The 254,198-nt window shown below is 39.9% G+C and overlaps 6 protein-coding genes and 1 non-coding gene across 18 annotated transcripts; 2 read left to right on the top strand and 5 right to left on the bottom strand.

The window, feature by feature from the left end:
* Positions 1-10,727: 10,727 nt before the first annotated feature.
* Positions 10,728-39,229, bottom strand: COQ3 (coenzyme Q3, methyltransferase). The gene is made up of 7 exons (XM_070419301.1): positions 39,097-39,229; positions 24,715-24,832; positions 21,169-21,321; positions 18,468-18,567; positions 16,973-17,215; positions 12,795-12,954; positions 10,728-11,070 (listed from the first exon to the last, which is right to left on the bottom strand). The coding sequence occupies exons 1-7, from the start codon at positions 39,203-39,205 to the stop codon at positions 10,907-10,909; spliced, it is 1,047 nt and encodes a 348-aa protein (XP_070275402.1). The 5' UTR covers positions 39,206-39,229; the 3' UTR covers positions 10,728-10,906.
* A 2,686-nt stretch (positions 39,230-41,915) lies between these two features.
* On the bottom strand, positions 41,916-68,609 carry PNISR (PNN interacting serine and arginine rich protein). 4 transcript variants are annotated; one of them, XM_070418038.1, is made up of 13 exons: positions 68,505-68,609; positions 61,094-61,173; positions 59,340-59,454; positions 57,422-57,610; positions 55,838-56,061; positions 54,265-54,436; positions 52,902-53,092; positions 49,858-49,995; positions 47,619-47,718; positions 46,832-46,885; positions 45,580-45,750; positions 43,923-45,009; positions 41,916-43,692 (listed from the first exon to the last, which is right to left on the bottom strand). In XM_070418038.1, the coding sequence occupies exons 3-13, from the start codon at positions 59,425-59,427 to the stop codon at positions 43,662-43,664; spliced, it is 2,445 nt and encodes an 814-aa protein (XP_070274139.1). In that variant the 5' UTR covers positions 59,428-59,454; positions 61,094-61,173; positions 68,505-68,609; the 3' UTR covers positions 41,916-43,661. The 4 variants fall into 4 exon arrangements, with proteins under 4 accessions (XP_070274139.1, XP_070274138.1, XP_070274140.1 ...); XM_070418037.1 differs by having other exon boundaries at positions 68,501-68,605; XM_070418039.1 differs by lacking the exons at positions 41,916-43,692; positions 43,923-45,009; positions 45,580-45,750; ... (1 more) ...; positions 47,619-47,718; positions 49,858-49,995 and having other exon boundaries at positions 53,005-53,092; positions 54,265-54,378; positions 68,501-68,606.
* Positions 68,610-79,496: 10,887 nt separating this feature from the next.
* Positions 79,497-134,364, bottom strand: USP45 (ubiquitin specific peptidase 45). 7 transcript variants are annotated; one of them, XM_070418029.1, is made up of 18 exons: positions 134,307-134,364; positions 129,509-129,618; positions 122,289-122,461; positions 121,817-121,920; positions 117,838-117,938; positions 106,059-106,201; positions 105,570-105,665; positions 103,241-103,371; positions 99,214-99,301; positions 96,141-96,222; positions 94,091-94,182; positions 92,797-92,853; positions 92,331-92,474; positions 90,957-91,626; positions 87,988-88,085; positions 83,673-83,759; positions 80,691-80,844; positions 79,497-79,867 (listed from the first exon to the last, which is right to left on the bottom strand). In XM_070418029.1, exons 2-18 carry the CDS (start codon positions 129,606-129,608, stop codon positions 79,737-79,739), a joined length of 2,451 nt encoding a protein of 816 aa, XP_070274130.1. In that variant the 5' UTR covers positions 129,609-129,618; positions 134,307-134,364; the 3' UTR covers positions 79,497-79,736. The 7 variants fall into 7 exon arrangements, with proteins under 7 accessions (XP_070274130.1, XP_070274133.1, XP_070274132.1 ...); XM_070418032.1 differs by having other exon boundaries at positions 122,289-122,458; XM_070418031.1 differs by having other exon boundaries at positions 129,509-129,608; positions 134,307-134,326.
* A 6,356-nt stretch (positions 134,365-140,720) lies between these two features.
* LOC139012309 (thiosulfate sulfurtransferase/rhodanese-like domain-containing protein 3) lies at positions 140,721-149,238 on the top strand. 2 transcript variants are annotated; one of them, XM_070418027.1, is made up of 4 exons: positions 140,721-140,846; positions 148,370-148,543; positions 148,638-148,797; positions 149,068-149,238. In XM_070418027.1, exons 1-4 carry the CDS (start codon positions 140,774-140,776, stop codon positions 149,138-149,140), a joined length of 480 nt encoding a protein of 159 aa, XP_070274128.1. In that variant the 5' UTR covers positions 140,721-140,773; the 3' UTR covers positions 149,141-149,238. The 2 variants fall into 2 exon arrangements, with proteins under 2 accessions (XP_070274128.1, XP_070274129.1); XM_070418028.1 differs by lacking the exon at positions 140,721-140,846 and adding an exon at positions 142,405-142,468.
* Positions 149,239-150,514: 1,276 nt separating this feature from the next.
* CCNC (cyclin C) lies at positions 150,515-173,589 on the bottom strand. 2 transcript variants are annotated; one of them, XM_070418026.1, is made up of 13 exons: positions 173,417-173,589; positions 168,268-168,374; positions 167,346-167,430; positions 167,122-167,191; positions 163,222-163,273; positions 162,254-162,309; positions 159,013-159,048; positions 158,270-158,361; positions 157,627-157,694; positions 154,452-154,531; positions 153,158-153,276; positions 152,284-152,378; positions 150,515-151,741 (listed from the first exon to the last, which is right to left on the bottom strand). In XM_070418026.1, the coding sequence occupies exons 1-12, from the start codon at positions 173,446-173,448 to the stop codon at positions 152,327-152,329; spliced, it is 849 nt and encodes a 282-aa protein (XP_070274127.1). In that variant the 5' UTR covers positions 173,449-173,589; the 3' UTR covers positions 150,515-151,741; positions 152,284-152,326. The 2 variants fall into 2 exon arrangements, with proteins under 2 accessions (XP_070274127.1, XP_070274126.1); XM_070418025.1 differs by lacking the exon at positions 152,284-152,378 and having other exon boundaries at positions 173,417-173,463.
* Positions 173,590-198,310: 24,721 nt separating this feature from the next.
* PRDM13 (PR/SET domain 13) lies at positions 198,311-205,782 on the top strand. The gene is made up of 4 exons (XM_070419089.1): positions 198,311-198,454; positions 199,940-200,071; positions 200,341-200,461; positions 204,059-205,782. Exons 1-4 carry the CDS (start codon positions 198,311-198,313, stop codon positions 205,780-205,782), a joined length of 2,121 nt encoding a protein of 706 aa, XP_070275190.1.
* Positions 205,783-208,076: 2,294 nt separating this feature from the next.
* Positions 208,077-208,183, bottom strand: LOC139013317 (U6 spliceosomal RNA). Its single transcript, XR_011471979.1, has one exon. It is a non-coding gene; the product is annotated as a U6 spliceosomal RNA (small nuclear RNA).
* Between the last annotated feature and the right edge of the window lie 46,015 nt (positions 208,184-254,198).

Below are 254,198 nucleotides of genomic sequence, written 5' to 3'. Positions count from 1 at the left end.
GGCCGGGAATTAGATGGTTCTGGCCGTCGTCGGCGCGCTGTGTACTTGCACCGTTTGTAAAAACACTCTCGTTCCGTTACACAGTGACTTGGGTCTTGTCCGTGTGCTCATGCAAAGATGTCTGGTGTAACAAATAAGAAACATGTGCCCCAGAGGTTTTCCTTCTTAGACCCCGCTTACGTCTTTCCTCTTTGAAATCATTATCAGGAAACTTGCTGGTGTGGGGAGTTTTTCCTTTCCTTGGTGCAGAAAATCTGTCAAACTGTGTGCCTGTTCAATTCTTTCCCTTTAAACTTCATTTTTTAAGGCTTGTAAGTACAAAGAATAGAATCGTGTTTCGTGGACGTTTATGATGTACACACAAATTTTAGCAAGAGCATGGATAATTTGAAATTGTTTAAGCAGCGGTTCTCAACCTGTGGGTCGCGACCCCTTTGGGGGTCGAATGACCCTTTCACAGGGATCGCCTAAGACCATCGGAAAACACTTATATAATTACACACTGTTTTTGTGATTAATCACTATGCTTTAGTTATGTTCAATTTGTAACAATGAAAATACATCCTGCATATCAGATATTTACATTACGATTCATAACAGTAGCAAAATTACAGTTATGAAGTAGCAACAAAAAATAATTTCATGGTTGGGGGTCACCGCAACATGAGGAACTGTATGAAAGGGTCGCGGCATTGGGAAGGTTGAGAACCACTGGTTTAGAGGCACTGGAAAAATCCAGCAGGGGATTTCTCTCTCAAGTAAGGTGAAAGGAGGGAGATAGCCTCCAGGCTTTTCAAGAGAGAGCGGGGATTGTGGTGAAGGGTGTCCCTTTCCTTTCTACTTCCCCTACCACAGCAGCCCTTAGAAAAGACAGCAAGTGGGGTCACATTGTTAAAACGCGGGCTTATTGTCAGCCCAACGTGATAAAGAGAGGGGCTAGCCAGGCCGGGACCCAGTGCCAGCACATGGGGGTCCCTAACACACTGTGTATGCATTTGTAACCTCTGGGGAACAAGCAGTGTATGGCTGGAAGCGAACCTTCACGAGCAGGTGGCAAGGAGTGGAACCCAAGGGCCTGCCAAGGAGGCTCAAGGCCCTGTCCATCCGAGGCAGAGTGGACACGTTTGGGATGAGAGCAGAAATGCTCTCATCTGAGAGGGGACAAAGAGCACAGGCACCAGTGTTTCTCCATTCTTCTTCTGTGTGCCTCCCACATAGCACTCAGCCTTTGCTCTCATCAAATGCTGAGCCAATATTTAAAGAATATCAGTTTGCTATTTGGTACCGAATCATTTGCCTGAGTCTCTAGGTCCAGTCCTGGGAATGGGCGTAAATCACCTTGAGCCTAGAGGCACATGGAAGGCAAAAGGGAGAATCCATAGTGGTAAACATTATGCCCAGGAAACAAGTTAGAAACCAGAGAAAGGTTGATATTTTAATCCCAGAGAGCCACTGGATGCAATGGACTCTCACAGCTGCTCTGGTAGGCAGGCCTGCCCCACCCACCCCTGGAGGCCGTGGCCCACTGCTGCCTCCTGGGAGTATCAGATAATCTTTGAGCAGTCCCTGGTTTCCATTTTCAGACACACCCAAAAGTGAATGCCTGTAAGATGCAAGTGTAGGTAAAAGAAACTCCCATAAGAGAAGCTAAAATATAGTCTTAAGCAATCTGATGCAGATTAACGTTTAGCTTTTAGATCCATGGCATAGAATAGAGAAGATTATTAGAACTCCGGCTTGTAGAAAGGTGAAAGGAGGCAGAAGAGTCTGAGACGACCTAAGAGTTGGGCAAAAGTTTGGTATGAGAATGTCAGAACAAAATTTGGAGAACAAGGAAAGCAGCTACCGCTGTGAAGGCAAAGCAGTGATGCAAGCCTTAGCCAACTCTTTGTGAAAGACCAGACTGAGCCCTACATGGAGAAGCTGCTCCACAAAGAGGTACAATCCAGCCACAGAAAGAAGGAAGGCTGAGGCTGCGGCTCCGGTGCAGGGACTCAGCCCCAGGCCAGTGCTGGTGGGGTAGTTAATAGCCGGACGGGAACTCAACAGAACTGGGTTAGCAGAGGAGCTGAGGAGACCAACTCTTCAAAGAATGGCTCCTTAGAACCCCATGTAGAGTCGGATCCCAGGCCCAATCCCCTGGGTTCCTGTAAAACGGCTGTGCAGGACCCTCCCTGCAGGGAGAAGGGTAGGGAGCTGAGCGTGTCTGCCACCCAGCTCCTCCTCCTGGGTACCCACAGCTAGTGAGATGGAATGAGGACCTTGGGAGCCAAAGTGGGCATCTTTACTCCCCACTGCACCCTCCCACCACCGCCACCAATTCTGGCGGCCTTGGTACCATAACATTAGCTCAAAGCTAGAGGCATCATTTTATTTTTTATTTTTCAAGGACTTTGTTTTACTAACTTTGAGGTGTTACAAGACAAGAAAATGGAAGGGAGTCTAGTGATTTTTCTTCAGCAACTTTTCAAAACAATCTGTATTAAATAAGTAGTATTGTCAACTCTATTTTACAAGTGAGGAAACTGAGACTCAGAGAGGTAAATGAGCAAGTTTACTTCCCACAGGTACATCTTGATAGAGCCAGGATTCAAACCCTGTGTGTCTCATGCCACCAGCCTTTGTAGCTAAGAGTTCTCACACAAGTACTAGTGCTGGAGCGCTGTCCATGGTATTCCTTCTTTACACCATTCAATTCTGAACTGTGTGAAATCCAATGTCTACAAAGCCTCAAATGCCTACGAGTTATACTGTCACCTTTTGAGAAACGTACATTCAGACATTTCCTCATACAAATATTGCTATGCCTGTACCACGTGACTATGCAGCCCGGTCATGACAATATGACAAGAAACAACTAAATCAGTGCTTCCAAACTTTAAAGAGTAGTATCAACTAGGGCTCTGCTATGATGCTCAAACAATGGACAATTAGATCAGTGCTTCTCAAACATTACGGTGCATATTAACCACTGGGGATCGTTATAAGGTGCAAATTCTGTCTCCATAGTTCTGGGATGGGGTCTGAGATTCTGCATTTCTAACAAGCTTCCAGGTGAGAACATACCACACTTTGATTAACAACAGTATAGACCACTGGCTTATGAGGAAAATCAAAGACTCTACCCAAAGGGACCCCACATGTTAGATGGTTCTTACTCAACACAATCAAGTCATGGTTCTTATGATTTTAGACAACAGACAGACAGATAAAAAGGTTGACTCCGTAGTAGAATCAGACATGGAAAGAAAATTAATCAAGACTCAAGAAGAGCAATTATAATTGTAATGCATATCACTTCTGAGAGGTCCTAGTCCCAAGTGGAGATGCCCAGTGGCAACTGAGAATGTGAGTTAAAAAAGATTTTGGCTTGGGATTGAGATGGCTGGGGGTCATTAAAGCTATGGGACAGCCCTGCCATCGTGGCTCAGTGATTGAGTGTCCACCCATGAACCAGAAGGTCATGGTTCAATTCCCATTCAGGGCACATGCCCGGGTTGTGGGCTGGATCCCCAGTGTGGGGTGTGCAGGAAGCAGCCGATCCATGATTCTCTCTCATCATTGATGTTTCTCTCTCTCCTTTTCCCTTCCTCTATGAAATTAATAAAAATATATGTGTTTTTTAAAAGCTATGGGACATTCTCAGTGAAAAATACAATTTTTCTTATTTCGGGGGAGGGGTCCTGGAACCTTGGAAGCCTTTCTGTGCACCCCAGGTACAGAGTCTGCTTTAATTAGGAAAGACGAGTGGAGATCTTGTGTTGTCAGTGAGTTCTATGTCCATTAGATCCTGTCTGTCAACAAGAAACAAGGATTCAAAGCTAGCAAAGTGGAAACATCTGGTGTCCATATTTACCTTGTAATTCTCCATCCCCACTCTCAGTTCTGCCCACATCATCTTGAGAACATATCCTTTTCTTTGGGTCCAACTGGTGCCTTTTAGTTTCTAGACAGTAGATCATTTATTATTATCATTGCATCCTTTTCTTGCTGGAATACAAGAAGTTTCTTGATCTCACAATAAATTCCTTTGCTTGAATTTCATGCAAACCATCAGGATGTTTTTTGTTTTGTCTTATGTGTTTTTTTTGACACAGAGAAGACTTGCATGTAATTTGCATCTTATTAATAATCCTATATAATAAAAGCCCAGCGACCAAAACAGTGGAAAAACCAGAATGACCAGAGACCAGAACAACTGCAGACCCTCGCCCAGGCCAGCCCTGCCTCCAGCAGGGACCCCCACCCTGATCAAGGGTGTGGCCAGCCTGCAAACCACCCGGGGCCCCTCACCCCAGCCGTCCCCACCTCCCAGCGGGGACCCCCATCCTGATCTGGTGCCCCCATCAGGGCAGGCTGGCTGGCCCCCCCCTGTGCACCAGACCTCTAGCCTATATAGTAAAAGGGTAATATGCAAATTGGATCTAACGGCGGAACAACCAGAATGACTGCTCAACCAGTCACTATGAGGTGCACTGACCACCTCTTGATCCCTTTTCCTGGCTGGCAGGCTCCAATCACCCAATGGTGAATGGGGAACTGAGGTGGGTGGTGGGGGACACGGGCGGTGCCAGGCCAAGGCCCTCGCCCCGCTGGTTGCCCCACACACAGAGGGAAACCCGCAGCAGGGGTGGGGCCAGCAAGCAGGTGGGAATAGCTGACCTCTTGGTCCCTTCCCCCGCTTGTCAGGCTCCAATTGCCTGATGGCCTACGGGGAACTGGGGATGGGTGGCGACAGGGGCGGGGCCAGCTGCAGGCAGCCGGGGAAGATGGCCCTGATCACAGGCCAGGCCTAGGGACCATACCTGCACACGAATTTCATGCACTGGGCCTCTAGTAGTCATATAAGAATTAACCAATGTCACCCAAATAGATTTAAATAAAAATATATAGTCAAATAAGAATCTCCCTTCTAATAAAGTCACATTGTAAGTTAAAAGCAATTGTGTGACTATATTACACTTTATTTAGTCTTGTTTCCACCATTATTTCTGCATCGACATTTTCTTAGGATTCTTAGATTTTCAGACCTACTTCTGTAAGCCTATGATGATGCAGATATTTTATGGAATTGCAGACACCTCACCAGTCCCAGTTTTAAAAACTTCCAGTGAGCATGGCTTGACCCTGGTTACTGAGCACTATCAGTATATCTCTACTTAATGTTCTCAATGCTGTTTGTATTCCAGATCAGGGTGGCTCAGAAGTCCTGGTGAGTGTCCCTAGCACACAACAAAAAGACATTTCAAATACTGCCAACATTTTTTACTGTTTTGCTTGCCTGAGATATTTTAGATGTAGTATTTTAACTCAATACTTCTCTTCAATTTATCATTAATACAATATTATAAACTATAACAGAAAGTAAGAGTATAATTTTATTCAGGATGTTTAAAGCATTAAGTTGCAATAAGTAGCATGTAGTTGTTTTAAACATAGAAGGGCAATGACCCTCTAAGAGAACTGAGGCAAATAGCCCAGACTCCAGACTTCGTGAAGCTGTGTTGGGGAGGAGAAAGAGGACACACTTCATTCTATAAGCTTTCCAATTTTCCACTGTGGCATCAACCATAACAATAGAAAAACCTCTTTTTTAAGGATGTTTTAAATTTACCTTTTTAAAAATATATATATTTTATTGATTTTTTACAGAGAGGAAGGGAGAGAGATAGAGAGTTAGAAACATCGATGGGAGAGAAACATCGATCAGCTGCTCCTGCACACCCCCTACTGGGGATGTGCCCACAACCAAGGTACATGTGCTTGACTGGAATCGAACCTGGGACCCCTCAGTCCACAGGCCGACGCTCTATCCACTGAGCCAAACCGGCCAGGGCTTAAATTTACCTTTTTATTTTTATTTTTTATTTTTTTTAATTAAATCTTTATTGTTCAGATTATTACATTTGTTCCTCTTTTCCCCCCCATAACTCCCCTCCTCCCAGTTCCCATCCCACCCTCCGCCCTCACCCCCACCCACTGTCCTCATCCATAGGTGCACGATTTTTATCCAGTCTCTTCCCACATCCCCCACACCCCTTTCCGCCCCAAGAATAGTCAGTCCATTCCCTTTCTATGTCCCTGATTCTATTATAATCACCAGTTCATTCTGTACATCAGATTATTTATTCACTTGATTCTTAGATTCACTTGTTGATAGATGCATATTTGTTGTTCATATTTGTATCTTTACCTTTTTCTTCTTCTTCCTCTTCTTAAAGGATACCTTTCAGCATTTCATATAATACTGGTTTGGTGGTGATGAACTCCTTTAGCTTTTCCTTATCTGTGAAGCTCTTTATCTGACCTTCAATTCTGAATAATAGCTTTGCTGGATAAAGTAATCTTGGTTGTAGGTTCTTGGCATTCATCACTTTGAATATTTCTTGCCACTCCCTTCTGGCCTGCAAAGTTTCTGTTGAGAAATCAGCTGACAGTCGTATGGGTATTCCCTTGTAGGTAACTGAGTTTCTTTCTCTTGTTGCTTTTAAGATTCTCTCTTTGTCTTTTGCTCTTGGCATTTTAATTATGATGTGTCTTGGTGTGGTCCTCTTTGGATTCCTTTTGTTTGGGGTTCTCTGCACTTCCTGGACCTGTAAGTCTATTTCTTTCATCAGGTGGGGGAAGTTTTCTGTCATTATTTCTTCAAATAGGTTTTCAATATCTTGCTCTCTCTCATCTTCTGGCACCCCTATAACTCTGATGTTGGTACGTTTGAAGCTGTCCCAGGGGCTCCTTACATATCTTCGTATTTTTGGGTTCTTTTTTCATTTTGCTTTTCTGGTTGGGTGTTTCTCACTTCTTCGCATTTCAAATCTTTGACTTGATTCTTGCGCTCCTCTGGTTTGTTGTTGGGTGTCTGTATAATATTCTTTATTTCAGTCAGTGTATGCTTAATTTCTAGTTGGTTCTTTATCACAACATCGAGGGTCTCATTAGATTTCTTGTAGATCTCATTAAGTTTATCGGCAGTTTCTAGAAAATTATTGAAAGACCTTAAAAGTGTGGCTTTGAGCTCCATATCCTCCAATTCTGACATCTGTGTCCTGTTTCTTTGTCTCCGCATTTTTTATGCTTTCTTGGTGCACCCCCTAGTGGTCTTTGTGCGCAGTCTTGTTGTAGTTAAGCCTTGATTGTTGTAGGTAATTACTACTTGACCTCCAGGCCAACTGGCTGTGCGAATCAGCTGTTTCTGCAGTGGGAAAACTACTGTCCTCTAGGGAGGTGCTAATCTAGCCTTTGCCTGAGGCTATCCTGCAAATGTCTCTGTGCAGGGCTTGGGCGGGGCGGGTCCCAGGGGATCTACAGGGCGGGCGGAGCGAGCAGTTATGGCTGCTCTCGGTCCGGTCCCCAGGGGCTCTGCCTCTCAGAGTCCCAGCAACCGCTGCAAACCTCGGAGAAAAATGCCTTCGAGTTCCAACTGAAGCCAGACAGTCCCGCTTCTCCCGTATGAGTCTGGGTCCCTAGAGACTCGCCTGGATCTGGAGCTCAGAGTCTGAGACTCCCTCCCGGTTGAAACAGACAACCGCGCCCTCAGCCACTAGCCTGCTCGGCATGCACTCCGCACCTCAGTATTTTACTTCAGCACTGCACCTCCTCTGAGTCTCAGTATGCTTTCCTCTTTCCTCCTAGTTGTAGAATTTCCACTCAGCCAGCCTTCCTGCGGTTCTGGATGATGTCCGTTCCGTCTTTTAGTTGTATTTTTGAAGTGGTTGTTCAAGGCAGCAAACTCCGGCATTAACCTATGCCGCCATCTTGGTTTTTTTTCTTAAATTTACCTTTTTAAAAATTGATTTTAAAGAGAGAGGAAGTGAGAAGGAGAGAGAGAAACATTGATGTGAGAGAGACATCGATCAGTTGCCTCCTGCACGTGCCCTGACTGTGGATCGAACCCCCAACCTGGGCATATGCCCTGACTGGGAATTAAACCCGTTACCCTTTGGTGCATGTGATGACACTCCAAATAACTGAGTCATACTGGCCAGCGCAACAATAGGAACATCTCTAACAAATTATCTAAAGCAGTACAATTACAAAGAATGATTCTTTGTGGAGTCTCAAGCTTATCCACAAAATGTTAACAAACCATAATCAAGTAAAACAAAATGTTCAACCTTACTATCCAAATGGCACCCATTTTGCAAATCCAAACATGATCAACAAAATGTAGGAAGTGTTCTAAGATCACAGTTGCAAAGATATTGACATTTTCATGAGAACACTCGGGCATGATTTAGGGGATAAAGAATGTGACAACATTTCTAGCACCTCATGCAAACTTCTAGATATAAAATAAAAGAATTAAGATAATTTTGGGGGGTGATGTTTTGTTTTCAGAAAAAATATAGAACACACAAATACAGCAATATTTTACATGCCTGCATAACATATTTTTCTCAGAATATAGCAACTTTGGGAAAAATCAGAGCTTCAGTAACAACTCCAATTGCTTTATATTCTAGCCTCCTAAACAGGCTAGTTTCTAGAATCCTGCTTCCAGAAGGCTCCTCCAGGTTCTATGGGAGGTTTGCTTTTATGTGCTGAGTGTGGGGCCCTATTGTTCCTTATGGAAGTTATGGAAACAGCTACACCACTTGACTTCTCTCTTGTCACCACCTGCCTTGCCGTGTGATCTTTCCTTCCATCATTCATTGCTACTTCTAAGAGCTGAGAGCTTTGCTGTCCTAGCACTCATAGCCCTTTGAGCCAACCTCAAGTGGTGTAGCAGTTTTTAGCATTATAACTGCACTGACCAATCTGACTCCCTTCACAAGCACCAGGTGGTCCAGGTCATTGCCCAGCTTCCTACAGCTGTTCCCCTTAATCCAAACCAAGATCCTGGGTAAGTTCCCCTTCTTGCTCTCTTCAGCCTTGTTCTTTTCCATTCTAAGACAGTGCAGTCTTTTTTTTTGCTGGACTATCAGTCACAAAGTTTCCACCATTATTTCTTGCAAGGGATTCTCATGAACCCAGAATTCCTGAGAAAAAGTTTGCAGATTAAACTCCCCACCATTGCCCTAATTGTTATATTACTACTTTTCAAAAGCAGGTGGTTCTCAAAATTACAGTTTTCCAGCTGGGCAATTCTTACTCTACAAATATGCGTTTTCAAAAATGTGTAGTGTCTTTTTTAACCTATTTCCCCTGGAATTTGGCTAAAATTGGCCTGAAAGATGAAATTAGATTATAAACAGAGGCACAACATTTTCATATGTTCATTCCATTGGAAGTCAAGTGAAACACAGAAGTAGCTATTACTGGGTCATCCTGAACTTTCAGGATTTAATACACACTTTCAATAGCTGCAAGTTCGAGCTTTCTTTCTAAAATGAATGCACTTTGTTTGAGTTTAATCAATCCATTATGTTTCTTAGATTAATCTTTAATATCAACATTTTTTCCCCCAACAGCCAGAAGCAGGAAGCTTTTTTTTTTTTTTTTTTCATAATAAACTACAAGAATTCAGGCTCAGAATCAAACTTTTAAAAGCAGGCCAATGGGAGCTCCTAATTTTTAGTGCCCTAATTAGACATTAACAACTAAAGTTAAAATTTCTCTCTTAATTCTTTAAAGTTTAGTTTCCTTCCTTGAAATGCCACTGAGAACAAGAAAATGAGCTAAGATGGTTGAAGTGTTTGCCCAAGAAGCCCTATCCAACAAACACTGACAAAGGAACATGGAAAACAGATGAGCTTAAAAGTGAAAAAAGGCTCGACAGTAAAAGCTGCCCTTCCACGTGGGTCCCATGCATTCAATCCATGTTTGTCACATTCAGCCAACACCCTCTATGAAAGTGCTTACCCAGCAATGGACTTCAGAAAAAGCCGGAGACTCACATTTGTCAAGAGGCAAAAAATATTTTTTAAATTCGTCCCTTTAATTATAAAAATTAATTGAAAAAGGAAATTTCCATAACTGAATGTTTTAATTGAGTTTAAAAATCCTTTCTATTGCCAAAACCAGTTTGGCTCAGTGGATGGAGCGTCGGCCTGCGGACTGAAGGGTCCCAGGTTCGATTCCGGTCAAGGGCATGTACCTGGGTTGCGGGCACATCCCCAGTGGGAGATGTGCAGGAGGCAGCTGATCGATGTTTCTCTCTCATCGATGTTTCTGACTCTCTATCTCTCTCCCTTCCTCTCTGTAAAAAATCAATAAAATATATTTTATAAAAAAAAATCCTTTCTATTAAAAAAAAAAGCACCATAAAACATTTATGGAACAATATATGAAAGTATGTCCAGTATAACCTGAACTTCTGGATTTTAATGTTTAAATCCAAATCCTTAAGCATATACTTAGTCAGTTTGCTTTCCAACAAACTAAAATTTAAAGGGAAAAATATGTTATCTTCTTAAATATAAGTGGTACCAAACTATATTTGGTTTTCATCAGTCAGAAGCATAACTGCCTTCAACTAAAACCAAAAGCAAACAAACAAACAAAAAAACAACCCAAACATCACAGATAATACTGATTCCTTTAAATTAAAATACCATAGCACATATGAATGCACACACATGCTGGAAAACATACACTAGTATATATAATCTGTAAGATGGAGTGATTTCCTATTTATGTCTACCCTATTTATTTAACAAATATGCCTACCCTATTTATTTAAGGAAGGCTGAGGAACCTAAACTCCTAAATCACACAATACCGGGACAAAACTTTTTTATCCATAGGATAATTCCTTGAAAATAGGTGTTAGATGAAACAACAAAAACTTTTTCCAAGGTTTTAGCCCTTTTTATTGATTTTCTTTTCTGCATAACCCTCTCTCAAAAATTAAATGATATATCTGTTGTTTTTGTAAACATCAGGCTTTCAGCCATGTTCTTACAGTCCTTGGAAACATTCACTTCTTCAGCTCGTCGTGCACAGCTGGGTTGGTGGCGGCATCAGCTCAGAGCTCTTCTGTATCCCCCTTTAAAACAAGCTCAGCAGGCACTGTGTGCTCCTGCTTCACAGCATGAGCGGCGTAGTTAAGGCTGGTATTTCCACTCCAATGCCAACAGCCTGAGAAGGGGTTGTAGATCATTCCTGCCACAGTTTGAACTGACAGACCATCTGAAAAACATCACAAAGAGTAGATTTAATAAGTATTTACCTTTCCAGAGCCGAATCTCATACAACTCTCCATGCTAAAAAAGGACGTCTAACTCAACGGGCAAAAACACTTTGTCACCATGTGCCGATCACTCTTTACTGCAGCACAGAACATAAACTCCAAAGCCGACTGCCTGGCTTCAGACCCCAGCTCTGGCACTTAATAGATGACCCTGGATAATTCATTTCACTTTTTGCAATGTCAGTTTTCTTCCATGGACAGAACAGATATCATAGAGTTGTCAGAATTAGATGAGATATGTGTAAAGTAGCACAGCGCTTGGAATTTGGTAAGTTCTCAATAAACATTAGCTGTTTTTAGAAAATACATACAGTGGGGCCTTGACTTACGAGTTTAATTCGTTCCGTGATGGAGCTCGTAACTCAAATTACTCGTATGTAAAATCAATTGTGAACGAGTGAGACACGTGATGCTGGGCTGATGTTGTGGCGTTCACTGTGACGTTCGCTGAGCCAACTAGCGGTGGGGTATCTGAAGCTGGCTCATAACCCGAATTTTAGCTCGCAACTCAAAGCAAAAAATCAGCCGAGAGATGGCTCATATCTCGAAAAACTCGTTAGTCGGGACACTCGTAAGTCAAGGCCCCACTGTACCTGCCAACAAGTGGCTGTTCCTATAAAGCATCTTTAAAATATTTTTTCTACTGTTTTCAACAAGGTTACTTGCAGAAATCTTTAGAACTTACTACATTGCATTGGACTGATAATATTCCAAGTAAAATCAAGTTTATTGATATATTGTTTATGAACAAAAAACATGAGATATACATGAGTCTAGGTGCTTAACAGGAATATCAACTGCCAAATAAATGAACTGATAAATATTATTACTTGACAGGAATCTAACACGTAAGTCCAATGTTCACAATGAGTAAAGCAGAGCTAGGCATTGCAGGGAGTACAAAAAAGAGACATAGTTTGACTTCAAGGACCTTATGGCCAGAAAGGGGCTGAAAAACACCGAAATAACTATAATATAAGGCATGCTATAAGAAGAATAAAATACATAAAACTTGGCAAGAAAGTTCAAAATATATCTGAGTGCCTAGCCAGTGTGGGTCAGTGGTAGAGCAATGACCTCTGAATCAGGTCACTGGTTCGATTCCTGGTCAGGGCACATGCCCGGGTTGTGGGCTCGATCCCCATGTAGGGGGCATGCAGGAGGCAGCCAATCGATGATTCTCTCTCATCACTGATGTTTTTATCTCTCTCTCCCTCTCCCTTCCTCTCTGAAATCAATAAAAATATTTTTAAAAATTAAAAAATATATATATATACATACACATATATGTATCTGAGTATGGGGGAATCAGGAAAAATAATATGTATAAGCTAATACAAGGAGGGCCTCAACAGGACAAACTGAGGATGTGTAAGTAACAGACATTTATACCTCATCCTTAAATCAGTGAGGACTAAACAGCCAAAAGGTATTCACTGATCACCTGATTTGCTTGGCCCTGGGTTAGGTGCCACAGGTGAGAGAGAATGGTATCTAATAATCCTAACTTCGAGGAGTTTATGATCTAGTTGAGGAGATGAAACCAACATCCAAAGAACTGTGGCCTATTTAAGTGCTAGGTTGTGTGATTATTAATTACAGGTACATTAAACGTTCAGGTAGGCCTTGAAAATTCTTAATTGGAAAAATTCTTAATACTTACTTGATTCCAGAATGCTCTCTAGCTTTTCAGGTGAAACAAACTTCTCCCACGTATGAGTGCCTTTTGGTACAATACCTGCAATTTGCTCTGAAAAAACAATTCCCAAGGCATAGGATAGCTGTGTTTTGTTGATTGTAGTAATAAATAAAGAACCACCAGGCTAAAAAATAGAGAGAAATAAAATTTTAAATGTCAGGAACATCAGTTAGGTAAAGGCTTCCCTTCTCCCACCCTCTTCCTTTCTTCCAAATAGTAATTTTCTGCTGTTGTTGTTAATCCTCACCCGAGGTTATTTTTTCCTTTGCTATTCAGAGAGAGTGGAAGGGAGGGAGGGAGAGAGAGAGAAACATGGATGTGAGAGAGACATATCAATTGGTTGCCTCCCCAACATGGGGATCAAACCTGCAACCCAAGTATGTGCCCTTGACTGGTTCAGTGAGCAGGCCAATACTCTAACCCAGCCGTGGGCAAACTACGGCCCACGGGCCGGATCTGGCCCGTTTGAAATGAATAAAACTAAAAAAAAAAAAAAAAGACCGTACCCTTTTATGTAATGATGTTTACTTTGAATTTATATTAGTTCACACAAACACTCCATCCATGCTTTTGTTCCGGCCCTCCGGTCCATTGTGGCCCTCGAGTCAAAAAGTTTGCCCACCCCTGCTCTAACCACTGAACCAAGCCAGCCAGGGACCTTCCAAGTAATTTAAGTGCAGTTAAGATACACAAGCATGAACAGAATATAATTTACTAAAATATTATTTTTTTCCCTTGGGAAATTCATTAATAAAGGCAGTCCACTGCCAATATACTCACTAAGTTTATGCAACAGTGTTTATAACTCTTAAAATCATACATTACTATGATTTATGTTTATATTATACTAGAGGCCCAGTGCACAAAAATTTGTGCACTTGTGGGGGTCCCTCAGCCAGGCCTGTGCCTTCTCGCAGTCTGGGACCCCTCAGGGGATGTCCACCTGCTGGCTTAGGTCCGCTCCCCGGGGGATCGGGCCTAAGCTGGCAGTCAGACATCCCTCTGGCAGCCCAGGAGCCCTTGGGGGATGTCCACTTGCCAGTGGGGAGCAGGCCTAAGCTGCAGTCGGACATTCTTAGCGCTGCTGAGGAGGCGGGAGAGGCTCCCACCACCACCGCTGTGCTGGCAGCCGTCAGCCTGGCTTGTGGCTGAGCAGAGCTTCCCCTGTGGGAGCACACTGACCACGAGGGGGCAGCTCCTGCATTGAGCATCTGCCTTCTGGTGGTCAGTGTGTGTCATTCATAGTGACCAGTCATTCCCAGTCATTCTGCTGTTAGGGTCAATTTGCATATTACTCTTTTATTATATAGGATACACTAGAGGCCTGGTGCACAAAAATCATGCATGGGGGGGGGGGGGTCCCTCAGCCCAGCATACACCCTCTCCAATCTGGGACTGCTGGCTCCCAACCGCTTGCCTGCGTGTCTGCCTGATTGCCCCTAACCGCTTCTGCCTGCCAGCCTAATCGGCCCCTAACCACTCCCATGCCAGCCTGATCAATGCCTAACTGCCTTCCTGCTGGCCCGGTCACCCCTAACTGCCCTCCCCTGCAGGCCTGGTCCCCCCCCCCCAATTGCACTCCCTTGCAGGCCTGGTCCCTCCGCCAACTGCCCTCCCCTGCAGGCCTGGTCCCCCCCCCCAAAATGCCTCCTCTGCAGGCCTGGTCACCCCTAACTGCTCTCCCCTGCAGGTCTGATTGCCCCCAACTGCCCTTCCCTGCCGGCCATCTTGTGTTCACATGGGGGCGGCCATCTTGTGTGTTGGAGTGATGGTCAATTTGCATATTACCTCTTTATTATATAGGATTGCTTTGTGTATATCAACTACTTAATAATAAAAATATAGAAATGAGATCAGGCTGCTCTTCCTTGTTACATGTCCACATTTATGTTTTAACGTGTCAATACTGCTTTCTCTCCAGGTGCAGATTCTGTCTAACTTGTTTGGTACAGCGTACAGCTCCACATCTTGTGCAGGCAGTCAATGCCAGTAAATGTTCTTTGAAAAGAACATTAATGATTAAGGCTTGAAAATATTTCCTTTTTATTTTCTTTCATTAGTATTAAGCAGTGATTTTCAACTGGTGTGCTGCAAGAATTTTTAAAACATGCAATTCCTGACTATTTAGTCAGGGGGACTGACCTCTTTTCCCTTAGATTGTCAAATAGAAAAATGACAACAGATAACACAACAAGAGCCATCTGGTATGAATTAATCCAAATTATCCCTTTTTTGTTTTTGTCAGATCAGCAAAAAAATGTTATTTTCTAGTGCACCACAGAATTTTAGTAGTTAGTTTATGTGTGCCATGAGATGAAAATGGTTAAAAATTGCTGGTATAAAGAATATGAAGAGATCAAGATAAGCACTTTAGATAAATACAAGCCATTAACGAAGCTGTTCAGTCTGCCATATTTTAGTGACTACATTGATAGTGTTTTCTTTATTTGTTCCCACAAATAGCAAGGACATTACCATCTCCTTCCTCTTTTATGCATTCTCATTAGCCTGGTGAGGATAAAATGCCAAAGAGTCTCTCCAAAATAATCATATAACTATATATGGGGGGTGGAGGAGAGTGAAGGTAGGTTTACAGTTGTTGATATGTGAAAAATAATGCCAATGATTAATAAATAATAATCCAATAATAAACTCTGTGTTTTGCAAACTCACAACTGTAAATCCACTTTTGCCCCACCTCATATGTACATGTATAGGAGAAAGAAAGAAAGAAAATATATCTCAAATACCATCCCAAACCAAAAATAGAAAAAAGAAGGCCCTGAAATATTGCCCAGTCCATTTAAATGAAAAACTGAAATATCAAACACTATTTCATCACACATTGTAACTTTTCTCTGTAAAACTCCAGTATTCTAAAATATATTCTTAAGAAGCATTTAGTATATGTCGAGTATATCTTAATAGAGCTGGGAGGGGGGGAGGTGGAATTGCTAAAAATAAGGGAAACTGGGTAAAATGTATATGGGAACACTACTATTTTTGCAATTCTTCTATAAATCTAAAATTATTCAAAAGAAAAACCATTTTTAAAAAGCTCTATTCAGGTAAGGGCTAAAACTAAGCATTGCATTCTTTTAGCTCTTTTTTTTTTTTTTTTTTTATAATTTACCAAACTGCTTTTTTTTTTTTTTTTTAACATATTTTATTGATTTTTTACAGAGAGGAAGGGAGAGAGACAGAGAGCCAGAAACATCGATGAGAGAGAAACATCGATCAGCTGCCTCCTGCACATCCCCCACTGGGGATATGCCCGCAACCCAGGCACATGCCCTTGACCGGAATCGAACCTGGGACCCCTCAGTCCGCAGGCCAACGCTCCATCCACTGAGCCAAACCGGTTTCGGCTCTTTTAGCTCTTGACCTCAGGGTGTTACCTCCAGAATACATATATAACAGAGTCAATATAATAATAATAAAAATAATATAATAATAATTTTCTGGGAAATTTATTAAAAGAAAATTTGGAATCATTTTCAGAGGACTAAGGCTGTGGAGAATTATAAAACAATAATAATGTAATGGGAAAAACCGGATTTGGAATCAAAAGATGTAGCTTTAAATTGGACTTCAGCACCTAATGACCTTTGACATCTCCCAAATTCTGATCTTCACTGGTCAAAGGAGGCCATAACAATGCCTGCCTTACCTTCCTAACATAGTTGCAGGTCAAATCAAGGAAGGTCATATGCATGAAGTATTCTTTTAGAAGCTGAAACTTAAACATATCACATATAGAGTGCTTAACAAACGCTAAGTCAATTTATGCTGATAATGATTTTTATTGATTTTAAATGTTAATCCAAACAAACTTTTTAGTAATTGTCATTCAATGTCTATTAGGTATTTAACTAGGCTATATCAATGGAAAAATATCACTATAAACCTATTGGTTGTATTATAATGTTCAACACCAACATTGTTCAAGCTCCCTGGACATCAAGACACTGGATCTGGAAAACCCTGGTATTGAGGGCAGGCTGAGAGGCAGGAGTAATCTCCTGCAGAGACACTGCCCCTGGTTCTGGTTTCCTGGTTTCAAGTATTATACAGCCCTTATTGCTATGGATACATACACACACTGAAAAGCACAATCAACAAGTAAACTCTGCAAGTCTTACTTTTAACACTTGATAGCAGCACTGTATAAATGTTTCTAGGTCAATCACATGCTCTACAACTTCAGAAGCTATGACAGCATCAAATGTTTCTGCAGTCTCTTCCACAATCTCTTCCAGGGAACACACTCTGTATTCCACCCTCTGATCCAGGACTGGATCAAATGATTTATGGCGCTGTGCTGTTTTAATGTTCTCATCCACAGGATCAATTCCAATAACTGAAGCCCCAAGCCGCCCTAGAGGCTGATGGTATAAAAAAAAAAAGTTACCCTCAGGAAGAAAACGGAACAATGTTAGCAATAAAAAGCTTATCAAAAAGGCAACAAGATTAACCACGAGGGGATAAATATTGGAGATTTTTTATGGGAACATGGAAATTCATTATGCTATTTTCTCTAGTTTATACATGTTTGAAAATTTCCATAATAAAAAGCTTAAACATGAGAACAATAATCACAACATAAAACTCATGAAGAACTACTTTCAAATAGTGAAAAAATCATCTGTATTTTCTAGGTACATTTAACACGCACACATTATAGTACTGATATATTTAAAGTGCAATAAATGTAACATATTATAAAACAGCAAAACTGATATTCAAACTGCCTAAGAAACAATTTTTTCTTGATAGCTTTTTTCCGTGACTGACTAGAAATGATTCTTCATAGCTAAGTCTTCTTTCAACTTTTATATTGTCACTTCCCATGAAATGCTCACTTTTAAACACAGCCTTAATATTTATCAAAACTTGTATAGCGTTTACAACTCTTTAGTCAATAAGTTAAAAGTATAATCAAATTATTTTAACTTTAGAGACATAAGATCTGCACTAACACACAGAGAAGATTACAGAATACATATAGTACAATCTTACTCATTTATAACTTGATACACCACCTATTCTTGAGTCTAAGGGATGTATTTTCACATATTTTACATTTCCTGAGATTTTATAATTGATGTCAGAGAGACCAGCCCACTGCCACATGAAGAACATGTTTCCTATGCATGTGGAACTTAGCTATGCACCAAAGGCCTCGGTCAGGCTCGCTCTCAACTTGCTGTTATGGACCTCGACAGACCACATCCCACTGATCCTTCACTTAGATTTATATCCTATACTGTTGCTTAAAATATCTTTCAGAGATCAGATTATGATGCAGCATTGATAGGAGAATACAAAATAAAGCTACAGTGCATAAATTTACTATAAGCTAAAGCAAATCTTCACAGAGAGGATGAGTATTCTTCCAAGTACTCTAAAGCACCCGAGAAGGGAAGAGCCCTACAAGCAGGCAAAACTCTGTTAGGTTTTAATATGGAAGCAAAGGCAAAGGACGGCTTATCATAGCACCTAAGCAGTGGAAATTGCCTAATCTCTTGGGATAGAAGAGACACCAAAATTTCCAAAGCTATTCTGTGGAAAAAAAAAATCCTCACTATAATTTTCTGAAATTTTTATATTTTTAAGAAAATGTTGTAAATCACTTACTTCAGTTAACAATCCACCACCACAGCCAACATCAAGAATCTTCATCCCAGACAAAGGTTTTCCTGGCTGGTGATTAGCAATTGTTTTTAAAAGATTGTCTCTTTTTAAAAAATTCAAAACATATAAAAGTTATTGAGTTTTATCAATTAAATCTTAAAAGTACATTTTTTCAATGAAATATTAAATTCTCATTTTAAAATGGATTATTCATTTTTTAGGTAAACAGGTATTTTATTTTCAGAAATAACTGTTTAATTTACAAGATATTTTTGTTTTTGTTTTAATACACCTTTATTGGATTTTTGTAAGACAGAGGAAGGAAGAGGGATAGAGAGATAAAATCTTGATAAGAGAGAGACATTGATTGGTTGCCTCCTAGCCGCCCCTCCCCGGCCCCCCCCCCCCCCCCCCCGCACCAGGAATCGAACTGAGGACCTCTTGGTTCATTGGTCGATGCCCAACCACTGAGTGGTACAGCTTGAGCTAATTTATAACATATTTTAAATAATCAAAAGCAAGAGGTTTAAAGTAAAGTTCTTGAAATAATCCTACATAATAGCATAGTATGCAAATTGTCCCCTCCACTGGGCGTTTCCTGGGAGTCTGACCAGGGGGCGGGGCCAGCCAGGGGAAGGGAGGGAGTACCTGGCTGGCAGCCACATGTATTTTGTGCACTGGGCCCCTAGTATAGCAATAATTATGACTTAATTGTTAGTTTAGTCATGACTTAAAGAAAAACTTAAAATAATCTAGTTTAGATTAACCTAATTTATTTGCTTGAGATATCCTGTCACCTATTTACTACATTGTCAGTACTTGCTACATCCATTTCATATCTGCAACAAATAGGTTATTTACAGGGCTTAGAAAAAGGAGATTGGAAATCTACATTTTCAGAATTTGCCTATATTCCCTTCTAAATTGAGTCTCTTTTAATCTTCTAATTTAATGGTGTTTTCATGATCATGTAAACAGGCATCCAAATCAGATAAACTTAATTCTAAGATCACCATAGTAATATTTTTATTATCATACTTAGTCATACTTTACCACATATGCAAACATAAGCACATGCGCACACTTGCGCGCGCGTGCGCACGCGCACGCACACACATACACACACACACACACACACACATACACACACACTGATAGATATATACCTAACAGTATTGAAAACTAAACTTTTAAGTTGTGTTATATATAATAAATATACCTTAGGATATCTTTTATTGCTATTAAAATTAATTGACTCCTAAGAATAACCTTGGTAGTGGTCAAATAGATAACTTCAGAATGTTATAACATATTGAAAGGACCCATTTGAAATGAAATCCAATCCATTCTTCACACATCACCCAAATGAATACCTTACACCATAATTTTGATCATATCGTTCCCCTTTGATGGCTTCTAATTATGCTCAGAATAAAATCTAAACTTCTAACCATAACTTGCACTACCCTGGGTGATCTTTTTTAGAATGGTCTAAATGACAGTGTCATGGTAGTCTGAATACAGTAGTTCTCAAGCTGAGAATATATGAAAATTATCTGAAAGGTTTGCTCAAACACAGACAGCTCACCCATCCCCGTAACCAAAGCAACAGGTCCAAGGTGAGGCCTGAGAATTTTGCTTTTCTAATAAGTTCCCAGGTGATACTGATGTTGCTAGTCCAGGGCCTACACTTTTGAGAACCTCTGATCTAAACTAAAGAATGACATTTTGCTTCTCCCTGCCTTAGTGTTTAAAAAAATTCAGTAATAATATAAAGAAGCCCACATTTCCCTTTGTGCTGCAATGATGAACCAGCAAAAACCAATCAAGTCCCTGAGGGCAGTGTGAGTCTGACATTCTGTGTCTATCGCAGTGCCATGCCCATCTCGGCTGCTCAAAAATGTTTAATAAACAAATAAACGAATGAACAATTTCTTTATAAATGGAGTCTAATGAACTCTGGCCTTTACCTCTGACAGCAAACTATAAGTTCCTGAAGTACGTAGACTATGTTTCAACTGATGAATGTCTTAGTAGCTTTTACAGTGTCTAGCCCCCAAACTCTACACAAGGTAAGTTCTTTTTTTTTTTTTTTTTTTTTAAATACATTCCATTGATCTTCCACAGAGAGGAAGGGAGAGAGACAGAGAGCCAGAAACATCGATGGGAGAGAAACATCAATCAGCTGCCTCCTGCACATCCCCCACCGGGGACGTGCCCGCAACCCAGGTACACGCCCCCGACCGGAATCGAACCTGGGACCCCCCAGTCCACAGGCCGACGCTCCATCCACTGAGCCAAACCGGCCTCGGCCACAAGGTAAGTTCTTAATAAATATTTGTTAAATTGAACTATCTTGGTAGTATTCCCTTTATCAGAACTGCCTAAAGGTCAAAGTTGTTGTAAAATGATCTTGATGCCATAGGACCCTAGTTTCTTTTCATAAGGATTTAATTCTAATTAACCAGATAATGTCCAAACATGCTTCAAGTTAATTTACAAAAGCAGCCTAGAACTTGGATGTTATAAAAAATTAATGGTTTCAAACAATGGACATTGAAGAGAATCTCCCTAATTTCTAAAGTGAACTTAAAATACAGCATTTTTTAACCTAGGTATAAATCAAGAGAAAAATGAACTGAAAAGAAGGTGAATTATTAAAAGGACTTGCATGTTAAAAGACTTAGAATTTCTGTAACGTTACCTAATAAATGGCACCCTCAGGTCATTCATAGAATGAAGAGGTGCATATACTCCTTGCTCATCCCACCACCTGTGAGCCAGGGCCAGGAAGGTTTTCATCTCACTGCTGTCTACAGTGGTTCGAGAAGTACTGTAAGGTCTTGTCCAAGGGTATCTAAGAAGTCAAAATGAAGAGCCAGGCAAAAACTGCTGGTTTTAAAAATGTAACATGAGTATAATATGTACAACGATATTCTAATTTATAATTTATTAGATTCGAAATACATGTATTGCTCATTTTGATGCTTCAAAACCAGTTTCCTTATAATCACACTGCTTAAAATACATTTTATTCACAGATGAAACAATTAATTTGCTTTTGGAGTAAGTTACACTGAAAATGAAACCACATAAGTTGGCCTTCTGGGTCACAGCCTATGTAATAAAAGCTCAGCGACCGAACGGTGGAACAACCAGAGCGACCAGTTGACCAGTCACTATGATGCGCACTGACCACCAGGGGGCAGACGCTCAACGCAGGAGCTGCCCCCTGGTGCTCAGTGCACTGCCACAGTGAAAGCAACACTTGGCTGACCAGGATGAGTGGCGCTCTCACAATGGGCCAATGCCCGCAGGCCATGCCTCCCCATGCACCGGGCCTCTAGTTTAATAATAATAGTAGTAGTAGTAGTGGTAGCAATAACCATTTATTGAGTACTTACTAATGTTGTTACTATTTAAGAATTCAGCCGAAACCGTTTGGCTCAGTGGATAGAGCGTCGGCCTGCGGACTGAAAGGTCCCAGGTTCGATTCCAGTCAAGGGCATGTACCTGGGTTGCGGGCACATCCCCAGTGGGAGGTGTGCAGGAGGCAGCTGATTGATGTTTCTCTCTCATCGATGTTTCTAACTCTCTATCTCTCTCCCTTCCTCTCTGTAAAAAATCAATAAAATATATATAAAAAAAAAAAAAAAGAATTCAACATATGTCAGATCATTTCACCTAATCTTCCCAGCAACTTTACAAGGTACATACTACTATTATTATCTCACTAGAGGCCTGGTGCATGACATTCTGCACTCGGGGGGTGGTCCCCCTCATCCCGGCCTGCGCCCTCTCACAGTCCAGGGACCCTCGGAGGATGTCCAACTGACGGCTTAGGCCTGCTCCCTGCGTCAGCCGGACATCCTTAGCGCTGTCGCAGAAGCGGGAGAGGCTCCCGCCACTGCCGCTGCACTCACCAGTTGTGAGCCTGGCTTCTGGCTGAGCAGCGCTCCCCCTGTGGGAATGCACTGACCACCAGGGGGCAGCTCCTGCATTGAGCATCTGCCCCCTGGTGGTCAGTGCACATCATAGCGACCGGTCATTTGCCATTGGGCAGAAACCGGCTCTCCAACATCCCCCAAGGGGTCCCAGATTGCGAGAGGGCGCAAGCCAGGCCACTGGTGCACTATCAGGGCTGGGGAGTGAGATGGCCTGCGGAAGGTTGGCCAGCTGGGAAGGGACCACGGGAGGGCTCCAGGGCATGTTCAGCCCATCTCACTCAGTCCCGATCAGCTGGACCCCAGCAGCAAGCTAACCTACCAGTTGGAGCATCTGCCCCCTGGTGGTCAGTGCACATGATAGCAAGAGGTTGAGCAGCCTTAGCTATCATTAGCATATTATGCTTTGATTGGCTGAAAGGCTGAAGGGACGACCGGACATTTAGCATATTAGGCTTTTATTACATAGGATTATCTCTATTACACAGATAAGAAAAGGGAAGCTTAGAGAGATTAAGTGGTAGAATCAGGATTTGAAGCCAGATGCCTCCATCTTCTTTTTTTCATTTTGACTGCTATCATCCTAGTCCAAGCTCCCATCATCTCCTATGTTAATCATTATCCTAGCCTCTGATTAGCCCGCCTGCTTCCTACTTCACCCCCCTCCAATCTGCTCTCCATAACTATCTACTACTCTCTTCATCTTCCCCACTTCAGCCACTTAAGCCTTCTTTCAGTTCTTTGAACTGACCATGCTTGCTTCTTCCTCAGGTACTTTGTATATGTTATTACCTCTCCCTGAAACATTATTCTCACACTAGAGGCCCGGCGCACAAATTTGTGCATGGGTGGGGTCCCTTGGCTTGGCTGGCGATCGGGGCTGATTGGGGCCAATCAGGGCCGGCCAGCAGGGGGGAAGGGACCATGGGAACTTAGCCAGCCATGGGAGGTTGGCTGTGGGCATGCATTGACCACCAGGGGGCAGCTCCTGCATTGAGCGTCTGCTCCCCTGGTTGTCAGTGCATTGTCATAGTGACCGGTCGACCTGTCGTAATGGTTGCTAAGGCTTTTATATATATAGATTACCCATTCCTTCCTCTATAAACCCATTTAATTCCTTCTCTTCTTTCAGCTCTTAGTTTGAATGGAATGTCATCTAAGAAGTCTTCCCCCATTCAAAACTGGGTCATATTCCCCTATTTTAAGTCCTATACATCTTTATACTACTTTTATGTGGTTATTTGATCTGGTCTCCCCACTAAACACATAAGTACTATGAGGGTAAAGCATGGACTGTCTCGCTTACCATTTTATTCCTAGTGACTAGTACATTTCCTGGAACACAGCTGGTGCTCAAATGAATAATCTGAGACCAGAGGCCCAGACAAGCATGTAATTAATCTAAAATTTTTTTTTAATCAGATGGGATCTAACAAGGCCTAAACAGGAATCAGACAGAAAACGACACCAAGTTTCATGTCAAAGTACATGATAGGAAAACCCTCCAAAGATTCTTGGGTAAGAGAATATAGGTTGTAATGATAAAATAGGTAATGCCACTCAAATTTTTATTATGTTTTTCTTAGCTAAATAGAATACATTCTATATGGATTACTTATTATCCTTTTAAAAGCTAAATATCACTCTTCTTTAATATTATGCTATGACTGTCACCCTCCTTTTCCATGCTTCATCCAAAGACTCAGTAATCAAGGACAAACTTACATAGGTAACAGTAGGTGGTTGCTCAGTTGACTATAAGAATGATTTCACATACACCCAAGCTTAAAGGAAATAGCTCATTCACAAGGAGAAGTATGCACTCATACCTTAAAGCTATGCAATATTTTTTTACAAGGTTAGAAGTTGGTTTATAAAATAAGAATACAGAAAGACTTTGATTCAGTCTTACCTAAAATATATACTTATCCGCCTTATTATACTAGTTATATTACATCCAAATCATTTATAATTTTAAGCACTGCATTATTTGTGTCCTGTCATAAGGATATTATGAGGAAGTAAAAAGTACTTCTTCAAGCTATATAGTCTTATATTAAAAATAAAATCTATCTCTGAATATGGATAAAGGGTATGCACTATATATTATTTTACAATTTTTCTGTGGGTTTGACATATTCCAAATTTAAAAGTTCCTGCAAAAATAAGAATATGTAGATAAATAAAAGTACCTTAATTAAATCATGTGAGCTATTAAATACTGACTGGGTTATTAAACACAACCAATATAAAACTATTATTTACATAATTATGTAAATATTTGCCACAGTAATGAATAAACTTACCTGTAACTTTTCATTGTATTCAAGCAGGCAAAAGTCATTCTATAAGATCTGAACCACATGATCCTGTATTTACTGAAAACCCATGGTTTAATTTGTAGAGTCCAACTGAGCTGATTCCCTAGATAAATTGGGAAAAAAATTAAATGTTTAGAGAAAGCACAGCATGAATCCTTAATATATATGTATTTGAAGAAACTAGAAGGTTTTTTTTTAATTTTAGATTTTATTCTAACATATAAAATAAAGGTCTTGCATTCCATCATCTAACTCTAATCAGACATTTCTGAAATTATAGTTTGCAAACATAAGTATGAATATGTAAAAGTTTTTTCACACCATTAGTTTTTGCATCCACATTACGCTGTACAAAATTATAAAAAGTGATATTCAAATTAAAACTGTATTACCTTTTAAGGGGAGAAATGAGGACATCTGTATTAGTGTCAACTATTAAATAAAGTAAAAAAAAACTATATTACCTTTTAAACTAGGGTAATACTGATTCTGAGATTATATGTCAAAACTAGTTCAAATTCTGTCACTTCCATGTTAGCTACATAAAATGGACATATACATATGTTCAACACCCTTTACAGAAGAAAAAACTGTGGTATAAAACATTTTAAAATAGCACTCATCTAGTTCATATATTCAAACTTACGTAGGGACCTGCTTTATGAGCTACTTACTCTGCTGCAGAACATTCAACTGTTCAAAAGCATTTAGACAAAGTACACCTTATAGCAAAGAAAATTACCATGCTTATTACATTATGATAAGAAGGACAATCCACCAAGAAAATAAGCCAATCCTAAATGTGTATATGCCAAACAAGGATTTCAAAACACATGAAGCAAAAATAGAACTAAGAGGAGAAATAATCTATAACTATATTTGGAAATTTCAACACCCCTTTCTCAGTAATTGATAGTACCACTAGACAGAAGATCAAAAGGATACAGAAGAACTGAATAACACCATCAACCAACAAGATCTAATTGAATTTTTTAAAATTCTTACCTGAGGATATGTTTATTGATTTCAGAGGGGGCGGGGGCGGGGGGGAGAGAGAGAGACATTGATTGGTACATGACACAACTAGGGATCAAACCCAAAACTTTGGTATGTGCCCTGACCAGAAATCAAACTCGCAACCTTTTTGATGGATGGGATGAAACTCCAACCAAATGAGCCACCCAATTAGATTAGGGCACCATCTAATTGAAATTTATCAAACATTCCACCCAAACAAAAACAAAATGTACATTCTTTCAAGTATGTATGGAGCATTCATAATGATAGACCATATCCTGAGATATAAAAGAAACCTTCAGCCCTAACCGGTTTGGCTCAATGGATAGAGAGTCAGCCTGCGGACTCAGGGGTCCCAGGTTCGATTCCGGTCAAGAGCATGTACCTTGGTTGCGGGCACATCCCCAGTGGGGAGTGTGCAGGAGGCAGCTGATCGATGTTTCTCTCTCATTGATGTTTCTAGCTTTCTGTCCCTCTCCCTTCCTCTCTGTAAAAAATCAATAAAATATATTTTTTTTTAAAAATTAAAAAAAAAAAAAGAAACCTTCACATCTTCAAGAGAAGTGAAATCATATAAACTATGTTCTCTGACTGTAGTGGACTCAAACCAGAAATAAATAACAGAAAGATAACATGAAAAGAACAAAACACTTAGGAATTAAACAACACAATTCTAAACAATCCATGAGTCAAGACAAAGTCTCAGGGAAACAAAACTGAAATAAAACATACAATATATAAAAATCTATAGACATAGTTAAAGCAGTATTTAAAGGGAAACTTATAGCACTAAATATGCATATTAGAAAAAAGGAAAGGTCTCAAGTCAACAATCTAAATTACCACCTCAACAAACTAGCAAAAGGAAAGTAAAATAAACCCAAAGCAAGCAGACAAAAGAAAATAATGATAAAAGTAGATATTAATGCCCTAGCTGGTTTGGCTCAGTGGATAGAGCACTGGCCTACAGACTGAAGGGTCCCAAGTTCGATTCTGGTCAAGGGCACATGCTTGGGGTTGTTGGCTTGATTCCCCAGTAGGGGGTGTTCAGGAGGCAGCCAATCAATGATTCTCTCTCATCACTGATGTTTCTATCTCCCTATCCTTCTCTCTTCCTCTCTGAAATCAATAAAAATATATTTTTTGGAGAAACCAAGATGGCGGCATAGGTAAACACCGGAGATTGCTGCCTCTCACAACCACTTCAAAAATACAACTGAAAGACGGAACGGACATCATCCAGAACCACAGGAAGGCTGGCTGAGTGGAAATTCTACAACTAGAAGGAAAGAGAAAAGCATACCGAGACTCAGAGGAGGTGCGGTGCGTAAGTAAAATACAAAGGTGCAGAGGTGCATGCGGAGAGAGCTGGCGGCTGAGGACACGATTGTCTTTTTCAATCGGGAGGGAGTCTCAAGCTCTGAGCTCCTGTTCCGGGTGAGTCTCTGGGGACCCAGACTCATACGGGAGAAGCGGGACTGTCTGGCATCGGTCAGAACTCGAGGGCAGCTTTCTCTCGGAGGTGCTTGCAGCGATTGCCGGGGCCTCTGAGGGCAGGACTGAGAGCAGCCATAACTGCTCACTCCACCCCCCCTGTTGATCCCCTGGGACCCCGCCCCGCCCAAGCCGTGCAAGGAAGCTTTTGCATATGACAGGCCCGGCCCTTTGTAATCTGAAAATTACTTAACAAACTGCAGCTGGCCCAAGGCCCCATGGCAACTTGCATTGCTTTACAGCTGGCTTCTGCTGGGTAACCTCAGGCAGAGGCTAGATTAGCACCTCCTTAGATCCAAGAGCCAGTGTACCCAGTGGTCAGAGTGGGACCATCCAATTACAACTCCTCAGATCCATAAGGGACACACTCAGGGGGCAGACTCAGTGAGCACCAAAGCCCCACTGAAGCAAGTCTTGCCCCATAAGGGTGTCTTCAGCACAGAAGTTCTCCCCTGTAGACACAGCTGATTCTCACAGCCAATTGGCCTGGAGGTCAATTCCTCCCAGTGTTACCTACAACAATCAAGGCTTAACTACAACAAGACTGTGCACAAAGCCCACAAGGGGTGCACCAAGAGTATCCACCTCAGGTAATTGGGGAGGCGGAGCCACTGGGCCCTATAGGACACTTAGCACAGAAAGCCACTCTATCAACACAGCGAAGCATAAAAAATGCGGAGACAAAGAAACAGGACACAAATGACAGAAATGGAGGAAAGCAAACTACTGGATATAGAGTTCAAAACCACACTTTTTAAGGTTTTTCAAGAATTTTCTAGAAACCACTGATAAACTTAATGAGATCCTCAAGAAATCTAATGAGACCCTGGATGTTGTGATAAAGGACCAACTAGAAATTAAGCATACACTGACTGAAATAAAGAATAGTATACAGACTCCCAACAGCAGACCAGAAGATCGCACAAATCAAGTCAAAGATTTGAAATACGAAAAAGCAAAAAACACCCAACCAGAAAAGCAAAATGAAAAAAGAATCCAAAAATACGAAGATAGTGTAAGGAGCCTCTGGGACAGCTTCAAGTGTACCAACATTCGAATTATAGGGGTGCCAGAAGAAGAGAGAGAGCAAGATATTGAAAACCTATTTGAAGAAATAATGACAGAAAACTTCCCCTACCTGATGAAAGAAATAGACTTATAAGTCCAGGAAGCGCAGAGAACCCCAAACAAAAGGAATCCAAAGAGGACCACACCAAGACACATCATCATTAAAATGCCAAGAGCAAAAGACAAAGAGAGAATCCTAAAAGCAGCAAGAGAAAGACAGTCAGTTACCTACAAGGGAATACCCATACGACTGTCAGCTGATTTCTCAACAGAAACTTTGCAGGCCAGAAGGGAGTGGCAAGAAATATTCAAAGTGATGAATGCCAAGAACCTACAACCAAGATTACTTTATCCAGCAAAGCTATCATTCAGAATTGAAGGTCAGATAAAGAGCTTCACAGATAAGGAAAAGCTAAAGGGGTTCATCACCACTAAACCAGTATTATATGAAATGCTCAAAGGTATCTTTTAAGAAGAGGAAAAAGAAGAAAAAGGTAAAGATACAAATTATGAACAACAAATACACATCCATCAACAAGTGAATCTAAAAATCAAGTGAATAAATAATCTGATGATCAGAATAAACTGGTGATTATAATAGAATCAGGGGCATAGAAAGGAAGTGGACTGACTATTCTTGGGGGGGAAAGGGGTGTGGGGGATGCGGGAAGAGACTGGACAAAAATCGTGCACCTATGAATGAGGACAGTGGTGGGGGGTGAGGGTGGAGGGTGGGAGGGGAATCGGGTGGAGGGGAGCTATGGGGGAAAAAAAGAGGAACAACTGTAATAATCTAAACAATAAAGGTTTAATTTAAAAAAATAAAAATAAAAATAAAACGCTGTCATGGATAATACTTCAAAAAATATATATTTTTTTTAAATGTAGATATTAATATTACTATACAATAAAGAGGTAATATGCAAATTGACCATTACACCCTCACACAAGATGGCCACCCCCATGTGGTCACAAGATGGCCACTACAAGATGGCCGACAGGGGAGGGCAGTTGGGGGCAACCGGGCTGGCAGGAGAGGGCAATTGGGGCGACCAGGCCAGCAGGGGAGGGCAGTTGGTGGGGACCAGGCCAGCAGGGGAGGGCAGTTGGGGGCAACCGGGCCAGCAGGAGAGGGCAATTGGGGCGACCGGGCCAGCAGGGGAGGGCAGTTGGGGGCGGCCAGGCTGCCAGGGGAGGGCAGTTGGGGGGGGGGGGGGACCAGGCCTGTAGGGGAGGATCGGGCCTAAAGTGGCAGTCGGACATCCCTCAAGGGGTCCCAGATTGGAGAGGGTGCAGGCTGGGCTGAGGGACACCCCCCCACAGTGCACAAATGTCATACACTGGGCCTCTAGTCCTATATAATAAAAGCCTAATATGCAAAGTCCCCTCAGGCAGTCATTCGACCGGGAGACTGGGAGTTCGACCGCTCACTATGATGTTTGTTGACCACCATAGGGCAGCGCGCTGCGACCTGTTGCCGGCTACCTGGGGGCAGAGGTGACGGGGACGGAGGTGCGGTGAGAATGTGGGGTGTCCACCGAGCTCACTCTCACTTTCCCTGCTATCCTCCCCTGGGACGCCAGAGCTCGCATGCTGGGTGCCTACGAGGAGCCCACCCCGCACCCGTGCAGCCTCTTCTGGGTGAGCCGGCCGCAGACACCAGGACCACAGGGGCCAGTTGGGCTCCCCGTAGGTCATAAAGGAGCCAATCTGCAAGGCCAGCCAGGAGAGAGCGTGCTGCCTGCCTGGCTTCCGTGTGGCGCCACTGGGCGGCTCAGAGGCCCATGCTGTGCACAGGCCCGCTGCATCTGGCCGTGCTCATCGCATCTCCACATGGGGACTCGGGCACTTTAACTCAGGCGGAGGGGGGCGCAGGGCCCAGGTGCTTCCCAGGGCCCAGGGGTCAGCTGGAACCTGCCCTACCATGCCAGATGCTCGCATTTTGATCACTGGCCAGGCTTAGGGACCGCACCCGTGCATGAATTTCATGCACTGGATCTCTAGTAATTAAAATAAAACAGAATAGATAAAATAAATCAAGGCAAAAGTTAGTTCTTCTCAAAGATCACTAAAGTTAATAAGCTTCTAGCAAGGCTGACAAAGAAAGAGAAGACCTGTATTACCAATATCAGAAATTAAAGAGAGGATATCACTATCAACTCTAGAGGCATAAAAAGAATGATCAGGGAATACTAAAAACTCTACACAGAGAAGTTCTACAGTTTAGACAAAATGAACCAATTCCATGAAAATCACCAATTACCAAAACCCATACAAGCTGAAACACATAGCCTGAATAGTCCTATAACTGCTAAAGAAGTTGAATTCATAGTTAAAATCTTCTGAAAAATAAATCTCCAGGCTCGGATTGCTTCCCTAGTGAATTCTACCAAACACTTGAAGAAGAAGAAAACAACCAATTCTACCCAATTTCTTTTAAAAATAAGAGGAACACCTCCCAACCCATTTTATAAAGTCAGCATTACTCTGATAAGAAAGCCAGACAAAGCTGGCACAGTAAAGAAAACCAGAGACCAATTTCTCTCATGAACAGACACAAAAATTCTCAATAATTAGTAAATAGAATACAGCAACATGTAAAAAGAATACTATAGCACAGCCAAGTGGGACTTATTCCAGCTATGCAACACTTAGTTCCATATTAGAAAATGAATGTAATCTACCATATTAATTAAAAGAAGAAAAACCACATAATCTTACCTGATATGGATAAAACATTTGACAAAACCACACCTACATGATTAAAAATTCTCAGCAAACTAAGAATAGAAGGAAAATTCTTCAATCTATAGAGCAGTGGTTCTCAACCTTCCTAATGCCGCGACCCATTAATACAGTTCCTCATGTTGTGGTGACCCCCAATTTCATTGTTACAAATTGAACATAATTAAAGCATAGTGATTAATCACAAAAACAATACGTAATTATATATGTGTTTTCCGATGGTCTTAGGCGACCTCTGTGAAAGGGTCGTTCCACCCCCAAAGGGGTCCGACCCACAGGTTGAGAACCACTGCTATAGAGCATCCATAAAATTCCTACAGCTCACATAGTACTTAATGGTGAAAAACTAAGTGCTTTACCTCTAACATCAGCAACAAGGCAAGAATGCCCATTCTAATGACTCTTATTTAACACAGCACTAAAAATTTTAGCAAGTGCAATAAGGCAACAAGAAAAAAAGAAGGAAATAAAAGGCATACAGAATTTTCCTTATTTGGAAAAAATAAAAAATAAAGCTCCTGAAACTCATATGTGAGTTCAGCAAGGTCACAGATTACAAGGTCAACACACAAAAAATGTCAATTGTTTCTATATACTTACAACAATAAACAATTGGAAAGCAAAACCCAAAATGATATACCATTTAAAATCACTCCAAAAGCCCTGGCCAGTTGGTTGGAGCGTCTTACTAAATACCAAAACATAGCAGGTTTGATTCCAAGTCAGGGCAAGTACCTAGACTGCAGGTTTGATTTCCCATAGGGTGCATGTAGGAGGCAACCAATTGATGTTTCTCTCTCACATCAATGTCTCCTTCTGTCTCTCTCTCTCTCTCTCTCTAAATAATAATAATCTAATCTAATAAAAGAGAAACAGGCAAATTGACCACACCTCCGCTATGCCCCAAGCCACGCCCACCAGCCACGCAGAGCGACTATATGCAAATTAACCCAACCAAGATGGCGGCCGGCAGTCATGGAGCTGGAGCAAGCAGGAGGCTTGGTTGCCCCGGTGATGGAGGAAGCCAAGCTTCCCGCCTGACCTGGCCGGCTGTGGCCACACTTCCAGGCAACGAAGTTTCAATTATAGAAGATAAATAAATCCCAGATACCTGCTTCCAGCCAGCCTCCACAGGGAGTTTGGGTGGCTGGAGGCAGTGGCCAGCCTGCAAACAGCCATCAGCCCCTCACCCAGGCTGGCCAGGCACCTCAGGGAGGACACTTACCCTGAAGGGGCTGTGGCCAGCCTGCAAACAGCCATCAGCCCCTCACCCAGGATGGCCACACCCTCATGGGGTGAGGGTCCCCACTGGGGGACTTGGCCAGCCTGCAAACAGCCATCAGCCCCTCACCCAGGCTGGCCAGAGACCCCAGCGGGGACCCCCATCCTGAAGGAGCTGTGGCTAGCCTGCAAACAGCCATCAGCCACTCACCCAGGCTGGCCAGGCACCCCAGCGGGACCCCCACCCTGATCCGGGACACCCTTCAGGGCAAACAAGCTGGCCCCCACCCATACACCAGGCCTCTATCCTATATAATAAAAGGGTAATATGCAAATTGACCCTAACAACAGAAAGACTGGGAATGACTGGTCACTATGACACACACTGACCACCAGGGGGCAGACGCTCAATGCAGGAGCTGCCCCCTGGTGGTCAGTGCACTCCCACAGGGGGAGCTCTGCTCAGCCACAAGCCAGGCTGACGGCTGTCAGTACAGCAGTGGTGGTGGGAGCCTCTCCCGCCTCCTCAGCAGTGCTAAGGATGTCCAACTGCAGCTTAGGCCTGCTCCCCACTGGCAAGTGGACATCCCCTGAGGGCTCCCGGGCTGCCAGAGGGATGTCTGACTGCCAGCTTAGGCCCATTTCCCAGGGAGCGGGCCTAAGCCAGCAGGTGGTCATCCCCCGAGGAGTCCCAGACTGCGAGAGGGCACAGGCCGGGCTGAGGGAACCCTCTGAGCCCCCCCCACCCGAGTGCACAAATTTTTGTGCACCGGGCCTCTAGTACCAATAATAATAATAAAATCAGTCCTAAAAAGAATGATTTACTTCAATTGTATAAATTTAACAAAACATGTATAGTGTCTACATGCTGAAAATCTATATAAAACACTGATAGAAGAAATCAAAGACAACCTAATGAATGGTGAGACTTAATTGGTTTTTGAATTAGAAAACTCAATATCAATTCTCCCCAAAATGATCTATATGTTTAACACAATTTCTATCAAAATCCCAATAGCCTTTTTTTTAGAATAGACAAGCTAATTCTAAAATTTATATGAAAAGGCAAAGGAAATAGAATAGCTAACATAATATTAAAGAGAATAGCCCTAGCTGGTTTGGGTCAGTGGATAGAGCGTCTGGCTGAGGACTGAAGGGTTCCAGGTTCAATTCTGGTCAAGGCACATGACCGGATTGTGGGCTCAATCCCCAGTAGGGGGCATGCAGGAGGTAGCTGATCAATGAATCTCTCTCATCATTGATGTTTCTATCTCTGTCCCTCTCCCTTCCTCTCTGAAATCAATAAAAATATATTTTTAAAAAAGGTACATATAAAAAAAGAAAAAAGAGAAAAAAAAAGAAAACAAAAAGGTACATATTGTACAATTCCATTTATATAACACTGTTGAAAGGACAAAATTCTAGTAATAAAGAACAGATCAGTGATTGCCAAGGGTTAAGGTTGGGGTTAGGGTCTGACTGTAAAGGAGTGGTACCTCGAGATTTCTTTGTGATTATAGAACAGCTCTGTATCCTGATTATGGTAGTTGATACACAAATTTCTACATGTGGTCACACACACACACACAAATGAGTTCATGTAAATGTGGCAAAATCTAAATTAGGTCTGTACTTTAGTTGTTTTATACTAATGTCAATTGTGGTTTTGACAATGTATTATAGTTAGGTTAAGATGTTATCACTAAGGAATTGGTGAAGGGCATATGGAAATTCCTCTACTATCTTTGCAAATTCTTGTCTCAAATTATTTCAAAATAAAAATTTTATTGATTGATTTTAGAGAGAGAGGAAGAGGGAGAGAGGGATGTGGGGGGAGAGAGAGAGAGGAAGGGAGAGGAAGGGAGAAATCCATTTGTTGTTCCACAAATTTATGCATTTGTTGGTTGTTTTTGTTTGTTTGTTTGTTTTTTGGTAATCCTCACCTGAGGATATTTTTTCCATTGACTTTTAGAAAGAGTGGAAAGAAGGAAGAGAGGAGGGGGAGAGAAACATCAATGTGAGAGAGACACATTGGTTGCCTCCTGCACACGCCCGCAAACCAGGTTCATGCCCTTGACCAGTAATCAAACCCGAGATCTTTGGATGCGGGTGGATGCTCTAACCACTGAGAGACACTGGTCAGGGCTCACTGGCTGATTCTTGTATGTGCCCCGACCAGGGATTAAACCCACAATCTTGGTGTGTAGGGATGACGCTCTAATCTGGCCAGGGCCAAGGTCAAAATAAAACATTTTAAATTAAAAGTACAAAGAGGCGCCCTAGCTGGTTTGGCTCAGTGGATAGAGCGTTGGCCTCGGACTGAAGAGTCCCGGATTTGATTATGGTCAAGGGCACATGCCCAGGTTGCAGGCTCGATTCCCCAGTAAAGGGTGTGCAGAAGGCAGCCAAATCAATGATTCTCTCTCATCATTGATGTTTCTATATCTCTCTCCCTCTCCCTTCCTCTCTGAAATCAATAAAAGTATATTTAAAATCATTTATGGACTATAATGAACAACATAAACTGATGAACAAAAACAGATCCAGAGACAGAGAAGCATCGATCAGACCGTCAAACCTCAGAGGGAAGGCAGGGGAGGGTGGGGGAAAGGGGGAGAGATCAACCAAAGGATTTATATGCATGCATATAAGCCTAACCAATGGACACAGACAACAGGGGGGTGAGGGCATGAGTGGGGGGGTGGGGGGTACTGTGGGGATAAGGACACATATGTAATAACTTAATCAATTAAAAAAATTTTTTTAAAAAAAAGGAAAAAGAGACTCACTACAAAGCATCTCCCTTATCCCCTGAGTCCAGTTATCCAGTTTCTCTCTCTGGAGGCAACCAATGTTACTAGATTTGTATGTAAGCTTCCAGAGATATTTTAGACATATATAATTTTTGTTCATCAATTTCTCTTATTTTAATACAAAATATAACACAGTACACACATTCTTCTACACCAGTGATGGCGAACCTTTTGAGCTCGGTGTGTCAGCATTTTGAAAAACCCTAACTTAACTCTGGTGCCGTGTCACATATAGAAATTTTTTGATATTTGCAACCATAGTAAATCAAAGACTTATATTTTTGATATTTATTTTATATATTTAAATGCCATTTAACAAAGAAAAATCAACCAAAAAAAATGAGTTTGCGTGCCACCTCTGACACGCGTGTCATAGGTTCGCCATCACTGTTCTACATCTTACTTTCTTTTTAACCTAACAATGTATTTTAGGAGGTTTTTTTCATAACAAAGAACATCCTTTTTTTAGGGCTGATGGTAACCCATTATATGCTTATCTCATAATTTACTTGCACCGTCCCCTATTAATGGACATTTGTTTAGGTTATTTCTAATTTCTTGCTATTCCAAAAACATAAGACTGAATTACATAAGTAATTTCATATATGTATGCATGTTTGAGAGTACCTGTAGATAAAATCCCAGGAATTGTGTCAAATGGCATGTGCACTTATTCATTAGTAATTGCCACTGACAGATGTTTAACCCCATGGATAACAGATGAGAATTTCTAATGTTGGTTTCCCCACAGTGATAGCACATTGATAGTCACCATGAAATGTATTATCACACCTTTTTATCTTTGCTAATCTAATAGATGAAAATGGTATCTCCAAGTAGTGCTAATTTATCATGAGTTTGTGTCTTTCCTTAAGTATAATGGTATGATGGTCTGAATGTTTGTGTCCTTAACCACCCCCCGCTCCCCCCACAAATTCATATTGTAACTCCCAAGGTGATGGCATGCCATGGGGCCTTTGCAAGGTGATTAGCTCACGAGGGGGAGCCCTCATGATTGGTTTGGTGGCCTTATAAAAGAATCCCAGAGGACAGAGCAAGAAGGCTCCATCTCTGAACCAGAAAGTGGGCTCTCACCAGACACAGAATCTTGGGTTTCCCAGTCTTCAGAACCATAAAAAAAAATTTCTGTAATTGATAAGGCAGCCAGGTATTTTATTACAGCAACTCCAAGACAAATGGTTATATTATTTATATTTCATGTCTTGTCATTATCTGTACTACCTACCTACCTGACTACCTTTTAAGACCCAGTTCAAATACGACCTCCTTTATGACTTTAGGTAGGTAAATGAGATATTAGATAATTATGTAAACTGTAACATATAGGTAAGGAATAAGGTATTATTATGAAACTGAGCCTCAGAGCCTTCCTGCTCTCTACTCAGTCATGACCGCTATCTCTCTCTCACCTCCCCTCTTACCTCCCTCATATCTGGCAAATTAGTCCCTCAGTCATTAGTATTGCCAGAATTCTCAAGGGCTTTAAAAAAACACCTCACCATAATTGAGAGAAACAAGTCAGTTTGTATTAATAAATAGGATGCTACCAATTCGTTCTCTACCAGAATCTGTGATCTTTCTTGTATTTGAGATTTTAAAGTAATGGAGGGAAATTTCATTTACTGCAAAAGTCATTTATCCAGCCCCTATAAGGTATTACATTGATAGTGAACAAAACCCACACCCTGCCAATATCTTAGGCCAGCAATCATCATTTATTATCTGGACTACTCTAAAGCCTCATGGAGCCTAGTCTTGCCTGCCTCTGTGCCACTTTCTATACAACTGCCAAGGGTTAGTTCTTAATTTTTAAAAAAATATATTTTATTGATTCCAGAGAGGAAGGGAAAGGGAGAGACAGAAACATCAATGATGAGAGAGAATCATCAATTGGCTGCCTCCTGTACAGTCCCCACTGGGGATCGAGCCTGCAACCTGGGCATGTGCCCTGAACGGGGATCGATCCATGACCTCCTGGTTCATAAGTCAACACTCAACCACTGAGCCACGCCAGCCAGGCCAAGTGTTATTTCTTAAAAACAAGCCTGATTATGTTGCTTCTTCTGTCATTTCCCACTGTCTTCAAAATAGTCAACCACAGGAGGTCTACCTGGCCTTTCAGGACTTGTCATGGCCTAAAAAGTCTACTCTCTCATCCCTTGCCACTCTCTGCCCTCATTTGCAGCCCTCCATCTACACTACTTTTCAAGGAACACTTTGCAGTTTCCCAGAAACCTCCTCACAGATATTCAAGCTGGTGCCTTTGGCCACTCTACCTGCTTCTAAAACTGGCCAACTCTTTCAAGACAACTCCCTATATACCCATTTAAGAGGATTACATGATCCCAAATATGTATTAGGTGCTCCTTCTATGTTCACTCCCAATATTTGGAAATAGTTATATTGTATTTTTTCCTAAATTTCTGATTATAAAAATCATGTTTACTGAAATTAATTTCAAAAAGTATATGATTAAATGATAGATCACCAACTCCACCACAGATAGTCACTACTAAAATTTTTTATGTATCTCTATTCTATCTCCATCTATATAGCTCTACGTTCATAATACACACTGATTTATAACACTTTCTTAATACTATATCCTAATAATTTTTCCAGGTGGATACACATTGATTTAAATCATTCCTTTTTGTTTTTTCATCCTCACCCAAGAATATGTTTTTACTAGAGGCCTGGTGCACGAAATTCATGCACTGGAGGGGGGTGTCCCTCGGCCTGGCCTGCACCTTCTCCCAGTCCGGGTCAGCAGTCAGACATCACTCTCGCAGTCCGGGACCCCTTGCTCCTTACCACCAACCTGCAGCAGAGGCAGGAGACTCCCACCACCACTGCTGCGCTCCTCAGCGAGGCTCCCGCTGTGCTCACCAGCCATGAGCTCAGCTTCTGGCTGAGCAGCACTCCCCCTATGGGAGCACACTGACCACCAGCGGGCAGCTCCTGTGTTGAGCTTCTGGCCCTTGGTGTTTGTCATAGCCACTGGACTTCCCGTTTGGTCAATTTGCATATTAGAGTTTTATTATATAGGATTGATTTAAGGGGGGAGGGGGAGAGAGAGCGAGAGAGAGAGAGCGAGCTCCATTAGTTGCCTCCAGTAGATGCCCCCACCAGGAATTGAACCCAAAATCTAGGTATGTGCCCTGACCAGCAATCCTTTTGGGGTATGGGACTACGCTTCAACCAAGCCACCCGGCCAGGGCTCAATCACCGTTTTTGTTAGCTAGACTAGTCTTCCCTGTATGAGAGGACCAACGTAACTCTATTGGTGGGCCTTTACGTTTCCTTTTTTTGGTCATTATATCCTAATCTTAGTTGTATCCTAACATTTTTTAGAGGCCCTTGAGCTATCATTCATTTTAAAATTCCCAGTGCCTGGCATGCAGTATTTATTAAATGAGCTTCATTAAAGAATGAACTTAACTTTCAGGTTAACATTGGGAGCAAATAATCTGTTTTCTACAAGCATCAAGTACAGTGCATTATTTTCTTAATCGCTGCCAACAGTCTGCTGAATTAACCTATTAATCAAAAAGTGGTATAGCTGCCTTAAATTATTCCTGAGAGTGGCAGGAGAAGTGCAAACAAGACACAATACAACGCTATTGTGTTTGTATAAGAGACAGCAGCTGGCGTCCCTTCCCGCGGGCGGAGGAAGAAAGCGCACAACGACCTTGAGACTCCGGCAGGCAGCCGCGGCTCCTAAGGAACTCACACAACCAAGTGGCGACAAAGCCGCTGCGTCCACGGCGGAGGCCCGCGGGCTGCGCTCCCCTCGGCCGCGACGAGCCCTCAGCTCTTCTTCCCGGCCTCTGGGAAGGGGAGGGCGACAGCGAGACCCGGGCGGTGGGCACGGGTCTCCTCCAGAACCCGCGCGGAGCCCAGCGACTGCCTGCCGCCCTCTCCGCGCCTGCGCACAGCAGCGGGTCCGCCCGGTGGGCGCGTGCGGGGGACCTCGGCACCTACTCACCCGCCGACGGGGTTAAGCGAGAACAGTTGGCCTGTGTACCCCGAAACCTAGATGTAAACACTCCTAAAGAACGGCTCCCGCAGGAGCTCAGCTTGCGCACTACCCACATCGTGACAGAGGATCCACGTCTTTTCCGGTCCCTCTGGTAAAAGATCCCCAACAGAAAGGTTCCGGGATCACTCTCGCGCAGTCAGGAGTCCATCTAATCACGGTTGCACTTAGTGGATGGTTTATGTATATAGCTATAGTTATTCACCCTCAACGTGTCAGATTGTGTGTGCAATTAAGGTATAGAATGTTTCTATTATCACAAACGAACTTAAAGATCCTTCTATTCTGCCTATCCTATATGACATCATGGCCAAAGTAGCCATCCATCATGTTACTGCTTCCTGCTACGTCCTAGCTTTTCTTTTATTCCCTGGTAGCTCTATTTCATATTTAACAGATGTCTCCTAGGGAATTTACACTCCTGTTAGACACTCTTAGAATCTTAAAAGCATGGAAACTCTTCTCTAAAGAAAGAATTGTCAAGGTCAATGTCAGAGGGCCAGAAGTCTAAACTGAGTATTCTCTGCAAGTGACCTGATAATATTCTGGAAGGGCATACATTATATAGCAGGAGACTGTTAATTACCAAGGCTAGGCAAACTTCATTGAGAGCAAGAATGGTGATTTGTAACATTTTACCTCTAAATATATAAAAGCCTTTCCTTGGATAAGAAAAATAAATTTCCAGCATTAATGGTAAAAAAAAAAAAAGTCATTGTACATTTTCAAAGTTTTTTGAATTAGTAGAACTTACATAGCTCAGTAATGGCCTTTCACTTACGGCTTCTTAGTAAAATACTGACCTCATTCTAAGAGTGGTTGTGGACCTCGGCCATCTCTTCAAGGCTCCTCTCTCAAGATGGCAGAAAGCTCTGCATAAAAGACCCTTGACCCTTTAGCATGTGTTAAATATTTGCTGGTGAGTAACAGATCCAAGAAAAAAAGCCAAGTGTATGATTAAGTTCTAAGAGCTTTATTTAAATGTACTTGCTTTGAATGTACCACCTCACTAAGCTTCAGAGCCTTCCCACATTTTCAGTTCAACAAAGGCAATCAGTAATTTGTTTTACTACCGAGAGGAAACAAAAGCTCTTCAGTACCCGCTAGTTTGACTCAATAAGCAAAACTAGCTCATATGGTTTTTCTGTACAAATGCAAAAGGCTTTCCCAGACACCTAAACCCGAGTTGTTTTGAAAGGATTTGCAGTTGTTATATGGTATATAGCCATTGTTGGAGTTAACCCCCAAAGCATCACTATGGTATCGCCCATAAATGTGTTGTCAACTCGTCTACAATTTTACTATAAAAATAAAAATCTTTAATAATTTTGAAATTCAATTTTATATAAACTCTTTTCATTCAAGTTAAGGGTAATGTGCTCCCTTACAGCTAAGTTTTATTCCTTTAAAATGATATACTACTATATCCACTCAGAGTTTAACTGGTAAATTTTCACATAAATTGGTTAACTAGAATTATTAGAATTTTAACTTACCATAATCAGAATATGGCAGATTTAACCTATGTGTGTTTAGAGAACACTATACCTGATAAACCTTTATGTATAAATGTAACTCAACATGCCATGTTAGCCCTGGCTGTGTAGTTCAGTGGATAGAGCTTCAGCCTGCACACGGAAGGGTCTCAGAGGGGTCGTGGGTATGATTCCTGGTCAAGGGCACGTACCTCAGTTGTGGGTTTAATCCCAGTCGGGCGCATTGAGAGGCAAGCAATTGATGTTGATTTTTCTCTCTGTCCCCTTCTCTTCCCCCTCCCTACCACTCTGTCTGAAAATCAACGGAAAAAGTATCCTCGGGTGAGGATTTTAAAAAATTAAAAATAAAAGTAGCATGAGTTATTTTAGGACTAATAAGAAGCCTATTTTCTCATTTAGGTTTAGACTTTACAACCAAATTCTACTTAATATTGAAGAACTTAAGGGCTTTAAGTGTTAAAGATCTTGGAAATAATCTAATTCCACCCTTATGTAGTTGAAGAAATTAAGGTCCATAATGATTAAGTGATTTGCCCGAAATACATCAAGTATTAGAGCCAGGACAATCCAATAGATCACTATTTCCATTAAACCATGATTAGTAGACCATTTTAGAAACTTCGGTAAATTAAAATAGATTTTAATATATGTAACAGAAGAAAAACTCAGTTTAAATGAAAAGATTTCCAGAAGACAATATTATAGGAACTTTATAACTTACATAATTCCTATGTAAAAAGAAACTATGTTTGTGAAATTCACCTACTGTATATTAGAAAGATGCTAAAAAAGACATTTTACAATGGCAGAAAACATACACTGAGATTCCACACCAATTTTTATTTATATTTTGGGGCCTGAAACAAATCTTCTAATTACTTCTTCCAAATTACATTTTATGCTCTTAATGGTGTGGTTTACCCCCATTCCACAAGAACAAATATGATGAATACACTAGAAATTTTTTTAAAACCTCTTAAGACAGTTTTTATTAACCAATTCAGACCAATGATTGTCTCAAAAACTGAATCTATTAATTTTCTGGTGGTGTCATTTAGATGATTTCATAATTAAGTTATACATTTAATGAACTTATGTGTAAGTTTTAGCATTCACATCCCAAATCATGGAAGACCTATTTTATAAAATCTTACCATTCAAGGTAAACATACTTCATTACATGTCAATGAAATGAATTCTCTAAATTATCCATAAAAAAAAATATCTGTAACACTAATGTGTCTACTAATAATCACACACATCATGACTGTGTTTTTAAAAATATCTACAGATTTAATAAGAGGCTTGCATATTATGGCAGAGTAAATAAAGCTTTCAAATACTGCTTTTGGCTCTAGTTCATATCTTGCCCAAAAATGTGCATATCATAGCCAGCAGAACTTTTCCGTAGAATTTTATTTTGAAAATATTATTTCACTTGAAGATTGATCTAAAAAACATTTTAAGATATGAAAATGTTATACAACTTATCTATTACAAATTAATTGAGTAATTCTACAATTAGGTATACCATGTTAACTCACCTACATAAAAAATATTGCACACTTTCCTTTATTTTGTCTCCAGATGTGACTGATGTCTAAACTATATAGAATTCTAAACTATTTAAAAGTTATTCTGTGAAATGTCAACTTCATAAATATCAGAACTGAATGCACTGTAAAACAACCATTTTGGTAAACATGCATTTATTCACAGTTGATTTATTTCCTCTAGATAAATGCATAACTGCTCAAAATTATTTAAGAACTATGTAGAGGTACAAGAGCACACTATACAAATCTATTTCCATCTTTGTTTTGAGGAAATACTGATCTTGGCAAAATTCTGGCTTATTTTAAAATTAACTATTGCTGGTAAAAAGGCATACTTTAAAACATTTCTGTGACCTGCACCTGCTCTTTTTAAATTGAAATTTAAAAGCATTTGTTTTTAGAGACTTATCTGATTATTGTGGCATAAGTGAATAATCACATAAAAATGAACCCTGAAAGCAGCTGAGCATTAAAATGCCTGTAGTGCCTTCATTTTACTCATAAGTTATAACTGCCTTAAATTGCTAGACCACTCACTGAGCCTAATTTTAAGAAACTAACAAAACAAAACCATTTCAAATTATGAGACTGACACAGCCTGAATAATACAGCATTTCTCCACTGAGCTGGTCATATACTTTAAAAAAATATAAATAAATATATTGAATTGTGAGTTTTTCTGTAATAACCCCAAAGTGTTACAAATACACTTCTAAAACAGAAGTGGGTAACTGCAGAATATAGTTCCAGACTTGACTAATAGAGTCAAACACAATCATTCCTTATAATAACTCTAATTGGTACACTGGTTTGATTGAATCCAGCAATTTCATTTTACAGGAGTGAACCATACTTTATACACAAAGAAGATATTACTTGAAAATCCCCTAAATGGGAAAAGTTTAGAAAGCTGTCTAATGATTCCAAATTAAAAGTAAATGTCTGTTTCTGGCCCTCTTCCACACCCTTAAAGTTGGAATTTGACAAAAATCCATGGGTACAAATTTACAAACTTTGACAGACTATTGAGATAAAACCATTTTCTTTGGGGGATATGGGAGGAAGTACCTTTAAAACTTGTTATACAAAGTTCCAGCTGCCTTTTTATAAAAGTACGTTCCTTAGATTAAAATCATAAAATTAAGGTGCAAGAGGTTAACAAAAATGAACTAAAGAGCTTTATTGACATCACAGTACATTCAAGAATAATTTTAAGAATATTACAGCTGAAAGAGAATGGCATGTTTATAGTCTTATTGTGCACTATTTTTTGGAAAAAAAAAAGTAATACAAAGAAATCCTATTAACGGAGCAGCATTTGGAAAAAGTACACCTATTTACAGATTAAAAAAAAAAAAATTCTGGTTTCACCTACACAGCCACAATGTGCCTCTATAATGAGACAAGCCCTTAAAACTCATGGAATTTTTTAAACATCATGGCATTCTTGCCACATCATTCCTCAGCGTTTACGACGGAGAGGGGTTGTTGATCTGAAAAAAAGGGAAAGACAAAATTTAAAAATAAAAATGTATTTTAAACTAAAGAATCTGTAATTTTTAAATAACTAATATTATATTTCTAAAATTATTTAAAACTATGATCATTTATCAAGTACCAATCTGAGTTTATTAAAGAGAGAGAGAAAGGACACTTTCAAGTTTGAATAAATTCAGTCAAATTTTTAAAAAAATCAGACAAAATACTTTAAAAAGTATACTACCTTGATCGGGACTTAGACTTGTGTTTGCGGCTTGCCTTCTTACCAGACCTTTGAGATTTCTCCATGGATCGCGATCGACTATGTTTAGGCTTCTTAGCCTTCTTTTCTTTGCTACTTCCTGGAGATTCAGAACTGCTCCTTCCACTAGAATCAGAGCCTGAATGTTTTTTACTATCTTTGGTAGTACTTTTCTTACTCTCCTGTCTAGAATCATGTCTGATGATTTTAACAGATATAGAACCACTCCTAGAGAAAGTTCTTTCACTTTCTCGTTTCCTTTTTAACCTATCATCCTGACCACTGAACTTAAAATCTTTTTCTTCCCTTTTTTGTTTCTCTTTTCTTTTATCCTGTTCACGCTCTCTTTCTTTGTCTTTCTTTTTCCTATCTTTATCTATACTTCGACTTCTCTCTTTTTTCCTCTCTTGTTCTTTAGCCTCACCTTTATGTTTATGACTGCTCCCACTAAGATTTCCACGTTGGTCATCAATTTTACGTCTATCTCGACTCCTACTGCGACTGGACCGATTGGTTCGCCTATCCCTTGAGCGACTTCTACTTCTACGTCTCTCTCGGGAAGGACTCCGATTTCTTCGTCTTTCTCTTTCAATGCTATTTCTATTAGATCTTCTCCTTTCTCTAATCTTTACCCTAGCCCTATTGCTGTCTATTTTAATTCTGCGAGAATAACTTCTACTCCTACTACGTCTAGCTTTAATTGTTGGAGATCTACTCCTACTATGTCTCTTTTTCCTTTTAGGAGAAGAAGATCGAGAAGATGTGCGACTACTACCTGAGCTAGAACTGTATGAGGAACTAGAGACAGTACTACTAGTACTACTAGTTCTGCTATTGCTACTAGAACTACCACTACTAGAACTTTCTGATCTACTCCTTCCTTGTTTCTCTTTTTCTTTATGATCTTTTTTTGGTTCTAAAACTGATGTAGTTTCATTTGGAGTTCTTTTCTTTTCATTAACCACATCACCGTCTGTTTCTCTTGCTTCTAGTAATGATAAACTATTTTGCTCTTTATGGATAAATTCATTCATCTCTTTTGTAACCCTTTCAGTTTGTTGCTTTTCTTCTGAAACAGAAAAAAGACAAAAATATTAAGTCAAATGTACAATGAAAAACTCCCATATTACCAGACTGTAACAACAGAGCAAGACATAATGACAAAACGACATACGTTGAGCCTGATGTAACCCGAGGACTGTCTGTACTCATTAATTTATATAAAAAACTTTTAAAAAGTCCTCTATTATCCTAGCTACAAATTACTTTTCAATAATTTTACAAATATATTTCCCCCATTTCAAAACTCTTTTTAAAAGAACTTTAATAAGAAATAAAAATACACTGAAATGGCTTAACTTATAGCCCCTGAAATTAATCTCTCCCCAGATAAAAGTTTACCATTCCTAAATTATATATTTTCAATACTACAATTAACTTTGCATTTACATTTGATAAAAATTACAAATAAGCCAAAATCCTTAGTTTCAGTTATGACTCATTTATTAGTTTCAGTTACAACTCATTTATTATTTTTAATGTAGCCTCAATTCCATCCTTTGATACTTTAGGTTGTTTGAAAAATGTAAAGAAACACAAACAAAACTGGACAAATTTAAGTGAATGTAAAAGTTTATACCTTCCATCTGTTTATCATGTAACAGCTGCTGTTCTTTTTCTTTTCTCCAAAAAGCTTCCTGTTTTTGCCGGATTCGGTGCCGTAATTCTTCATCGTCAGTGTCAGATGACTCAGAGCCTCTGTCACTCCTTTCATCTTCACTGTCTCCTGATCCATAACCACCCAGTCCACCTGTGTGCATAAAGCCCAGTCCATCATATGGAAAAAATATTCTGTGCACTAAAAACTTTTTAAGGTCCAAGAAGAAAGCTCATTTCTTTTTTACATTGCATTTTGTTGGAAGAATCTACTTATTCGGGGTGGGGAGAAGTATAAATTCCAATGCTTAAGAAGTTCATAGGAACCCTCATGAAAATTGATATTTAGTATCTTATTCTTTCTGGAATATTTCATATATTTGTTACCATAAATGAATTGTGATAATGGTTTTGTTTTACTGTCCATGCTAACCAATAAAACCATTTAATAAAGTAGTAACAAAGTCTCACACTAAAGCATAATCAATTCAACTACCTTAAAATTTATGATGATCCTAAAAATAGTTCTACAATTAACTTTTTCATTGTTCAAAGCTTAGAAATCCCCAGGTAGTATGCTAAGTATTTTTCCCCTAAAAAATTAGAATACTGTAATTCTGACTGTGCAGAAATGGTATGATGCTAAAACTACTCCCCACCCTGAAGTGATCTAAATAGTAATAACAAAATCACATGGGCATTTGGTTCTAGCCATTTTTGTTGATCCTCACAAAGATTAATTTTTGAAATAATGTGGAAAAGGCAAATTCAAGCTTTTATATACTTGATAATATAACATGCAAATAGAAAATTATGAATACATCACTACTATGGTAATGTAAGATAAACCCTTTCCTCTATGGTAAACCTAACTTGCTGCAACACAATCTAAATAAAGGTCCTTAAAACCATTAGTGGATAGGTTCCTCTCTAAGGCAACAATTTTGAAAGTGAGCTTAAATACTAGCATGGCTAAATTATAACTATTATAACTTGCCTTATTAACTATGAATTAGTCACCACATCTACAATAATCCCACTGTGAATGCTTTGGTAAAAAAAAAAAAAAAAGAAAGAAAGAAAAAAGGCAAACCTTTTAGAGACTGATACAACCCTAACATCTCAGGTTTTATAAACTGAGTAGGAACAGTATAGTTTCAAAGTAGAACATGTAGAGACAAGGTAAGTGTGATTTTTCCCTTTAAGGCCCTCTTACAAATAAGGAGAACACTTACCGAGTCCAGTGAGGGAAGCCAGTGCACTGGACTGTGCCAGCTGTTTTGCAGGAGCTTTGTATCACATCAACAACAGGAACAACATGTTAACACAAATAGCCACGATTTCATAGTCATGAGAGTCTATGGTATTGTTAAATCTACTACTATTGCTGCTTCTTGGGGAGAGAAGAAACATTAAAAACATAACATTCATTTTAAACCAGTCTGGCCTTGAAAAGTATAATTCTGATGTGAGTTGAAATTGGTTTATAATGAGGAAAAATGTTGACAGCATATCGGTATTTTTATTTTTGAGGTATGGCCCATAATTTAAATTTTGCTTTCAGTATATTTTTTTAAGTGTTACTAAATATATGAGGGCTAGGTGGGAGAATCACTAGCTCTGTAAGAATTATAAGTGGTAAACTGTGAAAACTCTGAAGGTTCCTAATTCAATTCATTAGTAAAACTAAATTGCATTAGAAATTATATGCCAATAACATGGTATCTATAAAAAAAATCAGGTGAAATAAACTGATCATCATCAAGAATTTTCCACAATACATTTTATAGAACAACAGTGTAATTATGAATTTGTGCTCAGAGAAGTTGGACAAAACAAAAATATCTGTATAGTTGTAATATGGTGTCTATAAATCTGAACTTTCCAAAAGAGTAAAACATGCAAGAAGAGAATATTCAAATATCTGCTACTATTTCAACAAGGACAACAAAAAAAGTCCAGAATAGCCACCAAAACCATAACACCCCCAGAAAAACAAAGCCAAGAACACCCACAATATACCTTTTGTTGCTTTCCGGTGTGCATCTTTGGCTACATAATAAATTTCTTCATCTGTGACATCCAGTAGAATTTCAGTCAAAAGCATTTTTGTCAATAACATCTAAGGAATATATATTGTTTCTAATTAAATTACTATAGTTACTAATAATACAGTTTGACATTTTCAAAAATTTTAAAGGCAAAGCTTTAGGGGGGTGGGGGGCATTGGGGGGATAAGGCCACATATGTAAGACCTTAATCAATAAAGAAAAAAAAATTAGCCTGTACTAGTGAAAAAAAAAAAAAAGGCAAAGCTTTATTTTATAAAACATTTCAGATCAGTCATTCCAATGAATAGAATATCTTAAAAATAATTCTAAATTATAAGAATTTTTAAAAATTTCAAAACCATATGAATTAAAGAAATAAATGAGTTTATTTCTATCGAGACACTGAATTCTAATTCTAGAGACCCTATGCCCCTATAATAAAACATTGTTTAATTACAACAGTGGTATAACGAAATGTGCTTAGTAATTCCTTTATAAGCTGTGATTTCATATTAGGTGTTACCTGGATTTTGCAGAAATTATTATTGCCCAGGAAATCTATATATCAATACATACTTTATACTTGTTTCATGAATTCTCAGTTTAAATGTTTAAGATACCAACCAATAGTTTTTAAAAATTATACCAGGTGTACCAGTTAATGATGTGGATTTTGTAATCAAAGAAAACACGGTAATTTCAAGAGAAACATCAAAAGTGCTTTATTCAAAGTAATGTCCATCGCTACCTACACATTTCCCCATCTTTCAGGTAATTTGTGGATACCGTCCCAATAGAACTTTTCTTGTTTAGAGGCAAATCATTCAGAGTCCCAATTATCCACTTCTTCGTACATTTTGAAGTACTGCTAAGAAAGTGCGTGTGCCATCGATCAGAACAACTGGTAATCGGAAGGTGCATGGTCTGGTAAATACAGCGGGTGGGTTAATACTTCCCAGGCAAGATCTTTTAACATGTCTTTAACTGGTTTTCAAGTGTGTGATGATGCATTATCATAAAGCAAAATTACTTTGCCGTGTCTTCTGGCAGATTCTGGTCGTTTCATGATCAAAGCATGGTTCAAATTTATTGTCGGTAGCGATCAATATTAATGGTTTCACCTGGTTTTAGAAGCTCGTAATACACCACACCTTCCTGATCCCACCAAACGCAGAGCATTGTCTTCTTTCCGAAGCGATTTGGCCTTGCAGTCGATGTTGATGGTTGACCTGGATCAACCCATGATTTTGTGCATTTGGGATTCTCAAAATAAATCCACTTTTCATCACCAGTCACAATTCGATGCAAAAAAGACTTTCTTTCATGCTGTTGAAGCAACATTTTACTGATGACTTTTCAGTTTTCCATTTGTCTTTTGTTCAGTTGATGTGGCACCTTTTCCTGCCTTTAAAACAGTGGTTCTCAACCTTCTGGCCCTTTAAATACAGTTCCTCATGTTGTGACCCAACCATAAAATTATTTTCATTGCTACTGCATAACTGTAATGTTGCTACTGTTATGAATCGTAATGTAAATATCGGTTATGCAGGATGGTCTTAGGCAACCCCTGTGAAAGGGTCGTTCAACTGCCAAAGGGGTCTCAACCCACAGGTTGAGAACCGCTGCTTTAAAATCTTTCCCATGGCTTGTAAACGATCGGCAATTGTTTGCTGAGAAACATTTAATCTTTCTGCAAGTTGTTTTTGAGTTTTGACACGCATCTTCATCCAATAATGCTTGTAATTGTTGGTCTTCAAATTTTTTCGGTTGACCTGGACATTCTTTGTCTTTCACATCGAAATCATCACTTTTAAAGCGTTTAAACCAGCATTCACAAGTATCTTGAGATGGAACATATTCACCATAAGCTTTCTGAAGTATAAGATAACTTTTTCTTCAAAATAATTAATTAAACTTCCTGCAAATGCTCCTTTTTTGGCACGAAATTTGACGTTTTTAAGCATAAAAATATCTATGATGTTAACACCTTCAGCAAATTTGACAAATGAAGTTTTGAAGCTTGCTGTCAATACAACAAAATAGCATACATATCAAATCACATATATATCAACATATGTGTAACTCCATCTATTAAAAAAAATCCGCATTATTAACCGGTACACCTGGTAAACAAAATAAATCCTATAATATGTTATACGTCAATTATACCTCAAAACAATTTTAATAAAAAAGTAAATTTACATTTTTACCATTTGATACTCTTTCTCTTCTTCAGTCATCTCTGGTTCACTTTGCTCTTCTTGAGGAACTGGAGATGGACTTCTGGTGACTTTTCCACTGCTTGCAGCCTCAACATTTTCAGCATCTTCATCTTCCTCATCACTATCCTAAAAAAGTAATACTATGTGTAGCCCAAATTCATGCTATAATCAATCATTATCTTGAACATTCTATTTTAAAACCCTAAGTTAAAAAGTGTATGAGAGCCCTAACCGGTTTGGCTCAGTGGATAGAGCGTTGGCCTGCGGACTGAAGGGTCCCGGGTTCAATTCCGGCCAGGGGCATGTGCCTTGGTTGCGGGCACATCCCCAGTTTGGGGTGTGCAGGAGGCAGCTGAACGATGTTTCTTTCTCATCGATGTTTCTGGCTCTCTATCTCTCTCCCTTCCTCTCTGTAAGAAATCAATAAAATATATATTTTAAAAAAAGTGTATGAGATAGCCCTGGCCGGTTTTCTCAATGATTAGAGCATCGGTCTGTGGACCAAAGAGTCTCAGGTTCTATTTCCAGTCAAGGGCATGTACCTTGTTTGCAGGCTCAATCCCCTGGGTTGGGACATATGCAGGAGGCAACCACTAGATGTGTCTATCTCACATCAATATTTCTCTCTCTCCCCCTTCTCTCTCTCTAAAAATTAATGGAAAAAATATCCTTGGGTCAGGATTTTTAAAAAAACGTATATGAGCCCTAGTTAGTTTGGCTCAGTGGACACTGCATCAGCCCATGGAATGAAGGGTCCCAGGTTCAATTCCGATCAAGGGCATATACCTTGGTTGTAGGCTCGATCCCAGCCCGACCAGGGCACGTGCAGTAGACAACCAATCGATGTGTCTCTCACATCGATGTTTCTCTGTCTCTCCCTCTCCCTTCCACTCTCAAAAAAAAAAACAAACAAAAAAAAAAACAATGGAAAAAATATCCTCGGGTGAAGATTAACCAAAAAAAAGAAGTGTATGAAAGAGATATATGAAAATAAAATTTCTCTCTAAATTATATTTTTGCATGATAAATTTCATTTGGTAATTTAGTGTTACCTGAGAGGAAATGTGATTATAAGGTGGTTTAAAATTATTTTAATTATTTTATTAAATTTGCTTATTTTTCTTAGTCAAATTTTATTGATTTTAGAGAGACAGGAAGGGGAAGAATAGAGAAACATCAGTGAGAGAGAAACATCAATCAGCCTCTGCCGCACACTCCCTATTAGTGATTGAGCCAGCAACCCGGGCATATGCCTATACCAGCAATGGATGGGTTGATGTTCAGCCACTGAACCACACCAGCTAGACAATTTTTCTTTAAATCCTCACCTGAGGATATGATTTTAGAAAGGGAGAAAGAAACATCAATGTGAGAGATAAAGACATCAATCAGTTGCCTCCTGTATACACCCCAAAAGGGGATCGAACCCACCTTTTGATGCATGGGACGATGCTCCAACAACTTAGCCACCCAACCTTAGTCAATTTTGATCTTTCTTTATAAATAACCAAAGCACATCATGCCCAGAGACTGAATTAATACCCAATATATCTGATGGCTGGAATGAGTGGCTTGTAAAACTTCCGGTAAACAAACCATAATCAGATTATTCAGTGTTAGTTTTACAGCAATTAATATAAGCTATTTACCTAAAATCATGTGACTTAAAATGAAAAATCTATAGTCAGTTTCCAGGTCTCAGCTGACCCTGAAACTTAGTGAAATTTGCTTCTTTTTAGCTACTTAATGGACAGATAGATGAGAAATAAGGTCTACTTCAGATGGAAGAAATGCCAGCAGTTGACTATGTTCCATAGTCATACTCAGCAATCCTACTAAGTAGAAGACAAGATGATCAGCTAAATACTACTATGGAAAGGCCATTTGAACCAGGAGAAGGATTCATGTAACACAAGCCCAAAGGCATCTGTAAGGAAAAGGATAATCTCCAAATCCTAACAATTTTTTGACAGTGAAGAAAACCACCAAGCCTGGCCTGTGTGGCTTAATGGTTGAGCATTGACTTATGAACCAGGAGGTCACAATTCAACTGGTCAGGGCACACGCCTGGGTTGTAGGCTCGATCCTCAGTGTGGGGCATGCAAAAAGCAGCCAATCAATGATTTGCTCTCATCACAGATGTTTCTGTCTCTCCCTCTCCCTCCCTCTCTGAAATCAATAAAAATATTTTTTAAAAACAACCAAAATACACCACCAAGTCTGGAAATCCACTATTTCATGCAAAGATTTAAAAAAACAAATTTTAAGGTCAACTATTAGTAGTGGTAGTCTGTTGTTTCTTTATTTCATAACATCCAGAACAAAAACACATCTTTGGCATGGTTCTTTTGTAAAAATAACGAGTAATTTATGGCTTTTTATTGAATTTAAGCAAAATCAATGTCTTCTTAAGTCTAGTAACCTTGCTGTCCTTGAGATTTATTTTTGAAGCAGAAAATAGCCTTTGGAGGAGGACGCTTTTCCTAAGTGGCATATCAGCCAGTGCTATGACTGTCCTACCAGCTTGGAGCACTTTATTGCTAAATAAATAATTCCTACACCACCTACATGATGAAGATTTAAATATTTAAAACAATGCTTCCTTCAGTGCTCATGTCAAAAAACTATAAAAACTATTATATCCTCTGTTACAAGTATACATTTAAGTGTTCAAAAAAGGGGGCAGATTTCTTTCTCTCGTGCTGTTTTAACTAAGTTTTTATTTATAAGCCACCACTGGGAAGTTAGCTATACCACAACAAAAGAATACAAATGTTTGTCAATGTAAGACCTACCTCGCATTTCACTGAAAAATCTCACCAGAATGAAATGTTTTATAAACTCACTGTACTCCTTCTCCTTGCCCTGCCCTCAATAACACATCTATAATATAAAAAAATAATCCCCAATATACTTACTGAAAGTAATCTCAGGAACATTACTTTAATACTTTTCTATAGGCTAAAATACTTATTTCAATAACCTTTTCACATAGATACCAAATGGAGTTTCAGGACAAGGAATCTACTCACAAATTTACTTCTTTGAGGTAAACGAGGGCCATCACCTCCTTCAGCATCTTCTGTAGTCTTCTTTTCTTTTTTGGACAACTGTGAACGCTGTTGTTCCATTCTTTCTTTCTCCAACTTCTTTTGCTTTTCACGTTCCATTTTTTCAAGACCTTCCCGAATCCAAGCTGGAAGAGTCCTGCGTTTTACTGCATCTGTTTCACATGGGAAAAAAGAAAATTTGTAAGTCAGTTAAGTAAAAATCTAACACGAGTGCTTTATTCCTGAATTTCTAACTTGTGAATTTTTGGAAAAAGAATACTGGTGCCACTTGAGCGTTTATAATAAATACTATCATTTTCCAGCAAGACAGTGCTAATAAAAACAACCCATTAAACATCACACTTTTTAAAAAAATCATCACTTTTAATAGCAGCATAAACATTGTATTAATGTTTACAATGTGCCAAGGCACTATGAAAGCACGTTAAACCACCACCTCAATCCTAAAAAAAAGCCCTAAATGATCACTATTACTTGATCTCTTTTGCAAATGAGAAAACTGAAACTCATATATTAGGAGGTGTGCTCAAGGTTACAAAGCCAGTGAGCAATGATATGGGCTACTTCAGAGCCAAACTTACATTACATTGCTTCTTAAAATATGAAGACAGAAGAGAGTCAAACACAAGTCCACTTCACAGTGAAAATTCACTTCTATAAGTATTCCATCTGGGATACTTTTTAATTTATTCCTTAAGTTATAAAAGAAGTAATAATCTTCCTAAAATGTCTACTTTGTGATAAGAAAAAAAAACTTAAATGTTCTGGTCCATTAAGTGCTGGATTTGGATTCCCAGATATATAATAGCATAAATACAAAATTTTTCATTGGGAATAAGTTAGTCCTGTTATTTAAGAATTGAAATGTTCTGCAAAATACTATGGAAAGTGAAATAATGAAAGGAAAATTAATCTTACAGCAGTGTATCAGATGAACTGAGAGTGGAAAGAATCCAGAAAGAAAAACTAGAGGCTTTAAAAGGCGAAAATGAAAAACCAGAAAAGGCGAAAATGCTCACATATCGGTATAATATATCAAATTGTCAACATTAAAAAAATCAAAATGCTATAGCCATGATAAGTTTATCTCATCACAAAATCTATGTTTAAGATAAAGTTTTATTTTAAAGAAAATTACTCAAAGTATTTAATATTTTATACAAAATCTCCTCTGAAATTAAAGTTTTATGACTATAAAATAAAAGGGTTTTAAAGTGTCAATCCTAATATATCAGAGGTATTAGAACAATTTAAGAAAGTAAGACATCCTTTTTATATGATCAAGAAATCATGCCGATGTGGTTCACTAAACTTAAATAACTACCAATTTGTGGAGGCTCCTGCTTCACAGGAAGTGCAATAGGTGAACGCTGCCGATCCCTGAATGATGATGGCCTTTCTCTTCGATTCTGGGGAGGTGCTGGAGGTCCTGGAGGTCCTGGTTGCCAATAAGGAGGATGAAATCCACCTTGCGGTGGACCAAAAGCAGCCCCATGCTGAAAGAGTATGGCAGTTTATTTTCCTTCCCGTTAATACAATATACACTCTGGGACACACATGTGTTATGAACTGGGACAGTAGAAATCCATGTGTGCAGCAAATCCAAGAACTCCATCGTTCTAATATCCACCAATATTTCTGTAGCCCCAAGAACCTAAGCTTACTTTTCTTAAGAAATAGATTTTCTGCCTATATAAATGCAAGAGCCATCTAAAATCCTTCTGATACACTATTTTCAAGTACAGAAAATAATATATATGAACTTTTTCATTCTGAGTCCATTTATAAACTAATCCTTTCACTACCAAGAAACCAAATAAATGTCTATTTTTCTATAACCAGAAAATACAAGAAAAAATTTTTAATCAATTCCAACTTCCTATTTCTTGTGAATTTGTTTCTAAAACCTTACAAGAAATATCTATTTTAAGCAAAGATAAAAGTTACTGAATCATTACATTAAACTATTTTTTTTAATTTTACCATTTTCAGAGGCGTTTCTAAGTCATTTGCTGACCTCTTTGTCTTGTTAGCAAGAGGATCTACCAGGCAAATGTGGTAGAAGTAGAAGTTCCCTGCCACAAATACCTATCATATCTGTACACCAAGTATGAGTATGCAACAAGTATCTGAATATATATGAATAAGATTACTACCTCAAGGTGAATATTGTTTACATTTATGTCTATTACCTGTATAGTGATATAATGTATGTTTTTTCAAAATTTTATATTATGATAGCTTAGTTTATAAGGTAACAACTGCAATCAGTTATTTCAAAATGACACCTATTATTATACTTTAATTAAGAGTGGACCTTGGCAGAGTGGTTAGAAAAAAACAATGACACTATTCCCCATAGAGTTCTATGTCCCTAGGAATGAATTAGATGCTACAAAAGAAATTATGTATAATTCCATTAACAAACATGTCATGTCAGAATGGAATAAAAAAGACAACACTAGAAAAAGTCATAACTTTACAGAGAAGAAATTGCATTTAGAAGATCTATATTCTTCAAGTCTTAACCATAATCTATTATTGATAATGTATTCAACTACTGTGCATTTCCTAAACTTTACTGAACATTTAAATATTCCATTATGAAATTATAAATTAGAAAACAAAACATCATATAACTATTTCCCTTACACATTTTTCATTTTATGTAAATTTTCCCTAACAATCTTTTATGCCATTTTCCTAAGCAAATCAGAAAATAAAACTCTTAATGTTTTAATTCTCAAAAATTGATAACTTTTCTGAGACATAATATGCACTTATCTGTATAAAACTGAAAAGTGAAACACATATCTCAGGTACTCTTGATGAGACAAACTTCCAAAGAATGGATTATGTGCACATCTACAGTATTAAAGCAACAAAATATCTTTCACCTGATAGTCAAACTGGTTCACTGGGCCCACTGCAAAATTATCGGGTGGTCCACCAAAGTTGTGATTGTTCTGGTTAAATATATGCCTGTTGTCAGGGGCAAATTCCCCACTGTCCTGACTGTTGCTGTCTTCGGAAGGAGGAACAATGTCCATTGGGCCTGGTGTTGGTGGCATCCATGGCTGATCTGGAGGGGGATGTGGGGGTTGCTGATGCATTCCCCATTCTATTTAGAATTTAGGCATAAAAACATTCAACAGGGAGTTATAACAAAATCAACACAAATTTTTAAGCTCTCAAGAAAGCTAGATTTTTCAGTAAAGAAATAAATATAAAATTTATGACTTCTTGGTCAAATTCCTTTTGTATAACTTAAAAACAAGCAATGAAGTAATAAATCATTCAAATGAGCTAACTCCACTCAATTCATATCCTAAGTAAATGAAAACAAATGCCCCAAATTATTTTTAATAAATGTAACAAAAGTCAAAGCAATTTTTGTTGTTGAAGTTTTCTTTTTCTGTTCAGTACCACCACCATAAAAATAATGCCTAAGGATTTTTATATAATTTCTTTCTTCCATGAACACATTTATCCTCACAACATCCCTGTGAGGTAGGGGGAAATCAGGTATTTATTTATTTATTTATTTTGCCAATTTCAGGAGAGGAAATTTGGCACACAGAAATAAATCACTTGCCAGGGTCACAAAGAAAACCAGTAGAGCAAAGATGGGGAAGTGGATGATGCTAGGGTGAGTCATTTATAAACTTAAACTTGGGAACTAAAACATTTTCAAACTTAAAGTTTAGTTTAGCATAGCTTCAAGAAAACTAGAAATGAACTACATCACAGTATCAAATATTAGAATATTCATTATCCTTTTAAAAGTGATGTCAGAGGATTACTTTCTGAGTTTTCCATTCTTGCATTGAAAAACAAAAATAACTACTAATAGGGAAAGGAGAGATGACTTCACCATCAGTACACTATAAATAAAGTGACTATTAAAAATAATTAATAGCACAAGTTTTGAAAAACTGAACTAGCATCAAGGAATCTAAATCATACTGTGAAGTAAAAAAACAAGCAAGCAAACAAACAAAACAGATAAAAACTTATGGAAGATCTTCACTATCTGAAAAAAAGGGAAGTAAATATGGGTGGATAGTAGGGGCAGAATATATTTGACAGACTAATCTGTCATATAGTGACACAATTTTTCTTTAGAAACTAGACATGTTTTGCTCTGCCAGTCCTGCTTCTGAAAGGCCAGAGGTTGCAAGAGAGAGATCATAGAATGCTCTCTTCCCTAGATGCCAAGTGAGGTTTCCAGTGTTCCCAGCCCCTGTCAGCCTAGGAATGAAGAACCAAGAAAAGAATCAAACTGAGTGCCACAGTGCTACCAGACTGAGTACAGAATAATTTTAACCACAAAATTTCAAGGTCAAATCTAATTTAAACTGCCTATTCTTCAAGCATTGATTTCAAGAAGTCATAAGATTAAATAAGCAAATTAAACAATTTAATTTTAATCCTTATATTTTAAAAACAATCCTAAAATTTGGAAAACATAAACAACAAACCTGGTTGCCACATCCTGTTAAAGTTTGAATCCCCTTGAAAATTCCCATGATTGTTTGGACCAGATTCCATGGTAGGCATATCTTGTCCATTTGGCATCATTCCTGGTGGTTGTTCTACCATGCTTTGCTGTCCTGAAGCTTCTCTTTGGGCAATCCAAGCTTGAGCCAATGCAGCCCAATCAATCTGGCCTAATATAATTTAACATAGCAGAATTGAGCATTCAGAATGTAGAAGCTAAAAGAATAGTGCCTCTATGTAAAATAAGAATCTCAGTAATTTCTTCCTGGAGATTTTAAATATTACCAAATGTTATGACTGAAAGGACGCTCAGATAACCTGTATTCAGGCTACAAAATAAAACAAACTACTTAAGACTTTCTGAAAAGGATTCCATAAAAACACTCTTAACCAATTAAGTTCTAATATTAACTCATAAGAAATTTATCCTCTGCACTTTAGTTGAGTGAGATACATATATAAATATACATAAATATATATATGTTTTTATTTGATTTTAGAGAGGAAGGGAGAGAAACATGGATCAGCTGCCTCCTGCAGACCCCCTCACTGGGATTGAGCCCCAAACCCGGGCATGTGTCTTGACCCGGACCAGCGACCTTTTGGTTGGTGCATGGGATGATGCTCAACTAAGTGAGCCACACCAGCCAGGGCAGTTTACTGAGTTTTTTTAAAGTCTTATTCCTTTTTTTTTAACAAATGACCAAACTCACTCATTTCTTCTTCAAATAGGTCCTCTTCAGGCCTACACTGGATCCTATAGATCTCAGATGAGTATAACTATCCCTATTCCTCCTCATAGTCACCCTTCTTTAGTTTCAGCTCCCTTCTCTAGTCAAAATACCTCTATAACAACTTATTAGTCATTCTTTACTCAAATTTATTGTCCCCAGTAATTTAAGGTTCTCCTTTATTTCTCAAATATCTATACTTAACGTTTTAAGATCTAATATTATTAATAAAGGAAAAAAAAGTAAAATAAGATAGTTTTTCAGATCTATTTAGTCAACATTAAAAAGGTATTCTCATACATTTTTAAAAAATATTATTTTTATTGATCTCAGAGAGGAAGGGAGAGTGAGAGATAGAAACAACAATGATGAGAGAGAATCACTGATTGGCTAACACCTTCTGGGGAGTGAGCCCACAACACGGGCATGAGCCCTGACTAGGAATCTGTGACCTCCTGGTTCATAGATGGATGCTCAACTGCTGAGTCACATTGCTGGGCTTATTCTCATACATTTTGATGGAAACATAAATTGGCATAATCCTCATGAAGTTAAACTTGGCAGTGTCTACCTAAAACTTTCTCTCTCATCACTGATGTTTCTCTCTCTCTCTCTCTGAAATCAATAAAAATATATTTTAAAAAATAAAAACGACAATTAATCATCCAAAAGTGGATCAATTAAATTACAGTATCTTCCTATAACAGAATGCTATGTAGCTATTGAAAAAATAAGTTCAGATTAACCTAATAAAGGCAGGGCATTGGAAAGGATCATATCAATGAAACAAAATTGGCCATGAGTCAATAACTATCAAAGCTAAGTAACAAATGGGGGTTCGCTATACTCTTTTCTACATCTGTATATGCTTAAAATGTTCCATAATAAAGAGAAATGACTTAGCATACCATCAATTGACTATGCTCTACACTGAATTATAAGATTCAGAATTAAGAGAAGTATGCTTTACTTAAATTACACGTTTAAGAAAGATTTTCTACTTTCTTAGAAAAAAAGAACTAAATCAGTTTTAAAGATAAAATACTGACCACAAAATGATCCAATAAACCAATTCCAATTCCATCTTCCTTAATCCCATCAAATTATTTTCCACTTATCTCCACATCTCTCTCCTCGCCCACCCTCCGATTTCGGTTTATTTCCTTACTTGGATCCTGCTGGTGCTGGAATGACTGCATCCACTGTTGTTGGTTCAATGGCCATTGCTGCCAAGGCTGTCCTCCTTGATCCCACATCCTGACTTTAAAAATATATTTGATTTTCTATTTTCAACAAAATGAACATAGTTTAAAAATGAGAATGAGAGTTCTTTAATTTTAAAAGCTCACACAGAAAATATTATACAATAATACATTTATGTGATTTCAGAGCTCTAAAATTCTGGTCAATAGGTTGCCAGAGGCAACTGGAATTTTTAGGTTGGCAAACAAAAATAGAAAATTTCATGTTAATACTGGTATCAGAACTTGGTGGTAGGCATAGCTCAAATCAATTTAGCTCAAAAAGGAAAAAAAATCTAATTTTTCCAATATAAATCTCTTGAAATATAATTACTTTGAAAATAATAAGAAAAAAAATGTGATTTCATCTGCCCCAACCAAGATTCCTTGAAGAGAATAACCAAATAACTCTAATAATGAAGAAGAACTCTCCCTTATAAATAACTATGGCTAGTGAATGCTTAAGGTAAAATCAATTTAGGAAACTGCCATATTGCCAAACCTAATAGAACAACTGATTCAGACAATCTTAGAAGCAATGGGAAATCACAAATTGAAAAGTTGCCAAAATATCACCCTACAGATTTAATAATCTGTAATAGTGCCACCTCATAAGATATGATATTATGTCCCAGAATCATTTAAATAAATACTTTCACCAAAAATGTTTAATCGAATCCAACTGAGCTTTTCTATCTTACTTCTAGTGTGAAGGAACTATAAGGGGACAAAGGAATGAGATAAACAGTATCAAAGAAACAATCAGATAAATCCAGAAGGTGAGGTAGTTTACTGGACCAGGTTTCTTACATGTAAACAGCATGAAAAAGACTGGGGAAGAGAACATATGTTAACAACTATTAAATCTACATAATGGATATGGGGGAGAAGGTCATCACACTAGTTTACCTTTCTGTAAACTAGTTTGAAAACTTTCATAACACAAAGTTTAAATTCCTACAAGTCTAATATCTTTGTACTTTATACAACCCTCTTCAAGAACCAATGACACACATGGTAAGCAGCATATGTTTCTTCAATTTTGTACCTTAGGGCTTAGTATAAAATAGGCATTAAACAAATGTTTACTAAACTAATCCTTCTCTAGACTGACCCTTTCCTCTAAAAACAAGGCAAAAGCCTTAATATTGCAGGATCACAAAAAACAGAGAAGCCAGATAATAGAAAGTAAAACACACCAACTCAAGTGAGACAGTTAGCTATTATAACTCAGGCTCTTAAAGAGTTTGCAACTCCAGTCTTTGTAGCATTTTTATAATTCTATCAATGGCAGATGCTGACTTCTCAATTGAAGAGCACTGTGAATTAGGGAAGATGCATTCGTTTACTTAAGAATTAGTGCACTTATCTACTGGTTGCATGAATATAGTCTATTAAAAGGCATTATTAGCATACGGCTAAAGAGGCACTACACAGCACCCCAGTTGAAGCCAACAATTGAACTGGTTAAATATACTTTTCTAATCTCTCTTGAGATTTTCATTCCTCTCCCAATTCCCCGCCCCCTCTTCTTTTCCAACTATACCTTTAAAGCCCTTTAAAAACTAAATGACTCATTACAGCCCTTGAAAAGTAACTTCACTTATAACTTGAATTAAAAGGTAACAAATAAATAAAGAGGAGATGCCCAAAAGATATATCAACTGATATTTTGACTGACCTTAGAGATTCACCTTCTGTTTAAAATTTAGACAGATTCAGACTACAGCTTGGAACCATAGCAGCAAAATTACTTATGCCCTGAAAAAAAGAAAGTATAAGTTTGCTCTTAGATTATGAAAAATTAGAATAAAAAGATACTTTAGAGATGTAACATGAAAATGTGATCATCTCCAAATTGTTTTGGAACTTATTCTTTTATTAACTATAATGAGAAAGTATTTACCATTATAAGATTAAGGGAAACAGGTACATCAGAAATGGGAAGGCAACACTTTTTAACATTTTTTTCTTTCAAAATATCTTTTTTATTTACAATAAAATATCTTTATTTATTAACAATAACAAAACAGTGTCAAACCATTTAGGGATTGTTAAATATGCTGAGAAAAAAGGAACAAACATTTGAAAAGAAGATCTCATCACCTGGTATTAGCTTATGTGGTACAAGTGAGGCAATAAAATGCATTAATTCAGATTTTTCTATGAAACTTTAAGTTTAAACGTTAACAGTAGTAGGTGAGAACAGTCTGTCCCTCAAACAGATTCTTCCCGTTAGGATCAGAGCTTTGCAAAAGTTGATAGAAAAAAAAAATCTATTCATCTTTTATCTTCCATAAGGTGCGGGACAGCTTCCTCCACATAGCAATTACTAAACGCCAAACAAATAAAATGGTCTGTAGATCCATCTTTTTGTTCACTTTCAAAAATTAAAGAGAAAAAAGAAAGAGAAATCTACAGATTTTTTAAAAATATAATTTTATTGATTTTTTACAGAGAGGAAGGGAGAGAAACAGAGTTAGAAACATCGATGAGAGAGAAACATCGATCAGCTGCCTCCTGCACACCCCCCACTGGGGATGTGCCCACAACCAGGGTACATGCCCTTGACCAGAATCGAACCTGGGACCCTTGAGACCGCAGTCTGGCTCTATCCACTGAGCCAAACCGGTTAGGCCCGGCCGTGGTGGGCAAACTGCGGCTCGGCAAACCGCGGCTCGCAAGGCACAGGCGGCTCTTTGGCCCCTTGAGTGTGGCTCTTCCACAAAATACCACATGCTGGCGCGCATTTACAGTGCGATTGAAACTTCGCTGCCCATGCACAGAAGTCGGTATTTTGTGGAAGAGCCACACTCAAGGGGCCAAAGAGCTGCATGTGGCTCGCGAGCCGCGGTTTGCCTAGCCACAGTTTGCCTACCACCGGAACCGTTAGGGCATCTAGATTTTTTAAGATATGAAGAATCAAAGAAAGTTATCAGCACAGTCCATAATGACTGGTATAAGCAAAAACAATTACACAAGTCATATAAATGTGAGGCTTTGGGCAAATTAACTCTGTGTCATTTTCTTATGAAGGATTTGGAGTAATGTTCTGTTAACTAGTCCAAAAAAGGTATCTCTGATTATGAGAACAAAATTTAGAGTTATGTTGAATTTTGTAAAGTGACCGGTTTTAAGAAAAGACTTGGTATACTTGAATATTTAACATAAACTTGTATTTATGTTTCAGCATCTTGAACAATGCTTGATAAAGAGTTTCATTAATTATTCTTAACTCAAGAAGAAAATTGTGATTTGATGGCAAGGATTTAAATGCCCTATTCTTGCCTGGCCAGCGTGACTCAGTGGTTGAGCATCGACCCATGAACCAACATGGTCAGGGTACATGCCTGGGTTGCAGGCTAGGTCCACAGTGTGGGGCATTCAGGAGGCAGCCTATCAATGATTCTCATCATTGATGTTTTTATCTCTCCCTCTCCCTTCTTCTCTGAAATCAATAAAAAAATAAAAATAAAAAACAAAAGCCCTACTCTTTCTTCCTTCATTTTCACCATAAAATCTGCAACAAATGCAAAATCTGGAAAACAAAAGGACTATGAAGGCACACCTGGCAATAATAAAAAATACGTATCTTTTAAATTTCATTATGGTTTAGTGAAATAATATAGCCTTGTTATGACTATGTTATTGACTAAAAATGACATTTACACATTGGCTTAATAATGATTTGGAAAATAATAACTGTTAAAGATGGGTAATAAGTACATTAGGGTTCCTACTCTACCTTTGTACTCTCTAAAAATTTCCACAATAAGTTAAAGATAATAAGGGTACTTGTTATAAAGAATCTTATATTGAAATTTCATGTGTTTTTTTGTCACATAAGAATCTTCTTGAGGGGCAGAAGAAATCTTATAATTATTTAAAAATTCCATAGCGTTTTACCCAAAGTATTATTTTCCTTTAACCTTAATATTAAAGATCCTTAGTCTCAACTTTGAAAGTTTGTAAGACTTTGTTTATTGTTGAGCCAGACTATAAGATTTTCCCTTTATGAGGTTTAATTAACTGCTATTTTCTTGGAAATAACTAGGATTTGGAAAGAAAAGAAAGATCAATAACCACTGTTTGCATCAGATCATACAAGTTATCACACTGGGCTTAAAGACCTAGCTTATAGCTATGTCCAGTGTTATAGACTGAACTGTGTCCCGAGAAATATGCTTAAGTCCCTACCCCCACTCCCATAAATTGTGAACGTAATCTTATTTGGAAATAGGGTCTTTGCAGATGTATTCAAGTTAAAATGAGGTCATACTGGATTAAGGTGGGTCCTAATCCAATATGGTTGGTATCCTTGTAAGAACACACACACACCACCACCACCATGTAACAAACCAAAGAGCAGACACTGGACAGACATATCCACAGTCAAGGATTGCTGGAAACCACCAGAAGAAGCTAGGAAGGGGCAAGGAAGAATCCTCCCCTATAGAAGAGGGAGAGAGGGAGAAGGAGAAGAGAGTGAGAAGGAGAAAGAGAGAGACAGAGACAGACAGAACAAGCAAGCCAGAATGGCCCTGCCATACCTACATTACAGACTTCTAGCCTGGAGAACTGTGAAAGAATAAATTTCTGCTATTTTAGGCCACTGAGTTTGTGGTAATTTATTACAGCATTCCTAAGAAACTAATACAATCAGAAATGACCATCATTCATCTTACCCATTTCTTAGATGACAATATATTAGAACACTGCGCTTTGAGGTTCTTAAAAATACCTGTTTAAATGAGTCACTGACTGTGGGAGAAGATGAACGAAAATGAAAATGTAATTTTTGTTGTTGTTGTTGTTAATCCTCACCGGAGGATATTTTTTTGCATTGCTTTTCAGAGTGGAGAGGAGGGAGAGAGAGACAAAGGAGAGAGAAACATGGATGTGAGACACATCAACTAGTTGCCTCCCACACCAGGGATTGAACCTGCAACCCAGGGTACTTGCCCTTGACCCAGAATCAAACCTGAAACCCTTCCATGCACCAAACCTGAAACCCTTCTGTGCACGGGCCAACGCTCTAACTGGCCAGGGTGAAAATGTAATGTTTTAAAGCCCTTAAGCATCAATTGCAAAATCAAAGATATATAGAAGCACATCTATCCTTTGATACAGTCAAATGTTTCTCACATCAAATATAAAGTTTAGAAACTACCAACTGCAATAATCCTCTTCTCTCCTGCCCTTGCAGTCCTACACACCAGATGACTGATGTCAAAATAAAAAAATTAATTTGTTCAAGTTAGGTGGAAATGGCACTAGTAAAGGTCAACTTTATAATAATTTGAAATGTGGCAAAAAAATTTTTTTTTGCTATTTCATTTGATGCATTTTGATATAACTCTGCTTGCAGCTTAGCAGAGTTATTTAAAAAATATTGGAAAATTGGATAGTTTGGTTATAAAAGTAATAACTGAGCCCTGACAGGTTTGGCTCAGCAGATAGAGCGTCAGCCTGCGGACTAAAGGGTCCCAAGTTCGATTCCGGTCAAGGGCGTGTACCTTGGTTGTCTGCACATCCCCAGTGGGGCGTGTGCAAGAGGCAGGTGATCGATGTTTCTCTCTCACTGATGTTTCTAACTCTCTATCCCTCTCCCTTCCTCTCTATAAAAAAAAAATCAATAAAATATATATATTTGAAAAATAACTGAAAAATAAATGAGCGAGCCTAAAGGTAACAACATCCCAGTAGCAACAAGTACATATAGTATCTTGGTTCTAATACCATTCTACAATAAAAGGAATCAGGGATCCTTAGAGAAAGAGCCGATTCTTAGGATTGGGGACATACAAAATGAGCCTGGAGTACTAAGAAGAAAGAAAGTGCTTTAAAAAAAAAAGAAGGAAGGAGGAAGGCCGGCCAAAAGTACACAGCCAACTGAAAGAGCTCCTAAAATCCAAAACTGAAAAAAATTTGAACAAAATAAAACAGTACTGATACAAATATTTATGAGTCCATGCTGATATAAATAAATGATTGAATAAATGGGAAGGAAGAGACAAATCTCCCATGGAGAATTCCAAATAAATTATGTGGATATTCTCCACTCCTGAATTATGAACTGTGCAAAGGGACTTCCTCCTAATAAGTACAGTATAAAAGGAGTGAATAGGGGAGAGTAACTTGACAAACACTACTTTAAGCAGATGACCGAAGTCAATCTCAATGTGATGAGATTTTTATAGTCTACTAGAAGCTCGGTGCATGAAATTCTGCAAGAGTAGGCCTTCCTTCCCCAACTGCCGCACTGGCAGGCACCAGGGACAGGGCTTCCCTTGCAGCCCAACTTCGTCAGGAAGGACGTCCAGTCTATTAGCATATTACATTTTTATTATTATAGACTAGAGGCCCAATGCACAAAATTCATGCAAGCATAGCTGGCTGCCACGCGGCCCCATGGCCCCTGCCCCCCACACTGGTTGTTCCACAAGGTTGGTCTGTCATCTGGTCTAATTAGCATATTAGTTCTTTATTATATAGGATACCCTTGATTGGATGCCTGTGATCTTCCTCTCTAAAACCCCTAACACCAATCTTATCATGAGGAAGACATCAGACAAATTGCAACAACAAGGCATCCTACAATATACCTGACCAGTACTCTTCAAAACTGTCAAGGTCACTGTATTAGTGTGCTAAGCCTGCCATAACTAAGTACCACAAACTAAGTAGTTTAAATAACAGAAATTTATTTCCTCATAGTTCTGGAGGCTAGAAGTCCAAGATCGAAGTATCAGCAGGGTGAGTTTCATTCTGAGGTCTATATCCTTAGTCTGTAGATGAATGACTCCTCCCTATGTCTATGTTACTGGGGAGATGACGAGACCTCGGTTCTTGTCTTCTTGATAGAAAGGTTTCAATCAAGAGACAAAGTATAGAAAAGCAAGCAGTAATTTATTGACCGCAGCAAAAACTCACTTAGGACAGTGAAACAAGGACCATTTCTCCTCTGGTTGCAAGTCTCATGTGGTCTCTTAGAGGCTAGGGCAGGGGTGGGCAAACTTTTTTACTCGAGGGCCACAATGGGTTCTTAAACTGGACCAGAGGGCTGGAACAAAAGCATGGATGGAGTGTTTGTGTGAACTAATATAAATTCAAAGTAAACATCATTACATAAAAGGGTACGGTCTTTTTTTTTTTTTTTTTAATTTTATTCATTTCAAACAGGCCGGATCCGGCCCGCGGGCCGTAGTTTGCCCACGGCTGGGCTAGGGGATATGTGCCTGTGGGGGAACGAAGGGGAAGGGAATGAATGAGTGTGCTCCTTGGAGGGAGAATGCACCCATCATCTTCATTTTTAGGGGGTTTTAAAGGCTGGACATTTAGGGAAGGTCTTAGGGGAGAATCAATAGAATATTCGTCAGCTTTATGCTGATGCACCAAAATGAGATTTATTCCCTTAATCTGTCTATCCTTGTGTGTGGTTGGAAAACTGCACTAATTGGATTTCTGTTATCTGTCTCCCTGAGTAGGATGATTCAAGCTATTGACCCTCTGGCTGGAGAGAAGTACATTTACTCTTAAGTGTCCACTATTCAGAGAAGATAGGATTTACTAGGCGGCTGCAAACTGCTATTTAACTATCTGTCTTAGTTTCCCTATCTAGTCCACTTAACCGTGGAATTTTCCTAGCTTCTTACTATTTTATATCTTTACATGCTCTCCCCTCTGTGTCTTAATCTTCTTTTCTTGTAAGGACACCAATCGTAATGGTTAGGGCCTACTCTAATGACCTCATTTTATTTCTTTATAGACACTATCCCTTTGCATTGCTTTTCAGAGTTTTCGGAGGGAGGGAGAGAGAAACAAAGGAGAGAGAAACATGGGTGTGAGATAATGTCACATTCTGAGGTACCAAAGTTAGAATTTCAACATGAATTTTGGAGGGATACAATTCAGCCTGTAACAGTCACTGAAAACAAGAAAAGCCTGAGAAATGGTCACAACCAAGAGAAGACTGAAGACACATAATAACTAAATATAATTTGGTATCCTAAATGGGGTCTTGGGACACAAAAAAAGAACTGGTGGATTAAAATTTAGGAAACACGAATAAACGTGGACTTTAGTTAATAATGTGTCAACATTATTAATAATAATGTATCCATTAATTGTGCAACAAATGTATCATACTCATGTACATTAATAACAAGAGAAACTGTGTGTGTAAAGGGGGGTTGGGTTGATTACTTGGGAATTCTGTACTATCTGCTCACTTTTTCTGTAAATCAAAAACTGTTCTAAAAAATAAAGTCTATTCGTAAAAAAAATAATAATTAAATATAGTTTCATGAACATCTTAAAAGAAATGACTTACTGTTGTTACTTTCCCAATAGCCCCAGGATGCTTTACAAAGTAGTCACACGAGTGAGTCCTTATAAAGTGTTCTGGTCTGGTTTTATTGCTTTTGCCTTGCTGCACTCCAATCAGAAATTCCAAGTTGTTTTGCTCTTTTATGAGCTAACCACCGATAATCAAAATTTGTCAAGTGCCCAAGGTGTTCAGACGACAATACCCACCGCAGGATGATACAACTAAAATATTGGACACTGCCTCTTCCACTAGTGAAACTTCATACATGATGCCCATCACTGGATAAAACAAGATTACAAACTAAGGAAGCTAATTATAGTCAACAGGACGCATTTGCCCTTGGCTGCGCCTGCGTAGTCAGAGCTGCACAGCGCAAAAGGTCCAGGTCCGGGTCCTCGGCCGCCTCCGCCCCCCTCGCAACCCGCTCCCCACAGAGGGTTCCCACTGCGCACGCGCAGTGCTTAACGGCAGGTCAGGAGCCCCAGAATTAGTCCCTTCTCATCCGAGAAAACTCTCGTAGTTGAGAGAAAGGGGTGGTGATCACTCTCCTTCATGGCAACATTTCCTTTTTATCGAGAGGACCGGTTTGATTCACCAAGTCAGGCAGACGCCGCGGCTTTAAGGGGATGAGGTCCCAGCGGTAGCGCCAAGCAGCGTAAGCAGCCTACGTGTTTTCAGTTATGCTACCTTTGCCACAGAAACCAAGAAGTCTGTAACGGCCCGGCAAGTCCCCACGCGTAATTGTTTTCCACCACTTACTCACTGTGATTCCGGAATACGGTTGCCGCCACCGTCCCTGTAATACCTCCAACCCTTTCGCTGCTTCTACTTCTTCCCGAACAAGACAAGATGGCGCCCGAGTGGTCTCACCCGGAAGTAGTAGTTATAATATCCGCCTGTCATCTGAAGCCGCACGGTTCCTGCCTCCGGGTCTTTGAGCACTAGACGGTGCCCGGTTTACGTGTTGCCGCGCCATTTTTGTTATGGGCAGTACCACCTGGTCTCTGGTACACGCCGCGGAAGTGTCCGAACATTCCTGTACATTTCCCTTAAATGTCGCCAGCGCTATGCCCGGCCAAGAGCTTAAGTATTCTGTGCAGTGCGCCCTGCAATTTTTTACTTTAGCAACGCGATCCTTCTTCAGGGGCGAGGGATGTTCTTCCCTAGGAACACTTTCGCTTCGGAAAGGGGGCTGAGTTTACGGCACTAGTTTCAGACTACGGAAGGGCCAAAGGGTCAAACTGGAGAACTGGCCGGTGGCTCGGAGCTCCCGGAGCGGTGGGCCGGCCTCGGTCTGGCGCAAATTCCTGGCGAAAAGCGGCCTTCGGTCTCACAGCGCCGCCGAGGGCTCCGCCTCAGGGCCCAGACGGTAGCGGTGGGGCCCGTCTGGAGGGCAGCGATGGCGGGGACCTTAGCCGACCCCGCAGCGGTCACTCTTTTTGTTTACCTCGAAGCATCGCGCCCCCTTCCGGGGACACGGGCTCAGCGGAACCTCCCCCAGCAAGTCCCGAGGTTCCGCTCTTTCCCGCTGAGCTTTAAGGAAAAGTGGCGGGGAGGTCCAGTTTCCACCTCCCAGCTGCAAGATGGCCCCCAGAAGGGGTGCAGGCAGCGCAGTTCTTGGAGTGGCATCCTGGACTCCGTGTTGTTTTACTCTGAAACAATGTCCGGGGATAAAAAGTATCGATTTCCAGGCCAGCGTCTACAAGTTACAAGGAAAACCAAAATGTTCCGAAGATACACTATCCATTTCTCAACGAAGTCTTGGAAAGTGCCTTGCTGGGGAGTGAATGAATGAAACTTGTGTGTGACCGAAGGAAGTGCACCAAGTGTCTAAACTGTTCCATTGAGAATGGTGCAAAACACATGCAAGTGACAGTAGGAATAAGGTAGCAGGACTACACGGAGGTAAATGTAGACGCCATTGACATAAAACCTAGTCTTCCTTAGAAAACACAGGAAACCAAGATGCTCCTGGGTGAGATGTGGAATAAAGCCCTCCATAGGGAAACCTCTGCGGGATCAAGTCCCAGAGGCTCTTCCGCCAGAGCTTCCCCCGGGAGAGCCCGCCGAAGGCAGGGGCAGCGCGGCGGCGGGGGCTGGGATGCCGCTGGGGATGCCGCCCTCCACCCTCCCCCCTCCCCGTATGTCCGCTCAGCGCGCGCACACACTGCACACAGACCGAGACAGGTTTAAAAATCACTTTATTAATCTCTGATTTTGCTCTGTGATTTTCTTCACTTTCCAAGGTTTTTTTTCAAGTTTACTTTTCTGAGAAACATTCTTTTTTAAAAAAAAAAAAGTATATTTTATTGATTTTTTACAGAGAGGAAGGGAGAGGGATAGAGAGCTAGAAACATTGATCAGCTGCCTTCTGCACACCCCCCACTGGGGATGTGCCCGAAACCAAGGTACATGCCCTTGACCGGAATCGAACCCGGGACCCTTCAGTCCGCAGGCCTACGCTCTATCCACTGAGCCAAACCGGTCAGGGCCTGAGAAACATTCTAATAAGAAAAACGTTCTTTCTCTGTAAAGCCTGATCGCTAGTGAAACTTTTGTATGTTCCTGCTTCCTGTAATCATCATGCAGTTGTTCTCTTGTTTCCCTAGTGAAGTTGAAGCAATTTTCTGAAAGATTTATTTTTCATCTATGCTTTCCAACTGGCCGGCAAACTGCATAGCCACGTTTTTTTCCCCTTTGTCAAATAATCAAATTAACATTTTGAACAATGACCCCAGTGTGGGCCCATCATTTTGGACACTTATTGCTAAATGTTGTTCCCTGTACCAGTTTCATGAGCCACCCTCAGCAGTCACTCCCACCCGTTTCCCTCGCCACTGTCATCTAGGATTTCCCTGTAACGTTACGATCTGAAGGAGGCATCGGTCTCGTATGTGCATTTCAACACCAAACTTCCTCAGAATGCTTTTGTGCTCAAGGGTGTGAACAGCTGTCCTGTGTGTGATCTGCTGCCGGCTGGTCATTGTGCACCTTGACCAGAAAGTGCTGAGCAGCCTCATCTTGCCAGTCTTGACTGACACTCTCGCTTATGACCAACAATCAGCAGACTTTATAAATTAAATTTCTTAACTTCTCCTGTTTGCAAAGTGTTTGAAGGAGAAAGTTCAAGGGGAGGATATGTTCAAGTTACTACTTTGCATTATGGAAACAAGTTATCCTCAAGGTAAAATGGAGACATGTTAAATAAGATGAGATATTGAAGAGAAAGAATTGGGACATATTCCTGCTTCTCAAGAGTTAAACCTTTACAGTGTTAAGTTCCATACCACATCCCTTTTGAAATTTAAGAATAAATATCATTTAAAGCTGTGGTATATACATGCACGAGAATATTATTCAGCCTTAAAAGGAATGAAATTCTGAGACATGCTATGACACATATGACCCTTGAAAAGATTATGCTAAGTGAATCAAGGCAGACCCAAAAGGACACATACTGCGTATTTTCACTTACATGAGGTACCTAGGATCGGCAACTTCATGGAGACAGAAAGTAGAATAGCGGTTGCTGGGAGTTGAAGGAAAGGGTAATAGGGAGTTATTTAATGGGTACAGAGTTTCTGTATGGGATTAGGAAAGGGTTCTAGAAACGAATGGTGGTGGTATTTGTAGAACATTGTGAATGTACTTAATGCCACTGAATCATACACTTAAAATGCTTAAAATAGTAAATTTTATTATATATTTTTACCACAATAAAGCATATAATGGAGGATAAGAATTATTTCAAGCTAATATGCTACAAGCAAATTATTACAAATTATAACTTTTAATTCTTAAGTACTGTTGTTAATTAAGCATCTCTTAGAAAGTCAGTATCTGGCATAAGTATGAGGAGGATATAAAATAATAATTACTTCGGTTATTTAACAATGAACCAAACTGGTAATGCGCATTTGGGCCAGACTGGAGAAAGTAAGGTAAACCTACTACTGTATGTTCACTGAGTGGCATATTCTTACCTAAAATCTTTTGTGATTCAAGCTACTGTACTACTTCTGTACTTAATTCACTTTTATAATGTTGTAAGACATTATTAGTGTTCACCCATATCTGATTCTCCATAGACACAGCACACAGAAGACAGCAATTTTCTAAGTTCCCTTAAAGTTAGGGAGGAATTGGCAAATTAGTTCTGGCCACTAACCTGCGGTTTAAGCGATGACTGTCATTTCTGGACCTGACGCACTGTAACATCAACCAAGAAGGCCATATCCTATATAATGAAGAGCTAATATGCAAATGGTCATCACACCCTCCCACCATCATGCTGTAACTGCTCAGATACTCAACACTGGGGAGAGAGAAATGGGGACCAGCCAGGCTGTGGCCTGGGAGAGGGACAAGCTGTCCCGGGCGCCAGTGGCTTTGCCTACGCCTGTGGCCCGGGAGAGGGACAAGCTGCCCACCCTACAGTCCCGGGCGCCTGTGGCTGCAGCCAGCCCGAACGAAGCTGGCCTGGGTCCTGAGTGCCCGCGGCTGGCCAGAAGGGGGGGAAGCCCGGGTCCCGGGTGCCTGTGACCAGTTGGAGGAGGAAATCCTGGCTCCCAGATGCGGGGCGAGGCAGAGGCGGTTAGGGGCGATCAGGCCAGCAGGGGAGCAGTTAGGGGTGATCAGGCAGGCAGGCAAAGGGGTTAGGAGCGATCAGGCAGGCAGGCAAAGGGGTTAGGGGCGATCAGGCAGGCAAGTGGTTAGGAGCCAGCGGTCCTGGATTGCGAGAGGCAGTTGGACATCCCCCGAGGGGTCCTGGATTGGAGAGGGTGCAGGCCTGGCTGAGGGACACACTCCCCAGTGCACGAATATCATGCACCGGGCCTCTAGTATTTCATATAATGTAGCTACGGGTTGATATATTCTCTCTCAGTCTGGACCACTGAGTTATTTCATGGGAACGGTGGCCAGAAAGAGCCCCAAATCAGCAAAAGGCTGCAATGATCACAGAATAAACTGCTAAGATTCTGAAATAATTTGGTAATACAACATACGTCTAGCTTCCCCTGACAAATACAGATATTGGTAATGGGAGTTGGATGCTGCTCAAAGAACCAAAACTGTGTGGTACTGGCTTAGAGGTTGGTTGGTATACATAGCTAATACTGGAGGCTAGGAACACGGCACTTCACATTATGCAGTGGATTTGATATCACTCTAACTCACGATAACCTGGGAGGGAGAAAAAGTACCTAGTGAGTTTCGAACTAAGGGGAAAAGTTGAATAATAAGAGTGTTGTGGGGTGCTATTTGACACATTTGGCAAGCTCATTATAAAGCTGGAGCTCAGAAAGAATGGTTGATTTGTGAAACCTGAAACTAAGGAAGAGGTGACCAGAAATTCTGAGCCTCATATGCTTGTGATTTTCACCTCCAAGCAGTAGGAGATAAACTTGAGAAAGCCTTTAAGTGACAAAGGATTATTAAAACTCAGCCTTGCAGCAAAATTCATAACTAAGGGTGTAGACTTCGTATTTATTTTGGAAAAAAAAACAAAACAACTTCAATGGATTAATTAAGGGTGTGGAACCTTAATTATTTTCCTCACTTGGAAAAAAGTGCCTGAAGATGAAAATGTGGTTAACAGGATGGCTCTCCCTTTAAAACTTATAGACAGAATATACCTGCCCAAAAAGTCAGGAGAGATATGGAGGTAGGAAATCAGAGAAATATAGCCAACCCAAGAACTACTTGTCTTAAAAAAAATGGTATGGTTACTGGCATGTAAATCTGACTGGAAGCAGAAAAAGGCCTACTTTAAGAGTTGTACTGAAAAATCTCTCTATATAAAAGCCTAAGCGACCATTACGACTGGTCAACCAAACGCTCAACACAGCATCTGACCCCTGGTGGTCAGTGCACTCCCACAGCCAACCTCCCACAGCCGACCAACCTCCCGCAGTCCCTTCCCCAGGCTGGCCTCGATTGGCCCCAATCCGGACTGGGCGAGACCGCCCCGATAGGCCCAATCACCAGCCAGGCCAAGGGACCCCACCTGTGCACGAATCCATGCACCAGGCTTCTAGTAAATTATAAACCTTGGCTAAAAGAACTTGTGACTGTTTTGAACTTAAAGAAAAAGACAAAAAAACAACTTCCCCAATTATCTAGGAAATAAACTGAAATAAAGCTATGTATTTCCCAAGAATGGCATATTCCTCAACAGCCATTCAGATGTAGTCAAGGAGGATAATAAAAGATCCTTCCAGAAGGTGGAGTATGGAGTCACAGAGAACAATGGAGAAGGGAATTCTTGGTGAACAAAATGGACATTCCCCATAACCAGAGTAAGAGACCCTGATAATATTTCTATTCTTCTTCCCCATCTGAATGAGAATATTTATTGTGGTCACGGTCCCCCCAGTTCCAACCCTGTACAATAAGTATATGGGGAAACAGAGCAGACCCTTTTGGTTCCTGGGTCTCCAGACCAGTGGAAGCAACATCCAGAACTGATGTAGCTCTCCTAGAGCCTTAACTTAGCAAATAAAACTGCCTGGATGGGACTTCGTGTTTTTCTGTTTGTTTGTTTTTAAATGTTTTGATTTTTAGAAAGGTAAAGGGATAGACAGAAACATCGATGAAACATCATTGTTCAGCTGCCTCCTGCATGCCCCCCACTGAGGATGGAGCCTGCAACCTGGGCATGTGCCCTGACCAGGATCCGAACCTGTGACCTCTTGGTTCAAGGGTCAAAGCTCAACCACTGAGCAACACCGGCCGGGCTGGATGCGACTTTGGGGCTGTATCCCATAAAAACAGAGTCACCATGTTCCATGTGTAGAAAGAAGAGTGATCTGAGTATTTAGTGACTCTTCCCATACTTTTTTCCTGAACCCATGGAAGACCTGCTCTTTCCTACTTGCAATTAGGCAGAGACACATGACTACTTCTGGCCAATGGTTGTTGATGACACCTCCAAGATGAAGAATTTAATCGCTGGTGCAAGACATTTTAATGCTCACTTTCCCTGCCATAGTGTGAGGCCTGGTGTTGAAATGATAGAGCCACAATCAGCCTGGATTATAGTCATCAGTTGGAAAATAGTTGCCTTTACAATTGCCAAGACTCACATTGGACCCTGGGTGAGAAATAAACTTTTGTTGTGTTAAGCCACTGGGATGTTTGGTAATTTGCCACTGTGGCATAACCAGCCTATCTACATACAAATGGGAATACAAACAGTTTGTATATTTCTGCTTGAGAGCAACTTTAAAAATGTATGAAAATACATTTTTCAGGAAATTCATGAACCTCAAAATTACATACAAAAATCTGGTGCATATATTTTTCTGAGAATTTTCCTTCCCATCTTCTATAGGAGAGGGCTCGAAAATTAAAACCCTCCTCTTCCCCCAACACTCATAGTTTCCCTTTGGGAATAGCAGGACCTTAATTCCTATATGGCTCTTGGGTAATGTTGCTTGATTTTTCTCCATGTCATTTGCCATTTGATATATCTTTTCCTTACTCTTCATTTCTTAGGATGTCTGTTTCCTCCCTTCTTGGAGATTTCTATATCCTGTGTTCAGTGCCGTATCCCCAATGCCTACTACACAGCAGGTATTCAATAAATACTTACTAAATTATTAAACAACTGAAAGATGGGCTATAGCTTTCCTCATAATCTCAAAGAGCTATATGACCCAAAAAAGGTTAAACACAGTTAAACAAAATATTACCTAATGAATTATCCTGCCTAAATAACTCAAACATTTCCAGAAACATCTGAAAGGATGAAGACTCACCTTTGGTAGATAATGAAATCTGAGTAAGAGTAGCCCATTTAAAATATTTTATTCTGGCCGAAACCGGTTTGGCTCAGTGGATAGAGCGTTGGCCTGCGGACTGAAGGGTCCCGGGTTCGATTCCGGTCAAGGGCATGTACCTGGGTTGCGGGCACATCCCCAGTAGGAGATGTGCAGGAGGCAGCTGATCGATGTTTCTCTCTCATCGATGTTTCTAACCCTCTATCTCTCTCTCTTCCTCTCTGTAAAAAATCAATAAAATATATTTAAAAAAAAAAAAGAGTTTCTTCTATTAAAAAAAAAAAATTTTATTCTGAAACCATGAATTTCTAAAATATGAAGAATGTTTTGAATTTTGCTAAGTAAATAAATACAATGTTGATAGATAAAATATTCTACTCAGTAATGTGCACTGCAAAAAACTCCAGGACCAATCTTGAAGTATAAAGTAAATAAGAATTTAATATTTATTATGCATGTTTATACAGGAACATCAAAATAATACTCAATAAGTTATTTATTTTCTAAAAACACTGCAAAAAAAAAAAGATAAAACCGTAGGAATGATATATTACCCAATGCTATTCAAAATTAAAAATATAGTTATCTATCTTTTAAATAGATTTGAATTGATGAATTTTCACATTAACCAAAACATTTTAAATATCTAAAAATAGTCTTTCTTTATACACTATATATAGATGCTCAATTTTATTGCACATAACATATTTGGTTTAGGCTTATATATCAGGTAACATGCAGATAGATAAATTATGAATATGAATTTAAGGAAAGTAGGCAGGATGTTATTTTATACTACAAAAATTCGATGAAAGTGATACATTATACAGCTTAATCTTCAGGAAATTTTATTTAGCTATTGTATAAAATCACTTAGTAAAATCACATGCAAGCTAAGAGCTATTAAATATTATATTGCAAAATAGCTCTGTTGGCACATTTAAAATAAAACAGGTATCAACTGACACCATCTACCACTCTCTTTAGCCACCTAAAAGGTGGTCTTCACATCAGGTTTAAAAATATTAAATGACAAAATCTTAAATATAGACACATACATGGTCATGTCAAAAATATTCACATAATTGGCACAATCGAAATTTTATTTTAAATAGGGAAAAAACGGGACACTGGGATTAGACATACCTTCTAAACCAGTTTCTAAATAAAGCAAGTAAAATTTCTGTTTAACTTTTTAAATTCATTTGGCCAAGCACTTATGGTTGGTGTTTTGAAGATCTGTAAACATTCTCACTTATTTGTACTGTTTCCTGAGGGCATCTGGAAACTATCATTATTTTAGTAGCTTTATAATTTTGTACCCCTACAAATGTGCTTTGGAAATATTCAAAATAAAAACAAAAATGTTAATGCAGACCCATGTGTAACTTAAAATACTTTCTCTTGTTACAAGAGCTATAATTCGAAAATTCTTAGGTTTCAAAATGAAATTTATTCCATTATCAACAGACCTGGAAAAGCATTCATAAATTCCAGACCACAAAAAAGTAGATTTTAGAATTAGCTCATTTAACATTATGGAAATGGAAATAAAAGTATTCTATTTGTATGTTACTTATGGGATAATGTCTAAAACTTACATAGGTCTCTCCATTTTAAAACATGTTAAAATAGTGTCAGCGAGGTGCCTGACGCATAGTGGATGTTCAATAAATATATACATAATGAATGAATATGAAGTTAAGCATAAAAACTACTGTAGTACTTCAGTATGGAAGTAATATTCTGAAGCTACAATGTATCACTCACTCAACGAAGAATCAGTTTTCACTGGTACTCAGAATAAAGCTTAAAATATCCATTTGATAAATACAGCACTGATGCATTTTCTGGCATCCTGTCAATGAAAGGAGGAAGTAGGCACTTTCCTTGATTCTGGGCCTTAACTATCACCCACCATCTCTGACTTTAGCTGTGTAAGGGATAAGCCAAAAGGCAACAGAAAAGAATGCTCTCTCTCCTTCCTTCCTTTCCTCTCCCCTTTCTTCCTTTCCCTTCCTTTCCTTTCATTCCCTTCCCTTTCTGCTCTCCCTTCCTTCATGCTTCCCTCTCTCTCTCTCTTTCTTCTATCAATGATACAAGAAGCAGGTAACCATCCAATGAAAAGTACATGCCTCTTCATATTATCTTTTCTAGGAGCAAAATGAGGTGACAATATTTACATCTGGGGGAGTGGATGGTAATTGTCATTACCAAGTTGGCTGACATGAATAGAGATTTCACTAGTATTTCTCAAAAAAATTCACTGCTCTGCTACTGATTTCTTCAATGTTAATGGATTACAATTAAACAGAAATACTAATTTAAACACTGTTTAAACTACCTTTTATAAGACAAACAACCTGAGTTTGCAGATTAACATATGTATTTTTCCATCATTTTACTGTTAAAAATCAAGAAAAATACTACTATTAAAATTGCAACAGCTTAAAAATAGAATTTGTGACATGACACTTTTTTAAGTTCTGCATTTTGTACATTATCACAATTCCATTCATCCATGTATCAAAAGGCAGCACTGGTAACCCTGATAATGTTATATACTCGCACATTAAAAAGAACCAAAGTTGTGGTTAAATGTTCCACAATGATCTCCAGCCACTACTCTTTTCCTTACTTCCCCAAGGAGAACTGGGAGTAGGCACTTATCCCAGCACCTTCCTGTAGCATCGTCTGTTGGCACTAATGATTAGGATGCTTGAACCATGCAATTATGTATTCTGACTCAATCAAGTGACACCAAAATAGTGATTATTTTTTAAAATTTAAGCCCAAGCAGTGGAAATATTTTCATGCCAAGTTTTGACAGCTTAATAATTTGTATTCTAGGGGAAAAACGATCATATCTTTACTATTATTTAATTATTTAAAAAGAAAATCAGAAATGCCAACTTCATGCCCCATTAAAATAAAAGCTAAACTCACTTGAACTTATTAATGATGTTTGCTGAATACAAAGTGATTGCAAAACCCTAATACCATGATTTGTATTTACTGATCTAGAATTATAAAGGTATTTTCTACCGTTAAATATAATAGAATATAATTATCATTTACAAATTTAATTAGGTAATTTATATTTCAAAGATATCCTATGGTCTCATATGGATTAACAACTTCTATTTATCAATTCTGAATGTAACAATTATCTATAATTATACTTTGACCTTGCCTAATCACTTGCAACTCCACTATGAGTAGGTTACAAATAATATGTTGATGAAATATTTCAATATTTTTCTAGTTCTCAAAATAGCAAAGCAATAAGCTAATCAATATATTGATTAGAAATCCATATTACTGAAGTTACAGCAATACCTTTTTATATGTCTGAAATCATACAAAATATGACAAGATCACTATGCCAACTGTATACATGTATGTGATAGCAATGTTTCCCATACAGCAGCATACATATACCACTGGATAGTCCTGAGATGATTTTGAGTGAATTGCTACAGGAATAAACAATTTTTCTTTAATAGTTATATATTTATTTTAAGGTTTATTAGAGAAAATACAACTAGCACATAAACGGGGCTACAGTTAAAAACTAAGGTTAAAAATTATAAGTAAATAACGGCACAAGAGATACATATATATCAGAAAGGTGGTATGTGACTCACATTTGGCTAACACTGTTTCGTTGTTTTGTTGTGTGATTTGAGAGAGAAAGGGAGAGAAAGAGAAATAAACATTGATCAGCTGCTTCTGGTACACACCCCAAACGGGGATCGAACCCACAATCTAGGTATGTGCTTGACCAGGAATCGAACTCTCAGTCTTGTGGTGTATGGGATGATGCTTCAGCCCACTGAGCACCCAGCCAGGACTGGATAAGTTTTAAGGAAGGATCTGATTTAGCCAGCATCATTTCTGAATGCTTGTAATAATAAGCCACATCATAAAGGAGTTTCCTCTACTACTGTAAATTCTAGTTTTGTTCCAGGACAAACATTTTAAAACATGTGTTTACGTTTATTTAAAAAATATAAATTTGAAAGCACTGACTAAATTTAAGTTACTTTAAAAGGATTCACCCAAATGGTAAAAATGTTCAGGAGCATTTGAGGGACATGCTATTCCTACAGAAGAGAATAGACTACAAAGGCACATTGCATATTATAGCTATCATTGCAGCATTTAAATAAAAGTGATCTAAATAATCATTAACCTTAATAATTAACAACTAATTAAAATATTCTTTCATAAAAAAGAAGGTACGCTTGTGCACTAAGTGCTCTTGATTCTGGAACCTCTTGCACATAAGTGTCACTGACATGGAACCACTGGCTTGGCGATTCACTATCCGGTTCTTTCAAACCTAACAAAACAAAAAGAAGTATAATTTTTACAATAAGTGTGTTCTTTCTTTACATTATAAGCAATAAGATATCACAAACTAGATTTATTTAGTGCTAGATCTTATTACATAAGTCTGTTTCTCCTAAATCAGCCGTGGGCAAACTACGGCCCTCGGGCCGGATCCAGCCCGTTTGAAATGAATAAAACTAAAAAATAAAAAAGACCGTACCCTTTTATGTAATGATGTTTACTTTGAATTTATATTAGTTCATACAAACACTCCATCCATGCTTTTGATCCGGCCCTCCCGTCCAGTTTAAGAACCCATTGTGGCCCTCGAGTCAAAAAGTTTGCCCACCCCTGTCCTAAATGAACTCTTTAAAGCATTAATAATAGTATCATTTTACTTGAAAAATCTAGTGAAATATTAGATAGCCTTGTAAATATTTATTGTTTCAGGAAAATCATTTTCACTAAAAGAGAAAAAACAAAAAACAAAGTTAGTTTGCGGATCCATAAGCAAAGTTAGCAAAATTTCAACTGCAACTATATTCTGAGACCTGGTGTCTTCAGAAATTTTGTTATTATTAAATAAAATGCCACCTCACTGCAGTACATGACTTGACACCTTGAAAAACTGTGCCACTTTACAGCACCTAGAAGGGCACAGTCTTAGGATATTTAAGATTCTTTAAGATTACCTAGTACTCTTAAATGTATTTCTCACGCAACATTAATAAAGTGAATCCACATGAGTCATCCATGAAATAACTTGCCTCTTCCAGAAAAGGAAGAACAAATTCATTTGTTTTTAAGAATAAAATAAACTTAGGATAACATACCAGGTACACTTTTCTTTCCAGTGATCTGTTCCAATAACTTCCTGGAGGGGGTTCTCACTTTCACATACGCAGTGTAGTGGCCTCCTCGCATTGAGCCGCTATGTTCCACTATGCCGTACAGGCCATAGAGAACTTTCTCTCCTGCACTTACATTCTTCAGACAAAAATAAGTTAGTAATGTTTAGTGAAATGCTATTGTAAGGAAAATTAAGTCAAATGTACATCCTGCTTAGCATAAGAACACCATATTAAAAATACACTGAGATGCTTTTCTGCACATATTAGACTGACAAAATGCAAATGCTTCACAACATCCTCTGCTGGATGGGCTGTGGGGAAGAGTATTCACACACACCGTAGGTGGGAATGCAAAGGGGTCCAGCCCCTATGCTGGAATACTTAATGTTATCAAGCTAAATTACATATGTGATACTCTTGGATTTATCAATCCTGTTTCTAGGACTCTCACAGGTACATAAGCAAAATGTAAAAAGATATGCACCACATGACTAACTGCATAATTATTTGTATTATCAAAAAATTGGCATAGGTCCAAATGTCCATTAACTGGGGACTGGTTGAATAAACTATGATGCAGCCATACAAGAGTGTTATGCTGCTTAAAAAGTGGAATACCAGACTATCTCTAAATACTGCTTTGAAATAATCTCCAGAATATAATGGTAAGAATAGGTAGAAAAAAGGATACATATTATAAGTTATGATTACTTAAGAGTAGAAATCCATATATACATACCTATCTACTTACATTTTTTAAATAACTAGAAGAATAAACTATAATTTTTAACAATGGTTATCTAGAAAGGGAGGGAAGAAACAGATGGGACAGATGGAGAAAAGTTACACTTGTTTAAATTTACTTTGCTTTGTACATTTGATACATTTGACTTTGGAACTGTGTAAATATTTTATGTAATTATTAAACAAAATTTGAGAATTTTTTTAAAAAATATATTTTATTGATTTTTTACAGAGAGGAAGGGAGAGAGATAGAGAGTTAGAAACATCGATGAGAGAAACATCGATCAGCTGCCTCCTGCACATCTCCTACTGGGGATGTGCCCACAACCCAGGTACATGCCCTTGACTGGAATCGAACCTGGGACCTTTCAGTCTGCAGGCCGACGCTCTATCCACTGAGCCAACCCGGTTTCGGCCAAAATTTGAGAATTTTGAATTTAAGAACAGTCCCTAAATATCAAAATTAAAAAGTTAAGCAAGTGAAGAACATATCCAGTTGGTGGCATAGTCATTCAGAGAGGAACCTCTAGGGTCAGGTAAAAACACCCAGAAGCCAATTTGAAGTGGCTTTCAGTAGCCAACAATTAGCCACATTAGACAAATATATTAGAGCGTGAATAAAGGAAAAGTGTAGTAAATTAAAACTTATCTGATGTGTTTAAAACCATGAACTCATAATGATAAATTAATTGATCACAGTTTGAGAATGCTAGTGAATTCATTATTCTGAAAACCAGTTTAAAAGGGAGACAGGAAAAGAATTGAGCATTTACCCTGTCTTTTCTATAAGAACTATACCATAAGATGACTAAATAGATGAAAGAAATACCTCTTTATATAAAGGTTATCTAGTTAATAAATGAAGAAGGAATGAGAAAATTAGAATATCACCATTCTGTAATTCTTAATGAACTCATGAATCTAACATTGAGCATCATTGGCCACTATCACAAAAAAGACAATTGTCATTCTGTGCCACCTGACTAAACACTCCCCATGAAATACACTTGCCAGAAAAAAATTAAAAAATAAATAAGGAATATCAAACCTGAATCTGTTCAAGCTTCTCCAGATCCAACTATCCAACTGCCTACTTGTAGTAAATAAAGAGGATAGCCCTAGCCAATCTGGCTCAGTAGATAGAGCATCAACCTGCGGATTAGAGGGTCCCTGGTTCGATCCCAGTCAAGGGCACATGCCCGGGTTTCAGGCTTGATCCCCAGTAGGGGGCATGCAAGAGGCAGCCAATCAATGATTCTCTCTTATCATTGATATTCCTATCCCTCTCACCTTCTCCCTTCCTCTCTGAAATCAGAGGAATAATCATTAAAATCTAAATTATGGGAATCTACATGAAAGATGGTCTATTTTCTTCAACAAATAAATTATGAAGAGGGAAGAGAAGGGGAGAGAGATGGGAGAGAGGAACTGTATAAAAGAGACTAAAAGACATTATCCAATTATAATGTGTAGTCCTTAGTTGGATATGAATTCATTTAAGATTTTTCATTTATGATATAATTAGAAATATAGACTCTAGATGATATGAAGAAATTGTTTATTTGGTTTAGTGTGAAAGTGGTATTGTGGTTATGTTAAAAAGGAGGAATGATTCTTATCTTTTAGAAATACATAGTGAAATATTTATGAATGAAATGATGCTTCAAAATAATATAGGGGTGTTAGATGAGTTTGTGGATGGGGCAGGACTGGCCATGTATCTGAGGTTTTAAGGCTAAGTGATGGGTGCGAGAGGTTCGTTGTGCTGTCTTGTCTATTTCTATGTTGGAAATTCTCCATAATAGGTACTTTCAAAAATATGTTTTCATAAATTGGATACAGAGCTTGTTAAGTCTCATTTTTTTTACCGCATTATCAAATTCTGAGTGTTAATAACTGACAGATAGTGCTGATATTCCACAGATGAACTGGATTCACTGAAAAATTGCATTTAAGTTTTTTTGTGTGTTTGTTGATTTACCTAATCATAAAATCCTGTTGTCAAAAATATATATTTTTTGTTTTGATCAATATATGAAAAATATTAAGTTCAATAAGTATTCTCTTATATACCACAAAACCTAGACTACTAACCAGTAATCATGAACAGGAGCTTAGTTTTTTTAAAAAAGAAAGAAAAGTATGGCACAACAAACAATCATAGAATACTTTAAGCATATTATTTGCAAGTCAATTAAATATTTTAATAATATACTACACCTTACAAGTAGCAGAACAGAATGGTGCTAAATCAAGTATAAGTGGAAAATCTACATGTCTGTTTACTTTTCGAAGACTTGATCCAGCCTAAAAAGACAAAAAAAAAAAAATTTAATGTGACAAACTCAATCTAAATTACTGTTTGTTAATTAAAACTAAAAGAGGAATCCTAGAAGTTTTTTCATAGCTATAAAAACATGATTAATGAATAGTCCAAAATTGATATATAACTAAATTCTTATTTTTTAATTAGGTTTCATGAACTGTTATTGCAAATATATATTTTTATGTGCATTTTTACTATAAACAATATGGGAATAATTACTTTCACTGTGGCTTTTCAACACTTAGAGAAAAATAAATTGTGGCTTTTCAACACTAGGAAAAAATTAATTCAATGTGATAAAACTGAGCTATTTCATAAGCTATCATGAAAAGACATTCAACTGAAGAGTCAGGGGCCTGGTGTCCTAGCCCTGACTTAACACCTAATTTGACTCTAGGCTACCTCATCTACATCAAGGCAGAAAATGGGTATAAATGGTTTAGAATAGATCCTTTTCAGTTTTAAAATTCAGTGATATTCATTCATTAAAACAAAAAGCCTGAATTTGAATACTTAAATCATTTTATCAATAAAAGAAAATGTTATATATTATATAAATCAAAATGAACCTTCCTGTTGTCAAATAAGCTCGACTCCTTTCTCTATTTTTAATTGCTAAAGGCAGTACTTGAAAAAATGTACACTTTGCATTATTTAATGATAATTAAAAACTAGCTGATAGACTGTCAAAGGTATTGGATAGGAAAACCACAAATAGAAACTATTGGAATCAGAAAATGAGTAAATCTGAATTATATGAGTAGACAAAAACTAACCGATGCAACCTTTCATGCAAGGCTTTCATGACTTACTCCAAGGACATCATTTTAAAGGAAAAAAAAGCTTATTTTTTGACCAAAATATAGCCACTTACTGATTTGTATCTTCAAGTGATGTTTAGAAGACTTAACCTGATATCTGATGTGGAATCATGGGGTCATGCCCCAGGAGTAATTATTTAATCTGTTTTCAATTTTTTTGCCTTGTTTTTCTCATCAGATGACCTCCATAAGCATCCAATACCAGCACTGCCTGAGACCCTTTCAGGCTAACGTGTCCCTCCCCAGATAGCATGTTGCTGTTGGGAAGCTACCCCATAATAGGAAAGACTCTATAAAGGGCTTTAATATAAGATGAATCTCTCTTCCTTCTTTAAGCTTTTTTTTTTTTTTTTAACTTACAGTGGACATACAATATTATATTAGTTTCAGGTATACATAGTTATTGGAATATTTATATAGTATCTACCCCAATAAATCTAGTAACTATCTTGAATCTTTTTTTCTAGGGGATGACTTTTGGAAAAAACCTTGCCTTGTATTTGGGCATATGTAGCCTCCTGCCTTTTTTAAATGTTTCTTTTAACTGAATATCATAAGTATTTTCCCCATGTCATTAAAATATAAATATGATATCCTGCATATTGGACAATTGTGCCAGGCCTCACAGCTGACATGATCTATAATGACCAAGATACAAATTTTTGTGTATATCTCTATTTCCTTGGAATAGGTTCTTAGAAATGGAATTACTTAGTCAAAAGTAATACTTTTGTTCAAAATGTTTTATTCAAAACATTCCTTAATATCCTTGAACTATATTATTAAATTACTTTCTAGGTGTGTCCAACTTACATCCCTACTGTTGAAACAAGAAAGTGCCTATATCTCACTGCATCCTTAACACGACCATATCTGGGCCAATTTGAACAGAATAAAAAAAGAATCCTGCTGTCATTTTATTTTGCATTTGTTTTGCTGGAAAGGATGGACCTTTTTCTTCATATTTTCTTGGAATCTTTACTTTTTCTATGAACTGTCAATTCGTGTTCTTTACCATTTTTCTATTAGGGTCTTGACATTTTTACGATTGATTTTTAAGAGTTATTTATATATTTACAATGCTAATCATTTGCCATATTTATGACAAAGATCTCTCTCCTGTTTGAGACTGGCCTTTCAGTGTTGTGGAGGTTTCATATACAGCTCTGAAGTTACTACAGAGAAATAGGCTTTCAGAGACAATAAAATACTAGAAACAGAGACATAGAGTCTGCTCCCTAAAATTCCCAGTCCTGGGAACAAGAATGTGGCTTTGCTAACATTACATTTAGCCTGAGAGCAAGAAGAGACAGAGATGTCTGTAAATATTTCCCTTTTAAGGGCATGAATGCTTTCTGTAAGTTGTTCCTAAATAGGGATAAAATGACCATATATAAAACAACTGGCACATCATGCAATTAGCTTCTCAGATCTGGCATGACCCTCTCTTGCTCACACAGGGTCACTACAGACACACACCTTCCATTAGGCATTCTGATGTAGGGAGACATGATACATCTGTTCTCCATGGCCATTTCATTTCTGTTAAGTTTCTAGAATCCTGGCTACAGAAAATCAAGAACTTAACCTAATCTTTCTTTGGATAGGATGAAAGTGTAGAGGAAAATCTCTTCCTGCCCATCTGTGGCCCACCTGAAATGTTGCAGATATACTAGTATATGATCAAAGCTTCCAATCTTTTCCCTTGAGATTCCTTTCCTGGGTTTTATACTTAGAAAATCTTCCCAATCAGAGATCAGGTTTATACTTAAGTTTTCTTTCAGTCTCTTGATAACTTGTTTCATACAATTAAAAAATAATAATATTTTTGAAAATAGTATTGATATATGGTATAGAGAGGGTAGCTATAAACTTTTATTTCCTTCAACAGCTATTTTCTTTCCTAAGTCCTTTACTAAATAATACAACCCCCTTCCCAACTGTTACTTTATTATCATAACAAAAGAACTTTAAATTATACTCATGTTTTATTTGACAATTCTGACCATACTGTTTTACTTATACAGTGGGGCTTTGACTTACGAGTTTAATTCGTTCCGTGACGAAGCTCGTAACTCAAATTACTGGTATGTCAAATCAACAGTGAACGAGTGAGACACGTGATGCTGGGCTGATGTCGTGGCGTTCACTGTGACGTTCGCTGCGCCAACTAGCGGTGGGGTATCTGAAGTTGGCTTGTAACCCGAATTTTAGCTCGCAGCTCAAAGCAAAAAATCGGCCAAGAGACGGCTCTTATCTCAAAAAAGTCGTTAGTCGGGACACTCGTAAGTCAAGGCCCCGCTGTAGTTTTATTTTAAAAACCCCTTCTAACTTTTGCAAAAATGTTTTAGTATTTTCACTTATTCATTCTTCCAGAGAAATGTTAAAATCATTTTATCAAATGCAAAAAAAATAAAAATGAGTCAAGGCATTGAATTAAAAATACACACACAGACTGGCCGGTTTGGCTCAGTGGATTGAGCATCATCCCATGCACCAAGACAAGAGGTCACTGGTTCCATTCCAGGTCAGGGCACATGCCTGAGTTGTGGGCTTGATTCCCAGTAGGGGGGCATGTAGGAGGCAGCAGATCAATGTGGGGTTTCTCTCTCTCCTTCTCCCTTCCTCTTTGTCTAAAATAAATAAAAACGTATTTTTTTTTTAAAAAATATATTTTATTGATTTTTTACAGAGAGGAAGGGAGAGAGATAGAGAGTTAGAAACATCGATGAGAGAAACATCGATCAGCTGCCTCCTGCACATCTCCCACTGGGGATGTGCCCGCAACCCAGGTACATGTCCTTGACCGGAATCGAACCTGGGACCTATCAGTCCGCAGGCCGACGCTCTATCCACTGAGCCAAACCGGTTTCGGCTAAAAACGTATTTTAAAAAAATACACCAAAAAAGGAGAAAAATCTGCTACGTTAAAAATATTTAGGTTCCCTCTCACTGTAGAGTCCTACAGTGATGGAGACTGCCTTGGACTAGCCCTTTTTGTACTCGGGCCTAGCCAGCCATGGCCAGACCTCACAGCCCTCTCACTGGGATCAAGAGAACTCAGAAAGGTATGTGCACTTGGCTATTTCTTTACTTCTAAATGTGCCCCCCCCGCAAGGGTTCTTAAAAATTCTTATTTTCCATTGACACACACAAACACACACATGCCATTTGGGTTCCTACCACCTAAATCTTCAAACATTGTGAATAAACAATTTTAATTAGAAAAGTCTGGTAAACTATTATGGCTGAAAAAGCAGTAAATCCCATATGACAAATTTTTAAATTCAGGAAATTAGTGCCTAATCCTTGACAGTATTTTACAAGACTTAGGGCTCTATAAAACACCTGATGGAAATTACTCTAGTGCTACGAAAGGAACTTTTACCTGATGGAATCTTTTAAGGTGGAGTATTAGGATAACTGGAACAGCAGAAATAAGCAACTGCTTCCTGGCATTAGTATAAATCCCTTCTGCTTTCTTTTCTGTATAAAATATAATAAATTTATTTGCAAGATTCCATTTCATACTAATGGAATCTACCACATAACATAGTCAACATTTATATAGAAGCATCATATCACATTTTTTTAAATATTAAAAAAGCCTATTAATATGTGTAGCTATATGGATGAATCTCAAAGCATTAGGCTAAGTGGCAAAGAGGCCAGAGACAGAAGGCTATATATTATATGATTCCATTTTTTATGATATCCTGGAGAAGGCAAAACTATAGGGAGAAGAATCAGATTAGTGAGTGCAGGGATTAGGGAATGGGAGAGGAGATTAACTGCAAAGGAGCACAAAAAAACATTTTGGGGCAATGAAAATGTTTTATAGCTTGATGGTAGTTACAGGACTGAATACGTTAGCAAAACTCATTAAACTGTACTAGTACACTTAAAAATAAGTTTTATTGTATGCAAATTATATACTATGTGCAAATTCAGTAAACAAGATTTTTTTAAAAGAAATAAAAGAGAAATTAGACTTCTGGTTACAGGGTACCTCTACTCTTTCCAAAAACACTAAAATGAAAGATTTTTTTACTCCCTTATATGAACAAAGAATAGGTGAGGTGACACTTGCAACACAATTTTAGAAGCTGGAAAGAAGATGAACTAGTAGTGACTTAGGACAATGCCCTCCAGCCAAAGACCACCACAAACACACCTGCAGATGATAAAATTGGCTCAACATGTATTGCGGTGAAAGGAGAGGTCATATGGGAACCACTGGGGCATTTCAATAAGAGGTTGTTAGAAAGGACTTGTGATAGGATTTGAATATGACCAATTGCATATTTAACTTGGGTTAATATAAACTGGTATTTCTTTCTTCTCCTATTTAGACATTTTCTTAATTACTAGTGTATTAAGCACATCTTTGTTCTGATGCTTTGACAACTGGGGCCTTGCTGACACTGGAAGGAGGGCCTCTCCCAGAGCTAATTGCTAGAGTTAGTGAATATTAAGTGTGCCTTTCATACGCAAACCAACCAATCCAAAATGCACACCCCAACTACCTCCTTTACCTAGCGTGCAATCCACTTGCCCTAATCATATCATGACCAAGTTCTAGACAACTAGCAACAGTCCCTATAACCCACAGCCCACTAAAATATTCAAAACTAGTCAGTCTTAAACCTGTTTATCACTCCTTGCCCACTCCTTCCCTTGGAAACCACAATAAAGCCGCTTGCCCTAGATTCCCCCTGGCTGTCCCTATCTCCTGCCCAACCCTGGTGCTTCCCCATGTGCCCTCTATTCTTGGGAACCGTAAGAAACAAAGTATCCTCAGTGACAACCATATCCTGATTTTTTGGCCTCACAATTCCTGAATAAAAATAAAATCTATATTTTGAATGAAACTAGTCACCAGGAATGAGTATTCTCTCCATTTAGTCAAGGCTAGAGGTACACTGAAAATTTCTTGACAAGTCCCCCTTTTTCCCAGTCAACTAAATATAGATATTATGTTGCTAGTTTTATAATACACAATTATTTAAAACCTTCAAATTTATATCTTACTAGAGGCCCAGTGCACAAAATTCGTGCACAGAAAGGGGGGGGTCCCCTCAGCCCAGTCTGCACCCTCTCCAATCTAGGACCCCTCGGGGGATGTCCGACTGCCAGTAGTTGGACATCCCTCTCGCAATCCGGGACCGCTGGCTCCTAACTGCTCCCCTGCCTGCCTGATCGCCCCTAACCCCTCTGCCTGCCAACCTGATGCCCTTAACTGCTCCCCTGCCCACCTGATCGTCCCTAACTGCTCTCCCCTGCCGGCCTGATAGCTCCTAACCACCTGTGCCTTGGCCCCCGCCACCATGGCTTTGTTCAGAGACGTCTGGTCTATCTGCTTAATTAGCATATCACCCTTTTATTAGTATAGATCAGTGGTTCTCTACCTTCCTAATGCCGCGACCCTTTACCAGTTCCTCATGTTGTGGTGACCCCCAATTTCATTGTTACAAATGGAACATAATTAAAGCATAGTGATTAATCAAAAAAACAATATGTAGTTATATGTGTTTTCCGATGGTCTTAGGTGACCCCCTGTGAAAGGGTCATTCGACCCCCAAAGGGGTCACGACCCACAGGTTGAGAACCACTGGCATAGTTTATGACTTCACTAGAGGCCAGGTGCATGGATTCGTGCACCGGTGGGGTCCCTCAGCCTGGCCTGCACCCTCTCACAATCCGGGACCCCTCAGGGGATGTCAGACTGCTGGTTTTGGCCCGATCCCTGCAGGCCAGGCCAAGGGACCCCACCGGTGCACGAATTCATGCACCTCTAGTATGCACATAAGATCTTTGGTTAATTTCTTCTTGCCCTCCCCCTCCCCCTTTCCCTCTGAGATTCATCAGTCTGTTCCATGTTTCCATGCCTGTGGGTGGAGTGTTTGCTCCCTGGTGGTCAGTGCGCATCATAGCTACCAGTTGAATGGTCGCTTAGGCTTTTATATATATAGATAGATAGTAGATTAATGGGATTTGGGAAGCAAGTTAAGTTCATCGTTAATCTCATGCTAAAATTTTAAGTTTTAGGGAAATTTCTTCTGGAAAGATTTCAGGTAGCTAGTCCACTGAAATAAGATTATGTGGATTTGCATTTTCAGGGCAGAGATGGATACTCCTGTTCTTTAATTTATTTCAACAAAAATCTATTGAACATTCATTTTGCCCAGTCAGTGTCTGCAGTGAAGTACAAATATACAAATACGAAAAAGACAATCCCTGCCCTCAAGCAGCTCAAGTATAGAGACAGGTTCTTAGGTTCTTCTCTTTGGGATCTAATGCCAACTAGTCACTGGCTAACAGATAATCTGTGAATAAAAAATAAAGCTAAATATTTACCTGCAGAACTGGTTTCCCTTTGGTACTTCTGTTTCTTTTCAGTACAATTCTCACATAGAAGCTTGTTATTCCCCATTAATAACTCCATCGATGTAAACTGGTAGAGGCAAGACTGAATTGAGCATTCTTTAGAAGTAGTTATATAGCTCTGAGAAAGGGTCTGAAAAGCATTTTGTGGACTGTGAGACATCGTATGCTTCTCCTCTGAAAAATATAAATTATTTGGAAGACTTAGTGGCTGATTTTCTCCATCAAAATCTCTATCTCCAGTTACAGTGCTGCTTAAATGAAGTTCAGAAATAGCTTCAGCCACTCCTTCAACACCACTATCAGTCTTCTTGGTGGGCAGTTCTCTCGCTGATGGATGGTGATGTCCATTTGTGTGCACATAGCATCCACTACGGGACCTTGGCAGCAGAGTTTGCTTAGAAGCACTTTCAGATTCTGAAGCCTCACTGTCAGCATCAACACCACTTTCACAACGGCTGGCTTCCTTCTCACTACCATCGGTAGGGTTTTCAGCCAGATTCGATTCAGTATTCATGATGCTTGCAAATGCTGAAGAATCCCCATTCACTTCCCTGTTTCCATTTTTCTGGTACATGTCAACAGTTTTATCTTCTCCAGATGAAAATTTCCTTGCACGTTTTCTGCCATGAATTAGCTGATTCTGTAAGTTGATAGTGTTTTTAGAGAAAAGAATCTTGTGACCTTACTAAAAATAAATACCAGTAATTAAATGTCCCACATTTATTAAATAAATACTCTAGTATTTCTCGTACATCTAAAACCCTTCCTAAATCTACATAAACTATAACCAATAGAAGACATACTAACAAATAGTTCTAATTTAAAAATAAACTTTTATACAAGAAACCAACAACAGAAACCTGTTTGCGGAGAAGAGGACTTGTGCGGATAGCGCGGAGATTGAAGAGGCATGACAATCAACCGCACTCCACAGCTCTTTTTTAGATCTTGAATTCAAATAGACTTTAAAAAGCAAAACCAAAAAACAAGTATTTATGAGACAGTTGCAGAAATTTAAATAATGACTGGATATTGGTGCTGTTACAAAGTTATTAATATTTTAGGTAATAATGGTACTGTGGTTACATATTTTAAAAGAGTATCTATTTGATTTACATACTGAAATATATGATAATTTGGGATTTATTACAAAATAATCTGGGGGGAGGTGGGGAGAATATAAGATATAGATAAAAGCTGATTAGCCATGAGCTGATAACTATAAAGTTCAGCTATTTACATGGAAGTTTATCACACTATTTTCTCTACTTTTGTATATTTTTGAAATTTTTCATAATAATAAGTTTAAAAAAGAAGATGCCTCACAAATACACATAGTCTTACCTTATCTTTAGATGGAGACTGCTTCCTGGTAGCTCTGGGTTGGTGAGTATTTTCTATAGTAACAGGGCCACTATATTGGCCATTCTGTGTCTCCTGTAAACTTCTATATTTATTGATTCTTCCCCAAAGTACAGGCTTTGAAACCTATATAAATGACATGTACATAACACAAAACTTCTTTATGAAATAAATTCTGGATGTAATCTACTTTTTAAAATTCTAACTCATTTGAAATATAATTTCCTTAACTTTAACTCTCAAAATATAAAGCATAAGGATTTAAATTCCTTGAGAATAAGAATGATCTCATACTTTATGCATGCATACACAAACCCCAATATTAACTGTACAAACTCAACTACTGTATATAAAAAATATTGATTCTCAGATCTGATAACATACTCAACAAATGTCTAAATAAAATGAATTCCCTTCACAAAAGAATTAAGGTTTTTTTTCTCCTTACCCTTTCTTCTATTATAGGAAGTGAAATATCAATGAAAGGATCTTTCACCGTGGAGATCTTAAAAAAACAACAACACATATTGAGAACTTCAGGTAGAATTCTAATATAGACAATGTAGTTTTGTAAAGGCTTAGAGGAATCAGACTTCCCAGGCAACTTAAAATTTTAAGTTAAAAAACATTCCTGGAACAAATAGCAATTTAATTGGGTAGAGCAGGATGTACTGTTTATCAAAACAAGATATCCCAAAACTTTAATAAATGCAACCCTGTTGAATTTTATGTTGTCAATATCATAATATCAGTAATGTTTAAAGTAACTTTTAAATAAAATGTTTAATAATAATGATTAACTAAAGATATAAACATATTTTTGGTGAAATTAGTGCCATAACATAAAATATGAAAAAGGCAGGAAGTTGTGTTTTGTAGATTCTTTAGGGTAATTCTAAAAGATACTCTCTAGCTTGTGAGAGAGAAATCAACTTTTATGTAGAATATACTACAGGAGTAATACTTTGACACAGTCTGTGCTTCAATGCGACAGATTAGGAGATACAATATATAATTCTGGTTGAATAAGACTAGAGAAGATAGGAAAATACTCCATAATCAGAACAGGAAAATGTACATAAAGACTCTCTCTTTTACAAGAAAATCTGACAAAAGTGTAAACCCATCAAACTCCAAGTTATCTGCTTTCAGAAGTATTCCTTATCAAGCAACCGAAAGCCTATAAAAATTTATATGTCTTTAAATTGTTGTTAAAGGACAGATGGCATTCCATTCCACCAAATAAAAAGTATCACTAATTCAAAGATGAGTCAAGTCTACTTAATAAAATAAACTTCAACAAGTCATATAAAAATAAACTTTAAATCAAATGTGGTAGATCACCCTGGGTTATGTTACTACATTAAATTATTTCCATTGGAATTACATTTTAGGGCAATGCATACGTAGTTACAAACATAGTTATTCTCTTCACAGAACTTTATTTTATTTCCATCTAAACAAGTAGCTTACACATTCAAACATATTAAAATGACCTAACAGAACTTCACAGGTTTCTTGGGAGGAAAAATAAAATAACACACTTATTTTTAAAAATTATAGATTATGTTTACTTTCTAAGAGTGAAGGATATATTTTAGGAAGATTTTCAAAAACTATTACATGTAGTCATCTGTCACAAATAAAAGTAAATGACTGCTGAAGATTATATGTGAAAGAAAATAATCAAAATGCTGGGATTGTAATCTAGTCCATGTTGAAGGGAATTTCAAAGTACCTACATTTGCACATTCTTCACACATGAGGGTGCTAGTTAATTCACCAATAAAGATCCGATCTATGAAGTTCATTTTCACACCTTCGCTTCCATATGCTGTAAAAATAATACTTTTTAATGCAAAAAACATGTCAACCATCAACCTTACATATTAACATAGTTTTTTTTCTGTTGATTAAAAAGAAATCTAAGGCAGATGTCCAGTGCCCCATTTAATAATATATTCTCCTATATGACATTATAATGTCTCTCTCTTTTACAGTTCTGTAGAGAAAATGTAACTAGCAATGATAGTATTTCCAGAAAGAACAAACTGCTCGTAAGAGGTAAAATAATAGGAGCAGTAACTACGACTCATACTACATCTCAACTGCTCCCATTAAATCCTTTAAAGCCTCGGTGCCTGACCCAGAGGTAGAGGGATGGGAAAGGAGATTATGCTTTTAGGGCTACAGATGCCAGGATCCAACTATGGAAATGACAGGGTATAAAAGACAAGTAAACACAGGATAGTGTAAAGAATTAATATGGCAATAAATAACTAGGTTACATGCATAACTGCTCAGTTATATTAAAATTGTCAGAATTACTTGTTTGAAAAATCTATAATAATAAAAACGTAATATGCTAATTAGATAAGACGACCTTCTGGACGACCTTCCAGATGAAGCTGGGGCTGCGAGGGAAGCCCAGGTCCCGCGTGCCAGAGGGAAACCGGTGCCGGCAGCCGGGGGAAGGAAGGCCTACTCGTGCACAAATTCCGTGCATCGGGCCTCTAGTATTTATATATCAAGGGAAATTATGCCTATAATTTGCTTCAAAATAATCTAGGGTTGGGAGAAAATAGATGAAACATAATACTCCAGGAATTGAATGTAAGAAATGGGGTAATGAGTACATAGATACATGGAGCTTCATATACTATTTGCTCTACTTAATAGAAGTTTGACATTTTCCACAATAAACACTGGGGGAGAAATATATTTTAAAAATCTATTCATTTCTATCTTTTTTAGATCTCTGCCTTCTAAAACACTGTATTTTCTGCAATGAATGACAGAGCAGACATATTGGCCTATATAAACATTTATTAATTATAATTGAGACATTATAGTACACTAAGATGTTTCATTAAGAAAAATTGTACAAGGGTTAATAGAAAAGATTACAAAACTGGAAAGAGACGAAAGAAAAACTGGGCAGTTATTCTAAACATGCTCTAGATGGCACTATCTCAAAACAAAAGAGCGTGCTTGAAAATCTACATTTAAAAAAACCTGAACCCTTAAAACTGCATATAAAATTTGGCATATATAATCACATTTTGGCTGAGGAAGAGAGAACACTAGGAGTAAAGTAGACATGTGCACTTGACCTGTCAGTACTCTCGTCAATAAATGTTTCCTTGCAGGAATCTTTGCAGCACTTAAGCATTGTCAAGTTAGAGTTAAATATCCATGAGTTCACTCATCCAAGCACACCTCAACTGCAAAATAGTCCAATATGATAAAAGTGAACTTCCAAATAAGGATGCTACCTTCAATCACCTTTCAAGTCTCCCTTACAGCCTCCTATTAAGAGCAATAGTGTCAATCTGTATATGTGATATTACTTTTATTTTTTTTAATTCACATGGATAAATTCTAACATTTTCTTTCTATGACCGACTAGACCAGTGGTTCTCAACCTGTGGGTCTCGACCCCTTTGGGGGTCAAATGACCTTTTCACAGGGGTCACCTAAATACATCCTGCATATCAGATATTTGCATTACGATTCATAACAGTAGCAAAATTACAGTTAGGAAGTAGCAATGAAAATAATTTTATGGTGGGGGGTCACACCAACATGAGGAACTGTATTAAAGGGTCGCGGCATTAGGAAGGTTGAGAACCACTGGACCAGACTATCTTGCAGCCACTAGAATAAGTATACCTTCATTTTAAGGCAACTATTTTACAACATTTATTCACATAATGCTCAGTTCTTTGTCCCCTGTAAAGAAACTTTAAATATTTTCCTGTAGAATAAAATTGTAACAGTGAGTCAACATACCTTTGACTTTTTTCCTAGTTTCATCATCAGCAGTTTTAGTTGTTGGGTTGTTAAATGCTTTTAGAATGCTAGCTTGTATTCTCTATAAAACAAAGTTAATAAGAATTTATAAAATCTATTATTTTAAAGCAGTATTCTGTGTTCTTTTAAATATCATCTGTTTTAGTAACAGTTAACTCCAGCTTCATCTTAATAAGAGAAGGACTTTCAAACAGCAAGGTACACTGGATCTCAGTCCCTAGTCTATAAAATAAAATGACTGAATTTTTAAAAATTAAATCTAGTCCTAAAATTCCATGAACAAAAAATTTTATTTGGGGGAGAATATGGAATTACAGTCAAAGTTCCTATGTTTAGGTTCTCTCTTGGGTTCGAAGGTGTTTCTTCAGTCTACAAAAAGCAAGCAGCCTAGTCTCATTCTTATAGGTTTAGAGTAACTTGTCCTCTTTTCCTTTCTCTCCCCTTTTCTCTCCATTTGTCTCCCTCTCCCACTCTGTTCCTAAAAATGATGTATTCCTTAATCAGGACAAAATTTCACAAATAAACCATATGAAATGTCTTGTCTATGAAGAAAACCTTATTATATAAGAAGCTCTTAAACTGGTCACATTGGCTTCCACACAGATTATTTTACTTATATAAATATATGACTCAAGTCCAGAATATCAATTAATGTCCTCAAAGTTTATGTTTTCACATCTCTTCCGTATGTTTTAGGAAAGATCCAACCTCACAGAAAACTTTTAGAATAAATTAAAACTATATATTCTAAAAATAAAAATGTATCTAAGCTAATGAATCATCTTTTACACTCATTATGCCCCTAATTAATGGATAAATTTAATCTTCTCTAATTCACATTTTAACAATAGGGTGAAAAGAATGTTTGTTCATTATTCTTCAAAATATTTTTTTAAGTAATGTCTTAATCACAGGTTTTCATATGTGAAACTACTATTTGATCTGGACTTCCTGTCTAAGCTAAAGTTGACTTACCTATGAAAAAAATAATTTCTTTAACTAAAATAAAAAAATTAGAATGGTGTGAATTCCATGCAGGAGAAATATTTAATGCATATAAATGAAAGATTCCAATAAATACTAATGTTCACCTGTAACTATTTAATATAACTGTAAAAAGGCTCTCTAGTTACTAGAAATAGACCTCTAACTCAATTAGAAGTCTGTATATTTGTTTTCCAATTTGAACATTTTATTAATTTAGATATGAATTTCAATGATTTAATGAGCTTTTACTATATTTTAAAATGTAAGCTATGATATTACTCTTTAAAATATAAAAAAGTATAAAAAATTAAGTTGATTAAATTATTAACTTTCTAAACTATTAGACTTGTTTTGTTTTTATTGTATTATAGCCATAAATGTATATTCTCTGCTCTATACTGTTAAAGAGTTAATTAATAGGTAATTCATCAAGTTGAATAAAATAAATGAGTTTAGGTCCATCTACAACCTCTCATTGTTAAGAGTCATGTTTTGAATTATTTAGGTTAAAAAAAAAACTTAGATCAGGGAGCTACTAACAATTGCAGCACATTAATCAACTAGCACTACCCAAGTTCAACTATCTAAGTCTCCATCTTAAACTTCTTTTAAAAATAAGAATGCAAAAAAACTCAGTTTAAGTTAGCTGAAGTATTGTGCCTTTAAAAAATCCTATCCAATAATGTATGAAAGTGATATATCTTTGAGAAGATAATAAAAATGTAACATTTCTTTAGTGATAGCTCAAATTAAAAGGGAAAAAGTGAAGCATATATATTTGTAAGTTGAAAAGACTGCTTATAAAAGTTCTTATAGTAAATCTGATATTATTTGCACATAAAAAACAATTTTTTGCACAAATGATCCTTTTAGTGCTCCATTCAATAAGAGCATATTATAGTCCTGAACTTTATAGTTGTAAAAGACTTTGATGAAACAATATAAAAGGAGATCAGTAGTTTGTAATCATTACTAAAAGATTCTGGTGGCAGACCTAATGGTGTAGCCTTTCTTCAATCAAAAAACACATGGCAGTGGCAAATGACAACAGCAACACAACTAACAGCTGTGGGTTCCCAGGCCAGACAATGCAGCCTGGGTACCACTGTAACAGACTGGCCTTGCTCACAGGACTGAGCAGATCCACACACTTGACATTTTAATTTTGCCACGCCATCTAAAACCCTCACAGAGAGGAAGAAAGATAAGAGCTTTCAAAAACCAATGCTCCTTGCTATACTGTCTGAGTTTTTAAGATACTGTGAATCCCAATGTACCATTATGACAGAACAGTAATTTAATTTGAAACAAAGAATGCCATCCTATACAGTAAAAGCCTAATATGCAAATTGTCCCCTCAGGCGGTTGTTTGACCGGGAGTTCAACCACTCGCTATGATGTGCACTGACCACCACGGGAGTGGGACCGCGGTGGGATGGTGGAGCAGGTGAGTGGGCGGTGCCAGGCCAAGGCAGGCGCGAGCGGAGGCCCAGGTGCTGCCCAGGGCTCAGAGGTCAGGTGGGACTTGCCCTTCCACACCAGACGCTTGCGCTTTGATCGCCGGCCAAACCCAGGGGCTGCACCCATGCATGAATTTCATGCACTGGGCCTCTAGTCAAGTAATAGAAGGGAAATAGAATAAATGATAGGGATAGATTTTGTTGTTTTATTTGTGATAATGACAGAGAAAAACAATGTAAAGACATAAATTTTAATTCCATTTACAATGATTCATAACCATCATGTAGTAAACATTCCCAGCTATATCCCCCTTCACCTGGATTCTTAGATCCCCTCTCTTTATTTAAGCTAGTTTTAGTTGATTTCTGTTAATTATAGCCAAAGAACACTAACTAATAAAGAACAGGGGTTGTGACAGAGTAAAAGAAAATAATCTTGTAGAAGAGATAAAAAAAAAAAAGAGCGAGAGAGAAGAAATAGAATAGTGAGAAAAAAAATCAAGTTAACTTCCTAACCGCACATAAAAATTATGATAGAAATGAAATCCTTCAGTTGTGAACCCTCTTCTTAAAGAGTATATGTGATAAACATAAAGAAACTTGACCTTTGTTTCTTCAGTCCTCACTGAATCCAACAGATAATGCAGGAGCTCCTGACTGTCCTGTTGCTGAAAATCTTTAAATCGAGGGGCCCTTTGATTTAAAAACAGCAGGAGAGAAAAAAAGATAATTTCATCAACAATATATTATTAATATTTAAATCACTTTATAATAACATATAGTCAAAGATTCAATTTACTTCTTTTTGTACTAAGTCAAAATGTGATTACTGTTCCAATTAGGAAGAGACCTTAAGTGTACTGAGAACAATAGGGCTATCATTTATTGGGTAACTACTACATGCCAACCACATATGTGTTTCACATACTCACAACTATAAACCTACTTTTCTCCCACCCTGTATACAAATATGTAAAATCAAATCAGTTATATCCACATGTACTATATAGAGAGATATACAAAACACAGTAAGCAAAACAAGCAAGTTGCAGACAATTTTTATGTCGGTATGTGCATAATGACTTTTAAAATAAAAAACATACTAATAATATGAATTTTTATCTATGAGCATCTATTACTTGAATAATAATTTATTAACAATTTATAAATCTTTATAAAATTAGAAAAATGATACAAAACACAGTTATTTTGGATAGAGTCTAAAACAAATTTCTAAAGTACATATATCCTAAAAATTTCTTAATTTTATGGAGCGCCTATGTTTCTGAGGCTTTTCAGGGATCTTTTTGTTCCTCAGGCTTTAAAAAAAAACACAGCATTTGCCGAGCAAATGAAACATACAATACACCCTCTATATTTTAAACTACATTTAATATGATGGCACATTATACTAAGTGAAATAAGCCAGTCACAAAAAAAAAAAAAAAAAACCAAACAAACCAATGGACATGGACAACAGGGGGATGGGAGCATGAGTGTGTGTGTGTGTGTGGGGGAGGTTGGGGGTTTAATGGGGGGGGATGAGGACACATTTGTAATACCTTAATAAAAATAAAAAAAAGAAAAGAAAAGAAATAAGCCAGTCACAGAAAGACAGATACTGCATGACTCCATTTATATGAAGAATCTAAAATACTCAAATGCATAGAATCAAAGGATGGAATGAATGATAGTTGTGAGGGGCTGGAGTGAGGTGCAAAGGTGGAGTTATGCTAATCAATAGGCATAAGGTTTCAGTCGAGCAAGATGAATAAGCCCTAGAGATCTGCTGTACAACATTGTACCTATAGTCAACAATATATTATACACAAAAACATTTTATTTTTTTTAAATATATTTTTATTAATTTCAGAGAGGAAGGGAGAGGGAGAGAGAGATAGAAACAACAATGATGAGAGAGAATCATTGATCAGCTGCCTCCTGCACACCCCTTACTGGGGATGGAGCCGCAACCCAGGCATGTGCCCTTGACCGGAATCGAACCCAGGACCTTTGAATCCACAGGCCGACGCTCTATCCACTGAGCCAAACCAGCTAGGGCTACACAAAAACATTTTAAGAGGGTAGAGTCTGTGTTGTATTCTTTACACAATACATTTTTTAGAAACAAATTAACATTGGTACACTACTATGAGACAAAATATAATAAAACACAATACCATGACACAAATAACGAGCTTAAATTAAAATGAAACTTTAAAGAGTGTAGATATAAAAAAAAAGCAAGTTCATGTTTAAAGAATTTTGTTTCTACATATTTTAGTTCATTGTGGACTAAACTAGTTTATGGCTCTATGACAAGGCCCGTTTTAAATACATGACACGTTGTGTACCTGAATTCTAGCAAGTACTGACAATAGAGTAAGCTCTCAATTTTCTAGATGTAGGAATAAGTACATACATTAAAGTTGTCACGACTTTTATGGTATGTGTTTATTTCCACGCACTCAAATATTTTATATATTTACACACACACACACACACACACACACACACACACACACACACTAGAGGCCTTCATGCACTGGTGGGGTACCTCGGCCTGGCCTGCGGGGATCAGTGAACCTCCCCGTCACCACAGCCTGGCCTTACCCACCAACTCATCAGGCTCCAGCCCCCTCATCGGTCTCCAGCCTGCTGTCTGCATTGATCCTGCACAGCATGAAGTAGTGCGCGAAGCGGCAGGCAGCCAGGGAGGAGCCCCAGCTGGGCGCCACGCTGCTCCCACTCAACCCAGCCCCACGGTGGCAGCAGCCGCTGGGATGTGCAGGGGGAATGTCCGGGAGAGGCTCGGCGTCTGGTGTCCATTTATCAGCTGAGCAGCACTTCCACTGTGGGAGAGCACTGACCACCAGGGGGCAGCTCCTGCATTGAGCGTCTGCCCCCTGGTGGTCAGTGCACATCAAAGTGACTGGTTGTTCTGGTCATTCCACCGTAATGGTCATTTAGGCTTTTATTATATAGATACTAGAGGCCTGGTGCACGAATTCATGCACCGGTGGGGTCCCTTGGCCTGGCCTGTGCCCTCTCGCACTCCGGGACCCCTCAGGGGATGTTGGACTGCCGGTTTTGGCCAGATCCCCTCAGGCCAGGCCGAGGGACCCCACCAGTGCACAAATCTGGGCACCGGGCCTCTAGTATGCATACAAGGTCTTTGGTTAATCTCTTCCCGCCCTCCCCCCTTCCCCCTTCCCTTCGAAATTCATCAGTCTGTTCCATGTTTCCATGCCTGTGCATTGGGTGTCTGCCCCCTGGTGGTCAGTGCACGTCATAGCTACTGGTCGAACAGTTGTTCAGTTGCTTAGGCTTGTATATATAGAGATATTTTAAATTATTTTTATTGTTTCCGAGAGGATGTGAGAGGGAGAGAAAGAAATATCAATGATGAGAGAGAATCATTGATCAGCTGTCTCCTACATGCCCCCTCCTGGGGATCAAGCCAGCAACCCTGGCATGTGCCCTTGACTGGAATCGAACCAGGGACCCTTCAGTCCATAGGCCGACGCTCTACCCACTGAGCCAAACCAGTTAGGGCCTAAATAAATTTTTATTGATTGATTTCAAGAGGAAGGGAGAATGAGAAATATCAATGATGAGAGAGAATCATTAATCTGCTGCCTCCTGCAGGATGGAGCCCCCAACCTGGGCATGTGCCCTGACGGGGAATTGAGCCATGACCTTCTGGTTCATAGATTGAGGCTCAACCACTGAGCCATGCCAGCCGGGCAAATATTTTGTTTTTAAACATTTTGTAACATCTTGAGAAATTCACTTAAACTCTATCTGCCTCAAAGCTCATCTTTTAAAATAAAGAAACTAGGTTAGATGGTCTATTATAGCACCTTTTAAGATCTTACAATTCTATAATTTTTGTACTTTATTGTGTTACATGATGGGCTTCTTTTAATTTTTTAAATAAAATATTTATTGTTGAGAGTATTACAGATGTCCCCCGTTTTTCCCCCCATTGCCACTTCCATCCGATTCCCACCCTGTTCAAGGCCTTCACCACCCTATTGTCTGTGTATAATGCATAATCATGGGCTTCTGAGTTAGAACAGACCTCTATGTGAATCCTGGTTTTGTCACTATGGAATGGGGTAAAGTACTCAACTGCTATGAGTCTCAGTTTCCTTATATATAAAATGGGGATAAACAATCACTTCTTCAGAGTTTTATAAGATATAATTTCCCAGCCCGGCCAGCTGGCTCAGTGGTTCAGTGGTTGAGCATCAACCTATGAACCAGGAGGTCATGGTTTGATTCCGGGTCAGGGCACATGCCCAGGTTTCGGGCTCAATCCCCAGTGTGGGGTGTGCAGGAGGCGGCCAATCAATTATTCTATTTCACTCTCCCTCTCTCTTTCTCTCTGAAATCAATTAAAATATATATATATATATATATATATATATATATATATTTTTTTTTTTTTTTAAATGATATAATTTTCATAGACCACAGAGCTGCAGCTAAACAATGTTAATTCCTCCTCTTGGTATCCAGGCAGTAATAGCAATGTTACAGTAAGACTGAAAGTACTCATATTAAGTATAAACACAATAGCATTTTGTAACTCATGATTACTTATATTAATAATGTAGGTGCACTCACTTCTGGCAAAGCTGATTGAAGAGAGCTTTAGGAGACAGCGATCCTTTGTCAGTTTCCTTCATGCTGTGAAGAAACAGGACCAAGGCTGAGGTCAATGGTCCAGGGCTTGAAAGTTCCACCATTAATGGATCCTTTAAAAACAAGATCAACTCTATGTCAGAAATATATATTATTTTAAATCAAACAGTTCTATTTCGTTTCAGTGATGACAACTAAATTCCCTCAACTGTATTAAGAAACTTTAGTCCCTCATATATAAAAATATAAAAATGAAAATTAGAATTAAATGCTTTATCTTGAAAAACACAGCTATTTTCATATCATCTGCCCTTTACTAGTACTTAATAAAACTATTAGCTTAAGAATGAAATCACCAATTTTTAGTTGCTTATAACTGTCCCTTAATGTGCTCTCCTAAAAGTAAAATTCTTCATCTACTTGATATTTGTACATTTTCACAAATAATCATAAATTATATTTATATTAGCAAAACTCCATACCCTTCTTTCCCCAAAATATTTTACTGCTATATAAGGAATGGGGGGAAATTGGTATACCATCTCTCTCTCTTTTAAAGGGGAGAGACAGCCCTAACCGGTTTGGCTCAGTGGATAGAGCGTCAGCCTGCGGACTCAAGGATCCCAGGTTCGATTCCAGTCAAGGGCATGTACCTTGGTTGCGGGCACATCCCCAGTGGGAAGTGTGCAGGAGGCAGCTGATCGATGTTTCTCTCTCATCGATGTTTCTGGCTCTCTCTCTCTCTCCCATCCTCTCTGTAAAAAATTAATAAAATATATTTAAAAAAAATAAAAAATAAAAAAATAAAGGGGAGAGACAAAAAGCTGGGCAAAAGTAGCTTAAATTGGTGAAGGATCAATGCACTTTATTCTAGAATTTCTATTCCATCATGTTTTGTTTTCTAAAATGTTATTTTCCCCAGTAATACCCCTCTCCTTATGCATAATGAGTAAAAATGCAGATCCCAAATATAATCCTCGAACATTATAGTATGTTATCTTCTAGGATAACTGCAACCTGTGTATGTGCCCTGACCTGGAATTGAACCACCCTTTTTGGTGCATGGGGATGGGGATGACACTCCAACCAACCGAGCCATACTGGCCAGGGCTCACCTCACTTTAGAAGAGGGTATTGGGATCTACCATTAAAATGTTAAGGGGCTAAACAGGCAATGAATTTATAGTCTGCTTTTTCAATAATATTGTCTTTCAAAACTGTCTCCTTGGAAGAAAAATCTAAGATTACTACAGTGGGCTAAGAAATTCTAGAAGAACTCTTTCTTAAGTATTTTTGAAAACCAGATCATGAGCTATTCATACACTCTTCTTCTAAAACACACACACACACACACACACACATCAATTTCTAACTATAATCATTATTACTAATGTTAATGCTCTCCAGCCAAAGACCACCAGGAACACACCTGCAGTTGAACAGGGTGGGTTTACTGCTTGATGCACTGAGGGAGAACACGAACCATGGGAAACCATGGGGTGTCTTAATAAGAGCATATTTGAAAGAACCAATATAGGATTGGGGCTTTAGTTGGGTAATTCAGCAGGGAGGCTAAGCAGAGGTCTGCTCTTGCTTGGACAGTGTCAGAAAGTGGGGGTAATTCTATGATTAGGTATCTCAATAAATCTTATATGTGGGTGTGTGTGGGGAGATGAGAATGAAGATAAGCTAATAAAGAAATAGCACTCAGAAGGCCTGGGGGAGGTGGGGGGACGCAGGGTGGAGGGGGTCAATGGGAAAAAAACAAAGGGGACATCTGTAATACTTTTAGCAATAAAGATAAATTGAAAAAAGGAAAAGAAACAGCACTCAATCATTTTGGCCAACAGACAGGTTGTTTAGAATTTTCTAAGTGATAGAGCAACCTGGTTATTTGAAATCATGAAGTGACATTGCTTTGCCTCATTTATTAGATTGAAAGTAGCCTACCCTGGGGTTGGTATTCTGTGAAATTGTTTGAATAACATGGCCTAACTGTGGGTGCCAGGCCAGCTGCTGAATGTCAGAGGTTGCTTTTTTCCCTCCTCATTAGCTTAAAAACCTATGATCAGATTAGGCTTCAAAAAAACCTTTAGATGTTCACTATTAAAATTAATCTATCTTTAAAGAACAAAAATGCTATATTTAAGCAAATGTCACCAGTAACTACAAAACAGGAGTCCTAGACATTTTACTCAACAAAAGTCAAACTCCCTGCTCTGGCTGATGTGGCTCAGTTGGTTGGGGGTTACTCCGAAAGGACGCTGGTTCATTTCAAAAGAGCTCTTATCCAGATAGTTACATTTCTTACCATCTGAGAGTCTGAGGAAGGGAAAATCTTGAGTATTGTACCATTTTCTTTGATCTCATTCATCAGTTCAATAAGAATGTAAGACTGTGCCAAGTTCTAAAAGAAAACAAAAGTCTTCTGATTCAGGTATACTATGCCTCTGATTTTATGGAATAAATTACAGTACTCTAAGTTTCAAATTTCATCTTGCATAGGAAACGTTTTTTAACTTTAAAAAATTTATTGAGTACATTTTACATTTAATAAATGTCATAGTTACTGATAGAGCCATGGTAAAATACAGAGAAGACATTTAAGAAGCACTATGGAAAAGGAAGGTTTATATATGTGTATGACAATGGCTAAAAATAGCCTAAAACAAACGAAGAAAAGAAAACAAATTTCTAGATGAATATTTAGTAGTCATTTGACAGGCTACAGGTGTGCAAACAAATATAAATTAATTAAAATGATCTTTGACATTTTACAAAGCTTTCGGATGCCTCTTACCTGCATAACTGCATTAAAAAAGCAAGTATTTCCTAAATTCGTAATTCCTTTTACAGATATTACACTGTTGCCTTTTTTCCCCTTCTTTTTTTCATCTGTTTCATGTTTTTCTTCACAAAGTTTTATAATTCTAGAAAATGCATCTAAGTGAGAGAAAACATAACTGACATGAAATGTAAAATTAAGTACATATCATTTAACATCATTTAAATACATTATTTGACATTAAATAAGCTGTTTCCCCTGAATCAGTACTCCTGAAGGACAGGAATACAAACAAATAACTGTCTTGAGTTTTGTACCTTACTGCTAAAGCACTTTATTTTAATTCATGTTAATTTACACATCTGTACCTCACACCCATTGCAGATTAAACTCCAGATTAATTGAAAAATTAAATATAAACGAGTAAAGTTAAAAAATTAGTACAAAAGATCCAGATCTTGGTTTCTAAATACCATCCCTTACTAAAAGAAATGTACACTCCTTGAAGAAAAGGCTGATTCTTAACCTGGGGCAGCAAAGAGGCCAAATGAGCCTATCACATTATTGTTGTGCCAAAAAATAAGGAAGTGCTCCCAAAAAAGTGATGAATATGTCAAAATACACAGGTGCCATTTCTAATAGGTTCCCACAGGTCCAATATGGGACAGTTCGAATATAAAACTAAAAAAGGGCACTAGCAGATTATTCACTGAATAAAATGAAAGTGATTCTAATAATAAATTTTAAAATGGGGATGAAAGGGAGAAAATTTCCTTACAAGAGAATGCCAACTAATAAACAAAAGAAATTATGAAATTAGAAAATCACTATACAATGGCAATTTTTTTGGTATTGCAACTTTTCTATATTTAAAAATGCCAAATAAAAAGTTAAAAGTTAACAGAATTATAATATAAAAGCTGAAATACCTAAGTGTATAGTACATTGAGTGTATGTTTTGGGTTTACTAACTTGTATAATTAATGCAAATTTGAAAATTATAGTATAATGTTTAATAACAATAAGAAAATGAAGAACAATTCTTAACACTCATGAACTAACACAATTATACCTATTTAACAGATTATTTTCTGAATCATTATTATTTGAAGTTTGACAGGAAAGTCCCAGGTTCTCAAATCTTTTGGTTTCAACTGAATGTTCTTTTAAATCCCTTTTAACCCTCAGATTGTGTAGTTCTTTACAATTATATACAGTATTTTACTCATCTAATACTGACATGCTGCCTTGCATTGCCAATTAACTGCTAAATACTTGGCTGTTTGACCCTATAATCAGATGAATGCTCCTTCTCCCACAGGGGTATGATGTTGGGGAGAACATACATAATAAAAAGTCAATATAAATGAAAAACTACAAGATTAAACAGCAAATAGAGTAGACTTGTAGCCTTCCATGTCTCTGATGAGCTCCCCACCCTGCCATCTGTACAGAAGCATTATGGGGATGAACAGAGGTGGAGGTGGCCCTGTTCTCAGGACAGGGGCAAGAAAACACCATAAAGAGAAACTTTAGTCTTGGATGCTGGCAGAGTGATGTCACCCACATGCTATTGGTTCAAACAAAGCTTGACTTGGCACCTTTGACTTTTGGCCACCATCCCCCAAAAATAAGGCCTCAATAGATGGGGCTCCAGTATCAATCAAGTGAGGTTATTAACACATTTTCTCATGGACTTTTCATAAGGATTAAATGAGCTGCTATTTGCAAAGTAGTTGGCATGGTAAGCACTATGGGAAAAACAGTCCAGCAAGCCACCAAAAATTATTTGTGCCAGAATACATATCTTCATGAGCTATTCTTCATATCTACTGCTGATCTGCTCTCACTTTTTTTCTTCTCTTTAATCATTCCCTGTACTTTCTGAATTTTTTCCCCTCAAGTTTATCTCTTATTTCTGATTGGATTTTCTGAATTGCTAATACAAGTTTTGCCTTTTAAACTGACTTTGTGATTTTCGTAATTTCTTGGTTTTTCTTTTGAACATGTGAAAATATCTCATTGAGAAAAAATGTATTGGTGGCTTCTAAGATGTTTCTATCATTAAGCAAATTGATTGCATGGAAAAGATTTTTCTTTCCAATTTAATTCTTATTACTTATTGTACTATCTGGAGGGCAGGAGAAGGGATCTTTCTTGTTTTTCACTGTGTTAAGAACACAGAGCTTAGCGGCAAAGGCTGGTACAATTAGTGGAGGTCACTGAAATGCAGAGGCCAGGCATGGAGAAAAGAGGCAGCAAGAGAAAGCCAGACAGTATTCAAACTTGCAAGTGACAAATGCCAGTCAGTGCTTAGGAAGCATTACACAAACAAGAAGCCCCATAGTGATCCTGGCTGGGTTTGTAAACAAGAGCAGCCCACCTCTTCATTATTATATCTGAGATTCCAACTGGAGGCTGGAATCGGCAGGTTTCATGTTCTCACTATAGCTATTGCCACTACATGGTTTCATAGTGATTTGTAAGAGATTTAAGATGAAAGAATAATTAAATCCAAGCATTAGTCCATTTTTTTTTGGCATGAGGTTGTTCTATGATTTTATATTTACAAAACTCAGTCTCCAACAGGTTAAGTGATTTGCCCAAAATCATAATGGTAACCTTTTCATTATAAATTCATTGTCATTTACCAACTAATTTCTCTTCAGTGATTTATGTACAATGAGAAGAATTATAAAAGATAGTAGGACAACATTCTTACAAATCTGGGTATACGCAACCCTGAACAAATATGGCTCTTCAAAAGTATTTCCTTTAGTTAACAATCTTAATAAATGTTGCCATATTTTTTAGCTTATTAACATAAAAACAGAGTGATTAGGAGATCTAAACTATATCGATTATATTAACTATATATAAATATATTACATATTTAACACACATTTCTTATTCATTTGGGAAAATACTTCCAGAAATTTTATTTTAATCTTATAAAAACATATCGCATTTTTAAACCATAACATGCAAATTACTTATGTATCTGTGTACTACATTTACCCATTAGATTTCAAAACATCTGGGATAACATCCTAAAGTAAACAATGTTCATAAGACCATCTGGACAAAACTGCAGGCAAAAAAAAAAAAAGCATAAACATATGGAAAAACAGATTCTACCCTTCCCTTCAGCAGTAAGGGATGACAAATGTCGAACCTAGATATATCCACGCTTCACTGTGTGATGCTTTTCAGCACCACCTGGCTCTCCATGCAGGGCCACCAAATATGGACAGCACTGCCAGAGAGAACATATCCACAGGGCAGTGGCAATACAAATAGTTTACTTCATGGTTAAATAGCTACTTCACACAAGTGGCAAGGATCTATTTGTTGACTTTTACATATAAGTCTGTGAGAACATATTCAAAATTAATTATACCACTGAACTTGAATATTAAATAGATCAGATAATTTAATGAGAAAATAAAATGACATTTTCTAATAACTATTTACATTTGTTTTATCTAAAGCGCAAGTTTTTCATTTTACTAAATAGCACATTTATAAAATATAACAATTCAAACTCAATTGATTTAACAAATGTCCACTGAACCACTACCTATAAATACTGCTTAGGACTTATGGCTACAGTATAAGGAATTGTTACATAGTGAACAGCACAGAGATAGTAAGCCTTAAACACATGAGAATATCTTAGTAAAACTAGAAACTAAGCATACATGTACATTTACTCACTAAGAAACTGTCAACTTGAAAGTTTAAGATTCTAGATTAAAACTAGGGTGTCTGAGAATCAGTCTCTCAATTATCTGACATACAAACAAGTATGTTTTAATAAAAAGCAATTTATTACTTCTACTAAAGAATGATTACTGATCATTTTGTTTTGAGAGACAACAAAGCTTTCTCAATCTAGCAGTGATTCTAGATCTTATTCACTTTAAGAACTCTTTCTTCATAAACACAGAGCCAAATGCACCAAGGACTGAACTTCCAAATGTTTTAAAGTATAGCATAATTAAAAGGACAAAGCTGCAACAGCATTAAAAAAAAAAAAGACAAATTATACAAAATTCTGATTATCATTTGTTTTGTTCTCAAGTTTTACCTGAACTCATGACATAGCTATGATTAGAAAGAATTTCAGGGTTAGAAGATTATTTTATTAAAAGGGATTTACTCTATCTCACCTCTATATTACCAACACTGTCATCAAATACTACACGTGTGTAATCAAGTAACATAGACACCAGAATGTAAAGAACATTGAGAAAACTTCAGGCATTCTAGGTAAAAATTTTAAAGCTCTTTTATGTCTCTGCAGTTTACCTTTAAGCCTATAATCTGAGTACTCAGAGCTGCTAGTTGATTGAGTAACCTGCTAAGGTTTTATACATACTCAGGTCTTGAAAGAAAACTGGATGAAGTACCAGCAAAGCACAACCACGCCCCCTATCCCCCCAGCAAAAAAAAGAAAGATTGATGGACCTGGCAACAATGACATTAAGAACTTCATTATTGTCCAAAACCCTCTAAAAACTGTCAACAAAGTTAAATAGGGAAAATGGATGCTCTTATCAACTTAACCTTTTGTATAATCTTTCTGGAAGGTAGTTTCGCAACAGTAATCAAAATTTAAGATATGTTTATAAATTGGCCAGAAATCCCCCAAATTTTAACCTACAGAAATAAAAGAGCAAGTACATAGAGATGCAGTTTTTTCTTATCATGGGAGAAAAGTGAAAACAACCAATAGTGGGTTTGTAGCCGAGTAATATTAAATGTCTCTTTTCTCAAAGGTATGAATATTTGTGCATTACTTTGGTTAAACCAGAAGGGAAACCTGGTGCTTCCCAAGTTTCCCAGAGGCATGGGAAAAGTAAACTTATTTGGTTGCTTGCTGATTAAAAATAAAAAAACTGTGAGAGCATTATCTCCTCTGATAATTGTCCCCAATGCAGAGAGATATGAAATCAGCTAGTAGTAATAGAGAGTAGATTCAAACCCCAGCAGGCTGGCTTCAGAATCTGTACACTTAAACATTATGATTGCCGAACCGGTTTGGCTCAGTGGATAGAGCGTCGGCCTGGGGACTGAAGGGTCCCAGGTTCGATTCCGGTCAAGGGCATGTACCTTGGTTGCGGGCACATCCCCAGTGGGGGGCGTGCAGGAGGCAGCTGATCGATCTCTCTCATCAATGTTTCTCTCTATTCCTCTCCCTTCTTCTCTATAAAAAATCAATAAAATATTTAAAAAAAACAAAACATTATGATCTACTATTTTTCTGTATAATAATGGTTGAGAAGGTTAATATGTGCGATAATTTAAGACACTACTGAAATTCTAGTGATGATATATGAAAGAAAAAGCCACTATTCTTAAGCAAAGCAAGATATACTGGATATTTTTAGCATGTAAATTTATAGCTATATTAAAGTTTATGGCAGCCCTTTTCAAATGGGCCTCAAAAGAATTAAGCCCTAATGCCCAAGGCACCCAATGTAAGCAATTAACTTCTCCTTAGGTATCCAGAAGAGTATAGTAAGGGGACATCTTTGGGAGAACTGAGAAAACAGTCACTCAAATAATTCTCTATGCTCTGTAGTTCAAACAAGGAACCCCAGGTTTAAATCCCTATAGGTAACAATGAGTTGTGTTTTGAAAGTCCGATATCTTTTTGTTCCTAACCCTTTTTATAAAGGGGAATAACTACTTTTAGTATTTATTTTTTAAATGCACATTTCTTAGTCTTACACCTGTCACTTTTAAGCGGAACAAAATATATTACTTTTTTTTTTTTAAAAGGTAGTTATTACATTCAAATTGTCTGTGAAAGAACATTATTTATCTTTAGATATATTGTTTCAGATCCCAAATATACCATTTACTTTCTTATTTAAAAAAAAGAGCAAACTTAATAAACCCAAAAGAACCAACATAAGTCAAAATTTTTATACCAAAAGCATAAGTTTAATAAATTTAACGGAATATTTAATTCTCTCTTTAAGCTCTTTGAAAATGGCATCCCACCAGTATTTAAATTATGGGCCAAATTTATTGCTTTAGGAAAAAAAAGTGAGATTGTCAATTACCTGTCTAGTTCACAAACAGCAAACCAATATTCAACAATATTATTTCATCACGAATTCCTGTTTTTGGTAAGTATTTGAAGAATACTTACATGACATTTACAAGACTATCAAAGTGACAAACGAGCCTTTCAGAGGTATCGGTCCACTTTTTAATAATATATATTTCTGGGTGGGTCTCACAAGAAAGTTTTCTTGCTCTTTTTCAATCTTGTGTTATATGTGAGGATTTTATTGGTTGTTTTTCGTTTTCTGGTATGTGTTTGAAAGGGAGGGTGTGGAGGGATTTTTTTTTTTTTTTTAAGCAAATCGTAGCATCAGATGTGAAATCCACACAGCTGTAAGCATTCTTCTGGGAACCTCAACTGTTTAATGCAATTACCTAAACCAGTCATGTAGTATTAATGTAATTTGCTCATTTCTACAGCTGAAAAGAAGTTTAATCTTTAAAAAGGAAAAACTTGCTGCCCCAAGACTCCTCTACCTTGGAACCAAACATTACCCCACCTGTTTATTCTTAAAATTCCATTAACCATTAGTCTTAGAAATCTTTATTTGATCGTGTCTTAAACTGATATTGCCACAATAATGGGCAGGTATACATACAAAGGCATTCCTATCTATCTCCACACTGTAGACACAAAATTTTTCTAAAATACAAAACTAATCATCCATATCTCCACTTAAAATTAGTGGTTCCTCACTGCCTACAGGATAAACTACACTTACAAGGCCCTTTAATATCTTCCTATTTACCTTTAGAGTCTCACCTCTCACCATTCCCTAATACACAAAACTCAACCTTGCAGCTCTATAAAATTCCCTTAACCTATCAAGCTCCCTCATCAAAGAGCTATTCCTCTCCCTGAAACACATAACCCCGTGTCTCTTTGCATAGCTGATTTCTAGATATCTTTCAGTTCTTGGCTTAGAAAGGTCTTCTTCTACATAAAATGTTCCTCCAGTCTAGGATAGAGAGTACTCCCAAGTGTTCTCACAGCTCCCTGTACTTACTCCTTCACAGGCAATTATAATTAAGTATGATGTATCAATATCCCTTACTGGACCAAAAGATCAATAATGGCAAGAACTGAGAAATAAATCTGTCTCATTCACTACTATATCTCCAATAGCTAGCACAACGATTGGCTAGAAGTGCAAATGTATAAAAAAAAAAAAAACCTGAATGAATAAATAATTTGGTATTAATATTCAGCGGTTATTTTGGAAAAAAATGCAAAGCTTATCTACTTCCCCAGTATAAACTGATTACATGCTAGTTCAGTTCAATTCAGCAAGTATTTACTGCTTAGCCACCTCAAAAAGAATATAAGCCAGGGTACAATCCTCAAGGAACGTACAGTTTTATAAATGAGACACACAAACACATGAAAGCTACTAGTAAACACCACAAAACCCTGTATTATTTCATTCTAAGGTACTTGGAGTAGGATTTGAGTGAGCCTTAGGGCAAGTAAGGCTGAAGACAGAAAATAGAAATGTGCTAAGTCAGCAGTTCTGAAAGTGAATCTGAAAACAACCTCCTGAAGACACCATCCTCCTTTCCGGGTCTGAAGGTCCAAAGTACTTTATAAGACTATGATGTTAGTTGCTTTTTTAAATGTTTGCTTCCATTCATTCTCAATTCTATCAATAATAAATGCAGTATTCCAGAGGCTACACTCCATGTGATAGCACATTGAATGCAGAAGTAGGTATGAGAACCCAGCTGTTTTCTATTAAGCCAACCACTAAAGAGATTTGTAAAAATGTAAAACAATGCCACTTACGACATTTGTATTATTTTGAAAAAATAGTTCTTTCTTAAAAATGTTATTTGTGTTCAAATGTCATGAAATTATTGCTAATTTTCAGTGAATTAATATTTTAGTTTTCTTAGTTTTAATTTCTATTACGATAAGTATTGATTTATAACCTATCTAACCAAAGCTCTTTTAAGTCCTCAATAATATCTTAAGCGTCTAATGGGCTACCAACCCAAAAGCTAAGGTCCACTGAGCTAGTTGTTTTTAAGAGCTGGATGGGATACCAGCCTAGATTCTCTGTGTAGAGAGGTAATTTAGATATATTAGGCATTCGCTCAGACACTGCATAACTTAAAAACATGTTTAAAGTACAGGTATGGACTTTCCTCTCAGTAAAGTTATTTTTACTTAGTGCAAAATACAAAAACAATCTTTAAACATCATTTTTATTCTACCTAAATATAATATATAGATTCATATTTTTTGAATTACATATATGGACGTTTTTATATTTCTAGTCTTCACAATGACAATTTAAAGTCGCTGCATAATCATATCCAGCATTCTTACAAACCTCAATAGCAACTTTCACATTTGGTTTTTAAAGTATTTTATAAAAATTACTAAAGCTTCATGCAAGAAAGAATATGGAAAATTACTATCCCAAAAAACTTACTTCTAGAATACCAAGGGATCTTATGTTATATCAAACTTGCCTGCGACATCCTGTAGCTTGGAAAACAAAGATAACCCCATTTTGCCCGAGAACTTCTGGAAACCTTGAATTCAGAACTACATCTCTCTCCAGCTTTGAAAGCTCTACACGCTCTCAAATTCCCTCAAGAACCTGTTTCCCATCATTTCAGGTGCTACCCATGGTTCCCTAAACACAATGAAAGCTTGCATGAATCCTTTCCACACCTGAAATAACTTTTTATCTAATCTGGACCCACCCAAAGTTCATCCTTTAAAGGTCAACGTGGAAGCCAACTCATCCCAGATTTCTGAATTTCTTTCAACCAAATGTTACATTCCTCTTTGAATATCTAAAGGACTTTGTGTAAACATCTCTCAAAATACAAATTATACTCTGCTTTCATTATCATCACTTTTTTTAAAAGATTTTTTATTTTTATTTTGAGAGAAGAAGGGAAAGGAAATGAGAGAAACATGGATCAGCTGCCTCCTGCACACCACATTACCAATATTTTTTATCTCACCACCTCTTTTAGATCTTAAACTTCTTTAGGGCAGAAACTGTTTTATCATCTCTATTTCTTGAGGCCCATGGGAAAGAGGGGAAAAAGTGCTGAGGAAAATGAGGCTCAGACCAACTATAATCTACCCCACATCACACAGCCAGTGATTGAAAGAGTCCAATGTGAATGCCAGACTGCCTGACCAAAAGCCCATGTGCTTTCTACCATATTATCCCAATCTCCCTTCCTTCCATCCCTTACAACAATAAATACTCAAGAAATGTATAAAATTAAATGGAATCAGACTGGCTTTGTTCTTAATCTCAAGAAACCTCTTAGGTGAAAAATACAGAAAAAATAATTTCTACAATCGTACTTTTGCCACCTTAGTATCATACCCACATATATTATTATAGCCAACAGAACACATGTCATGTGCAGTTTTCAGGAGACAGCCCTGAGACCCACATCTCTGTTCCTGAAGTATTAAATGCCTACCAACACCATATTTTTCCTGATTCTTGATTTGAGCATAATTGGTGATGACAGAATAAGATTTCAATAAATGTTTGTTGAATAAATGTGATAAAATTAACCATTTCTTCTACTGGCCAGGAACCTGAATTTACTTTCTCTAGTTCCTCTTCTAATTTCTTCACCATTACTATCTCAGAACAATAATAGTTAACAAATACAATATATTTGGCCTACAGAAAATACAGCAAGGCTCCCCGGAGGATCAGGCCTAAGCTGGCAGCCAGACAATCCTCTGGCAGCCCAGGAGCCCTTAGGGGGTGTCCACTTGTTGGCTTAGGCCCGCTCCCTGTGGGCATCGGCCACAGTGGGATGGTGGAGCAGGTGAGCTGTGGCGCCAGACCAAGGTGGGGTGCTGGTCACTATCACTGGGGTGAGCTTCTGGTGGTTACTGAAAATTCTTTGCTCCTGCATGCTCACACCTGCTGCTGGCGCCGGCCCTGCTCATACCGGCAGCTGGTGCCGGCCCCAATTGCTCTGCGCTGTCAGCGGGTGCGAGCAGCGCCGGCGCCATCAGTGCATGGGAGTGGTAGTGGTGGTGGCAGCAGTGGCGGAGTGGGGCTGCCATCAGACAGGGGACCAGGGGCTGAAGCAGGAGGGGCCGGGCGGGGGTGGGGAGGATGGACTGAGACCTGCCCCTGTGCCCACCGCAGCCTTGCACCCCACAGTTCCTTTCAAGTTGCACGAATTCGTGCACTGGGCTCCTAGTACCAAATAAAGTATAAAACCTAGCATGTAGCAGGGACTTAATATTTCCGAATGAAGAAACTGTTTCCCTCTTACTCTTAATTTATAGAAACATGTATTATATATTGTTTATATGTTAGATAACAAAGTATATAATATATAATACATCGCCCAGCTGGTGTTGCTCAGTGGTTGAGTGTCAACCCATGAACCAAGAGGTCACGGTTCGATTCCCAATCTGGGGACATGCCCAGGTTGTGGGCTCCATCTCCGTAGGGGGTGTGCAGGAGGCAGTCGATTGATGATTCTCTCTCATCACTGATATTTCTCTCTCTCTCTCCCCCTCCCCTTTCCTCTCTCTGAAATCAATAAAAACATATATGTAATACATTACTATTATATAATAAAGAACTTGCCTCCCTTTGCCCCAGGTTCCTGAGACGTACCCACTAAATCCTTGGATATCTAGAGTAATTGATAGTTTATGTTAACAAATTAACAAGGTGTCTTTTACACTCATTGTGGGTGCCCAGACAGTTTATGCTAATGAAATGACTCAGGATGGGAGCCAGTCAAGCCAGAAAGACCAACCTTGTGATTAGAGGCTTGGTGTCCTGGAGACTGAGTTAAATCATGTAGCAAAAGCTTATTCAATGAAATTCTAATAAAAACTCTGGACATCAAAGCTCTGGTGAGCTTCCATGGTTAACGACACTCTGTGTACTGTTACACATCAGTGTGTCAGGAAGTTGATGCTTTCTGACTCCACAGGAAGAAGATACAGAAGCTTCATGTTTGGGACCTTCCCAGACCCACTCTATGTGTCTTTTTTTTTGGCTAGTCCTGACCTGTAGCTTTTTTTTTTTTTGCTATAATAAAACTGTAATTGTAAGGTTAGCATTTTCCTGAGTTCTCTGAGTCATTGTAGTAAATTTCTGAACCTAAGAGGGTAGTAGAAACCCCTGAATTTGCAGCCAGCTGTTCAGAAATGTGGGTGGTTTGATAACTCCTGAGCTTGAGAATGGTGAGTGAAGTGAGGGTGTCTTGTGGGGGCACTGAGCCCTTAATCTGTCTAACACCAGGTAGTTAGTGTCAGGACTGCACTATAATTACAGCACAAGTAACAGATATTTCATAAATATGCTTCAGGCATTAAACAAGCATTTTTACATACATGATTTCTAAATCTTTAGAAAATATCTCTAAGTCTCACAACAACTGCACATGATAGAATTATTATCCTAATTTTTTAAGTAAGAAAACTAAGGAGTAAAAGCTACAGAGATGGTGGAGCCAAAACTCAGACTCAGCACTGTCTGACTCAAAAGCCCAGAATCTAGTCACTACCCTCACCAGCTTCTCATTACTGGTCATATACTGTAAATACGACACAAGGTAGCTATGGAAGAATGCATGGCACCTGAACTGAGAGGTAACTGTAAAATCTAAGGTACTCTGTATGAATTTATGAACTCTTTATATGAAATATAAAATAGTGTAATTTAATACAAATTTCCTTAGCAATTGCTTAACTTACTTGTTTGTGTTTTGGAAACATGTTTCTGGAGGAAATCAACTATCTGAGCCAAAACCTTCTTATGACAATGTGTTGATAATTTTTCATCACACTCGTAACACCTGAAAACATATAACATTTAAGCAAATTCTGAAAGTATCTTCAATAATTTTGCACACGAGGTAATAAAGTTGGCACTTACCTGCTTTTGTCTTTCAATTATGAGAGTAAGGGAGGGAAGTACAAAGGGTGAGGCACCAGGAAAATCAAGAGAAATAAGCAGTGGACAGTTAATACTGAACCTTATTATTCAATTAAAGTTTTGGTAGTTTATCCTAAATGCAATGGAACGCCATGAGGTGTTTTCAAGCAGGAAAGTGATATTATCCACTTTAAATTTAAAAACACCACTCTGACTAATATCAAATTAGAGGGTATCGGGAATAGAAGCAGATCAGTGGACCTTGAAAACAATGAACAGATTTATCTTATATGTTTTCAGGTATAGACATGAGAAGGGAGAAGTGGATGGGGATACGTCAGTGATTCTCAAACGGGAGCAATTTTGCCCTTAGGAGACATTTGGTAATATTTTGAGACCATTTTGGTTGTTACCCTGGGGAAGCTGCTACTGACATCTGTGGGTAGAGAGGCCAGGGATGCTGCTAAACATCCTATAACGTACAGGACAGTCCCCTTACAACCAAGAATTATCAGCCCAAATGACACTAGTACTGAGATTGAGAAATCCTGGTTTAAATAAAACAAGACTAGCTGAGAGTTAGTAATATTTAAAGCTGGGTCATGGATATAGAGGAAAAATTCATTATACTATTTGTCTACTATTGTTAAAAGGTTAAAAAATAAAGCAAGATAAAAAAAGGGAAGAAAACAACACTGCCAGGCTTCTGGCTTGAATACTTAGTTCCACTTATAGAGAAAAAGACTGGCTAACATTAGTGTTTTATTTTGTTTGAGGTTTAATTGGAAAGAATGGGTTAGGGAATGATTTCCAAAAATGCATACCTTTTCAGAAAACCAACCTCCACTAAGTTTATTCATTAATGCATACAGTACTAATAAAGGTTTCTTCTATATATTATCATTACCTGTTCCCTTTATCTTCATGAGATCCAAAGATCAAATAAAAACATGTGTTTGAAAGCAATGAAAATTTGATAAATGTAATGTGTTGTACTAACACTAACTTATATATTCACAATCTTCTTATAATTATTAATGGTCCTGGGATCAATGGCTGTAAACTAGATTTAGGTTCCTTTCCTAAATAGTATTTATAGTCAAATATTTACTGAGTGTCCCCTCTCTCACTTATACACAAAAATAGATACAAAGATAAATCCATGAAGGAAATGAGTCACAGAAAACATCCCCAAATGTCTTTTCAATAAAGAATTTAAGCAATTTAATAACAGTTACCAGGCTTACATGATAAATGCTCTATATTTACGAATGTAACTATTGTCAAAAATAATAAAATATAATTGCTCATTTTAAAGATGTTGAAATGTCAAGAAATTTTTACTGACATTGCAATTTAATGTTTACTTGTTATAAAATATACTGTAACTTTAAGAGTACAAAAAGAAAATGTCAATAAAAGCTGCACAATGGCAGTGGAGTTGGAGAAAAGAAGACAGCTCAAAATAAGTTAATTCTACTTGTTTTCATTAGAAGTAAAAAAAAAATTTTTTTTTTTAATTGAGCATATACTATGAGCCAGGCACTGTTCTAAGTGCTTTACATGTATTTTATGGCTTAATTCCTCACAACAATCCAAAAAGTATTATTATTTTAAAAATAAATAACTTTACAGAAGTATAAGATTTTATTTTTACATATGACAAACTGAGACTTTTTTTTTTTTTTAAACTGAGACACTTTAAAAAGCAGTCATTCATACATTAACTTTTAAGTGTTAAATCAGATTCTTGCTTAGGCATAAGAATCACCTATGGAACTTAAAGATACAAAAGCCCTGATTTCAGAGGGGACCACTGGCACCCCTGGGCTTTTAAAATTCTACTGTGTGCGTGACTCTGACATGAATTCAAAGATAAGAAACTACTGTGCTAATTATTATTATTGATTAAAGCAGTACCAAATCCACTATCTAGCAACACTTTTTTAGCCATAATTAAATGATCAAATCTACAATATTCCTTTCTTTTTTCAGTTTCTTAGGTTTTACCCTAGTTCAGGCTGGCCTCTCTTTAATCCAAATTAGTGAAATTTTCTATTGAAATTGTTAATCTTTTTAACGTTTAAGAATTAGATGGGAGCCTGACCAGTGTAGCTAACTGGTTGAGCATCTATCTATATGAACCAGGAGGTCACTATTCGATTCCTTGGTCAAGGCACATGCCCAGGTTGCGGGCTTGATCCCCAGTGGGGGTGTGCAGGAGGCAGCCAATTAATGATTCTCTCTCATCATTGATGTTTCTCTCTCTCTCCCTCTCCCTTCCTCTGTAATCAATAAAAACATATTATTAAAAAAATAATTAGATGAGAAAAGAAAATAGTCACAACCTTTAAATTTCTATAGCTGTATGTGACAAACTTGAATTTCTTCCTTTAAACAGGAAATGATTCCCTTAGGACCACAATCATGATCCTAAGAGCTACAATGGCAGTTTTGACACAGACTGACTTGAGATGAGACTATTCTACCAGGTGCCACTCAATTCTCCCATCACCTTTTCCCATTGCAATGGTCCTCAAATTGTGGTCCCAGACCAGCAGCACTGGCAACACCTGGGGACATAGAAAGGCAAGTTCTCAGGCCCTACCCTAAGACTACTAAATCAGAAACTGTAAGCCTGAGACCCAGCAATCTATTTTAACAAGCCCACCCCATAGTTTGAGACCATTGCTTCTTTTAAGACTACTGAGAAATGTTTATTGTGCTGCCACACTAGACATCCCCTCCTTCCTCTAGCTCCAATGCACTATTTACATATTAAGTTCCCTCTATTTTTGCCTTCTTTTATTTTAATATGTTTTTACTGATTTTGGAGAGAGAGGAGACGAAAGGGAGAGAGAGACAGAAACATGGATGAGAGAAACATCAATTGGCTGCCTCCTGTACACCCCCTACTAGAGATAGAGCCTGCAACTCAGGCATGTACCCTGACCAGTAATCGAACCAGTGACCTCTTGGTGCATGGGTCGATGCTCAACCACTGAGCCACAAGCCAGGCAATTTTTCCCCCTCATTCTCCCCAATACTATTGCTTGGAACCAACAACAACAAAAACATAAATGCTGCAACCATCTGACCTTGTGGATGAATTAAATTATAAGATGGTGATCTCTCCTACCAGCCAAAATATTCTAATATTAATTTTAGAACCCTGAAATAAAAACACAGTTAAAATATTTTTGTCTTAAGAAAACTCCTGAAAACTCATTCAAGGAACCCTAGGAGTCTATAAATTCTAGTTAGAAAATTTTTGTTGTAAAATACAAGGAAAGCATTTCACTAGTGTTCACTTACACCACTGAAGCTGTGTGGTATGCTGAGAAGAGACGAGGGACTCAAAAAAAAGACTTGTTTTAGTGCCTGGATTTTTATTGTGTAACCACAAAAAGGTAAATGATATTCAGTGTCCTTATGCATAAAGTGAGGGAACGGAACTTGATTTCCAAGTAAGGTTTCATAGTAGATTCCCTAAGAAGTTCCCTTTTACCTACAGAACATCACCATACACTTGACTGCTTCAAGCTCCTTCCTCCTCTAGAACTCGGGATTCTGTATTAGCAAGTTCATTACGAAAAAGTGACTGGAAAGAATTTTCCTATTCTCTTTCTTATTTAAATTTTATATTCATGAGTAATTATTTTCTTAAATTATTCTATAGGTTGTAGTCAGGCTAAAAAGCATAAGCTGGTATAACATCTTTAATTATTTTACCCATAAAGCTAAAAAAAAAAGAGGGTATTTTTGTAGTGGACATAGTACTAACAAAATCTAACTTACCATATAATCCATGAGCTCAGACTAATTATAATACAGTGAAGCTCTGTTCTCCAACTCTTGAAGTGCTTCAATGAATGCTGGCTTTCTGAGTTTTTACCACATCCCTAAAGAGGAACAGATTGCTGTTTTGATTTACATACATATTTGTTTCTAAATCAACCAAAACTTAAATCATACCCAAACTCAAAAATCATAAAATACAAATAGTAAAAGAAGGTCTAGATATGAGAACTATTTCGAGTGGACTGGATTCCTTTTCAAGTTCTTATAAACCACACATGATTACTTTCTGAACAAAACACCTTTTACTTTACCTTAAACATTTCTAAGACATTTCTTGGAGAGTTCTATCAAAACATGGAATAAATTTATCTTAAGTTCTTAGCATTACTGACAATCCAACTCAAAATAATCATTAAGGAAAATATTTAAGACAAACTCCCACATAAAAAAAACCAAAAACTTTTCTCACCTGAAAACCACACTTGAGGCACAACCAAATCTCAGAAGAAAGTACTGGCTGTCCATCATGGAATCTTCTTTCTTTTAAACATTCTGAGCAAGCTGACCACAGATTCTCAGCTATTGATTTTTTCACATGATTCACACTGACAGCATGACTTACATGTTGGCAAGTGAAACCTACTGAATAAGACAAAACAAAATTTGAACATTTTCTTTGCTAAACCAAAGTGCTATCATCAGTAAGCAAACCCACTAATGTTAAAATGCTGTAAAAAGCACTGAGATTGAAAAAAAGAACAAAATAACTCATAAAGGATACATATTGCATGATTCCATTTATAAAACATTTGTGAAATAACATAATTATAGAGTTGGAGAACAGATTAGTGGTTGCCAAAGGCTGCAGATGGGGAGAAACTCAGAGCTGTGGCTGTAGACAGGCATCAACTTTGGGTGGTGACTTAACAGTCAAGTATTTTTTTTTTTTTTAATATATTTTATTGATTTTTTACAGAGAGGAAGGGAGAGAGATAGTCAGAAACACCGATGAGAGAGACACATTGATCAGCTGCCTCCTGCACATCTCCTACTGGGGATGTGCCTGCAACCCCGGTACATGCCCTTGACCGGAATCTAACCTGGGACCTTTCAGTCCACAGACCAACGCTCTATCCACTGAGCCAAACCGGTTTCGGCAACAGTCAAGTATCTTGATTGTGGTGGTTACAGAAAGCTACACATGTAATAAAATTGCAAAACTACTAATGCATGTGCATAGACACACACACACACACACACACACACACAAATGCATATATATCTGGTGAAATCTGAATAACCTCTAAGCATTGCACCTATGTCAGGTTTCTGGTTTTGATATACTATAGAAATACAATATGTTAAACCAGGAGAGGTTAAGTGAAGGGTGAGTGGGACCTCCTTGTATATTTCTTTGTACCTTCCTGTGAATCTAAAATTAGTTCAAAAATAAAAATTTAATAAATAAAATAAAGGAGATTATTTACTGAGCAGCTACAATGTATCTAGCATTTTGAATATATTTTCTTTCCATTAAGATACACACCTAAAATCTTTTTTTTATTCTTATTAAGGTATTACATATGTGTCCTTACCCCCCCCCCCCCCCACTCATGCCCTCACCCCCCTGGTGTCTGTGTCCATTGGTTAGGCTTATATGCATGCATACAAGTCCTTTGGTTGATCTCTCCCCCTTCCCCTCACCCTCCCCTGCCTTCTTTCTGAGGTTTGATGCTCTGATCGATGCTTCTCTGTCTCTGGATCTGTTTTTGTTCATCAGTTTATGTTGTTCATTATATTCCACAAATGAGTGAGATCATGTGATATTTATTTTTCTCTGACTGACTTATTTCGCTTAGCATAATGCTCTCAAGGTCCATCCACGCAGTTGCAAATGGTAGGGGTTCCTTCCTTTTTATAGCAGCATAGTATTCCATTGTGTAGATGTACCACAGTTTTTTTAATCCACTCATCTGCTGATGGGCACTTAGGCTGCTTCCAAATCTTAGCTATTGCAAATTGTGCAGCTATGAACACAGGGGTGCATATATCCTTTCTGATTGGTGTTTCTGGTTTCTTGGGATATATTTCTAGAAGTACACACCTAAAACCGTTTTGCATAGACGCTATTTTCATCATTGTTGGGAGAAAGGAGAGAGAGGAACAATGGCATCACTTACAGGAATAAGAATTCTCAGAATTCTCCTTAATGAATATTCCCAAATAACAAATGATTTTGCATGGTCCTTAATTACTCCTTATAACATATTCCCGCTGTGTGCATTGTGTGGAGACAAATGATCAAAATAAGCAAGTATGTTTTTAATTTTCAAATAACCATATTCTTCTCCCAACGGCACAAAGATGCTTCCATTTCTCCCAAATACCTGAGCACTTTAATTTCTTCACCTCAAATATTCCAAACACCAAGCTATAACTACCTGCCAAAATCAAACCGAGACTGAGTAACTCGAAGAAGGAAACAGAAAGAGTACATACATTTCAACTTTCTCCACTTCCCTTTCAAAATGAGAGACATTCCTTTTCACCTACTATTTAACTAGAGACAGCCTAAACATTACTTCCATTTCATCCTGAAGACTAAGAATGTGATTCCTGGCAAGTTACTTGTTGTTTTTAAATATATTTTTATTGATTTCAAAGAGGGAAAGAGAGCTAGAAACATCAATGATGAGAATCATTGATCGGCTGCCTCCTGCAAGCCCCCCACTGGGGAATGAGCCCGCAACCCAGGCATTGCCCTTGACCAGGACCCTTCAGTCCGCAGGCCAACACTCTATCCACTGAGCCAAACCAGCTAGGGCCTGACAAGTTACTTATAATAAAATATAATTTTTACAGAAATAATATATAAATCTGGTAAAAGATTAAAACTCCTCATTTTACACCAAGAGCAAATTATAAGAATAGACATAAAGGAGAATGTTTGAACTATATCTGAAGTATGTCTGAAGTCCTAGGTTTGAAAAACAAGGATGCATGCCATTAAAAAAGGGCTGTTCGGTGTGTGTGGTGGGAGGACGAATAAATAATCACTCAAGTTCAAAACCTGCAAATGGGCTAGAAATGGGGCAAAGGAAACTAAAAAGAAAATAAACAAATGGGTCTACATCAAAACAAAAAACTTCTGCACAGGAAAAGAAACCACCAACAAAATGAAATGAGATCCCACTGCATGGGAGAACATATTTGCCAATGATACATCCGATAAGGGGTTAATTTCAAAATATATAGGGAACTCATATAACTTAACAAAAGGAAGACAAACAATCCAATTAAAATCTGGGCAAAGGACCTAAATAGGCACTTCTTCAAAGAGAACATACAAATGAGGCACACGCTCCCAACTGGGAATCAAACCCACGACCCAGGGGCTGATGCTCCAACCACCAAACCAAACCAGCCAGGGCAGCAGTTCAGTTCTTTTGAAAAATTCTCTAAATATTTATTTGGTTGAAAACCAATTTGGTTCTGTTTTAAAATGACATTTTCATTGGATACAGAATTCCAAGGTGACAGTCTTAGTCTTTCCTGAAAAATAAAGATGTTCTTCCATTGTCAAACAAAACCTAGAAATGGTTTTACCACATGCCATTGTTTTGTTTGTTTTTATATTTTAACATTCTAAGAGTAAAATCATTCCACATACCTCCTATATCATCTTTGGGATGGGATCTGGTCAGGTTACAACTTAACCATTCTCTGATTCTATAATTCAGATTTCTAATACTGAAATTGTTAATGAATTCAGGATAAAAGACGTTAAAAAAAATGACAACAAGACCAAAATGGAGTCAGTTATGCAAAGCCCCATGCCACCAATTCAGTTCTTAATTACAGTTTCTGCCTCTGGAAAGGAATTTTAAACCAGGAATGGAATCTTAAAGCAGTCAACCTGGAACTACGTGGTCAGCACTAGTGAGGTAATCTGCAAGGACACCCACCAACCCTTAAAGCAGCGGTTCTCAACCTGTGGGTCGCAACCACTTTGGGGGTCGAACGACCCTTTCACAGGGGTCCCCTAAGACCATCGGAAAACACATATATAATTACATATTGTTTTTGTGATTAATCACTATGCTTTAATTATGTTCAATTTGTAACAATGAAATTGGGGGTCACCACAACATGAGGAACTGTATTAAAGGGTCGTGGCATTAGAAAGGCTGAGAACCACTGCCTTAAAGGAAAATGGTCGTGCCACACAAACCTGCTTTATGCTAGTATAACCTCCTTGTCCTGCTCCCTTTTGCCTATAAAAGACTTTCATTTTGGAGCTCCTTTCTGTCTGCTAGATGGGATGCTAACCAATTCATGAATTATTGGATAAAGCCAGTAAGTTATTTAAAATTTACTCAGTCAGATTTTTAAAATAAGTCCTAGGCCCCTAAATTAAGTCAATTAGCTTTTAAATGTCTCACCATATATACTTTTTATAAGTATAAGAAAATTTAAAAGCTTGAAGTTTTCCTTCAAGAGCTAACCAGTGTTTAAATGGAACCATATTCGAGGGAGGGGAATATTAAAAAATTCCTTGTGTGTTAATAAGCAGTTTTCTATAATTTGTTTAGTCATATAATTATCTAAATTTCATCTGACAAGTAGACCCTCTAGAGATTTCTGAATAAAAATATAAAAATGTGCCGAAACCGGTTTGGCTCAGTGGATAGAGCGTCGGCCTGCGGACTGAAAGGTCCCAGGTTCGATTCCGGTCAAGGGCATGTACCTGGGTTGCGGGCACATCCCCAGTGGGAGATGTGCAGGAGGCAGCTGATCGACGTTTCTCTCTCATCGATGTTTCTAACTCTCTATCTCTCTCCCTTCCTCTCTGTAAAAAATCAATAAAATATATTTAAAAAATATATATATATATATATATAAATGTGTTAAAGTCTATAGTTGTTTCACATTAACAAATCGAAAACAATAATCCAAATCTCCAAGTTTTCTACTTTAAATATTAATAAAAAAAACTTTATAAGGATGTCTTCCAGCTTGCAAATAGTGGCATAAAAATCATCACTTCTTTTTCCTCCCAGAAAATATCCAAGGACAAAAAGAAAAAGTAACAAACATCATTTTCAGTGAAACCAGGATACAGCTGAATATCCAAGTCGCAAAGTCAGTGGAAGAGCCCCCACCTTGAAGCAGCAGAGATCAAACAGGAGTACACACAGGAGGCAGAGAGGATACTGCAGCTGTGGCTTTCACAGAGAATGACGTGTACTTAGCAGGCACAGAACAAAACCCAAATCTCTGTGCTGCACCAACAGGGGCTCCCCTATATTCAATTTTGTTTTCAGAGGAAGCACAAGTAGAGACTTTCTCATTCAGTAGGGGGGAAACAAAAAAGTCAGCCATATTTGCAAGAAACAGACTTGTCTCTATATGGCAGTTGGGAAGAAGAGATACTTTGGATTCAGAAAAAAACAACAGTGCTGCATAATCCTGGTGGTTGGAAAGAAGCAAAGGCTAAATGACTCAAAACTCAAAATTCTTGTTAGGTCTCAACAGTGCTCTGGTCCTCCTTCCAGCATAAATATTCTAAAACTAACTGGCCCAAGAAAGGCAACCCTACATCAAAGAATGAGTATTCAAAGTAAAAAATTAAAAAATGCAAATTCTAGGCTGAGATAACATAAGATAAAGGAAGAAAGGAAATGAAAAATCATGGCAGAGTAATCACTGCCAGGAAATAAAACACAAAACAGAAGCAGAGAGAATACATACAGTAGTAAAATAACAGGAAGTAACTAGCAGAGTTCAGGAAAGAAGTGGAAGAAAAAAATAATAAAACCACAAAAATGAAGGCAAAACTAAAGTATACAAGGTGACTGCTGAAAACACACCGAAGGATAAAAATAAGAACAGCAAGCAAAATGAAAAGGAAAGAGGAGTTTTAGAGGATTTGAGAAAAAAAATGATAATTATGGAAGGAAGACAGGCAAAGGAGAGTTAGCATAAGAATAATCAGAATCCCTGAAGAAAACCGTATTAACAAGAGACTATTTAAAGATAAAATTCAGACTTTCTTCAATTCAACAATTTAGCTATCCTGAAACATTATCCAGATTATAAAACATGTAAAAATGGAAATAATATGTTAAAAACATTATATATATATATATAGCCCAGTGCACGACATTCATGCACTGGAGGGGAGGGGGGTCCCCTCAGTCCGGCCTGTGCCCTCTCGCACTCCGGGACCCCTCGGGGGATGTCCAACTGCTGGCTTAGGCCCCCTCTAGCTAGAGCCTAAGCCAGCAGTCAGATATCCCCCGAGGGGTCGTTAGGACTGCCACAGTGGCGCTGCACCTGCTAGCCATGAGCCCGGCTTCTGGCTGAGCGGTGCTCCTCCTGGGGGAGCACACTGACCACCAGGGGGCAGCTCCTGCATTGAGCACCTGTGCTCCCTGGTGGTCACTGTGAATCATAGCAACTGGTTGTTCTGCCATTTGGTCAATTTGCATATTAGCCTTTTATTATATAGGATATTTTTATTGATTTCAGAGAGGAAGGGAGAGGGAGAGAGAGATAGAAACAATGATGAGAGAGAATCATTGACCAGCTGCCTCCTACACGCCCCCCCACTAGGTTTCAAGCCGCAACCCAGGCATGTGCCCTTAACCAAAATCGAATCCAGGACACTGACGCTCTATCCACTGAGCCAAACCAGCTAGGGCTTCAAAACATCTTTTTAAATGAAGAGCTGAACTAACTGGTAAGAAAGTAAAGAAAATCCTCCAAGGCCAAAACCGAAGGCATGAGGCTAATGCAAGTCCTAAAGCCAGCAGCTCCCCAGGATCGTCTGCACCTCAGTGACGTTAATGAGGAAAATAAGTCATTTTCTGGGGGGGGGGGGGGGGGGGGGGGGGCAGCAGCCTGACTCTGTACCTAGTTAATTAGTATCCCTAATGCACATTCCTGTTAGCCTATAGTCTAGTCATTGCCCCTTCCTTAATTATCTGGTCTTGCAAGACCTGTTTACCTAAGTACTCCCATTTAACAGAGGCCATAAACCATGAACAATACACAACCCCCAGAGGGGGTTATCAGCGCTGGCGCCAGGCCAGGCCTTTAGGTGTGGTCTCACGGCCCCCATCCCAACACATGGGGCTTTTTGCAAAGCCCACGAAAGGTCTGGAAGTCTGATCCATATTTGGGGGACAAAGAAACCAAAGGGTATAAAGGGAAAGCTTCCTCCATATTGGTTTGCTCAGGATTTGGAAACAGGCTCCCCTAAGTCACGGTACTAGTACATCAGGAAATAAATGGGTTTTTCCTGTATCTCCGAGTACTCCTGTGTGAGTATTTCCAGTCGCCTGGTAAATTCTGTAACGACGTAAAGACTGGTTTTAATAGACGATGAGAAACAGGGCAATGACAAAAAATAAGCCACTTCTGATTACTTTATCAACTAAACAAAATATCAATAAAAACACCAACAGCAGTTTTTGAAACTAGACAAGCTGATTTTTATGTTTACACAGAAAATGGTAAAAACAAAGAGAAAAGATTTCATTAATTAAAAGTATGTTTAACCACTATGCTGTACATTTGAAACTAATACAAAATAATATTGAATGTAAACTGTAATTTAAAATAAAATAAAAAACATACGTTATTTCTTTTCTGCAACACTATTTAGGGAGGCCAGTCACAACGTACCAGCAATGTCATCTGAAGAGTCTTCATCGTGAGGTATTGTCGGCCTTTTACTTCTTTTGGCTTTCTCAGATAAAACTTTGGATGGCTCTTTCACCCGCATCTGTTATTTACTGAAAAGGTGGGGGGGGGGGGGGGAGGATGAATATAATTTAATCCTCAAAAATAAAATTGTATGTATTATACTTAATGCATATTAAAACTGAGATTACTTCCATTTTAATTGGTCTACTACATCAACAGAGGAAGAGGGGAGAGTCAGCTGGAATGAAAAAGTCTTTATTAAACCAACATAAAATGGCACTTTATATATGACTTTTACCAACTACTCCCTAGATATATGTTTTCTAGGTGAATGAAAAACTAAAGTTCTGATCAATGGAACAAGTGCTGCCTCTAAGTCAGGTGCTTCCCTTGCCCTTTCTGTCTCACTAGCTAGGAGACAGTAGGAGTTAGTAAAGCTACAATGGACCAGGGATGGAAGCCATGTGCCAAGCACAGTAGAACCACCCCCCCTTTCTGTATGACCTTGTGCTAGGCTACTGAGAGAGAAATAAGTTTCTACCTTTCCCCCACTTTTTATTTTATTTTTTTAATTATTTTTTTAAATATATTTTTTATTGATTTCACAGAGGAGAAGAGAGGGAAGGAGAGAAACATGAATGATGAAAGAGAACCATTGATCAGCTGCCTCCTGCACACCTCACCAGGGATTGAGCTTGCAACCCAGGCACATGCCCTGATCAGGATCAAAACGTGACTTCCTGGTTCATCGGTAAATGCTCAACCACTGAGCCACACTGGCCTGGCTCCCACTTTTTTATTATGAAAAGTTTTAAACTTCCACAAAAATTAAAAGAACAATATAATGAATACCCATATACTATCTAAATCCCACTAAAACATTTTGCCATACTTATTTTATCTAAATAGCAATGTGCATATAGACATATATACCTGTATGTTTGTTTTTGGTTTTTTTTTTAATATATTTTTATTGATTTCAGAGAGGAAGAGAGAGGGAGAGAGAAACATCAATGATGAGAGAGAATCATTGATTGGCTGCCTCCTGCATGCACCCTACTGGGGATGGAGCCCACAGCCCAGGTATGTGCCCCTGACCAGAACTGAACCTGGGTCCCTTCAGTCCGCAGGCCGATGCTCTATCCACTGAGCCAAACCAGCCAGGGCTGTATGTTTGTTTTTGGTGAACTATCTGAATGTTGCAGACAGCATGTATCTCTTAAGAATAACAATATTCTTCTATACTGGTTTTTTGAATAAGGATTCAATCAAGGCTTTTGTATTGGTTATGTCACTTTAATACTTTTTAATTGACAACTGTTCTTCCCAAAAAAGATGGAAAGTTAACAGTGCCCTACTTTCCTAAGACACTGGCTTTTTTAAGAGATCAGGGCAGTGCATGAGTCACCTTGGAGGTTTTGCTAAAATGTAGATTTTAAAAGGAGACATATGTACTACTATTTGTAATACTTTAAACAATAAAATATAATTTAAAAAAATAATAAGTAAAATGTAGATTTTGATTAAACAAGACTGTCACAGGACCTGAGATTCTGCCTCCTTTGCAAGCTCCCAATGGGAAGCCAGTGCTGAGGGTCCACTTTCAATAGCAAGACTATAATATCCCACATTGAATTTGACTCTTTCCTCATGGTGTTATTTAACTCTATCTCTTAGGTTTCTTTAAAATTCAGTTAATTCTAAAGATTTTTAGATACAAGTTATGAAATTTTTTAAAACCACTATATTTTGGAGTCTTTATTTTTTTTTAAATATATTTTATTGATTTTTTACAGAGAGGAAGGGAGAGGGATAGGGAGTTAGAAACATCGATGAGAGAGAAACATCGATCAGCTGCCTCCTACACACTCCCCACTGGGGATGTGCCTGCAACCAAGGTACATGCCCTTGACTGGAATCGAACCCAGGACCCTTGAGTCCGCAGGCCGACGCTCTATCCACTGAGCCAAACCGGTCAGGGCTAGAGTCTTTATTAAAGTAGCTTAGCCTAAGTCCTACCTAGTATCACCCTGCTCCATGGCTAAGCTACACTGTAATATTCATGATTATTTGTTTATTTGCTTTTATTGATCAAGGTGCAAGAATCTTTCAACTCAGTAATAAATTCTGAATCTTGATTTAGTTATATAATGTCCCACGTTAGGGAGCTTTTGTGAGTCATTTTATGAGTAATTTCTTTAAGTCCAAGGTTCACCATTTTGAACTGCAAAAAATTAAGGCCTTCAAGGTCACAGAGATGCACACGGCCTCTGAGTTCCTTGACCACTTCATTTCTGATTGCCTTATACCTTCCACTTCCTCATCCGCTTAGCCCCACAGTCCCGCCTTGCAAAATCACTAATTCAAGTATTCCATTCTCTGACCACAACTTCGAGTTCTTCCAGCTTCCTTGCCCAGCCACTCCTGCTCTCCTTTAGTGACCGGGCTCACAGGAGGCTGCATCTCAACAAGTGCTCCCAGGATCACTACAGCAGGGCAGGAAAAAGGAGACCTGGCAAATGGGAGTGCTGGTTCCTCAAGCGTCACTTGGAAGTGACACGTGTCATGTCTGCTCATATTCTACTGGGCAAAACAAGTCAGATGGCAACTCATTTAGAGTAGACATAGAGAGCGGGGATGTTAGTGTATACAAAGAATGCAGCCTTATCATGTTCCCAGGAGGGACAGAATATGTGTGCATAGCCTGAATGAGTACATCACTACTCTAACAAAACCCCAACCCTAGATGAACACAATTAACCACTTTCTCAATGCCTGCATCCAAATGGGCAGGAGAGTCTAAGAAAGCAGAGTGGGTCCACTAAATTCACACCCAATCTCAAATGCATGAAGACATGCCATTATCTACTATTCTTTCTGGTCAACGTATCTATCCTCACACAGCCGCTTGAAACCTTTTTCACTCTCCCAAACCTCCAACTCTTCCATCTCCCTACTCCTCAAAATAGAATCTGGTTTTCGACTTTACTGAAAGAGACATAATCAGATGGCAAATCTGATCTTTCCGCCCGCAAACATACAAATTTACCCCCAACTATGTTAAGTTGATGTCCCAAAAAAGAGATAGACATAACTAAAAGAATCCAGGAAAAGTGGCCCATAAATGCACAGATAAACTCTCAACAAAGAAGAACGTTAACACATAAAAAAAATTAAAACAAAAAGAACCGGGTATTTTCTCTAAAATCTGTAAAAGACAGACTTTTTTGCTTTTCCCAAAAACATTGACTCAAGCTTAACTTGGCAATGTCAATTTCCAGTGATTTTCCTGACATATACAATATGCCTACACACACTAGTACAGAATCATTTTGGACAGTAACCCACTGTTCAGCAATCACTTATCTGTATACGTTTCTTTTTTCAATTTCCCTTTAGAGCAAAAAGAGACAAGTCCAATTACTAGAGCTTCAAATACTTGCTATCATCAGTATTGTGTCTGGGGTGTTCCAAGACCACCCTCACATTCGGAGAATCACTAGAGCGACTCACAAAGCTCAGCATGTACAGCAGTTAGTTGTACTCATAGCTCACGTTTACTATGGCAATGTAGTATGAAAATACCGCCTGATCATAACGGAAAAAGATACAGCCGGAGGCTGGAGGAATCCATGTGTAGGCTTCTTTATGTTCTCTCCCTCCCAGAAGGAATCGAATCCAGCAAAATGTCTGTGCAATGTTTTTGCCCAGGGAAGCCCATTACAGACTCGCGGGCCCAGGATTTTTACAGGAGCTGATAACTTCAGCGCAACCATATTACAAAGCACAAACCATATTGTTGCCAGATACCAAACAAGCGCTAATCTTGCAGGAGCCTTTCTAAAAAGACAGCAAGCTCAGGCCTACTATGCTCCTTTCAGCACAAATGCTTTCGGACCATTTTTCTCAGTTTTCAACTTCAGCATTACTCTAACATCTGTTCTTTTCTTTAATGTAGGATGTACAACTAAGTTGTTAAGGAATGTTTAATTTTTTAAAAGCAGGTTATGCAAAAAAAAAAAAAAAGCCCGTATTCTTTAAAAAAAAAAATTTTTTTTCTTACTCTTGGGCAATTATTTTCAGCGGCAGGAGGCCAGGTTGGGGGAGGGAGGGGAAATTGGGACACAACTCTCCTTTAGATTCCAGGCTCAAAGAGATGAACAGCACTTACATAGTTTTACTGAGCATCACACTCGCTTCCAAGCACGTCTAAGCCCAGGGAATCCGCACTACCACCCTAGGAGGTAGGGTACTATTATTTCGCCCATTTTACACTTGAAGAAACTGGGGTACGCAGAGATTAAGTGACGGGCAGGGTTCCCGGAGCCAGGAATTGGGGGCGGGGGGTGATCTGGACCCAGGCAGTCCCTCTCCAGGGCTCCCAACACTGCGCGTTGCAGCCAGAGACCCTGTAGACACGCGACCCCCGGTCACGAACACAAACGCCCCCCGTTTCTTTGGAGGAAATGCGTCGTAGAGGAGAGAATGCCAGGGGGAGGCCGGGCCAGATGGGCGCCGGGCCGCCGCGCGCCCGGGTCAAGGTGAGGCGGGGACTCGGCCCCTCTCCCGCCGGGACGCCCCGGCCGGAGGGGCCGCCGCCCGGACACCGGGCCCGCTCCGCCGCGACCACACGGCGCTGGATAACCGCCCGGCGCCCCCCGAGATCAGCAGGACGGGAGGGCGCAGGGGGGCCTCTCTCCCAGGCCCATCACGCCCCTGGGGGTCAGGGTCGCGGAAGCCAAGACCGAGCAGCTGCGACCCCGCAGCCCCAACTCACCCGCCGGGCCGGGCCTCCGGGTCCACACCAGAAAGGACTGCGCCTGCGCGGCCGTCCCGCCGGCGGCGGGGGCGGGGCCGGGGGCCGGGGGGCGGGGCCGGGGCCGGGAGCCGGGAGCCGGGGGCGGTCCGGAGGTCTGGGCGGGCGGGGACCGCCGCTTGGGAGCCGCGCACCGGGTGAGGCGTGGACAGGGCGGGCCGGGCGCGGGAAGGCCTGCGTTCCCTCCGTGGGCAGAGCCGGTCGGTGCCCGCTGATCTTAAAATAATAGCGCAGGGCTCCCGTTTGGATTCGAATGGCAGCCTGGAGTGCACAGCTCGGTCCTCCCAGGGTCGGGATTCAATCTCCCTTGTGGCTGCGCACCTGCTGGGACAGCCTCTTCCTTTCCTCGTCACACTGTACAACCAAGTCACATCTGACACCCATCATACATGACCTTGCTTTTCTTCATTGTGATTGTCTTATCTTTCTTATTTCCTTTCTGGACAGGGAACTTCTTGATCTACACCTATACCTCTTGAAATTTAGATCGCCCGTTAAAGTGGTTTGCATATTGCATATGCTTAGTAAGAGTAGTTGGTTTGGAAATATTTCCATTGAACCGAAGCAAGGGAGCAGAAGCCCCAGGTTCTATCCCTCCCCTCCCCTTCTAGGTTAGGGCACTACGGGTTGACTTGTGGCCAGACACCTGTCCCCTTACTGACCCCCTCCCCACTTCTTTGGGTAAGAAATAGTTGAGATGGCCCTAGCGGGTTTGGCTCAGTAGATAGAGCCTGCGGACTGTAGGGTCCTGGGTACGGTTCTGGTCCAGGGCACATGTCCAGGTTGGGGGCTCAATCCCCAGTAGGGGGCGTGCAGGAGACAGCTGATCAATGATCCTCTCTCATCACTGATGTTTCTCTCTCTCTCTCTCCCTCTCCCTTCCTCTCTGAAATCAATAGAAATGTATTTTTTAAAAAATAGTTGAGACAAACGAAAACTAGTCTCAGCCAGAATTAGCAGTCACGTTGAGCTACATCTTAGTTTTGGGGCCTAGTTTTGAGGCCACTCTACCCTCCAGAAACCCCCCATCCAGAGAGGAGGGACTGAGATGAGTTGCACAACGAACACCCCGACCCCCACCCCCAGTGTCAGAGACCACTAGCCACCTCCATTCCCTCCCCTTGCTATGGTAGAAACCTCCACCCAGACTCCATGGGTGCGACTCACTTCCTGAGTTGGCCCGCACTCTACTCCTTCTTGAGAGTGCACTGTCACCTTAATAAATCTTCTGTGCTTTGTTTAATCTCTCTGTCTCGCTCTTGAATTTTTCCCGCCCAGTGACAAGAAACTGGACACTGTCACTGGGGTGAGGCCTCCCTTGGCCTCCCGGTGAGCCCTCCGGCATCAGAATGATACTGCAGACATTAATGCTAGTTATGGATAAGCTCTACAAGTCTTGTAATCTTTCCAGGTTCTTCAGCACGGGTCAGGTTTGGCCTTATGAATAGAGCCTTGGATTAAGAGTAAAAAGATATTAGAGATAAACCAAAACATAACAACAACAAAACTCCAATTCATTTCTTATGAAATAAAAATTATTTCCATGTAGAGAATTTGGTTAAGGAGATTACTAAATGTTTACATTGTGTATGGAAACCATATTTTTATATAATTACCATTTGTTAAAAGAGAACACGAATTACATTAAAGTCTACACTCTATTTCACACTTGATTTTTTTCACCTGACAGTATATCTTGGACATATTTCCACAGTAGCCTCATTCTTTTATCAGTGAATAGATGTATCACTTTTTTTTTCCTCTCCAATTATTCCCTTATTAATGTACATTTTTCCTTGCCTACTTGTGGAAATGTTTTCTGTAGACTATTAACAGTGGAAATGCTGAGCCAACAGATTGATTTCAATTTTAATTTTTGATAGAAACTCTTTTGAAAAAAGTTGTATGAAAGGCAAAACATTTTCTAATTCTTCACTTGATTAAAAAAAAATATCTAGGGGCTTGAAGTGGATTTAGAAAGAAATGAGAAAAATCTCAACTCCTTTTAATAATCCCTTCCTTCCCACTTGTCTTATGCCCCCCCCCCCAAAAAGGAGCAAAGAAAGAGAAAAGAAAATGAGTTGTTTGAAAATTAATCGTTCACATCAACTTAGCATTAGTATTCCTCTCCCAGAAAGTTAAATGATTTCTTCCCCTTTCATCCCACTTTAAGCCTTGCTAACTCTCTTTGAAGGAAGAACTTTGACACTCGTCTGAGGAGCAATCTCTTTTGACAAGATCTTTATGCTCTAAGAACTCTTAAATAAACCAAGTTTGGCACTGTGCTAGATATGAAAGGACACATTCACCTTTTCAGAAAAAAAATCTTACAGAAACATATTTCTCAAATAATTAGTCATAAACATTAGGAAAAAGCTGTTTAGTAACATGTGCTCTTGCCAAAGCATAAATCATTAAATGTGATTCATGGAGACATGTACATTGTTTTCATGTCTGTGTCCATACAACTGGTAGTTTATATTGCATATTCAAGACAGCTTGGGGATGCCATGGAGAGTACATGAATCTGCAATATATAATGACATCTTGGTTCAAAGTTAATCCACCAAATAGATTACATAGAGACTATGGTTAAGATCCAAATGATTTGGAAAAACATAATCGTAAGTGTTGTTATTGGCATAGAAATCTGAAGTGGTTTTAATAATTATTAAATTATTGAAAATGGAACAATTGAAAAGTACATGTTTAATGAAATTAACATGGGAAGGCATTTATAAAGATACTAGAGGCCCGGTGCACAAAAATTTGTGCACTGGGGGGGGGGGGGGTCCCCCAGCCCGGCCTGTGCCCTCTCACAGTCTGGAACCCCTCGGGAGATAACGACCTGCTGGCTTAGGCCTGCTCCCAGGTGGCAGAGGGCACGCCCAATCCCTAGGTGCAGCCCCTGGTCAGGCTCAGAGCAGGGCCGATTGTGGAGTTGGGGCACCGCCCCGTCATGCACAGAGCAGGGCAGATCGGGAGGTTGCGATGCCACCCCTAGTCACGCTCAGGGTAGGGCCGATTGGGGGGTTGGGGCACCGCCCCCTATCACACTCAAGGCAGGGTCGATGGGGAGGTTGAGGCGCCACCCCCTGTCACGCACAGAGCAGGGCTGATCAGGGGGTTGGAGCGCCGCACCCTGTCAAACACAGAGCCGCAGGGCGATCAGGGGATTGGGGAGCTCCCCCATATCAGGCACAGAGCAGGGCTGATCAGGGGGTTGGGGCGCCTTCCCCTGTCACGAACAGAGCAGGGCGGATAGGGAGGTTGTGGCCCCACCCCCTGTCACTCACAGAGCCGCAGGGCAATCAGGGGGTTTGGGCGCTGCCCCTTGTCACGCTGATCCCGGTGCCGGGAGCCTCGCTGCTCCGCTGATCCCGGTGCCGGGAGGCATATTACCCTTTTACTATATAGAATAGAGGCCTGGTGCACAGGTGGGGGCCAGCTGGTTTGCCCTGAAGGGTGGGGGTCCCCACTGGGGTGCCTGGCCAGTCTGGCTGAGGGGCTGAGGGCCGTTTTCAGGCTGGCGGGTGCCTGAAGCTCCCAACTGCTCCTTTTTTTCTTTTTTTTTCTATTCTGGGCCGGCTTTAGCTCTGAGGCCTCACTGCTGAAAGCAGGTTTCTGGCCTTTACCTTCTGTATTTGATACAATGTTGTGGTCCGGCTGGCTGAAGCCCGGCTGACTGAAAGCCGGTTTCTAGGGTTTTGTTTAGCTTCTATATTTGCAACATAGTTGCTTAGAGTTGCAGCTGAGAGGCCGGCAGCGGCAGGCGGGGAACGTTGGAGTTCGCCATCACTGGAGCAAGCAAGCCTCCCTGTTCGCTTCAGTGCATGGCTGCCAGCCGTCATCTTGGCTGACAGTTAATTTGCATAAGGATATGCTGATTAGCCAATGGGAAGGGTAGCGGTCGTACGCTAATTACCATGTTTCTCTTTTATTAGTGTAGATGGGTGCTTGGACACTAATAATCCCATTTAGACATTAATTTTTAAATTCCTTCTGTGAATAAATTCACAGTTAAGTATAGCTTTCTTAATATAGTTCCAAGTACGCTTGGAACCCAAGTTAAGAATAAATTTAAAACAAGATAATAAGAAACTTTATGTGATAGGCTGAATAATGCCCCCTCACCCCCCGAAAGGTGTTCCAGTTCCTGAAACCTGTGAGTATGTTACCTTACATGGCAAAAGGACTTTGCAGATATGACTAAATTAAGAATCTTAAGATGGGAGGTTATCCTGGATTATCTGAGTGGTCCCAGTGTAAGGACAAAGGTCTTTATGAAAGGCTCTATCAGTGGATAGAACATTTGCCTGCTGACTGAAGGGTTCCGGGTTCAATTCCAGTTAAGATCACGGATCTTGGTTGCAGGCTCCATCAGGCCCTAGTCAGGGTATGTGCCAGAGGCAACCAAGTGATCTGAGACACATTGATGTTTCTTTCTATCTATTCCTCTCCCCTCCACTCTCTCTAAAAATCAATGGAAAAATATCCTCTGGTGAGAATTAACAAAAATAAAAAAATAAAAAACAAGAAAAAAAGGGAGGCAAGAGGATCAGAGGAAAAGAAGGGATGTACAACAGAAGCAGGTCACACTTAGAGAGAAATTTGAAGATGCTAAACTGCTGGCTTTGAAGATGGGGAAGGGGACCACTAGCCAAGGAATGCGGGCAGCCTCTACAAGCATGTCAAACTCAAAGGCTAACACAGGCAAGATAAACAAGGTTTAAGTTTATGTGGGCCGCAAAAAAAACAAAAGCTTCAATTTTCATAGAAACGTAGGTTTATTTCGATAGAGACAGCTGAATTCAAAGGGCTGAAATAAATGAGTAATTGTTAACATAAAATAATAGAACAGGCCGAAACCGGTTTGGCTCAGTGGATAGAGCATCGGCCTGCGGACTGAAAGGTCCCAGGTTCGATTCCGGTCAAGGGCATGTACCTTGGTTGCAGGCACATCCCCAGTAGGGGGTGTGCAGGAGGCAGCTGATGGATGTTTCTCTCTCATCGATGTTTCTAACTCTCTATCCCTCTCCCTTCTTCTCTAAAAAAATCAATAAAATATATCTTTAAAAAAAAGTTTCTTACATACTGTTATATTGACTGGGCCTCGAGTTTGACATGCTTGCCCTCATAGATGGGAAAGAAATTCTCGCCTAGAGCCTTTAGAAGGAACAAAGGCTCAATGACACCTTAATTTTAGCCATGTGAGACTGCTGACCTACAGAACTGAATAATAATAAATTTGTATTGTCTTAAGCCAGCAAACTTGTGGTGATGTATTACAGTAACAATTGGAAACTAACACATTTTTAAAAAGTAGTTGCATCCTAACCCTGACAAAGTTATCACCAAATATAATCAAATATCATCAAGTGGTGGGAAAAAGATGACAGCATGAGATTATCTTAACACTCGAATCAGTTGAATATCGGAGCCAAGAGAAATTCTGAGAAAAACCTCCATGTAGTTTGCTTTAATCTATAATATTAGAATCCCGTTGAAGCAAATTGGAGAAATATATTTAAATCTTTAAATATTATCTTCGGTATATTTCTTACTTTCTATGTTTTTCTGCTGTTATTAATTCAACTTATTTACTTCTTATTTATTTATTTTTAATTTATCTCTATTGTTGAAAGTAGTATTACAGATGTCCCCCTTTTTCCCCCAATTGACCCCTTCCCCACCCAGGCCCACGCCCTCCCCAGGTCTTCACCGCACTATTGTCTGTCCATAGGTTATGCATGTATTTACTTTTTTTTTTTTAATATATTTTATTGATTTTTTACAGAGAGGAAGGGAGAGAGATAGAGAGTTAGAAACATCGATGAGAGAGAAACATCGATCAGCTGCCTCCTACACATCTCCCAGTGGGGATGTGCCCGCAACCCAGGTACATGCCCTTGACCGGAATCGAACCTGGGACCCTTCAGTCCGCAGGCCAACGCTCTATCCACTGAGCCAAACCGGTTTCGGCTGCATGTATTTACTTTTAAACTTTATCTCTCCTTAATAAATATTAACTTTATCTCTCCTTAATAAAAATTAAATTAGTTTCTTTCCAAAGGATTTCTTTTTCTAAATGTTTTTATTGCTTTCAGAGAGAAGAGAGAGGGACAGAAACATCATGGGCTGCCTCCTGCACGCCCCCTACTGGGGATGAGTCCACAACCCCGGCATATTCCTGGCTCATGGGTGACGCTCAACCCCTGAGCCACACCAGCCAGTTTCCAAAGGATTTTAAATGCTAAAGTGGGACAGGTGTGGGTCAGCGATTAGGCCTTGTGGCACTGCCCGGTTCGGCCGGCACCTGGCTGGGGGGCGCTCAAGAGCCTGACCCGGTTGGCGGGGCGACGGGTGGAGGAGGCGGAGCAGGAGGAGGAAGTGGTCAGAAGCCGGGGGTCGGGCTGCGCCAGCCCGCGATGCCGCTGCTGAGGTTGCTGCTCGCGGGTGCGCGCCGCGCGGTCTTCGGGTCCGCGGAGCCTGCGCTGCGGGGTGAGCTAGGCGGTCGGTGGGGCGTGGAGGAGCGCCTAACCTCGGGTCCCCGGGCAGGGCAGGGCAGGGAAGGGAAGGGATGGTGGGGCGCTCGCTTCTTTAGACACCCCTGAAAAGTGACACCGTACCTCTCGGCACCTGGGGTGTAGCGCCCTACAGTTCTTGTTCCCGCAGATCCCGCGTTTCTGGGGCCTGGGGCTGCTCTGGGGACGCAGGGAGAGGAGCACACATTGCGCCTGGGAGCTCGCGGGGAAAGCACTTGTAAACATACTGGTGCTTGTCTAACAAAGGCCGTTCGCGATCCCGGGAAGCGAGCCAGCGGGAGAGACGCAATGACGAGCCCAGCCTTGAGTTCCACTTACAGTGCTGATAGCTCGGTGGACGTTCCACTAGAATTACAGCAGTTAGAGCTCTAAAAGTGCCACCCTGGTTTTACAGATGGCGAAAGAGAAGACAGAGCAAAGGTAGTGCGTGGTGTTAGGTCTAGGACTCAGAGCCAGCCTCCATTCCTTCTCCTCGCTTTATATGCTGCCTCTCCTTTGGCAACAACTGTTATCTGTGGACGCAGGTACAGGGGCCGGGCATACCACTGTCTCCCCCCGCCTCCCCTTCTCAAGTATTCAATTTTTTTAAAAAAATATATTTTATTGATTTTTTACAGAGAGGAAAGGTGAGGGATAGAGAGTTAGAAACATCAATGAGAGAGAAACATCGATCAGGCGCCTCCTGCACGCCCCCTACTGGGGATGTGCCTGCAACCAAGGTACATGCCCTTGACCGGAATCGAACCTGGGACCCTTGAGTCCACAGGCCGACGCTCTATCCACTGAGCCAAACCGGTTCTGGTCCATTTTTTTTTTTTTTTTAAGAACACCCACTAGGAAGCAACTTGACAATGACTATTTATTTTATTTTATTTTTTTTAAAAAATATATATATTTAAAAATATATTTTATTGATTTTTTACAGTGAGGAAGGGAGAGGGATAGAGAGTTAGAAACATCGATGAGAGAGAAACATCGATCAGCCGCCTCCTGCACACCTACTGGGGATGTGCCTGCAACCAAGGCACGTGCCCTTGACTGGAATCGAACCTGGGACCTTTCAATCCGCAGGCCGACGCTCTATCCACTGAGCCAAACTGGTCAGGGCTAAAAATATATTTTATTGATTTTTTTTTAACAGAGAGGAAGGAAGAGGGATAATTAGAAACATCGATGAGAGAGAAACATCAATTAGCTGCCTCCTGCACACCTCCCACTAAGGTACATGCCCTTGACTGGAATCGAACCTGGGACCCTTCAGTCTGCAGGCTGACGCTCTATCCACTGAGCCAAACCAGACAGGGCTCAAGTATTCCATTTTAACTGTTGGGACATCGTTCGGTTTATGATGTGTGTGTTTTCTATGCAGATTCTTTGTAGTTTGGTTTTACCTTTGTTCAACAGTTATTTATTGAGCACCTTCTCAGCCAGGCTTCCTGGGGATACAGCCTCTACAGTTCTCTACCATTTGTGGGCAGATAGACACAAGTACACAGTGAACACACACAGCCCAGTCTAGTGAGACTGCAATGGAAAGAACAACTGACTCTACCAGAGTTGGGAAAAGTTTGAGAAAAGGTGCCTTTTCATTTAAAAATTCTAGTAGTAATACATGATTATATTTTGATTATATTAAAACAATAAAGCACAACATGGGTGCCCTTTATACAACTTCCCATCCCACTCTCCTCCCCAGATATGGTTTGTTATCAATCTTTCTAAACAGTTTTCTATGAGTTTACATAAATAAATATACACATAACATACTGCATATATGCGGGGCCGGCGTGGCTCAGTAGTTGAGCCTCAACCTATGAACCAGGAGGTCATGGTTTGATTCCCCATCAAGGCACATGCCCAGGTTGCAGGCTCCATCCTCAGTGTGGGGTGTGCAGGAGGCAGCCAATTGATGATTCTCTCTCATCATTGATGTTTCTCCCTTTCCCTCTCCTCTCTGAAATCAATAAAAATTGCTGGGGTCCAACCCCAGCAGGTCCAGGGATCCCCAAAGGTGTGGACGGAGTCGGCGAAGAAGGAATGACATGGAAACTGGGTTCAGTTCATCAGCATAGCGAGGTTCTCCCTCCAGGATCTCCAGCGATGTTCTGGTCAGGATCTCCAACCAAGTTCTGTAGCCAGGTTCTGGTTCTCCAGCCAGGTTCGGTTGCCAGGTTCTTTAGCCAGGTTCTATCCAGGTTCTTTTGCCATGTTCTGTCTAGGTTCTCCAGTGAAGTTCTGTAGCCAGGTTCTGTCCAGGATCTTTTGCCATGTTCTCTGGCTAGGTTCTGGTTAGGATCTGACGATGATCTGATGAGTAGCTGATGAGGAGCTGATGTTTATTTTCTTGTTACATCCGTATTTATACCAGCCGATTTTAATCCTGTCAATTTCTATTACAAAGGTTAGGGCGTTTCTTATCTCCATTCCAGGGAGTAAAGATTATGTAGCTCAAGCATGATTGTTTGTAGTTAAAGTGATTAACTACCCGCCTGGCACTTAGTTAAGGAGTTTTATCCCCTCCCTAACTTCAGGGGAAAATCCCTACCTGGGAAAACCACCTTTCTCGGAGAGGTGACCTTGGTTAAAACACATAGCGCTAAAGGGAGCAAACATATTAAGAACAGTATGCCATATACGCCAGGTCCCTTGAAACATATGCTGTGCAGATGTTTCTTTCCTGCAGCGACTGTGTCAAGCAGCGAGGATGGACCGGCTTCCGGCAAATTCCCCCTTTTTTATTTTTTTAAATGATAGCGCATGCAAATCAGCGGCCACCTCTCAGATTGGGCTGTTTAAGACTCGGAAGAAGACTGGCAAGCAATGACAACAAAAAATATATTTTTAAAATACTACACATATATGTTACATACAATAGGACTCTATGTTATAAATCACATTTTATATATTATTTATATTACTAGAGGCCCAGCGCACGAAATCATGCGTGGGTATAGTCCCTAGGCCTAGCCATCTTTCCCAGCTGCCAGCAGCCATTTCGCCCCCTGCTGCCACTCACCGAGGTTCCCAGTTTGCCATCGGGCGATGGGAACCTGACAGCTGGGGAGGAGGGATTGAGAGGTCAGCTGTTCCTGCCCGCTCACCCACCCCACCCCTGGACCGGTGGGGCTGGGGCCTTGGCCTAGGGCCACCTGCATCCCCTGCCACCCACACACCCCCGTTTCCCCATTAGCCATCGGGCAATTGGAGCCTGACTGCCAGGGTCCACCTGCTTGCCAGTCCTGCCCCCCACCACTCACTGTGGTTCCCTGTTTGCCATGGGGCGATGGGAGCCTGCCAGCTGAGGGGAGGAACCCAGAGGTTGGCCGTTCCTGCCCACTCGCCAGCCCCACCCCTGCCGTGGGTCGCCCTCTGTGTGTGGGGCAACCAGCGGGGCGGGGGGCTTGGCCTGGGGACCCTACATCCCCTGCCACCCACCCCTGGGTGTCCCCGTTCGCCATCGGGCTATAGGAGCCTGCTGGCCAGGGAAAGGGACCAAGAGGTGGTCTGTGCACCTCATAGTGACTGGTTGAGTGGCTGTTCTGCCGTTATGGTTGCTGGGCTTTTATTATATAGGATAATGTGATTTACAGTGCATATTTTCCTGTAATTTTTTTCTGTTATGTATTCAGTTTTTTATGACAATACATATAACTCTTTTAAACACTGCATATATTCCATAGTATGGATAAACAGTTTATTTATTCAGTCCCCTGTTGATGAACATTTTGGTTTCCAAATTTTTATTCTAAAAAGACTATCCATAATTATCATTGTACCTACCTCTTTGTGTATATGTACAAGCATTTTACTAGAATAGAAACCTAGAAGTATAATTTTTGGATCAGAGTAACAAGTGGCATTTAACTGGGTCTTAAAGAAGAGTAAGAGTGTACCAAGTAGAGATGAGGGAGAAAGGTATTCCCTTCAGAAGAAACAGTGTGCATAAGTCATGGAGGAAAAGTGAAATTAGACATTTACTGTTTGTACTGTGTAGATTATTTAAACCTCACAGCAACTCTAAAAGGTTGAGTAATAGTATTCCCATTTTACAAATAATAAACTAAATCCCAGAGAGTTTAAGTAATCTGTCCAGGGTTACAGAACTAATTGGTCAAGCCAGGATTTAAAGCTGGTTTATCTGACTCTAAAACCCCTGCTCTTACTACTATAAAAATGTAGGTAGGACACATGTATACTATTTTTTTTTCTGCGTTACAATCCATGTTTGTTTAATATGTTTGATATATTTCAAGGGAATTAATTATATCTGATTAATATCTGGGTAATAACAAGCTTTGATGTAATGGTGTTTTACTATTTAACACTATTTTGGCAAAAAAAAATGTTTTAATCATAGATTTATAGAAATTCTACTTAGACGGTATCTTGGAAATAGTATAACTCATTTATTATTTAAATCAGGAACTTAGACTAAAAAAAACACAAACCTTAAAAGATTGAGAATCATTAGCTCAAATAGCTAGGCAAGTGGCATAAAATCACATTCACACTACTGCTCTTCTTTGCTCAAGCACTGCTTCACAGAAGGCTTCTATGTTCATCTGTTCTGTATATAAATGAATGAGGAGAAAGTACTGAGGTTTTCTCTCCATTTTTAAAGCTAGGGTTTCTTGGCATATGAACTTTCAAAGTCATTCCATGAGGTACTGACTTGACCCATAGCCAGGAGTCCACAAGTAATACCTACGGTACCAGAATTTGCTATGACACATGTAGGAAGGTCAGGTGATCTTACCCTTCACTACCTCTACACTCAGAGATGACCAATGTTGGAAGAACAAGAACGATGAGCTAGGAAAGCAGTGGTGGTGAGTGGGGTCTCTCCTATGAGGATCGGGTCATCAGATCAATACACTCACCCCCATCCCTGCCTCCACTGACCTGTGGATATTTCATAGTAGACATCAGGGTGAAGATGCTGGTTGTTAGGACAGGGCTGATGCCTGACAGGTAGGATTTTATTTTTTGCTCTTTTTTAATAGTGACAATTCCCTATTTAAAAAAGTTTTTATTCAATTTATTTAATCTGAAAAAACACACAACACATTTCACCTGTTTTTCTCCCGCCCCCCCCCCCCCCCCCCCTGCCCACAGCTGGCAACCAACAAACTGTATCTATGAGCTTGGGGTGTGTGTATGTGTGTGTGTGTGTATAAATATTAATATCTGGGTAATAACAAGCTTTAATGTAATGGTGTTTTACTATTTATCACTATTTTGGCAAAGAAAAATGTTTTAATCATAGATTTATAGAAATTCTACTTAGACGGTATCTTGGAAATAGTATAAAATATATATATATATTTTTTTCTCTCTCTCTCTCTCTCTCTCCCCGGTGCATGAAATTCGTGCACTGGGGGAGGCGGGGGGGGGGGGGGGAGGATCCCCCTCTCACAGTCCAGGAACCCTCAGGGGATTCAGGGGATGTCCTACTGACGGCTTAGGCCCGCTCCCCCAGGGCCTAAGCCACAGTCTGGCCTCCCTCTGCGGGAGGTGACCAGGCTGATCAGGGGAAGGGGCCAACCCTATAACCCCGCTGCTGCTGCCACTGCCAGCCGCCGCAGCTGCCAAGATGTTCTCATCAATACAGACTCCAGTCCCTTCACCACAAAAAAATGCCTGTGTCCACTCTGGGCCTGCTCAAGCTGCACAGTGGCGGCTCAGGCATGCCCCACCCCCCCCGCCCCGTCTGTGTCCCCGCCCACCGCTCCTGCCTGCACATGCCTGTCGGGAGGCAGTGTGATGTGAGTGCTGGGCAGGCCTGCACACGCTTCCGCTGGGGGCAGAAGTCCCCGCCCCCATCCCTCGCTCACCAGCTCCTGTGTGCGCGCAACCTGTTGAACGGTCGTGACTGGGACACGGTTAGGACCAATTAGCATATTACCTCTTTATACATATAGATTATTCCACATATAAGACATATTGTACAGTATTTGTATTTCTCTTTCTGGCTTATTTCACTTAATGGTAGTTTTTGAGGTCCATCCATGTTACATATGGCAAGATTTCATTCTTTTTTATGGCCTAGTAATATTCCATTCCATATATATGTATATATCACAATTTCTTTATCCATTTATCTGTTGATGGGCACTTAGATTGTTTCCATATCTCGACTATTGTAAATGCTACAGTGAATATGTGGGTACATATATCTTTGAAATACTATCTCTGTTTTTTTTGAATACTTAGAAATGGAATTGCTGAATATAGTAGATGAAACAATCTCTCTCCCAGCTTGAAGGAGTGGCCTCATCACTGTCTTGTCATTCAGCACTGCCTCAGCTTTTGGTTGACTCTCAAACCTTTGTGCTTGTCCAAGCAGTCCAGTACATCTTTTTTTTTTTTTTTTAAATATATTTTTATTGATTTCAGAGAGGGAGAGGGAGATAGAAACATCAATAATGAGAGAGAATCATTGATTGGCTGCCTCCTGCATGCCCCACACTGGGGGTGAAGCCTGCAACCCGGGTATGTGTCCTTGGCTGGAATCGAACCTGGGACTCTTCAGTCCATAGGCCAACACTGTATCCACTGAGCCAAACTGGCTAGGGCTCAGTACATCTTTAATAGCTCCCAGTAGTTGAACATATGCCAAGACCTGTCAGTGTCCCAAAAGGGTGACTCTCGGGCTGACTGGATGCCAGACCCTCAGGCATCAGCTTTGTATGCAGATGTACCCAGTCATGTGGGAGTAAATGAGTAAGCCCCACTGGCCACCAGAAATCAGGGCTTGTATATTTTTTATATAGCTGGAGGGTAGGGTAATTGGGGCAGTGGAGGAATGAGGAGGAGGATAAGGTTTGAAAAATTATGCCGCAACAATTATTACTGGGTGTTTACCTAATGATGACTGTTTCCATCATTCCTTCTACATTTATCAATTGAAGCAATCCCTTCTCCCCACTTATTTATTTAATTATATCTTTATATCAGTATGGACTGATAGAATTTTTTATTTTGTCTTATGGGTTATTTATCCATTACCTTATTATGCTGCTAATTATTTAACAGAGATAGAAACAGTACCATTAAGTACTTACAAGTGCTTTCAAATGTAAAGCCCCCACATCTAACATGACTTGTTATCTTAATTTGTAAGGAAAAATGATATTAAAATTTTAATATTGTAACTTAGATCGGGGTAAGATTTACATATTATTCACACAATTCAGTTGTCAAATGCTTTATGTGTATTTACAAGTCCTTCCCACCCCCACCCCACCCCAATTAAGGGGCTTGGAGAGAGTAGAATATGGAGCTGGCATAAGGCCAGCCATTAAGCATGCAGGGCAGGAAGATAGAGCTGTATCTTCCTGCTCAGTCAGGCTGTGTGCAAAGTACATCCATTAAATATAGTTTAGTAAAGTCAAAAGATTGAGTAGAGTTAGCTGACTGGAACCAGGGGAAAAATTTCTTCAGATACTAATAGTGCTTATATTATTTTATTCTTTCCAGGTTTGAACTCAATAAAAGGAAACTGGCACAATTTTTGTACTGCTGTTTATAAAGATGTAACTTATAAGGAACTGAAAAACCTCTTGAATTCCAAAAAAATTATGTTAATTGATGTTAGAAACACATGGGAAATTATTGAGTGTGGAAAAATCCCTGGGTCTGTCAATATACCATGTAAGTGACATGTATCTTAATCTGATTCATTTCAAAAAATACATATTCAGCCAATTTACTGTAGATAAAATTTAATTGAGATTCTTTCTTTCAGTAAATGAGGTAGGTGAAGCTCTACAGATGAACCCAGAAGACTTCAAGGAGAAGTATAATGAAATAAAGCCATCCAAATCTGACAGTCTAATGTTTTCCTGTTTAGCTGGCATGAGAAGCAAGAAGGCTCTGGACATAGCAATATCTTTGGGCTTTACCAGGTATGTAGGTGAAGGCTATATACTGTAATGTTTCATATGTATTATGTTATTGGTCTACTGAATTTCTTACACTATTAATAATGGCAGTATAGCAAGAGTTAGAGCCTCTATCTTTTCATAGTGCTCAAAAGTAACACAATCTTTTAAATAGGCTTATAGTCTAAACAGTATGGTGAGTAGCCATCAAATCTCTCAATCACTAGTTTTCATCAACCTTGTTTTATGAAGCAGTAAAAAATGTTTACAGCACTATTTGATGTATGTTTTCAGGTCTCAACACTATGCTGGAGGATGGAAGGAATGGTCTACCTATGAACATTCAGAGAAGAAACAAGGAAACTGAAGTTTGGAATACAAGCTGGTTCTTGCCTTATGTACATGCAGCCTAGAGTTGTGGAATGAGCAAAAGAATAAAAATCTAGCTCTGGCACCACTGGCTAATGGGAAGGGGATTTTGTATAAGTCAATTAATTGTTGAATCTTTTTCTCAACTGTAAATTGAGAATACCACTTCCCACCCTGGCCTGGTAACTCAGTTGGTTATTGTGTTGTCCCATATGCCAAGGTTGTGGATTTGATCCCTGGTCAGGGCACATACAAGAATCAACCAATGAATGCATAAATAAGTGGAACAACAAACAGATGTTTCACTCTTTCTACAAAAAAAAGAAAAAAAGAATACTACTTCCCCCTGCCTACTTGCACAGGCTATTGAGGATTGAGATACTGTTAGTGACTTGCCATGGAAATATAAGGGTTGGGATTCCAGGAATTAATTTTTAAATAGGTTACTAGAGTTCAATAGTATTCCAAAAAAAACCAAATTACTATTTGGATTTCCTAATCATGTGCATATGTGTTAGCACACCAATCAGAGGCTATGAGTTAGACCAGATTAATAAACAGACTTGACCTTAAAATACCAAGAATCTGAAATCCTTATTAAGTAGTTGAAATAATAAACAATGAAAATATATTAACAGCATCCAAAGACTTATGGCAGTGTTGTGGCCAGCATGGTAGTGAAATAATTTTTAATTTAAAAATAGGAATCAGAACTGTGGTTGCTTCTATTGAGGGAAGGAGACTAACTGGAAAGGCAAGGAGGGAAATTTCTAGGGTAATAGAAATGCCTTATATCTTGATGTACTGACACATACATCATCAAGACTCATTGAAGTAGACACTTGAAAATATACATTTTCTGTATCATTAAAAAAAAATATATATGTATATATATTTAAACTTAACCACTAGCATGAGTATATTCCTTAGCAATGCCTTACACTTGTTAGTGTGCTAGTGGTAAAATATTTGTGCTTTCTTCCATCTGTGCCTCTTTGGACCCATCTGGGTAAGTCAATGATTATGACATATAATCACTCCTCTCTTCCAACACAAGCCCAATCTTAGTTCCTTCAGACCTGAGAAAAGCTTTTTTTCTTTTATCTATCTTATCCTGTCCATGAGACCTTTATTTGTCGCTGATACTGACTTTATACATAATCTCCCTTTCCAGATTCTCTGCTACTCTTCACAACAACAAAAGCCCCCTTAGCACAAGTGATTAACATTTAGCCTTAATTTTAAACCTTTTGAAATTACCCACTTGATTAACTATAGGAGGCTTTAATACTTGTCTAAAGAAGAAGGACTCTTCTCAGAAAACAACATAAGGCAGATTAAAAAAGATAAATATTCAAGACACTGGTCAATATAGCTGGAGAACGTACTTTTATTTTTGCAGTTTTATACTACGAAATCAACATGTAATTTCATTGTTCACAATTGATTCATAAAATTTTTTAATCCTTAAATTGTACATCAATATCCTATGACTCCAAATTTTATCTCTCTCCTTCAAGTCTGAAGAAAATGATTAATTTATTAAGTTCCACAGACAGCACAGTCCCACTGACATAACATTTAGTCTTAAATCCTACGCTCATGTGAGAATTAAGAATAGCCAGTATCAAACTGGCCTGAAACCTGATTGTGTTCCTGGCTCAGGATACCTGTAATAAATTTGTAAATCCAGGCTAAGACATAAAAATAAACTAGAGTGTGTATGTCATATAAAAAACTTTTCACAGTAGAGTAAAAATTAACATTAAAATGTTATCAAATTTCAACCATTTTATGTTTTATCCAATTAGCTTTCTAAATGCCTGATTAAACTGAGTCAAATGCAAATAACTTCATGTAGGTTTTTAAAAAAAGTTTGCCCAGCATTTCAAAATGGTTACAGAATTAATAAAACTTTTAAAATGTCAAAGTATGCTATACATATTGCACTTTTCTGCGAGGCTGGGCTAGTATCTTCCATGGCAAGATACTAAAACTACTGAATAAAATACACTTTAAAATCAATAGGTACTTGATTAATTTCCCTGAAATTATCAATATCATTACCAAAATCTTCCAGGATTTTGTAAGATTTGATTCCTTAAATACAGTTTTAAAGTTTAAGTTAAGGAGGGAGAAAACCCCTCATATAGTTCACTTTTTATGTCCTTTTTTGGTCCTTCAATGACCAAAGAGAATTTTAAACAAATTATGCTTCATGTGTCCTGGCTTAATAAAAAAAACTACAATTATTATCCAAATTAAGAAAAATTATACTAAGCAAAAGCTATTAATTTTGAAATGTCTGTCTGTAGGTCCCCTTAGAACCTTTCCAAACTTTAAAAAAATCAAGAGCCTTTAATCAATTATGTACTAGAATCAAATTAGGTAAGGAAAACCTTATTTTGCAAAAATAAAATCACTTCCCAATATGCTTGACAGAAACAAGCTATTCATGTTCATTTGTGTTCCATTGAAGACATTACTGAAATCTGTCCAATGGTTTATTTCCAACTGGTCCACTACGGAATTCTTCGGAATGTTTTAAGATTGGCTGTAGCTAGAATTCTGACTTCCATTTGGACCCTGCTCTCCTTCACTGTTCAAGTGGGGAAGAAAGAGATTTTATACTAATTAAAAGATTCATTTTCAACACCCTGATAAGTCTACTAATAATTTTAACATTAGTTATTCTGTAGTACAAACTTACAAAACAAAAACATTCCCAACTGTAAGACACAGATGTGGAAAAATTAAATCCAGAAGACTAACATTTGGTTTTAAATTTTTATTCTTATATAACTTAGTGCCCTCATACATAACGAGCATTCTGGAAGTTGGTGTCCATATACACTCAAAAAATTTAAATTAGGGTATGGGATTTCATTGTCATTACAGGTATCACTCAACATATAGATTAGAGTTTCTGAACAAATTTCCTATAAAATTAAATCTTACATATAAAATCTTATTTCTACTAAACAACTATAAAAAATCAAGAAGTATTCTCCACCCAAAAATTACTATCCAAAGGCATACTAAAATCATATGTAAACACAGCAAACCTTTATAAATAAAAATATGGTAATTTCCAGGAAAATGCTGAATATTCAAAATAAAAATAACTAAAACTGAAAATACCAGTATCTGTGGCAATAGGATTATTGCCTTATCTTGTCCATCATCATCTTGCAGCTTCAGGCCCTGCCACTAGTGGAGAATCACTCAGGGAATTTCTGCAAAAAATGCATCCAAAGGTAGCTGTTTGAATGACTGCCTTAAAACAGCTCCTTGTATAAGTATTTATTTTTTCCCAACAGTGACATTAACTTATCAGACCTACAAATCTATCTCAATGTTTGATAACTTAAATATAAGTTAATTAGGATGGGCACTATTTGTTTAATCCCTTCTGACCTTGATTCCTACCCCAATGATCTAATGTACAGTGAAAGCGAAGAACCACTAAACTAAATGAACAGATCCTATTAAAACAACAACAAAAGCCCCCTTAGCACAAGTGATTCATATTTAATAAGATTATGTTTATTGGGTGTCATTTGGGGCACTCAAAAGCTAAAATTTTTTCTTTACAATATCAGATCAATAATCTAATTCATAAAACAGGATAACAGCCAGTATCGGGGAAAAATAAAAAAGATGACACAGTCACACCGACATTGGAATACTACAGAATTCTTTATCTCTGAATTTCTGATAAACTGGCCTAATTCTGTCCTTTTTAAATTTATGTATAGTATCTAGCCATATGTTGAGGGATACCTGTAATAGACCTGCCATTGCATTAGGAAGTTACTAACAGATGATCCAATTAATATTTTAAAACGAGACATTCTTAATCTATCAAGTCAGAAATTTAAAAAAAATTAGTATGTATTGTGAAGTTTTGGGAGAAATTTTAAGAAAAAAACAACAATGTAATCTATGAAACAATGTGATAATATGTATGAAATATATAATTAAATGGAATCTATAATTAAAGTTTACAAAGTACCTGTTTGGAGGAGGTTTTGGTTTTGGCATCTTGCTAAGAATAGTGGCCATCTCTTTTCTCTCATCAAAATTCTTCCACTGTTCATATAGTTTTAAAATAACCCTGATTATTTCCAAAATCTAGAAGAAAATATTTAAAAAGTTCTCAGTGACAATGTAAAGCAACATCTAGTATATAAAGAATACACATCCAGCATGCCTCAGAAACAGTGAAAAGACAGTGTCTGTCCTTAAGTATTCAGGCTAGACAATCCTGACAAATGTGAAAGTAGTATTTATATCTGCTATTTAGGCTTTTCCTTCTAGCCTCTCATCTGTTAACATGTATGCCCCTGTCCATCCTTATCCATCTCTCTGCAGTTAGTTTCCTTCCATCTGCTGATATCTAAACCAAAAGAAAACAGTGAGGTACTAGGGATAGAGGTCTAAATCATGAAGTTTACCACTATACAGTAGTTTCAAACAATTTAATGGAAAGTAGTGCAAAAAGATATTGTTTTGATTCTGTTAACTATAGTAAACAAGTTAAGGTGCTAAAAAATTGGCAGCTATAAATCTGTATATCCAGTTTCCAAATTAGCTCTTTCTTTTTCACCTGAGTAGACCTAACCTTGGATTAATTTGAATGCTATTAACATTTCAGCAGGAAAGATAGAAAAAAGGGCAAAAACCGCTTTGCCCGAAGATAGCCTGTGTCCTAGAAGTTTATAGTACCATTTAGTGGTCACTAGGTAGCTTTTAAAATAATCCTGAAAATTAGAGGCTGCTCTTCAACTAATCAAACTAAAAGTTTACCATTCTGCTTAACCTAAAATGAAAAGAGAAAGAGAACCTTAGTCTTCTTGCTAAAAATGTTCCTTTTTTATTTTTTACCAAAAACTTTTTAGCCTGATCTGAGCCTTAAGATTTTAGTAAATATGACATTAACTTTAAAATGTTCAAGTTTATATTCCACTACGGCAGCGGTTCTCAACCTGTGGGTTGCGACCCCTTTGGGGGTCGAATGACCCTTTCACAGGGGTCGCCTAAGACCATCGGAAGACACATATATAATTACATATTGTTTTTGTGATTAATCACTATGCTTTAATTATGTTCAATTTGTAACTCTGAAAATACATCCTGCATATCAGATATATACATTACGATTCATAACAGTAGCAAAATTACAGTTATGAAGTAGCAACGAAAATAATTTTATGGTTGGGGGTCACCACAACATGAGGAACTGTATTAAAGGGTCGTGGCATTAGGAAGGTTGAGAACCACTGCACTAAGGGAATTTTAAAGAATACCTTCTCCATATCCACAGAAAGCTCAGCAAACCACTGTCTGGCATCTTTCTGCTGTACAACACAGGCTACATGTAGGCAAGCTGGAAAGAAAATAAGAGACAAAGGCCCACGTTTAACTAGAAACATACAATGTGTGGACTCAGAACTAAAGGTAAAATTTTCTCTTACATTTTTCATGTACATTTTCCAATATTCTTTTAGAAAATTGCATAGATTCATATAATAGTTACCATTGACCATGCCATCAATTTAACCTCATACAGACAGAAAAAAATTATTAGACCATATTAAGGTTCTTGACATTTCCAGCTCCTCAGTGTGCTAGGCATGGTGCAGTTGCCTTGAGAGTCAGGGCATGTTAGAGAGAGAAAAAGTCAATGAGGAAAGTAAAGCAGAGAAATTATCTCTGAACAATGATACAAAGTAGTATACAATATAATCGGAAGTCAGTGTGATTAAAAAAAAAAAAAAAGAAAGAAAGAAAGAAAATGCCTGGCCAGGTGGCTCAGTTGGTTGGAGTGTCATCCCGTGGCAGGTTAGGGTTAACGAGGCATGTGGCCCACCAGCCGTGAGTTTGACGTGCCTGCCATACACCAAAGGTGGAAGATTTGATTCCTGGTCAGGGTTCATACCTAGGTGTGGGTTCAATCCCCAGTCCAATTGATGTTTCTCTCTCACATTGATGTTTCTCTCTCTCTCCCCTCCCTTCCTCTCTCTAAAATCAATAAACATATCCTCGGGTGAGGAAGTAAGTAAATAAATAAATAAAACAAAAATCTCAGCCAAACAATATACTAATAAATTTCAACAATATGGATCATGTTTTGATATTTCAACTAAAAGTAGTTTGTTGACTCTGCCTTTTTTTAAATGTCACATGAGGATATGTTTATTGGTTTTAGAAAGATGAAGGAATGGAGGGAGAGATGTGTGAGAGAAACATCAATCAACTGCCTCCTGTGTGCACCCTGACTGTTGAACCAGCAATCTAGGTATGTGCCCTGGCCAGAAATTGAACCTTGCATGGAAGGATGTCCAACCAACTGAACCACCCAACCAGAACTACTTTTTAAAGTTATTAGTATATCAAATTAGGTGAAAACGGGCACATTAGTACAGAATTGAGTGTTGTAATAAAATAGATCTTAGAATCTGTGCATGGGTTGGGGGGGGGTCCCTTGGCCTGGCCGGCGATTGTGGCCACAGGAGGTTAGCCGGCCAGGGGGAGGGGCCATGGGAGGTTGGCTGTGGGAGTGCACTGACCACCAGGGGGCAGCTCCTGCATTGAGTGTCTGCCCCCTGGTGGTCAGTGTGTGTCATAGCGACCGGTCAACAGGTCATTCAGTTGCTTAGGCTTTTATATATATAGAATAGATATACAACTAACAAAGATAATAAAAATTTCAAAGATAACAAGCTACATCATAATTTTGCCCAATATAATTCCTACTGAGCAGCTTGGTTACTTGGATTCCACCCTAGCTTGTTAAGAGTTATGTTCCCTGATGTGCTTACACATACGACTTTGCTAAGGATGATATTCTAGGCAATCAGTGACTTAACTGTAAATGGTTGCAGTGGTTGCACCAAGTCAAATGGAGCTATAAAGGACTTAGATCCAGGAGGGGTTGAGAAGCTTAAAGACTGAAATTATAACAGGTAATTAAAACACAGTGGAAAACATCATAAGGGTATATGCAGAGTACATTGAACCCAGCATGAGATGATATAGGGAGGGTTAGTCGGGGGACAGTATGGCTAAAGGTGAAATCTGAGCCAAGTCTTAAAAATAGGTGAGAGTGGGAGCAGAAAATGGCATGCATATAAATGGTCAAAAGAAGTTGTATATTTTATCCAAAAATTGGGAGAAGCACTTAAAAGTTTTCATTGGGAAAAAAAAAGTTTTCATTGGGGCAAAATTCTACATCAGAGTTTCTCTACCTTAGCACCATTGACATTGTGGGCTGGACAATTCTTTGAGACTAACAATATCCCTGGCTTCTACCCACCAATGCCAGTGGCATCTCAGCACAGCTGTGACAACCAAAACCATTGCCAAACATCCCCTGAAGAACAAAATTATCTCTGGTTGAGAACTAGTAGCCAAGTTCAAGTGTGGAGAAGATTGACTGGCTCCCTAAGAACAGGGATGCTGGAGGCCAATTGGTCAGGAAATAGACTACTGTGGTAACCTGAACAAAAAAAAGATTATGGGTATGAAATTACTAAAGAAAGGTACTAATTACCAATACAGTGAGCCCTCGATTTAACGAACTTTGGATTTAACGGACAAAATTTCAGGTCCCTATGTCATTTGTCAAAATTAATACCCCGTTAATTCTAAAATGCTTTAAAGCAAAATTTGCTTATAATTAACAGGTTATTTTTGTCATTAATTGTTATTTTAAATAAATTTTGTGAAATTAAACTTCAAAATATGTAAGTATAACTTATATGCCACCCCTGATATGAGAAGGATAAGAAACATTAACACTAAAGGAATACTTGAAAAAAGAGAAAACAGTAAGTTTGGACTGTTAAAGAATGGGGGAAGTGATCAAGTGGATAGAATCATGGCTATCAACAGAGAAAAGAACTGGAACAAAAAGTAATAAGTGCCTAATATAAGGCAGACAATATTTGGTGTTCTATAAGGTATCTCATTTAATTCTTAGAACAAGTCTGTATGGAGCTGCTAGTATCCCCATATTTTACAATTTAGAAAACAAACTATGAAAAGTTAGATAATTTTTCCACAACTATAAAGGAAGCAAAGTTTAAACCTAGGGTCATCTGACTCCAAAGACTGTGTTCTAACCCAGTACTGCCTTCCACAGATAATAGAATGGTAGCTAACTTATCCCTCCAGAAAGGCGTTAAGGACCACAGAGGCTCCTTTACTCAACCTTTGAGGACTTTATTCTGAACTTTTCCCCCTAAACACTGGTTAAAATTATTTTAAATGATTAAAAAAAAAAAAAAAAAAGGAGGGTGAAGGGGGACAATAATCCTGATTTGTGACAGTTTAGTTCATATTATTGAAAACTCACATGCAAGGATTAGTCTATTACTTCATGAAATATAAAAAAAAGTACTACAAGGTGAAATTTCTTTTAGGATGACCTAAATAGGTTTATAACAATTAAACTAATAAAGGTAAATCACACTTACATACCTAAAGCTATCATGAAAGGAGGATACAGTAGGCAAAGATCCGTTCTGTAGGTATCATTCACTATCCTCCTATAGAAATGTAAACCATATTATTACTGAAAGCAGAACTACCTCATATGATTACACATTTCCTTCCAGAGAGGGCTGTATTTGCCATCTTTGTACACATTATTTCTCTTAAGATGGATACATGAATGATTCAATAAATAAGCATATTTTAATGAATAAAATGATAGCTAAATATATTTTAAAATTTAAAACCTCACAATAAATTTTAAAGATTTTCTTCTAATTTTTCAAAAATTAGAATATCATAAAGGAAACCAGAAATCATACAATGAATATGTACACCGAATACCACCAGAAAGTATTCTGATAATTTTAAAGATAAATTGACTTTTTATGTCAACAGTGTTTTTCATAATAATCAAATTTTAATGAAAATATTCATCAAATATATAATTTAAAGATTTTTATCATTTGTACCAATATAGTTATTAAAATTCAATAAGTATATATTTTTTCAACATAAAATATCTTGGGGCACTACTTTAATTATTTTAAAAATACTAAACTTAATATTTAGTCGTCAATCTTCTTAGCTAATAACAAGTTACACTATGAATAACTTCTGTGCTAATTACCATGCAAGGGGAAGCAACATGTCTTCTTGGCCCATGTCCTGCACATACTGGAGCAAAGGTCTATAAGGATGATACACTATCAAGCAACAATCCTAGAAACAGTTTAAAAAATGTGTATGTATAAAAACAGATTTATTACAACACAAAAAACTTATCATTACCCTACTGATTTATAATTATGTATTTCTCTAACTCATGCTTGCTTCCCTCTTTATTGTCTTAAGAAACCAGTATGGCAGCCTTAAACTATTATAATAGAGAAGGCAGTGCTCTCTCTGGAATATACCTTGGCAAATCGGTTGGCAGTCAGTCAGCATCCACTCCCTTAGAGACTCAAAGTGTCACATCTGCAACACACTGAAACCTCTTATTAGCCTATAAATCTGTAATTCCCACCTGGAGGAGTAGAATTCTGCCAAAGACATATCTATCTTTAAATAACACCACAAACTTACACAAATTGTGCAAATAATTGACAGTGGTTTAATGTCCTGACCGTTTTGCTTGTAATCCTTTTATTATACTTACTATAGAACAGAAAAATATTCCCATCCTAAGTAGGCTATACAAATTATTTAAGAGGATACAGGTGATGATGCTACTAGGTACTATGATTTCACCATCATGTATCACACCACTTAGATGGTTTTAAAATGCACCTCCCTACAAATATTTCTTTAAATAATTTCTAACTTCACTAAATAAGTTTTATTCTATTAATCACAAGGAAGAAATATACTTACCATTAGTTCTAAAAGATAGAATTCACATTCTAATATCTGTTTAAAAAAGATTATAAATGTCAACATGAAATAAAATTAGATGAATCTACTTAGTCTAACACCGATTTCTAGGCATAGTAATTTATCACAGATTTTTACTAAAAATTTTTAAATCAAGAACATAAATATAGTAACTCATATTAGAATTAACTTATGCAATAAAACGATTACTACATAATGCATACAATTATGATTATAAAGCATTTTAATCCCTAAAGAAACCCAGCCTCATGAACATTCTTACTTATTTTTATTTAAAATATCCAGTATAAACTTTAGATTTTACAATATACAAAATGCAATTATCTTAAATGTTATTCTTATTATATTATAAATCAATAAAAGGAAAGAATACTAAAAAGTGAAACAAAAGAAAACCAAGATGGCGGCATAAGTAAACACCTGAAATTGCTGCCTCGCACAACCACTTCAAAACTACAACTAAAAGACAAAACGGACATCATCCAGAACCCCAGGAAGGCTGGCTGAGTGGAAATTCTACAACTAGAAGGTTAGAGAAAAGCACACTGAGACTAAGAAGAGGTGCAGAAGTAAAGTGCAGAGGTACAGAGGCGCACGTGGAAAGGGCTGGCAACTGAGGACACGGTTGTCGTTTTCAATCAGGAGGGAGACACAAGCTCCCAACTGCTCTGAACTACAGTTCCGGGCGAGTCTCTGGGGACCCAGACTCATACTGGGAGAAACTGTATTGTCTGGCATCGGGTGGAACTTGAGGGCGGCTTTCTCTCAGAGGTGCTTACAGCGATTACCCAGGGACAGAGACCCGGGGCCTCTTAGGGCAGGGCTGAGGTTCAGCCATAGCTGTTTGCTCCGCCCTCTTGATTCCCTGAGACCCCGCCCCACCCAAGCTGCGGCAGAGGCTTTTGCATATGAATGGCCTGGCCCTTTGCAATCTAAAATTACCTAACAAACTGCAGCTGGGTCAGAGGGACCCAAACATCCAAAAGAAGGCCCAAGGCCCCACAGCAGCTTGCACTGCTTCACAGCTGGGCCTCATCTGGGCACCTCCAAACCCCAAACAAAGAAGAGGAATCTGCAGATCTCTCTGTAGCTCCTGCTGGGTAGCCTCAGGCAGAGGCTAAATTAACACCTCCTTAGAGATCCAAGAGCCAGTGTACCCAGTGGTCAGAGTGGGACCATCCAGATTACAACTCCTCAGATTCATAAGGGACACACTCAGGGGGCAGACTCAGTGAGCACCAAAGCCCCACTGAAGCAAGTCTTGCCCCAGAAGGGTGTCTCCAGCACAGAAGTTCTCCCACCATAGACACAGCTGATTCTCACAGCCAACTGGCCTGGAGGTCAATTCCTCCCAGTGATACCAACAACAATCAAGGCTTAATTAACTACAACAAGACTGTGCACAAAGCCCACAGAGGAGTGCACCAAGAGTGTCCACCTCAGGTAATTGGGGAAGCTGAGCCACTGGGCCCTATAGGACACCTAGCACACAAAGCCACTCTATCAACACAGGGAAGCAGTCAAAATGCGGAGACAAAGAAACAGCTCACAAATGACAGAAACGGAGGCAAGCAAACAACTGGATATAGAGTTCAAAACCAAGATTATAACGTTTTTCAAGAATTTTCTAGAAACTGTCAGTAAATTTAGTGAGATCCTAAAGAAATCTAGTGAGACCCTTGAGAATATGAAAAAGGACCAACTAAAAATTAAGCATACACTGACTGAAATAAAGAATAATATGCAGAGATCCAACAGCAGACTAGAGGATCCCAAGAATCAAGTCAAAGATTTGAACTACGAAGAAGCAAAAAACACCCAACCGGAAAAGCAAAAAGAATCCAAAAATATGAAGATAGTGTAAGGAGCCTCTGGGACAACTTCAAGTGTACCAACATCCGAATTATCAGGGTGCCAGAAGAAGAGAGAGAGCAAGATATTGAAAACCTATTTGAAGAAATAATGACAGAAAACTTCCCCTACCTGGTGAAAGAAATAGACTTACAAGTCCAGGAAGCGCAGAGAACCCCAAACAAAAGGAATCCAAAGAGGACCACACCAAGACACATCATAATTAAAATGCCAAGAGCAAAAGACAAAGAGAGAATCTTAAAAGCAGCAAGAGAAAAACAGTTAGTTACCTACAAGGGAATACCCATATGACTGTCAGCTGATTTCTCAACAGAAACTATGCAGGCCAGAAGGGAGTGGCAAGAAATATTCAAAGTGATGAATAGCAAGAACCTACAGCCAAGATTACTCTACCCAGCAAAGCTGTCATGTAGAATTGAAGGTCAGATAAAGAGCTTCACAGACAAGAAAAAGCTAAAGGAGTTCATCACCACCAAACCAGTATTATATGAAATGGTGAAAGGTGTTCTTTAAGAAGAGAAACAAGAAGAAAAAGGTAAAGATAAAAATTATGAACAACAAATACAATCTATCAACAAGTGAATCTAAAAATCAAGTGAATAGAAAATCTGATGAACAGAATAAACTGGTGAATATAATAGAATCAGAGCATAAAAAGGGAGTGGACTGACAATTCTCAGGGGGAACGGGGTATGGGGGGTGCAGGAAGAGACTGGACAAAAATTGTACACCTATGGATGAGGACAGTGGGGGGGGGGGGGGGTTAAGGGCAGAGGGTGGGGTGGGAACCGGGTGGAAGGGAGCTATGGGGGGGAAAAAAGAGGAACAACTGTAATAATCTGAACAATAAAGATTTAATTTAAAAAAAAAGAAACAAAATAAATACAAGTTAAATGGAATGAAGAAATCCCTTGCAAGGTGGAAAACAACATGCCTATATGAATGTCAATAGAGATTTATCTTCTAACACAATGTAAAATTTCAAATATGATTTTCATACTATTCCATAGTAGCTCCAACTGCACATTGGCATCACCTGGGAGCTTTTAGGAATACCAGTCCCCAGACCTCAAGATTGAAAATCTTCATTTAGTTGGTCTGGAGAGGTCCTGACATCAGTATTATTAGGTTCCCAAAGTGATTTAATGGACACCCAAGGTTTATAACCATTGCTATGAAGTATTTTTTAAAATAATAGAAACAATTTAGCTTTCATTTAGAATTAAAGTCTATATTGTAATATTTGGAACTGCCATTTCTAGGAGACTATTCAGTTTATTCCAATGTAAAATGGAGCTAGTTTATATGCAACTTTGACAAATAGTTTTACTTGATACAATATACTTACATGGTTCATCCTATAAGGAAATTCCTTTGGAAAGGCATATGAAAATCTAGTTTTTACTAGAGAAAACAAACAAACAAAAAAAACAGTAAATGAGAAAGTGAATTAACCCCAAAGTTCTTTAACACTTTGTATAGTATTAAAGGTAGGGCTTAATCATTTTTAGTAGGGAGCTTGGAGACACTTAGAAACCCAGATTTTCTTGCTTTTAGGTGAGCAGAATGAGTGGCAGGAAGTCCCAGGCCCCCATCCATATTACAATTACAGAGCCTCAATTAAATAATGCTATAACCAAATATGAAAAGATACTTTTTTTTTTAAGGAATAACTTTTTTATCCAATATTCTTAAGCCAAAACTTCCATGTGGTCGTTTAGCTTAGAAGGAATCTGTTCACATAAATATCTATACTAATAAAAGAGTAATATGCTAATTAGACCGGGTTGACCGGACATCCGACTTCCTTCCAGACAATGCCACGGTGGTGGGGGCCGAGGCAGAGGTGGTTAGGGGCGATCAGGCTGGCAGGGGAGTAAGCAGTTAGGGGCGAGATCAGGTTGGCACAGGGGAGAAAGCAGTTAGGGGCAAGATCAGGCCAGTGCTGGGGAGCAAGTGTCATGATTGCCCCCAACTGCCCTCCCCTGCCAGCCTGATCACCCCCAATTGCTCTCCCCTGCTGGCCTGATCACCCCCTAACTGCTTGCTCCCCTGCGCTGGCCTGATCGCGCCCCTGACTGGGAATCGAACCAGCAACCTTTCGGTGCATGGGACAGTGCTCAACCAACTGAACCACTCCAGCCGGGCTTAACTTTATTTTTCGTCAAGTATAATAGCCATGAATGTCAGTGACCTCAGGAGATTTAATAAACCCAAATAATCTGTCACAGGTCTTATAAACTGAAAAACATCCATGCCCTACAGAGCTCTCCTAAGAATTACATCCTTAAAGCAGGATATACTTTTTGCACTTACATACAGAAGTAGCAGCAGCAGTCAGTCTTGTATTTGAGACAACTCCAAATTCCTAGAGAAAAAAAAAAATGGTCAAGATCAGGTACATAGAAAGCCAATGAACTCAAGGGTATTTGAGATCTATTCAAAACAGAGTATTTCCTATGTTTCCTCCTTGTTTATATTTTATCTATTTATTTTTAATCCTCATCTAAAGATATTTTTTCCATTGATTTTCAGAGAGAGTGGAAGGGAGGGAAGAGACAGAGAGAAAAACATGTGAGAAGCATTCATGTGAGAGAGACACATCAATTGGTTGCCACTGGCAGGCATCCCAACTGGGTCCGGGGATGGAGCCTACAACTGAGGTATGTGACCTTCACTGGAATTGAACCTGCAACCCTTTAGTCTGAGGGTCAACGCTCTAACCACTGAACTAAATCGGCCAGGGCTCCCCTCATATTTATATTGTCTATTCATCTTCTACCTACTTGAGGTATGATGTACTTAAATCTCTAAATGTATTACCTTTCCTTAAAATTGCTTCAATTTAAGTGTTTAAATAATTTTAATTTAACATCACTGAAAGATACCAGATTAGAAATCAGGGACATGATAGTTTTCTGCACTCAAATTAGCTTCCAAGGAGATTTTTTAGATTCTGCCCTTAATTGCAAGAATATTAAATGTTCTTCTTATTCAATTGGACCTGGACTAACAAATATTTCATGCCATTTAGTAATAAAGCAGTTGAATTTCTGAAGAAAATAAACTTTAATATCACCAAAAGAACTCAAAAGACCACACAATTATTCTTTTTGAAACAGCAAGAGAAGAATGATATAGTATAAGACTTCCAATGTCAGTTCCCATTTCTTCTTTGAGCTTAATATACCACCATTCTAAAAATGACTAAAATTTACGAGGTGATCCACCTTACATATATTGCCTCATTTAATGTAATCAACCTAATAAGATGACTAAAATATATTAAAAAAAAAAAAGATTACTAAAGCCTTCATTTCATTTTATTTTTTTAAATAAATATATATTTTATTGAGTTTTTTACAGAGAGGAAGGGAGAGGGATAGAGAGTTAGAAACATCGATGAGAGAGAAACATCGATTGGCTGCCTCCTGCACACCCCCTACTGGGGATGTACCTGCAACCAACGTACATGCCCTTGACTGGAAACGAACCTGGGACCCTTTAGTCTGCTCTATCCACTGAGCCAAACTGGTTAGGGCTTCATTTCATTTTAAAACAAAAATTAAGAATTGGTTCCTTAGCCAACAAAGAAACTAAACTAAATCTAGTCTATTCAAATACCTTCAACTTACATCCTTATCCTTGGACAAGGGAGGGCAGCGGGGCATGTATGTATGTATATATATCTATATTCACATTTAAACCTCAAACTATAATAACTAAGATTAAAAAGTAAACACCTGAGACATCTTCTTAAGTACCATTTCCATTTAATTTTCACACAGCTGGACAAAACAAAGAAGGATTTGGTCATAAAGATGAAAAAAAAAATAAAGCTATAACCAAATATGAAGATACATTTTTTAGGAATAATTTTTTTATTATTTTTTGGATAAAAATAATTATATACACACACACACATATTTGATTTTAGAAAGGAAGGGAGAGGGAGAGATAACAACATCAATGATGAGAGAGAATCAATCTGTTGCCTTCTGCATGCCCCCTACTGACACTGAGCCCAAAACCAGGGCATATGCCCTGACCAGGAGGAATTGAACCTTAACCTTCTGGTTCATAAGTTGAGGCTCAACCACTGAGCCACACTAGCTGGGCTATGCAAAATTCTTAAGGCGAAAACTTTCACTCAATAAATTGTAAAATAGGATTCTACTTAGAAAATCATATAACAAAAAATATAAAGAAACAAGACAAATTAAGAGAAGTTTATAAAATTTCGTCTAGGTTCCCATACTGATTATGCTTCAAATACATAAAATTACATGATAATACTTGGAAAAATCACCCCACAATACAGGCCTTTTATAAACATTTTGTCTTCCATTGAAAAACTTAACAACAACAAAGCTGGTTCTGCCTCCTTAAACTATCACTTACAATTAGAAAACCTTAAACCTCTAGAAAGCTTGTCTTAATATAATTTCTAATAGAGTCAACTCTCATTATTTTAGGTAATATGCAGGAAAGATATCATCAACAATCCTAAATAATGGCTAAAATAAAATTCAAAATGAGTATAAAAAAGAATGTAAACTTACTTGGTTAAAATTACATTCAATATTCAAGAATACAATTACTATTCTAAAGCTGTGAGCTAAAAACAGAAACATAACACAAAAGTTTCATAATGCTAAAGACTACATAGATTATTATGTAAACCAGTCAATATCTGCTACTATTGTCTGCATTTTACCTGAGCTCTCTTAAAAATGCTGAAAAGGTAAATAAGGTGGCCAAAGATTTGGTTTCACGTGCAAATTTTCATCTCTCTTCTCTCCCTCACCTAATTTCTCTACTCTCACTGCCAAAATGATTCCTCATTAGAATCTATGTAGCTAGAGCCACCCCCAATCCCTGCCTTCCCCTAGCTTTCCCTATGGGTTGGTGAGAAGTCAATCATTAGGAGGCAGGAAGGGAATACAGTAGGACATAAAAAGCAAATGAAGGATACTGTCCAGTTATAGTAAGAACTTGTGGCACTTATGGAATACTACTTAGTGCCAAACAACAAATCTCTTAGAGGCAGTACAGCAAAGCAGTTAAGTGCATGGGATTTATGAGCTAGACTCCCAGGGTTCAAATATTAGCTTTGCTGCTTACCAGCTCCATGATCTTAGGCAAATTTCTTAACCTCTCTGCAGTTCAATTTCCTCATTTATATATCTACTAGAGGCCCGATGCAGAGTAGGCCTTCCTTCCCCTGGCTGCTGGCCCCGGCTTCCCTCTGGTACCCAGGACCTGGGCTTCCCTCCTCCGGCTGCCGCAGGCACCCAGGACCCAGGCTGACTTCCCCTCGCCCCAGCTTCTTCAGGAAGGATGCCTGGAATGACATCTGGAAGACGTCCAGTCTAATTAGCATATTACCCTTTTATTATTATAGACTAGAGGCCCAGTGCATGAAAATTCTTGCACGGAGGGAGGTGGGTGGGGCGTCCTTCAACCTGGTCTGTGCCCTCTTTGCAGGCTGGGACCCCTTGGGGGATGTCCACCTGCTGGCTTAGGCCTGCTCCCCAGGGGGACTGGGCCTAAGCTGGCAGTCAGACATCCCACTGGCAGCCCGGAAGCCCTTGGGGAATGTCCGACTAATAGCATAGGCCTGCTCCTCGGGGGGTTAAGCCTAAACTGGCAGTCAGACATCCCTCTGGCAGCCCAGGAGCCCTTGGGCAATATCCAATAACAGCTTAGGCCCGCTCGAACATCCTTAGCACTGCCGTGGAGGCGGGAGAAGCCCCCACCACCGCTGCTGTGCTGGCCAGCCATGAGCCAGCTTCTGGCTGAGCAGCGCTCCCCACGTGGAAGCGCACTGACCACCAAGAGGCAGCTCCTGTGTTGAGCATCTGGCCCTGGTGGTCAATGTGTGTCATAGAGACCAGTCATTCCCAGTCATTCTGCTGTTAGGGTCAATTTGCATATTACCCTTTTATTATATAGGATATATCTCTTTGTTATGAAAATTAAGTCAGTTATAGTTGTAAAAGGACTTAAAATAGCACTTGATACACAGTAAGTGCTATATAATTGTTTATTAAATGAATATATAAAATACAGATATGTGTATATTTCTTTAATTTTGGTACAAATTTCAGTATTTTGCATAAATCACCATCTATTATTATTTTTACATAGGTAATGTGAAAACTGGGGCAACACACACTGACTATACTTGATGAAAAATAGAAAATTATTTCATACCTCTACTTTGGATGCCAAAAACACACATGTAGGAGCCATTAATACAGGATCTATACTTTTCAGAGAATACCTAAAAAACAGTAAAACAAAGTTACATATAGAAAAAAACACTAGAAAAAATTAAGATATCTATGGCAAACACATGATTCATCTATACTAAGGTTCATCAAACTTATGTAAGAGTCTCAAATAAGCATAACATTCCCAAAATAAAACAGTCCTACCTGGCATAGAATCTCTTGAAATAGACTGTAGCAGTGGCAATAACTTGTTGTCTTAATTTAAGATGTTCACCTAATGCTTGGATAACTAAAAAGAAAAAGTTTTAAATGTATTTTCTGGTATCCATGTGGTTTAATCATAACTATATTCATTTTTAACATAGAGGAAAAACCTACACATCCTACAAAGCTTTACTTGGATAACAGTGTTAATACTAGAATTTACAAAAATATATGGATATGCATAAATAAAAACAAAAAATTGAATTGCCCCACAGCAAACACTATTCTTGTATTAAAGAAGTTGAATGATAGGAATTTCTCCTCTACCTTCTAAGAATTTCAATGCCTCTCATATTATTTTTAGAATATAAAAAGAAAAGATTACATACCTATCAAACTCACTATAACTACCAACTTATAAAGTTTACTTACAAATCCATAATGAATCCTCAAAACAAGAGGTAGGTTTGCAGAAGAGTGAACTGAAGGTTAGAAAGATCATGTGACAAAGCTACCATATAGCAGAGCAAGAATCTTTTGCCACTAAATCCCCTTCCCTCCAAAGCAAACTTATAAGATAGGAATGCCCAATACAGGATGTCAATCCAAAGAATCATTTATCCTCAAAGTAATGTGCTCTAGCCAATCTTAAATTGAGTTTAATAATGCATCATAAAGGCTTAGAAAGATTAAGGAATACTTTGAAACTGTCTTGAATGTTTCTGACATTAAGATTCAAAAACGACTTTATTTAGATCACGTAAAAAAAAGATAAATGAATAGGAGTTGTAAAAAGGTTACATGTATAAATAAAAATATTAAGTAGGGACTAAAACAGCTCATCACAAATTACTGCACAAAAATATTTTAATTCAGAGGTAATCAATTGTACCATTTCAACTAATTAAAAAATTATTTTTACCATTTGTAAAAAATATTTGTAATTTCCAATATTCTTCTTCTGAAAGAAACTTTAAGTCCTTTTGGCGTTCCTTCAACAGATCTTGTTCATCCAAAATCCATTGCAAACTAGAAGAAGCAAAGATGTTAAACATGCTATAGAAAAATCAACGAAGTCATAGAAAATATTCTAAGATCAAACAAGTTATTAACATTCTGAGAAACACAAAGTACACATAACCCTGAAAGACATTATTTTCCACATTTCTTGAAACTCCCAACACAGAATATTTTGCTGGTAAATATGCCCTGAAATTTTTTATATTTTCTCTCTTCCTTCTCAGTCTGTCATTAGTTTTACTGTATTTTCATTGATACTATGATTCTGACAAAAGATGCATTTTACAATCAGTGGTGCCTCAGCCTTTTAAGTGGCCCTACTTTTATTCTTTCTTAGTAATACATAAAATAATGGTGAAGTTATTTGGCACCAACTGATGGTGCCTTGAATTTGATGAAGTATATTTTTATCAGTTGTTCATGGGTAATTGGAGTATTTAATTTTCCTACCTAACCATTCCAAACATGTTAAAAGCTGCTTCAGAATTTATTCACTGACAGCCTCCTTCCTCCTGCCTAGTCAAGTCTACTATTTTTAACCAGATATGAAAATGAGATGACTCCCCCCCACCACTCACAAAAAAAACTATTCTGCAACCTGCTTTTGTCACTCATTATGTATTAGAAGTATTTTAATGTCACTGAATTTATTATTCAGCATTCTTTTAAATTGATGAACAGCATTATGGATTGAATCATTATTTATTTAGTTAATCCCTATTGATAGGCATGTAGGTTATTTTTCCCCACTCCATTGCAAGAAATACTTTAATGAATATCTTTGAAATTTAGCCTTATATATTTGATTAATAATGCATCTGAAATAATTTCATAGAAGTAGAACTGATGGGCCAGTTTTGCTGGTAACTTTGATATAAATTGTCAGTTTACTAGGTGTACCGGTTAATGATGTAGATTTTTTTCGATAGAGTTACACATGTTGATATATATGCAATTTGATATGTATGCTATTTTGTTGTATTGACAGCAAGCTTCAAAACTTTATATGTCAAATTTGCTGAAGGTGTTAACATCATAGATATTTTTATGCTTAAAAATGTCGAATTACATGCCAAAAAAAGAGCATTTGCAGAAAATTTTAATTCATTACTTTATTTTGAAGAAAAAGTTATATACTTCAGGAAGCTTATGGTGAACATGCTCCATCTCAAGATACTTGTGAACGCTGGTTTAAACACTTTAAAAGTGATGATTTCGATGTGAAAGACAAACATCGTCCAGGATAACCAAAAAAGTTTGAAGACCAAGAATTACAAACATTATTGGATGAAGATGGGTGTCAAACTCAAAAAAAAATTGCAGAAAGATTCAACGTTGCTCAGCAAACAGTTTCCGATCATTTACAAGCAATGGGAAAGATTTTAAAGGAAAATGGGTGCCACATCAACTGAACGAAAGACAAATGGAAAACTGAAAAGTCATCAGTAAAATGGTGCTTCAACAGCACAAAAGAGTGTCTTTTTTGCATCAAATTGTGACTGACAATGAAAAGTGGATTTATTTTGAGAATCCCAAATGCACAGAATCATTGGTTGATCAAGGTCAACCATCAACATCGACTGCAAGGCCAAATCGCTTCAGAAAGAAGACAATGCTCTGCGTTTGGTGGGATCAGGAAGGTGTGGTGTATTATGAGCTTCTAAAACCAGGTGAAACCATTAGTACTGATCACTACCGACAACAAATAATCAATTTGAACCACACTTTGATCGTGAAACGACTAGAATGGGCCAGAAGACATGGCAAAGTAACTTTGCTTCATGATAACGCACCATCACACACTTCAGAACCAGTTAAAGACACGTTAAAAGATCTTGTCTGGGAAGTATTAACCCACCCGCTGTATTCACCAGACCTTGCTCTTTCAGATTACCACTTGTTCTGATCGATGGCACATGCACTTTCTGAGCAGCACTTTAAAACATATGAAGAAGTGGAAAATTGGGTCTCTGAATGGTTTGCCTCAAAACAATAAAAGTTCTATTGGGACAGTATCCACAAACTACCTGAAAGATGGGGGAAATGTGTAGCTAGCGATGGACATTACTTTGAATAAAAGCACTTTTGATGTTTCTCTTGAAATTATCGTGGTTTTTTTTATTATAAAATCCGCCATTATTAACTGGTACACCTAGTAAGTTCCATAAGTCACAACAATTTCCATTCCTATTAACAGTACCTGGGCATGTCTTAAAGAATTTAACCATATGGGTTATTGCCAATCTTCCAAATGATGTGTCTCTCTTCTATGGATGTTTCTCTCTCTGTATCTCTCCTTCCTTTCCCCTCTCTCTAAAAATCAATGGAAAAAATATCCTTGGGTGAAGATTTCAAAAAAAAAAAGGAAAGAAACATCGATCTGCTTGCTGCCTCATGCAGAGCCCCTACTGGGGATCAAACCTGCAACCAGGCATGTGTCCTGAGGGGAATCGAAACAGCAACCTCCTGGTGCATGGGTTAAAGCTCAACCACTAAGCCACACTGGCTGGGCTATTTAAGTATACATCTTAAGTTAAACATTTTCTATGTTTTTATTAGTCAAATAGAATTCTTCTTTTGTACATTATAATTCTAATATGGCCATTTTTTAAATGAGATACTCATCTGTTTTGTTTAGGAGATTCTTCTGATCTAAAGTTTGTTTATTATGGATAATAAATCATTTGTCTATCAAATATGTTGCAAATATTTCCAAAGTTTAGCATGATCTCTCAATATTTATTTGTAATACAGTAATCTGAATCACTTATATACATATTAAAATTTACCCATTTTTTTTCTTTAAATTTGTGATCCATCCAGAATTTATTTTGGTATAGGATATAGATAGAGATCCAGCTAAATGTTTGTCAAATGGTTATCCAAATGTCACCAAAATATTTCCTAATGTATAATTTTATCATTATATTTGAATTTTCTTTATAATTTCCTATTTTTGTTTTTTCCTCCTTATACCATACTATTTAAAAACATATAACATTAATTAATTAAAATCTAGTATGGAAAATACCCTCTCCTTGATATTATTTTTCAGAAAATTTCCTGCTATTCTATTACAATTATTATTATTATTATTTTATGTTAATTTTCACCCAAGGATATTTTTCCATTGATTTTTAGAGAGAGTGGAAAGGAGAGGGAGAGACAGAGAGAGACACATGGATGTGAGAGAGACTCATCAATTGGTTGCCTCCTGCACGGGTCCTGGTGATTGAGCCTGCAACCCTGCAACCAAGGTACCTGCCCTTGACGGGAATGGAACCCAGGACGCTTCAGTCTGGAGGCCAATGCTCTATCCACTGAGCCAAACTGGCGAGGGTTTCTTATCACAAAATAGACTTCACAAAACAAGAGATAAAGAAGGCCACTTCGTAATACTAAAGGGAATGATTCAACAAGAAAATATAACCCTTGTAAACATATATGCACCCAATATAGGAGAACCCAAGTACATTAAAAAACTCTTGATGGACATACAGGGAGAGACTGACAGCTATACAGTCAAGTGGGGGACTTTAACACCCCCACTGACATCATTGGATAGATCTTCCCGACAAAAAATTAACAAGGAAACAGAGGCCTTAATGACACACTAGATCAGATAGATCTAACCGATATTTACAGAACATTTCACCCCAAAGCAACAGAATATACATTCTTCTCAAGTGCACATGAAACATTCTCAAAGACAGACCACATGTTTGGGCACAAAACAAGTCTATACAAATTCAAGAAGATTGATATAATACTAAGCATCTTTTTGGATCACAATGGCATGAAGTTAGAAATCAACTACAATAAAAAAACCCTCAAAAACCCTCAAATACATTATTTTTTTAAGTTGAAAAATCCCTATAAATTCTGACAAACAGCTGTCAATTCTCTCACCTCCTTTCAGTTTCCCAGAATATCTCTTCTCCACTACCTAAATTTCCTGTATTTTAATTTTGCCCAAATATTTCAGTGAGTGAAACAGTATAATAAAATAAAACTATCAGACGTAAAGCTTTCTTAGCATTTCATCTCCACAGAATCACTTTACAACAAGAGGAAAATCTGCTTTTCTGAAAATAGGTATCCATGCCCATTGTTTCTTTTTTCTGCAAAGGGCTAAAAAAAAAAAGAACACTGTAATCCAATCTTTAAACAGAATCAAAATTTAAATTACAACTACTAATGCTCTCTTGGCATTAGAGAGTATTTACACTAAGATATCATCTTTATCGGGTTGTATTCATCTTCCACTTGTCTAGTCAAAGTTCAATTAGCCCCATCATCACCCACCTTCCTGACTGCTTAAACAAAGGTATGTAGGGGGAAATGTTTTTAATATTACTCTAGCTCTTCAATGGTCATTGACAGAAACAAAAATTTATTCATGAAAAAGGTGAAGGAAATCGGCAACGTCACTGATAAATACACTCTTAAAATATCAGGCACAGATGATTAATGAAATAAATGTTGAGAGCACCTGCCCTATACCTTACCAACATAAAGCTCCGTGTAGACATAAAATACTGGCAGGAGGCGGTTAAAGAGAAGAAACAAGCCCGACTCCTTCTCGGAATGACATTAAATCCACTCAAGACAGGAGGTGAATGACAAAAGACGAGGTAGGATACCGACCCATTGGCGAGATCCCAGGCAAAAGGTGACCCACCAGGTCCTGAAGAGCCAGCGCCCAGTTCTGAACTGTGCCACGCTCCCCTACCTGTGCCAGCCCAGCCCAGCCTCCGCGCCTAGCTAATCCAAGAATCCTAAACCTCCGAACCGGAGACAGAGGCCCCTTCCCCCACGCTTCCCGCTCACAGATCTAGGCCCCCCCACCCCCCCCGCCCCCCAACGCAGCCAAAGGGAGGGGAGAGGGGAGTTGCCAGAGAAAGACGCATCCCGCTTCCGGCCGCCACCGACTGCCGGGAGATTCCGCGGCGCTCGGGACAGGGGCTATTCTAGGCCAAGGGGAATCGCAGGCCCCGTCATCACCGCCCCCCCAAGAGCCAGCCCCAGCGAGAAGGAGGAAGCTCACTTACTAATGGGAGCTCTGCCAAAAGTTCCCTGCCATGGAACACAGCTTGCCCTGATAAAAAAGCACCAGCCGGCGGAGCGGCTCGCGGAGCGACCATAGACCCAGCACGCCCGGTAACCGCGCTCCTCGATCTGATCGGCTCAGCTCCGCTCCGCCGCGACGAAGGTAAAAGGAAGAGGATGGCACCCAATTCCTTTTGACGCCGGCCGGCAACACTCTACTGTGCAAACCCGTTCCTATGGATAAAAGTTCCGGCCCGCCCCGCTGCGGGGGAGGAAGCCGGCTGGGAGGAGACAGCCTCTGGTCGCACCGAGATAGTGGATGGAAACTGGTGCTCACGAAGGCTCAAGGAGGGAGGGAGGCTCTCGCGAGAGCTTGGCGCTAGTGCCGGCCTGGAGCCCGTGCTGCTTGGTTTTCTGGGGCAGTAACCATTCGCTGGGTGGTTATGCGATGCTCTTTGGACTTTGTTATTCCATTGTCCATAGTACAGGACCCCAAAGCAACATGGTGGCATCGAATGAAAGGTTTTCTGACTTCACTTCTTTCTCCTGCAATTGGGAAGAGAAATAGAGATTATTTTGGCCTCAAGGCTGCGTTCTTAATGGAGTTCTTTTGGAGTGAAGCAGATCATTAGAGCAGCGGTTCTCAACCTGTGGGTCGCGACCCCTTTGGGGGTCGAAGGACCCTTTCACAGGGGTCGCCTAAGACCATCGGAAAACACATATATAATTACATATTGTTTTTTGTGATTAATCACTATGCTTTAAATATGTTCAATTCGTAACAATGAAATTGGGGGTCACCACAACATGAGGAACTGTATTAAAGGGTCGCGGCATTAGGAAGGTTGAGAACCACTGATTTAGAGCCATAGTACTTTCGAGAAAGCACTTTTCACGCTGTGGGTGGAGACCAATTAGGATGTGGTGAAATGAGTATAATAAGCATTTTCCTAAATAAAAAAAAATCAGGTTTATTAGAAATAGCAAGGCTATTATTTAAAATTTTGACTCTGTTACATATGAATATACATGTACTACATCAATGTATCATATGATTTCACTTATAAGTGAACAAAATAAAGGAGCAAATAAAATAGAGACAGACTCATAGACACAGAGAACAGATGTATGGTGGCCAGAGGTGGGGTTGGGGGGCTGGATGAAAAAGGTGAAGGGATTAAGAAGTACAGATTGGCAGTTACAAAATACTCACTGGGATGTAAAGTATAGCATAGGGAATAGAGTCAATAATATTGTAATAAATATGTGTGGTGCCAGGTAGGTACTGGAAATATCAAGGGGAACAGTTTGTAAAGTATATGATTGTCTAACCATTATGCTATACACCTGAAACTAATACAAAATAATATTGAATGTAAACTGCAATTGAAAAATAAAAGTTAAATTAAAAAAAGATGTAAAATGCATCTTAGTAGCTTAACATAAAAGTACTTTATATCACATGTCCCTCCCATAAAGTCCCATAAAGTCTGATATGGATTAGATTGTTCTCCTTGATAGTTGCCCTCCAGATCTTCAAGAATCTAGCATGTTTCCATCTTTCAACTAGTCCATCTTGGTTTTTTGCCTTCAGGCTTAAAATCTTTCTAGAAAGAGTGCCCAGAACTTTCACGGGCTCTTAATCAGTGTTAAGAGACTTGATCCAGAAACAACACCATCACTTCCTTTCTTCCCATTGACCAGAACAGGCACATGCTTCTAACTTAAATGCAAGGCAGGTGAGAAATGTAGAGGAGTCTATAGTATAGCTGATGAACACTGCTGTTGGCTACACTGCCAGTCCCAGTCAAAAAAGTTTGAAAGGCACTAGCTTAAGAAACACCAGGCCCGAGGCTACCTCACATTGGTTCAGAATTTCTTCAACTCTCAGAGGTTGTCAGTCTGACATCCTCCAGAAGGTAAGGAAGGATCCAAGTTAATATGATTAAATGTTTTGTTCTGTGTGCCCCCATTTCACTATTTTTAACACTAGGCTAGCATTGTTTCATACCTAATTCTGCACTCTTCTTCCCACAAAACTGTGAGCTTCTTCATCTTTTTTTTTTTTTTTTAAATAATAGTTCAGGGTGTAACACATGGCAGGCGCTGGTATTTGTGGGGCTGGGTACTTAGAGAAAAACAATATGACACGGACACAAAGTTAGGTTGAAAGGTATTTAGAATGCAAAAAGGAATCATAACAAATTATTAGAGTCTTGAAGATTTAGGTCATTTTGTGAACTCTTTTAGGCAATTTATCAGACATACTACGTAGAAATGCTCTTGTCTGAACCTGGTTTCTACTTTGCACCCAGAACTCCAAATGCCTAGCAGCTCCCAGTGCTCCCAGTGGCTGCGAAAGCCAGGGGCCTGATGCTTAGGCTTCATTAGCTTCTGATTGAGTTATCTCTGAGGGGACTTTTTAGAGGCAGGTTAAATTGAATGACTTGAGCTAAAAGCTAACTTCATTTTAGGATATCTGATGGAATAGAGCAATTTACAAGATTGTTAAAATGCCTACATATCTCAGCTTACCTGGATGCAAAAGATGATGGGCCATGTAGTTTGGGTTCTTTTTGCTAATTTAGTTTTTTAACTTTTCTTCATAATTTTAGGGATATTGTGTCTCAGTCCTCACTACCTTCATAATTTAAACTTATTGGAAGCAATCAATCTTGTCCCTTCTAAATTTTCATTTACCTTATGCTTTTCAAATAGGGAAGTGATCAATAAATTCTTGATACTAATGTTGATTCTCCTGTGACACACACACAAAAGCAATTTACCCTTTTTCCTACAATACTTTCTCCAGCAGCATAAATACTACTTCTCAGAAACTAAAGCCTAGAAATTTAGTGGTTTTATCAAGCACACTTAGCTAGTTAGTGGCAAGAACAGCTAGGATTCAGTTCTGCTTCCCAATGCAATGAACTTTTCACCCAACTATATAGCTTCAATAAAACTATGACTAAACAACTGTAAACACATTATTCTAGGTTTGTAGTAAAAATTTCTCCTCCCAAACACTATTACTGAAGACCATCTTCTCATTTTTAATTAAATTATTATATGCTTTGGTACTAATAGTCATTATTGTGAAAATATTCTCTCCTCTATCTAGTCATTTATTGTGCCACCTTTAATTCAATTCCTAGACACCTATGCTTGTTGAAGATGACTAAACCTTGAAACCTTCTGGTAAATTATACTAGTTAAGAACTCAGCCTCTAAATTCCTTGTAGACTGATCAGTTCATGGAATAGATCTGCCACTTACTAGTTATGTAACTGCCTTAGTCAGCATAGACTGCTGTAACAGAATACCATAGTCTGCATGGCTTAACCAACAGACATTTATGTCTTACAGTTCTGGAGACTGAGAGGTCCAAGATCAAGGTGCCATCCCTGTTCTTGGTACCTGGTAATTCGATTTCTGGTGAGAACTATCTTCCTGGTGTGCAGATGGCTGGCTTCCTGCTGAGTCCTTACATGGTAGAGAAAAAGAGAGAGAATAAGGAACCAATCTCATCATGAGGACTCACTCTCATGATCTCATCTAAACCTAACTAACTCCCAAAGGTTCCATCTCCAAATATCACATTGGGGTATTAGGGCTTCAACATATGATGTGGGGGGAGGGGGGCGCGCGCGGGGCTGGGGAAGACCACATACTTTCAATCTATATTAGTAACATTGGTCAAACTTCTTAGCCACTCTGAACCTCAGTTTCTTCATCTGTAAAACAGGGATAATCATATTCCTAAATCATAGGTGTGGTGAGGTTTAAATAAACCTTAAATGAAATTAGAATAGTGCCTGATACATGGTAAGAGCTCCATAACTCTTTTCTTTTCCCCTTAGCTTTTATTATTTAAAACAAGTAAATAATAGATTTACAATCTGGATAATAGAGTTCTGTTTTCACAGATAAGGAACATGGTGTCACCCTGATACAAAGACAGATGTACTTACTCTACCGCTTAGCACTAGCCCTTGACACTTTAATGCATTTGTACTCTACAGGGAACAATAATAAAATAATTGTTGATTTATAGTGTTCCACTGTACTCATGCCATTGGGCATTTGTTCTGCCCTGTACACTTCTAGGTCTGGAATCTCCAAACAGTTTGGGGGATTCTGGAATTCACTTTCTGGTTTCCGTTATTCTGGAATGGCCTTTGAGAGATCACAATGTATCAATAAGAAACTTAAGCACTGCAGCCCAGTATTCTTATTGTCTGAAGATTCCAAAGACCAAGAAATGTCCCGTTTCTAAGAAGACTCCCTAGAACAAAAAAATGTCAAAAATTAGTAAAATTGGTAAGTCAAATCAAGGTGATCCAGGTGGATTGCAACTAAAAGTTTACACCAATTTATCATATTATTTTGCAATAAAGAAGGTATTTAAGGAAGGACAATTTATGGAATAAACGAATGGAAGTCAGAAAAGTCAAATTTGGCAGGGTGTCTATATGAGTTTTCTTTTGCTGCTATAATAAATTATCATAAACTTAGTGTTTTAAAACAACACAATTTATTACCAAGTAATTCTGCAAGTCAGAAGCCCAGAATAAGCCTACAGAAATCTTTACTCAGCTACTGGGTAATTTTTTAAAATCTTTTTTATGAATGAAATCTATTAACTACCTGAAATGTCACCATGGTTAATAATAGTTACATGTACATATTTTATTTAATCTAATTAACAAGCCTATTAAGTGGGTATTCTTATTATCATGCTTTTATGGATGAAAAAACTTAGGCTCAAAGGTTAAATAATGAGCTCAGGTCTACAAATGTAGTATGGTGAAATAGGATGCAGTAACAGCCTATGTGCCTGGAGTGTATATAACTTCACACCTTACTCATAATGCCAAGAAGGCACAAACCAGCTATGTGACAACTCTGAACATATTAAGGAGTAATAAATATCATACTTCCACAGGCTATCCCATAGTACTGAGTACTTAGTTACTAGTGGTTCCTCAATAAGTTCTTATTACAAAAAAAATTTTTAAGTGTTCTTGCTGAAATATAATTACTATTTAGGAATGGTGGGAAGAGTACCAAGCTAAGCATCAGACCCAGATGCTATCAAAGACTCTTCCATTAACCAACCATTGGGCATTGGACAAATAATTATCTGAGTCTCCATTTTAAAATCAGAATAAGAATGCCTGCTGAGCCTACTTCCCACATGTAGAATCATATATGAAAATATGATGTTGACCAAATGAAAGGCTTTACAATCTCAAATTCTAAGTTCAGAGAAGCCCATTAGATAGGGAACCATTCCTTTGGAAAAAACCAGCTCAACCTTTACCACAGACTTGATTATAGTATAAACGTAGCTCAACATCCCACCATAAGTTTGGCTAAGAACTCTGAAATCCCTTATTTGATTTCCAGAGGCCCAGTGCATGAAATTTGTGCATGGGTAGGGTCCCTAGCGGCTGCCGGCTGCTGGCTGGGGCCTCCCTTCTCCCTAGCTTCCTTCGGCCACCACCGGCCAGGGCCAGCTGTGTTGAGGGTCCGTGGGCAGTTGGCCAGCTGGCCCCACCTCCTGGTGGAACTCCTGGTGGAACTCCTGGTTGAGGGGACAATTTGCATATTAGGCTTTTATTATATAGGATACTTTTCTGAACCTTTCTGACTTCTTCATTTGATTTCATCACCCCTCAACTCAAACTAATCATCTTCCTTTTCGAAGTCATTTTCTGTAGCTGAAGAGAAGAAAGTATATTGTCCAGAGATTAGATCAGTGATGGTGAACCTATGACACGGGTGTCAGCGGTGGCACTCGAACTCATTTTTTTGGTTGATTTTTCTTTGTTAAATGGCATTTAAATATATAAAATAAATATCAAAAATATAAGTCTTTGTTTTACTATGGTTGCAAATATCAAAACATTTCTATATGTCACATGGCACCAGAGTTAAGTTAGGGTTTTTCAAAATGCTGAAACACAGAGCTCAAAAGGTTCGCCATCACTGGGTTAGATCCTGGGGCATTGTATTCAAAGAACACAGGAATCTTATGTACCCTTTTCTTACCCCAAGCTAAATTTAAATTTCTCTATATATTATGAAGTTTTGACATCTTAAACAAATCTTTCTGGCTGGAGAGAGACTGCCCCTTCCAGGGGTAGCCAATGCCTGAAGCATGTCTTTGATATGCAAACTAACCAATCCAGAGCCATACCTCCCCGCTCTGGCCCATATATCCCAGGAGACTATATTCCTCTGCCTTAATCATTCCAGGGCCAGATGCCAGGCAACAAGGTACCACCCCTACAGCCCCAAATCCAAGGAAATTATTTAATAGCCAATCCTAGACTGTTCATCCTACCCTACCTTACCATTCCCACAGAAGCCCCAATATTCTGGCCTAAACATATTGCTTGTTCCTGCCTTTGCTTCCTACCAAAACCTGTGTCCCTGTACAATGTTCTTCTCCTGTCCCTGTGTGGTGATTCTAGGGCAGCTGTATCAGTAAACCTTTTTTCAATGGCATTGATCTTTCTGTGTTGTCACTCAGTCACCTTTGTAAATTAAGATCTAAGCACAGAATACAGGCCCAGCCAGTTCTTTTCAAAGCCAGAAGCTAAAGTAGCTAAAAGGGACGTGGAGTAGTTAGTATTATCAAGATTTCTACTTCAGGGTGATGCTGTCAGGATGTACTCATTTTATGATTCTAATTTCTTTAATTGGTAGTCCTTGATCTAAGTTAAAAAGAGAGAAGAGTTGTTATGACTTGAACTCACAATGTTTCTTTGTGAAAAGGGAAATGGGTTCCAAGATTAGCCCCACCATTCTTTTTGGTTTTAATCTTTGGACTGCCTATGTTCTTCCTTCTCCTTATTCCTTCCCCCCCCCCCCCCCCCCCCACTTATTTATTCAGCTTTTGTTCTCTTTGGGTGTTGTTCAATGAGACCAGACTGGTGATTATGTATAGACCTTAAAGTATATAAAACACACTGAATACCTTAGTCCCGTGGATGGCAAACTGCGGCTTGCAAGCCACATTGGGCTCTTTGGCCCCTTGAGTGTGGCTCTTCCTAAGCCTTAGGAGTACCCTAATTAAGTTAATAGCAATGTACCTACCTATATAGTTTAAATTTAAAAAATTTGGCTCTCAAAAGAAATTTCAATTGTTGTAACTGTTGATATTTGGCTCTGTTGACTAATGAGTTTGCCAACCACTGCCTTAGTCCATTTGTGCTGCTATGACAAAATATCATAAAATGGGCGGCTTAATAACAACAAACAATTATTTCTTACAGTTCTGGAAGCTGAGAAGTCCAAGATCAAGACCCCAGTGGAGAGATCACTTCCCAGTTATATGGTAAATAGGAACATGGACCCCTTTCCATGTTCCAGCTCCCCCTCCAACCCTTTAGGAATTATAGTGAAGGTCATCTATAAGAAGACTGTGAGATCTTTGGACCCTGGACAGAACTTCATCTAAGAAAGGTAAAAAAGAAACTGCTTCTAGATATGAGCTTGGATTATAAACAGCTAGTGTTTTTATCTCACACAGGCATGTCTCCCTCCCCCTGCGAGCCTTGTTTTTCTGTTTTGTTTTGTTTTTTTTGTACTCTATAAAACTTTGTGTTTGGAAAGTCTGGGTGGCGGCAAAACAATAGCAGCAGCTAGCTGTTATCAGTTAGGCTCTGTCTGCAGTCCAAATGGGTCTTAGTGGGACAGCTTCACCACTGACAGGCAGCTGGTTCAGTGGTAAACCTCACTGGTCAGTCATCACCAGTGCTCAGGTAAATCCTAATAAACCCATATCTTCCACATCTACTCCTCAAGGTTAGTTCTTTAGAATTCATGAATAATAGCTTAGGTTTTCTGGGACCTCATCACTTTGCATAACACTGGTTCACAGACAGTGGGCCTCCCAGGCCCAAAGAGGAAGGGATCTCTCTGGGGTCTCTTTTTTTTAATATATATTTTTTATTGATTTTTTACAGAGAGGAAGGGAGAGATATAGAGAGTCAGAAACATCGATGAGAGAGAAACATCGATCAGCCGCCTCCCGCACATCTCCTACTGGGGATGTGCCCGCAACCCAGGTACATGCCCTTGACCGGAATTGAACCTGGAACCTTTCAGTCCGCAGGCCGACGCTCTATCCACTGAGCCAAACCGGTTTCAGCTCTGGGGTCTCTTTTATAAGAACACCAATCCCGTTAATGAGCACTTCACCCTTACAGCCTAAGTACCTCCTAAAGGTCCCACCTGCTAACACCATCACATTGGGCATTGGGATTCAACATATACATTTTGAGGACAAAAACATTTGGACCATAGTACTGAAAATAGGTAGGTAAAGAATGTATGCGATATTTTTTATGCTCATAGAACACAGAGCTGATACTACAGGAAGTCCCTCCAATCATCCTTTACCTTATTGTCGCGCCCTAGAGACACATGGAAGAGGGAGGGGATTGTTCTAGTTCTGTGGTAGGCAGTTACACAGACACGAACAGAGCAAGGACGATGGGCCGGGTACAGAAGGGCACCTGGGTGAAAACAGTTGTAGGGTGGGGCCGCATACCCAGGGTGACCTTTTCTCCCCTAGCGTATTGTTGGTCTTGTGCTTTGGATCCCCTAACCTTTCCTTCCTAGAGATAACATCTAGTGGGCAGTTGTATTTTCTAGACTGAAAGGTCTAGAAAAGCAGGCAAACCAGACCAGTGACCCCATGACTGACCTCAGGACCAGCTATGTGGAATAATGACCCCTGCCCTGGGCCCACCAATCAACCACTGGAGACGGACCCTGAAATGATACACCTGGAAAGCTGCTGAATATTCTGTTGAGATCTTCCCCTGGGACCTCCCCTAAAAACTCCACCCTTAAAGCCCTTAGGACCGCCCAACCGGAATGGCTCAGTGGTTGAGCATAGACCTATGAACCAGGATGTCAGGGTTAGATCCTCCGTCAAGGCACTGCGGGGCTAGCAGGCTCATCCTCAGTGTGGGGCATGTAGGAGGCAGCCGATCAATGATCCCCTCTCATCATTGATGTTTCTAATCTTTCTCTCCTCCCTTCCTCTCTGAAATCGATAAAAATATATTTTTAAAAAAATACCCTTAGGACAGAAGACCCTGCACTCTGCTCTTCCACCAGCGAGCACCCTGGGGCCTTTCTCCTTCCCCTCTCCACCCGCCCAGGATCGCCACCCCTTACCTTCCTCATTTCTAAGCTCCAAGGGTCCTTCCTTTGCCTCTATAACTTGTTTCCTAAGCCATTTCTTCTATGATTACTTCTACCTCTGTGATTTTCTAAATAAATGTTCTCTTGAACATTTGAGTCTCGCAAAGCTCAAGTACTGAGGTCGCTGACCCCAGGTCCTGTGGTCTGACCCCACCATCTAACACCTGGTGCCCTCCTGCAGCCGCCTTCCCGGCCCCGCGTCCCCTTCCTGTCCTTTTTGAGGTGACGAACAGGAAGGCGGCCCAGAGGTGGCATTTTCTTTTCTACAGCTGCTCTTGATACCCGACTCTTTTTATTTATTCAGCCAACGGGAAATGTAAAGTTGCTGAGGCTAGATGCCTTGTCTGTGTTCACGATTGTGGCAGTGCCTGGCGCGTAGTGGGCGCTCAGCAAACACTTGTTAAATGAATGAACCATTATTTTACCGAGCGCTGCTGTGCACTGGGTACCACTCCAGGAGCTGAAAATCGGGAGGTTAACGACTGCAGCACTAAACCCGACGCGCTAAGAGGGAACGCGAGCTGAGACCAGCGCCAGGCGGCGCTGGGAGGCGTGCGTGTCTGTAGGGTCTGTCTGTTCCTGCCGGGTTCACGCTTCTCTGGCTCCTGCGGCGCCGACCGATCTGCAGCTCCAGCAACAGACCCCGGGGACGTCTTGAACGCCAGATGATTCCTCCCGACGGACTCGCCCCGGGCATTCCGCTCTCATTCCCAGACGCTCCTGGTGCTCCGGGGCGGCAGCACACACCTGTCGACCTCCTGGGCCCAGCTGGGGCTCAGGCCTGAGGGACGCCAGGGAGCGACGAGCCCTGCCCCTATCCCATCCCCGGCCGAGGGCCTAAAGAGCTGGGGCCTCAAAAAACAAACGCCCTGCATAGTGCTTCCCCGCAACTTGGCCCACTCCGCGTGGGCTCGGGCTTGAAGCCCAGGGAAGAGCGTGGAGCGCAGCCTGGGGGGCGGCAGCGGCCAGGCGTGCCCTGCCCTCCTCCCCGCGCGGCCCGCGCTGCGCGTCCTCTGGTCCTCGGCGCGTGCTTTCACCTCCGTCCGGGCAGGGTCGAATCTCGCGTGGGACTTGTCCGAGCTTCAGCTTTAGCTGCAGCCGGAGAAACCCGCCGTGCCCAGGGGCCATTCTCACCGGCGCTATTCTAGAGATCTCTTGAAATTCCTCTCATCTTACACTCTGAACAGGCAGGAGAGACCCAGAAGAGGGAGTGTGGCGGCCGCGTTGAAGCTGGGGGTGGGCGTGGAGGTGGGGGAGCAGCAGTTATAACAGCCCAGGAGGTGTGTGCGCCTCCCTTTGCTCCCAGAGTCGGCCTATGCCACCTCCTGCTCTGGGGCACCCGGGGGACCTACTAACCTTTACTAAGGCAAAGAGCTGTGAGCCCTGCTACCTCTGCCCGACCTCCCCAGACACTGGCAAGCCCTGCCACGGCTGTGTGGTGAGTTTGGGGTTCACGGGGAGGGAGGACTAGCCCGGGAAGAGTTAATCTCCCAGAGGAATATCGCATCTGTACTCTCCTGTCACTTGTGCTTTATTTAAAGATAATGTTAGACGTCACTAGATATTTCAACTGATAACTTCAACCTTTCACCCACAACATTGTCTAAAAGAAACAAGTCCTAAAAATAAAATAAAATAAAATAAAATAAAATAAAAAATAAAAGAAACAAGTCCTCCTTCTTGATAAGCATGCTTTCTCGTTTGTGTTTCATAATATACAGTATAAAATTGCCCGCTATGGATACAGGAAACCAATCACTACCTTTTACAGCCACCGCCACCAAATCTCTGTGTTTTTCCTTAGGATCTGAATACTTACATTGACTCCTGGTTTATTCAGCTATAGTGTTAACTCGTGGACTAAGTAGAATAGATTTTTACACACGCCAACCTTTAAAAAAGTAAAAAATAATCGCGATAAACATAATCTTTAGCGTCTTCCTGGTCTTGGCGTTGGTCTGTTTTCTCCTAAGCATCAAAACCTTGGCCTGACTCCCAGACTTGACCCTGGGACCGAGCAAGCCAAGTGGACACCTTTCCCGTGTGCCACCGTACCTTCCTTCCTAAGGGTCGCCAAGCTCTCCAGATGTGTTGGAAACTGTCCATGCAACAGCTGCCTTGCAGCGCTCCTGAAACATGGGGGGAGAGTATTTCTGAAGGGCCTCGGGAGGCCTGAGGGGACGCGCCAAGCCCCGGCCATCTGCCTCGGGAGGCGTGCTCTTAGGAAACCATTAACGGTGCGTAAAGCAATACAGGTCCTCACACCCAGAGGCCGGCTACTCAAACTTTGCTTCTCTCCCTCTTTTTTTTTTTTTTATCATTTATGTGTTTATCAGTAAAAAGCATTAGATGATTTTCTTTCAAAAGGACTCCTATCGGGAGTGCGCGCCACCCCCCCAGCTGGGCGAGCTGTGGGACCCTAAGGACAGGCTCCCTTCGCTTTGCCTTCGAGAGTAAAGCAGGGGACCTGGCGAGGCGGGGCTGCGAACAGAATGTCCCCCTGCCCTAAGGGGGTGGGGGTGGGGGAGGGAGAGTGGCCCCTGGAACCCGCCCCGACGCGCGGCTTTCCGTGAGCGCGGTGCCACTGCGACACCAGGCGACCTCTGAGAAGGCGTAAGACATGGGGGACACGGCCACAGGGAAGAGGGAAGGGTCCACGCCGAGGTCTGGGGACAGCTCTTCCTCTCCATCTCCGCAGGAAACAGCCCTGCCGGCCGGTCAGTCCAACCCAGTGGACAGCAGAACGGCCCCGCGCCCCGTTTTTCAAGCCCCAGAGAAGGCCCACACGCTTCTCCTCCTCGGCCGCCGGGCTTAGGGGAGGAGGCTAGTCTACCGACTCTGCTCCCCAGCCCAGCCGGCCCGCGGAGACCCTGTGGTCCCCGCGCCGCCGTCCAGTCCCCAGCCCCGGACTGGGACATCCCCCTCCCGCAGCAGGGATCCCTAGGGTTCCTCGCTCTGCCTGGTCATCGTCAGCTTCTGGGTTCTACCGGCGCCCAAGGTCAGAGTGCTTTGCGAGGGGCCTGAAGAACCAAATGGGGCCCAGCGGGAGTCGCACACGGCATTACTTTCTCACCTCTGTGTTTGTCAAAGGGCTCTTTGTGTGCTGCTTTCTGCACCGGACCTTCAGTTTGATGGAGTGAAGTACAACTTATGCCCTGAGCAGTCATTTCCTGCCTGAGATGACCCAGGTAATCATTGGAAAACCCAGCTAATCTCATTGCTCCAGAAAGAGGAATCTTTTGGAGAGGGCAGTACTCATTGGAACATTTGGTATCTCCTTTTATAAGATGGAGGGGGTTGGACTAGATTATTATTAAGGCCTTCAGTTTTGTGATTTGGTGAGAGAGGAGGGGGAATAGTATTGGGGACTGCCTGTTGTGCCTGTCTCCCAGTGTGCTAGAAGTTTGCAAAGATATGTTGTTATCAACTATCCTGATTTAACTCAGCAGTTGTCCCCTTCTCTTTTTGCGCCGTCAATGTTTCCTTCATTACCATCATCATACAAGCCTGTTGGTAAATACCTACCGACCTTTAAAAACTTCTTGATCCCATTTCCTCCTCCAGTTAATACCCTATTTCTCTAGTTCCATTTATATAAAAACTCATTTAAAAAGTAGCCTATAGTCACTGCCCCTACTTCCTCTTTTCTCATTCTCCTTTGAACCCAATTCTTATTAGAAATTCACCCCAGGAGTCCAATGGGAACTTCTGGTAAAGTCAGCATTGACTGCCATGTCTGCCATGTTGCCACCACATGTAATGGTCAACTCCTAAAACCGTATCTTACTTGACTTCTCAGCAGCACTTGACAGAGATCAGCATTCTTTTAGAAAGAAACCTCACTTGACTTCAAGGACACAATTACTTTGGTTCTACTTCACAGGTTGCCCCTTCTGTCTTCTCTGGGGTTCCTCCTTACCTCTCTGACTTCTAAAAGTTGAAGTGCTCAAGGACTCAATCCTTGGGTTTTTCATTTCTATATGAAAAACAGTCCTTTAATAGTCTCATCCATTATTGTGACTTTGTTAACCCAAGGATATACATTTTTATTTCCACATTGATTTTTTAGCGAGAACAGAAGGGAGGGTGGAAGAGAGAGAGAGAGAGAGAGAGAGAGAAACATTGATGTGAATCATATCAATTGGTCACCTCCCAAATTTGCCCCAACCAGATCTGGGGATCAAACCTGCAACCCAGATACATGCCCTTGACAGGGAATCAAATCATCTACCCTTCTGTCTGCGGGCCAATGCTCTAACCACTGAGTCAAGCCTGCCAGGGGCATTATCGTGACTTTGAATACATACTCCAATTTATATCACTAGACTGACTACTTTTCTAAATTCTAAATATATACATTCCAGCTTCCTCAACTATTTCATTTGAATGCTAATAGACATCTCAAATTTAATACAAACTTATGTTTCTCTTCAAATTTGCTGCTCCTTCAGTCAGTTTCATCTTAGTAAATGACAAATCCACATTAACAATTTTATTATGCCAAAAACCTAGCATTCACCCCTGATTCCTCTTTTGACACCCCAACCCAATCCATCAGGAAATCTTAGTGGCTCTGCCTTAGAAACATCTTCAGAAGTTTGCCTCTTTTTATCCAACCACCATCTTGGTCCAAGCCACCATCATCTCTCTACTATTATAGTCTCCTAGTTAGTCTCTGCTTCCATCTTTGTCCCCTTTAGCAGTCAGTGTGATCCTTCTAAAGTAAAATTCCAATTGTGTTCCATCCCTGTTCAAAACCCTGCAATGATTGCCCATATCACCAGAATAAAATCCAAAGTCTTTAAGATGGTTCAAAGGGCCCTACATGAATAGGCCCTATTGTTTCTCTCTCCTCTCCACTCCTACCATTCTTCCCCTCACATACTCTGTTCCAGTCACACTGGCCTTCTTGTTATACCTGGAATTTACCAGGCACACTTCTACCTCAGGGCCTTTGCACCTCCTCCAGATATCTTACACAGCCTTCCCCCTTACTTCCTTTGAGTATCAAACATCATCTTATCAGAGAGAACTTTTCTAGCCATCCATATAAAATAGCACCTTCCTCCATCAGTCTTTCACCATTTACCTTGTTTTATTCTTTTCCACATCACTTATCATCTCAGACATGACTTAATTATCTAAAGGCAGAACTGCTCTAAGGTTGGGTAACTCAATGGCTCACAATGACAAGTCTCTGGCCTCCTAAGCATGTTGGTTCCTGCCCTCAGGTTTGTTCTCTCATGATTGATTGCTATTACTTTATGAATCTCATCCTCACACAACATTCAAAGAGAAGTAATGGAGACTCTTTCCTTTTGGACACCACTTTTTAAGACCAGGATAAACCTTTCCCATGTATCTCCAGAAGACTTTCCCTCATGCCTTTTTGGCCAGAATTGTCTCACATGCCCATTGCTAAACCATTCACAAGAGGAAAGGAACTGTTATGATTGAAGATTCACTTCCTGGGAGTTGGAGGGACTTAGCATTCCTAAATCCCTTGACCAATTTTATTTATTTTTTATTTTTTTTAATTAAATCTTTATTGTTCAGATTACATTTGTTCCTCTTCCCTCCCGCCCATAACTCCCCTCCTTCCAGTTCCCCCCCCACCCTCCTCCCTCACTCCCCACCCACTGTCCTCATCCATAGGTGCACGATTTTTGTCCAGTCTCTTCCCACATCTCCCATTCCCCTTTCCCCCACAAGAATAGTCAGTCCATTCCCTTTCTATGTCCCTGATTCATTATAATCACCAGTTCATTCTGTACGTCAGATTATTTATTCACTTGATTCTTAGATTCACTTGTTGATAGATGCATGTTTGTTGTTCACAATTTGTATCTTTACCTTTTTCTTCTTCCTCTTCTTAAAGGATACCTTTCAGCATTTCGTATAATACTGGTTTAGTGGTGATGAACTCCTTTAGCTTTTCCTTATCTGTGAAGCTCTTTATCTGACCTTCAATTCTGAATGATAGCTTTGCTGGATAAAGTAATCTTGGTTGTAGGTTCTTGGTATTCAGCACTTTGAATATTTCTTGCCATTCCCTTCTGGCCTGCAAAGTTTCTGTTGAGAAATCAGCTGACAGTTGTATGGGTATTCCCTTGTAGGTAATTGAGTCTCTTTCTCTTGCTGCTTTTAAGATTCTCTCTTTGTCTTTTGCTCTTGGCATTTTAATTATGATGTGTCTTGGTGTGGTCCTCTTTGGATTCCTTTTGTTTGGGGTTCTCTGCGCTTCTTGGACCTGTAAGTCCATTTCTTTCACCAGGTGGGGGAAGTTTTCTGCCATTATTTCTTCAAATAGGTTTTCAATATCTTGCTGTCTCTCATCTTCTGGCACTCCTATTATTCTGATATTAGTGCGCTTGAAGCTGTCCCAGAGGCTCCTTACACTATCTTCACACTTTCGGATTCTTTTTTCATTTTGCTTTTCCAATTGGGTGTTTTTTGCTTTCAAATCTTTGGTTTGATTCTTGTGCTCCTCTGGTCTGCTATTGGGTATAATATTCTTTATTTCAGTCCGTGTATGCTTACTTTCTAATTTCTTTATCGTAGCATCGAGGGTCTCATTAGTTTTCGTGAGGCTCTGTTCAAGTTTATTGCAAGCCCTCAAAATTGCGATTTTTAGCTCCATATCCTCCATTTCTGTCATGTTTTTTTGTCTCCGCATCTTTTATGCTTTCTTAGTGCACCCCCTTGTGGTCTTTGTGCACAGTCTTGTTCTAGTTAAGCCTTAATTGTTATAGTTAATACTAGAGGGATTTGACCACCAGGCCGACTGGCTGTGGGAATCAGCTGTGGGAAAACTTCAGTCCTCTGGGGAGGTGCTAATCTAGCCTTTGCCTGAGGCGATCCGGCAAATGGCTCTGCGCAGGGCTTGGGCGGGGCGGGATCAACTGGGCGAGTGGAGGGAGCAGCTATGGCTGCTCTCAGTCCATCCCCAGGGGCTCCGCCTCTCTGTCCCAGCAACCGCTGCAAACCTCGGAGGGACCGTAGCCAGACAGTCCCGCTTCTCCCGTTTGAGTCTGGGTCCCTAGAGACTCGCCCGGATCTGTAGCCCAGAGTCTGAGACTCCCTCCGGATTGAAAACGACAACCACGCCCTCAGCCACCAGCCCGCTTTGAGCGCGCACCACCGTACCTTTAAATTTTCCACACTGCGCCTCTTCTGAGCCTCATAATGCTGTTGTTTTTCCTTCTAGTTGAAGAGTCTCTCCTCAGCCAGCCTTCCTGTGGTTTTGGTTGATTTCCGTTCCATCTTTAAGTTGTATTTTTGAAGTGGTTGTTTGCGGCAGCAGTCTCCGGTGTTTACCTATGCCGCCATCTTCGATTCTCCCCTTGACCAATTTTATGCACAAACTAGAGGCCTGGTGAACGGATTCGTGCACTGGTGGGGCCGCTCAACCTGGCCTGCAGGGATCGGGCCTAAACTGGCTCTCCAACACCCCTTGAGGGGTCCCAGATTGCGAGAGGGCGCAAGCCAGGCCAAGGGACCCCACTGGTGCATGATCGGCAGGGGAGGGACCCAGAAGGGCTCCAGGGTGTGTCCAGCTCGTTTCACCTAGTCCCTACCAGCAGCAAGCTAACCTACCAGTCGGAGCATCTGCCCCCTGGTGGTCAGTGCACTTGAAAGTGACTGGTCAAATGATCAAATGAAAGGTCGGACACTTAGCATATTAGGCTTTCATTATATAGGATAAACTCAGGGTTTGTAAGCAAAAAATAAGTGGGGCCCGGCTGCATGGCTCAGTGGTTGAGTGTCAACCTGTGAACTAGGAGGTTGTGGTTCGATTCTGGGCACATGCTTGGGTTGTGGGCTCGATTCCTGGTGTGGGTATACAGGAGGCAGCCAATCAATGACTTTTTCTTCATTGATAGTTCTCTCTCTCCCCCTCTCTTCCTCTTTGAAATCAATAAAAATATATTTTAAAGAAAGAAAGAAGTGAGGACAATGGCTGTTGGGTGAAAATATTAATAGTGTTTTCTACACTTGTGATCAATCACAATCCCCATTTTGTTGGCCATCTCTTTTCTAAATAGGTGGCCCTCTCACAATTCTACAGCTGATCATTTGAATTAAGGCAATCCCCCATTTATTTGTCTTGCATTTAATTGTACTCACTTATGGGAAATATATCATTATCAGATACTGAATAGCTAACTACCTTGAAACTTAGTGGCATAGAACAACTATTTATCTACTCATGATTCTGCAATTTGGACTGAAATTTCCTAGTCCAATATTGCTGGTATTACTTAAGCTTATTCAAGTGGCTGTAATCATGTGGTGGGCAGCTGGGGGCTGGGTCTTTCTCTTTCTCTCTTGACTAGATCTTATTCACACAGTAATCAACAGTGTATTAAAAGGAAAGCCTGAATGTGCAAATATTTATCAAGTTTCTACTGGTGTCACAGCATCAGCATTTGCTGATGTCCCATTGAGCAGAGCAAGTCACATGGCCAAGCCCAGAGTCTTTGTGAGAGGACATTACACAAGAACATAGATATCAGAACATTTGATTCACTGGGGATGATTATGTTAACAGTTTACCACAAGAGATTAGCCATTGAAGAGAAAAGAAAAATCACTGGGAGAATTGTGAAAAATCAAAGAGTCATTATTTTGGGAATACTATACAACTTCTCTAAGCTATGACTGAGCTAAATGTAAAAAAGAGAGTTCAAGTCTATGGAAATACCCCTAGCTGGTTTGGCTCAGGGGTTAGAGCATCAGCCTGAGGAATGAAGGGTTGCAGTTTCGATTCTGTTCAAGGGCACGTGCCTTGGTTGCAGATTCAGTCCCTGGCTCAGGTCCGGGAGGCAACCAATCAATGTGTCTCTCTCACATCAATGTTTCTCTCTGTGTGTCTCTCCCCCTCCCTTCCACACTCTCTAAAAATCAATGGAAAAATATCTCCAGTGAGAATTAACAAAAACAAACAAAAAACCAAGTCTATGGAATAAAATTTTTTGTTATGTGTGATTTATTATATATTTAAAATTATAAATTAGTAATCTAAAACTAAATTCAAATTTGGGTGAAGGCAACAGAATCAGGTACAAGATTAAAAGTGAAACATCTTTCTAGATATTTTTTTAAAAATATATTTTATTGATTTTTTACAGAGAGGAAGGGAGAGAGATAGAGAGTCAGAAACATCGATGAGAGAGAAACATCGATCAGCTGCCTCCTGCACATCTCCCACCGGGGATGTGCCCACAACCCAGGTACATGCCCCTAACCGGAACCGAACCTGGGACCCTTCAGTCCGCAGGCCGACGCTCTATCCACTGAGCCAAACCGGTTTCGGCATTTCTAGATATTTTTTATGTACAAAAGCAACCAACCTTTTGCTGTCTACTGGTATTATTTTACCCAGCATCATTGTTTTGTGAAAACAAAAAGTCATTATTGAAACAAGAACCTGAAAATTGTTTTCAGCTTGTAAACTTTATTAATTACTGTACTTGGCTACGTATCTTAACAAGACATGTCCTTTCTGCTCTGCTCTTTTTAAATTTACCTCATTTTTATGTTGTAATTATGTATATATTTGAAAGGTTACCTAAATGTGAATCCCTACTGTAAAATGAAGGATACATAAAATTCAAGCATGCTTTCAGGAACCTGAAATGTATTGTCATTTGGTCTTGGACATGAGTGAGGGCATTGCATTTTAAAACAGGCAAACAGAGTTCTAGCCATTGTTGTTCAGTGGATAGAGCCTCCGCCTGCAGACTGAAGGGTCCCAGGTTCCATTCTGGTCAAAGGCACATGCCTGGGTTGTGGGCTTGGTTCCCAGTAGAGGGCGTGCGGGAGGCAGCATACCGATGATTCTCTCTCATCATTAATGTTTCTATCTTTCTTTCCCTCTCCCTTTCTCTCAGAAATCAATAAAAAACAAAAAACAAAACAAAACAAAAAACCCAAAAAAAACCCCAAACATAAATAGCAGTGACATTAGGGGAGTATTGAGGATCCTACTAGTGAACTTACTAATTGTTACTCAGACATGCTGGTTATGATCCTGAATTCAGTTTTTAGTTGTGACATAGCTAAATATTTTTATTACATTTTCCTATTGCTATCACAATGACTCTTTCATGAACTTCCATCACTCACAGATTGTCCTGGGCTAGGAAGGATCTGCCAGGACAGCTTCCTCCTGTTATACACCTCTTTCTAAGAGTTGAAAATGGGTCATGGGTTAAAGGGAAATTCTGTGCCTTCTGAAGACAGATTTACAAGTCCTTTCTCCAGGATATGTGCCAGCCTGGGGAGAAAGCAGTGTTTGAGGTCTGGTGAGGAATTAAAAGATAGAAAAAAATGTTTGACTCAGGGCTCACGACTGGGGCTGGTCCTAAGCTTAGTCAGCCATCTCCTATTCCCCAAGGAGCCTATGTTCCCAGGTGGATTTAAAGACACTAAGAAACAAAAAGGAAATCCAGATGATTTTGGAACTATCTGTTCTCCCCCTCACTATTCTTTTGTTCAGTGTTCATATGTCATTTCTGGCTTCTCTGCTCCTCAGGGGCTAAAAGAGGCCGTCACTGCCCTTTGCTTAGACAACTGTCCCAGCCTCAGCTCCAGGCTGATTTTTCAGCTTTTAAAAGGCCTTGGCACCTTCCCCTGTCACTTCAGGGTGGAGATTTACAAGATACTATCTATCTACATACACAGTTTGAATGTATACAAATATTTATCCTATGCTCATGTTTTAACATAGAGTATGTATATTTTACACACAGACACACACACACACACACACAAAGCAGGAAATATTTTCATTGACTTAGTGGTTGTGAAGTTCTCTTTAACATACAAAAGAAGATACCTTTTTTTCTTTTGACTTCCCCCGCCCCCCCTCCCCCCCCCCCCCGGGCCCCCCCCCCCCCCCGCCCAATTCAAATACCAAATAGTTTTTATTATTGCCCCAAGAGAGGGTACATTCTTTGGGGGAGAGGGTGGGAGGCAGAGATAAAGAAGAAAGACAGCCAGCTCTTCAAGGGGAAGGGAAAAAAACCGTCTGGGAATCTCAAGAACATCTTTATTTCGCCTTTTAACTCTCCGCCTTTCTGATTAAAGAGTTCAGACCCGCTCCCCCGCCCGCGTTCAATTATCCCCCAGCGTCTTTTCTCCGAAGCTGTCACCACCACTTGCTGAACCGCGGCCCCACCGCGAGCCATTAGCCGGGTTCTTTTCCGTTTCGCTTTTCTTTCCTCAGTTTCTCCCGGCAAGCTTTATAAATCTCCCTTGGAGGAGGAGCGTCCAAGCGGGTGGAAGTCTGAACACAATGCAACCCGAGAATTTCTGTCACTCTCTGCATATGCTCCTAAGTGCTTTAATCCCAATTAGGGGCGGCTGACACACGGTCCTATTCATTCCCATCAGCTCTTGAATACATTTGCCTAAAAATGAACTTCACAAATAGAAGCGCTCCTAAATGTGCCCAACAGCAAGGAAAATCGAATTGAGTGCGGGCTCACTCGGCAGCGGCCGCAGAGCAGCGCTGAATGTGGAGGTGCCCCGAGACATTGCAATTCAGCAACATGCTCGCTTGACTTTTCTTTGCACCATGTCAACCGAAAGAGCCAAGAAATAAGTTGGGGAACTCCGGTTAAAAGGCAACTTGAGAGGAACTCAGAATATATTTACGGAGCCGCTGCCAATGAAGGACTTAAAAAACAACAAAAAAGGCACCGCAAAACCCACCAGCGGCGTCCGGGCAGCGTCCTAGAGGCGCGATTGGAACCTCCCGGCCCGCGGTGCACCCACCGGCCCCGCAATTAAGGGGAAAATGGCCCGGTTGCCGGCGTGTCATCTGGTGGCGTTCCCAGAGCCCGTCGCTGCCGCCCCATTCAGGCCCGGCCTTAATGTCCCACCCGCGCCTCCGGGGCCCGCGCAGCTGGTCCGCGCTGACCCGGTGGCCTTGCGGGCGCGGACACCCTGGTGGGGATGGGGGGATGCGGCCCGGGCCATCTCAGACCCCAACTCCGCCGGTCTCCAGCCTCCCCCCCCCCCGCCCCCCGCCCCCCCCTCCCCCCCCCCCCCCCCCCCCGCGGCCTCGCCTGTAGTCCCAGACTCCAAGCGTCTCCAACTCGGGGTACGGGATCTGCTCACCGCCAGAGTCCGGGCGGGGAGGTGAGAGGGGGAGAGGGGTTGGTGACTCTCTAAGCCCTAGGGCCACAGCTGGGCCACCCCGGGGACCTGAATCAGTGGTTCTCAACCTTCCTAATGCCGAGACCCTTTAATACAGTTCCTCATGTTGTGGTGACCCCCAATCTCATTGTTACAAATTGAACATAATTAAAGCATAGTGATTAATCACAAAAACAATATGTAATTCTGTATGTGTTTTCCGATGGTCTTAGGCGACCCCTGTGAAAGGGTCGTTGGACCCACAGGTTGAGAACCGCTGCCAAGAGCTTTGCATCCAAGAGGCCAGCAGCTCTGGCGAAAGGTGTTCCAAACGGAGCCGCTGATCGCAACCCCGAATTTCCTCCAGGCGGAGTCCGGCCAAGTCACAGGTGTGCCAGGCGGGCTGCACGGGAGCCCGGCGCCTGGACCGAACCCGGCGCGGGCGGGGGCCGCCCCTAGCGCAGCCCGGCCTTTGGCGGCGCGGCGGCGGGAGGCGGCTGGGAGAGCCGCCCGGCTGCGGGCTGCTGCGCGGAGAATCCGGCCTCGCCAGGGGCAGCGGTTCCGGCCCGCGAGTCCCGCCTGCGTGGTCCGGCCGTGCGCAGAGCAGGGCTGCCCCCGAAACCGCTTCTCCCCGCGTCTCGGTGCAGAAGGGATTTCGCTCTAACGGGACCTCCGGACGCCCATTTTAAGTCCATAAAAAAGCCGAGTGGAATGTTTTGATTGAGTCTCAACATTGTCTTTGAATAAGGCGGAGACCATGTAATTAATGTGTCTTTTTAATAAGGGACAATACGGCCGTTCAAGCTATTTAATTTCATTTAATTTTCCATCCCATTTGCTGCACAGCCCGCTTTTACTTTTAACACCCAGCCTTTCACGGCCCATCTTGCTCCACTGGGCACATTAGATTGGTTTCACCCTTGCTTTTTAGGGGAGGAAAAATAAAAGAAAATGTGTTCCTTTCCTCCTTTGTGGACAATTTATTTCACTTGGGGAACTTCAACTCCGAGCCACAGGACAGAATAAAACTCGGCGAGCTGGTGTGAATGCCTCTGGCGCAGGCCCTTTCTTCTCTCGGGGCTGGGAACCAGCCACAATCGTCTATATTAATAAATAACTTTCCTCACAGTCGGCCTTTACATGGTCCTATTGATAAAATTGTTCGCGTGTCGTTCACGCTTTTTCACTCATTAAGGAGGTGCAGGGAGGAGCCCGAACCCAGGCTCCGCGCTCGCCCTTTCCCGCTCACAGCGCTGGTAATTTAAACTGGGTGTCATCCCGGAGTCGCCAGGCCAGAGGTTAGAGGGACATGTTCATGGCTTAAATTTATTGGCCTCGACTCTGCGGAGCGGTTTCCTCTCCGCCTCCCCTCCCCCGGCTTTTGCCATTCATGGGCCGCCTGATCAAAGGCTTCCCCCTCTCCGAGACAGGCAGCCTCCGCGGCTGGCAGAGGGGCGTTGGGGAGGAAAAGCCAGGGGCATCTGGGCAGGGTGTGGCCGCAGGGTCGGAGGAACCACAACTCATGGCCAGGCAGGCCCGCCAGCGGCTCTCTGCTTCGCCCCAGCGGCTGGGTCTACACTGGCCGGCCAACCATGTGTCCTGTAGACCTGGCCGCTAAGCAAACCACAGGTTTTGGAGCGTCCGGAACCCTTTCACTCTACCGAGCATTGCTATTGACCTTCACAAGCTTAGTGGGTGGAGGCCCAGTGGTCCATCATCATTCCCATTTTAAGGATTAGGAGCCTGAGGCTCTGAAGCAATTCAGGAAGGAAGAGTCCCGAGTGACAGCACAGACTTAATGACCCCAGTCTCAGGACCGTGTCCACTACTGCGAACTCAGGTCTCACTCGGAGCTTCTTTGAGGGCCTCATGGGACAAACTGCGGAGTTACAGGTGTCGCCACCTTGCGTCCTGACACCGTTGTTAGGCAGTCATCGGGTCAGTAGCTTGAGTATCACACCTTCCTTGGGCAGGGGAGAGCCAGTGGGAAATTGTATGTGGGGCTGCTGGGAGTCCTCCCATTCGTGCAGCAGTTGGGCCAACGACACCAGGCCAGAGACCCAGAGGCACCCTGGCCTCGCCTGGAATTCTGCATCAGGCTCAGTCCAAGTCCATAGGATTTGGGGAACAGTGCCAGGGATTAGCAGAGAGTGGCAGGTGCGAGCAGACCTGTCGCAAATACCTGATGAACTCCATTACTCCTCTATGTCTTATGAAAATAAATGTCCCCACGCAAGTCGGAGTCTTTCCTAAGAGAAAACCAAGAGCACTCTGATTTAACTCCGAAGTACCTGTTCTCCTAGGTCACGAGCTGGGCTAAAGGCAGGGGTTTCTAACGCTCCCCTCAACCTCCTCCCTCCCACCTTTCATAGAGGGTGGTGTTGTTTTTTAAAGAAAAGTTTGGTTTCTTGGTTCTCAGGAAATTAGATCCAAGGACTTCTCCACTGTTTTAAATTTATAAGCAAATCAGGATTTGAGGCAGTTGTTTAGAGTGTGTGTATGGTGAGGAGGCATGATAAAAAAACAACACACACAGTGGGTAGAACCAGTGCGGTCAGCTTAGGGGGTACCCGCATAGCTGGGTCCCTGCGGCTGCTCCCCTTCTCCAGAGGAGTGCAGGCCCCATATCCGAGAGCAATGATGCACAGCTGACCTCGTCTCCCCAAACTGGGCCAAACGTTTAATATTTTGGGGTGAAACTGGACAGAGGGGACGATAATGCTGTTCTAAATAGATGACTGGCCTGAACCCAATCCCCTGAAATGGTAATATGGTCGTTATTTAGAAAGTGTAGGTATTTTCTGGTGTTTTCCCATCAAGTACCTGCCTAATTTCTGTATGGCACACGCCAGAAATCAATAGAAGTTAACAAGTCCTCCAAACAGTCCCCATCTCTTTGTTTAATCTCCTTTACAATAAAGCCAAGGGGAGAGAATTAAGAATCTTTGAAGTAGACCAAGGCTCAAAGGAATCAGCCAAGTAGACTTAAAGTAGTCACTGATTTCCCAAAACTGGTTTGTCGGGGAACAATAAAAGGAAGCAAAATTTATGGAGAAATTATACAGTGGATTTGTCACTTAAAATATCGTAACTGTCTCGCGGACAATACCCCATGCTGAGGATTAATGGTCCCGCCGGACCTTTGATTCACCAGCGCCTTTTCTTCGCCCTTGACAAATTGGATTTTTAGGAATGGGAAGGTCGCCTGGACCATTGTGCGCCAGCCATTCAGCGGGCTCGATTATGCAGGAGGCTGAGGGAACCACTCCATGTGACCCTCTCGGGTGGGACTCTGCAGCTGCTCCGCCGCGCAACTCTCTCACCAAACTCCGCGCCCTTGCGCCGGCGGTGCCAAAAGGCGCCCGCCCAGATTGAAAAGGCGCGGCGCGGGCCCCGCAGCGTCACTCCGGGGGCGGAGGACGCACGTCGGGGCGCTGCTCCCCGGCTCGCGCGCCACTCGGGCGCTGTCACTAGAGCCCCGAGGAGGACCCGGAGCGCCCGAGCGCCTGAGGGGCGCGGCGGCAGCGATGCACGGAGCGGCCCGCGCGCCGGCCACCAGCGTGAGTGCAGATTGCTGCATCCCGGCCGGCCTGCGCCTGGGGCCGGTGCCGGGAACTTTCAAGCTGGGCAAGTACCTGTCAGACCGCAGGGAACCCGGGCCCAAGAAAAAGGTATTAGCCATTCTGACCTTGGACCCTTGTCCTTCGCCGCCCTGTTCCCTGGCCTCGGAACCGGGAAGATGAGAAAGGGGTGATTGAGTTGTTCGTTACCTGCCAACGGTGCCAGGTGGAAGGGGACTCAGATCGTTGCCCGAAAGTCGCATTAACTGAGCGCGGATGGGGGCCGGGCTGCGGGAAGGGGACGTGGCGGAGAGGAGCCAGCCCCGGGTGGGGCCAGGGGCATTTTGCGTGCCGGGACCACTCGGAACCCGTGGTTCCCCGCAGCTCTGCGGGCTCAGCAGGGGCGCGGATGTCCCGGCCTCTTTCCGCAGATGCTCCTCCCCCCCCCCCCCCCCCCCCTTTCAGGGCGTTGAGGACTTTCTTTACCTCTTTTCTTCAATGTGCGTATTTGAGGCTTACATTTACCTTAGCATAATCTAATCTCATCTCCGAAATAAATGATCCTCAGGAAACTCTCAGCTCCTAGAACCCCCCACAATTCTCTCCCCGCGAATGTCTGCTGTGGGCTTGGGGTAAATGGATGGAGGGCTAGCTTTGACGCGGGCTCTGAGCGCCCACCGCGCGGGGCACCGTGTTCGGGCGCCTGCAGCAGGGCTCTGAGAGCCCAGGGTCACAACTGGGAGGCGCCAAGGCGAACCCGCCAGCTTTCACTCCCCAATCAACATCGCAAAAGCTGACCAGAGAGGGGTTTTCAAGGCCCCTGCCCGCCTTCAGGCGTCCCAGCCAGCGTAGCTCTGAGCACAGCCGCCTGGAAGGGAAGTTGGTAGCCGTGGTGGTGGTGGTGGTGTGTGTGTGTGCTGTGTGGGGGTGTTGGGGGCGGGGGTAGGACCTAGCTTTGCTTGCCGCTGCCTGGAGCTTCCTTGTAAGACATTTCTCAGGTGCTCGGCCAGCGGGACGCGCATCTGGCTGCTCACCCGTCACCCTCTCCTCCGCGGTCTGAAGCCGGGTTTGCCGGGCACGACTCCTTTAACTATGCTGTCATTGCTTTTCAATGGTTAGCCTCTCTGTTCAAACGTTTTCGCTGCTTGGGTCGCCGGCACCTCCGTGCAGTGCAGGGAGAATGAGGGTGGGCTGGATTGGGAGGGGCTGGGGGACACTCTGGGTAATGGCACTGACTTCCAAACATCACTACCTGATAATTGGGCTGCTCTCAGAACCGCGAGAGGGAGAGCTAGAGGCTGGTGGGGGTGTCTTGGTACGAGACGCGCCCAGGCGCTCCGGAGAGGATGCTCTCACCCCTAGTGTTGCCAAGGTGGGGCGAGAGGGGGACTGTTATACGAGACAGCCTCCCCTCTTCCTTCCTCTCCCACGCACAGGTCCTAGGTAACTACCCTCCTCCCAGCAGCCCACGGCGATCTGGCCAAAGCGACCACAACCATCTTCCCGAATCGGGTGGGTGGGGTGGAGGATGAACTCTCCGTCTGGGCTGTGGGCCTGGCTGTGGCCCGGGAAGAACGACCACTGCTTGTGTTGCAGGTGCGCATGGTGAGAGGGGAGCTGGTGGACGAATCGGGGGGCTCCCCTCTGGAGTGGATAGGGTTAATCCGGGCAGCCAGGAACCCCCAGGAACAGACTCTGGAAGCTATTGCAGACTTACCCGGAGGACAGGTACTGCGGGCTTCCCACTGCCAATTCTATCCACCTGACCGCCATCAATCTTAAGAGCAAAGCGCTTTAGCTCCCACTCTTTGAAACGTCCCAGGTAGATACTGTTATTTTCCCCGGTTGAAGAATGAGGGGAGTGCGATTCAGAGAGGTCCAATCCTTTTTCCAAGGCCACACAGCGTCTGAGCCGCGATTCGAACCTGTCCTGCCAGTTGTTTTTTGACCAATTACCTAGCAAATGACAGCAAGTTGTCCTGTTCCTTGCGTCCCAGATCTTCTACCGAGCGCTGAGAGACGTTCAGCCAGGGGAGGAGCTGACCGTGTGGTATTCCAACTCTTTGGCTCAGTGGTTTGACATCCCCACAATTGCAACTCCGACACACGACGAGAAAGGTATGCCTCTGAGAGGGCCTTCAGGACAGATGGGGTGGGCGAGAGTCCAGCTCTCCTGGGTCTTTGGGAACCCTCCCCTGACTTGAAAAGCCTTTCTCTTGCTCTGTGTAAAACATGAACTTCATGGGGATCATCCTTCCCTATTGCATATCCACATAGACAACTATTTACTCAATTAAGAATCAGTAGCCCCAGCTGGTTTGACTCAGCGGGGAGATTGTCCACCCTCAGACTGTAGGGTCCTGGGTTTGATTCTGATCAAGAGCACAGGTACCTCGGCTGCAGGCTGAGTCCCTGGCCCCAGCTGGGCGCATGCAGAAGGCAACCAATCCAGGTGTCTCTCACATCGATGTTTCTCTGTCTCTCCACCTTCCTTCCACTCTCTCTAAAAATCAATGGAAACATATCCTCGGGTAAGGGTTAAACAAACAAACAAACAAACAAACAAATAATAATCAATAAAGAAGCTGCAACATATTATTAGGGTGATCACATCATGAGCTCCAGAAAGCACAACAAACCTGGAATGCTTTTAGAAGGTGGAAGGCATCTCCTCTCCACGGGTTTGAAGGAGAGTAATGTACTTCTACAGCATTTTAGAAGCATTACGGTACTTACGGCTGGTCAGTTGGCAGGTACTGAGGCCCTTCCATTTAAATGGTATTTATGCACTTTCCTCTCCCTACTTAAGTCGAATTTGGGATGCATCCCAGTTTCTTCTAAGATTTATTTGAGCCCTTCCAAAGCCAAGAGTGGATTTATGCAAATTAAGGTGCAGTAACTAAAGAGAAAAACATTTCAAAACTTTCCCCAAACACTGAAGAGCACTTCCTGTGGAAAAAGCTGGGAGGTGCTAAAGTAGTTAAGATCCAGAAACTCCCTTTTAATGCTTCCATGACTTTTTTTCTTGCTAATTGTTTATCTGTAATTTCCCCTAAAGACACAGTTAATACTTAAAGTCAATGTAATAAATGCTGTGAAATATTTTAGCATGCTTTTCTCCTGAATTGTCTGCTCAATTTCGGATCTTTACAAATAGGGTTAAAGAAATGAATCTGAATGTGGGAATTAAGAAACACTTCATGAACAAGGCAGAATAAGTTTATTCAAACAATGAATTGCTTCACTTCAGAGTATCTCTGTCTTCTGTAATTTAATTCTATTGATGTTTTTGTGGGTAAATTTATATGTACAGTATTCTTAAAAATGATTCTCAAGCAGTTTGTTACTTGCATCACATTATATTAAATTATCTTGTCAACTTCTTCCTGTAAAAGAGAAATATGACCAAAGCCCTATAGTGGAGAACTTAAACATCTGCAACTACAGAACAATTCTGAGGGCTACTGGCCTTTAGGGGCCATGTATTTCTGCACAGAACACCCTTCCTCAGGCACCCTCAAATAGTATAAAGGCAACTTGTTTGAGTGTTGGCCCCCATGCTTTCATTTCAGCCAATAGAGCTTATAAATGTCATATAGTAACAGATGTCAAAACAGATACCATTTTCCTTTGGGGGAATGTATGGGTTATATTGAATCCCGACTTCCCACCTTTGAGATGCTTGAAGTCTTGACAACTTTAGGGATGGCTGCTATTCTTCCAATATTCACTAATTCTGGTGAATTTCAATTCCACAGTAACATTAAAGAAAATACTGACCCTTTGTTTTAGGAAAGAAGCTTACTCGGCTTTGCATTGAGCTGAGTCATTCTGGGCAGCTTCTGAAAAATCCTTTAAAAAGTGGTGAGGAGTCCTATCTGGTTTGGTTCAGTGGGTAGAGCATTAGCCTGTGGACTGAAAGGTCCCAGGTTCGATTCTGGTCAAGGGCATGTACCTGGGTTGCGGGCACATCCCCAGTAGGAGGTGTGCATCCCCAATAGGAGGTGTGCAGGAGGCAGCTGATCGAAGTTTCTAACTCTCTATCTCTCTCCCTTCCTCTCTGTAAGAAATCAATAAAATGCATATATATTTTTAAAAAACGTGGTGAGGAAAGGGAGGTTCTGAATTTAAGAGAAGGGAGTTACTTAAAAGATTAAATCAACATGCCTACCAAGAGAACCCAGGTCTCTTCTCTCTTTCCTTCAAGATTTATTTTACATGGTTGTTCAATACAAGGTAACAGAAATATTGAAATAATCTTATCCAAGTCTTTATCCTACCCAATTGGGATAGGATCTGATAGGCAAATCCTCCCCCTCCCTTTTTCTTCCTGCTCTCCCTGTGGCTTCAGCTGGAATAAACTGCTTCTTACATCTGGGGGTTGCTACTTGCTTTAGGCAAAGCCAGAAGTAAAATACAGGAAGAGGGGAAGATCTGCAATTTTTCCCCATTGTTGTCTTGTAGTAACGTTTTAGAAAGTTGCGCTTCTTAACTGCATGGAGGGAAAATTTAGCTCTTCTATTAAATTTAATGACACTGACATTTACTTTGTATGCTTCCTTGTGGTTCAACTAACTTCCTTTTCACATCAATCCTTCCCTTCAGTATTATCAATAAATGTTATTACCAATAACATTTAAAAAGACACCAAATTGCAAATCACTGCTCTCTATACAGATGTAACATGACCTTTTTGAGTGAATATTAACTTCCACCGTGGGGTCAGAATCTGTTTCATACATGTATCTCTTGATTGTGTTCACAGGCCCTGCGATAAAATAAAAAACAACGAATGTTCATAATGTTAAACACACAAAAAATATTTAACAAGGAAACATGTACACAGATCCTAGTAGACAATTGTGCACTTATTAAAAGACTTTACTAGGCTTGGATTTGTGCAGCTATCTAGGAATTAATTAATTAAAAAACTGACAACATAATGCAACATTATCCTTCAGTTTTTAGAACATCAGGACATGGGACTTTTTCTTTTCTCCCATCAAATTAAGTGGGGTTAAAGAGGAAATAAAGATACAAATAATTTAGAAGAATAGTGAATCATAGTCCCTATGTGGTCCTTCAGTTGGTCACGCTCCAGGAAAACCTCAGGCAAAGTGTTTAAGGCTGGGAGGGGGTGGAAAGGGTGGGCAGTGGACATAAAAGACATTGTTCTATGAAAAGGGATGATTACATATGGCCCATACATACAGGATATTGTCTCGCCTGGTAATGAGGCGCTCACGACCATTAGATTGTCCTTTGTTTAGTTTATCCAAACTCCTTGACATACGCCACCTATTCTGCAAACGCCAACAGATGGGCCCAGGCACAGCACAGCCTCAACACTTGATTTAAAGCAACAGCTGCTCTCTGCTCTGTCTCTTCCCTGGCCTGTCTGCCTGAGCTCTGCTCTCCCAGCGAAGATTTGCTCCCATGGCCCGGAGAAAAGTCTTCGTTGGAAACGCCCAGATCACCTCTCTTGGCCTCTCAGTAGTTCCAGAGGATGAAGATCATGACAAAGTTGGCCTTTTAGGGTTTCTTGGGGACCTTGCTATAGTGAGGCTACCGACATTAATTTTTCCCGGGGACCCAAGAATACTGCTCCCCCCCATACCGCTGGTCAAAACCTTGGTTTTGCCTTGGGTGCGCTGGCGCTTTCTATCTTGCTTGTTCGCCTCTCACGGGGTCGCTTTTCTCCTCTTTCTCGCCCAGGGGAGGAGCGCTACATTTGCTGGTATTGCTGGAGGACGTTCAGATACCCCAACAGCCTTAAGGCGCACCTGCGTTTCCACTGCGTGCTCAGCAGCAGCGCAGGCCGCGCCTACCTGCACCAGGAGCACGCGCCTCGCCAAGGCGCTGCCCCGGCCGCAGATGGCCTTTGCCTCCCTCCGAAACACCCAGTGCCCGACTTCGTCGGGGCCGCCATGGCGGGCACTCTGCGGCCCCATCCGCAGGCACCACCGCCTATCCAGGCCTGCGGAGCGAGGGAGAGCATCAAGCGCGAGGCCACTTCTGCGCTCTCGGTCACCTCCCCGACCCCCGCCAAGTGGGGGCTGTCCAAAAAGAGCAAGGAGCAGCCGGACCGCGCCCTGGACACGAGCGGGCCCCCCCGGGGACAAGGCCACTTCCTGGGCATCATGGGAGGCTCCCCAGCGGGGGGCGGCGGCCTGGCCTTCTACCCTGGCGTGCGCTCTGCTTTCAGGCCCGCCAGTTTGGCCAGGACCACCGCGACCGCTCTTGGCGACGCCTACCGGGAGGAGGGCGGTGGCAAATCAGGTGCTGGTCTGCTGGGAGGGGGGCGGGCGGGAGGGCGCCCGGGAAGCCGGGAGAACCCTGCGGCGGGAGGTTTGGGCCATCACCATCACCACCACGCTCATCACCACCACCACCCGAAGTGCCTGCTCGCGGGGGACCCGCCGCTGCCGCCCCCGCCCCCGCCCGGTTTGCCCTGTTCCGAAGCCCTGCGCATCCCTCTGCTCCCCGGACCCCGGGAAGAGGCGTCTGCCTTCAAGCACGTGGAGCGCGCCCCGCCCGCCGCCGCCGCGCTGCCAGGAGCAAGATGCGCGCAGCTGCCCCCGGCGACGGGCGTGCACCTCGAGCGCTGCGCTCTGCCGGCCCTGGGCGCGAGCGGGCTCAAAGCCTACCCCGGGAGCGAGTGCAGCCACCTGCCCGCCGTCATGCCCGCCTTCACGGTCTACAACGGGGAGCTACTGTATGGCTCACCGGCCGCTGCCGCTTATTACCCGCTCAAACTGCACTTCGGGGGGCTGCTCAAGTATCCGGAGTCCATCTCCTACTTCAGCGGGCCCGCAGCGGCGGCGGCCACCCTAAGCCCCGCCGAGCTGGGCTCCCTGGCCAGCATCGACCGGGAGATTGCCATGCACACGCACCAGCTCTCCGAGATGGCGGCTGGGAAAGGCCGCGGCCGCCTGGACGTAGGCACACTGCCACCCGCCGTCGTGGCGTCGGGTGGCGCGGGGGGTGGCGGCGGCGGGGGAGGCGGCGCGGGCAAGCCCAAGACAGGCCACCTGTGCCTCTACTGCGGCAAGTTGTACTCGCGCAAGTACGGGCTCAAGATCCACATGCGGACGCACACTGGCTACAAGCCGCTCAAGTGCAAAGTGTGCCTGCGGCCCTTTGGCGACCCCAGCAATCTCAACAAGCACATCCGGCTGCACGCCGAAGGCAACACGCCCTACCGCTGCGAGTTCTGCGGCAAGGTGCTGGTGCGCCGCCGGGACCTGGAGCGCCACGTCAAGTCCCGCCACCCCAGCCAGAACCTGCTCGCCAAGGCGGGCGACGGCCCGGGCGCGGAGCCGGACTACCCCCTGGACCTGGGGGAGTCCAAGAGCGACAACGACAGCGACGTGGACGTCTGCTTCGCGGACGACCAGAGCGACCCTGAGGCTGGGGGTGGCGGTGAGCGCGTCTCCTAACCAGTCTTCCGGGAAAAGTGTGTGTTTGGATGGTGGACAGAGAAAAGTGGGGGTTCTATTTTGGGGGGAGAACTCCTGGTGGTGAGAAGCAGGACCTGTTGACAAAGTCGTTTTTTTCAAAGGTTTGAGGTGGCTTAAAGAAACCTGGCTACCTGGGCAGCCTTCGGGGCTGGGTGCCGTTGCGCTCCAGGCCTCTGGACTCCGCCCAGGCCAATTGCTCTCCAGGTTTAGGATCACATTAAAGTGAAAGTCACTGCACCCGTGAGGGCGCCGACTTTAACTGCCACGTACTTTAAAATTGTTTTTTTCCCCTGTGCCCTTTGAAACAATGTTTTTTTTGTATGTGTGTTAGCATTTCACTGCATAGGCAGAAGAGTAGTAACAATTGGGTAGATGTGGCATCCATACACTTGTTTCCATTTCATCTGTTCTGTCAAACACTTCTTGGCGCATTGAATATATATTGGTAGCAGGGGAACAAATTGGTAACGTTGCAATTATTTATAAGAGAATAATGACAAATGTAAAATATCTAAAGCATGCATTTAAGAGCATGCAATGTATAATTTTAAAGAAAATCTCCTATTTGATAGAGTGCAAATGTGATGTGTGTTGTTTTGTAATGAATGATGTACGGTGGACTCAGTGTTTCGTCTTGGTTCAAGTTTGTGCAATCTTTAATAAAAATAAAGATACAAATGAGAGTTGTTCACATAATGATTTCAGCAGATTCTTTAAAGAAATAGTTTAGGTTGCAGACAATTTTCAAGGCGATGCCATAATTAAACAAATCGTACAACACTTGAATACTTTGATTATTCATAGAATAAATGTTAAGTAGTGTTGCAATAGGGAAATATATCATTTTCAATATGTACATTTCACAGGCTCCCAGAGAGCAAGTAGGAAAATTGTTTTCTGAAACCATTTTTAATCATGTTAAACATCTTTATGTTTATGGGAAGAAGCTAATGACCTTCAAGAAACACACACGTTTCTTGTGAAAAGGAATTATGAAACTGTAGAATCATTATTTTTTGTTATGTACCATTTTGACAGAACTTTCATTGGGAAGCAAAACAAAACAAAACAAACAAAAGGAAACTTGCTTTTATGATTCACACTTTAATAGTTATACAACAAATACTAATGGAGGAGGATCTATTTTTATTGGAGGCGCTAATCTATTTGCTCTATGTAGGTTTCTTTCCCCCCATGTACTCAGTCCAATAATCTCATGCTGTGGTAAAGGTTCTATTTTACAGAAGCAAAAATATACTCTTCAAGGTCCCTGGGAGGCCCATAGTTAGAATAGCAAAGTTAGAAGCAGTGACTTTCTCTAAGGACATAAAAATCAATGCTAGCTAATGGAAGGCTATCCATTATATAATTCTGTGAGTTAAAATTGGAAAGTACTCTTTCCTCTTTCTCAGCCCTCCTACCTCCTCTTCACACACTGGGGGAGGATTGCTCTGCAGTTGTATAGGAAGTGTAGGATTTGCCATTCCCTCAGCTAAGGACAGGATGTATACTAAGAGCTCAGTCTGCAGTGTTCTTCCCAGAGGATGGTGGGAAGATTCTAATAAGTCATGAGAGGTTCTGAATATGCTCCCTGATGATTTAAGTCATTTAAAAATGGCCTGCATTTTTGGAATCTAGAGTAGGGCAGCAGTCTTCACCCTACTATCTCTCAGTTGGGAACATGGGCTCAGTCATTGGGTGGCTGACAGGGACTTTTTCTGACTCATCACAGCAGGAGGCATGGATTGGGAGGAGGGCATCTGACTTGGTGGTGAGAAAACTTTTGCTGGAAATTAGTGAGTGCGTGTGTGAGTGTGTGTGCGCATGCACATGCACACGCACGTGTCAGCTGACCAGAAAATATTTTCCTTTGTAAAAGGAAGCCTAAAGAGAAACAAAAATAGGTGGATTAACATGTACATATGGTGACAATAATATGACATTCATTGAGGACCTATTTTGTTTCAGATCCTTATGCTATTTGCAATTCTTTCTTCTCCACAGATGATTACTGTGGGCTTGTCCCTCCAGTTTCAGTGATGGCCCTGCCACACAGAACGAGGTGAACCCCAGCATCTGTCTGTTCAGCCTGGGTTCCAGGGACCAGGGCTTCTCCCCACATGCTTAGTATCATGATCCTGCCCTTTGAAGCAATCATTACTTCAAACCAAATCTACCAGTACAGAGAAATATTGGAAAACTTTTCTGAAGTCAGATCGTGTTAGTCATCAGGGAAAGTGGGAAAGGCTGCCCAGATTTGAAACATAGGAACATTTTTTTTTTAATGCTTCACGAGTCTGTGTGTCATCCGTGTGTAGAGGGCATGCTAATCTTCTCTGTACCATCCCAATTTTAGTATATGTGCTGCTGAAGTGAGCACAGGAAAAGTTTTTATCAGCTATGAAAATCATGTGTTCTTTCCCACTTCCTAGCTTAGTACTAAGTCCTATAACTCTTGTTGTGTGGAAATAGACTTTAAAGAAATACATTAAAACTAAATGTATTTAGTGAAAGGAAAGGAAATACATTTAGATTGATCAAGATTTAATAAAACAAACGAACACCCTCTAGCCTTCTGTTTTGCCCTTTATAAATTGATACTTGTATGTTATAAGAAATGAAAATTGAACATAGATTTAAAAGACTCTTAATCACAAGTCATTTGTGATTCTCCATCAGTTGTGTCAGATAACCTGTAGGTCCATAGATGCGCACACTCATACATAATTAATGCAATTATTTATTCCAATTGCAAAAGTCAAACCAGAGATATAAAATCAGTAACAATATTACTTATTTCAAATGGTTCAGTTGAATTAGTGTTTTTCAGGTCATTTCTGTCAATCTTCTATCCCTTTTTCTCCACTCCCACCCCCCACCCTCAACACTTCTCATCCTGGTGACCACAAGTAACTTTGAGGGTTTATGCTAAAGCCACTAGAAATTTCTGAGATTTTAACGGAATATTTTGTACCAAAAGATTTTTAAAAAAGGGGTTCATGCCTTTTAGAAGTGAAAGACTCTAGATTGTTCGGGCCTGGTTAATTTGGATATTAAAATAAATCAGATAGAGGTGAGGTATAGGCTTGCCTCCACCACTTTCTCACTTGACTTCTTGGGCCGCTCTCTCTATTGCTTCAATTGTCGCATCTGTAAAACAGGTGAAAATAAACAACAGGGTAGTTGTGAAGAGTAAAATGAGTTAATGCAGGTAAACTGCTTAGAATCAAGCCTGACACATATTAAGCCCTCAAACAATGCAGGGAGAGTAGACATCAGGAGAGAGAGGAGAAGGGAGAGAGGGAAAGAAGAGACGAGGAGAAGAGGAGAGAACGGGAGAGTGGAGATTGAAAGAGACACAAAGAGATAAAGGTTATAAAATGAAGAGCGGGGAGGAGATGGAGAAGAGAAGAGAACCGGAGGGAAGAGCAATGGAGGGAAGAGAAGTGAGTTTGTGCAGAGAGGCTGGTGTGTGTGTGGAGGGGGAGGGCTCTCTGGCTCCCTTCCTCCCTCTTCAAACCACTCAGAGCTGGCAGTAAATTTAACACCGGGTAGGTTCCAGCTTTTTCTTTTAACATCCAAATAAGCTTTTTTTTTTTAAAAAAAATTATAAACCATTATAATCTTACGGGCCCAGGAGCTATACTCCGAATGCTAGCCGCCCTAGCTAAGGGTAGCTCAGCTGGTGAGAAAGTTGTCCCATACTCCAAGGTTGTGGTTTGGATCCCACGTCAGGGCACGTGCAAGAAACAAGCAATGAATGCGTAAATAAGTGAGACAACAGATTTCTCCTCTCTCTCTCTCTCTCTCTCTCTCTCTCTCTCTCATCAATAAGTAATAAAGTAAAATAACTCTAGCAACTCTGTGATTTCATTTTGAGGACATGAAGGAACAAGATAAAGGTTGCCTCCCTTTTATATAAGCATTAGCATCTTTTTGCAAGGACACTCCTCTCCCCTTGGTGCATTTCCAGTCCCGGATAAACTCACATCAATTACAGTAAGTAAAGCCCTTTCAGACTTTTGCTAAAGAGAAACTTTTCAGACCCCTTAACAAGCTATCTTTCTATTTTGACCCCAGACACGGATTCAATTGGTTCACAGCGATTAAGTGAACCGGAAGAAGAATGCCTTTCATCGGTTTTCACTAATTTTTGAAATGCTCTGCGGCGCGGTGGGTGAAGAGTTTCAAAAGACAAACGCAGCGGAGGTGAGCGCCCGTCCTTCTCTCCGGAGCCCAGCGGAGAGCGGAGAGCGCGGCCGGTGCTGCAGCTCCTCCGGCTTCTCCTCTGGAGAAAGCTTGTTGATGCCATCGCTTGTCTAGACTCCAAGGCAAGGAGGCGAGTGGCGCAGGGCTCCAGGTTAGACCTGCAGCTCGGGAGCTTTGGGGGTGCGGGTGCTGGGGTCCCGGAGCTGCCAGGGCGGTGATTGGCGGCGCCTCTTCAGTCCGAGAGATCTCATTGGCTCCTTTTTGGGAGCCAGGGTGGCTCTTGAGGGCGGGCTGGCCCGTGCCAAGGTCTGGGCTGGCGCTGCCCCGTGGGAACCCCTAGCCCAGTGGCGGTGTCGCGTTTGGGCTCCTGCTACGGTGTCAACCAGTCCTGTAGGGCTCTCTCGGGTCACCGCTTGGCTCTTCCTCAGAACAGGGGTTCTGGGGGGCTGGGTTGGGGCAGAGATTTGAGAGCCCCCCCCCCCCCGGTGTTTTTTAAAAAAATATATATTTTATTTATTTATTTATTTTTTTTACAGAGAGGAAGGGAGAGAGATAGAGAGTTAGAAACATCGATGAGAGAGAAACATGGATCAGCTGCCTCCTGCACACCCCCTACTGGGGATGTGCCCGCAACCCAGGTACATGCCCCTGACCGGAATCGAACCTGAGATCCTTCAGTTCGCAGGCCGACGCTCTATCCGCTGAGCCAAACCGGTTAGGTCCCCGCCCGCGCCCCCCCCCCCCCCCCCCCCGTGTTTAAGTGGCACTAGTTAGCGTGCCCTGGCCATCTGCTGCTCCCCCAAAGGGAAGGGGGCAGAGGCGCTGGCGCCATTGGGAAGTCAGACTTGACCCTTGGCCACCCAGGTGTGTGTTGTGAAGGGCGCACTCACCAGAGGCGGGGCCGCCGTGTTTAGTTCCAGAAGGAGCGTGGCGCTCGCTCTGGGCTGGGTGACCTTCCTACAAAAGATGAAAGGAGCGCTTCTGTCGTCCGCGATTGTAGTTTAATTCAAATGAGGTGTAACTGGTTGTAGACAGACAACTTGTTAATGCCTTTGGCTTGCAAGCCATCCGAGCTGAGGTCTCTTCAAAAAGGGACCGAGATTGGGTGGACTGAATATATGCGTGTGAACCCTTTGAAGACACTGATTTTATTTCAAAGTACAATTTGTTTTAATTGTTTAAATTTTAGCTTTTTATGCAAGTAGGTAAAAACTAAAGCAAAAGTTATCAAAGAATATAAAAGTGATAGCATAGAGACAGATTTTTGGTATTCACAAATAGATTAAGAGGGCCATTTTTATGAAGAATGAGGAACTTTTATTAAAAATATATTGGAGCCCTAGCCGGTTTGTCTCAGTGGATAGAGTGTTGGCCTGCAGATTGTAGGGTCCCAGCTTCGAACCTGGTGAAGGGCAGGTACCTCGGTTGCAGGCTTGATCCCCAGCCCGTGTGGGCTCTCTCACTTTGATGTTTCTCTCTCTCTCTCTCTCTCTCTCTCTCTCTCTCTCTCTCCCTCTCTCTCTCTCTCTCTCTGTCTCTTCCCCCCTCCCTTCCACTATCTCTAAAAAATCAATGGAAAAATATTCTCAGGTGATGATTAACAACAACAAAATGTTAGATATCCAAATATCATGAGTATTCTCTACTTTTTTTCTATGTACATATGCTTTTGCATAATCCAGTATTGTAGGAAATGGCTGCAAAAACACATTTCCCATCCTTTTTTAAAGAAACTCTTTAAAATTTTTAAAAATTTTTTTATTGATTTCAGAGAGGGAGATAGAAACATCAATGGTGAGAGAGAATCATCAATGGGCTGCCTCCTGCGCGCCCCCTACTGGAGATCGAGCCAGAAACCTGGGCATGTGCCCTTGACCATAATAGAATCAGGGACCCTTCAGTTCACAGGTTGACACACTCTATCCACTGAGCCAAAACAGCCAGGGCAACACATTTTCTATTCTTAATGTTGGCAGTACAGTAATGTTCCTGAAAGTTACTTTAAGTGGAGAGCTATTTAAATTCCAACATTCCATGGCAAGTTACATTTGAATGGCAGACACTCAATTCCAGTGATTTGTGTAGAAAGCCTCAAGTGGAAATGTCTTATGTGACAGGAGATACAGTGAAGACAGATGCAATAGCAGATGGCTTTACATAAGGACATACTGAAGGTCAAAGATAGTTTGTAATCCTTTAAAAAAAATCCCTGACAACAGGCAGAAAGATGAGCTTTCATACTTGGCACTGAGCAGTTGATTCCTGAATTATCACCTTAAGGTAAATGGAGACATGCCCAGGTCAGGCTTAAGCTCACTTGAGTGCATTGGACCATAGCAGAACACATCTATGCACAACAAAATGCTTTCAGGTATGCTACAAGTCAATTCAATGAGAAACGAGTCAATGGAGGATGTCACATTTTATAAGCTTACTTGTGCTATTCAGAAAGCTGAAGAAAGAAATGCCTTAGCAACCAAGAAGATGTAGAGGAAATACATTAGGTCACACACGCGTGAGCGCACACACACATATACACACATACACACACACACACGCTTTTATGATTATTTAAAGCTAACATGCTGCAATGTGGTCTCAGAGTACTGGCTTTGCCATTTGCAGGTGTTTGTACGTATACTGTGCCCTATGTTGTTTCCAGAATCAATTAGTTTATTATTGTCTTGAATTGGTAGTTTGGGACTTCATGATATTCATATTGGCCAATATTCTCCCCATAAAGAGAAAAATTAGCGTTGCCTTGAGGTTTCCTTGACAGCACTCATTTCATTAAATCTCCATTATCTATTTAATCTTGATAACAACCTATTTTACAGGGAAGGAAATAAGGTTTACATTGCACAGCTAGCTAGAAATATTCCCAAGGTTTATTCCTAGGTCTGTCGACTCCACAGCCTCACTCTCAAAATGCTGCTATATGTTCTCTTTAAAACACTGTCATCTGATATAGGAAGTGTTTAGAAATTCAGTTTGCATTCTTTACAGCTAGATCCAGTTTTAAAGGACAAAGATGAGCTGAGCTGAAAAATGCATGGATTCTGAGACTTTTTCAGCTGAATCAGAGGTAGAGTTCATTTTGGCTTGTTATGTACTTGAAATTATTGGAATTCTGGCAACTTGCTATAAGGCTGAGTTCAGGTCAGTATAGCCTGGCTTGCTCTTATTAAACACAAAGATATGTATATAGGGGTGAGTCTAGAATGACCCACCTGTGGTCCTAACAATCCTAGAAAGAAAGGTATGACAGTTGGATTCTGTTGCCAGAGAATCACCCAATTTGCCAAAGTAGGACCTAAAACATTTCCCAGGCTCCTAGCCTTCTTTGGGACTGATCACCTGTGGCATAGTTCAGTTAATTTTCAAACTTTCCCTCCTCATGCAGCAGACTGGATTCCTGGGAGTCTGGGCCAGTCAAGGTACAGGGGTGGTGCTGGGTTGGCCTAAAGCTGCTCTGCTGATGGTAGAGCTGAGGGTGATCAGGAAGAGAGAAACAAAGGGGCAAAATCAAAACCGAATACCAGGCACATTATCATGTGGAAGGAGCCAGGCTGTGGCAGAATCCCAGTCCTTGCCAGGCAGCAGAATGAAACCAAAGTAGAATAAGAAGGTTGAGATAGAATGAAAGGGGGTGGAGAAGGATTGAGACCTTGAGCAGCTAGAACCTGGAATTTAAAAAATAAAGTTAATTTTTTAAAATAAGTAACATGCCCACCTGTTCAATGATAACTGTATAAATATATTTATATTTAGGAGTATTAATTCAATATCTCATTTCTATACACTCCTGTCCACCCAGAGGCAATGACCAGAAGTAGCTTTGTTATCAAACTCCCTGTAATGAGTTCCTTCCAATACCTGTACCTAATTTTGTATTCTTTTTCTTAAAGTGGTCCCCCCAAATCCTTTGAGTGTCAGAACCTACAATATCTGGATCTGTACTTTGCAACCACTTGTTTTAGTATCTTGTGTACTTACAGTGTTTCTTTTTGACATGGAAATCCGAATGTTAGCCTAACATGGAAAATGTGTGTTTGTGTGCAGAGGCATTTGAACTTTTAAAGACCTCTTCTATCAACACTAGCATCAAAGTTTGATTTCCTTATGATGTGTATTATTTAAAAGTACCTTATCTAAACCCATTTTTGGGATTATGATTCATATGTGTAACTGGATGACTGGAGTGTGGGCCTATGGTAAGTAGCAGGTACAGAGCATAACTTGCACCAGCTGTAAAATAGTGCCGAGCAGTCCAATAGGGAAACAAATGAATGCAAATGAGATGCACTTGGCCATGGAACAGAGATGAAAATGACATTCACTTGTAAATGAGTTTTCTGTGTTTGATGTAAATAGAATGGCATGTATTTTGTAGGAAGACCTCTGTGACCTTAGGATAGTTGTTGAATTCATTACATGGGGCTGCACGTGTTTCTGACATTTTGTCATTATTAGTGTATCTCATGATCTAACAATCTCTAGGTTTTTAACTTTTTTAGAAGCATTTCCATGATTTTCTGGAAATGGTCTAAGAGTTAAGGTGAGCTGCTCATCATTGAGAGATTAAATGTCCCGGAATAAAACTTGAATTTGGCACCGTGTACTCAGATAAGGGCTTGGCTAACCAGATGGCGCTCAGGAGCAAGAGGAAGGAGATGAACTTCTCAGCTTTCCTTTTATTGTTAGACATGGTCCCAGCCTAGACATTTGCTCAAACATCAGACTTTGGTGATTGCTATGCACATAGCTTTCCTTTCCGAGCCTTATTCATCTTTCAACCCCCATTTAAATTTCCCCCTCTTCTTGGTAGCCTTCCCCGAGTGTCCCAGTCCAAGGTGGTCTTTTCCTTCTCTGAATTTCCACAGCAGATGGTTCATGATACTTATTTTGTTAAATGCATATATTGGGCATGGATTATGTCATTATCTTTTAAAATATCCCTGGCATAAAGCTTTAGACATAAGTATTCAACAAGTATTCCAGAATTAATTGATTAAACACTCTGAGTTTCTCATTCTGATCTCTCTGATGAAGCACTAAGAGCCTGCCACATGCCAGGCACTGCACTGGCTGGGGACACAGGATGGTTAAGATGGCCTCAAGCTGCTCATGGCCCAGCGCAAGAGGCAAACAGAGGAACAAAATTGATAACATGATGTGCTAGGTATAATGATGGAAATAAGTACAGAAGGATACCTCCTCAGTCAGAGAGGGAAGAGGATAAGGGTGGGGAAGGAGTTAAATAGAAAAAAAAAGATTTCCCAAAGGAGGTGATACCTGTGCTGAGTCTTAAAAAATAGGTAGGAATCACCTAGGTCTAGGGTAAAGAGGTGGAAGGGCATTTCCAAGGGACAGGATAGAACGAATGAAGAGACTGAGTGGAGAAGCAGCATGGATGTATGTGAGAAGTTCCAGGCAGTGCAGTGTTGCTTGGGGGCAGAGTGCCAGGCAGGAGGTGTTGCTGAGATGAGGGTCCATCTCTGAGGAAGTGTGGCGCAGTGGTTAAGAGGGCTTTAGAGCTAGGCAGAGCTAAGTTTGCATCCTGGCTCTGCATCATCCTAGCTGTGGGAACTTGGTCAAATGGCTTAACCTCTATACACCTCAGTCTCCTCATCTGCGCAATGGAAACAACAACAGCATTATGTTTAAAGTCTTCTTGAGAGGGTTAGTTTAAGTAATCTTTACAAAGTGCTTAGCACAAGGCAAACATGCAAAGCATGTTGGCTAAATGTTTTTGAGAGACCGGAGAGTTGTGCAGGGACCATAAAAGGAGGGCCCCTGGAAGGTGTAAGCTGGCATCCATGGGCAGTTTGCAGGGCAAGAGGACTGTTTTTTTGGAAGCAGGGAGATCAGTTAGGAGGCAGTGCATTTCAGCATTTCCGCTGACAGATGATGAGGGACAGTGGTAATAGGGATGGAGAGGAGAGGATAGAGTTAAATATCTGTCAAGTAACTTTGACAGGATTTCGTGAGTAGGAGTGTGAGAGAATGAGGAGTCAAGTGTATGAATGATAAGATAGTTACAAAGTGTTCAGTACTATCACACTGTGTCAGTGGGCTATTGGCAAATGCACTTTAGGTAATGGGGCGGGGGCGGGTTCTATTTTGTTGATAAATATGGCCTAAAAAGGGGGGAAAATATGATGCATTTGAATACAGGATGTCTCCAAAAATGTATGCACACTTTAACAGCTGGTAGCTCAATTTTGAAAATGAAATGTAGTTTAATAAACACTACCTTTATAATTTCTCAAAGTGTGTGTATTCATTTTTGGGGGATACCCTACATATAAATAACAGAAACATCTGTTATACCCTTACAGAAACAAAACTCAGGTAAAATAAAACAAGGATAATTATATAAGAGAAGGTAATAGCAATATATAAATAACTCATTAATATTTATGAGAAAGCTTTGTGATTTTAGTAACTAAATGGCAAATGAAAGGAATTATCCAAGTTGCTGGTAAACAAAGATGTGCAAACAAATTCCTTCTCATAGAAATCAAAGATATGCACATTAAGATATCCTTAAATATAAAAATTAGATAAAAATTTAAGAAAATGCTAGTAATGTTCTGAAATTAATATACTTGTGCTCAGAACTCATATTTCTAAGGATTTATTCTAGAGAAACAATTTAGCAGCTATATGCACATGGTTTTTCATTGCAGCATTAAATCCAATAGCAAAAAAACAAAAACAAAAAAGGAAACTAACTTTAAAATTAAGATATGGCTTTTATTTAGGGAGCATCAATATATGGCACGCTATGAAGTAATGTTAAAATAATTATTAAGATAAAAGAGTGGAAAACTCTTTATGAAAATAGTAAATAAGAAAAGCTGAATAAAAATGATTTTCTATTATGATTACAGGTACTAAAGAATATGTATTTGTTTAGATAAAGACTGGAAAGTACTCAGAGGCAAGGCGGGGTGAGGGTATAGGGGAGAGAGATTAACTGGGGGACTTATATGCATAGCCCATGGACACAGACAATAGTGTGATGAAGGCCTGGGGGTAGGTGGATGTGGGGTGGAGGGGGTCAATGGGAGAAAAAAGGGGACATCTGTAATACTTTCAACAATAAAGATAAATTAATAAAAAAGACTGGAAAGTAATATGCAAAACATGAAAGTAGTTGTGCTGGGCTTATACATGTTTTCATGTGTACTACATTGCCCTTTTTTGATTTTAATGAAGCAAATCTAATTCCAACCTTATTTAATAATTGTAAACATTTTGCTATTTTTCATTGCTGAAGTATTTTAAGGTATATTATAGTTGTCATGACGTATTACCCTTAATAGTTTAAAATCAAGAATATTTTCCTCCATAACCGTAGCCTCATAGTCACATGAAGCAAAGTTAACAGTTCCTTAATATCTAGTATCCAGTCCACATTTGTATGTTTCCCAATTTACAATAATTTGATAACTCTGCCTGGTCCAGTGCGATTGTTCACTGCGGGGTGGAGAGTGACTGGTGCCATGGCCGAGAATGTTCCCAGGAGGGCCTGCGAGTGATGGGCCATCAGCCCTCTGGGCCTCTTGCATGGAGCCCTAGGAGGAGGACAGCTGGCTCAGAGATGGTTGGCTCCATCTGCAATAGAGCTGCCTCTTTTTTCCTGCCCTCTGCTCCTGGGAGCTGGGGGCACAGGCTCTTAGACCCTTGGAGCCAGCTGGCAAGGAGGAGTGGGAAACCAGCCAGCAGGTCTGTGCTCGGGGTGGGGAACTTTGGCTCGCTGTCTTTGTCGAGCCAGCTGTGGAAGGTCCTGGGATTTCACACAAGCCTTCCCACTCTGTTTGGTGCTGCCAGCTCTGGAACACCTGGCCGAGTTGCTGGTGTACCTTCTCTATGGTTTGTGCAGAGAACTGCCTCTTTTAATTAGCTGGATCTTCGGAATTAAATCAGGCCTTAAAAAAATCGATAATGAGGGATATGACTACCTAATAAAGTTATCAAGGCTGTCCTGTAGTTTCTGTAAAACCAAACCAAACCAAACCAAACCAAACTAAACCAAACCAAACCAAACCAAACCAAACCAAACCAAAGGAGAACATTTACTCTGGAAGTGTTCCAGAACTTCCCAAATTATAAAGAATGATAAAATGAGCACCCTGATGTTTTACCAATCTCATGTCATTTGCTTTTGCTGAAGTATTTTGAGTTTCAAGCATTATGTCAATTTTCCTCTTAATACCTTACACCTGGAAGAATTGAGAGTTATTCCCTAATATCTAATATCCAGTCTATGTTGGAATTTCTCCAGTCATCTTAAAAGTGTCTTTTTACGGTTAAATTAGTTTGGATTGGGGTCTAAACAGAATGCTTTGATTCGTGTTTCTAAAGTCCTTTTGCATTTGTAACGTTCCTTCTCCTTCCACCCTCTCCACCCCTCATCACTTTTATTTGTTGAAGAAACCAGGTCATTTGTCCCTTATAAATTCCCACATTCTGAATCTGCCTTTTGCCTGACTGTGCCCCCATTGTGCTATTTAACACATTCCTCTGCCCGCCCCTCCTCATGTTTTCTGCAAATTAGTAGTTACATCTGAAGGACTGATTAGACCATGGTTCAGTGTTTTTATTTGGGAAAGGAGGCAAGAATGCTTTACAGGTGCTGTTACATACTTCTGATTGTATGAGGCATGCCATGTGTGCATGTCCCACTTTTGGTGATGCTAAGATTGATTATTGGATTCAGGTAGAGTCATTATCTTGTCAACTAGTGTTTTTTGACTGCCATTGATGTAACTTGCTTAGATCCATTCTTTCATTAGGTGTGCAAAATACTGTTTTTCTAATTCTGCCATTCCTCTGCATTTGTTATTTCTTTTGTTACCTTTCAGTCAGGCCTTTGTGGTTAATTAGCCAGTTCACTTACACTTCCCCTAGGAGTGAGCTATGGCTAAATTCTTGGCAGTGCTGTCACTTGGCTGCTCTACTTCCGACGCTGCTTTGAGAAATAGCCTGGAACCAGGATTTCAGAGGGAGATTTCTCCCTTCCTTTGCTGTTAACTTTTGAGGTAATGACAATTATAAACAGTGTCAGCTTTATGCCTGTCAGTTTTGATAATTGTGTGGTATGATTTGAGAGAGCTGAAAGGTCGGCCTGATGAAAATATTTTCCTCTTTTCCTGCTATATAGTGTCTGACACCCCCAACAGTGGTATTCTCCCTTAAGGGCCTTGTGCAGACTAGTGAACTGTGGCCAGGTTAAGGTATGATGTTATCTGAATGCAAGGAGCAGAGGAGCAAGGACCAGCACATTAATGAACATAGTAGCAGGAATTTGTTTATCTTATTGTTAGCTGCTTCCCACCCATTGTCTCCATTGTTGCGTCTGGAACAGGGAGCTGGGAATGCAACAAGCGGTTATTAACTTGGATGAGGGAAGGAGGCTTTCATGGGTATAGATGATGTGCATATCTGGGGCTTAGTTCAGGTTTTTATTTTTTAAAATTTTCTCTCTTTTTATTTACTTTTATTTTTTGCTCACTCCAGTGACCAGACATTACACACATCCAACATCATGCCTAGTTATTGGAATATTATTGATATATTCCCTGTGCTGTACTTTACACCCCCATGACTATTCTGTAACAACCAATTTGTACTCCTTAATCCCTTCACCTTTTTTACCCACCCTAACCCCCCTCCCACCTGGCACTTGGTTCTGGTTTTTACATGGGGATCTTTAAGAATAAAGACTTTTTTTTTTTTTACCACCTCCAACCCCGCCCCAAGAATAAAGACTTTTGAGGGGGTAGAAGGCATAGGAAGAAAAATGTTGAAAGTCATGAGAAAACAAAGAAATGCTTTACACGTTTGTTGAGGTGACTCTACTGAGCTCTCAAAGTAGCCTAGAAAGTAAAATCAGGACTCTGTTTCCTAGTCTTTTCTTTACTATCATGTTGGCTGGGAAGCATGAAACAGCGGGATTCTAGGTTCTAGGAGTGTTTTTCTTATAGGTCAGCATTAATAAAGAACAAGGAGCCAGAAAGCAGAGGTTAAGCAAGATGGAGGGCTTGAAAGAATATGTGAGAAATGGGACAAATCACTTTTTTTAAAAGGTGAAAAATGCCAGGTTGATGTCGTGTGCATAGAAGAAAGTTTGGTTTGGCATTTTACAGAAACAGGCCATTTTCCCTTTTTACCTACTCAACAACCAGTTCTAATAAGGAAGTTTCAGTATTTTTATCTTTTATAATTGCAGAAACAGTAGCCCATTTATTTCTAATAATGTTACTGAAAAATACCAGTAATTATATAATGACTGCAGAAATCACATTTTTAAGTAAATGAAGAGAGAAATAATTTTTTCTTATTATATGTCCCCAATTTATATGTAATTACCAGCTATAAAAGAACCTTCCTGGTATGCTTAATAACCACCTTTTGTCCTTGCATGAAAAGTCGAGGTTTTTTTATTCAAGGTTTTGTTCTGCTCAGCTTATTTGTGGCTAGTTGGGGAGATAGAGGCAGCTGTTTTATGACATGTCTCGCAGGCCTTCCTCAGACCAGGGAGGGTATTGCTCTGGAAACCAGCTGGCCATGTTCATCGCCTGTCAGGCCCAGTGCAAGCAAACTGAATTCAGACAAACCAGTGGAAATCTGCCAGCACAGGGAGAAGTGGCTCTTGATCAAAAAACATGTCACTTTAAGCCAACAATTCCTAATTACCTGCAACTCTTCTGATTGGTAGATAATAACGCATGATATATAAACATGTATGTTTTTCCCCATTAACTTTGGCTTACTGGTTATTTCCTTTTTTTATGAACCATCCTTTGAAAAAAAGGCTGGAAATTGAAGAGAAGAAAATAAAACAGCTTTCTTTTCCTTTTTAGTGATAGTGTCAGGTGGCTATACATCTACTGTTTATGCATTGCAAGAGCAATAATAGAATCATTTTTCTTTTACTTTAATAAACCCTTGGTCTTTTCTATTTTTATAGCTTTATTATCTTTCTATAACTAAATAGTTACTATTTTTTTTTGTATTTAGTAGGTTTAGTTATCATATACCATAGGGTCTTCATTAAATTCTTTCTAATATTTTCTAAACTTTCACATGAAAAAATATTGATATGTGGAATAATATAGACTACACTATCTTTGCATATGCATGTATAGTATTACTTATAATGCAGAAAGAATGTGTACATATGTTGTAAAGTTTTACATTCATTCATTTGTGGGTTCTTTTGTTCATTCATTCACTCGTCCATGAAACATGTGTTGAGTGCAGGCACTGTGCAGTCATAAAAGCTACAAAGATGGGTGGCTCAAAGATCACATTGGCTGCTGAGTGGAGAAAGCATTGTGGAACAAGGCAAGAATGGAAGCAGAAAGGCTATCTGGAGTTGTTAAGGAGAAAACCCAGGCAGGTAAGCAAGGGTTTCAAAGTCCCATTGGAGTGCAAAGGGAGGAGAGACAAACCAATGTATAACTCAGTGATAATGTTGACTTATTTTCAGAGCCAGATGAGGGAGATTTTCATTTGTTCCGCTTGTGTGAGATATCAGGACAACTGGATCCCAGAAATGGAGCGTGCTTGTATAGACAGCGCTTGGGAGCCAGGATAAGCACACATACTCCCGATTCAGCATGAAATGAGTAGGTGACCCAGAGAGAGGAGCCTTGGGTTTACAGATGGGAAGATGAATGGGGCTGATGTGGCTGCAGGGAAACTGAGGCATGGACTGATGTTTACTAAATGCTGTCACCTCTGCTTAGAATGCTTCTTATTTCCTCAGTGTGGAGGGAGGTCCAGCTCAAATGTTATATTCTTGGTAAAGTCTTCCTGGATTTTTTTTGCAATAATAATTGTTCTTAATGCATTTTGTACATATCAATATTATCATATTTATAACACATTTAAATCTTTGTTTATGAATCTGTCATCTTCATTAAAATGTGAGCTCTGCTAGGACTGAAGCTATACCTCATTTTTTAAATCTATCTGTAGTGCCACTCATTGCAACAGAAAGACAGTAGGCAATTAATACATATTTTAAGAGTGAAATTAATGAATCAGTGTGTGGTTGTTCTGGCAAATGTTTTTCTACTGGGTGATAACCCTTTTTTTTGTTTTGTTATTTCATTCATTTAACAAATAATAATAATAGCAAGCAGTGTTCCAGACACTATCCTAAGCTCTTTTTACATATTAACTAGTTTGATCCTCATAATTATCCTGAGTTAGATAATGCTATTATTCTCCACTTTGTTGATGATGATAAAACATAATAAGGCATAAATTTATATTTGGTGCCAGTGGGCATTCATTCAAAAATGTTTTAGAGCCCTGGCCTGTGTGCTCAGTGGTTGGAGTGTCAGCCCACACACCATAGTCGTGGGTTCAATTCCCGGTAAATGGCACATACCTGGGTTGCAGGTTTGATCCCTGGTCCCAGTTGGGGCATGTGCAGAAGGCAACCAATAGATGTGTCTCTTTCACATGGACATTTCTCTCTCAACAACAACAAAAAAATGTTTTTGAGTGCCTACTTTTTTGCCAAATAACATTTTAGGTACTGGTGAGTACAATGGTGAACAAAATCCCTGCTCTCATGAAGGTTATATTCTAGTGGCAGAAGAAAAACAGGAACAAATAAAAAGTAAATAAACAAGATATCCCAGCCAAGTGCTATGCAGGTAAAATTGAGTGACATGGAGGGACTGGGAAGCTTCTGTGAATCAGGTTTTCAGAGGGGCCTTTCTGAGGAAGTGACATCTAGAGGATCTCTTACCCTTTGAGACAGCATGGAGGGACCTGAAAATGACTGTGCTAAGCAAAATAAGCCAGTCAGAGAAGGACAATTATTACATGTTCTCACTTATATGTGGAATCTAATGAACACAATAAACTGATCAATAAAATAGAACCAGAGGCATTGGAACATGGAACAGACTGATGAATCTTGTAGGGAAGCGGGGTAGGGGGAGGGGGAAGAGATTAACCAAAGAATTTATATGCATATATGCATTGTCCATGAACACAGACAATAGGATGGTGAAGGCCTGGGGCCAGGCGGGAACTGGGTGGTGGGGGGCAAAGGGGTTAAGGGGGTGGGACATTTGTAATGTCAACAATAAAGATAAAAATAAATAAATTAATTAAAAAAAGATGAGGTCTCTGAATGACCAGTGGAGCCAGGGACTGGATAGCAAGGGAAAGTCCTTTGGGGCAAAGAGCAAAACTAATGCAAATGCCTTATGCCAGCAATGAGTCTGGTGCTCTCAAGAGACAAAGGCCAGTGTGATGAGGGGAAGGCTGGAGTGAGCAGAGGCACCTGGAGTCAGCAGAGGTGAGGACAGCTAGGGCTGTGTAAGTCAAGGCAAGGACAGCGACTTTAGTTGTAACCGTGGTAGGAAGCCATTAGAATGTTTTAGGCAGGGTGTTGTTGTTTTAAAAAGATCATGTTGGCTGCTGGGAGGAGAAGGTAACTGTGGAGTGAGGCAAGAGTGGAATCAGATAGGCTATCTGGGAAGAGAAGGGAGCATTTCAAGGGAGAGATGATGCTGGCTTGAACTCTAGTGTTAGCAGAGGAGGTGGTGACAAGTGCTTGGATGCTGGCATATGTTTTGGAGACAGGGTCAAAGCACTTGCTGATGGATTTCATGTTGGAGGTGAAGGAAGATGAATTAATGTTAACTTTTAGATCTTAAGTGTGCAAACTGGGGTGGTTGGTGCTGTGAAAAAGATGGAGAAGGCTTGGGGAGGAGCAGCTGGGTAAATGGGGAAGCGGGAGCTCTTCATGATTATGATTTTTCCTGAAGAGCTTAGCAACAGTAGAAGATTAAGAGAATGAGAGTGAATGGATTATACTAGTTTAGTCTTTGCATAAGGGAGTTGAGGAGTTGCATGGGGAAGGGGTTTGTATAGGTCATGTACTTGGAGAAGAAGTAAGAGTTGAGGGGTCTCAGCACGATACAATCAAGAGTGCATGTGTGCTTAGGTTGGGTGAAGCTTGGCGATGAGGGGGTATTGAGTTTGAGATTTTAGATATGGAACCTTTCTGGGTGATAAGATCCAAGATATGGTCATGGATGTGGACTGCTGAACTACAACAGAGGTAACATCTGTAGGGTTTAAAATGTTAAGGAAATGTGTTACTATTGGGAACATTTCCCTCCCCTCCCCCCCCAAGAAAATGATATTGAAGTCCCAAAGAATGATGAAAGGAGCCAAGGCAGAGGAAAGAAAGTAAACAGGTGCCAATATCATGGGAGGAAAGATCTGGAGGTTGGCAGATGACCCTCATAGGAGATTGAGAGCGCGGTACAGAGGCATGGCATAGCTTTCAAAGACTTGTGTGGAAGTGGAGTTGTCTGAATGCTGGAGAGGGCAGGAGAATGCTGTCCCCAGAAAGGATTCTTCTTAAAAAAAAAAAAAAAAGCCCCGAGATGCTGGGATAGTGGGAGGCCTAGGTTTCAGTTAATTCTAGACTCTAGAGGCACAGGGAGCATCTGTGAAAGGTTCTGGGTGCAGGAGGACTTGCTGATGAGGGAATGTGGGCTTAAGGATTTCGATGTAGAAGGGCAGCAGAGGAATAAACCGTGGGATAGTGTTAGAGAGGTGGTAAGACTGCAGGGAGAGATGGGGAGAGGATCGATTACCAGAGAGACTTGCAGTTGGGACAGTAATAAAAGCCATGCAATTTCTGCATAAGATTATAAAACTTTGAAGCAAAGTTGTTTGCTACAACTGGGTAGTATTAAAATCTTAGTTCCACACCACAGATTATTTATTAAGTTACCTCTCCAATCTATCAAAAACACCATAACCAACATACCTAATTAACATACCAGTCATGGGACAAAGTGACTTTTGTCCCCCAATGAAATGCTCTTAGGATGACCCAACGGCAATCACGTAGCATTCCTGCCCCAAATGTTTAATCTGAATCTAATCACGAGGAATGGGCCAATTTAAACTGAGGGGCATTTTTCAAAAACAGTTGGCTTAGATTCTTCCCAAATGTCAGTATCATGAAGGACTAAAAGCTGAAGAACTGTTTTAGATGAAAAGACATTTAAAAAAGTTAAATGATTGAACAATTAAATACAATGTGTGATCCTTGATTGGATTCTGAATTGGAAACAAACACATATACACACAAAATCTCCAAGATCCAGTTTTAAGGGACATTACTGGGACATTTAGAGAAATCTGAATATGATTATATATAAGAGAGTAGTGTTGGGTTAATGTTTAATTATCTAAGTTTGTTAATTGTATTAAAGTTATAAAGGAGAATGTTTTTTTTTAGGAGGTATATACTAAAGTGTTTAAATGTGAAGATTTTAGGAGTGAAGTGTTATGCAGTTGACTCTCAAATGGTTTAGCAATACCTATATTTATACTTTATATCGCTATAAAATATATCAATATGTATCTTTCTATCTCTATATTTAGAGAGAGAGAAAGCAAATCTTAAAATTGACAGATAAGGGCCAGCTGGTATAGCTCAGTGGTTGAACATCAACCTATGAACTAGGAAGTCATTGGTTCAATTCCCAGTCAGGGCACATGCCCTGGTTGCCCACTCGATTCCCAGTAGGGGGCATTCAGGAGGCAGCCCATCAATGATTCTCTCTCATCATTGATGTTTCTCTCCCTTTCTCCCTCTCCCTTTCTCTCTGAAATCAATAAAAATATATTTAAAAAATTGACAGATAAAGCAAAAGCTCTAAATTTACAGACTGGACTTTAAGATGTGATCAAGGTGAAAAATATTTCAATAATTACGTTAAATAAAAAATGGTTAAATAATATTTAAACAAAAATTATTTTAAGAATTACATTAAAGCCAAAACCGGTTTGGCTCAGTGGATAGAGCGTCGGCCTGCGGACTGAAAGGTCCCAGGTTCGATTCCGGTCAAGGGCATGTACCTGGGTTGCGGGCACATCCCCAGTGGGAGTTGTGCAGGAGGCAGCTGATCGATGTTTCTCTCTCATCGATGTTTCTAACTCTCTATCTCTCTCCCTTCCTCTCTGTAAAAAATCAATAAAATATATTAAAAAAAAAAGAATTACATTAAAACCAAGCATAGGGCAATATCAATCTCTCAGGGTTGGTATAGTCTATGGCCAGATAAATAACCGGTCATCATGACCATCTTAATAACACAAAATGCCTTATTTTACATCCTGGAAGTCATCCAAAAAGATTGTGAAGCAAAGATAATTTATTATGTAGGCAAATCAGTGCTAATTGCTCATTTCAAAATACTTCCTTCATTGAGAAGGTAAAAGAGAGTTTTTTTAAAAAGTGGACTTTTCCTTTCCTTCCATACATCCCTACTATTCATAGTCTCTCTGGGATAGAAGTCCACAGGCAGGGTGGTGGAATTAATGCCACAGGATACATTATCCTGGCTCCTCACTTTTTTTTCATTCTTGCAAAGTGGAATAACCACTCATTCACAAACTGTATGCTCTGTTTCTGCTCTTCACAAGAGGAGAGAGTGTTCCAGAGGCAGTTGGTGCAGATTGTGGCTAAAGTGTTTAATCTTACCAATTTCAATGCTTCTGGCAAGGATAAGGTCTTTGTGGTCCTAAAGCATTTGGTGTGTCCCATTTCTTTTCTATGTTAGAAAGCATTTTACTAATTTGAGTTGTGCTATGGAAATTTCTGAGAAGTTGTAGCTGTTTCACTGCTCCATACAATCCCTATATCTCATCAGATCACACTACACAATCTTGTTAGGAAAAAGGATGATGGGGAAAGACCAAAAGGGCTAGGCTGAAAGATAAAACCACCAAATAGCTTTACAGAGATGTCAGTTGAGCACACACATAGAAGCATTAGACAATGGAAGTGGCATTCTAAACAACATGTCTTTTTTCCCCTGGTACACACTGGAAATGCTTGTATTAATTGACAGCAGAAAGAAGGTGAAAGAATACAATGCGCAGTAACTCATGTTAAAGCTTACAGGTAAAAGACTGGATTCCTGTGTGAAATAAATGGCTTTCCACTTAATAAACTGGAGTTGTTCCAAGGACATCTTTTTATTTATGGAGCAGGTGCAGATGAAGTTTTGAGAAACTTGTGCAGTGTTTTTAAAAAATAAAGCATTTAATTAGCAAGCTTGAAAACAGTGAAGCACTTGAAGTGGGAATAAAACAATCATTTTACATTAAACAGTGCAAATCCAATTTGTGAATACAACTGCATTGAAAAGCTTTAAAAATATTAATAAATTGCTGTGGGCTTTAAAAAAGAAGTTTTAATTTTCTTTCAAGGTTTTTCCTTGAGACAAGTTCTAAACCAGAAAAGATGTTCAAATGAATGCAAAAAAGTATATTCTTTTCCAAGGTTTGAAAGCTGATTTAAAAGAAACAAGATGAAAAGGAGTTAGAATATTTATAAGCACTAAAAAATAAATAAAATGCAAATACATCTCTATATGTAGATTTTTTTTGTTAAGGTTGTTTTGAATTGCAGTTGCTATCATGACTCTTTAGTAACTTGTTCTTGGGATTTAAACACAATGTTTTTTAAAAATAATATAATATTAAAGATACATGTTGTTTCCCAAGGGACTAAAGCATAAGGAGATCTGTGAAAACGATGTAATAAAAAATAATCTTGAGAAAGATACCATTTCAAGATAAGAAAGTTTCCGGTAAAGGTTTAAGCATTCTTTACATTAAAATTTCCATAAAGCAATCCTTTCTGATTGTCAAAGGTTAAGGTGACAACATGTGCTGTTGGTCATATCAGATCTTGCTCTGGACCACAGTGTTTGCTGGGTTCTCAGGTATTGGCACTTGAGTGACCCTGATCAGGTTAGGTGCCCTGCAAAGCATGCTGGGTCAGCTTCATGGTGACTGCCAGGTTTTTTGACGGAGTGTTCGGAATTGTCAGGCCACCAGAGCCCCTTTCCTTTGTGTCTCCTGTTTTTGTTTTTTTTAAAAAAATGCAGCAGATAAAACTCACCAAACACCTTCCCAGATAGTCTTCCTGCACGGGAAGGGGAGAGGGGGTGTTAATGAGATTAAAGAAAAATTTGATTCCTTTCTCCTCCTGACAAAGGAGAAGTGATCCTGAAGGTACCAGAAGAAAATGAAAGGTACATAGGATGATGTTTTCCAAGGCACTCACAGAAACAGTGGTCACTTTTACATAATCCTGGGTATTCCACAAACCTTTTTTTTAAAAAATATTTTATTGATTTTTCACAGAGAGAAGGGAGAGAGATACAGAGTTAGAAACATCGATGAGAGAGAAACATCGATCAGCTGCCTCCTGCACATCTCCCACTGGGGATGTGCCCGCAACCCAGGTACATGCCCTCGACCGGAATCGAACCTGGGACCCTTCAGTCCGCAGGCCAACGCTCTATCCACTGAGCCAAACCGGTTTCGGCCCACAGACCTTTTTAATAACTATTCTCACTCCTTATATTATCAAATAGGTTAAAAACAGATGGTTGAATAAGAGATAATGCTCTGGCCCGGCCTGCGTGGCTCAGTGGTTGAGTGTTGACCTATGAACCAGGAGGTCACAGTTCGATTTCCAGTCAGGGCACATGGCTGGGTTGAAGGCTCCAGTGTGGTGTGCGCAGGGTCAATGATTCTCTCTCATCATTGATATTTCTATCTCTCCTTTCCTCTCTGAAATCAATAAAAATATATTTTTTTAAAAAAATTCCTGGGTTTAAAAAGTAAAAGTAAAAAAAGATAATGCTCGGATTTTCCTTTTTTTTTAAAAAACATATTTTTATTGATTTTTTAAAGAGAGGAAGGGAGAGGGATAGAGAGTAGAAACATCGATGAGAGAGAAACATCGCTCAGCTGCCTCTTGCACAACCCCTACTAGGGATGTGCCCGCAACCAAGGTATATGCCCTTGACCAGAATCGAACCTGGGACCTTTCAGTCCGCAGACCAATGCTCTATCCACTGAGCCAAACCGGCCAGGGCCCGATTTTCCTTTTAAGAAAACTAAGAATCTTGATTCCATATGCCTAATTTTCCATGTTTTGAAATGATAATACCTGGACACTGAATATATTAATTTGTTTTTTGTTTAGAAAGAGAAAACAAATAACCATCAAGAAGAAAAAACAAGGCAATGAATAGAAAATAGAGAAACTGAACAGCTTAATACATAGCACATTAAGCACTCTGTGCTATTAAATTGTGTTAGTTAATGCTTACACTTAAAAAGTGCTCCATTTTCTCAAAAGCATGCTGCTATTACTCCTCTAAACGAATTCCCTATTAAGCTGCTCAGTTTCAATTTCCCTGTATTTCACGTGGGGTTTAAGTCTTTTGATCTTTCTGTAGCCTTTAGCCTTCTGATCCCTTGCTTCTCTTCAACCTGTTTGCTTAATTATTTAGCCTTCTTAATTCTCACCCTCTTCCTGTACTTTCAACCAACCTTTCATCTTTTTAGATGCCCTAGCACATCTCATTTTTCTCGATAAACTTTCTTATATATTGAATGAAACCACAGAGATGAAGGATAATTTCAGTTTACCTAAAAAAAATCAAAATATTTACCTTTCCTTTCGGTACATCACCATGGGTTATGCAATGCAAATATTGTCTTGTTCACTGTTTCATGTATTACTGTCAAGTCCTTGCTAGGATATTATTCACCATGTTGAGGAACCATAGAGAATTTTAGCTATTATAGCAACTCTTAACCAGAAATTAAGAGAAACTTTTTATTGGACCCTCCATCAGCAGAACTTCATTTACTAAAGTTTGAGAATGTGATGGAGGTCTTTAAGTGGTATCTGGCAGAACGTTTTATTTTTGAAATTCTTTATTGTTTGAAGTACTACATATGTCTCCTTTTCCCCCCATTGACCTCTCCCCAGCCGTTCCCACATGCCCTCACCCCCCTAGTGTCTGCGTACATTGGTTATGCTTATATGCATGCATATAAGTCCTTTGGTTGATCTCTTACCCCCCCTCCCCCCCAACCTTCCCTCTGAGGTTGAATGGTCTGTTTGATGCTTCTATGTCTCTGGATCTATTTTTGTTCATCAGTTTATGTTGTTCATTGTATTCCAGAAATGAGTGAAATCATGTGATATTTATCTTTCTCCGACTGGCTTATTTGGTTAGCAAATGCTTTCCAGGTCCATCCATGCTGTTGCAAATAGTAAGAGTTCCTTTTTTTTTTTTTTTTATAGCAGCGTAGTATTCCATTGTGTAGATGTACCAGTTTTTTAATCCATTCATCTGCTGATGGGCACTTAGGCTGTTTCCAAATCGTAGCTATTGTAAATTGTGCTGCTACGAACATAGAGGTACGTATATCCTCTCTGGTTGGTGTTTCTTATCTGGCAGAAATTTTAAAAAATATTTTAAATTGATTTTATTTATTTTTTAAAGCTTTATTGTTGAAAGTATTAAATATGACCCCTTTTCCCCTTTGACACCTTCTAGCCCATCCGTGCCCTCTGCCCCAGGCCTTCATCACCCTAGTATCTGTGTCCATGGGTTATGCCTGCTTGTTGTAATTGTATATGCTTTTCATGATGAAATAAAGCACCTTCCATTTAAACTATAGCTTTAAACAAATAGCCCAGTATTTGCCAATGTGCAATCAGATTTTCTCATGTCAAAATGTGTACATTTGTTGATTATTCCAGCTCCCTACCCATGTTGTTGTTAACTTCAGATTTCTATTTCATTTCATCCCTTCGAATAACTAGCTTTTTCTCATTATTTTCTGCTATTGAAGCCAATGTTGCACAGAAAAGTTGATTTGTTAATTAATTTAATCGCCTCTTCTCATAATGGCGGGGTAAGATTGGCGGGGAAAGCTTGTTATCAATCCGTACTACTGGTAAGCAGTAATTACAGATAATGACACCTTTGTCTTGGCGCATTCTGAAGACAGTCTTGAAATCCTCCTCTCTGAATTAGCAAATAGACAGTTATGTTGAATTCTCCTCTGGTTTCTTCCCATAACTCATCCCCTACTCTCCCCACAATGAAACAAAATTGCAGCTTGTTAGGTGGAAGCTTATTTGAAGTCTCAATTTTCTTGAGTATTCAGCTCTCATAGGGAAGTGCCAGGTGCTCAGTCGTGGCCACAGCACTTGCCTTTGGCTGAAGGTTCAGATTCAACTGGCTTCCCACAAGTCTTTGATTTCCCTTTTTCTTGAAGAGGCAGCGGTTGTCTTGACAGCAGAGCTAAAGCCCTGTCCTTGTACTTTGATGCATATTGTGGTACAATCTAATAATCAAAGTCATTTGTCAAGAAACAGGGTGTTCACACTTTTCTCTGAAGAGATTGGACTAAACAGCAGATTTTATGGGGATGTAAGCCAGAAAAGGTAGCCATACCACTTTAAAAATGTGCCTGGAATGCAGAGTCCAGAATAGGTTTTAACCAAGTCTGTATCTTTATATGAGTGGTTCTCATCCAGGGACAGGGGACATTTGAAAATGTCTGGTGTTGGTTGTGATTTTCATGGCTAGAGAGGAAAGGTGCTATTGGCATCTAGTAGGTGGAGGTCAGGGGTGCTGCTAAACATCCTACAATACGTAGGACAGTCCTCCACAATAAAGAATTATCTGGCCCAAAATGTCAGGAGAGCCAAGGTTGAGAAACCCTGCTTTACGTGAGTGATCATGAAAGGGTGTGGCATATTTGATCCTCTCCCTCCTCAACAGTCAATTATTATTATTATAATTTTAAATATTTATTAATTAAATTGATTGGGGTGACATTGGTCAACATGAACATACTGGAATAGGTTTCAGGTGTGAGTTTTTATGTCACAAGATCTGTATATTGCACCCTGTGCCTACCGCCCAAAGTCAAATCTCCTGTCACTTTACGTAAGGACCTCCTTCCCTCTTCACCCCCTTCCCTCTGGCAACCAACACACTGCTGTTTGTGGTCACGAATTTCAGTTTTATATCCCACACATGAAAGTGAAATCATATAGTTCTTAGCCTTTTCTGAACAGTCAATTATTTTTATGGTTTTGGGAATAGTTGATTCAGTAGGAAAATTGGAATTGCAAACCAAGTGAAATTTCTAGACCATGTTATGGGGACTTCTTCTGGACAAGAGATAAGGAATAAAAACCCTTTAAAAAATTAAAGTAGAAATTTGTTTATTTTCTACTGTTAAAGATATATAATAGAAGCAATATGCTAGACTCTGATATGCTTCAGTGTCATCAGCATATTCCTTAATAGAACCGCATTCTTTCACCAGCAGAGAGAAATTACATGGTCCATGAATGTTACAATCAGATATTTGGCCAAAGGCTGCTTGTATCTTTCACTTCTTGAGATTAGACTCCATTTTGGGAAAACCCTAATGTTGTAGTCTTGTATGATTCCAAACCCAGTCTAATTCTGAGCAATTTAGAGGTTCAGATATAAACTCGTCTCATGACAATAGTTTGTTTGAATAGACACAGTCTCTAGGGGCCCGTTGGACTAAGGTTGATCTGGAGCTGTAGATTAGGATCTTCTTGGAATTGAGAGTTGCCATCCTTAGTAATATATTCTGCTTAACAAAGAAGCTTATTATTGGCACTTAACAGCCTGGCATGTGAAAATAGGGTGACATACTTAAAAATATTTCTATATCTCATAGTGCAACTTAAAGAGCAATGGTAACTCTATAAAGAAGACATTTCTAACAAGTTGAGCTCCCTTTTTCTTGAGAGATGGCACATTTTCTTTCTCTCTTTGGACATTTTTTGGCAGTTGCTGTATGACCACATGTGGATATTATTATTTATTGCACTGACTTGAAAATCATGTTAGATAATGTCTGAAGTCCTTTTTAACCCCAATGTTCTCTGATTCAATGGTTCTGTGAGTTTATCCTTAAGAACTTACAGTTGTGTAGCTTTTCAATCCCCAACTCCCCATTCATCTATGTACAGTTCTTCCTAATTTGGTTTTATCTATTGCTGTCTCCATAATCCCCCAAATGAAACATCTGCTCATATCTACCCTCCCCCTTGCACATGCCATCTTCCACTCCTGTAATGTTTTCTGCTCTTCTTTCAAGGCTTAGCTGCTTTCATGAAGCTCTTGTTTATTGTTCTAGCCTAAACTGATTGTTTCCTTTTCTTACTTCTCCCACATTTGAAATATGCATTATAGAACACGGGGAAGCATATCAATGTTTTCATAAAAGTGGAAGTACTAGCAGAGGATAGATGAATTTCTACTGTAACTTCTATGGTTTCTATGTTACTCCTTATGAAGTACTCCCTCACCTCTTCATAATTCATAATGATGAGACTATTTAGCACTTAATTTTATAAGTCTTTCATAAATTCTTGCCTCTTTAACTAGTCTCTAAGTTTTCTGGAGCCATGCATTTGCTTTGGTTCTCCTTTTGTGCCTCTACAGTGCTGGGGTTATGGTAGGCAGGCGATAAATAACTGCTAAATTAAATGAAGGACAGCAGAACCAGGTGACCTGGTAAGCATGATATGCCAGTGATTCCACAGAATAGGCATATGCCTATTCTGCTTTTGTGATGTTTCTTTCCCTTGTCTGAATAATTTGGGAGAAGGCTACATTTTAGTTCTCTTTTTTCATTGTCTTTTAAAAGTAGAATTGGAACAATAGAGATGGAAGAATTGAAATGGCTTAGAAAAAAAAGAACAGGGTAGCCAATCTTTTCTGAATCATAACATCTTTTTTTTTCCCATTTCTGTCTAAGAAATGGATGGCAACATCAAAATGTCAACCTCTACCTCATTTTTCCTGCCTCTGTCTTTTGATATTCTCAGAGGTAGAACCACTGATGCCTCAAGCCTTTATGCTGAGCCTTAACCACATGAGCCTGTTCTTGCAGAGACAAGGATTGTCAATCAAGTGTTGGCTCTGCCATCTTATGCAGCGTAGAATCTAGCCACCTTCCCAGATTTTGGATTCAGGGACTACTTTGCTGATCATCTTCACCAATTCCAGAGTTAACTTTAGCTAATTTTTCCAGGAACTTGGTGTCTCAGGCACAACCTTTGAGTGATAATTTTGTCTTTTAGATGAAGTTTTCTTCTACCCAGTTTTGGTCATGTTCTCTGATGGGTATCATGGTTTACCTTGTAGAACTGTAACTCAGCCTTAACCCTTAGCCTGATGACAGGGACCCTGTTGTTCTTTGCCTTGTCATGTTGATACTAGCTGTCCTTCAGGCCTGGAGACTTCCTTGTATCCTGACCTAATTATTGTTGTTCACTGTGCCAGAAGAGCCGATATTAGCTGTCCATTTCTCTTTTCACAGTGCTAACTGAGGTCTAGAGCACCTTCTACCTCTCAGAATTAGGCATGGTGTTTCACTGGCCTGTTCAGTAGCTAAGTTGATTTCTCTGGGTGCCTGGACCTAGTGTATACATTTTGAGTTAGCTTTATAGTTTCTCCCCTCCCCCCGCTATCTCTGGTAACTCAATCATTTGATCATGGCACCCAACTTGAATTATGCCTCACAAACTGAATGTGGATATTCTGAAAGACCTTTGTTATGTACTGAAAGAAGTGTGTGTATGTGTAGGGGGGATTGTTTTAGCCTTCATTATCCAAGATTCCATGGGCTATTAATAGATATTATTTGCAAAAACGTTTCTGTGGTCAAATATTTTTTGGAAACACTGAGTAAACATAGTTAAATAGGTTTATTAACTGAAATATGACCTTCTGAGAAGAAGGCTAAAGTAGCAGCATTTTCCAGTTTGTTTGTTTTTTAACCATGAAGACATTTCTTTCAGGAACATCTCTTAACAGCTCAGGGAATACTAATGATCCTTATTATACCCACTTCAGTTTGGGTTGTTACTTTAAAGAATAATAATGTGTTGGGTAATAGCACTACATGTCATATTAGGTTTCACAGGCAGAGAATAAAAAGGTAGTCCTGTGTAGAACCTTCAAAATTAGCTTGATTATGGTGATTATTTCACATTGCATACAGATATCAAAATTTCAAGATGTATACTTTAAAATGTGCAATGTTTATTTGTCAGTTATAACTCGGTAAAGCTAGAAAAAAAATCTAATTTCAAAGAAGGATCACATATGCTATACTTACAGTATGTACATAAAGGTAGGTTGGCAAAAAAGAAAAAAACATGTTTTCCCTTCTTGAACTTAAATATATGCTAAGAACAGTTTGAAATTATGCTGAAATGTGTTTGTTATATATCAATGCACATTAGTGGACACTAGAGAGCAAGGTCACTTTTTAAGAGACACATGGTTTTGGGCAGAGCTTCTCAGGGCATAGGAGTATAATAATTTTTAGTTTCTTTACATATCACAAATTTTGACTCAAGATCATATTCCTTAGACAAACTTAGAAAATTTTTGGAAACATTTTCCAACTTTCTTTTAAACCTCTCTGAAAGGATAATTTAGTTACATTATTCCCTCTTAGGTGTCTGCGGGTAACTTCTTTTTATGAGAATAATTGTGTTTGGGAGCAGATCCTTCTTTTAATCAGGCTATATTCTTAATCTCAGATAAAAAATTTTTAAAATCAGCACTTATACTATTCACAGCAAAGCTCTATTTTGTTTGAAACACTGGAAAATTATACAAATATAAAACAATTAGAAACTTTTTATTGTAGAAAACTTTAAAGATAAACAAAAAGTGGACAAAATAGTATAATGAAACCTCATGCATCCATCTCCTAGCTTCAACAATGATAAACTCGTGGCCAATCTTATTTCATTCATTTAAGCCATTTTGAGAAAAGTGTCTTTTTTCTGCTATGCATTCTTTCTTCAATTGTTCAATAGCCACAATGTAACAGTGATTTTAAATAATGTCCTTGGTGAGACAGTGACAGAGAATATTTGGAAATTTTTTTCTGCCCCTCTCGTTCTCACTTATTTCAGGTGACAGTTCAGTTCTATGCCTTGTAAAGATACGGTTCAGCTGCATGGGGATAGCTGGAACGATTCCTGGGGCTCTTTTGGTTGCCCTTTGCCTTGGCGATCACCAGTGGCTCATAGCGAGCTGTTTTTCAAAAGGCATGCTTTTTGTCTGCAGGCGGTGCTGAGCTAAGACGGCCGGACGGCCGGCTGTCCTCTCCCTAGCTGCCTGTTTGTCATTGCTGGGAGAGTGAAGACGGAAACACACGTGGCAAGTCTAAACCTCAGAGACAAACGCACTGACCTTCGAGGGGGCAGCATTGGAGCATTTTGCATTAATCCTCTTTCCCACTTCTTGATGAAAATAATAACAGTAGAGGGCTTTGCTCTTAAGGAGACACTTCCTTCCTAAGTACTCTCTTTTTGTGTCTTTACTGTCTCTGTTGTGTGTGTACAATGGAGAAAATAGCTCAGGAGACCCTTTGCCCAAACCTTTTATGTTGTTATTCCATCTGTCTGTGGCAAACCGGATAAGAAAACCATGTTAGGTCTTGCCTTATGGCAAATTCTGATCCACAGTTGCTGTTTTCCCACACTTATTTAAACTGCTTTGCACATCTACTGGCACAAAGGCCTGAGGGCCTCCTTCCGTGTGTGAGATTCTTTTATACCTCCAGCCCACTGGCCTTGCCTCTGGCAGATGCAAACAAACAAACAAACAAACAAACAAACGGCTGCTTGGGGCTGACGTCCAACAGTACAAACTGATTCATGGCCAGAACAGGAGAAGGCATATTAGAACCACAAGTATTGGCAACTGATGTGTAATTTTTTTGGGGGTAATATATCTATTGTTATGTAATCTTTTGAAGCGAATTAGCAATAAAAAAAAGCCCCCTTGGGAAAAATGACTGATTTTTTTATGAAGGCCTAGTTAAAAATGTGATCCCTACTGGTGATGGAGCCTGCAACCCAACCAGGTATCCTGACCTGGAATAGAATTGGGGACCTCTTGGTGCATAGGACAATGCTCAACCAACTGAGCCACACCGGCCAGGCCATACCTATATTCTTACAGCACCTGTAGCTTTTAAAAAGTCAGAGGTATTTCCATAGGAAGATGGAATTTCCCATCTGAAAGGTGAGAAAGCAAAGGGGAGTAAGCTTTCCCAACTGGCCTTTTCATTGTGTCCAACCTAACCCTTTGGGTTTAGTTTCATCCTGGTCCATTTAGCTTCAAGATTCAGAACTCACAGTATTTTATTGTGGTCCATCCAGCCAAAGGCTCTTTCTTGGCAAGACTATGTGGCCTTGTGGACAAATTTGTTATATAATCTGAGTGACCATTTTGTTCCATAGTAACCTCTTATTATTTATGAACTCTAAATTGATTTATATTTTTAGTCTGTTTAATTTATTTTTTAAAATTAATTTTTAGAGAGGGGAAGGACGAGAGAGAGAGAAATCCATTTATTGTTCTATTTATTCATGCATTCAGTGGTTGAGTCTTTTTTTATTATGATAAAAAACATAACATACAATTTTCCATTTTTTTTTCAATTATAGTTCACATTCAATATTATTCTGTATTAGTTTCAGGTGCACAACATAGTGATTAAACAATAATATACTTTACAGAGTAGTCCCCCTGATATTTCAAGTACCCCCCTGGCCCGTTCATAGATATTACTATATTATTTTTTTCCTCCATTGACCTCTCCCTGGCCACTCCCACCCCCCAGCACATACCCTCACTTTCCTAGTGACTGTGTCCATTGGTAATGCTTATATGCATGCATATAAGTCCTTTGGTTGATCTCTTAACCTCCCTCCTGCCCTGCCTTCCCTCTGAGGTTTGACAGTCAGTTCGATGCTTCTCTGTCTCTGTATCTATTTTTGTTCATCAGTTTATATTGATCACTACATTCCTCAAGTAAGTGAGATGAGATCATGTGGTATTTATCTTTCTCCAACTGGCTTATTTCGCTTAGCATAATGCTCTCCAGGTCCATCCATGCTGTTGCAAATGGTAAGAGTTCCTTCTTTTTTACAGCAGCATAGTATTCCATTGTGTACATGTACCACAGTTTTTTTTAATCCATTTGTCTGTGATGGGCACTTAGGCTGTTGCCAAATCTTAGTTATTATAAATTGTGCTGCTATGAACATAGGAGTTCATATATCCTTTCTGATAGGTGTTTCTGATTTCTTGGGGTATATTCCTAGAAGTGGGATTACTGGGTCAAATGGGAGTTCCATTGGTTGATTCTTGTATGTGCCCTGACCTTGGACTTTCAGGATGATGCTTTAACCAAGTGAGCTATTTGGCCAAGGCCTGTTTAATTTCTTAATGTGCTAGACTAAACTCACCTTCAATGGATGAAAGGGTCAGGTCATTGTTTCTCTCTCTCTCCCCACTTCTTCAGAATCTCACTGCCCACAGAGTCCTTCAGAACCTGTTGGCCTTAAGCTGCCTCACCACAATTTCATTGTTCTTCACACCCTGATGCTTCTCCAGATGGTCATTGTCTATGCATGTGCCCCTGCCTTTCCATCTCTGTCCCTCCTAAGCAAGGGCTATTGGTTCTGATCAGTTTATTACACATTTATCAAGTATTTACTCTTTGTCCAGCATTGTGTTAGGAGGTGGAGAAATAAAGAAAATAAGGCATGATTCCTACCATTTCAGAGTGAAAAATCTAAGAAGAGATAAGCAAATAAGTTAATAATTTAAATATAATGTGATGTGTGATTAGAGATAGCACAGTATTCTATAGGGAGGGTTGCCATACCCAGGGTAGGACAGTCAGAGAAGGCTTCCTGGAGGAAGTGAACTGAACTGAGGTTTGAAGGGCAAGTAGGAAATAAGCAGACAAAGAGGGTCATGGTATTGAGGGTAGGCTTTCCTGGTAGAGGAAACTCAACTCAGGCTGGATGACTTCCTGAAGGATGGCACGAATAATTTATCCAAGGGTAGCAAGGAAGAAAATGAAACTGTCATTTAACAAGATGACAATAAAGAAAGCCGAGGGGTAGTGGGGGAGATGGGTGAGATTCTCCATTCTCTTGGGTTTTTCCTGATTTTCTCTATATTTGAAGAAGGTATATTTTTTGGTGATAATTGGTCCTATTAGCTACTAAGCTGAGGAAAACCTGGAAGGCATTGTCTTATATCCAAATACTGGACATAGATACCCTCATGATAGCAATGAGGCCTGAGGTTAGTATATCATTTACACAGTTTAACCATCTATTCAATAAATGTTCTTTTTCATGGGCAGGTATTGTTAGGGGCTGGGCATATGTTGACAAACAAAACAGAGACCATTCTTGTCCCCTTTCTCCCTTGGACCTTCTTATCCAGTAGGGAAGAAAGAAATTTAAAAGTAATTATAATTGTGTTATGCACAGTGGGGGATTCTGACTAGTATATAAGTAAGAGTATGGTTAGCAATGCTATTTTCAAATATTAGTGGTGGTCTGAGCACTCATACACAAGAGAAGATATCTGTAAAGAGTGTTAACCCTTACCATTGGAGTAAAAGCTAGTAACTCTATGGTTGGGGTTGCCTAGTAAAACTTGCCATATAAAGGAAGACTACATCTGAGCAAAATCATAATTTTATGGTTTAAAGCAAGTTGCTAATTTGAAAACCAAATATAATTTTTTTACCAAAAGTCCAGGAATAGTTTAACCAAGGGCTCCATCTGTCAGTAGGGATTGCAATGTGGCCTCTAGGAGGTGAGGTAATGTCGCCAGAAGCTCACTTGCTGTGGCTTGTAACCAATGACTGACATCTAGGGCCACCAACCCTGGCTGCCTTGTGCTCTGTCTGGCCCCTGCCAAGTGGCTCCTACTCTCACTTCTGATTGAACCACTCCTCTAGCCCGAGGCGGGTATTTTCATTATGATCTATAATAACATCAAATGGACTTTGTAATTGAATGAGCATCAGATACTGGAGACTTTTTGATGGACTCAGCTCAGCAGGATTTGAAGAGGCTGCGCGAGGGCGAGAGGGTGGTTTGGGGCTGGGGCTGAGATGGCAGCGAGCGGACACACTTGCTGGACTTCTGCAGTCATTTGCTGAAACAAATCAGAAACAAGGGGTCTTCTCAGTTTACCAAGGCATGAATTATAAACAAAAATTTGTTTTTAGTAACAATGCTGAATGAAAACAGAAGAAAATTCCTGGCTGGAAAGAAAGCTTGCTGTGTCTCCTATTATAGAAGTAAACTGTCCTTGGATCTCAGGATTCTTTCTCATGATCTGTCATGGACATTAAGGTCTGACTAGAATGAAGGCAGTTCTGTCTGGCTAGGGAGTATGTGGTGTGAGCAGGAAAAGAGTGAACCTGCATGTCTTTATTCTCTTCCCCAAGCTAATTATTTCTTACATTTTCTACTGATTGAATACTTACCCTATTCACCAATGAATGACAGGACAGTTTCCAGTGAGACTGTTACATACAATGTTATGAACGGCGAATAAGGTTTAGTAAATTGCATAGTTGTGGGGTGGGGGAGGGAGAGAGAATGATGGAACAAATGCCTGTGTAGTGGGTGAGGTGAAAGAACTTGTCACTGTTTGGTCAGTGGATGTGGCCTAAATGATCGGAGAAAGAAACTTTAAAAATCATATCTGATATAGGAGGTGGGTTGTAACTTCAAATTTCAAATGTGCACATCCAGATAACTGGGAACTAGCATCATACTTGATTCATCCAGTGCCCTCAATAATGTTTGTTAAATTACTTGAGCATCAGCAAAAATAATTTTAAAAATTTCTGCCCACAATCTAGTGTGAGGTCTAAGACACTTGTATGAGAGGAACCAGTAGTATGGGAGAAGGCATGAATCAAGGTCTGGAAAGCGAATGAGGTAGGGGTGAGGTGCTTCCCAGAGGAAGCAGAGGGTTGTTCGGGGAAGTAGTGCTTGCCAGGAAATGGCAGGTGTCAACTTGGGGACAGTCAGAGGAAGGTTTGAGCATTAGACAGATCCTTCAGGAAATAAGGAGCTAGTGCATGCTCTTGATCAAGGAGAGAGACAGTAGAGAACACAGAGTTGAGGCGTTGGAGAACTGAACAGCACTGATGAGGTGGGCACTCCAGATGGGTCGTAGCCTGTTGTCTGAGTACTGACACAGAGCTGAGATGCTGGGTGGCCTGGAGTATGGCTTCAGAAGTCAGACATGTTTTAGATGAAGGGTTGGATGTGGGGAGGATGAGAAAAATGTGAGTAAAAAATAACCTCCAGTTATAAATCATGGAGTTATAATTATAGTGGTCCAAAAGAGTTAACAGAACAACACATCCGTTCAATGAGGACCTGCATTAGGAATTGCTAAGAGGGTTTCTCTGCAATTAATGAGTGGTTCCAATTATTAAAAGAGAATGGAAGAAGCCTGACCTGTGACATGCATTTTTAAGTCTGAGTTTGTTTTTTTGAAAACTTTGGATCTATAATGGATACTTGAAGAATTCTCTTTTTATTTAAAAGAACACACAGAATAACTGCTACTTATACTGGTGTTTTTTTTTTTTCTTTGCAATTGAAAAATCTTTTCTCAAGAGATATAGAATTATAGAGACAAATGTCTGAGATTTTTCAGAGTGGTGCTAGGAAATGACAAGTATCTAACCCAATAGTATATTTAGAATTCAAGACAGCACAAAGAAAGAGAATTACAGGCCAACATCCCTCATGAACATAGATGCAAAAATCCTCAACGAAATTCTAGCAAATCGGATCCAGCATTACATCAGAAAGATCATACACCATGACCAAGTAGGATTTATCCCAGGGATGCAAGGATGGTACAATATCTGCAAATCAATAAACGTGACACATCACATAAACAAACTGAGAGATAAAAATCGCATAGTCATATCAATTGATGCAGAAAAAGCATTTGACAAAATCCAACACCCTTTCTTGATAGGATTCATACAGCTGGTTTTCCTTCGGGAGTCCCTGTTTGTGCCTCCCAGCCAGTGGAACTACTGAAACGAATGCTGGCTATCCAAAAACAAACTGTGCCATGATATACAAGAACCCCTTGAGAATCAATCCTTAAGATCTGGGTCAGTCTTGGTTTCTGATTCTTATCACATGAGATTTGAGCTTTTTTCTCCCAGTTTATATGATTTGTCACATTATTAATTGATTACTGGGTAGCTAGGAGGTAATTCCATCATGCATGAGTTTTGTAAGACTCTGTAAAACATACATGCTTTCGCCATCATTCGCTTGGGGTTGCAGACAGGGTGTCTGGCACGGTTACACAAATAGTTACCACACACACTGTATGCAGTGTGGTCTGTGTGTTCCAGAACGAAGAGAAGAGCAGGTGGGGATTTTCTTATACAAAGTGTAATAGCCAATTTTTGTACCTATTCTTACCAAAATGTCTACAATCATGGAACTCTTCTGATTCTCATTGCAATGTAAATTCATATATTGTAATATTTGTTTTGAAAATTTATATACTGGCTCACCATATGAACATGTTCTCATTGCCTACTCAGGCCTTTGAGCAATTTGCAGTCTTTTGTTAGCAAATAAAGGCCCTCAGAGCCTCCTATTTTGAGCCCTAAGTTTACCAGCTGCTATCCACTACTGGGCCTCATTAGAGGCCTGCTGCTCTGCTGAGAACCACACCACATGCTACACCCTCTCTTGTCTGCATATTAGCCTGTTGCTGCTCCTTAAATTACCTGGTACAAAAGCTTGCTCTATTTCTCCACAGAGAGCTACCACTCCTATCCAGTTTGAAGAGGCTCTATATCATGATCCTCAAACTAATTAAGGTTTGTGGGCAGGCCACAGGTTGCTATAGAGGAACTTTCCTGAGGGCTGATATCTATGAGGACTTTTTGTTTGTTTTTTGGCAAAAGATTACTGCTGCTGTATCTTATGTTCAAATGTCTGATTTTTAAAGTAAAAAATTATGCTTTCTTGTTTTAATCTAGGTGATATAATTAATTTTATATTTTAAAAGTTATTTTCTAAGGGAAGTAGAACATGATATTAATTAAGAACAGTTGAAATAAAAAACAAAGTATTTTCAGGGATGAGGCTAGTAAACATACTGGAAAAGAACTTCCATGAATATTTATTGGCTATTATAGGTTATATTCAGTATTTATGTTAATTGGGCACTATTATTTATATTTTTAAATGAAAAAATTACATATACACATACATAACTTTTAAGAGGAATTTAGTGGCTTAAGAAGTGAATGAAATAGTGTCAGTTTCATTATGCCAAATGAACAAAATAAATGGCAGGATTTCTGGGATAAGGATTTTGATGTTTTCATTACAAATTCAGAGGGAATAGTGGAATTACAGATATTCTGAATTTCCAACAAAATAAATTGATAAAAATCTGATGGAGTAGAGCATTCCAGTTAATTCACACTGTCAGTGAACAGAGGATAGTGAGTATCTGCCTAGTATTGTCCTGAGAGCTTCAGAGAGATAGTAAATGCTTTGGAGGAGCAGGAAAGTAAAGAATATTTTGGTTAATCAAATCATATCATGCCAACCTTTCCTATAGGTGCAAATACACCCTTTAAAGTAACTCTTGGGCAGGCACAGGGCCTGCGGCAGCTTCAGCTGAGACTTCAGTGTACATAACACTTGAACCATTTGTTGATTGGAAATGAACTCTAAGGGGCCTGTTTATGGGGTTGTGCCATGTCTTGTGGTGGGATGGGTAGATGAGAAGAGAGTCTTCTTTCTCTTGGAAGTTGGCCATGGTGATTATTTAAACAAGTATTTATTAAGGACTTATTATGTGCCAGGTATTCTATTAGGTACTGGAAGGACAACGGCAAAAAGGCAGACATAGTTCCTGTCCTTGTGAAGCTCATGATGATGGGTGGGGGATAGAGACAGATAAACAGAAAATTGCTCTGAGTGTTAATTGGAGCTCTAATGGCAGAAAGCAGAGTGTGCTGAGAGGACAGATTGGTCCTGCAGGTAGCAGAAATCAGCCATGCGTAGGCCCGACCAGAGAAACAAGCCTGGGGTTTCTGGCCCTCACTCTCCTATTGGGCATTTTGGGCCTGGAAACATCAACCTTCACCTGCAGTTCTAAAAACGACCATTGTGGTAGTTATCTCAGGCGGCTGCTTAGGGGCTTTTAGTTTATCAAGAACTAGGGTGATTTTATCTGTTCGGTGTGTGTGTGTGTGTGTGTGTGTGTGTGTACACACACAACAGATATATTTTGCTATGCCATTTGAACGTAAGTTGTAGACATCATTAGACTTTAGTATGCCTCTCCTAAGAATAGGGTTTATTTTTAACTAAGAATAAGGTTTATTTTCTGCATAAATCGTAATAACATTATTTCTAAAAAATATTAACAGTAACTTATTGAAATTATCTAGTATCTAGTTTATGCGTAGGCCCGACCAGAGAAACAAGCCTGGGGTTTCTGGCCCTCACTCTCCTATTGGGCATTTTGGGCCTGGAAACATCAACCTTCACCTGCAGTTCTAAAAACAACCATTGTGGTAGTTATCTCAGGCGGCGGCTTAGGGGCTTTTAGTTTATCAAGAACTAATTTCCCCATGAATGCATTATAATTAATTATTATATCTTGCTACTCCCTTTCCACCCTACAAGTAACCATTATCCTACTTTTTAAAACCTGTCAGGTCTATATTTTTATGCTTTTGCTACGTATATTATAATTGTTTTTGCTTAAAATTTTACTTAAGAGGTCTTGTATGGTATGCATCATTCAATTTTTATTAACTCAACATGTTTTCAAGGTCTATCCATGTTACCACATGTAGATCTAATTCATGCATTTTCAACTGCCATAAAATACCATAATTTATCAATTTCTCTATTGAAAGACATTTAGATTGCTCACTTTTTTTCGCTAGCTAAATTACTTTGAGAGTCTGTTATTAAACTAGGAAGGTGTTTTTGCAGATAAGTTAACTTCTCAGTACCCCTCCCCTCTTGCGCAAGTCCTTCTGAGACTTCTGCTGTGAACCTGGTGACATTTTTAGTACCTGTTTTCTTGGCAGCCCCAGTGTCAGATGGCAGCACAGTCTTCTTTGCCCTCCAGGGTCTCTCATGACCACCTTTTGCTGATATTATACGCCAGAGGCTCTCAAGTCTGGCGGTGCATTAGAATTCTCTAGGGAGATTTAAAATAGAAGAATGCTTCGGTCCCATCCCCGGAGACTCTGATTTATTTGTTCTGGAGATGGGGCATGTGCAGCCAAGGTTCAGAACCACAGGCGGTCATTATGGGAGTCACACAGGGTCTTACTGCAAGAAATTGGACAGCTGGGTTGTATCTTAGCTCCTGATGATGTTGGCACTTAGAACCTGAAGAAGGCTGCAAAAGATAAATGGCTGAAAAAATAAAAAAGATAAATGGCTGTATTTCCCCCAAACCCTAAGCTTTGGGTTATATTCCACAATTACTGAAAATCTTCCATTGGGATGTGACAGATGAGAGAACTAACTGTAAAGTCTCTTCTTTGATGTAATTTGATACATTTCTATCTAATTATTTATCTCATTGTTTTAGTATTTAAAAAAAGTCTGTCTCTGAGATGTTGTTGTGTTCCTGTTATTAGATAATGAAAAAGATATTATGGTTAATGATTCCCTTTTCGTCTTGGCTCTCAGGAGTTCTTCTGGAAGGAAAACATTTTTTGAGCCAAACAACCTGGCAGGTACTTTACCTACAATATCTCATTTAATTTTTAAAGCAATCATTTGATGACATTATCCCATTTTGTATTTAAGAACACAGAGGTTTGGCTTTTTCTGCACCGCCCAGAGTGGCCCATACGGCGCTGCTCTTGGTTCCCAAGTAACTTAAAGGGAAACGTTCACAATGTCCCTAGTCCCTAATGTTCTGCAAATGGAGGAGGAGAACACCCTCAAGTTCCTTTAGCAGGAACCCATTTAGATGGCACCAACCTTGACTTCCAAATGGAACAGTACATCTACAAAAGGAAAAGTGATGGCATCTGCATCATAAATCTGAGGAGAACCTGGGTGATTATAAGGTGAAAGCTAGACATTAGTGCATCTGAAAGCAGAGGCTGTACAAGGTTGTCCCAGTCCTTACCTAAATGCACAAACTTGTGCAGAGCTGTTTGGGAAAATAATCTTCCTATATTTCAGCTGATGTGAGAAGGCAAAGCACAATGCAGGTGGGATTGACAGGCGTCAGTGGTTGGGTTTGAGCTGATAATGATGCCAACTTAGCTGATATATTTGATTAAATAAGGCCTGAGGTAAAGTAGCTTTCATAAAGGATAGGGAATTGGAGGAATAGGGGGTATGTATCCCTGGAAATTAAAACTCATTTAAGGTGGAAAAACAATGCCTAATTAAACCACCACAATTTTGTATCTCATTGGCAGACTGTGGGAGAGGGTAAGAGAGGAAAGATTGCTGTGATTTGTTTAGGTGCCTAGAAAATTTGGAACAGGAAATACCAAACCACCTGTGAACAGAATGCCCTGCTTGTTCTGGCTGAAGCCTTGAACAAGATGTTGGCAGGGAATCCAGGTAGAGAGAGCATGTGTGGGGACCATTTGGGGGATTGTAGGGTGCTGGAGAGCAAGCTCTGTTGTTGCTCATGGCAGGATGTTCCCTGTGTCTCTCCCTGTTAATGCAGATGGCACACAGAGGGGTTTGTGTTGACTCTTTGCAACCTTGTGTACAAGCAAAGACATGTTTCCGTTCCACACATCTACTCTCTGCTTGGGAAAGGTGCCTCAAGCAAAGTCACAAAGACATTGGTTATCTAAGCTTAGACAGGCTCATTGGGTTTTGATGGAAAACCGCACACCCCAATCTGTGAGACTACTTTTAATCTTTCTCCATACAAAATTCTCGTTTTCTTCTAGGCAGAATATTGTTTAGGCCTGATTTTAGCTCTTGGAGCCCTAGAATCTACTGGGAGCTATTTGAAGTGAAGCACCTCAACCACCCTTGACCTGGCATTTTTTCAGGTCTGTGGAGGGAGCTTGACTTGTCCAAATTCCCAGAATGTTAGCTCCTAATATAGAATTGCTAAGTATGGCAGCTGTTATGGCTGAATTGTGTCCTCTTCAAATGCATATGTTGAAGTCCTAGTCCCCATATCTCAGAATGTGCTAGTATTTGGAGATGGAGCCTTTAATGAGGCGATTGAGTTACATAGAGGTCATTAGGGTGGGCACTAATTCAATCTGAGTGGTGTCCTTGTAAGAAGATGAGATTTGGTCACATGGAGAGTTGCCAGTGATGCATGTACAGAGGAAAGACATGTGAAGACCTAGCAAGAAGGTGGTTATCCTGCAAGCCAAGGAGAGAGGCCTCAGAAGAAGCCAAACTGGCTGACACCTTGATTTTGGGCTTCCAATTTCCAGTACTAAAATGAAATAAATTTCTGTTGTTTAAGTCAGCCAGTCTATGGCTGCCTCTAAAGAGAGGAGTCACTTTCTTTTCTTTTCTTTTTAATATATCTTTATTGATTCCAGAGAGGAAGGGAAAGGGAAAGAGAGATAGAAACAATCAATGATGAGAGAAAATCATTGATTGGCTGCCTCCTGCATGTCCCCTACTGGGGATCAAGCCCGCAACCCAGACACATGCCCTTGACTGGAATCGAACTTGGGACCCTTCATTCCTCAGGCTGAAGCTCTACCCACTGAGCCAAACCAGCTAGGGCAAGGAGTCACTTTCCATTTAACACCTTGATTAACCAATCTTGTCTCATTTCTATTACCTTCTATGGGGGCAGCTAGTTATTTTTCAGTTTACTAATACTTTGAATTAGCAAAGCATTTAAAAATGTTTTCTTGTAGAAAATTTCAAACATATACAAAAGTAGATAGAAAAAAAGTAGATAGAACATTATAACTGTCAACAATTCAGAAATAACAGAAGTAATTAATAAAAGTTTATTGTGCATACACCAAAAAGATACTTTGCTAGGAGCAGTTCAACCAAAACATGGAATGAGGCTCAGGGGTATATTGATTAGAAAGCAGTGACTATTTATTCTTCACAGTGATTGGTTATAATATTAGAATTTTCATATCAACCTTGGAAACAGTTCAAGTTTTGCCTATGATTGCCAGAGGCATAGGCAAGAAATGACCCAGGTCAAGTTAGTCTTGCAAAATAAGCTAAAATTGAGCTTTGTGTAACTGAAATTGTTTTGTGTGCTCAGGAAATTTTCAAGGTTGGTCTCAATTTTTTATTTAACACATTGAATCCTCTATACTCACTACCCAGCCGAAACAACCCATAGATCACAGCCAATCTGCTCTACCCACCCCTGCATCCCTCCTCCTCAAATTACCCTGAAGCAAATCCTGAGCATGATACCTCCTTATCGGGAGATATCTCAGGATGTATCTGCAAAAGACAAGAACTTGAAAGAAACAAAACCCAAATGCCATTATCAACACCTAACATTTAAAAACAATTCTGTAATATGAGAAACATCTAGCTAGTATTTAAAATGTATTTCACTTATCTGATAAATAGAATAATTAAAAAACAGCAACAGTTTGTTTCTTTGAATCAGGATCCAAATAAGACGTAGCCATCTGTGGTCAGAGGCTACAAGCCCGGGGATGGAAATGCCTGCTGAGGATGACAGAAAGTGAGGAAGGAGTAGGTCACCTATGTATAGCCTTTCTGTGAAAAATAAAATATGTTTATTGTTAAGCCACTGCCCGCCAGGGATTCAGTTACTAGCACACAGAGGTAGCTTAATGATTCAGTGTGGAAACCATATTGTTGATTACAGGATATGCTAAATAGGTTGTGTGATTGTGGGGCATACCGATGGAGACTATATCTGGGTTTAAATATGCGGGGGCTATTTTAACTCCAGCTTTTCTTCTTGAAGAATATTTCTCTTCTACATTAAGTGAAGTAATTTCATGTCAAATTTGTAAATATCTCAATCCTCCACTGTAGAACATTTTATTTCCTGAAGCTGAAAACTTCCAACATATCAAGATATATCTGGGACAAACAGTTTTTGGAGTTTCTCAAGTAGAAAGGAATGGGAATGTTGTCATCCTATATTGTATCACTTTGGAGGGTGAAAAACACTAAGGTTTAGAAATGACTTGAGATTTTCAGTCAATATCGCCAGCACTTTGCAACTATTTCCCAGAAAATAATTTTTTTTTTCTTTTGCTTTAGCCATAGTGCTGTTGAAGTTCTAATGGTTAGTTTGTGCGGAGTTGAATACTACTCCCTGGCTTTGCCAGTCACTGAGGATGTGGCTGGATTGCAGGTGTGAGGTAAACATTTGAAAAAACAAACAAATTGGTAAAGGGGAAATATACAGGAATAAATAAAACAATACATATTGTTTATCTAATACATATAGAACTTTTAATATAAGCAAGGCACTTTTCTGAGCTCTTTATAGGTGTTAAGCCATGCAACCCTCACAGTTTTATGAATTTTTACTACCCTAGTTTATAGATGAGGAAACTGAGTCACAGAGAGATTGAGAAACATGCATAGTCACACAGCTATCAGTGGAACAGCTGGAATTCAAACCCATGCAGTATAGCTCAAGAGCCCATGTTCCGAACCTCTGTATTCTTGTGCCTCCTATGGATTTATATGTAAGAGAAAAGGATGGTGAAACTCAGTACTTATGATACAGTCCATGGTTTGGTTTTCTGAAAGGATGTGGGGGAGACTTTGTCTTGAATTCCCCAGGCTCTTTCAGTCTGTTATGGCTTTATTTTATTAATAACTGTCTTAACACTTGGGCCCTCTTTCTTGGGCTGCACAGTGGCACAGCTGTGTAAGAAAAGCAATTAGAGTTTAACAAAGAGATGCTAATTGTTTATAGATGCAATGGGAAAAAAAGATTTTGGAAGTTATTGTTATGGTTGCTGAAGGCAGGCTGAGAGTGGTGGCATATACTTATTGTACTTTTATCTGGTATTCCTCAGCTCAGTATATCGTCAATTACAATTGACTGCAGATTCTCTATACAGCCTTATTTTGCTACAATTTTCAGACATTTCTTTGCTATTTACACAGGATGAGCAGCTTTCAGAGCTCAGTGAGAGCAATGAAAACGTGACCATCATTAAGGACGATGGGAAAAATCTTAGGTTTCCCTGGAGTGAATTTTGTATGTATGCCGAGGGTTTTTGTTTGTTAACTAGTGATTGGGATGATACAGATTACATGGAAATTAAAGATGAAGCCGTGGTTTCTTATGCAACATGAATGTTCTCTTCTACCTATGTTTGTCAGAGTATTTTGTATCTGATATATTGAAAGAATGGAAAAAAACTTCGAGTATTTAATTTGTAACATTGGTGGTTATTCTGAGATGTTTTTAAAAAGAAGGGTAATGGTCCTTAGGGCCACTTGTAGTGTTCACAGTGTCTGGGTTAAAAAAAGGTGCAACCTCTGAGATTACAAATTGCATACAGGTCCCTGTTTAGAAAGATCATTAGAAAAAAAGGCGACACAGGTTTGCAACAGAGTAAGGGCTGGATTTCCAAGCACATCCATCCCCTGGGGTTGCATGCCTTGGCTGAAGATGCAACCATGCGTGATGACCCTGGGAATTCTGCAGACAATTCAGTAAGATTATAAAAGGGTATGATTTGATTTACACCGGAATAGTTGTATGATTTTACACTGAGGTAAAAATTACACTGTCTTTAAGAAAGTGGGAACCTTTTGGTGCAGGCACGTGTTTGTAAGACTTCATTCTTTTTTAAAAAAATATATTTTATTGGTTTTTTACAGAGAGGAAGGGAGAGGGATAGAGAGTTAGAAACATCGATGAGAGAGAAGCATCGAGCAGCTGCCTTCTGCACACCAGTAGTGCCTGCAACCAAGGTACATGCCCTTGACTGGAACCGAACCTGTGACCCTTCAGTCCACAGGCTGATGCTCTACCCACTGAGCCAAACTGGTTAGGGCAAGACTTCATTCTTTAAAACACAACAATAACAGTGTCTAATTCCTCAGATTTGCCTTGAGACTTGCCCCTTATAAATAAGATTCATGTTTTAAAAAAAAGTGCAGGTAATCATCAAGTAGCTCTTGAATGTAAGGTATTGTACTAGATGTGGAAAGTTGGGGGCAGGTGGGAATTAATGAACTTTGAATTATGATTTCCCTTAATTGGTATCCCTGTAAATTTTATAAAATTATTTAATTTTTATATTTTTAGTAGCTCTTGAATAAGGACTGGGATAAGCTTGAAATTACTTGGGTTATCATAAATTTTTATTAATGGAAAGAAAGAGGATATTGGTACTAAAATCTTCTCAGTATAGCAAAAGCTTTCTGCTGGACTTCTTATGCCATGAAATTTCAGTAAGGCAAAATTTTCCTACATCTAAGACCTCTATCTATCATCTATCTATCTATCTATCTATCTATCTATCTATCTATCTATCTATCATCTATCTAGACACACACACACACACACACACACACACACACACACACACACACATATATATACCATAAGGTGTAATAATTGAGTGGTAGAATTTTTTCATTTTATTGTACTTCACAGACATTGCATTTAAAAAATTACCATTACATACAATATTATGTTAGTTTCAGGTGTACAATATAGCGATTTGACATTTATACAACTTAAAAAGTGATCACCCTGATAAATCTAGTAGAGTGGTAAAATTCTTTATACGTTTTGGCACAAGTCCTTTATCAGAATGTGTTTTGCAAACACTTGCTTCCAGTCTGTGTCTTATTTTGCACTGTATTCTTGCATTTGCAGTCTAAATACATGGCTCCTTACAAATTAAAGCTGAAGAGCTTTTGTATAATATTGACATTCATTTAAAAAATCTTTTATTATGGAAATGTAAAAATATACATGAATTTAGAGAGAATACAGTAAAATTCACCCTTAGATGTACAGTTTGATGAGTTTTAACACATATATAATTATATAACATATTTAAGATATGGAATATTTTCATCAGTCTCAAAAGTTGGTTTGTGCTTTTTTGTAGTCAGTCCTCTCCCAATATCCCCAGGCTCTGGCAACTGATCTCTGTCCTGTAATTTTGCTTTTTCCAGAATGTTATATAAATGGAATCAAATAGTATTTTGAGTTTTTTTGCCAAGCATAATACTTTTGAGACTTACTCATGTATCAGAAGTTAATTCTTTTTTTATTGTTGAGAAGTATTCTATTTCATGGATGCAGCACAACTTATTTATCCACTAGGTAGTTGATATATATTTGGATTGTTTCCAGGTTTTGGCAGTTATAAAGAAAGCTTCTATTGTGATTTATATAAGGTGTTAATATGGATGTATGTTTTCATTTATCTTAGGGACATACCTTGGGGTCATATTGCCATTGGGTTATATGGTAAGTGTATGTTTAACTTCATAAAAAATTATCAAACTGTCCTCTAAAGTGGCTGTACCATTTTGTATTTTCACCAGGAATATATGAGGGTTCTTGATGTTGTTATTTTTTAAATTAAATTTTAGCTATTGTAATAGTGAGGTGTAAAGTGCTGTCTTGTAAGTTGCATTTCCCTAATTACTGATGTTATTGAGCATTTCCCCATGTACTTATTTGCCATTTGTATTTCTACTTTGGTGAAATGTATGTTTTTCACCTTTCCTGTTTTTTAAAATTGGTTGTTTAATTTTTTATAATTAAATTACTATTATGTTCTGGACATAAGTCCTTTGTCAGATATGTGTTTTGCAAATATTGTCTTCTACCCCCTGGCTCATTTTGCCTTGGCTTTGATGTCAGATCTAAGAAATCTTTGCCTGACCCAAGGTCACCAAGGTTTTCTCCTATGTTTTCTTCTGGACGTTATATGGTTTTAGGTTTTACATTTAGATCTATGATCCATATTGAGTTTACTTTCGTACGTGGTGTATGGATCAAAGATTTATTTATTTATTTATTTATTGCATATGGGAATCCAATTAATTGTTTCAACACTAAATTTTAAAAAATTATTTTTTACCAATTAAATTATCTTGGCACCTTTGTTGAAAAATCAATTGACCATATGTTGTGGGCCTATTACTGGACTCTTTGTTGTACTCCATTTTGCTAATTTCTCACTGTCTTGATTACTGTGGCTTGATAAAAAGTCTTGAAATCAGGTAGTGTGGGTCCTATAACTTAGTTCTTGTTTTTCAAAATTGTTTGGATATTCTAGGACCTTTCCTTTTTCATGTAAATTTAGAATTACTTTGTCAGTTTCTATAACAAACCCTGCTGGGGTTTTGAGATTGCATTGAATCTATAGATCAAAATTGGGAGAACTGATCTCTTAACAATATTGCATCTTTTAATCCATCAACACAGACATGTCTTTTTATTTTTTAAATATATTTTATTGATTTTTTACAGAGAAGAAGGGAGAGGGATAAAGAGTTAGAAACATTGATGAGAGAGATTGATCAGCTGCCTCCTGCACGCCCCCCACTGGGGATGTGCCCGCAACCAGGGTACATGCCCCTGACCGGAATCAAACCCGGGACCCTTGAGTCCGAAGGCCGACGCTCCATCCACTGAGCCAAACCGGTTCGGCCAGACATGTCTTTTTAAAAATTTAGGTCTTCATCAATTTCTCTCGTCATTGTTTTATAGTTTTCAGTGGAGCAATATTGCATACATGTTTTTTTTAAATGTGCCTTTAAGTATTCCATGATTTTTGATGCTATAGTAAATGGTACTTAAAATTTTAATTTTAATATTTCATTGCTGGTACACAGAAATGCAGTTGAGTTTTGAATATTGACCTTGTATCCTGCAACTTTTCATTCCAGTGCGTTCTTTAGATCTTTTGGATTTTCTATGTAGACAATTATGATGTCTGTGAATAAAGGCTGTTTTACTTATTCCTTTTTAATCTGTATGCATGTTATTTCTTTTTCTTGTCTTAATGCACTGCCTAGGATCTCCAGTATAATGCCGAGTAAGTAAGAGTGGTGAAAGCAAAAATTTGTACCTTGTTCCTGATCTTAGCAGAAATCCATTCAGTCTTTTGCCCTTAAGTATGACATTAACTGTGGATTTTGATAAATGCCCTTTATCAAATTGAGAAAGTTTTCTTCTATTTTTAGTTTGCTGAGAGTTTTTATCATGAAATTATGTTGAACTTTGTTGTCTTTTCTATATTGATTTTTAGCTTTTATTCAATTGATAGGGTGAATTGCATTGATTGACTTTCTAATGTTGAATCAACTTTGCAGACCTGAGAAAAATCTTACTTATTCATGGTGAATTGTTAATTGCATGTTTAGCTAGATTATCCTATCTTATAATAGACAAACATGG

This window comes from Myotis yumanensis, unplaced genomic scaffold (assembly GCF_028538775.1).
Source record: "Myotis yumanensis isolate MYYU_CA2020_CCGP unplaced genomic scaffold, mMyoYum1.0.hap1 SCAF_6, whole genome shotgun sequence".
Lineage (NCBI taxonomy): Eukaryota > Metazoa > Chordata > Mammalia > Chiroptera > Vespertilionidae > Myotis > Myotis yumanensis.
This window is presented reverse-complemented; position numbering and strand designations above follow the sequence as displayed.

Bases quoted from the DNA above. Each gene is read 5' to 3' on its own strand.
- COQ3 (XM_070419301.1), bottom strand. From the start codon at position 39,205: ATGTGGGTAGTGCGCAAGCTGAGCTCCTGCGGGAGCCGTTCTTTAGGA. The intron at 18,568-21,168 runs GTAACGTTACAG...TTTTTTAAAAAG, and splicing joins CTGAGGGTGCCATTTATTAG to AGACAATCTTTTAAAAACAA. The intron at 11,071-12,794 runs GTAAGTATTAAG...GATGTTTTTCAG, and splicing joins AGAGAGCATTCTGGAATCAA to ATGGTCTGTCAGTTCAAACT.
- PNISR (XM_070418038.1), bottom strand. From the start codon at position 59,427: ATGTGGGATCAAGGAGGACAGCCTTGGCAGCAATGGCCATTGAACCAA. The intron at 56,062-57,421 runs GTTTGTTGTTTA...AATTCTAAATAG, and splicing joins TAACAGGATGTGGCAACCAG to AATGGGGAATGCATCAGCAA. The intron at 45,010-45,579 runs GTATAAACTTTT...TTTCTGTTTCAG, and splicing joins ACATGATAAACAGATGGAAG to AAGAAAAGCAACAAACTGAA.
- USP45 (XM_070418029.1), bottom strand. From the start codon at position 129,608: ATGCGGGTGAAAGAGCCATCCAAAGTTTTATCTGAGAAAGCCAAAAGA. The intron at 121,921-122,288 runs GTGAGAAAAGTT...GTTCCTCTTTAG, and splicing joins GCCTCAAGTGTGGTTTTCAG to GGATGTGGTAAAAACTCAGA. The intron at 96,223-99,213 runs GTCAAGTTTCTT...TTTGTTTTATAG, and splicing joins TGAGGACTGAAGAAACAAAG to AGAATACAAGCTAGCATTCT.
- LOC139012309 (XM_070418027.1), top strand. From the start codon at position 140,774: ATGCCGCTGCTGAGGTTGCTGCTCGCGGGTGCGCGCCGCGCGGTCTTC. The intron at 140,847-148,369 runs GTGAGCTAGGCG...TATTCTTTCCAG, and splicing joins CGCGGAGCCTGCGCTGCGGG to GTTTGAACTCAATAAAAGGA. The intron at 148,544-148,637 runs GTAAGTGACATG...TCTTTCTTTCAG, and splicing joins TGGGTCTGTCAATATACCAT to TAAATGAGGTAGGTGAAGCT.
- CCNC (XM_070418025.1), bottom strand. From the start codon at position 173,448: ATGGCAGGGAACTTTTGGCAGAGCTCCCATTA. The intron at 168,375-173,416 runs GTAAGTGAGCTT...TGCTTCTTCTAG, and splicing joins TTTTGGCAGAGCTCCCATTA to TTTGCAATGGATTTTGGATG. The intron at 157,695-158,269 runs GTAATTAGCACA...ACATTTCTATAG, and splicing joins ATGTTGCTTCCCCTTGCATG to GAGGATAGTGAATGATACCT.
- PRDM13 (XM_070419089.1), top strand. From the start codon at position 198,311: ATGCACGGAGCGGCCCGCGCGCCGGCCACCAGCGTGAGTGCAGATTGC. The intron at 200,072-200,340 runs GTACTGCGGGCT...CTTGCGTCCCAG, and splicing joins CAGACTTACCCGGAGGACAG to ATCTTCTACCGAGCGCTGAG. The intron at 200,462-204,058 runs GTATGCCTCTGA...TTTCTCGCCCAG, and splicing joins TCCGACACACGACGAGAAAG to GGGAGGAGCGCTACATTTGC.